General features: G+C 44.9%; 5 protein-coding genes across 7 annotated transcripts; 2 read left to right on the top strand and 3 right to left on the bottom strand.

The window, feature by feature from the left end:
* Window positions 1-279: 279 nt before the first annotated feature.
* COX7B (cytochrome c oxidase subunit 7B) lies at window positions 280-2584 on the top strand. The gene is made up of 3 exons (XM_083372282.1): window positions 280-523; window positions 1944-2068; window positions 2258-2584. Exons 1-3 carry the CDS (start codon window positions 487-489, stop codon window positions 2333-2335), a joined length of 240 nt encoding a protein of 79 aa, XP_083228408.1. The 5' UTR covers window positions 280-486; the 3' UTR covers window positions 2336-2584.
* Window positions 2585-10910: 8326 nt separating this feature from the next.
* ATP7A (ATPase copper transporting alpha) lies at window positions 10911-62664 on the top strand. 2 transcript variants are annotated; one of them, XM_083372302.1, is made up of 25 exons: window positions 10913-10951; window positions 16714-16785; window positions 16889-17061; window positions 22995-23134; window positions 27250-27739; window positions 28943-29686; window positions 32233-32457; window positions 33377-33540; window positions 34600-34761; window positions 35174-35250; window positions 35402-35627; window positions 36367-36600; window positions 37273-37364; window positions 37735-37862; window positions 37955-38109; window positions 38461-38595; window positions 41733-41927; window positions 42086-42268; window positions 48035-48248; window positions 50067-50213; window positions 54834-54976; window positions 55206-55409; window positions 56059-56176; window positions 56566-56668; window positions 57361-62664. In XM_083372302.1, exons 3-25 carry the CDS (start codon window positions 17010-17012, stop codon window positions 57635-57637), a joined length of 4608 nt encoding a protein of 1535 aa, XP_083228428.1. In that variant the 5' UTR covers window positions 10913-10951; window positions 16714-16785; window positions 16889-17009; the 3' UTR covers window positions 57638-62664. The 2 variants fall into 2 exon arrangements, with proteins under 2 accessions (XP_083228429.1, XP_083228428.1); XM_083372303.1 differs by lacking the exons at window positions 16714-16785; window positions 16889-17061 and having other exon boundaries at window positions 10911-10951.
* A 5888-nt stretch (window positions 62665-68552) lies between these two features.
* On the bottom strand, window positions 68553-138081 carry AMOT (angiomotin). 2 transcript variants are annotated; one of them, XM_083372306.1, is made up of 13 exons: window positions 137830-138081; window positions 122565-122705; window positions 120995-121887; window positions 108946-109393; window positions 107438-107582; window positions 96524-96616; window positions 93042-93187; window positions 85035-85184; window positions 81284-81477; window positions 75622-75744; window positions 73685-73917; window positions 72457-72684; window positions 68553-71295 (listed from the first exon to the last, which is right to left on the bottom strand). In XM_083372306.1, exons 3-13 carry the CDS (start codon window positions 121828-121830, stop codon window positions 71195-71197), a joined length of 2697 nt encoding a protein of 898 aa, XP_083228432.1. In that variant the 5' UTR covers window positions 121831-121887; window positions 122565-122705; window positions 137830-138081; the 3' UTR covers window positions 68553-71194. The 2 variants fall into 2 exon arrangements, with proteins under 2 accessions (XP_083228432.1, XP_083228433.1); XM_083372307.1 differs by lacking the exon at window positions 137830-138081 and adding an exon at window positions 124426-124447.
* A 15926-nt stretch (window positions 138082-154007) lies between these two features.
* On the bottom strand, window positions 154008-170621 carry PGK1 (phosphoglycerate kinase 1). Its single transcript, XM_083372262.1, has 11 exons — window positions 170456-170621; window positions 168137-168187; window positions 167003-167158; window positions 166776-166920; window positions 165276-165379; window positions 163983-164102; window positions 161462-161576; window positions 159522-159701; window positions 159254-159431; window positions 158817-158915; window positions 154008-154453 (listed from the first exon to the last, which is right to left on the bottom strand). Exons 1-11 carry the CDS (start codon window positions 170518-170520, stop codon window positions 154413-154415), a joined length of 1254 nt encoding a protein of 417 aa, XP_083228388.1. The 5' UTR covers window positions 170521-170621; the 3' UTR covers window positions 154008-154412.
* A 41689-nt stretch (window positions 170622-212310) lies between these two features.
* Window positions 212311-230493, bottom strand: LOC310645831 (vomeronasal type-2 receptor 26-like; the record flags this gene model as incomplete). Its single annotated transcript, XM_083371850.1, has 7 exons — window positions 212311-213221; window positions 214443-214569; window positions 216986-217198; window positions 219296-220090; window positions 222024-222262; window positions 224345-224675; window positions 230371-230493. The coding sequence occupies 7 exons, from the start codon at window positions 230491-230493 to the stop codon at window positions 212311-212313; spliced, it is 2739 nt and encodes a 912-aa protein (XP_083227976.1).
* Window positions 230494-243793: the final 13300 nt, after the last annotated feature.

Here is a 243793-nt window from a genome sequence, read left to right as displayed (position 1 = left end):
CCTCCCCGGAACGGTCGCGAAACCGACCCCAAAACGAAGCCTGTCAGAAATGGGATTCGAACCCACGCCTCCATTCGGAGACCAGAACGCCCCGTCCTTTGAGAAGGCTCTTCGCCTTGAGTCTGGCGCCTTAGACCACTCGGCCATCCTGACGGCGCGGAGAAGGAGCTCTGGCGGGGCCCTTGAAGACTCCGCCAGGGCTGCGCGGCGGAGAGGCGCGGCGCTGACGGGCGACGCGGGTCTTCCGAGCCGGGTCCGAAACGTGCGCCGGTCGGAGCCCCCTCACGCGCCGCGGTTCGCTTCCCTTTGCGATTCCGGCGCCCCGCCGCCCCTTTTCCCTGCCAGACTACATCTCCCAGGATGCACCGCTCCCCGCCCCGCGGAGGGCGCAAGAGTGTGGCGTCCGACGCAGCGGCCATTTCGTTCTTCTCTTCCCCGGTGAGGTGACCGGAGAAGCGAGTCGGGCTTTCGGGGAGAGGCGGAGCGATGTTTCCTTTGGCGCGAAGAGCTTTGGGCCTTTCGGGTGAGTGTGCTCCCCTCGGCAAGCCGACACATGAGGCGGGAAGGGGTGCGCCTCAATGAGGACTAGTTGCATGGTGTGCCTGTGCCACCCTCGTTCTTATTTGCAGCCTACCGCTGCCTTTGCCGACTCCTCGGCATCCGACCGGCTCTTGCAGCGAAAAAGAAGCTGATTTTTAGCTTACCGGCCCCTATTAAACCGCCCGGTTCGGCCCGCCTTCGTTGGGAAGTCAGCCGTCCGGGGGGCCTCTCCGAGGCCGAGTCAGCCCGAGCCGGGCGGTGATGATAAAGGCGGTGCCCTTTTATGGCCCTGGGCGGCCGCCCCCAACCCAAACCTTTCCGGCAGGACCCGTCCGGGCTGGGCGAGGGCAGGGCGGGAGGGGCCCTTGCAGGCTCTCCCTGCCCGCCCCGCGGAGGGAGCCGCTTCCCGGGGGGGGCAGGGGTCCGATGGGTGACCTGCGGCAGCCCCTCCGCTCGCCGGGCCCTGGCCAGGGAGGGCTTCGCCATGGGCAGAGCCAGCCCCGGTGCCTGCCCGAGACTGTCCAGGCTGCATCTGAGGGGTCTTGAAGGGCAACCCCATGTGGGGCATGTTGCAGAGCGTCTGGAGGCACCCGCTCCCCTGCCTAGGAGAAGTGCTGCTGATGGAGTTGTGTCTTCCTGGCCACAAGTGATGTTTTTCAAGCAGGAGCTGCCAGTCCCCCTCCCTTCCTCCTCCTCCTCCCCCCATCACATACCAACTTTGAAGGGAGAAGTATCACCCCATCCAAGGTCAAAGATGGAATAGCCCCAGATCTGGACCTTCAGGTCACGCTGGTGCTTCAGCCTGCAGATATTCCCTGTTGGTACAAAAAGGCGCAGAGCTTTCAGGACCAACTGTGGGCTGTGCTTGCCTAGCCTGCTCAATTCAAAAAGGCCTGGGCACCCCTCTTCCCTGGCACCTGCTCTTTATGAAGCAGTCCATGCTCCAAATGGATGCTAGGCGGAGGCTTAGAAGCTGGACTTAGGTCCTTCCTCCTGGTATGGCTGACCATAAAAATTGGGCATTTCTTTTCTTGAAGAAAACACAGAGATTTTCCACTGAAATATTTAATAAAAATAGGTTTGCATAATTATGTATGTTAAGGGTTCGTGCACAAATATTGTGAACGTGCCTGTCACAGTAAGCAAGTCAGCTAACCTTAGGTCTGATTATAAATGTTGAACTCAGCTTCAAAATTAGAAAATATAAAAAGCAGCCAGCCTCAAGTTAAAAAATGCCAGAGAAGGAGGAGAGTAGCCCAGTCCCGCTGTGATTGCCCATTAATTGAATTTCAAAGCTTAGTATAGTCAGCCGCAAAAGCAGGATAACAACAATATGTGCTTCATGTCAGTTTGCTTGATTGATTGGTGAGCTGCTTTTCAACTGAGACATCTTTGTATTCCAGCCCGTGGCATTCAACATACTGTGAGGAGACAGGCTCACCGCAAACTTGAACCTGATTTCCACGACAAGTATGGCAATCTCATTCTCATTTCTGGGGTGGCGTTTGCTATTGGCACTTGGGCTTATGTAAGTATTGGGCAGACTTCAGAGCAGTTTTAAGAACTCTACCCTTCGTTCAGTTGTTGGGTTTGCCTCTTAAAATGGGCTTAATTGTGTCAGTTCAAGCACTTGGGCTGAGTCATCAGCTGTGGGTAAATATGATGTGTGAACAGAATTGCTGCAATGATTATGGTTAATTTCTGATCACTCTTGCAGGCTTGTACTCAGCTTCCAATTGCATGGAATTTCTCTCCAGTTGGCCGACTTACTCCAAAAGAATGGAGAGAAGACTAGAAGTGACTTCATGACCCTTCTGGGAGTTGGGAAGTAATCTGAGCTGTATTTGTGCCACCCTTATCTGGCACTCTTCTGTGCTATGTGTGATATAATAAAAGTATTGAAAATAGATGTGGAATCATAATGTTGCATATACTCTTGTAATGCAAAATTGGTAGCCAACTAAATTGGGGTTTTGATTTGATTTGATTTGATTAAATTTATATGCCGCCCTTCTCCCTGAGGACTCAGGGCGGCTCACAACAATAAAAATTAAAAAACAGAGTAATTTTTTTAAAAAAGAATTAATAAATGCAAAATTACGGGACAATTTAACCCAGTAAAAAGCCTAATTAAAAACCGTAGTCAGTTCAGGCCCGCTTGTTGGAACAACCAGGTCTTCAGGTCACGGCAGAAGGACCGAAGGTCAGGACTGTCCACAGCTCCGGGGGCAGTTCATTCCAGAGGGTCAGCGCGCCCACAGAGAAGGCTCTCCCCCTGGGGGTCGCCAGCCAGCATTGCAGGATGTTACACGTACATGCATTATCATACATGTGTGATTGAATGTAGTTCAGATTTCCAGAGGGGAGGGGAGTGCATTCCAGAGGAGCAAGTAACAACTCCATTCAGATAGTTTGTGTGAGAGAAAGAGGGTGAAGACAGCTCTTCCTTAATAGTTCTGAGAGTAAATGCTCTATGGGGGTGGCAGCATGCTTTAGTTTGCAAGATTTTTGAAGTAAGAACAATAAAAAAATTTGCTTGGAAGAATCATAGTGTGTCTTTTTTTGGTTTTGGGAACCTGACATCATTTCCCAAAAGACTGAATGGAAAGCAGACCTAAGAAAAGATAATAAATGCATCTTGATTAGTGCAATTAATTACACAAAAAGTTTGCATTATTTGGATTTGCACTACTTGAAGTAATATTTCTATGGAAAATAAGGTAATGGTTTTAGCTTGATGGAAGTAGACAATTAAAATTTTAACCATATATTTTTATTTTGACAAAATACTATATTACAGTAAAAAGATAAGTCCATACCCAAGGCATATCTGTTCTATTTTCTCAAAAAGAGCCTTTGCTGGGCCTTCCTCACATGGAACCTTTTACACAAACAATTGCATGTGCTTTTCTCAACTGACCATGTGCTAGCCTTGCACTAACTGAAATTTGATTCAAGCATTACCTGGTATCAATTTACAAATAGCACTAAGTCAAATTTTCCACTAATTGTGACCTACCTGAACTGCCCAGAACAGAGCAAAAAAATTGGGAAATATATGGAATCAGGCCAATTGGAAGAATAAAAAAGGGATATTTGGTGCAATCATGCAGGAAAGGAGGTTGTGGGTGAGGAAGGCACACATAAGGCTGAGATGAGATTGAAGCTACCATGATCTAAAGATGAAGCAAGCATATAAAGCAAAGTTGACAAAATGTCTAAAAGATTCCTTTGGGAAAGTAGATAAGAACGAAACAAGTCATTAAATGAAAAATAAATTACCTGAACAAGTCAAAGGATGTTGGGCCTCAGCACATGGGAAAAAATCCAATCCCAGCTAATAAAAGCAAAAACCTGGGGGTAAAAAGGGGTCCTTCCTTGAATCATTTTTTTAATCCAGACTTGGTAGTTTGACATAGGTTTGTATGGATGAGGGGATGTGTGAGAAAGAACAAATGTACATTATGACTAGTAAAATGTTGGAGTTAACTTTAAATTCACTGGTCCCTTGTTTTCCAAAGAACCTGGGATGCCTTAGTATTCAGTTGGAATTGATTTGTTCCTCTCCCTAATTATTTCTTGGTGGTTGACCAGGACTGTATCTTATCTTTTCTAGCCACATCTATCTGGAAAGCCCAGTTATAAAGCAAGGGGGGGGTTTGCCAAATCTGCCCCAACAGACTGAGTGAGTGACCATAAGCTGAACTTGGAAGCTGTGTAATAATATCTGCTTGTTTATTTTATGTCCTGCCATATTTTGCAATTGGCTTCACTAAAACTCTAAAACCCGATGATAAAATTTTCATATTAAGTTAAAGTAAAATTAAAATTGCACCATTGCACTCATTTCTCATGCTAGTAAAGTCATGCTTAAAATTCTACAATGTAGATGTAGTGGCAGACCTGACACCCAGCTAGAAACCAAGAAACTGTGAGTTCTAATCCTGCCTTAGGTAAGAAAGATGGCTGGGTGACCTCGGACCAGCCACTCTCAGTCCAACCTACTCAAACTTGTCGTGGGAAAAATAGGAGTATTATGTTCACAACCGTGAGTTATTTATACAAAAGAGTAAAGGTGGGATAAAATAATAATTTGACTTTCCAAATGGTCTTGAAAATTTAATTTAATTTAATAATTTAATTTGTATACCGCCCTTCTCCCGAAGGACTCAGGGCGGTGAACAGGGCAATACATAATAAAAAACAGGATACAAAAATTAAAAAGTGATTAAACAACTATGCCCGTAGTAATTGATACATATTAAAAATTAAAACTAATTATAAAAAATCCAACCCCATCCCGTCAGACCAGGCCAACTTGTTCAAAAAAGAAGGTTTTGAGATCGCGCCGGAAGGAGTGAAGGTCGGGGGCCATCCGGAGCTCGACTGGTAAGCGGTTCCATAGGTCTGGCGTGCCCACAGAGAATGCTCTCCCCCTGGGGGCCACCAATCGGCATTCTTTGATCGGAGGCACCCTGAGGAGGCACCCTGAGGCTCACGGCGGCTGCCTGCTGGCTCGTCTCGGCCAGCACCGCCCGGCGGAAGCGCATCCCCGCGGGGGGGAGAGCGGTGCTGGTGACAGGTGAGTCTGGCAGGCGCGAGGCCCTCCCCTTGGGCAGCGGCAGGACGGCCCAGCGCCTGCAAGACGGCCAGCAGCCCCACGCGCAGCAGCAGCCGCCGGCTCAGCAACATGAGGGGCAGGGCGGGAAGCCGGCCGGGAAGAGGGACCGGGAGCCCGGGCCGAGCGCGCCTCGGCCGACGGTGAGAGGGAAGCGGCACATGAAAAAGAGGCTGCAGGCGGAGCTGCCCCGCCCTGCGCCGAATGGGAGACGCAGGGCGGGGAAGCAGGAGGGGTGCCGGCCGTGGCGGGATGGTGGCTGCCCTCCGGCGCTGCCTGCCGCCCAGGAAACGCTGCGCCTCGGGGGGCGGCAGAAGCGCGGGAGCAGCGGGAGGGCCGGTGGGGCCAGTCGGGCCTTCGCCTCCTCTGCGACGGACAAGAGCCGACGGGCAGCGCCGCCTTCGCGTGGGGAGAGCCGCCCGACGCTCCCGCCCAGCCATGTCCCGGAGCCGCGCCGGAGATAGCTCGGTTGCGCGGGGGGGGCCCAGCTTTGCAAGAACGGGGACGTTCGACTGATTTGTTGTTTTTTTTTCCGGCGTATAAGACGATCCCCCCCCAACTTTTGAGATGATTTTCATGGGTTAAAAAGTCGTCTTATATGCCGGAAAATACGGTAGTTTCATAATCTCAAACCCCATGAAAACCCTGTTTTTAATGTGTCCCCATTGTGTTTGTGATATAATTTTTGCTACATTTTTGTGTTTGAATTTTGTGAACTGCCCAGAATTATGATTGTGTCATGGACAACTATATATATTGAATAAACAAACAGCTGCACCATAACATCACTGTTAAGGTGATCAGGTAGGGGACCTCCCTTGCCTTGCCTCTCTGTAAAAGGACATTTGTCTCTCTAAGCAAGTTGCTTTGGCTGAAAAACTGGTGAGGCAACCACAGAGCAGAAGCTGCATCCTCTACCCTGAGCTCATTCCCAAGATGGGCAGTTTTGATTCTTGTCTTCCTTGGTTTCCATTTTTTTATCTCCCCAAACTCCTCAGAACAATTGGGATAAAAGCTATCTTGATGAGGGCCCAGGTGATTCGGATACCAGATGGCAAGCAGCGCAGTTGGTTCCCCTGCCTTTGGGTTCCTCAAGTCCCAGAATTCTGAAAGTTTAACTCTACATATCTTAAAAATGCAAAGTTTGAGACATTCTGATCTACAGTATGATTTTTGTGTGTGTGTGCAGTTAGCCAGATTTTTAGACTGGATTTAGTTTTATCCACCTATGAAGTCCTTCCCAAGGACCCAGGATAGATGTTCTGTTAGATGGTGTTAAAGATACTGTTGCAGGATGTAAGCCAGGCATGTCAAACTCGCGATGTCGCGCAACGTATCATGACTTTCCCCCCATTGCCAGCAATGGGGAGGGCGCAGTTTCATGGTGATGCATCCGGCCCACAGGCTGGCAGTTTGACACGCCTGATGTAAGCTGATCCAAGTAAAGCTGCTTTTTGTGACTGACTGATGGTGATTTTGTCAATGCTGATGGCGTTAGTTGTATTGTGCTTTAGTTGTATTGGGATTACACCCAGGGCATCTATTACTATTGTTGCTATCTTTGCTTGCTTTTGCCACAATTGTTCTGCTTTTATTTGCAAGTCTTTGTTATTTTCTCCAGCTCTTTCTCTTCTATTCTGCTCTCTCCAGCTATAGCAATATCCACTATCCAGATTTTTTTGTCTGGGCTGTTATGTAGCAAGGGCTTATCTGTTTCAATTCTAAAGTCCCACAGAATTTTAGCTTCTTCATTCTCTATTACTTTCTCAGTTTTATGTTCCCAACAGTTCTTGCTTGCAGGCAAATGGTATTTCTTGCAGATCTTCCAAATGCACCATTGTTGCTACTTTGGCATGCCTTTTTGCTTGTGATCAATCTATGTGATTTTCTTGCAGCAACTAATCAGATAGTCCACTGTTTCTTTAGCTTCTTTTCGGAGGCAGCATTTGTTGTCTGTTGCTGTCTGAGATCAGAAGGCATGTAACACTTGGAAGAACTGCAGTATCTGGCATGAATAACATCTGGAAGTATTTATTTATTTATTTATTTAATTAAATTTTTATACTGCCCTTCTCCCGAAGGACTCAGGGCAGTGAACAGGGCATATCTTAAAACTACAAAAGTACAAAAGTTAAAAAAGAATTAAATTATTGCCCACAATAAAAAACAATAAAAAATATATATAAATATTAAAACCCTAAGTGATTCCCCATCAGGCCAGGCCAGCTTGTTCAAATAAATGGGTCTTTAACCCGCGACGGAAGGAGCGGAGATCCGGTGCCATCCGGAGCTCAACCGGCAGCTGGTTCCACAAAGCCGGAGCGCCCACAGAGAAGGCCCTCCCCCTGGGGGCCACCAGCCGACATTCTCTGACTGGAGGCACCCTGAGGAGGCCCTCTCTGTGGGAACGCACGGGGCGGAGGGGAGTCGACGCCGGCAGCAGGTGGTCCCCGAGGTATTCCGGACCCATGCCATGTAAGGACTTAAAAACCATCACTAAGACCTTGAACCTCACCCGGAAGACAACTGGTAACCAATGCAGCTCGCGGAGCAAAGGTGTAACATGGGAGTACCGGGAAACTCCCAAGACAACTCTCGCGGCCGCACTCTGTACCAGTTGGAGCCTCCGAGTGGTCTTCAAGGGAAGCCCCATGTAGAGAGCATTGCAATAGTCAAGACGAGAGGTCACGAGCGCATGAGTGACCGTACACAGGGCATCCCGGTCTAGATAGGGCTGCAACTGCCGCACCAGGCGAACCTGTGCGAAAGCCCCCCTGGTCACGGCTACTACATGATCTTCTAAGCTAAGCCGTGCATCCAGGAGGACTCCCAAGTTGCGAGCCCTATCTACGGGGGGTAAAGACTCACCCCCCCATAGAAAGTGATGGAACGTTTTGAATGTCCCGGGATGCCGGAATGTACAGCCACTCAGTCTTGTCAGGGTTGAGTTGAAGTCTGTTCCTCCCCATCCAGACCCGAACCGCCTCCAGGACATCACAGCGAGGGCATCACTGGGGTGGTTTGGGGTCGAAATGAAAAGTTGGGTATCATCAGCATATTGATGATACCCAACTCCAAAACCACGAATGATCTCACCCAGCGGTTTCATGTAGATGTTGAACAGGAGAGGCGAGAGAACCGAACCCTGAGGAACTCCACAAACGAGAGACCTAGGGGCCAATCTCTGCCCCCCTGCCAACACCGACTGCGAGCGTCCCAGGAGATAGGAGGAGAACCACCGAAGAACTGTGCCTCCCACTCCCAATCCCCTGAGACGCCGCAGCAGGATACCATGGTCGATGGTATCGAAAGCCGCCGAGAGGTCTAATAGGACCAGGACAGAGGAATATCCCCTATCCCGGGCCCTCCAGAGATCATTCACCAGAGCGACCAATGCCGTCTCCGTGCTGTACCCGGGCCTGAAACCCGATTGGTACGGGTCCAGATAATCCGCTTCATCCAGGACCAGATCAACAACCTTCGCAAGAAAGCGAAGGTTGGAGACTGGACGAAAGTTGTTCAATACAGCTGGGTCCAAGGCAGGCTTCTTGAGGAGAGGTCTCACCACCGCCTCCTTCAAGACGGTGGGGAAATTACCCTCACTCAAAGAAGCAGATATCACCGCCTGGAACCAGCCTCGTGTCCTCTCCCTGGCTGCATAAACCAGCCAGGAAGGGCACGGATCCAATAAACATGTGGTGGAGCTCAACCTCCCCATAATCCTGTCCACTTCATCAGGGGTCACAGAATCAAACTCCTCCCAGATAACATTGACAAGACCGCCCGTGTCCTGATCATCAGACTCTGCCCAGCTGGAGTCCAAACCGGTCCGAATCCGAGCGATTTTATCCGACAGATGTTGACCAAACTCCTCGGCACGACCCTGCAAGGGATCCTCCCTCACCTCCTGATTAAGGAGGGAGCGAGTCACCCTAAACAGGGCGGCCGGGCGATTATCTGCGGACGCGATGAGGGCAGAGAAGTAATTGCACCTCGCTGCCCTCATCGCTGCGAGATAAGACCTAATATAGATTCTTAACTGCAACCGGTCGGATTCGGAGTAGAGACATCAGCCTCACAACCTAATGCAGATTAGTTAACCCAATAATTTTTCCAGTTGCTACTTATGGCTGCGAAACCTGGGACTTTGAAAAAGGCAGACAGGAGAAGGATGGACACTTTTGAACTGTGATACAGAAGCAACTACTATGCATCCCATAAGAGCAAAAATAACAAAGCAAAAATATCACTTGAAGCCAAGATTGCCTAACAGAGGGTGTCATTCTTTCGTAATATGAGAGTTGACTCACTTGAAAAGTCATTCACGCTGGGAGCAATCAGCAGAAAAAGGAGAAGGGGCCACCTTAGTCCTCACTGGCTGGACACTATAAAAGATGACACTGGGATGATCACAGTGGATCTCAAGGAGGCAATGCAGGACAGAGGGGCATGGAGACTGCTGATCCATAGAGTGACCAAGGGTCAGGCACGACTCAATGGCTGATGAGGATGTCATCTTCTCAATTCTGGCTTGGTATGCATTTGATCTTAAGGTTTGAACAAGTGCAGGCAGAACTAGCCCCTTTGATGCGCTTTTCTTTATGATTCAAATATATATCTTGCAAGACCTCGAGCAACTCTGTCCCCTCTCCCTCCTCAATTTTAGTTTAAAGCCCTTCTGATGAGTCAGTCGTTTTCTGAATATATTCTTTCCAGTTCTTCTGAGGTTCACTCCATCCCTTGCCAGTACACCATCATGTAGGTAATGCAGACCATGGTCTAGGAAACCAAAGTTCTTTTGATGACACCAGCTTTTGAGGCAGTGGTTCATTTCTAAAATCCTTTGCTCCCTCATTGGATGTTGACCTTTTGTTGGAAGTATAGATAAAAACACCACTTACTTCCCTTGCTGTTCGTTAATCTTGCTACTGTTTTTAGATTCGTTGTGTTATTGGTCCCCATGTATAGGAAAAGAAAGGGGTAGTAATCCATGGGGTTATTTTAGTAAGTTTCTCAGTGATGTCTTTGATTTGCTCCAGGGAGACAACATACCTCTCTAGATTGACTCTTCGGCCTGCAAAGTATAGTTTGTGTTCCCCAAAGAATTTATTTATTTATTTATTTATTTATTTATTTAATTATATTTGTATACTGCCCTTCTCCCGAAGGACTCAGGGCGGTGAACAGGGCAATACATGTTAAAAAACAAAAGTACAAAAGTTAAAAAAAGATTAAACAAGATGCCCCAAAACTATAACAATAAGTTAAGTTAAAATACATAAAAATTGAACCTATCACCAATATTCACCTTTTCCCCCCTAAGGAGGTCTGGGATACTATTCTTCCTCTCCCAGGAATGCTGGGATGTCTCCCCTTTTTAGAAACTCTTGATGGCTGCTCTTTGATAGCTGCTACTGCACATTTTCTTCCAGTGGGAGGCTGTGAAAGCAATCTGGCTCCAGAGGGGCTTCCTTGGGGTGGGCCGGGGTGGGCCGCCTTGCGCTTCCTTGCTATTTTCTTCTAAAAGCGACGCGCTGCCAACGGGCTCCCTCTGTAGGGGACGACGGCTCTAGGCTGCACCCGCTCACGTGACCCCCGCGGGCCGCTTCCCCGTCACCTGACTCCCTTCCCCACCGCGTGACACCGCTCTCTTCCGCTTTCCTGGGGCGGAGTGTAGAGCGTAGCAACCGCCGCGCGGAGGGGCGTGGCCTCCGGGGAGGGCGTGGCCGAGCCGGCGGAGCCGCTGGGCAGAGAAGGAGGGAAGGGCCCGGCGGCGGACGGGCCGCGGCTCAGGTAGCCGAGCGGGGCAGAGGTTGGGGGAAGCCGAGCGGGGCTCCTGCCCGGGGAAGAGCCTGGCTTCTTGCGGGAGCGTTGGCGGGGTCTTCGGGCCGTAAGGGGCGAGGGAGCCCCGTCGGGGGGCGCCGCGGGTGCCTCGGGTGTCCGAAGCCGCCTTCCTGGCGAGGGGAGAGAGAAGCGCGCATCCTCCAGAGGAGGGCACGGCAGCTCCCAGAATCCCCCTGCGGGCTGCCGAGTCGGGGCGTCGCAGGGCGCCCGTCTGAAAGGAGGCTTCGTGTCTTTTCGGGGTCTGAGTCTCCCGGCGGGGGGGGCGGGGGGGGGCAGGGACCTCGTCATTCCAAGTGGCAAATGGTTTGTCGTCTTTGGAGGGTGTTTTCAAAGTAGTTGGAGATAAGAAGTCTCCTATTTCAAGGGGAAGAAAGGAAATGCCTCTGGACTTGCCTGATTATTGCTTTTCTGATCCTGCCCTTTGTACTGAGATCCTTTTGCAGACCGTGCCCTGTTCTTCCCATTGCGGCAGCTTTTTTCCTTCCCTGCATTTCCTAAATGCAAACCTTGGCTTGGTTGAAACGTTGCTTCCTTCCTTCCTTCCTTCCTTCCTTCCTTCCTTCCTTCCTTCCTTCCTTCCTTCCTTCCTTCCCTGTTTCTGTTTTTTAGACTACACGGATGCAGCAATATGTAGAAAAGTGCTTTGAAATACATGAAGTATTAAACCATGTTTAAACATGCATTTAATTTTGGAAGGCAATCTGCATTCATGTGCAAAGGAAGACTGAAGAAACATCTTTTTTCCTTCTTTATACTTGCATGATGAGAAACTTTGAAGGCACTTTTTCTTTTTTCCCCCAGTGTAATATTGCGTCATATTTGATGATCCAGGCCCTGCGAAAACAGCATCGGAGGTTATTAAAATTTATTAGAGGAGCATCTTTTTGATTTTATTTAAGCAAATTTCTACATTATATGTCTGTTGCAAAGCAATTTGGTAGATAGGCCTTGCTGTCTTTATTTAAACATGGAACCAGTATATAAGCATTAATAAAATGTAGTCCTACTATGGTAATTAAGCTACAACCGCTAATTAAGCTACAACCGCTTAGCTCAGCTGCTTTTTTTGCGGTTTTTTGTATTTTTTTATTTTAATTAGAGAAATCTTTTAACCTGCTCTTATATTCTCATCTGCTGTCTCACTTTATTCTCATTCCTTGATGTTCTTTGAATTCAGTCATTTTCCTTTTTCTGTTTTTTCTAAGAAGCCAAGCTTGACATGTTAAGCACTGTTAACTGCTTAACAGAGTCCTTCTCCAGAAAAGTTAAAAAATTTACCCAGGAAGAAGAGAAATTCTCAGCATGGATCTGATTGAATTTAATCTGGCTGGGGAATTCTGGGAATTGAAGTTGATCTTAAAGTTGATAAAGCTGAGAAACACTGAACTTGGGTATCTCCTCCAATAGCTCCACTCCTTTGGTTCAACCCTCTCACTTTCTTGGATGCATGCTCTTGTGATTTCTTTACATTGAATTGATGTCAAATCAGTTCAGACTGGGAGAGTGCTTGCCTGGCTTTGGTCCTGAGGTTATGCTGAAGCCACGAATCTCAAGGATCCCCTCCCAGAAGGTAGAATCCAGATGGAGGTCTAAAATGGCTAAATGGCCTTGCTGAGTGAAGGGAGGATTGAGGCAGAATGTCCTCTGTGCTTATGATCACTTCCCTGCCAGAAAAATACTTTTGTATTAAAAATCCAACCTTTTAAGTCTTTGTTTTAAGATAGTTTGAATAGAATAGGATAGAATAGAATAGAGCTGGGAGGGACCTTGGAGGTCTTCTAGTCCAGCCCCCTGCTCAAGCAGGAGGACCTATACCTATACTATACTTCTGTGATTCAGTTTATTGTACATTTATTATTTTATTTTAAAGGTTTTCCTTTGTGTTGTAAATCATCTTACATAAATTGGATTATAAAAGCTGCAAATAGTGTGGTACAGTTGGAAATTAGGTTATACCTCATTTTCTTTACATTTATGGGGAAAGGCAATCAGAAGATGTTGGTTTAGCTGGAAATAAGATTTACCTATGTTTTCTTATGTGCACCTGTTTTTGTAGAGTATTTCTTGTGTGAATCATAAACAAGCAGTAGGATTTGTAATGTAATGCACTTTTGCAAAACCATAGCAAAAAGTTGGAACACAAATGCAGATTTGGAATTCAGAGTCCTTGAAAGTTGCTACTTTTGAATGTTTTATGCAGTTTTCATGTATGCAATATTGCAAGAAGAAATACAGCCTGTTTCAGCTGTAGACTCATGTCTCAACCAATCAATCAGAATAGAGCTGGAAGGGACCTGGGGGGGTCTTTTGTCCAGCAGTCCCCAACCTTTGCAGCTTGGTGGCCTGGCTTTGGGGGGGGGAGAGGAAGAGGAACTGGGCTGCATCAACAGCAGGCTGGCACTCACACCCATGAGTGCCCACCAGCCCGCCACTCACACAAGTTGATTTCTGGGGTGTTGGCTATTTTTGCCAGCTTAGTGTCATGTGCAAATTTGATGAGTTCCCCTTCTGTTCCCTCATCTAAGTCATTGATGAAGATATTGAAGAGTACTGTGCCTGAAACAGAACCATTTGGTACCCCACTGCTTACTTCCCTCCATGCAGATGTAGTACCATTAAGGACTACTCCTCCAGTATGGTTCTGATGATGATGCTGTCTGTCTCCCATTTGTTTAGCTTACTAAAAAGTACGTTGTGGTCTACTTTGTTGAATGCCTTGCTGAAGCCTAAGTATTTTATGTCGACCAAATTTCGTTGGTATACTAGTTTAGTCACTTTGTCAAAGAAGGAAATAAGATTGGTTTGGCATGAAGTGTTTTTACCAAACCCAACTTTTTCTAGATGGTCACAGATCTATTTTTTGATTATTTTTTCCAGTATCTTCCCATGTATTGATGTTAGGCTGGGTTTGTTTTTCCCCACTTTTTTGAAGCTCCTTTCCAATCCTCTGGTTGTTCCGCTGGGGCTCTGCGATTTTTGAAAGATATGGTATGGTGGTTCTGAGATGACATCTGCCAGCTCCTTTAGAACTCTGGGAGATAATCCATCACGTCCTGGGGATTTGTATTCATCAAGATCAGCCTGACCTCAATACCTGGGAAGATTCTGGAAAAGATAATCAAACAACAAATCAGCGAACACCTTGATGCAAACAAAGTTATCACTAAAAGCCAACATGGGTTTGTCAAAAACAGATCATGCCAGACAAATCTTATTGCATTATTTGATCAAGTGACAAAATTAGTGGACCAGAGGAATGCTGTAGATATAATTTACTTGGACTTCAGTAAGGCATTTGACAAAGTAGATCACAGCCTACTAATTGATAAGATAGAAAAATGTGGGTTAGATAGCATCGCCACCAGATGGATTCGTAGCTGGCTGACAGGCCATACTCAGCGTGTGGTCCTCAATGGAACTACATGGATGGAAGTGTGTAGTGGGGTGCCCCAGGGCTCTGTTCCGGACCTAGTGTTCTTCAACATCTTCATCAATGATTTGGATGAGGGGATAGATGGGGAACTCATCAAATTTGCAGACGACACCAAGCTGGCAGGAATAGCCAATACTCCAGAAGATAGGCTTAAGATATAGAAGGATCTGGACAGACTCGAACACTGGGCGCTATCTAACAAAATGAAATTCAATGGTGAAATAAGTAAGGTTCTACATTTAGGCAGGAAAAATCAAATGCACAGGTATAGCATAGGTGCTACCTTGCTCAATAGTAGTAATTGTGAGAGGGATCTCGGAGTCCTAGTAGACAATCACTTCAATATGAGCCAGCAGTGTGCTGCAGCTGCCAAAAAAGCCAACACAGTGCTAGGCTGCATTAACAGAGGGATAGAATCAAGATCATGTGAAGTACTAATACCATTTTACAATGCCTTGGTAAGGCCACACCTAGAATACTGCATCCAGTTTTGGTCACCACGATGTAAAAAAGATGTTGAGACTCTAGAAAGGGTACAGAGAAGGGCAACAAAGATCATTGGGGGACTGGAGGCTAAAACATATAGGGAACGGTTGCTAGAATTGGGTATGTGTAGTTTAATGAAGAGAAGGATGAGGGGTGACATGATAGCAGTGTTCCAATATCTCAGGGGCTGCCACAAAGAGCAGGGAGTCAAGCTATTCTCCAGACCACCAGAAGGCAGGACAAGAAGCAACGGATGGAAATGGATCAAAGAGAGAAGCAACCTGGAATTAAGGAGAAACTTCCTGACAGTGAGAACAATTAACCAGTGGAACAATCTGCCTCCAGAGGTGGTGAATGCTCCAACACTGGAGGTTTTTAAGAAGAGACTGGACAGCCATTTGCCTGAAATGGTATAGGGTTTCCTGCCTGAGCAGGGAATTAGACTAGATGACCTCCAAGGTCCCTTCCAACTACTACTACTACTACTACTACTAATAATAATAATAATAATAATAATAATAATAATAATAATAATAATAATTTATTATTATTTATTATTATTATTATACAGATGTTTTCTAGTCATTTTCTTGTTTATTTTAATTTTTATTTCTAGTCTGTCTTCTACAGTTATGTTTTTGATAGATTGGGCTATGCAAAGAATGAGTTAAGCAGCTCTGGTTTCTATCTACTGTCTGTTACTTCCTTGCCATCTTCTCTCTTTAGTGGACTGTTTCCTTTTTTCTTGTTTTTTATATGTTAAAAGAAACGTGTGTGTGTGTGTGTATACACATTTTAGCTTTGAACTCAAATCTGTTTGTAACAAAACAAGCTGTAAATTGATAATGGCATTATTTATCTCCTTTACACTTGCTATAGGTGATTTGTGTTTCATGAGAAAATCCTTGTGTATATACTTACATTACTAATTACTTATATTAATTGAGCCTAACCAGCTGAAGTTTGCCTCAGCCTTCCGAGGTCGGTAAAATGAAGATTGTTGGGGGGCCATAGGCTGACTCTGTAAACCACTTAGAGAGGGCTGTAAAGCACTATGAAGTGGTATATAAGTCTAAGTGCTATTGCTAGTGTTATTATTTGCACTTATGTATTGTCCAGCTCCCTAGATTCTGGACAATTTTGAGTAATAGGATTAAAAGCTATAAATAGAAGTAACAAAATAATGAGACTTCAGCAACTCCAAAGAAAACACCAATCCTATCACAATAAAAATTCTTATTAAAATCTGGCTTCAAAGGCTTGTTTTCACAATTGTTGAAAATCAGAAAAGAGAGTACTTTCACATCCATTCATAACCATTGCAGTAGTTAGAATGCAGTACTGCAGGTTACTTCTGCTGACTGCCGGCTGCCTGCAGTTTGGCAGTTCGATCTTGACCATCTCAAGACTGACTCAGCCTTCCATCCTTCCAAGGTTGGTAAAATGAGGACCCAGATTGTTGGGGGGCAATATACTAACTATAAACCACTTAGAGAGGGCTGTCAAGCACTGTGAAGCAGTATATAAGTCTAAGTGCTCTTGCTATTTTGTAGTGTGGGAAACCAATAGAGAGAGGGGTATCCACTTGAATTTTGTAGGGGTGGGACTGCAAACAAGTTGGATGGATTCCCCTCAGGAGAGTTGGTCTCCTGAAGCCAAGTTCTGCAGGGCTTTATAGATTGTAGCCCAGTACCTTGGAGCTGACTCAGAAAGATATTGGTAGCAAGTGCCATGACCACAGAATAGGCATAATAATTCTCTCACTGTGGCTGCTGCATTGTATCACCTGCAGATTCCAGGTTGTCTGTGAAGGCAGCTTCAAAGGCAGAGTGTTCCAGGTGTCCAAGCTTGTGGTGATGTGGATGTGAGTCAGTCCCTGTCCTTGGGGCTTCTTAGTCCATTGGGGGCCACACCTGGCACTCAAGTTGCATTTTATCTATTTTTATTGTCTTTTTATACTTTGTTAGCTGCCAAGAGTCTTGAGATTGCATCTGCATAGACCTATGAGAAATAAAATAGCTGCCGTAAACTGGGCATAGAAGGAGCTGTTAATCCAGGAGGATACCCAAGGTAGTCACATTTCAAGAGATGCCTCCAACAAAGGATAGTGCATTGAAGGACAATGGCCTCGTGCCCTCAGGTAAGGCAGCATTAGCTGTCTCCTAAATCAAAGCACTAATCCCCCCTACAAACACATTTTCCATGTTTTTTCTAATCCAAGATTGGGAATGGGGGTTTCCACCATATTCTTGGCTAGTAAGGAGACAAGTCACTTTTTTTTTCTGGATTTTGTTTTTCTATAAGTACTTTAAGTACTACATGGTAGCAAACATGGTGTGATTTTGACATATTAATTTTGGGAACCCCTTAAGGAATATTGAATATTGGGCATAATAGATCATTAACTTTTGTTAATATTTGTTCTTCTCCTCCATATTAGCAGAGAGAAATGTCCATCTGTCCTTGCAGGTGCCCATGGCAAAAGTACTGCTGACCCCATTTTTAAAGAAATTGGCATTTTCCCCCCTTGGGATTCCTCTCGTTTACCCCAAATCTTACAAAATGTAGCTCAACCCTGTGTTCTTTAATGCTTTGTCCTCCTTGCTTCTGCCTGCACATCTTCCTTGCTATAACCACAAATGTGTTGGAGATGTAATGTTGAACTTTATATTAACAGGTGTCCATGTCTGACTTCTGGGAAAAATAAAATAAATAATAAAAAATAAAAGTTGCCACACTTGTGAAGCCATGAAAACTCATTCTCTTGCTCTGAAAATCTATTTTGTCTAATTCTGTTTGTGCAACAATAAACAAACATGCAGCCAAGGGCTCAAGAGTAAGTGGCAGCTGATGTCAGGAGGGCTTTTGCACAATACGGTTGTGCCCACTCCTAGATTATTACTCATGCCCAGTGGCATGGGGCTGACGGGAGCAGCACAATACCCTCATCTGTTACCACTGCTCCGCAAGCTGCTTTGATTACCAGTTGGCTTTTGGGTGCAATTCAAGCTGTTGGTTACCACCTATGAAGCCCTTCATAGCACAGGACCTGGTTATTCAAGGGATAATTTTTCTCATATGGTTTCTGTCTGCCCAGTAGAGTCAGGTAGAATGGGCATGCTCCAGGGCCTTCTTTTCGGACCTAAGAAGTCTTTCTCCACTACCAGATTTGTCCTTTGGTGCCGCAGGTCCCCAGAGATCTGGGCAACTTTCACCTGATATCAAGCATGAAACCTGGCTTTATTCCCAGGCCTGGAATTAGGGGCCCTACCGTGTTTCCCCAAAATAAGGCCTACCCCGAAAATAAGCCCTAGCTTGATTTTGGGTGATGGGCCTAATAAAAGCCTTGCCCCCAAAATAAGCCCTAGTTTTGGGGCAAGGCACACCTAAAAATCAAGCAAGGGTGGGGGGTGGAGTGGCTCCACGTGCCCCACACCCACTTATCTTGCAGCCAGGCCTCTCCTCAGCGGCCCACTTCTGCGGCGTCCCCAGGCCTGCATTTTGCAGTCGGGCCTTTCCGGAAGGCCACTGCAGCGGAGAACTGAACTATGGATTCAATCCATAGCTCAGTTCTGCAAGAACTACTTGGCTGCAGTGGCCTTCTGGAAAGGCCTGACTGCAAAATGCAGGCCGGAATGCAGCTGCTCCTTCGGTCAGAAAAATGGACCGGCTGGGCGGGTGAGTATCACAGACACCACCTGAAAGTAAGACCTGGTGCCTCTTGGAGGCAAAAAAACAAGACCCGGTCTTATTTTCAGGGAAGAACAGTATTTTATTGTTTTTATTTATTAACATGGCCACTCATTTAAGCAACTCTGGGCAGTATACAACAACAGTAAAACTAATAACTATTAAAAAAAATAAAACAGTAAACAGTAAAGTGATAGAAATGAAAACCTTGTGTCTTAATCATCATTTTGGGATGCCTCACAGCAAGCTCCAGTTGCCAAATTTCTGCTGTTTTTTTAGCATGTTGGGTTTTTTCTGGATAAACACGTTTGTTTTCTTCTTTATTGTTTCTAACTTTTGAAATGTAATATAAATTTGCACAAGCAATTTATAAGTATATTAAATGGTCAGTGTCCTACTTGTAGGTTTCTGCAGGCATTTGCTGTGGAAGAAAAGATGCTAGAATATAGGAAATCAGATATTTTGCCTTTTTAAGCTAATCGTACCCCTACTGACAATCCAAGGGTCCTCCAGGGTTTTCCCCCATGTAAAACAGTTGCTTTCCCTGAAAGGGCTCTGCGCAATTTAAAGTTATTACATCTAGATCAGGCATGTCAAATTCGTGACATCGCACAATATGTCTCGACTTTTCCCCCATTGCCAACAAAGGGGTGGGCACGGTTTCGGTGTGAGGCATCCAGCCCATGGGCCAGCAGTTTGGCATGCCTGATCTAGATTATAACTAACTACATAGTCCTCAACTACAACCAAATTGGGACTGGAATTTTGGTTGTTGAGCAAAGTGATTGTTAAGCAAGAGTACATGTGACTGCTGAGTGGCTGCGATCCTGGCTCTCCCAGTTGTGATTGTTAAGTGATCGTGTGGGTTTTTAAGGAGGAGCATGGAGTATATGCACGTGCACACACACATATACATATATATATTTATATAAATAAATTTTGGAGGTGGGGTGAAACTGGGGTAATGTTTAATTTTTGTTGACTTTTGTGAGTTCTGGTTATTACACCATAAGATTTAGTCCCTTTTTATCTAGATGAGATCTTCTTTAAGTTGAATATGATTCTAGCATGATAGCAAAACAGGAAGTAAAGCAGGGGGTCTTTGCTTGAATATTATTTGTGCAGGTCTAAATTGAAGAAATTCTGATTTACTCCCCATGTTATTTAAAGGGCTCGGTTAGATTTGACTCTGTTGTGAAAATTGTTTTCTCTTTTCTCCAGAGAGTTCTGAAAATATGTGCCTGGTCCCTGGTTAGGTTCAGTGAATTATATATAATTACATTGTACCTAACATTCCTCGAGTCACGGAAATACTCAAACAATTCTTATAATTTTATCTCTAGCCTGCCTTTGTTTTTATCAGCTACCCAGTCCTTTTGAACTTTTTAAAAAGAAGCCTGTTTCTGAACCTTGGCAACTTTAAGGTGTCTTAGCTCCCAGAAATCCAGCTGGGGAATTTTGGGAGTCAGGCCCCGTGCATCTTAAGGCAAGTGGGATGGGGAATGACGTCTACACATATTAAAGTTGCCAAGAGTTTCTCTTGAATGGAGCTGAAGTCCAACGGTCTGGTGCTGCTTTGTCATTTGGAGAGAACATACAGGTAGTTCTTGATTTATGACTGCAATTGAGCCCCAAGCAAGACAGTTGTTAAGTGAGTTTTGCCCTGTCTTGTGACCTTTCTTGCCATAGTTGTTATGTGGGTTGTTGCAGTTGCTAAGTTAGTAACATAATTGTAAAGTGAATCACCCTTCCTCATTGACTTTGCTTGTCAGAAGGTTGCAAAAGGGGAACACGCGGCCCTGGGACACGGCGACCGTCATAAATACATACCAGTTAACAAAGTGTCCAAATTTTGATCATGTGAGCACCGGGATGCTGCAATGGCTGTATGAAAACCGGTCATCAGTCACTTTTTTCAGCGCCATTGTAACTTTGACAATCACTAAACAAATGGTTGTCTAAGTCGACTATGCAGCCTCCCTTCTGACAGGCAGTCGGGCCCATCCAAATTCTGCTTCGTCTAGTCACCTCATGAAAGGAGTTTATTTGCAGGGGCTCCTCACGCAATGTCACTTTTTCGGGGCCAAACCTGTGATAATGCTTAATGAGTGGCAGTTCCAGCTGTCTCAACAGCACCGCTGTGCTTGGGATCCCTTGGCAACCAGCCCAGATCTCCAAGTGCCACAGGATCATGATTTACAGTCTACCCTGCCAGTGTCCCACAAGCCTAATCAGCGAGGAAGTTGGAGGTCGGGGAGGCCTTGGCTTAATGTACTAATAATGGTGCCTGGTCATAGGAGAGCAGGCTTGATGACCACGTCATTTAAGGACAGAAATTCCTGTCCCAGTTAGTTTCGTTTGAATCAGAACTACCTATATTAGATTTATATCTAAATATTTCATTTCAGATAGCACATGCGGCCCACCCTCTGCTTCTGTTCCTCCTAACAAGGATCCTTACTGGCTGGGCCAAAAGAGGGTTCTGATCAGTGCCAGTGCAAAGGTTAGCCCTAACACGTCACTCTCATGGTTTTGAATATAATGTGCGCAAAAAAAATCCAGCCACGGTGCACTTTAGTTGGACCTTTTTCCCAGTTAGGCTTATTTATATGGAAACTTCCTTTGTTAAAGCTTCATTTGCACCTGCTGCTTAATTGCCTAGCTAAAATTCTAAATCTGTAATTGCTTTTAAAATGAGCTTAAAAATTTTGGAGTCATTGTTATGTAATAACAGATGCTTTCATACTCGGTAAACTATAAACAGCAGGTGAAGGGGAAATGCTTAAAAAACTTTGCCTTAGAGATACCGGTACTTGTGGTTAACTGAGAAAAATCATCATTGAAATTATTTAGATCATTATTGAGATGGCTAATCATGAATAGGAATAACCTTTTTTTTCTGCTATCATTTCTGTGTTCTGCTGAATCTTGTGGAGAGAGTTTGGGGTATACTATTAATTACCAAGCTAATTTTAGAAACCAGCCATAGATTAGTAGGAAAATTGATTCCAGTAATTTTATAATGTGTACTATTAAATATCTAGGTAATATTCAGTCTTTATTTACTGAATCAGAACCATATTTGGGGATTTAGAGAACAACTCTCAATGCTCCTGCCTACTTTTTGTTTAGCAAAGGAAAGTTGGAGTATCTTTATCTGCTTCCGAATGGAGAGGAATTGAAAGCATGCCCCAATATCACATCCACATTTAGTTATGGATTTTATTCAATCTAGATTATGACTGTCAGACCTGCCCAAGACAATCATTTCAGGAAAGCAGACTCTCAACTGCAGTTGATTGAAGTGAACAGAACTTTTACTAAAGATGTTGGTTGCAGGAAGTTCCCGCTCACCAGTACAAAGAGCCAAACCCAACGTTCCCCATCCCACCCCGCAATGTCCGGTCCGTTGCCACCCAATCCGGGATCTCCGAGATGTTGTGGGAAACTCTGGGTTGTTTAGGCTGCTAGAATTTCACACCAGAGCAAGCAGCCTTGAAGATGCCCAGCATAACCGGTAGGAACAGCTGTGGTCTTCTTCATATGTCAGCTCCCCCTCCCCATTTCCCACCATTAGATACAACAGTGTGGATTGCCCCAAATGCCTCCCCCCTGCCTTCCCCTTTGATGGCAGGGCGCCAGCAAGGCGCCAGACCAGTGATGGAGATCCTGACAGTGACTTCTGCTGTGTCGTTCCTAAGGTGGTTTGCAGTGAATTATACCCAAACACACTCAGACAGGTATGCACCTCAAGCACACTCTATGCTATCTAGAATCCCCAATTATTTGCTTGAACAATAAGCATGGAGTAGGTCTGCTTTCAGTTCTGCAGATCACAGGGGAAGCTGGATAAAAATCTTTACACATTCTGGATGATCGAGTACTGTCACTCTGAGAATTAATGTAAACAAAAGCTTAGTCATATAGAGTAATTGCATATTCCACATTTGTTATTTGGGCCACTCCTCTGAGGGTTTTCCACATGCCAGTGAGAATAAACTTGTCATCCTTGTCTCTGTTCTTGCTTCTTTTGAGCCACCCCGGCTACTTCTCATTAGCATCTGTAATGCCTTACTTTTGGAAATAGATGGTGTAATTTACACTCCCCTTGCCACACCCTTTGCTTTGCTTATTTATACATTCATTTCATTGCTGTTCTGCCTCTTTCTGTGCTCTGAGCAGCTCAAGGCAATGAACACCCCCTTTTCTTTCTGTTTTCCAACAGCCCCGTGAATCAAGCTAGGCAAAGAATTGATGTCTGACCTAATATCTGGTCTCCATTGTTCCCGTGGGGTTTTTTGTAGATGTTCTGTCGATTCAGTGTAAATGGATCTGATTTGTGTCTTTGATTTGTGCCATTACCTTTTTCTTTCTAATTTTCAGGCATGCAAAAAGATAAAAGAATGGATCCATCATCAGGGGCCAGATCAATTGTTGTTCATGTGGAGGGAATGACCTGCAGTTCTTGCGTACAGACAATTGAACAACATGTTGGGAAACTAAATGGAGTTCATATCATTAAAGTAAGTAATTTTGTTTTTATTACAGACGGGAGGCTGGATGGGATGAGGCAATGTTGGTCTGCTTTGCATGCTGCTTAGAATAATCTTGACAGGTTTCTGCCTTAGATTCAGTATTCTTAAGAGGGGGGTGGGGGAGGACGGTGCAATTCAGAGAGGCTGAATTTGGTTATCTTCCGTATAATTGGCAGTAAATCAATCCATGATACTCTAGCTAAAGGCAGAAGAAAGAAACTACAATATTTTAAAATGATTACGTTTGTGTAATTAGATTACATGGGGGCTTCTAGGCTGTGTTTTGCCTATGGCAAATAGGAAATTTGCTGTTAATTCAATGGGCTTCCCAGTAATGTCCATTTGCCCTTTTAGAAATTGAAGCAGCAGGATACGTTGACAGTCTGCTGAAAAACAAAACAGATTTTATTTATTTATTTATTTATTTATTTAGTTATATTTATATACCGCCCTATTCCCTGAGGACTCAGGGCGGTTTACAGGAAATTAAAAAATCCAAAATACAAAAATTAAGAACCAAATTAAAAAATATTAAATTAACCCTGTAGTCAATTAAAAAGAACCCCAAATTAAAAATTCCTCCTCAGTCTGGGCCCGAGAGCTCAAAGAGCCAGGTCTTCAGGCCCCGGCGGAATGATCGAAGGTCGGGGGCAGTTCTCAGCTCCACCGGCAGCTGGTTCCAGAGGGCAGGCGCTCCCACCGAGAAGGCCCTATCCCTGGGTGTCGCCCGCCGGCAGTCTCTTACCGGCGGGACCCTGAGCAGACCCTCCCTGTGGGAGCGCACTGGGCGAAGGGCATTTGATGCCGGCAGCAGGTGTTCCCTCAGATATCCCGGACCCAGGCCATGTAGGGCTTTATAGGTGATAACCAGCACCTTGAATTTCACCCGGAGGGCAACCGGAAGCCAATGCAGCTCGCGGAGTAGAGGTGTTACATGGGAGTATCGGGAAACCCCCATTACAACTCGCGCGGCCGCATTCTGCACCAGTTGAAGCCTCCGAGTGGTCTTCAAGGGCAGCCCCATGTAGAGAGCGTTACAGTAGTCCAAACGGGAGGTCACAAGCGCATGAGTAACTGTGCGTAGGGCGTCTCGGTCCAGATAGGGACGCAACTGGCGCACCAGGCGAACCTGGGCAAAAGCCCCCCTGGTCACGGCTCCTATATGGTCTTCAAAATTGAGCCGTGAATCCAGGAGGACGCCCAAGTTGCGAGCCCTATCGACGGGGGGTAACACCTCACCCCCCATCATTAAGGATGGAATAACTTGGTAAACCCGAGATGCCGATATGCACAGCCACTCAGTCTTGGCGGGATTGAGACGAAGCCTGTTTCTCCCCATCCAGACCTGAACCGCCTCCAGGCACCGGGACATCACGGAGAGGGCATCACTGGGTTGGTTCGGGGTGGAAAGAAAAAGTTGGGTATCATCAGCGTACTGATGATACCCCACCCCAAAACCACGAATGATCTCGCCCAGCGGCTTCATATAGATGTTGAACAGGAGAGGCGAGAGAACCGACCCCTGAGGGACTCCACAAATGAGAGACCTCGGGGCGGATCTCTGCCCTCCTGTCAACACCGACTGCGAGCGGCCCTGGAGGTAGGAGGAGAACCACCGTAAAACAGTGCCTCCCACTCCCAGCCCCCTGAGACGCCGCAGTAAGATACCATGGTCGATGGTATCGAACGCCGCTGAGAGATCTAATAGGACCAGGACAGAGGAGCAACCCCTGTCCCTAGCCCTCCAGAGATCATTCACCAGCGCGACCAATGCCGTCTCCGTGCTGTGTCCGGGCCTGAAGCCCGATTGGTACGGGTCCAGATAATCAGTTTCCTCCAGGAACAGAGGGAGCTGATGCGCCACCACACTCTCAACAACCTTCGCCAGAAAGCGAAGGTTGGAGACTGGACGGTAGTTGTTTAAAACAGCCGGGTCCAAAGCAGGCTTCTTGAGAAGGGGTCTCACCACCGCCTCCTTCAAGGCGGCAGGAAAGACACCCTCCTTCAAGGAAGCAGTTATTACTGCATGGAACCAGCCTCGTGTTCCTTCCCGAGCCGCATAAGCTAGCCAGGAGGGGCACGGATCCAACAAACAGGTGGTGGTGCTCAGTCTCCCCATGATCCTGTCCACATCATCAGGGGAAACAGGGTCGAATTTTAGATATTATAAGAAAGTTTCTGATGTCAGTAAGTCTGTGAGGGCTAAAAGTTCAGAGAAAAAGTTCCTCCTACTTGTTGCAATCTTTGTATCTCAGCGGAATCCTGACTTTTGCCAAAGAATCAGGGGCCATGTTCCTACCTACCAATGCTGCATATTTTACAACAGTGAAGAGGCTAAGATGAGTAGAGGTGCTTGTTTCGCTAGAAGAAACTCTCAGGTACAGCCTGTCTGTTTTAATCGCAGCCAGGCATTCCACCCAGCAGAAGAAGAGGGAGAGGCTTTTTCTACTGTTTGTTCTGTGCAGAGCTCAGGTTTGGATGGAGAAGTCACGGGTGTGGAAGGAACCTTGGGATGCGAAATGGGAATTTTTGGTCTGCTGGGACTTATAACCCAGCAATCCAGCAGAGTCTAAACTTAGGTTGGGAAAGCCTGTATCCCATTGTACTTCCCTCGTGGAAGCTAGCCTAGAGCTTGCATGTGTGCCTTGGCATGTGTTATTCCCTTACAGTGTCTCTGGCACATAAAATAACATTTAAGTTTCTAAAATAGCTGCAATGTTCTGACATTATCAAATGTCGCAAGATGCGAGAGTTTGGGGGAGAATCCCAATGTGTTCTGAGATTTGGCAGAAGATTGAGGCCTTTTAAAAAACATTTTGTTTTGGTGTCCAGACCTCCTGTGGCACTTTCCTGGTACACCTGTGGTCTCCGGACTACAGGTTGGAACGGTCGTTCTCTGCTTAAGACTCAAACTATCGTAGTCTCTTTTGCTATGGATTAATGGAAGAAAAGCAGGGTAATAATAATAAGGTTGTTTTGGGAGGAGTCCTGCAAGGGAAGCTACGCAGGGCTTTGATTATCCACCTCCCTAGCCCAGTTCCTTTTGCCTTTGGACACTTGGCGTGGGACCTGTCCTGAGTGGAACCCTTCACTCAGCTGCCCCAGATTCCAGAATAATAAGTCAAGCTATTTAGCTTAGCTCCTTTAGTTTCTCCTGCAGGCTTGATCACCATCACCTTTCCCTTTTTGAATGTACAGTACATTTCTGACTTGCCATATCATCCAGACAGTGTTTAATTCTTTATTTCTGGTGTGTTTGTAACTTTTTATTAAGATATTAATATATTTTGCATTAAACCTATCATTAGCGTACTAACTTTAAACTACATGGCAGTTTTTGTCATGCCTGAAAGAGCAGGGGCAGATCCATTTAACTGATGCCCCTGCTAAGTTAGCACCTGCTAGGAGTAGATATGGGTCAATAGAATCCAGGCCGGGGGGGGGGCGGACTTAGTTCACGTGGCTACGTAGAGATTCCTGGCTATCTCTCTTTAACTCCATCCCCAGATTCTGCTACTCCTTCCCTTAAAGTTTGCTTTTCTTGTGTTCAATGTGTGTTAAATTTCAAAGCTTATTTTCCTAGTTAAATACTCACCAGTTATATGCCACGGAATACTTTTAAAAATTGAGGAAGGGGGTTGTTCCGTTCATCCCAACCTATGACTCTATACACAGCCCACCCAATGTAGCATTAAATGTAATATGTTCCATATCAGCCACCTATTTAACTTTCTGGGCATGTCAGTTGGAGATTAGGCTAATCTTTATCTGTCATTGCTATACTGTATATAGATTGTAATGTATACTTAAGGCACTGTAGAAAGTTCATGTGAGAAATGTATACTGTATTATTGTGTGAGAGATTTCTGAAATAGTTTTCCTGCTTTTATTGTAGTTCACCCTGTAGCTAGTCGTCTTGTCTTACAAATAAATCCAAGTTAATTTATGGTTTCATAGGTACCGCCTTACACTTCCTTCTCAGGTGAGTGAAATTTCCATTCAGGGTGTCAGTGCAATAAGCCAAAGCTGCTTGACATGTTAATGCCAGTTTAAGATGATCTTAATCTTGCTTAGCTCAGTTGCCTTTTCTCTTTCTCTGCAAGGTTTCTCTGGATGATAAGAATGCCACCATTATTTACAACCCCAAAGAGCAAATTCCAGAGTCGCTCCAGGAAGCCATTGAAGACGTGGGCTTTGAGGCTGTTCTTGAGGAGGCTAACCCACAGTTCGTTCCACATGACACCACTTTTCTTACCGTTCCCACCCAGGCAGCATTAACCTGTGAACAGATTCGTATCGACCTCCTAAAGATCAAAGGCATTCTGGATGTGAAAATCTCTTCTGACAAAACCACTCTAGTTGTAACCTTTATCTCTTCTATTCTAAATAGCAAGCAGATTAATCAAATAGTACCAGGATTAATTTTGGATAATATAATACAAGATAAAAGTCAAGGAACATGTGAAGATGTAAGTTTAAACCAAATAAATGACGTGGTGCTAAGAATGAAAATAGAGGGGATGACCTGCCATTCCTGTACTAGCACCATTGAAGGAAAAATTGGCAAATTGCAAGGGGTCAAGCGAATTAAAGGTAATTAAAAATAGAGCACTTTTATAGCTTTCGTCCTTTTAAACTGTTTTCATCAATTCTCCAGTATAACCTAAATATGCAAGTTAACTTCCAAGAGGTACAAAATATGGACGACAGTTCTGTTTATGGAGAAATTTGTCTACAGGTCCCTCATAAAGCCACCATTCAAAAAAGTACAGTATTAACATCCAACCTTCTGTATTCTAAAACAGAACTGAGAAACCGAACCTATGCTGCAAACATACAGATTTGAAATAATTTACCCCTCTCATTCTAGCAAGTCACTAGGACTAGGGAGAACAGGGGATGGTGGTTCTTTCAAAACTGGAAGAAGTTTTTCTAGTAGTAGAGACTCATCCAGCCTCCATAGCATGATGTAACTGCTGCAGATCCTGGCACTTCCTCTCTAAGAGCTAAATTCCACTCTTTGCTCTGTGATTTATTTCTGTTGCCTGCTCCTCCAGACTCTTCTAGCTGAACAAATGGATGCTTTCCAGGTAAAGCTGCACAAAATTACTGAATAGTCTAACCCCAAAATGGCCTGTGTCAAGGACTCTGGAAGTTACCTCTTGGAAAGGCGTTTCAGAACACTCACAGCTACTTCTGGGCTGCTTGGGAGTAGCAGCGTGCAAACTGTTGCAGCTGGTTTTAGGTGGCCCACGCGTGAGCTGTTACCAAGCTTTTCCAATCATGCTCAGGATGAAATAGCTGTTGAGCTGCTTTTCCAGGCCGGGAATGAACAAGTGCAGCAAAAACCCCTAAGAGATTAATTCTCAACTCTAGCAACTTTAAGATGTGAGGACTCCAGAATTCCCCAGCTGGCCATTCTGGCTGGGAGATTCTGTGAATTGAAATCCCCACCTCTTAGAGTCATCAAGGTTAAGAAGCTCTGCCCAAGGACATCAGGAACGGGGATCAGAGAGAGAGTGGAAAGATCAGGCGGTCGGCTGCTTGGTGGGACATGCTGAGAGCTGCGATGGGGAGAGAGGAGCAGACTGCACGTTTCTTCTCCTTGTGGGCCCTCCTCTGCTCAGGACCACCCACTGCCAGGACACAGCGGTCTCTGGGCTAGGCTTTAAGTATCCTGATTTCCAGCTCCTAGAGTTGACTAGACCATTAACCTACAGAAAATCCTTTCATGGATAAATACTTTGTGGACTATCAAAAGAGAATCATGCAAAGCCTTTTTCATTTGTCTTTTAGTCTCCCTGGATAATCAGGAAGCCACAGTCACCTATCAGCCTCACATCATTACATCCGAAGAAATAAAAAAGCAAATAGAAGCGGCAGGGTTCATCGCCTCCGTAAAGAGAATGGCTAAACCCCTCCCCTTCGGCTCTGTTGACATAGAGCGGCTCAAGAATAGCCAGAGCAAAGGCTCGGAAACGACATCGCAGGACAATGCAGAAGACAAGCTGAACACGAAGACCGTCACCTTCCGGGTGAATGGCATGCATTGTAATTCGTGTGTGTTCAATATTCAGAGTAGCCTATTGGCCCTTCCTTCGGTGACCAGCATCGCGGTGTCTTTGCAAGAGAAGTCGGCCGTTGTCCAGTATAACCCCAGCCTCATCAGTCTCGGTGTGCTCAGAAGAGCAATTGAAGCCGTCTCCCCGGGGACTTTCAAGGTCTGTGTTTTGGATGGACACGAAAATGCCGAGTGTCTGAACAACTCCAAATCTCCATTGAAGTCTTCTTTTCCGGGAGCTGTTCACGGCATCGGGCCTCATCCCCTGACACTGGTGACCATCATCCATATAGAAGGAATGACTTGCAATTCATGCGTGCAGTCAATTGAGGGACTCATTTCACAAAAACCTGGTGTGAAGTCGGTCTGTGTGTCGTTGCGGGATCATAATGGGACTATTGAATATGACCCAACACTGACTTCTCCAGCCGATTTAAAAAACTCCATTGAAGACATGGGCTTTGATGCCTCCCTAGCTGGTAAGATATTCCTTAGATTTCAGGTCGTCTTGAGAAGACATCCACAGCCATTTCTTTAGGAGAAAGATTTCTTGGAGGGGAGGCATTATGGGGACAGTATAATAATTTCCTTAGCGGGACTGGCTTAAGCGGGTGGCAGTGCCGAAGTCCTGGGTTTTCAGGCCAGTCAGTCCACCCAGAAGCTCATCTAGCCAAGGGCAGGATCAGGCCAGGAAGGACTGGTAACCATTGTGCCTACCGTAAATACCTTAGCTTAGCTTAGTTTGCTTTTGCTTTGCTTTTTGCTTTTTTCCTTGTTTCGTTTTGTGTGGTTTGTTTCACAACTTTTGTAACGATCCCCTTGCAGGAGTAATGCTAGACAGGGTCCTACAACATAGTGTTGTCCTGACTCCGCCCAATTCATTTAACCTGAATTTTCCTTAACACAAATTTAAAGGTCAGCATTGCATGTTACAACTTTCTGAGTAGCAAGTGGCTGTTTCTTTTCTTTTTTGACCGGCCGATTTGTCATCTTATTCCTCTGTAGGGAAGCCACTCTTGGTGCCGTTAGGGGAGGCAGGATAGGGAAGGCGCAGGATCCTTCTGGTTGTGCTGTCCACTTGTCCAGAAAATGACTTGGATCCCCATGACTTGCTCTGCTCTGCATGCCGTGTCTTATGATTAGAGGTGGTGAATGGTGATTGGTAACCTCCTTTCAGCTACCTTAGAACCCTGGTTATGCTAGAGTTTTTGGGGGAAATGCAGAAATTCTCCGTATTTCAGTATCTTCTGAGAAAACTCAAGGAAAACAAAAGGAATGTAGGAGCAAGTCCAGTTTCCTTGCTGTTTGCAGTTTTCCTTTGCACCCAGACAAAGCCTAAGGTTCCCAGGCAGCATTTGCCTGGAGCATTTCCATTCTGCAGTCCGCACTTAAGACAGTAGCAAGGGGCTCTGGGTGGAGATGTGCATCTTTTGGGCTCATGGGACACATTTGGAGTTTGGGGAGATTCCTGAGTCAAATCAGTGTGGTGTTACAAAAAAAAAATGAATCATGGCTTAAGACTAGTGAGTCCCCCATTTAACTCCTCCTGTGCCATGGAACCTTCCTGGCTGATTTTTGTCTAGTCTAGTTGTGCTCTCTCAGTCCAACCCGCCTAACTGGGTTGGTGCTGTGGGAGAAAATTGGAGAAAGGAGGGCTGTGAGAGAGGCCTTGAATTTCTGGAGAAAAGACAGCAATGCATCTAACTGATAAATATAAAGGACTCTTTCACAACATGACAACCATGATAGGCTGGCCAGCTCCAAGTCACCCGGTGCTTTCTTTCCTAATCCTGCCTCTTTATGAGGTACCCAGCCACACTTCTGGAGAGAAAGTAGGAGCATATCTATTGCATTATTTATTTCTATCTACTCCAGACACGTCAAACACAAGGCCCGGGGCCCAGATCCGGCCCGCGATGTGGTTTCATGCGGCCCACGAAGCCATCCTGGAAACAGTGAGGGAATGGCCCCCACTGCCTTGGCCCTGGCCCAGAGACCCTCCTCCTGCCAGAGACCCCCAGATCTGTCCCACTCCTGCCCAGGCCCCCATAGGCACCCTTGATGCGAACGATGTAGAGCTGGCCACACCCACCCAGTAGGCCATACGCACTTTAGCCACGCCCACCCAGTAGGCCACGCCCACCCAGGCCACACCCACCCACCCCCCTGAGGGCAACCGCCATGCTGATGCGGCCCTCAATGAAATTGAGTTTGACACCCCTGATCTACTCTATTAAAATGGGGGCACAGTGACCCAGTGGTTAAAGACGCTGAGCTTGTCAGCTTGGAGAGCTGACAGCCCAGGTTCGAGACTTCAGCACTCTGTAAAAAGGTGAGTTCCCCTTACTTGCCCCGGCTTCTGCCAGCCTAGCAGTTTGAAAGCATGCAAACACAAGTAGATTAGTAGGCACCACTTTGATGGGAAGGTAACAGCATTCTGGGCACCTTTGGTGTGTAGCCATCTTGGCCACATGACCATACAAACCCTCAGCACCGTAGCCCAGAATCGGACACGACTGACGGGAAAACCTTTATCTTTCCTGTATTAAGAAGGGCACGAAGGCTCAGCGGTCAAAGACACCATGGTTGTCAGCTGGAAAGCCGAGAGCCCGAGTTCGAGACCCAAGCGCTGCACTATGGGGTGAGCTCCCATCCTAGCCCCTGCCCAGTTCAAAAGCGTGCAAATGCGAGTAAATAAATAGGTACCAAGTGTAACAGCATTCCAAGTGCTGTGGGTTATAGTCAGGCTGGCCACATGGCCATAGAAATGTCTGGACAACACCAGCTCCCTCGGCTAGGAAGCAGAGACGAGCACTGCCCTTAGAGTCTGACCCCACTGGACAGGGGAAAACTTTATCTACTGTATTAGTTTTACTTTTTAATTAAAAGCAAAATTCCTTAAAAACTAAAGTCAGGTAGGGCAGGGAGCTTAAGCGTCCGGAAAGATCAGCACATCTACTGTCATGAGAATGTAGTGTTTGAAGAGCTTGAACAGTGTTTTCTGCTGTTAATTTTCTGCTGCCAGTACCGCCAAGCCCAGAGCCCATGGTGCTAATCACTGAGCCTTCCAAGGAGAGGCTGGCTAAAACTCAAGAAGGCAAACTGCCCAAATCAGTTGCCCATCCCAGCCTGTGGCCAGTTCCCAACAGACCGGGTCAGAAGGCACCATCAAAATGCTACATTCAGATCACTGGCATGACCTGCGCTTCCTGCGTGGCAAACATTGAGAGGAATCTGAAGAGAGAAGATGGTAAGAAACCCTTCCCTAAGGCTGATTAACGTTTGCTGGCACACCTGCAGCAAATTATGACTGATGTTGACCAGATCTCAGGTAAAGTCAGAAGGATGGCTGTTCTGATTTGAGCTCCTGCTGAAGGATGAGGCAGGGGCCCATGTGGTGCAAGCAGAGGAAGTGTCACGCCCCCCCCCCCTCCACCACCACCCATGCAGGTTTTAACATTTGGTCTTTGAGTGAGGGATCTTATCTGATTCACTTGGACCGTAAGTCACCCTTTTTCCCCTGAAGGTTGTCATTGAGAGTTCAGAAGTTACACTGTGCTAGAGTTTTTCCAAATTTCATGTTCCGTATTTGTGGAGAATAAAAGGAATCACCCGTAAAAGGAGTCCCACAAATCAAGGTGTTGGGGAGCAACAGCACCACACCACACCCTGGACCTGGGCCATGAGGTGTCCTAAGAAAATAAGTTTCACACTGACGAAAACAGCAGTGTGGTGTGCTTACTCAGGACCCTGGATTGTACAGCATACTGATTATTTTTCCAGTGTTTTCCCCATGCCATCACTCTGCTAAACAACTAATTCCTACAACACTATTCAAACCACTTAGTAAAGCTCCTCATCGTTCCTATTACCTATTTCCTTGTTTTCTTATGACTATAACTTTGTGGCTTGTATCTCATGATTTATATTGTTTTATTTAGTATCCTAGTATGATGTATGTTGTTTGCTTATCTAGTATCTTATCACTAAGTGTTGCACCTTATGATTTATGTTGAATGTATTTTTATGTTGATTATGATCATGATTTATTACTGTTGCTTATATGTAAACTGAGAACAGAGACAAATTCCTTGTGTGTCCAACCACACTTGACCAATAAGGAATTCTATTCTATTCTTATTCTTATTCTTATTTTATTCGGTTTCTAGGAATATGCTCTGTGCTCGTTGCCCTGATGGCTGGGAAGGCTGAAGTGAGATACGACCCTTCCATCATCCAGCCCCCGACTGTAGCAGAGAGGATTAGAGAACTGGGGTTTGGTGCTCTGGTGCTGGAGGGTTATGACGAAGGAGATGGCATCTTGGAGCTGGTTGTAAGAAGATTGTTTCAGTATCAGTACATAGGCAATTTTTATACCACGTGTGAAAAGGATGGAAGCACTTGAGGAGCTGCAGTATAGGAGGGCTTCTTAAAACGTGGAAGTCCTGCTGTTTGTTATGTCTAAGTGAGACCATATTGAAGTGGTAGAAGCAGCCCTCCAACTCTTCTTCCTCTTTAGGGGAACTTTCCCTGTCTAAATATGTTTAGGTGGGAATGTCCTTGAATATTTCCCCCTCAGAATTATAACAAAAAACCACTTCATTTTGCTGTCATATCTATTTTTGCCTGGGTACCAAAAAGTTTCTGACCTTAGTGGGAGAATTTTTTTTCCTTTCCTCAAACAGAAGCGTGCTCCTGTATATTTGCTTTTTTCTTAGTGTCCATGTCAGTTTTTCCCCTGTTGGTCAGGAAGGCGAAGGATGCCCTTTGCAGGCTAGGGCTGTATGCAGACTGGGAAACGCAGCTGCTAACTGAGAGAATGGGGAGGTGTTGAAATGCAGAGAAAAAAGCTGACTTTCCCAACTCCCCTTGAGTTTTCCTCTTCAGTGGATGGTTAAACTTCTTAATCATATCTATTTATCTGTGTCTAGTTTCCATTCTGTAGGGGCAGAAGGAGTGATTTGTCTGTTGGTTTTGCTTGTTTCCCACCTTTTATTATTTTTTACAAGCAATTCAAGGCAGCGAACATACCCAACATACTTTCCTCCTCCTGTTGTCCCCACAACAGCTGAGTTAGACTGAGTGTGTGTGACTGGCCCAAGTCACCCAGATGGCTTCCATGGCTAAGGCTGGACTAGAATTCACAGTCTCCTGGTTTCTAACCTGATGCCTTAACCACTAAGCCAACTGGCTCTATTTACCAGTTTGAAGAGCAGAGCAATTACAGAAGCAGAACAAGAGTAGTGATAAGCGAGGAGAAATCTTAGGGTTTTTTAGGGAATTTTATCACCTTTCATCATGGTCTCCTCTGATTCATTATTTATGAATCAGGCAGGCAAAATTACTTCTTAAAGAGACAATATTCTGCAAACAAAGGGTTTTTTTCTCACAGGTAAGAGGGATGACTTGTGCCTCGTGTGTTCATAAAATAGAATCCACCCTTATGAAAACAAAAGGGGTCCTGTACAGCTCAGTGGCTCTTGCAACCAACAAAGCACACATCAAGTATGATCCAGAGATCGTTGGCCCTCGAGATATTATACAGATTATTCAGGTAAGTATTTTTGTCAGTGCAGTTTTGCTTTTTGCAAGCTTGCTATGTTTTGTTTTATTTACTAGATTTATTTTTCCCATAAAAGTCATTGTAACTAAGTAGAGGAAACTCATTGAAAAAGATACTGCATATGGAAGCTGGTTTGAAGTTAGAATTTTCTGATTCATTTTGTAGGTATAATGAAATGCTTAGGACAGAAACTTAGGTTCTCTCAGTTTGGTTTATGTTCTTATTCTCCCAATCCCCCTTATACTTCCTTATTTCTCATGTCTGTTTATTTACACTGAAAGCTTTTGCCAGTGTTCCATCGTTAATTTTATACCCTTCATGTTTTGGGACAATGGAAGTATATGTCTTACTTTGGCTAAGATCTGTGTGGGAATGTGCACATTCACATTATGTCTCTTTCTAGAATCTAGGATTTAATGCTACATTGGTAAAGAAAGACCGATCTGCTAGCCACTTAGACCACAAGCAGGAAATAAGACAGTAAGTCCCTTTTTGTGTTTATAGCTTTGCACATGTCTTGGAACGTGATTTTTCCCATGACAGTATACTATATACTGTCTTTTGAAGTTTTACCTAACTTCTTAAGTTACGGTTTATTCTAATATTATCTTGTCCACTTATTATTATTTAGGTGGAAACGGTCCTTCCTCGTAAGCCTTATTTTCTGCATCCCCGTAATGGGGCTCATGATTTACATGATGGCCATGGACAGCCACATGTCGGCCATGTACAAGGCTTCTAACCTGACTCGAGAAGAAATAGAAGCTCATCACTCATCAATGTTTCTGGAGCAGCAAATTCTTCCCGGGTTGTCAGTTATGAATTTGCTCTCCTTTTTATTGTGTGTTCCTGTTCAGGCAAGTAGAAAGACACGCCGGTCATTCAGATGGTAGGACATAAATGTCAGGCCCAAATTCCTTTTACGGTTAGGTTGAGGACTGATTGCAGTGCTTAATCTTGAAACACTGACTGGTCACTTTGGGAGAGCAAGATGAGGGCTGCCCGTAGAGCTTAGGTAGAGCCCCTGGCTATCTGGATTGTCAGCAGAAAGTACAAAATGCCCAGTAGGCATCGGCCTTTAAAGTTCACATTTGACCGCACGCTTTCACTGCTCCCACCAAAAAACTAATCTAGAGGTAAACTTTATTTATTAAAACTATTAAAATAGTTTTCCTTTTCTACTCTTTTGAAAGAAAGTCAAAAGTAATTTTTTTATCATGGCATTTCGAGCATCTCTGTCAAAGTTTTCGTTTTTTTCAGTATCATTTTCCCTTGATATATAGTGGGAGACTTTGCTTCCTGGTGAAAAACCTCTAGAACTACTAAACAAAATACATTTCACAATTATTCTGAATTGTGGGGGGTGGACAAGAAGAGGTTCCCCTGGACCTCCCTGCTTGCCTCTTGAGAATCTGCCGCCAGTCCGCCAAGTCCGTGGTAGGCTGGATGCATCTTCTTGAGATGCCCAGGCTCAAGACTCGCAAAGGGGGAGGCATCTGTGCATTTTCTCCTGAAATTTGACAATGAACGATCATTTTGCTACCTGATTTCTCTGCTTCAGTGTAAATGTCCTGCTGATATTTGCTCTTCTTACAGTTCTTTGGAGGCTGGTACTTCTACATTCAAGCCTACAAAGCACTGAAGCATAAAACAGCCAATATGGACGTGCTGATTGTTCTAGCCACGACCATCGCCTTTGTCTACTCCTTTGCAGTTCTTCTGGTTGCAATGGCTGAGCGGGCAACGGCCAATCCTGTGACTTTCTTTGACACCCCTCCCATGCTCTTCGTGTTCATTGCGTTGGGGCGCTGGCTGGAGCACGTGGCTAAGGTCAGTGGGGCGGGTGGAGGGAGACCGTGGGAACGCTTTCAAGTTAGCTGCCCTGTTCCGTGCTTACCTGTGTTTAACTTCGATCTGGGTGTTATTCAAAAACATGTTTCAATTGAAGAGAATGCATATAACAATAACATAGTACTACGCACGCAGACGCGCACACACACTATAATGAACATCAAAATGCTGGCTGCATCCCTCTCCTGCACCCTTTCTGCCTTCTTGAAGAAGGTCTGGAAGGGAGTTCAGGGGCATTTGTGTGCATTCAAGTGACTCACAGTTGTGCTTCCTCAAGAAGGATGTGGAGGGGAACGAGAGAGCGGCAGGGAGGCGAGGGGTCCGGCCATTGCACTGGGTGCCATCTTCTAGGGACTTTAGTCCTCAAATTTGCTCAAGCTGGAGGCTAATGAAAAATTTTTTAATCTACCAGTGACTGGCATTGTAAACAGTTAACAAGCAAAAGTATTTCGAACAAATGTCACACTCCTAAAGACAAATGCCAAATGAAAGAAAAGATAGTTTCCCTTGGAACTTACTTAGATTTTCTCTTTCCTTGCTAGCTTGTGAGGAAAGTCTCTCGGTTAAAGACTTCTGGTTTAACCTGTGATTTTGATGCTTGCAGTGAATTTCTATGGTGCCCTGTATGTAAACACTTTTTCATCTTTTTAGGGTAAAACATCAGAGGCCCTCGCGAAGCTAATTTCACTACAAGCAACAGAAGCAACTATTGTTACTTTAGGTCCAGATAATATTCTCATGAGGTATTTCCAGTTCTGTAGTGGTTTTTTAATGAAATGTTTATATGCTACAGTGGATCGTCCCCTGTAATTACCTTGTAGTCTTTATTTCTCTATTGCACCACTGGAGGTAACATTCTGCCTATGCAGCTCAGTGTAAATTGTAAATGTTTGTAAATGAGACAAGAGTAGCAACCCAACACAAATTTGCATATAAACTCCCCAAAACATAATTTCAGCTGGGAACATCTTTACATTACTCTAGTCTCCTGCAGATGAAGAAGACTTTGAACAGGAATTTAAAAGAAAAGGGCATTTTGTTGTGTAGGATCTAACAATCTGAAATGCTACGTCGCTTCCATTGCTAAGTTTGAATGTTCTGACTTCTCTGCAGTGAAGAGCAAGTTGATGTTGAACTAGTTCAGCGGGGTGACATTGTGAAGGTGGTCCCAGGTGGCAAATTTCCCGTGGATGGCCGAGTGATTGAAGGACACTCTATGGTAGATGAATCGCTCATCACAGGCAAGCTGGAATGGGTTTTCATGGGCCCTGGCTGGGGAGGGGGAAATTGTCAAAGAGTGCCCTCCATTTTGTTTTATTTCTGATCTACATAGGTGAAGCAATGCCTGTGACCAAAAAACCTGGCAGTTCAGTCATAGCAGGTTCAATTAATCAAAATGGATCCCTGTTGATCTCTGCAACCCACGTTGGGTCTGACACTACCCTCTGCCAGATTGTAAAGCTTGTGGAAGAAGCTCAGACATCAAAGGTATTTAGACTAATACGTTAGGTTTTGCTCCTGTTCGATGACCATGATTCAAGACAGCAGATTGGTAGCTTAAAGTCTGCTGCAGTAGATGGTTATATAATATGCCAAACTGGTCTATGCAGTGGGATTTCAGCAGAATTCTGTGTCTCCTTTTTTGGGGCCCTGCCAATAATTATAGCATCAGCAAAGTGTGAGTTAAATACCTTTCTCACTAAAAATCATAACCAATCAAGATATCAGTTATGCACATGTATATTATTTATTACAAACCTGCAGACTAAAAGCCAAAGGAGCTCAGCTTCAAAAAAGAACGTTGAATTAATGTTGCTTCTTTTTCTCCCCTTCCTTTAGGCACCAATTCAGCAGTTTGCTGACAAACTGAGTGGCTATTTTGTTCCTTGCATTGTTGGTGTTTCTGTCATTACACTTCTTGCTTGGATTGTGATTGGCTTTGTCAATTTTCAAGTTGTGGAAACCTATTTTCCTGTAAGTCTCTTTCCTTTTGTTTTAAATTTTTGTGAAGAAATGACCTGCACAAGGTTCCATCTTAGGCCCAGTACTCTTACAATGTTATGGGTTTCTTTTGAATAGTAAACAGCCACTTTTTGCTGATTTAGACAACACACTTCCTAAAATGTTGTTGTATAAATCATGAGGGGGGCCATCTATGGATGGGGGAGCGGGGGAGAAGGTGGTCAAAAAAATCAATATGGTGCCAACAACTATGTGATGCCCCACCTCTTCTCTTTTCTATGTACATTGTATACATGTAAGGACCCGCTTCAAAACCTCATCCCAAGAAAGCAGGATTCTTGGAACAGATTCATTCCAACAGGAACTTTTATTAGGAGAAGCTGACAGCAGGCAAAGAAGGCAGGATCTGAGGGTTTCCCACTCAGATCAATAGGTTAAAAGAGCATCAAGCCGATCCCTAGGTGTTAAGTCCGCTGTGGGAACGGAGCTGATAATGGAGGTTGTTCCCATGCCTGTGAAGACAATGTTGGGTCTTCACACCTTTTTCTTCCACCGTGAGAGATAAGCCAGAAGGCCGGAGGCACATTCCTTTCTCACCCCAAGTTGACATCAAGGGGAAACAGTTCAAAGAGCAAGCGGATAGAAACAGCAGAGAGGATGCATTTCAGCAAAGCGAAAGGAGAAATAGTGCATTCCCTGGAGCCCCCCCTCCCCCCAGGAGAATGACAGAACCCACAGAAAGAACCTGAGAGGAACAGAACCCACCCCCTCCCCAGTAAAGAAATGGGTTATGAGACCCGTGCACATTTTTTTAAAAAAAGGGGTGGTGCTTTGTTCATGAGTCATCTGTTCTGTTGACATTTTGGACACACACGCCCGAGTGCCTGCAGGAATGCATTCTCAAATTGGTTGAAGGCTGATCAACACCCCCAGGATCACTTGTTCTTAAGGGTACTCTTTATCAATGACTTGGATGAGGAAATTGAAGGGGAACTCATCAAATTTGCAGATGACATTAAACTGGCAGGAGTAGTCAACACCCCAAAAGACAAACTCAGGATCCAAAAAGATCTTGACAAACTTGAACAATGGGCCCTATCCAACAAAATGAGTTTCAAGTTGGAGAAAAGCAAAGTCTTACATTTAGGCAGGAAAAATCAAAGATATAAGTACAGATTAGGTGAGACCTGGCTTAAAAACAGTAACTGTGAGAGGGACCTTGGAGTCCTAGTGGACGACCAATTGACCATGAGCCAGCAGTGTGCAGCAGCAACCAAAAAAGCTAATACAATCCTGGGTTGTATAAACAGAGGCATAGAATCAAGATCACATGAAGTATTAGTACCGCTTTATAAAACCCTAGTAAGACCACACCTGGAATACTGCTGCCGATTTTGGTCACCATATCACAAAAAAAACATTGAGAGTTTGAAAAACATTCAGAGAAGAGCAACAAAGATGATCAGAGGCCTGGAGACCAAAACATATGAAGAACGGCTGCGGGATTTGGGTTTGGCTGGTCTAAAGAAAAGAAGAAATAGGGGAGACATGATAGCAGTGTTCCAGTATTTGAGGGGCTGCCATAAAGAAGAGGGGGTCACGTTATTCTCCAAAGCACCAGAGGGAAGGACAAGAAACAATGGTTGGGAACTGATGAAAGAGAGAAGCAACCTGGAATTAAGGAGAAACTTCCTGACAGTGAGGACAGTCAACCAGTGGATCAGCTTGCCACCAGAAATCGTGGGTGCTCCATCACTGGCGGCTTTTAAGAAGAGACTGGACAGTCACTAGCCTGAGATGGTATAGGTTCTTCTGCTTGAGCAGGAGGCTACACTAGAAGACCTCCATGGTCCCTTTCTGCTCTGCTCCTCTCCTCTCTATTCTATTCTATTCTATTGTAATTAACCAAAGGTTACTTTTCTTAACTATTGTTCGTATTCCCTATATTATGTATGATAGATCAATTTGCATTTAAATAGCAAAAAAATAGGAAATAAGATTCAGATGCATTAGATGCAGGATTCATATAGTGGTGTTTTTAAAATGCTGCTTTGATTGTATTACTTATATTTACATTTTTGCTGATTTTTACCCAATATTTAAATGTGATTTATTTATTATCTTCTAAATCAGGGGTGTCAAACTGCTGACCCACAGGCCGGATGCATCATCCGGAAGCCGCGCCCATCCCATTGCCAGCAATGGCAAACCATCCCGATATGTTGCGTGACATCACATGACGTCGCGAGTTTGACATGTCTGTTCTAAACGCTAATAATTGCTAACTACACTTAAAAGGAGTCCTGCGTTCTAGTAAAGAAGAAAATGATCTGTGCTTGCACAAAGGAACACTTATTTTATAGGTCACGGAGTGGGAAAAGGACCGTTTTGACCATCAGTTGATCACCTGCTTAAAAAAAGAATAAATTGTATACAGAGGCAATGCAAGTTCACACTTTCTGTAATATTTTTTAATGCTGGATCACAACATTTAGTTGTATTCATGGTGGTTAGTGATGTGCTTATTATTATACCCAATTTTATGTAACCCTTGGAAGTTAGAGCAAGAGGCATTCCAAAGTTCCAAGGAAACCTCTTGAATATTTCTCTTTGCTGACATTTGAGGTCTGGCTCTAGCTTGACACTGTGGTGGCTGTTCCTATGGGCAGGTGGCCCCAGGCCACATGGGTCCTCCCAGGCCTTCGCTGTAGGGGAGGTAGCAGAGTCCTGAGAGCCTGTCAGAATTTTTCTCCGCCACACCTTCTACAAGACAAAATCAAGGCAGTTTGTTTCCCACACTTTCCTTTTTCTGTGTTGCTGTTACTTCTCCCTTTAATGTTTCATAACCTTCTACCCCTTCCCGTGGCAAGATCTGCATTCTTTCACATATAAACAGATGATCTATAACATCAAGATGACTAGATTCACACTTCACACAAATCTGTGGTCAATTGAATACATTACAGTTGGCTGGGTTAATGCAAAATGCTAAACCATACACCATATTTATATGCCACAACCGATGAGTTACCATAATTTGAAGCCAAAGAAGCTTGAGGGCAGCACAAGTTGTGACCTCATCAGACTTTGAATTCCAGCACTTTCTTTAAAATAAGTGTCCGTTCTGTCCTCTCTCTGTGTGCCAACAGGGCTATAATAGGAGCATTTCCAAAGCAGAAGTCGTGATCCGCTTTGCTTTTCAAGCCTCCATTACCGTGCTGTGTATTGCCTGCCCTTGTTCTTTGGGATTAGCAACTCCAACTGCTGTGATGGTGGGAACTGGAGTAGGAGCACAAAACGGCATCTTGATCAAAGGTGGAGAACCGCTGGAGATGGCACACAAGGTGAGAAAATGGAATGTCCTTTTTGCTTGAGTGGCAAAGGCGAAAAGATCTTACATCTTAACTTTGTCCAAGAATGTTATGAATCCTTCCCCTCCCCACCCCAAGTATTTGTTGTTGTGTACAACTCTAAAGAGTGTGGCTATATGGGTGTTTTGCAGGTTAAAGTTGTGATGTTTGATAAAACAGGAACCATCACCCATGGAACTCCGGTGGTGGTGCAAGTGAAGATGCTAGTGGAGAGTAACCGGATACCACGCAAGAAAGTCTTGGCACTGGTGGGAACAGCAGAGAGCCACAGTGAGCACCCTTTAGGAGCAGCAATCACAAAATACTGCAAACAGGTAGAAGAGCGGATCGTAGAACGTAGAATCAGAGGTCTTCTAGTCCAACCCCCTGCTTAAGGCAGGAGGCCTTATACCATCTCAGTCAAATGGTTGCCGAAACTATTTTTGAAAACCTCCAGTGATGGAGCATTCACAACTCTGGGAGTCAAGTGTTCTATGGATGAATTGTTCTCACTGTCAGAAAATTCCTCCTTAGTTTTAGGTTGGATCCCTCTTTAATGATCTTCCACCCATGACTTCCTGTCCTGCCCTCCGGTGCTTTGGAGAAGAGCCCCCCCCCTCTCAAGTACTGGAAGACAGTTATCATGTCCCACCTAGTCCTTCTCTTTGATAGGCTACACATTCCTAGGTCCTCAACCATTTATCCTATGATTTAGCCCTCAGATCCTTTATCACCTGTATTGCTCTTCTCTGCACACGTGTGTGGTTTCAGTGTCTTGTATCATTGTGGCCAGAACTTTATACAGTATTCAAGTGTAGCCTCACTAGTGCATTATAAAGTGGCACTGTCACTTCTCGTGATCTTGATGTAATCCCTGTGTTGATGCAGCCCAGGATTGCATTGTCTTTTTTGGCAGTTGCAGCACATTGCTGGCTCATACTTAAGTGCTGGTCCAGTAGGGTACCTAGATCTTTTTCACAGTTGCTACTGTTGAGCCAGGCACCACTTATTTTATACCTGTGCATTTGTTTTTTTCCTGCCTAAGTGCAGAATTGTGTTTTTCTCACCACTGAACTGCATCTTGTTCCAATAGGGTCCAATCCTCAAGTCTATCAAGATCCTTCTGAATCTTGAGCTTGTCTTTCAAAGTGTCAGCAATTTCCCCAGATTGGTCTCATCTGCAATTTGATGAGTTCCTTTTCTGTCTCCTTGTACAGATAATTTATGAAGAAGAGGGACCTTGGAGTTCTAGTGGGTGATCACTTAAACATGAGCCAGCAGTTTGCGGCAGCAGCCAAAAAAGCCAATACAATCCTTGATTGTATAAACAGAGGCATAGAATCAAAATCACATGAAGTGTTAGTACCACTTTATAAATCCTTAGTAAGGCCACATCTGGAATGCTGCATCCAGTTTTGGTCACCACTGTCAGGGCCCACCTCAACCCACATCTTAAGAAAGCAGAACTCTTGGAGACAGTTTCTTCCAAGCAGGAACTTTTACTAAGAAATAGGAGATAGCAGGCATAATAGACAGGATCTGAGGGATTCCCTTACAGATTGATATTTTTAAAGTGTCCCCAAGCAAAACCCCACCCCACAGTTCATTCGGTCAGTTCCAGTCCAGCCAGTCTCCAGGTGGTAAGTCTATCATGGGAAAGGAAAGATAGCATCAATCCGGTTCCGTTGCAATATAATCATTCCACAGCTCTTTACACCTCCTTTGGAGAAATAAACCAGATCCCAGAGGTTTGTGTCTTTTTCCCCACCCCTTTTCCTACTTGCCCTGTAAGGAAGGGAGAGTTCAGAGAGATGCATAGTATAAAAAGCAATTGGTTACATTGTAATGGATAGCAGGCAGGTGAATAAACAAAAGGTTGCATTTAATGGAGGAAGTGAAAGCAATAAAGCCCCATGCCTGTTCCCTCTCCCCCTTGGGAATATGGCAGAATCCAGGGGAAGGTGAGATTTGGTTCCAGCTCAGAGGAGATAGGAATGAAATATAAATGGATTACAAAAAAGATGTTGAGACTTTAGAAAAAGTACAAAGAAGAGTAACTAGGATGATTAAAAACCTGGCGACAAAAACATATGAAGAATGGTTGCAGGAGTTGAGAGTCTAGAGAAAAGAAAGACTAGGGGTACATGATAGCACTATTCCAGTATTTGAGAGGTTGCCACAAAAAAGAGGGAGTCAGCTTATTCTCCAAAGCACCAGAGGGCAGGACAAGAAACGATGGAAACTATTCAAGGAGAGAAGCAACCTGGAATTAAGGAGAAACTTCCTAACAGCGAGGACAATTAACTAGTGGAACAGCTTGTCTTCAGACGTTGTGGATGTTTTATCACTGGAGGTTTCTAAGAAGAGACTGGATAGTCACTTATCTGAAATGGTAAAGGATCTCCTGCTTGAGCAGGGGGTGGACTAGAAGACCTCCAAGGTCCCTTCCAACTCTATTCTGATTCTGGTGTTGAAAATACTGGGCCCAGGACAAAAGCTTGAGGCACTCCACTGAATGCTTCCCTCTGTGTAGATGCAGTTCTGTTGAGGACTACGTGCTGAGTGCAGTTGGTCAGCCAGTTATGAAACCATCTGGTGGTGGTATTGTCTATACCACATTTTTTTAAAATCAAGAAATAGACTGTGGTCTATTTTGCCAAATGCCTTACTATGTCCACAACATTTTGTTGGTCCACTAATTTAGTCAGTTCCTCAAAGAAGGATGTAAAGTTTGTCTGGTATGATGCATTTTAACAAGCCCATTCTCGCTTCTAGTGTTCATTTTAGGTGCTTATACAGTTGCAAGAAAAAGTATGTGAACCCTTTGGGATTACGTGGAGTTTTGCATGAATTGGCCATAAAATGCGCTCTAAACGTCATGTAAGTCACAACAATAGAAAAACACAGTCTGCTGAAAATAATACTACACAAACATTAGCTGTTGTCATGTTTTAATTGAACATAAGATGGAAACATTCACGGTGCAGGGTGGAAAAAGTATGTGAACCTTTGGACTTAATAACTGGTTGACCCTCCTTTGGCAGCAATAACCTCAACCAAACGTTTCCTGTAGTTGCAGATCAGACCTGCACAACGATCTGGAGTAATTTTGGACCGCTCCTCTTCACAAAACTGTTTCAGTGTAGCAATATTTTTGGGATGTCTGGTGTGAATCGCTCTCTTAAGGTCATGCCACAGCATTTCAATCGGGTTGAGGTCAGGACTCTGACTGGGCCACTCCAGAAGGCATATTCTGTTTTGTTGAAGCCATTGTTTTGTTGAATTACTTGTATGCTTTGGGTCATTGTCCTGTTGCATCACCCATCCTCTGCGGAGCTTCAGTTGGCGGACAGATGGTTGTCCGTTTTCCTGCAAAATGTCCTGATAAACTCTGGAATTCATTTTCCCATCAATGACAACAATCCGTCCAGGCCCTGAGGCAGCAAAGCAGCCCCAAACCATGATGCTCCCTCTGCCATGTTTTACAGTGGGGATGAGGTTTTGATGTTGGTGTGCTGTGCCTTTTTTTCTCCATACATAGTGTTGTGTGTTTTTCCCAAACAACTCAATTTTGGTTTCATCTGTCCACAGTATATTTTGCCAGTAGTGCTGTGGAACATCCAGGTGCTCTTTTGCAAACTTCAAACATGCTGCAATATTTTTTTTGGACAGCAATGGCTTCCTCCGTGGTGTCCTCCCATGTACACCATTCTTGTTTAATGTTTTCCTTATTGTAGATGTGTCAGCAAAAATGTTAGCATGTGCCAGAGATTTCTGTAGGTCTTTAGCTGACACACTAGGATTCTTCTTTACCTCATTAAGCATTATGCACTGTGCTCTTGCAGTCATTTTTACAGGACGACCACGCCTAGGGAGAGTAGCAACAGTGCTAAACTTTCTCCATTTGTAAACAGTCTGTCTTACCGTGGACACATGAACATCAAGGCTTTTGGAGATACTTTTGTAACCCTTTCCAGCTTCATGCAAGTCAACAATTCTTGATCGTAGGTCTTCTGAGAGCTCTTTTCTGCGAGGCATGGTTCACATCAGACAGTGCTTCTTGAGACCAGTAAACCCAAAACAGGTGTGTGTTTTTAAAGGGCAGGACGGCTGTCAGCAACACATCCAATATCATCACACTGATTGGAGTCAAGGTTCGCTCACTCCTGGCTCCAATTAGCTCCTGGGTAAGTCATTAGGCTAGGGGTTCACATACTTTTTCCACCTTGCACTGTGAATGTTTCCATCTTATGTTCAATTAAAACATGACAACAGCTAATGTTTGTGTAGTATTATTTTAAGCAGACTGTGTTTTTCTATTGTTGTGACTTACATGACGTTTAAAGCGCATTTTATGGCCAATTCATGCAAAACTCCACGTAATCCCAAAGGGTTCACATACTTTTTCTTGCAAGTGTAAATCTACTGCTTGATTATCTTTTCCAGTATTTTCCCAGGTAGTTATGTCAAGCTGATTGGCCTATAATTTCCTGGATCCATTTTTTCCTCCTTTTTGTAGATTGGTACCATGCCAGCTCTTCTTCAGTTCTCTGCTAGTTCCCCTGCTCCAGGAGCTTTGAAAGATTACATTCAGTGGCTCTGCCATGAGATCTGCCAGCTCCTTCCCAACTCTGGGACACAAACCATCTGCTCCCCGTCATTTGTACTTTGGACAGGATTGTTCCTTCCTATTGAAAGGAGCTTTTTTGTTTTGCTTTGTCATTTTTGCCATTATTTGCAAGCTCATTCTGGGCCTTAGTTTTCCAGACTTCCTCCGTGGTAGATTTGGGCAATTTGCCATCTTTTATATTTGACCTTTTGTCCTTTAATTTGTCAGAGAGCTTTTTATGCGACCATGCTGGTCTTGTGTGGATCGTTTGTTTTTCTTTCTCTGTGGCGTTGTTTTTCTTGGGCCTTCATTATCTCATTTTTCAGCCTTTCCCAAGCTTCTTGAACTATTTTCCTTTTAGGATTTCCACCCATGGAATCCTTCCTAGTCCCTCTTACCTTGCTGTGTGGGTGGGTCACTAGCATACTGATGATACCTCAGCCCTACTGGCGGATGATCTCACCCAGCGGCTTCAGGTGAAACAGAAGCAGAGAAAATGCCTAGCCCTGAGACTCCAGTGGCGGGGTTTTTGTGTTCTCTGAGTGACAAAATGTGACCATTTTTCCTTGTAGTTGTTTCTTCCTCACTGCATTCATTTTGAATACAGACTTCTGCCTTTCCGAGGAATTCCTCTTTCTCAAAGTGGCTAGACGTGCCTGAAAAAGTCTAAACCTTCCACTTTCTCCTTGATTAATCCAATGAGTTTGCACTTGGTGCAGATCTTTTAGGCTGTTAGAAATTGTCTTGACTGACGTGCACTGGTGAACAGTTCTTGAGTCATTCTCCCATTTTCTCGTTCTTAGCCTATCTCACTCCTCAGGAGTGATAAGAGTATTTTTTATTTTTATTTTAATCCCATTTATATCCCGCCCTTCTCCGAAGACTCAGGGCGGCTTACAATTTAAGCACAAACCAACGTGCTTAGCAATAGCCTTCATTCTATGTATATGCCTGCTTATTAGGGCTTTCGCCCCCCCCCCAAGCGGCGTTATTACAAAGTCAGCTTATTGCCCCCAACAATCTGGGTCCTCATTTTACCTACCTCGGAAGGATGGAAGGCTGAGTCAACCTTGAGCCTGGTGGGACTCGAACCTGCACTAATTGCAGGCAGCTGGTGTTACTTAAGGAGGCATTAGCCCACTGCGCCACCAAGGCGCGTATGCAGGAAGTAAAATGAGATTTAAACGTGCTACCTTTGCTCCTTAGAAAAAAGATGGGTTCAAATATAAGTAAAGCACGGGCAAAATGTACAAGAGCTGTACTTTGCCAGATATTTCAGATACTTTAGGCATATACTGTAATTCAAAACTGCTTGCATATGTCCCTCTTGGAGGCCTTCATACCTTACATGTCCTCCAGATTTGGGAAGGGTTATTATTGCTTATTTTATTCCCACGTCTTGTATTGGAATCTGGATTTGGAGCTCTTGTTTCAGATCATGGTCCTGTTTCTGCCCAGGTGAGTTTGTTGTGTGGCCCTTTCCTTTCTCTAGGAACTGGAGGCAGATACCCTTGGGACATGCACTGATTTCCAGGTGGTGCCTGGCTGTGGGGTTAGCTGTAAAGTTACCAATATTGAAGGCCTCCTCTGCAGCAGGGGTGAAACCGTAGAAGAGACCAATGTCAGGAACGCTGCTCTAGTGAGCCTGGAGGAGAAGGCTGAGCCACTGAGGCAGCCAGCTTTGATCATCAATGAGCAGATAGCAGGTGAGTTCATGTGGGCTGGTAAATGGAAGCTTGTGTTCTTGGCAAGGATTTGGCTTCTGGAGAGCGGAGTTCTGTTTTCTGGATTGGCATGGTATGCCTTGTAGGACAGTTGTGTAGTAATGCTTCCCCGTTCACAGCCATAAAATGTTCCCTTGTTCCCAATAGGAAGCGGCCTACTACAGAGATTCTGCTTTCCAGTAGGCACAGGTTACCTAATGATGCCCATTAAACAGCCTGCTTTATGTAATTGGAATACAAGAGTTTGCAAATGAAGCCTGGGGTCCTCTTTTGGGGGGGCGGGAGGGGTTAGCAAAGGACAGTTGGGTAGGATTATCTTATAGCTTCCCCTGGGCTTTATTGGCCCATTTGGGCTGTTCTGAGAATGGAATCTGGTCTAGATGCGTTTGCTTTGGGCTTCAAAGAAGCCTTCATTTTCCAGTTCATAAGATTAATCCTAGGCAGAACTGAAAGTAAATTGTGTTCAGCCCTGTGACAAAGGGGAGAAATGCACAATCCCCAGGCCCACTGGGGCTCTTTTTTTCAATTTTAAACGATCCCAGCTATTGTCTTCCTGAGCAGCTTTCCGAGACTAGTTTATTCTGTGACCATTGAAGCAAATGCTGTTGACTTTGCACAGTAAGATGTTCAATAGCTTGTGGAGGTTTTCATTTCGTTCTGCAGATGGATGGGACAACTGATTTTTCTGGAAGGCAGTGAGGTTCAAATACATGGAAACACAATTAGGCATAAAATGACATCACTTACAGCTTAAAACAGTCCAACCAAGGTCACATGACTTTGATTTTTGTTTTTATTTCTGGGCAATCGTAATCAGGCTAGTTCAGGTCTCATTCTTTCCTTAGCTAGAAATGAATAAAGATCATTATCAACTTGGCATTCATGAGCAGTGCCATTTATTATTAAATAGATATCGGTAGGAGTTTGGTAGCATCTTTTCCAGCTAACAAATATTATTTTAAAAGCACAAGCTTTTGGGAGTTGCAGCTTCCTTGATTTGATAGAATGGCTAGACTGATGTATGATTTAAATGATGATGAGATAGGCATCTATGAGATCTGCTATGGGGTGTCTTGAAATGCTTTGATGCTACTTTGTTCTTATTTTGAATCCTTGTTTTGATAACCAACTTCTATTATTCATTTTGTGCGTCTGTTGTGAGGTATACCTTATGAACATTGGTAGTATCTGAGAGGGATCTAGGTGTCCTCATGGTCCACCACTATATATGAGCCAGCAGTGAGCTACAGTTGCCAAAAAGGCCAATGTAGTCCTAAATTGCCTTAACAGAAGGACAGCATCAAGATCACGAGAAGCGATAGTACCGCTCCATACTGCCCTACTAAGGCCACAGCTGGCATCCAGTACAACAAAGATGATCAGGGGTCTGAAGGCTAAACTGTAGTATGAATAGCTAAGGGGACAAGGTATGTTTAGCCTAATGAAGAGGAGGCTTAGGGATGATTTATCCTCCAAAACATCTGAGGACAGAACAAAAAGCAGTGGGTGGAAGCTCCTTAGAGAGCGATCCAGCCTGGACCCAAGGAGAACCGGCCGCCTCCCAGGCTTTGCAGGAGCGCTATTGCTGTGGTTCTCAAAAAATATTGGACAACCGTTAGTCCAGGATGGAATAAGGATGGGGCTCCTTCCAGCCCTATGATTCTAAGTCCCGTATCTTTTAATACCATTTGTTGGCCTGAAAGGGTGCAGCACATTTCAGCTTTTTGGCTGGCCTTGACTAACACCGTTCTTGGTGTTAAATTGTTCCCCTTTTTTGAATAATGGAAATTTTCCTTTCAGACACAGGGATGTCTCACAAATATTCTGTTCTCATTGGAAACCGAGAGTGGATGTCCAGGAATGGCCTCCTTCTCAGGGGTGATATTGACGAAGCAATGACTGAGCACGAGCGCCGAGGCCGCACGGCCGTTCTTGTCGCTGTGGACGGTAGGCTTGGGGATTTGGATAGTCAGTGTTTTAGTTTAAAAAGGCCGAAGGAGGTGCAGTGAAAAAGGAGGTATAACTGGATGTGTTGAAACAGTTGGGCAGGATAGAAATCAACGGGGGGAAAATTATTTCCAAAGATGCACCTCATAACAATTCCAAATAATGAATAAAACTTCGGAGTAGTTCTGAATGAGCATTTAGGAGTATTTATTTCATTTACATTTACATCACCAGACAGTCAACACAGAAATCAGATTGACTATGTGCTCTGCAGCCAAAGATGGAGAAGCTCTATACAGTCAGTAAAAACAAGACCAGGAGCTGACTGTGGCTCAGACCATGAGCTTCTCGTTGCAAAGTGTAGGCTTCAATTAAAGAAAGTAGGGAAAAGCGCTAGGCCAGTCAGGTATGAATTAAATCATATCCCTGTTGAATATACAGTAGAGGTGACAAATAGATTTAAGGAATTACATCTGATAGACAGAGTGCCTGAAGAACTATGGACAGAGGTTCGCAACATTGTACAAGAGGTAGCAACTAAAACCATCCCAAAGAAAAAGAAATGCAAGAAAGCAAAATGGTTGTCTGAGGAAGCATTGCAAATAGCTGAGGAAAGGAGGGAAGCGAAAGGCAAGGGAGAAAAAGAAAGATATGCCCAATTAAATGCAGAATTCCAAAGAATAGCTAGAAGAGATAAGAATGCCTTCTTAAATGAACAATGCAAAAAAATAGAAGAAAACAATAGAATAGGGAGGACCAGAGATCTTTTCAAGAAAATTGGAGAGATGAAAGGAACGTTTCATGCAAAAATGGGCATGATAAAGGACCAAAATGGCAGGGACCTAACAGAGGCAGAAGAGATTAAGAAGAGGTGGCAAAATTACAAAGAAGAACTATACAAGAATGAGCTTAACGTCCCTGATAATCACAGTGAGGTGGTCACTGACCTCGAGCCAGACATCCTAGAATGTGAAGTGAAGTGGGCCTTAGAAAAGCTGAGCAACAACAAAGCTAGTGGAGGTGACAGTATTCCAGCTGAGCTATTCAAAATCTTAAAAGACAATGCAGTAAAAGTGCTACACTCAATTTGCCAGCAAATTTGGAAAACTCAACAGTGGCCACAGGATTGGAAAAGATCAGTTTACATTCCAATTCCAAAGAAAGGCAGTGCCAAAGAATGTTCAAACTATCGCACCATTGCACTCATTTCTCATGCTAGTAAAGTTATGCTTAAAATTCTACAAGCAGTATGTGGATCGAGAACTACCAGAAGTACAGGCAGGATTTCGAAGAGGCAGAGGAACTAGAGATCAAATTGCTAACATACGCTGGATCATGGAGAAAGCTAGAGAGTTCCAGAAAAACATCCACTTCTGCTTCATTGACTATGCTAAAGCCTTTGATTGTGTGGATCATAACAAACTCTGGCAAGTTCTTAAAGAGATGGGCATACCAGACCATCTTATTTGTCTCTTGAGAAATCTATGTGCGGGCCAAGAAGCAACAGTGAGAACTGGACACGGAACCATCGATTGGTTCAAAATTGGAAAAGGAGTCCGGCAAGGCTGTATACTGTCGCCTTGCCTATTTAACTTATATGCAGAGCACATCATGAGAAAGGCAGGGCTAGATGAATCAAAAGTTGGAATTAAGGTTGCCGGAAGAAACATCAACAACCTAAGATATTCCTGGCAAATAGATGGGGAAGAAATGGAGGTAGTGACAGATTTTATTTTACTGGGCTCCAAGATCACTGCAGATGGGGACTGTAGCCAAGAAATTAAAATACGCTTGCTCCTTGGGAGGAAAGCCATGGCAAATCTAGACAGCACACTAAAAAGCAGAGACATCACCCTGTCAACAAAAGTGTGTATAGTCAAGGCTATGGTCTTCCCATTTGCAATGTATGGCAGTGAAAGCTGGACCATAAGAAAGGCTGAGCGCCAAAGAATTGAGGCCTTTGAACTCTGGTGCTGGAGAAGACTCCTGCGAGTTCCTTGGACTGCACGGCGATCAAACCGGTCAGTCCTAGAGGAGATCAACCCTGACTGCTCTTTAGAAGGCCAGATCCTGAACCTAAAACTCAAATACTTTGGCCACCTAATGAGAAGGAAGGACTCACTGGAGAAGAGCCTAATGCTGGGAAAGATTGAGGGCAATAGAAGAAGGGGACGACAGAGAATGAGGTGGCTGGATGGAGTCACTGAAGCAGGAGGCGTGAGCTTAAATGGACTCCAGAAGATAATAAATAATAATAATAATTAATAATAATAATAATAATAATAATAATAATAATAATAATAATAATAATAATAAAAGGTAAAGGTAAAGGTTCCCCCGCACATGCGTGCTAGTCGTTTCCGACTCTAGGGGCCGGTGCTCATCTCCGTTTCAAAGCCGAAGAGCCAGCACTTGTCCGAGGACGTCTCCGTGGTCATGTGGCTGGCATGACTAGACGCCAAAGGCGCACGGAATGCTGTTACCTTCCCACCGTGGTGGTCCCTATTTTTCTACTTGCATTTTTTACGTGCTTTCGAACTGCTAGGTTGGCAGAAGCTGGGACAAGTAACAGGCGCTCACTCTGTTACGCGGCACTCGGGATTTGACCCGCCAAACTGCCGATAATAATAATAATAATAATAATAATAATAATAATAATAATAATAATAATAATAATAATTAATAATAATAATAATAATAATAATAATAATAATAATTTATTTATATACTGCCCTTCTCCCGAAGGACTCAGGGCGGTGAACTGGGCAAGCATAAAAAATACAGAGTTACAAAAGTTAAAAAAGGATTAAATATATGCCCACTAAAAACAGTAAATACAAATATTAAAATAACAATAAAAACCCACCCATCCCCCATCAGGCCAGGCCGGCTTGTTCAAATAAGAATGTCTTTAGATCGCAACGGAAGGAGCGAAGATTGGGTGCCATCCGGAGCTCAACCGGTAACTGATTCCATAGCTCCGGGGTGCCCACAGAGAAGGATCTCCGCCTGGGGGCCACCAATCGACATTCTCTGATCGGTGGCACCCTGAGGAGGCCCTCTCTGTGGGAACAGATGGTAGAGGACAGGAAGGCCTGGAGAAACGTTGTCCATGGGGTCGCGATGGGTCGGACACGACTTCGCAACTAACAACAACAACAACAAATTTCATTTACAATAAATGTAAATGCGCAGTTGTTTGACATTTTAAAATTTGTTAATCATTATCATTGACTATTTTTCTTTAAATAATGCAGATATATAAACCATCAAATAGTCTTGCCTTCAAATATTCAAAAGAGTTGTTTCAATATGAGATGGACAGCAAATTATTAAATAAGTAAATTGATTCTTATTAAACTCTTTTAGAAATAAAATATTCTGTTTGTTTCATTGGAATATTTCAATCATATAATTGGCCTAAATGGAATGTCACAATGAACCAGGGTTAGCCCCAGCTTGGAGGAGCCCAGTATTTTCCTGCTTCCATTGGCTTAAACAAACTTAGGATGATTCTCTGTGAAGGTGTGTCACGATGTGCAAATCGCGCCCTCCCTACACATACACAAGGGACGTGGTGGCTCAGTGGGTTAGGACACTGAGCTTGTCGATCAGAAGGTCGGCAGTTTGGCGGGTCGAATCCCGAGTGCCGCGTAGCAGAGTGAGCGCCTGTTACTCATCCCAGCTTCTGCCAACCTAGCAGTTCGAAAGCACGTAAAAATGCAAGTAGAAAAATAGGAACCACTACGGTGGGAAGGTAACAGCGTTCCATGCGCCTTTGGCGTCTAGTCATGCCGGCCACATGACCATGGAGACGTCCTCGGACAAATGCTGGCTGTTAGGCTTTGAAACGGAGTTGAGCACCGGCCCCTAGAGTTGGAAACAACTAGCACGCATGTGCGGGGGAACCTTTACCTTTACCTTTACCTTTACACATATACACATTTCCTGTGACTGTATGTTTCTAAAGACTGTTTTTATGGCTGAGGGGTTTTACACATTTATTTTTTCCTAAGCAATGAGAAATCTCCCCCCCTCTTGATTCTCTCTCAGCCCCCCCCCCAGAAGAATAATTGCCCCTGTCTTTTGCAGATCTGCACCTTGTTTCAGCATTTACAATAGCAAAAGGTGGAGTAATGCTTGAGCCTCCACTGGCACCACCCTGATTGCTTCTGAGGCCTGAAGCAAGCCTAACCCAAGACTTTTTTCTCTCTTAATCCTAACCATTTTGGCTCCTGGAAATCCCTTCATACCATTCATATAAATGCAAATCATTCATATAAATGCAACATGATATATTTTTAAACTTTATGATCTTCCAACGCACCATTGTTACTACTTTGTCACGCTGTTGTTTGTAGTCAGTCTGTTGCTCTTGTAGCAACTAACCAAGTGGCCCACTAGTATTACTCTTTAAATTTATAGGCTGCCTGACTGTCAACAACTGTGGGCAGCTCACAACAATCAATAAATTGTTTTATTGTAATGTATCAATAAAACCAGTAAAAGATGAAAATGTAACTTAAGTCAGATCCCAGTAAGTTTAGGAAGAAACATAATGGAAAAGGAGGCCTTTTCCAGCGGCATCTGTGCTTTCATGAGAGCATGTTTGTCTTCTAGGGGAGTTGTGTGGTTTGGTAGCCATTGCTGACACTGTGAAGCCTGAAGCGGATCTTGCCGTGCGGACTCTGAAGGGGATGGGTTTGGAGGTGGTCCTGATCACAGGGGACAATGGCAGAACTGCCAGGTCCATTGCTTCTCAGGTAAGCTGCTGGATGCCCGAGGGTTCTTTTGGCGCCTCCGGGGCTTCATAATGCAGTCAACTTGTGTTATATTTTCACTTTATCTTACATGCCCTCACTGATGATTGGAGCTGTGCCTTTGGAAAACCGGAATCTCTTGAACTGGAAGGCGGCCTTGGCTCACCCTGATTCCAGGGCAGAGTGCCGTTCCTTCCTTTGGGCTTCTCAGCCTTCTCTCTCTCGTTTTTAGGTTGGCATCACCAAAGTATTTGCGGAAGTGCTCCCTTCCCACAAAGTTGCCAAAGTGAGGCAGCTGCAAGAAGAAGGAAAACGGGTGGCCATGGTGGGTGATGGCATCAATGATTCCCCAGCCCTGGCCATGGCTAATGTTGGCATTGCCATCGGCACAGGCACCGACGTGGCGATAGAAGCAGCCGATGTGGTTTTGATCAGGGTAAGTTGGGCGCTGGAGGGGAAGACTCTGCCAAAGAGCAGAGGCTAAGCCTGCATCAATTTGTGCATTTCCTTTCTGAAACGGAGAGGACTCCGAGGGGCTTTTAATTCAAGCTCTGCCTGATGGACGGGTCCTGCTCGAGCTGCCCGTAGGACACCTGCAGTGAAGGGAGCTCACTGCCTCTGGGCCACCCATTCAGCCCTTCAGCTGCTCTTGCTTGGAACGTTCTCAGAGCACCTCTTTTCTTCATTTGAGTAAAGAACGGTGAATGTTTTGGTGAGAGGGGAAAAGGCCCAGTGGGGGGAGAGGTGGTACGAAGTGAGCACGCTAGAGCCAGGATTTTTAAAGATTATTTTCTATTTCTTTTCCTGGTAAAGCGCTTATTTATTGTTTGAGGCCTCTTCCATCTGGCCTTGGGGACCCAGCAGTCTAGTGGAAAGTAGATTAAGGGAGACCTGGGGGTTATAGGTTGTCCAGCCTGTCCCCTACCTGTTTTTTTTATTATATATGTATTTCTGAAATGGTCCAATGGTGTTGAGTTTTGCTGAGGTCCAGAAAGCGATGTAGCTTTGTTAAGTGTTACCAGGAATCTAAAGTGTTGATTGATAGAATTAATCATGTTAAGTATTTTCTGAAACCTATTTTGCAGAATGATTTGTTGGACGTGGTGGCAAGCATAGATTTATCACGGAAAACGGTTAAAAGGATACGGATCAACTTTGTCTTTGCTCTCATATACAATCTTGTTGGCGTTCCTGTTGCTGCAGGTAGGGAAGGTCCCTTGGTGTTGAACGGCTGTGTGGCGTCCTACACAAAAGGCCTGTGAATTGATGTGCATGGAGCTCTTTAAGTAAAGCAGAAAGCTCCGGGAAACGGTACCTGAGAAAGGAAGCATGAAGTGGGCATCAAATTCCAGACTTTCCTCCCACTTTCCTTCAGCCACTTTCGGTAGAGAAAGGAGGGGTTCTTGAGTTTATGGGGGCAAAGACATTTTTCCTCTGCAAGTGGCTTCTTCAATCCCCTCTTTTCGATTTGGGTTCGAGTTCCTCTTCCACCTCCTCCTCCCCACCCCAGTGACAGGAAGTAGTGAAGATGCTTCACGCTCTGTATTCCCATTGGTGTTTCCAAGTTTGACCTCTGGCGTGCTTGGCCCTAGGCGTCTTCCTGCCGATTGGTTTGGTTCTGCAGCCTTGGATGGGATCTGCAGCAATGGCAGCCTCCTCCGTCTCCGTGGTCCTGTCTTCTCTGCTGCTCAAACTGTGAGTAGCTCTGCAGACGGGAGGGGAGGGGCGACCTGCGCAGGAGAGAGAGGGGGAGGAAGAAGCAGAACAGCTCATCTTCAGCCATTGCTCAGGGGTTCCTTTTGTGGTGATCTTCGTTAGTGAAAGGCCGTCCAGAGCCTGATTGTTAGCTAAATGACGAGGAGAGGCCAGAATACATTTCAGTTGTCTGCCTTCCTTGTGGGCCGTGTCCTTTACTGAAAGAGCTGGGTATCAAGGGCGGCAGAGTTGCTCTCTGGGTGAAGCCTGGTGGGTTGATGGAGAAGCTGCATGCAAAACCGGGATCAGAAGAGGCCTTCTCCTTGGGGGAAGGGGAACCGTGCTGCCTTTAAAGTGCGCCGGGCCATCTCTGGACCAGGAAGGCTTGTCATAATGTCACGTTAAACAAAATGTTAAAGCAAGAAGAAAAATGTTTTGAGGCTATAAAAGCCATAGCAGAGAAGTCAGGAACTTTCTTGACTGGGAGTAATTTGGTGGAAGAGTTGTGCTCTTCAGACTCTGAGACAAAGTTTGCCACTAGTATCCCTTTCCCCCCCCCCCCAAAAAAAAAATGTAAAAGGTGCCACAAAGGTCAGCCTCACACATGGGGCTCTTGGGGCTGAAAGGTCCGGGTAATCCCTGGCTCAGGTTTTCAAGAACCACCCACCGATCCTGGTTGTATTCCCCTTTAGTTATAAGAAGCCTACCTGTGAGGAGTACGAGCGCCATGCCCGCAGCCAGGTGAGGTGCAAGAGCACTTCAGAAATCAGCGTCCACATTGGGATTGACGATGTTGGGCCAGGGTCTCCGAAACTGAGCCTCATGGACCGAATTATCCACTACAGTCAAGCCTCCATCGCCTCCCTCTTCTCCGACAAGCGCTCGCTCAGCAACTCTGCCCTGAGCGAGCCCGACAAGCATTCACTGCTGGTCGGGGATTCCCGGGAGGAAGATGACACAGCCGTGTGAAGAAGCTGTTCGGGCATCTCTTGCGCTGGACCTGCCCAGCTGCACCAGGGAGGGCACGCTGGGGCTTTCGCCCAGGGAGATCAGCGTGTTCCACGCTGTTTTGCTTCTCTCAGCAGCCAGAACGGGACAAAAGGTTCCAAAATGGAACAGAATCTGGAATTACAATACTGAGTTGCTTTTCAAGTTGATTTTTTGGGAAGAAGCCAAAACAACAATATCTTCCGGTTGCTACCAGCTTATGGTTTCTAGGCCTTGTTGTTATTTTCCCATTTGCCAAAGAAGCGTGCCTTACCTCTACACGGAAGCAGAGGCGTTCTCAGGAACGGTCACGTCTGGGACTGGGCAGGAGCAGAGCCGCCCTCTTCTGCGTGCCCGGCCTCTTGGCCGACGGCCTCTTGGCCGGCAGTCACGCCCCGGTACCTTCTGGGCCTCCGCAGGGCTCCGCCTTTTCTACCCCTCCCTCATTTGTGGCTTGTGAAGAAGCTGGGCCACCCCTTCCCACTTTCTTTGTGTGGGAGTCCAGCCAGACCATTCCCTCTGGTCACCGTCCAGACCCCTAAAGAACTGGAACTGCCAGTTGTCTCCCTCGTGTTCCCAGTCCTTCCTTCTTGTGGGTCTCTGTCCTGCTAAGAATAATATGTCAGGCTTGCGTAGCTCAGAGGATTCGGAGGCACCTCCCTGCAAGAGCTTCTTCTCCTCCAACACTGACTTCAGAAGGCGGATCTGGCTTGAGTGTGAACAACTGTTTGGAGAACAAAATTGGCCTCGCACAAAACTTTTTGCTTTCATAATTTTGAAACAGTGAGTGCAAGAATTAGCCTTGTAAGATCCATGCTGTCTTTTTTACCTGATGATGAACTTGTCTTCATTTAAAGCAATCAATCAGAATGGAGCTGGAAGGGACCTTGCAGGTCTTCTAGTCCATCCCCCTAATCAGTGAGGAGTGAGATCCACTATCAGGATCAAAGTTCATGAAAAAATTATTTAATTTTCAGTTTTGTTTAAGTCACAAAATTTAGGCATTTTAATACCCTGGTGGGCGCACCGGTCCTTTAGAACCGCTTACCGGCTGAACTCCGGATGGCCCCCGACCTTCGCTCCTTCCGGCGTGATCTAAAAACTTATCTATTCGAACAAGCCGGCCTGGCCTGATGGGTTTGGGGTTTTAACATTGCTTTTAACTAACTTACTACATTGGGCACAATCATTTAACTTTAAATCTTGTATCCTGTATTCTTATTTTTATTGCCCTGTACACCGCCCTGAGTCCTTCGGGAGAAGGGCGGTATATAAATCAAATAAATAAATAAATAAATATAAAACCATTTGGAATATACAGCTAGAGAAATAGAGCCTAAATCATAGCTTTTAAAAATCCTTTCTCCTCTTTTAGCCCTCCGGGAGTGGCCTCCAGAACAGAGAGGGCTCAGAAAATTGTAGGGATTGTGCTGACAATACACAAACAAAGATCTGCAAAATTCTTGGTAGATTGGTGAAAATCCACTTTCAGAGATGTCTTGCACTATTTATTTATCTTTCCTGGGAGTGCACACAAAAAACATCCACTGAGGATTCCAAGAGAGAGTGGGAAAGTAAGATGGGTTCAAAAAAACCCTCTAGCATGGAGAATTAAACATTCCCTTCCTAAGCCTGCTGGACGCAGGTTTTAGCTTTCTGGGCCAGAAGCCCCCAACCTTTTGCCACCAGGGACCGGTTCCATGGAGAAAGGTTTTTCCACGGATCAGCCAGTGCGTGGTTTTGTGTGCTGCCTGCATCCCGCGGATGGGCTTTTGCTTGTTTGTGTGGATCGGTTGCTGGCATGCTGCAGCCCGGGACCAATCCACGGACCAGGGGTTGTGGATCCCTGGTGTAGACCCTGATCCTGATCTTAACTGGAGTTTGATCGGGTGGTTAGGAAACGTGGCTCAAGTCTGGCTTACCCCTTTCCAGATGGCTTTGGATTGTGGTGCCAGGGCATTGCAGCTGGCCAAAAGTCGTGCAGCGAGACGGGCCCATGACAGGAGTAAGCCTCAGCTTTGAGGAGGAGCCTTGGCTGGCCCAGCTCAGGGGAAGAACAGGCATTGATGCTTTTGAGACGGAGCAAAGGTTGATTTTTTTTTTAAAAAAATCATATATAAAAAATTCTGTTCACAGAGCGGGGCGTGTCTTATTATATATTGATGTAATATGCCTCAATTTAGTCAAGTGAATTACATAGTATGAAAACTGAAAATTCATATGGTGAATTGAATTTCGTAGTTTCAGGAGGAAATCATCCCTTTTTTCTAAATATTTTTTCTCATCCAGTTCTCTGCCATCCTGGCACGCTTTGGTAAGATTTTTAGAGTCTTTATCTTGATATATTTGTTAATAATGTTTTATACTTGGTTTTGTTTCAAAGAACCAAAAGTTGCTTCTTTGCCTTGAATGTACAATGCTCATCAAGCATGTAAAGTTACTGTTTCCATAAAAAAAAAGTTTCTTTCCTGCCTCAAGCACCCTTGTTTATCAGGAGTCTTAAATTATCAGATCTCAGCCAAACAGCTTCAAAAGCAGATTTTAGAACAAGCTATGCATTTCATTTAAATGTATTTATTTTTGTTATTTGCTCTGGTAGTTCCATGTATCTGAAACATGTTTTTCTGATTTATTTAAAGCAGGCATACAAGACAGGATTTTCCCCATGTCACTCCTTCCCGTTTTCTCTCTGGCTTTAAATTCAAAAGTCCCTTTTCCCTTTCCCTTCTCCTCCTAGCTGGGTGTCCACTTCTTTTAAAACACGGCGCATCCATCTCTCCCTTTGGTGTCCATCTCTATGCATTTCAAGCAGAACCCATTTTTTTTAAAAATAAAATGCTGAAAAAGTGCTCCAGGGAGGCCAGAGTGAGTGACGGCACTTTTAATGTCTTTTAGCCTCTTAGATCTTCCAAGCCAGCCTCAATCACCTTAAAATGCACCGGATTTAAATCCCTGCCGTTCCTGGTTTCTGGCATCCAGCAGCATGGCTGGTGATAGTGCGAGTTGCAGTCCCAGCATTCCTGCAGGCACCCGAGGCCTCCAGAGCACACTTCTCACGCCAGCAATGTACAAATAGTTCTCAGCTTAGCAACCATAATTCAGACCAGAATTTGGGTCATAAGTAATTACAGTTGTAATTTGAGGCACCCATATTACCTAACCTACTTTTTCAACTGTTTCTACGGTGGTGATTGAGGGAATCACATGGTCGTTAAATGAATCCATTCTCCTGAATGGACATTTTCCCAAAAAGTATTGCAAATTGCAGTCACATGACCATAGGACACGTCAACTAGCACCCAAAATGAAGTCAACTAGCACCCAAAATGAAGTCATTTGTGTGTGTGTTTTGTGTGTGGTGTTTGTGACATTTTATGACAACTGAAAGTGCTTTACAGCTGTAGGTGTTACTAGTCACAAGTCAAGGATGACCTATCTTATGTTATGCAAACATACTTCAATGCATCCAAAATTAAAATGATGCAGGGATTGTTTTATTGCATTTATGGTGGAGATTTCTGAAGGTTTTATGTTGGCAGATATTTTATCTGCTGCTGCTCATCCCAGTCTTGTTAAGCAGACAGACACCAGTTGATCAAATATTTTGGGTAAAGTCAGAAAACAGCAAAGAGTCATTCTTCAGATTCCTTACAGTGATCAGAATTGTTTTTCACAAATGAAGGCAAATGTCTTTCCCTTTTTCACCAGTTTGAAAAATTAGTTTTAAAAAAGAGAAAAGCTAGAACTGTTTTTGCCTCTCTGAGCCTCTTTGCTTCCTGCCATCAAAAAGCTAAAGTCCCAGATCTGCTGATTCCATTTTCAGGAAACAGTCCAAGGTTGTTGAAAGAAAGCTAACAGGAACTTTAAGCAATCTTGTGCAATATTAGTTTATATGAAGCATATGTCACAATCTTCTCAAGAATGTGCCTTCACTTCTATAAATGTTATGCTGGAACGTTAAATGATGTGTTATTTTTTTCTTTTAATGATACTTTCTGTTTAGAAAAACATATTGTAGCTAAATATTCTCATTCATCAGAATTATTTATTGCATTCTTGAACCTAGTCTCCTTTCATAGAATTAAGGAGGATTTGAAAATTGCAGTGTCCAGTGATCTCCCATCCAGGCTTCTGGTTTAAATATTTCTGGTGCAAAAGTGGGCACTGCAAAGGCAAAATGGTTCACAGTTAGATAGTACGATTTCATCATTAGGATGAAATCAACTTCCTTGCATTTTTAATCCCCTTGTTTCTGGTTCCGTCTCGTGGAACAGCTCTGAACAATTCTGCCTCTTCTTCTCCATTTCAGCCTTCAGGTCCTTGAAGGAGGTCATCATGTCTCCCCAAAGTCTTAAGAGAAGGTTGAGCATACCCAACATCTCCAACTTGTGGAGGGCCACAAATTCTCCACCAGAAGGCACCCCCCCCAAAAAAAAATGCTAATATGCTTTTCCCTGACTTTACTAAAGAGATCCAACAATGCAGAAATACTGCTCAAGGGAAGAAACATCAATATTTCAGGTTACTGGCCATCTTTATCAAAATCATCCCATACTTATAGATAGTTCTTGGTTAACAATAGAATTGATACAGGAACTCAGTTGTTAAGTGATACGATCTTAAAGTTCAGTGACACAACTGTGCCAACTTAAAACAGCCATTCCAGTTGCAATTATTAGGTGAATCCCTTGCAGTCGTTAGGCATGACATCTCATGATTCCCATTTGTGACTTCCTGCTGCCTTCCCCAATGACTTACTTGTTGGAAGCTGACAGTGGTCATTAACCAAAAGCTATTTTATAGGGAAGCTGAAAAAAATCCCCCTTAATTCTTGAAGCTTTTGTGAAACCCTTTAAATTATTTGCTATTACATGAATTTATTTTCAGGTTACTAGATTTCTTTATCTGTGACTCATAATGAATTTGTATTGACTTCAGACCAAAATGTATAATTAAAAGTATGTCAGTTGCTATATCCTAAATAAAATTCTGAACGCTCTCAAGCAGAATACTGCTTTCATCCCTTTCCTAAAGGATAAAAGAAAGACTACTCTTCTTGTTGGAACGGGGCACGTTGTTCATAGTGAGGAGAGGGTGGTGGCATCAGGTTCAACTCTCCCTAGTTTGCACAAATTTAAAGTGGGGACATTCAGACTTCAGCATTTTTGCTAGTATATCTGTTCCAATAAAAGTAATCCTGACTTATATGGCATTGGTTTGTCTAGCCTATTGTAGGACTGATACGGCACCACATAACACAATTTTCTGTGGTCTAACAATGACAAGAGTCAGTGGTGTCTTCATTGGTTTTTGGCCAGGAAAGGACATAACTAGCAGATCAACTAGAGTCTCTGCCTGCTGCTCTACCAGGAACCATGAGTCAGAATTCTCAGATGACTTATTCTTCAGGGGAAATGTGACCCCTCCCAGAGCAGCAGATGGAACCAGAACAATATCTTACTGAAATTCAGTCTTGAGCCTATCTGTTCTGACCCAACTAACACAGAAGGCAATAAGTGTGAGTAGACTATGTTTCTATGCAGCATTCATTATAACAATATCTCCAAAAATCCCCCATGTCACAAACTCCCTGTCAACCCACTGCATTAAACAGCAAAAGAACTTTACTGAAAAGCCATATGGGTACAGAAGTAGAAAAGCCAGTTTTGATGTTTTTGCGTGCAAGCAGCATAGGAAAACTTTTCCTCCCCTCCCCTCCCATTGTCCACCCATCTATTGCATTTGCTTTATTCTGGAAACAGCCTGTCTGCCTCAGACGTTCCCAGGCAATGACCTTGAGGTTTGGGTCTTGGATGAGATATATTGATGATTCTTAATTCCAAAGCAAAGTTTGTCTTTTCTGAGTGGTTTTATGTAGAAAATAGTATATGGGTGAGGGCTGAGCCTGGGGCAGCCTGCTTTAGTGTCCAAGACCTCGATCTGCTTCCAATACCTCTCCTTCCAAGTAGAATTGCTGCCTTTACAAAGGAGAGGGACCACTGTAAAACAGCCTTCAATCCCCTTGCGAGCAGCCCCAAAGGATACCATACTGATGTGCTATCCAAAACCATTGAGTATCTTAGCAAAAGAGTGGTGTGCCACTGCCATCTTAAGTCCTGCTGTCAGTCATTTACAATGATGACCAACATTGTTTCCAGCTCAGGCCCCGATAATCCACTCATCCAGGACATTTCTTCCCGATGCATAAGAAACCACGTACAATGGCCAGCAGAGGGAACTGCTTGGTGCCACAGAATCCAAAAGGAATGAGTCATCTGGAATGATGCTATTGGCCAGCATTTTGCAGACATAACGAATGCAGAGAAGTATTGGAACTTTGCTGTTTTCAATCTGCCATAATGTAGACCCAAGAGCGGTTCATACTGACTGGGCATCCTGTTCATGGTCAGCATTGCTTCATCTCCTTCACTGTTGATGGCAGAAGGCCCCCTGGTGGGAGCTTAGCAGAACAGCTCCCAAAGTGTCCAGCTGGATGGAGTAAATTGAGCAGGAATGTACCCATGTACCCAGAAGAGGTTACCTTACAAGCCACCCTTCCCCCTTCTTGTGCCATACAGATGAGTTAAAAATGCAAAGCCACCAGCTGAGTCATTTCCTAGCAGATGGGAAATTCCAGAGAAACTCCTGTTTTATGCACACAGGTATTAATATAGTTGTCTGAATTCTAAAAAGTGAACTCACTGTTTGCTTAAATGTGGTCTTGGTATTACAAAATACAGAATAACTGAGTTGGAGGGGTCCCTGCCCAAACAGCAAACCCTATACCATTCCAGACAAATGACTCCAATCCCTTTATTATTTATTTTTATTAGTAACTGGCCAACTTTGTGTGTGCTGGGAAGCCAAGCATGGTTAAAGGCAACAAGGGGGAGATATTTGACATGAGCAGAGTGAGCGCCTGTTACTCGTCCCAGCTTCTGCCAGCCTAGCAGTTCGAAAGCACGTAAAAATGAAAGTAGAAAAATAAGGACCACTACGGTGGGAAGGTAACAGCGTTCCGTGCGCCTTTGGCTAGTCGTGCCGGCCACATGACCACGGAGACGTCCTCGGACAAGCGCTGGCTCTTCGGCTTTGAAACAGAGGTGAGCACCGGCCCCTAGAATCGGAAACGACTAGCACGCATGTGTGGGGGAACCTTTACCTTTATCTCTGGTTTACAATGCAGTCCTTTCAGCTGTCCCCAAAAGGTTTCACACCCATTTCCATTCTGATTCAGATGACCTTGAGGGTACAGATAAATCCCCAAGTGGCCTCAATGTCTCCCAGAAAGCTAGCAACTGACCTTCAGAGTGCTACCAACCAAATGACTGCAAATATACATCCTTTTATTTCCCACTATTCAGTCAGAACTGAAGAAGTTTCTTGGATGAGAAACAAAACTTTTTCAAGGAAAAACGAGGCAGTCTAGTTGCCTTTTGAAAAGTACCTTTGGGACAAGCACGGTTAGTATGTGGGTCCCATCAGGAAATCTCTGGGTGAGAAGGCTACACCAGGAAGTGAAAGGACATTCCAGAAGAAGACAATAACCAAGCACCTGTGTAGTGTTGTCAAAAAGTCCATATGGAGTTGTCCATCAATCTCGACTCAACAGACTTGGGAACCAGAAGGTCATATCCAGAATTGGATAAAATTGCTGAAGAGAGAACTTTGCAGCCCTGGAATTGCAGCATGTAGAGCAGAGGATCACACAGGCTTCCTGCCCCCTGACCCTGAATGTTTCAACCATGAAAAATGGAACGACAACAGCAAAAGGGTAACAACAGCAATGCTCTTTTCACAGTAGAAATCCAGACTGACGCTGGTACAAAGAATTCATGCTGCGCACACCTATTGAAACAAGATAAATCAGTTTGGTTGTTGTCTATTCAAGCTCACTTAAAGTGATAAAAAGTTGCCTTGGGTTGAATTCAGTGCCTAACTTAGGAGACATTTGTGCATCTTGCTGTCACCTCCTGGGATATTTGTGGTGCGTCACTTATGGGTCATTCTGCCCTTCCAGAGAAGGAAGGCAGGTGGTGAGGCAGAGATCCGGCATCAAAGAACTGGGGAATAAGCAATACTCATATGTAAATGTTCAAATAATGGCAAAGAGGGAGAGAAAAGAGCAAGAGAAACCAATAAACTAAAAGTTGCTCTTAACCATATAAAGGGATCTGTAAAATCCTAGCAGCTACATTTCTGCAACGTGTGAAGCTTGTGCAAGCCTGATCTGTTTGCAGCCTTAGTCCAGTCTGTGGTGCAGGTGGCATAATCAGATTTGCCTTGAAGAGTATTTGGGCTCCCTTGAGGCAGGGGAGATGCCCTCAGAGCCAGAAGACATGCAGCAGGAAGCCAGGAAATGGATTAATTCAAGAACCTTGATAACATTTTAAGTGAACACTTAGACTTCCTTGCATATCATCTTGGTTCCCACATTTAAGCCATTGTTTGCTTAATGTACCAAAAAGCCACAATGGGTTTCCAACTACATTTTTCAAAGCCCAAAAGCATAGCAAGAGAGGTAAAAAGTCACACTTGTGGCTTAAGACTGTGTGAAGCCAACCTTTTGGTCCAGTCTTCTGCTCTCCCAAAAGGCAGACTCTGCCTCCAGGAGGCCCACAAGGGCAGGGTGGAATTAAGGTAATCTTAATTAGAAATTCTGGGTTGCCACTTTACTACTCCACTCTTGAAAACAGCCAAATTGGTGTGTAGATGAACACCAGGTTTTAAGAGACAATCTGTCATGTTCTTCCTTTAGTATATCCTGAATCTCTCTATCCCCAATTTGACTTAATTGCATGATCCCATGTCAGGAAAGAAAAAACGTATTTATTTCTACTGACTAGCATAATTTTATATCCGTTTATGAAATTTCCATTGGCTTTTTCTTCTAACCCCCAAATCCCCCCGAGGTTGAAATGTTACAGTTCTTCCACCCTCTTAGTTGTCCTAATTACCTCTTTTTCCTGTTCATTGTAGTCAGACGCAATGCAAAATTTCACATATTTTTGTACTGATTATTTACATGCAGGCATTACATACATCTCTATCATGCGATTTGCCTTTCGTCATAAGCAAAACTATGGAAAGACAGGAGATAAACGAAAGGAAATGTAGCTAAATATCACTGTACATGGTATTTTTTCTCCCAATCAGAATCAGAAAATCCTAGGGCTGGAAGGGGCCTTGGGGGTTTTCCAGTCCAGCCCCCTGCTCAAGGCATGAGCCTTACGCCATCCCAGTCAAACGGTTTATGGTTGAACTTCCAGCGACGGAGCACCAGAAGCCCAGGAGGACAGCTGCTCCATTGGTTAATTGTTCTCAAGTCAGGAAATGTCTCCTCAAATCAAAATTGGTTCCTTTTTAACAAGCTTCCTCCCACCATGTCCAGACATCACTTTGTAACTTGTCTTTTGATCTTTAAATTTCTCCCTTCTTTTTTTGAAGATCTCCCACCCACCCCACCCCACTACATCCCTATCCTGACCACTTCTTCTTCATAAACTCTTTGTATGCCTAAACTGCTCAAACTGCCTTTTTCATATGCCCGTTTTTGCATACAATGCACATTAACTGGTCACCTTGGCATGGGTCCAGGTTATTCACGGGAGCACCTGCGGCCGGCATTGACTTCCCTCCGTCCAGTGCGCTCCCACAGGGAGGGCCTCCTTAGGGTGCCGTCGGTCAGAGTGTGCCAATTGGTGGCCCCCAGGGGGAGACCGTTCTCTGTGGGCGCACCAGACCTTTGAACCGTTTACCGGTGGAGCTCCGGACGGCTCCCGACCTTCGCTCCTTCCGACGTGACCTAAAAACATACTTATTTGAACAAGCCGGCCTGGTCTGATGGGTTTGGGGTATTTTAATTATTATTGTACCAATTTATTAGATTTGGGCTGCAGTGTTTAATTTTTTTTTAACTTTTGTATATTGTATTTTTATTGTACTGCCCTGTACACCGCCCTGAGTCCTTCGGGAGAAGGGCGGTATAGAAATTAAATTAAATAATAAATAAATAAATATTTCTTCTTGACCTTATCTCTCTTAATACCCGTTTCCCCAAAAATAAGACCCACCCTGAAAATAAGCCCAAGCCTGTTTTTTGGGGGTGGGCCTAATATAAGCCCTACCCCAAATATAAGCCTGGGAAGGGGGGTTGGGCATGGCCAGCACGTGGCGACAAGCAGCAGCTGCAGCCCCTGCCCTCTTGGCACAAGGCAGGTAAGTCCAGAGGCAGAGGGCGGGGGGGGGGGAGGCAAGCGATCCGGACTGATCCTTTCACCCAGAGGGAGACTGGAAGCTTCCTCTGCGTGCAAGGGGGGGGTGCTTGGGAAGGGGGCTAATTGTTCTGCTCCCAAGTGCCCCATTTGCACGCAGACGAGGCTTCCACTCCAGAGCCGTCATTTCTCCGCTCGGGCGAAAAGTGTTTGGGTGCCTCTGGGGCGCTTGGAAACCGAGCACTCCATTTCCAGGGAGACCAAGGAAGCTTCCTCTGCGTGCAAGTGGTTCCCAAGCGCCCCATTTGCAAGCAGACGCAGCTTCCAGTCTCCCTCTGGGCCAAAAGTCTTTGGTCGCCTATGGGGCACTTGGGCAGCTCCACCCACTCCCCGCCTGCCTCTGCCATGCAGCCTCCTAAAGGCAGAGCCACAAGAGAGATGGCGACCCACAAGCCAACCAACCATTGGGGGGGGGCTTAGCCTGGATCACGCAAATTGGCACAGTTCCTAATGTGATGTCGCCCCGGTGTGGCTTAGACTGCAGCTTTTGTCATGTCCAGCTATTGCTTCCGACGCGTCTGAAGGGTAGAAAACAGGTGAAACTACCAGAATAGCACAGGTTGTTTTTGTGTGGCTATTTAGCTGCTAGGAAGGAAGAAAAAAACCCACTCCAAGCATTTTCTGAAACAAAAGTATTTTCTTCATACTGTAAATAAAGTACAATTACAATGATCACGGGAGCTGCATTCTACACATTGACACGCGTTCTTACACAGGTACAGAGGAAATACATGGTTGCACCAAGTGGGGAAAAAAACCATTCGACATGTTTAGAACTCAGCCACATCTCCAGTTTCAACATGTTCTCAAGCAAAGAAATAAGCATTTCCCAAACAACTCGGCATTCTGGCACCTCCAGGCTCATAGGACTGTTTCTTATTGGATAAAAACTGCAGGGGGGAAAAACTACACAGCTTTCCATTACACAACTTTGTATATCCTTGCTTCTATTACCCGAGTTTGTGTTAAACTCTTAGTCTAAAGCTTGGCTTCAGCACAACCCCAAGGGATACAGTATCCTGCCTACTCTTTTTCATCACAAATCAGCTCTGCAGGAGGGGAGAAATGGTGGGTGCCCCCCCCAAAGGATCCGATATAACCCACCATCTGGGTTCTCCTACCAGGCAAAGCAACCTTCCCAAAAAAATCCCCAGAAGAAAAGGCACAGCTATATGACCTCTAGGCTCCCTGACAGCCAAGAACCATTGTAAGGAAAAAGTTGCAACTTGTTCAAGTAAAGCAAAAGCTCAGTTTTCTTAAACACACCAATGTTGGATGCTGAAGGCACATCTCAGGAGGGAGAGGATGCATTTCAAATGCTAAGGAGTTGCAGGCTATCCTGTGCTTTGGCCTTCTCCAAATTTATATTCTGTGAGTACTGCAAAAAATGATGTCTGCTAATTTAAGGAGAATTAGCTCCCCTTACCCATTCCACTCTAATTTAACATTGTAGGCAAGAAATTATTCAAAATCATGGAGCATTTAGCAGGACCTGTCCCTTTCACCAAGAAAAGCACCTAATGTAACAGGCCAGCCATTAAAAGGCTCCTTCTCAAGGACAAGAAAGTAAAGCCTACTCAAAGGACATTTGGCTTAATCCAGATGTGCAAAGATTACAAAACTGGCTCTTTGCTTTTCAGTGAAGTCCCCCAATTTAATATACATCAATGTGGTATCTATTTGGACAGTCATTAACATGTAAATGTATTTCTACTAGAAACTAAATGAAAATACTAAAATGTACTTTTGCAGTCTTGATTACCCCGATGTATAAACTTTACTCAATTCCCAAAGTATACCTGTGGCTGGAAGTATGGGTTGGGGAATAGAAAACCCTGAAGTTTAATATCTATTTTATTGTGCAGAAAGGAGCATTTCAGAAAATTACAAGTGTCTTGATCCACCTTTTATTATTTCTGAAAATACTGACCCTGCTGTAAATATTGCCTCACGTAAGGCACTAAATCATAATATACAAGGATTCAGAGATACAGTCAAACCATTTGGGAATGAAAAAGTGGAAAAGAGAGCATAAAAAAGGAAAAAAGGGCCTTTTGGCCTGGTTTCACAAAGAACCCCCTCCTCGGTGTCCAGAGATGGCCTTGAAGCCTCCACCGGGTCCATCTAGAGCAGGGGTGTCAAACTCAATTTCATTGAGGGCCACATCAGCATTGCGGTTGCCCTCAGGGGGCCGGGTGGGTATGGCCAGGGTGGGCGTGGCCTACTGGGTGGGCGTGGCCATGGTGGGTGTGGCCTACTGGGTGGGCGTGGCCAGCTCTACATCGTTCGCATCAAGGGTGCCTATGGGGGCCTGGGCAGGAGTGGGACAGATCTGAGGGTCTCTGGCAGAAGGAGGGTCTCTGGGCCAGGGCCAAGGCAGTGGGGGCCGTTCCCTCACTGTTTCCAGGATGGCTTTGCGGGCCACATGAAACCACTTTGCGGGCCGCATCCAGCCCCCGGGCCTTGTGTTTGACATGTCTGATCTAGAGTCATAAAAGAGCCGAGGTTGCCTACCCCTGGTCTAGTGGAATGACCTGGGCTTCTCAGGACCGAGCAGCATCCAGGCAGATGCGGCTTCTAACAGGCTTCATCATCCAAAACTGGACAGTAGATATTACTCCTTATCATGATGCATGAAAATGACACCCCCTAAAACTTCAAGATATCTCATCAGACAAGACACAAACATTAAAGAAAAAAATCTAAGTGCAGGCACATTGTGAAAGTCTGGATTTTTTTTCCTCCAGTTCTGGAATGTTTTACAAAAATGGGACATTCATCTTAGAAGGAAAGGATGGAGAGGAAGTTTCCCTCCACCTCTTGGAGGCTCAAAGATTTCGAGGAAACTGGAGACTTCAGGAAATTTAATACTCAAAACGTGGCAGCACCATTGCCCGTCTTGCAAAAATGGCGGACTCTGGCTTGGAAAGGCATTATGGATATCCAGAGAGCTAACAAGTTTCTCTTAAATACAAACTTTTTAAAAAATACTGTAATTTTAAAAATGTAGTGCATTTAAGACCTTGGTTTACTTTCATCCAGCTGCTACCAGATCCAGTAATTCTTTTTTTTAAAAAAGGTAAGGAAAACAATTCTTAATCTAGTTTAATAATTTTGGAACAAATTATAAGTTAAGCTGTTCATAACTTTGAGAGAAAAGTATATACACAAATAAAAAAGGTTCCTTTATGAGACAGTAACTGTGATTTCTATCTTTAAAAGTATCCAAAGAAATTATTCTTGCTACGTCTTCAGCACGTTCTTTTCAGATAAGATACTCCACCATTTCTCCGTCTTTGAGGTCCTGCCCCAAATTCTGAGGTGAGTTTTTCCTTTCTAGGGTGCTGGAATGGAAAACAGAGCCATCTGCAGATACGAGAAGGAGAAGGCAAAGTGTGACTATGATTAAATGTCAAAAAGGGTGGTGAGAAAAGTACTCTTGAAATCAACAGGCAAAACATTCATCATTTATGACCAGGTTTCGCTGGCCATCTGTTTATCTAACCAACCCTTCTAACACAAACCTCAGTTGTTGGGAAGAAATGGTCAAAATGGGTGTGGCTTTACTTGACACCCTTAGCATGAGGTTCCCACAAACAGAGAGGGTGTGGGAGATCTTGCAATGAGGAGGGGGTGACACACTCCTGCTTGGCCTCTTGGAAGGGCTTAAAACACTAAAACCACAGGATTGACTGCCTGAGGCCTGTGTGGCTCTTTTTTGGGGGGGAGGGGCTTCTGGCTCGCTCAATGCTGCCATGCCAATTTTCTGTGGCTTTGTCAAAAACAGAAACCACGGCAGCTTCCAAAAGTTGCATCCTCCAGTTGGAACGAAACTATAGGGACTCCTCATTTAGCAACTGTTTGAACTTATGCCAGTGATGAGAAAGGAACTTTGCAATCCATCCCATTTACAATCTTCGTATGTCTACAAAGCAAAGGAATGCTGACGTCAGATCGTTAGCAGATATGTGCTTTCTCTTAGTGACCACTTTGCTTAATGACCCAGTTGCTTGTCCCAATTTTGCTTGCTAGACAAAGATGACCTGCACAATTCCCAGAAAACTCAGCCATGAAAGCCAGAAATTCTGGGGTCCCAACACACACTGGGGATGAGCAGTGCACCTGTGGCCAACCCTGTCATCACCTGGTTGCTCCGCTCCTACTGGCACTTCTTGACCCAAAGTGTGAAGTCCAGACTCCCCGGAGGGAGCGGCTGCATCCCAGAGGACCAAGAGACAGTGAAGTGCAGAGAGTTTGGTTGGAAGAGGTTCGAGGCAGCTCCTCCCTATCAGTTCTCAGAGTACATCTTTAACGATGCAAGTGGTTTGCACTAGTTTGGCAAGATTTCTGTCTATAGGTGAGGAACAATAAAGGAAACTGCTTAGAAGAAACTTTGTCTTTGGGCCCTGACTTCAGGCAGTTTCGGGGAGCAGGACCCAGCAGTGGAGGATGAGACACAGGCCGGTTTGCTTGACCTCTACCATGTCCAGTGCTGGAGACCCAACTGAAAGCAGCACCCCTCCATACCTGATTTGTCTGCCCCAAAGGCCAGATTCACCATTGTGAGTCTCCCCGGTGTGAGGGGCGCAGGGGAGGCAGCAGGGGCCTTGCTCTGCTCACTGCCCCGGTCCGTCTGGGTGCTGCAGTCCCGACTGCCCGTTTTGGAATGCCCAGAGAGCAGCGGCGTGGAGGGAAGAACCGGTGAGGGAGTGGAAGGGATGGACTCCGAGCGGCATTCTGTTCCCAGCAGAACACCTGGCAGGGAAGAGGGGTGGGTGGTTACTTCAGGCTTGGCTCTGCCATGGGCCAGGCCCAGCTGCTCACCCTTGCCTATTCCACACTTTACTAAGCAAGCAAGCATGTGCATGACTGAGAAAGGAAGCAGGCTTGCATAAATGGCAATCTCCAAGCAGAGCTGAATTCTTTATTGGCAGTCTATAAGGCAGCCATCAAACAGGCTTTAGTCCTCATTTATCCTTATAGTCTGTCAACTTATCTTTAATTTCCCAGATGCCAGAAGCAACTTTCAAAATCTTTGTTAAAATGTAAATCTTGCAAGCAGCATCCTTGAAAACGTCATGGGGAGTAGGAAAAAGATCAATAGCAATATAGATAAGTTAAGAGATTACACTGCTATGTAATTATATACATAGATTCTTTCTCCTTTTAGGTTTTTACTTGATTAATAAATATACATTTATTGGAAAAAATTAAGTATGTATAAATTTGGAACAAATTGCTCAATCTACACGGAACAAATTTCATAATTTGTGTACTCCCATGTACTTTTAATTTGTGGCAAACAAAAGCATGTAGGTCTTCGCTTCAGCCGCCAGCGGTCTGCATGCCCCAAGCGGCAGATCTTTACGCCCTCTGGGGGTGGTGCAATATTGCATAGCAAATAATGATCACGGAAGTTAGAAACTAAAAATTTACTTACGGTAATAACGTTTTTGTGTTTGGTGATTTTAATCAAATTTTATTTATGCTCCAAGACCAAACATTTTAGGAGATTGATCTTTAAATAATAAAATAGTGAAGATACTAGCATTCAGCTCTGAGTTTTAAAAGATATGTAAAAATCTTTTTTGGGGGGGTTAAAAATAACTTCTGATTCTCTGGTTAATCTTTCCTCAATAAAATGCAGAACGCTCACTGTAAAACTCTTACAATTTCTACTTATTGATGTGGTATCTTTGTATTATTTTTTTCCCCTTTGGCTTGTCTATTAAAGAGACGCACACTAAGCAATCACCTAGGCTGCCTTTCCAGCTCTTGTCCTCCCGCTTCTCCTCCAGGATGGGGGTGCTGCTGAGTGTGCAGGAGTGGGAGAGCAGGCCGGAGCCGGCGTTGGAGATGGAGATGAGGGACTTGGCAGGCCGCATGGAAGACAGCTGGTCAGTCTTGCTGGCCTCCTTTCGGGACCGCTGCTGAAGGACCTTGATCATGGCGTCCTTCTCGATGATCTGCGCATGAAGAGTCTTGATTCTAAGGTGGGATAAAAGAGCAGCCCTCTCATTTCAGTCACCCCCACTTTTTCAGGCTATATAAGCTCTCCCAAAGATTCAGAAACTTGGGCCTGTTGAAGTCATCGGCTAGCTGGCGAGATGCCGGCCTGCCTGTGGTGCTCCGGACCAGGAAAGCGGCAGATTCAGATGTCAACATCCAAATAATGACAAGAGGGTATGGAAGACCTGAATGTGCTGCGTTGGTGTGCAAGCAAAGGGAGCTGCCAAAGAAGCCCTGTCAAGCCACCTTAGCCTCAATCCAACTTTTTCAAAAGCAGCATGGAGGAATTTCAGTAACTCCAGGAAACACGCTGAAAAGGGAGACTAGCGAAACTAGAGACTCATAGATCCAGCCCTTTCCTCAAGTGGGATTCTCCCCCTCCCCCACAACCTCCTCTTGGCCACCTGAAAGGCCCCGATCCCTCTCAGGGTGGAGAAATGACACTGGCCATTTAGCTAATGAGCAGAAATGTCAAAGATTGCCTTCCTCCTCCTCCTCCTCCTCCTGATTGGAGGACAAGTTGCTCCATTGCTTTGCTTCATTCTCTTGGGGAAATGCTAGAATGTGGGTTGCCAACCTATTTTCCTGCCTTTCACCCTCTGAGTATTAAAAACAGGCAGGAGAACAAGATTCATCACTCATTTACATGATGAAGACACTGCGTGTCCGCAATTTCCCAAGAGTGTGCACCACAGAGAGCAGTGCAGGACCAGGTTCTCATTGTGAATAATCTCTGAAAACAGGGCGCCTTCAAAGGGCCTCTTCATAGGGCTTAACAGCTAGCTGGGGCCACCGCAAGCACAGGCTTGCCCTGCCTAAGCCATTTAGGACTTTCTGTCAACTTCTGAAATGAACCGGGCTGAAGCCATCTTTGTCATTCTAAGTTGCCACATTGGTTAGGAGGAAGGAAAGAAAACAAAAGCATTGCTAGACTAAAGACGAAGTGGTCCCGTGGGAGCCAAGGTCATTCCCACAGGAATTGGAAGGTGGAGAGAAAATGTGTCACGGGTCCCGCCAATTGCTTTCCTTGGGGAGCATGGTAGTAGAGGGTAGGGAATCGTTACATTTAGTTATACTGAATCCCTGGGGGGGATTTTAGAATTGGTTTCACTTTTGACTGTGCCAATATTATGTATCCAATAAACATATTCTTTGAGGAAACTTCAAGCCTCGAAGTTCTGATTTATTTGGTTTCATTAGTTGGAACCTTGGCATTTTCTAGGTCAATACAATCATCTTATCTGTGCCTGAGAAGCAAGTGGTCACTGATGTAGATCTTTCAGTTCTGGAATCCCCTGCTCTTTCTACCTTACGCTAGTTAGTTACTCTACTTTGTGTCAACTCCAACTTGGCCACTTTTCAAAAGTAGCCCCTATACAACATCCTATGGCGGAATGTGGTCTGGATTCCCAGGAGGGAGGGGTTGCATCCCAGAGGACCAAGAATCAGCTTAGATAATTTGGTTGGGAGGAAGACGTTCACAGAGTCTATCTTTAATGAGGCAAGTAGTTACTTTAATTTGGCAAGATTTCTGCCTATGGGTGAGGAAGAACAAAAGCACCGCTTAAAAGTAATTCTCTGTATCTTTCTTGGTTTTTGAGCCTGACACTTCCTGAGCAGTCAAGGCTCCATGGATTTCTGGGTAATTAAGAATTCTGGATTTCAGAAGCAGCTGCTCCTTACCTGCCCTCCATGTCGAGGCACCTCCGGTTAGCCAGAAGGATCTCCTCCTCTTCCTTCTGGATGCGAGCTTCCAGGGAGGTGTCGTAGCTGGTGTTGGGCGAAGGGCTGAGGACAGTGGTGTCTCTGCAAACAGTATTGGATGGAGAGTCAGGGATCCCTGCTTGGCTTTTAGACACAGAAGCTTCCCATTTAGCAGACAAGAAGGAAACCAACTTGTTCCATCAGCAGCAGAACTGCAAAATGCAGCGGGTTGAATCAGGCCATTTCAACCATTGGAGAGCAAGGGAAAATAAGATAATCCAATTTCCCCTGCAAAACAAATCCCCATATACAAAAAAAAATAGTTAGATTCTGAGATGCAAGAAAATATGTGTGTCTTTAGTTTGAATGACCAGAACAGAAACAGAGAGAGAATTGCTGGAGGGCAGATGTGACTCAGGATGGCATAAGATTTCAGCCTCCCCCCAGCCCCAAATGATAGGGATAAGGCCCCTTGGGGTCTTTGTGGAGTGCCACCATCAGATCCCCTCCTCTCCCACCCCCGATAGATCATTGAATGGGGCTGGCTGGGAGAAGGGCAGGGCCGCTGGCCTGGGTGGGTGGGAGGCTCTCCTTGTAGAGGATGTGGGACAGGGGAACAGATTCAAGTGGTGATGGGCAAGATGGGGACCAAAAGGGAAGATGCCCCTGCCCTCTGAGCTCATGCCCAGACCATAGACGGTGGACCCTAGGAAGCTCAGACCTTTGGCTGCTGTCGATGGATGCCAGCTCAGTTAACAACAAAACACCTCCCTTATTTGTGGGGAAGAACAACTGACCTGGCGTGCCTCATTGAGACCTGGGTGTTCTCGGGGGGGGGGGGGTTCCCCTCTTGGAAATGGGTCCAGCGGGGTTTAAGGCCTGGCACGAGCCCAGGCCTCAGGGCAGGTAGGGGGCGCAGCAATGGTTATCAGGGCCTTGCTCCACAAGTGTTCAGGGATGAGGCCCTCTTCCTAAAGTTGGGTTCAAGGGGACAGTTGGGCACGTTGCTGCTGCTGCCCCGCAACCTCCCTGCCCGGCTGCTGGGGGCCATCTCGGGGCTGGCAGGGGAGCTCCCCAGGCTTATTTATGATCCTGGTGGGCTTCAATCTGTCATCTCTGGGCTTGACCTCAGAAGCAACCCAGGAGTGGGTTCACAGCCACCGTGGCAGCCACGGGCCTATCCCAAATCATCCAAGGATCGTGGCCACACTCCGGATAGGATTTTCTTTTCAGAGCAGTGGCAACATGATCTGGTGGGGTATCCGTCATTATGCCCCCATCAGAGTAAGACCAGGCCTTGGAGACTGTATAAGATCTCCCAACGCTGCCCGCCTCCACAGGGAGTTGGGACCTATTTAGATGGTTCCCTCCTCAGAGGCTAATGGACCGGCTGGGCTTTCAGAAGGGGCTGGGGGGGGATCCCGGGGTTCTGCTGCACAGCTCTGTGGAGGTCTTGGCTGCAACGTGGAATCAGAAAGCACCCGAGGCCCTGGGCAGGATTGCGCCCATGTGCCCTCCTGTGGCCTATCAGTCCCCAAAACCTCAGCACCCTCAGCTCCCCAAGAGGAGTTGAGGTGCTGAAAAGGGGGGAAAGATGCGGGGAGACCCGCCTGAGGAAAACTAAGAATGAAGACGTCCAGACATGGGTCAGAGCCACAATTAAGGTCTACCATGTGGCAGTGAAATGTCACTATTCTTCCAGACTCCTTGAGGCTGCAGTGTGTTGCCCAATGGCCTGTTTAAGGCCACCCATTTACAGGGCCACGTAGAGGAATTTGAGCACCAGCTGGGTAAAATCACTTGGATGTGTTCTCACTTGGAGTCCAAGCGTGGAGCAGGTCAAATGGAGATGCCTTGGAAAAGGACTTGTCAGATTGTCTGGGAACGGCCTGACCGTTAAGAAGAAGAAGAAAGGAGGAGGAGGAGGAGGAGTCCATGGGGCTGTTAAGGCAACTACCTACTTATTAGGTCCTGTCCCGGCTGGTTGGGAAAGCATCCAGGAAGGAGACCTGCAGGGGGTCCAAGCGATGATTAATGCAGTGCTGCAGGAGGGGGTCTTTCTGGCATCATTCAAAGAGGCCCTGCTGTGCCCCCCTCCTCAAGAAACCCCAAGGGGACCCAGGTTCCCTGGACAACTTTCATCAGCACCCTTTCTAGGGAGGTTTGTGGGAAAAACAGCTGCCCCGGAGGGTCCTGGATGAAAGATTACCTGGACCCTTTCAGTCCGGATTCAGGCTGTGCTACAGGATGGAACCGGCATTGGTCGCACCTGTGGACGAACTCTGGCAAGAGCGGGATAAGGGAAGCACATCCCTCCTTCCTCTCTCTTGACCAATACGGGTTCGTAAAAAACAGATCATGCCAAATCAATCTGACTTCATTCTTTGACAGAGTGACTAAATTAGTTTGCTTGGATTCCAATAAGGTATTTGACAAAGTAAATGACAGCCTTTTCTTGGAAAGCTAGGAAAACGTGGGACAGCATCACCACCAGATGGATTTGTAACTGGATGACAAATCCCACTTAACGTGTAGTCCTTGCTGGTACTACATCTACATCGAGGGAAATAAGCAGTGGGGTACCACAAGGCCCAATACTCTTTAATAGCTTCATAAATGATTTATATGAGGGAATAGAAGGGGAGCTCATCAAATTTACAGCCAACGTTAAGCTGACAGGAATAGCCAATACTCTAGAAGATAGGGTCAAGATCCAGATGGCTCTAGACAGACTTGAACACTGGGCCCCATCTAACAAAATGAAATTCAGTGATGGGAAAAGTAGGGTTTTACACTTAGGCAAGAAAAAACAAATGTACAGGTACAGATTAGGTGAAACCTGGCTCAACAGAAGTAACTGTGATCTTGCCCGAGTCCTAGTGGACAATCGCTTAGCTCTGAGCCAGCAGCAGCAGCCAACAAAGCCAATGCATCCCTAAATTGCATTAACAGAGGGATAGAATCAAGATCACATGAAGTATTACTATTGCTTTATAAAGTGTTATTAAGACCACACTTGGAATACTGCATCCAGTTGTGGCCACTGCATTATAAAAGAAGATGTTGAAAGTCTGGAAAGAGGCAGAAAAGAGCAACAGATGATTAGGGGCTGGAACTAAAACATATGAAGAAGAGTTGAAGGAATTGGCTATGTCTAGTTTAGTGAAAAGAAGGACTAGGACGTCACATGATAGCATTCTTCCAAAATTGGAGGGGCTGCCACAAGGAAAACAACGGATGGAAACTAATCAAAGATCTCTCCCTAGAATCTAGCAACCTAGTACTAGGGAGAAATTTCTAAAAGTGAGAACAATTAACTAGTGGAACGTCTTGCCATCGCTGGGGGCTTTCAAGAAGAGACTGGACAGTCACTTGTCTGGAATGGTATAGGGTCTCCTGCTTGCACAGAGGGTTGGACTAGAAGACCTCCAAGATCTCTTCCAACTCTGTTCTGTTCTGAGCAGCCTTTGCTACCATCGACCACAGTATCCTCTTGGAGCAGCTACAGGGACTGGGGCTGGGTGGGACCGTCTTGTGCTGGTTCAACTCTTGTCTCCAAGGCTGATCCCACTTGGTGTTAATAGGGAGCGAGAGGTCTGCTGGGTGAGATCATCCGTCACCCTGGGAGGAGAGAGCATCAGTACACTGGTGCTACAGTGCTGTACGTTTCCATCCCTGGTGATCCGAGCGATGCTGTGACTCCCCTCTCTCAGTGCCTAGAGGCTGCAAGGATCTGCGTGGGGACAACAGGCTTCAGCTGAGGCAAGAGGGAGCGGTGGGGAACTAATGGCTTATAATTATTAGTGCTGGATGGGGTTGGACTATCCCAGACAGATCGCAGTGTGCACCTGGACTCACTTAAAAAGAGCAGGTAGTAGTCATGGCTAGGAGGACCTCTGGGCAACTTCCCATTGTGCACCAGTTGCGCCCTTACCTGGATCCTGAGACCCTGCGCAAGGTCACTCATGCCTAGTCATCTCTTGGCTGGATTACTGCAACGTGCTCTAGCCTTAGGGCTATCCTTGGAGAATATTCTGAAGCTGCAGCTGGTGCAGAATGTAGTGGCACAAACAGTCCTGGGAGCTCCTAGGACTGCACAAAAACACCACTATTCCACCACTTGCATTGGTTGCCAGTTTGCTTCTGGATCCAATGCAAGGTCTTGGTGTTACTTTTAAAGCTCTTTTAAAGCTCTTTTAAACCTTTTGGGCACCAGGGACCGGTTCCGTGGAGAGAGGATTTTCCGCAGACCGGAGGGGGCCTGGTTTCGTGCACTTCCTGCATCCCACGGATGGGGCTTTGCTTGTCTGTGCGGACCGATTGCTGGCATGCCATGGCCCGGTACCAGTCCACGGACCAGGGATTGGGGACCCCTGCTCTACATGGAATGGGTCCAGGGTATCTGAGGAGTTGTCTTTCCCTGGTGGGACAAGTCCGCCCCACTTGTGCCAGCAGAAAAGGCCTGCTGTGGATCCCATCTGCTAAGGAAGTGAGGCAGGCAGAATCTTCTTTGATTTGGGGGACCAAATGAAGCAAGATTGAACTTTGACAAACCTGGAAGACCAACCAGCTGTTTACTAGACAAGGGTCTGTGTGGCGGTCCCCTTCCTCGGATGCTTGAGAGGAACACTGAATATACAACTAGCAGTGGGGAGGAAAGGTGAGTCCCCTCAAGAATTAATTAATTTATATGCCCCTTTTAAGAAGATTTCCCTTCTTAAAAATAAATTTCATTGTGTGAGAGCTCAGTTACAATTCATTAGGAGATTTTGTTCCATTTCACAAAGACCAAGATTGAAATTGGCTTCACATCTAACTGCTCTTTGGTTGGTAATCTCTCTTGCTCTCCTCCCTTTCCATTTGGTACCATAGTTTAGTTTAGCAGACCTCAATCAGTTCCCAGGATTAGACTTCATCATCAAAATACAATCTGATCCAAGAAGCTTTACAATAAACTATCCTGAAAGTGTCCATGGACCTTCATGGTTATAAATACAGACAATTGAATTGTTAAGCAAACTTATGTTCAATAAAAACTGGAATTAAAATAGCCATTGTATTGGTAGAAAGAAGGAAGATAGAAAATAGAATCCATTGCTAGAAACAAACCCTTTCAAAATTCATCACCGCTGTCAACTATTGGGGGGATTAAGCTGGCAAATGGAGCTTTCAAATCAGTTTTACACTCTGCTGAAAATTGGATACTTTAAGTGGCTAACACTGGTAAGATCAGAAGGTGTAGATACTTGATTTAATGGAGACACACATAAAATCCATCCCGTTTTTTTATGAAACCCAAATGGTTCCAGCTTTTTGAAAAAAAATGAATATATGTTTGAAAGGGGATACAAATTGGAGAGCATAATAAGTTATAAACTAGAAGTGGAAAGGAAGAACTTAGGTAAATATGTTTGCTATTATATGGTCAAAATATATTGTATTAATTGGAAAATGGATTTTCCCCAACTACCAATATGCCTTAATTCTCTTTGGGTTTGATTTGCCAGGATGAAATTGGAAGTGTTGCTGGTTGTGTGAGTACACTGCATGTTTCTCCTGTCAGATTTTGCATGATTCTTTTGCAATAGTGTCTGAGTGTGTCTGAGTGTGTGTGTGTCCCCGTCTGTGTGCGCACTCTTACCGGTGAGCAGCCACAGTGGCTGCCGCATCCAGTGCAAACTGACGCATGACACTTTCTTCCAGATACTTCTGCTCCCACTTTGTCATGTCTGCCTCCAGAGCCAGGATCCTCTCCTCCTTTTCACGCAAGAGCTCCATCAGGGCCGCCGCACTGTACTCAGGGGAGGCGTTAGCCGTCTGAGAGGTTCCCTGGCGCTGGCAGGAAAAGGCAACAAAACAAACCCACTGAGAAGTGTGCAGAACTGCAACCAATATGGTGGTGCTCCATGGAAAGTCAAGGTGGAGAGAAGGACACATGAATGATGCTGGACTCCAAGCTCCCTTCCAGCCCTATCATTCTGTCAGTCGATGTGCTAATTTATGTTCCTGGAACAGAGCATGTTGCACCTCTGCTCCACAAGCCGCATGGCTGCCAGCCTGTTTCCAGGTCATTTGAAGTGCTGACATTGACCTTGTAAGCCCTTCATGGCATGGGGTCAGTTTCTTTGAGGGACCATCTCTCCCCAGTTCTATCAGCACAGCCCATGAGATCTGGCAGAAAGAGATCAATTAGACTAGGGGTCCCCTTCATGGATTACTGCCTTGTCATGGTGAAGGGGCTTGCGTAACTCAATGAAGCTATGAGCTATGCCGTGCAGGGCCACCCAAGACGGACAGGTCATAGCCGAGAGTTCTGACAAAACGTGATCCACTGGAGAAGGAAATGGCAACCCACTCCAGTATCTGCCATGAAAACCCTATGGACAGTACCAAAAGGCAAAACGATATGACGCTGGAAGATGAGCCCCTCAGGTCGGAAGGCGTCCAATATGCTACTGGGGAAGAGCAGAGGGCTAGTACTAGTAGCGCCAGAAAGAATGAAGCGACTGGGCCAAAGCCGAAAGGACGCTCAGCTGTGGATGTGTCTGGTGGTGAAAGGGAAGTCCGATGCTGTAAAGATTTTTTCTCCATAGGAACCTGGAATGTAAGATCCATGAATCAAGGAAAGCTGGACGTGGTCAAACAAGAGATGACAAGACTGAACATCGACATCTTAGGAATCAGCGAACTAAAATGGATAGGAATGGGTGAATTTAATTCAGATGACCATCAGGTATACTACTGCGGGCAAGAATCCCTCAAAAGAAATGGAGTAGCCTTCATAGTCAATAAAAGAGTAGGAAAAGCAATACTGGGATACAATCCTCAAAATGACAGAATGATCTCAGTTTGAATCCAAGGCAAACCATTCAATATCACAGTAGTCCAAGTCTATGCCCCAACCACCGGTGCTGAAGAGGATGAAATTGACCGGTTCTATGAAGCCCTACAGCACCTTATAGAACTAACACCAAAAATGATGTCCTTATCATCATGGGGGATTAGAATGCTAAAGTAGGAAGCCAAAAGATTACCGGAATAACAGGCAAGTGAATTTTGTCAAGAGAATACGATGGTCATAGCAAACACACTTTTACAACAACCCAAGAGACGGCTCTACACATGGACATCACCAGACGGTCAACAGAGAAATCAGATTGACTATGTGCTCTGCAGCCAAAGATGGAGAAGCTCTATACTGTCAGTAAAAACAAGACCAGGAGCTGACTGTGGCTCAGACCACGAGCTTCTCACTGCAAAATTTAGGCTTAAACTGGAGAAAGTAGGGAACTGGCTTAAGGCCACTCAGATATGAACTAAATCATATCCCTGACGAATATACAGTAGAGGTGACAAATAGATTTAAGGAATTAGATCTGATAGACAGAGTGCCTGAAGAACTATGGACGGAGGTTCGCAACATTGTACAAGAGGTAGCAACTAAAACCATCCCAAAGAAAAAGAAATGCAAGAAAGCAAAATGGCTGTCTGAGGAAGCTTTGCAAATAGCTGAGGACAGGAGGGAAGTGAAAGGCAAGGGAGAAAAAGAAAGATACACCCAATTGAATGCAGAATTCCAGAGAATAGCTAGAAGAGATAAGAATGCCTTCTTAAATGAACAGTGCAAAGAAATGGAAGAAAATAATAGAATAGAGATCTCTTCCAAGAAATTTGGAGAGATGAAGGGAACGATTCATGCAAAAATGGGCACGATAAAGGACCAAAATAGCAGGGACCTAACAGAGGCAGAAGAGATTAAGAAGAGGTGGAAAAATTACACAGAAGAACTATACAAGAACGAGCTTAACGTCCCTGATAACCACGATGAGGTGGTCACTGACCTTGAGCCAGACACCCTAGAATGTGAAGTGAAGTGGGCCTTAGAAAAGCTGAGCAACAACAAAGCTAGTGGAGAGACAGTATTCCAGCTGAGCTATTCAAAATCTTAAAAGACGATGCAGTAAAAGTGCTACACTCAATTTGCCAGCAAATTTGGAAAACTCAACAGTGGCCACAGGATTGGAAAAGATCAGTTTACATTCCAATTCCAAAGAAAGGCAGTGCCAAAGAATGTTTAAACTATCACACCATTGCACTCATTTCACATGCTAGTAAAGTTATGGTTAAAATCCTACAAGCTAGACTCCAGCAGTATGTGGATCGAGAACTTCCAGAAGTACAGGCAGGATTTCGAAGAGACAGAGGAACTAGAAATCAAATTGCCAACATACACTGGATCATGGAGAAAGCAAGGGAGTTCCAGAAAAACATCTACTTCTGCTTCATTGACTATGCTAAAGCCTTTGATTGTGTGGATCACAACAAACTGTGGCAAATTCTTAAAGAGATGGGAGTACCAGACCATCTTATTTGTCTCTTGAGAAACCTATATGCAAGTCAAGAAGCAACAGTGAGAACTGGACACGGAACCACTGATTGGTTCAAAATTAGGAAAGGAGTCCGGCAAGGCTGTATACTGTCGCCCTGCCTGTTTAACTTATATGCAGAGCACATCATGAGAAAGGCAGGGCTAGATGAATCAAAAGTTGGAATTAAGATTGCTGGGAGAAATATCAACAACCTAAGATATGCAGATGATACCACTCTAATGGCAGAAAGTGAAGAGGAACTAAAGAGCCTCTACATGCGAGTGAAGAAGTGTGCAAAAGTTGGGTTGAAACAAAACATTAAGAAAACCAAGATCATGGCATCCGGCCCTCTCAATTCCTGGCATATAGATGAGGAAGAAATGGAGGTAGTGATAGATGGCCACCACGAAATCGTACATTGGCTCCCAACTGGTCTGGGCCGGGGTCAAGGCAGCGGGGGCCGTTCCCTCACTGTTTCCAGGATGGCTTCATGGGCCACATGAAACCACTTCGCAGGGCGGATCCGGCCCTTGTGTTTTGACATGTCTGAACTAGGTGATGGCCTGTGGGGGTCCCAGGAGATGTGCCTGCTCTGAGGTGGCGTCCTCCTTACGGAACGTCCTTCCCCCCCAAAATTAGATTCACCCCTCACTTTGGACATCACAGAAGGAAGGTCCCCGAGAGCTGGTGATGTCATCAGGCCTTGGGGGGAGGGGCAAGGAAGTGGAGAGATGTTCAGATGGCTCCATTTTGTGAAAATGGCCATTTTGATCCTCTCTTTGACTAGGGGGTTGCAGATTTGTTTATATCATTTATTTCTTAATGCAGATGGTTACATTTTTTAAATATGTGTCATTTTTATATTTGTGGTTTTATCCAATTGTGTGCCACCTAGAGTCGCTTTGGGTGAAATGGGGGCAGGGCTATACCAATTTGATTAATAAATAAATACTTCTGCATATTCTTTTCAGAGGCTTCCCAAATCTTGCTGGAGTGGAGCAGAAGTTGCACAGCTCCCTTTACCTGCTGCATCCGGAGCGATTCGAGTTCCCTCTCCAGCCGAGTCCTGAGCCGGTGCTCCAGCTGCTCCCGCTTCTCACAAGCCGCCTGTAACTGAACCAGCGCCTGCTGCATCTTCTCCACCTTCTCCACATAAACCTGCTTCTTCTTCAGCTAGCAAAGGAGGGAGACAAACAAGAGTTATCTGCCATCACAAGAGGCTTGCACAGATTCCTCAGTCACCCCCTAAACTGGGTCGGTCGTCTCAGACTGAGGACAGAGCTGGAGCATCGAATCTGGATGGTCCATGTTGCTCTCTGGCCTCTCCAGTTAAGCCTGCAAAAAAAGAGCTGCAAGTGATACAGACATTAGTTGCCAACCACACCACAAAACAATCTGCCAGGTTCCAAAAGCCAAGAGAGACACGTGATTCTTCTAACCACGCTTTTTAAAATTGTTCCTCACCTTTGGACAGAATCTTGTCAATCTAAAGCAAACTACTTGTACCATAAAGCAGGGCTTTTCAACCAGTGGTACGGGTACCCCCTGTGGTACATTGGCACCTGGCAGGTGGTACGCGACCATCCTAGAAAAGTGGTAGCGGGGGAGGGGAATGAGCTGAACCAGTGGCAGCACCGCACAAGCCTGAGTGAGAGATGGCTGGAGCTGCAGGGCTGTCGGGGCTCAGTGGAAGCACCACGATCAGCACCAGGCTCCAGCTGGAGCTTGGCACTAATCCTCGCGCTTCTGCTGAGCCCAGAAGAAGCACCGATCAGCTGGAATGTTGCAGCATCTCCAGGGTCTTGTGATTTACATTCAGATGCTTGGCAACTGATTCATGTTTATGACGGTCACAGTGTCCCAGGGTCATGTGAAGTGACCAAAACCTGCTGCAACCACCCAGCGGGGGGGGAATAAAAACCACCACACCACACCACCCCCACTGCCAATCGTCAACAGAAATGCTCACAACAATGAAAACCTCGGACAGGAGGAAGAGCGCCGCCGGGTGGGCAGGCAGGTGTCCTGCTCAGCTGTGGCTTGGGGGGAACTTTTTCAGTGCCATTGTAACTTTGAACAGTTACTAAGCGAACTGCTGTAAATTGAGGACTACCTGTACTTCATCACTTTTTTCTTTTTTGGTCATCAAGTTTTTGATACCTTGCTAGGCGACTGGTGGTGCTCGGATGTTGCCATATCCTAAAAGTGGCACAATGGGTGTAAAGGTTGAAAAGCCCTGCCATAAAGCCTAGGGAGGAGCTGTCTTTCTCTGACACACACCCTCTAAATTTTGCTGTCTGTTGCTCCTTTGGAACGCACCCTTATAAACATGGTGAAGAGTGCATATGCACAATTATGGTGAATATGTCAGCCCTGGTTCTTTCTGAGTCCATCAGATTTAGTGACAGGCATCAGTTCCTTGATTTGCACTGTTTCTGATGCTCCAACTGCTGATGAAAATGGCAGCTGCCCTGTTAGCAACCATCTATCTCGTCCTGCTGGCTCTTGTTCCGATCTACCCCAAGATCCTCCTCAGGGCCCCCTCTTGCTATCCCTGGGCGTTTAATTTCCTTTTCCTAAGAAAAAGAAACCTTTGCCCTTCCTTGTGAAGTTTCCTTCTGTTACTTTCATATTGTATCTAACTCATCACCCTCATTTCTAATGTAATTTCTGTCTTCTATGCCATTAGCTGCCACAGGCAATTTTATGTCATCTGCCAGATCCCGCCCCCCCCTAGGTTGGCACTTTCCCAAGGCTGGGAATGCGGTTTCCACACTGGCTGCGGCCGAAGGTAGAGTTGGCTGTGCTTGAGAGGCAGAAGGCAAGGAAGGGAACCTATTTCTATCCCCCCACACACACACACATAAACAAAAAAATCCTTCCCTCAGGACTTTCATACTGGAATCAAGAGTGCTAAAAATAGTGACTCCTGGGAACCCAATCCTTCTCAACCGAGCTGACTCTTAGGCTGATTAACGGGAGACGGATCAATCGCACCCCAACCCTACAAAAGGGACCTCCAGCAGCCTCAATCTGGAGCAGAGGTGAGTGGTTGCCAAAGCTCGCCCTGCTTGACAATTTGGGTACAATAAGGCGCCACCGTGCCTGCTCAGAAATGCTGGCCAAACCGATTTGGGCAATAGCACCCTCCAAGGAGCGAGCACCTCTGTTTGCTTGTTAAAAACTAGAAAATTATTCCCTAACCAAAATGCAAGGCTTGAGAAAGCAGTTTAAAAATAACCCAGCAACTTCTGTCATTATGGATCTACAACCCTTTCTCAACTGATGGTCCCCATCCATATTGGTCCATGGAAAGTTTTCTAGAAACTTCCTAGAATTATGCAATCTATGCATGAGGCCCTTGTGGGGGGAAGAGGTGGAGGACTAGGGCTCACCTCTAGGTGGCAGACACGGGGACCTCGAGCAATGCCCAAAGCATCCTGTGCGCTTTGACCGAGAAGCAGAGCTGTTTTCTCAACGTTTTGGGGCCACTTCCAGCCACTCTGAGCAACTGAACTGATTCAAAGTCTGGCCAGCATTTGAAGCTCCAAAACATCCCAGGGGGCTGCAAACTGTAAGTACTCACAACCATTTGCTTAGTGACTGTTCAAAGTTACAACAGCGTTGAAAAAAAGGGACTTGGGGCTGGTCCTCGTACTTACAATTCTCACAGCATCCCCACAGTAACATGATCAAAATGTGGGTGCTTGGCAACAGGAATGTATTTATGACAGGTGAAGCATTCCAGGGTCAGGTGGTTGCCAATGGCAACCTTCCCAGCCAGCTTCAGACAAAAAACGTCAAAGGGAGAAGCTGGATTTGCTTAACAACTATGTGATTCATTTAACAACTACAGCAAAAAAGGTCATAAAATTGGAAGCAATTCAATGGATATTCTGCTCCCAATTGTGGCCATATGTCAAGGCCTACTTGTGGCTACCAAATCACCTCAGGCACCCATGATGCCCAAAATCGAAGTACTTTTTTTACAGAATGACCGAGATTTGTGCCGACCCCGTGAGATTGAGATTGGCCTCTCCCATTTAACTTTGAGCTTTCAATGTGAGATTTTGTGAGATTTTAGAAGACAGCTATTGAATCTCACTCCAGATTTCTAGCCCACACCGCAGTACCTCAGGGAAGGAATCTCCTCATTGCAATTAGCACAAATTTCACAGCAGTGACCCCTTTTTCCAGGCTCAAAAGAAGTTGGGCTGCTTTGAGGTCCCACAGGAAGGGGAGCTGCTTGCATGGGCCCCACTGCATTTTTCCACCTCAGTTGGGAGCCAGGGAGGCGCATGAAATGATAACGGAGGAGACACCCCCCCCCAGCACCAGAGGACAGTTCTGCTCTGAGATGACACTGCTGTCCGAAGTTAAACAAGAGCCCAATTTGCTTTTAAAAGGGGTCTGGAAAAGATTAGGGAAGCGGAGGAGAGCCAAGAAAGAAAGGAAAGCCCATGTTACAGGATACAAGCAAGCCAGAGGCCTCCAGCTGATGTCTCTGCCAAAAAAACAGCTTAGCTAAGCACACCTTCCTCACCAAACGGAGTCAAACATTCTCAACAATTACCAGCTCAGAAACGTAAACAAAAAAAACTTCGTCCAAACTTTCTATAATAGCTTAATACCTGCTATCAGCTTAACCAGAGATCTTTGAAAGTTCATTTTTCATTTCCAGAACTCCAACTTGTCTGGGAAGTTTGAGAATCCAACTCAGGGATGATGGTTTGGATGTTTGGTCAAGTCCAGCTGCCAGGCCTTTTCCCTTCCCAGGGCACAGCATGGAGACTGGTTCTCATTCATAGAAAAGCTTTCACACTGGTTGCCAAGAAGAAGGGAAATTGGGCCTTCACTTCTTGCAGTTTCCATGCAAAGCAAAACACAATTAAAAGTATAACAAACAGCTCTTCCATGCAGGATGGCCGCTCATCTGCCTGAGATGAAAGCAGGACAATTGTCTCCTTTCCAAGATTTTTCCTTTTCTGATCAGCTGTGAACAACGCCCCCCCCCCTTTCTCCCAAAGTAAAGTGATCTGTTAATGACTGGTCTGTTAATGACTGGCTGCTCGGTGGAAGGAGGCAACAGCCCACGCCCACAGAAAACCTGGCATATTCTGCAACTGCATTGAAATATGGTATGAACTTTGCCAAAACGGTCATGGATACAGCCGAGAGTGATGGAAATAGCCACTCAGATCTGGGCTCTTCTGTGTCAGAGTTTCCCAGTAAAGAACAATCACATGTAAGGAAAGACAAGACATCACAGAATTCTCGTCAGCTATGAGTCCTGCTCTTTGTACTGTACTGGTATGGCCCCCAATCTGATGACACCCGCCATCCTTAAAGGAAGCACAGCACAGTACAGCACAGAACTGGCTTAGCCAGCAGAAAATTCCGGGAGGCTGTCGGCCATAAAACAAGGCCCAGGAAGCGAAGTGAACTGTCTCCTTTCCTTTACAAATCCAAGCCAACAAATTTTGGGAGAGGTATGGCAAACTGATTCATGTTGCAAAGATCCAGGAACCAGTGGAACCTCTCTGAATAAAGACAGGACAGGAGATGGCCCACATGGGCTCCGGATGGCTGCTTCTCATGAGGAGACCGTGGCTTTCCATCAGTTTAAATGTCAGGAAATAATGTCTTCAGCCATCTTGCTTCCCACCATGGCAGAACTCTTCAAAGGCATCAACAAGCTCACCAGTCTCACTTTCTAATCACTTTCAGGAATTGCCTTTTAACCATGTTAAAGCTACTAAAGATCTTCATCAGATGAACTTGTCTTCAACTCCGAACAGAAGAAAGGTTAACTGTATATTTAAGAACATAAAAATTTGAAATAAATAGCAAAAACTGAATGAGAGTTTGATCTAATAAATGAATTAAGGATCCGGATAAATTAGGAATATTGACATCTACTATAAGATTTTGGAATTAACTATAAAAAATAAAGAGTTTCCTATGGGAAACAGACTTATTTTGGCTATCCTGACTATTGCAAGTCATAACAAAAATAAGTGATGATTTTAGAAACAGGATACTAGAAGGGAGAAACAGTTTAACCAAAAGAAAAGAAAATATAAGCCTGGGCTTGATGGCAGTCAATACTGGGACTTACAAAATGTCATAACATCAAAAATATTGAAGATGGCCTTTGAATAATGGGGCCAGAAACTAGTAGCGTATAATAAATCAAAACTGTTAATAATGAAGTCTGTTTCTACCAACAAACTAGAGCTAAAATACATTAATGAAGGAATGACAGATCTGGAACAAATTTTATCTGACAAGACAAAGTACCAAAAGTAGAACTATAAATGGCAGGCCAAGAGACGGATGCGTTACAGGTCGTCCTTGATTTACGACCACAATTGAGCCCAAAATGTCTATTGCTAACCAAGACAGTAAAGTGTCCTTTGGCCTATTTTTATGACCTTTCTTGCCACAGATGTTAAGTGAATCACTGCAGTTATTAAATTAATAACAAGGTTGTTAAGTGATTCTGGTGTCCCCATTGGCTTTGCTTGTCAGAAGGTCGCAAAAGCTGATCATATGACAGGGATACGGCAACCATTATAAAAACATGCCAATTGACAAGTGTCCGAATTTTGACCACATGACCATGGTGATGCTGCAATATTCATAAGTATGAAAAAGTCATAAGCCACTTTTTTCTGTGCTACTGTAACTATAAACAGTCTGTCAGAATCCATTTATATTCCATTCCTAACTCCCTATCTGTGCAAACCTAAATCTCGCCCCCTTACTGGATTCTGTCACTCCCAAAGAGGGGAAGAGAAAGCAGGATTGTTAAGAGCCATCTCTATCCCTTAGATGCAAGGTTTGTTTATTCAGCCTGCCTGGGGGCCATCACAAAGACCAGGGAAGAAAACCTTTGAACTAAGAAGAACAAAAAAAGGGGGGGGGAATTCTGGTTTGTATCTTGAGAGGAAGTAATAATGTTGCAAATGTACTGATGTTTCTTTTTTCCCACAAGGGGTTTTGACACATGGAACTTGACTGATCCAAGACTGACCAAATGGACTGAGGGGAGGGGTTTTTACTCGGGGACACTTTAAAAGTATCGATCTGTGAGACAGTTTCCAGATCCTGTCTAGATTATCCACTGCCAACTATGTCTTAGTAAAAGTTCCTGCTTGGACAATCCTGTCCCCAAGAGTTCTTCTTTCCGAAGATGTGGATTGGGGCGGGTTCTGACACAGTCATTAAAAAAATGGTTGGAAGTCAAGGACCTGTATTGGATATGCAAAAGAAACTGACTAAACTGTTAAAAATTAAACGGAAAACACAAATGATAAACCAAGAAAGTGACCTGGGAAATACGTTCTTATTAGATGTACAAAGAGACTTTATTAAAGTCTTGAAGAAATCTGTGCAATTGGATAAAGAGGAATTGAGGAGAAATCAAATCCCACAACAATATTTGATTAAATTAAAGGTTAAGATTGTTAGAAGTGAAAGCAAGGAATATAAAGTTGATTTATGTGATCAAGATAAAATAAAATATGTTGATATTTTGGGTTACTCTTTTTGGAAATTCTGATACCAGGAGTGCAAAGATGATGCTTTATGAAAAGATAAAGTTTTGTAAACACAGAGGGGGTGAAGAGTCAGCAAGCTAATCATTTTAACCATATTTATAAATGAGACAGACAGAAAGGACCAAAGAGCATTTTTCACAAGTGGCAGCTTTAGATAATGGAAGGCTTTTGTGCTCCTCGTCTTAAATCACCCACATAAGTAACCTTGCAAACCGCGGGTACAGGAGACATCAGCTGGGAATGAGTGGTGCAGGACAATGCAAGGGTTAAAAACACTGGAAGGAAATGAAAGCTCAACAAAAGGCAGAGAAACAGTACAGAAATAGCTGTCAGGGTGAGAAATCTTTCCATCTGGAAATTTCGAGTCCGTATAACAAGATTTCTTTCTAGTAGGAGAAAGTATCGCATACTAGCAAAAATCCAACCTGTACTGCATCCAGCAACTACGGAGAGCTTCACTGCTATCCGTAGCCCCCTCACATTTCTGGAGGTCTAGTAAATGAAGTTTGTAGCCCTCATGGCAGTAAAACATAAATATCTAGGACTGCAGGATACCTACATGCCTGCCCATGTTTGTGGGGGAACCAAACTCATACAGGATCGTACTAGAACCAGAGGCTTGCAATTCATTACTCTCCAATCTACCTCAAAGTCAGTCCTGGGACTCCACCAGATATGAGATCATTACTATATTAGTAATGGCACTTTAATGTTAAATTACAGACATTACAGATTTCTGCACCAAGTGGGTCTCTCTTCAGCAAAGAAAGCCCATGAGGATCCTCATGCAAGGTCTTAAGAAGAGTAAGCCAGTACTTTCAGTTAAACCTTTTCTCTAATGAAAATTATTCTTTTGTGCCAGAAAGACCTTTATGGGACTGCCAAGGAGGAGAAATCACGGAACACCGTGAAACCAGACCCAGAAGACTTGCAACAGATCGTTACCAGCAGACAACAATCTAGTCCCTATCATCTGAAAATTGGATCTTTCTGGGGCCATTAGCCCTGCACTTTCTGCAGACAAGAATCTTGAAAATGTTCCCATTCTTAAAATGGAAAAATAGTACTAAATTATTTTAAGGCTTTGGGAAAAGCAAAGCATGTAGCCCTTCCTACGACCTAACCAAAACATTCTGCAATTTTTTGTTCCTTACTGAACTGGGTTTCAGGTATTCTTCACTATCATTTGTTGTTTTGAATCCTGAACTAGAAAGAGTTTCTGGATGCTTGCAACACCTGGATTAATCCTGCAGTTTCAGGTAGGCCACTTGTGCCCTTCTTACGATCAAGACAGCGTTTCTCCAGTTTGGCAGCTTGAAGATACTTCAACTTCCCAAATTCTTCAGCCACCAAAGGAATTGAAGTTCACACATTTTCAAGTCACCAACATTGAGAAACTCTGTATTCAGGATTCAATTAAAACATAACATGCTCAAATAATGTCTGAAAGCAAAATGGAAAGACTTACTTCTTCCTCAAGCTTTACCACCTTGGCCTGTGCATTGTTCAATGCCTGGTCACGGATCTCAATGTGTCTCCGTTGCTCCTCATTAGTTGAGCGAACACCTGCTAGCTCCACTTCCAGTTTCTCCTTCTCCCTCTGTGTTTCTTTATCTGCGCAGATAAAGTAGAAAGGGGAAAAAACGCAGCTTTGAGAGTTGCTAGAGGGCAGAGCTCAAAGTGTGGGCTATGATCTTTGTGGATGAAGGGAAACGTGTTTCAAGCACATTTTTCAAACAATTAAAGGTAAAGGTAAAGGTTCCCCCGCACATGTGTGCTAGTCGTTTCCGACTCTAGGGACCGGTGCTCATCTCTGTTTCAAAGCTAAAGAGCCAGATCTTGTCCGAGGACGTCTCCGTGGTCATGTGGCCGGCATGACTAGAGGCCAAAGGCGCACGGAACGCTGTTACCTTCCCACCGGAGTGGTCCCTATTTTTCTACTTGCATTTTTACGTGCTTTCGAACTGCTAGGTTGGCAGAAGCTGGGACGAGTAACAGGCGCTTACTCTGTTACACGGCACTCGGGATTCAAACAATTATGACACTCTTATTGTCATAGGATGGTATGAATTGTATTTTCTTCAATTATGTTTCGGAAATTAAACAGTAGTAAAGAATTAGTGGTCAAAAGGAACTGACTGTCTTTCTTTGTGTGTGTGTGTCTGTAAACATGAGTGTGCATGTGTGGTTGTATATGTTTGTACAGTGCACATATGTATGTATGATTTGGGAGACTTCTTATTTCCGGAAATCCTGTTTGCCAGAATCTGAAAGGAGGACACAGAAACAAGAATTCTTTCCTTCTGATGTTTTCCAGCAGCTATTGGTAGGGTGTCCCTGATGTTCGATTTTCCATGGAACCCTCATAGATGCCATTGCTAACTGTGCCAGCAAGAACTGAGAACCACAGTAAGAACTGCCAGAAAGAGTATGTGGTTGCATCTTGGCAGCAATGGAAGATTACCTGGTCTAGTTCTAGACAAGTTCATTCAATTCTGCTTCCAACGTCTGGGATAAATTAACAGTATTTCAACATTATAGGAAAGAGCAAAGCAAAGGCTATTGGAAGACCTTTGTCCTAATATCAGGGATAATTGCTACAAGACGAAATGGTTAATGCTGTTTGTGTCCTCAGAATTCATGCAGCTCTATTTGGCCCGCATTATGAAGACATTATGGAATGGGAACATCTGTCCTGTCAGAACTGGCCCACCATCCCAAGTGTTGAAATTGCTGCTTCAAGCAACAGAAGGAAGATCCCTGCTGCTTCTCAGAGTCATGGCAACACGGTAGGCCACTTTGGGGAATGCCTGGCTGTTTCCATTGTTGTCTGCCAGTCCACCAGGTCATCAGAGGGAAACACTGAGAAGTAATGTGGGACTTGCTTGCACAGTGACCTCTACCAGCACCCCTTCTGAGTTATGCCTTTTAGCCAGGCAGGCAGAGATGGTGGGACAGCAGAACCATCAGGGACGGGAAGCAGAAGATCCTGCTAGGCGATCATCGGGACACACACAGAGGCTTCCTTGTGGGCAGATCCCTTGTGCTAGCATTCCTTCTTTAAGGTCTGGGAGCAATGAGGGTCCCTCCCAAAAATAAGGTAAGTCCCTTTCTTAGTTTTGCTAAGATGCTGACACATTAGCAATTCTTTCCATGTACTCTGCGGGGTGGAGCTGGTGAGATGGTGGCTTAGCTCGCCAAGTCCCACAGCATTCAAAGCAGGAGACTAGAGTCCTTCCATTCATATAATTCTGGTCTCCACTGTCACCAGTCTGTGTTCCTGGATGGGGGTCTCAGCCTGAAGCTGCTTTTGTTCAAAAGCAAGGTAGAGAAAAGCTCTTTCCAAATGACTTTGAAGAAGAGGAATTCTTCCTCCCAGCATTTTCAATAGTCAGCCGAGTTACAGGAAAAGACTGGGAGAGGAATGGAATGTGAGAAGGGCCAAGTGATGTAAACACAAACAGTCCATCTGTCCACTCCCCTTTTATCCCAAAGGCTGCAAATGGGCAAAATCCACCAGGATCATCTCTCTCCTTAAAGTAATGATTGTCGTGAGAGTAATACTTCGTTTTTTACTGTCACCCAGAGTCACCTTTGGTGAGATGGGTGGCTATATAAATTTGATAAATAACAAATAAATAAATAGTCCAGTGCATAGGTCATGAACTGTAAAAGACATGGTGGAATGCAATGTTACACATCCCTTAGACCCCGGTGTCTCCTTTCTCTTCAGAGAACTCTGCAGATTCAGAGCCACTGGAGGAGAAAAAGGGGCTTCATGTTACACACAGTCAGTGGAATGTGTGACACTCCAGCCCCCCCCCCCCCTGCTTGGAATCATGGCTCAGGGTAAAGATGTGCAACTATTTTCAGGCCAAGGATTGCACTGAGTCTTTGAATGGCATAATGGAGGCCATGTTCTAAAATGCAGTCATTGCGGTCAGGACAAAAGCTAATTTGGATGCGGCTTCCATTTAAATATAATTAATTAAACGTTGTTAGTATTGCTCCCCACAATTTAGAAGTTCCCTGCTTCTGCAAGTTAAAAGCTACTGTTTTGTAGACAATATTGTGTGTGGTGAGCTCAACTGAAACTTTGGGGGGAGGGGGCACAGCAGCCCTGGCCCCTGGTTGTACATCTCTGGAGGAAGACTTCTAGGTGAATCAAGCCAATGCTTCACGTTCAATCAGCCACTAGCCAACCTGTGACCATGTGGGTCCTCCTTTCAGAGAAGGTTCCTCATCAGATCCTTCAGTGCCTTCAACGATGGCAGAGCTTCTAAGGTGTTGGAAAAGTTCTTAAAAATTCAGGGAGATATGCAGATGTTTCTGCCTTGAACGTAGCCCCTGCATCAGCAAAGGAAGCATTTTATGATATTTTATATTATGTCATAAAGAGCTGTATGATAACCTTTATGTCATAAAAGGTTTTATAAAATTTGCCAAATGTCAATTCCATGGGAGTCGTGGGTCCTGAATTTTGGATGCATTCTGTAAGTTAGCCCATTTGAGGTACCTTGGTTCAAAATGTTTTGCCCTACGATGCCCTGTTCTACCCAGTTAAAGGTGACAGACGCAAGGATTTTAGCTGTAGACTGTTCCAAAACAATGATCTAACACAACAGGTGAACCTCAGCATGAGGAAGGGGGGAAACAAGTTGGGTCAGAAGACCAGGTGTTCTTCCAATATACCTGGCTTTCCCCCTTAAGGCAGCTGAAAATAAGGAACCACACAGCAGAGAAGAAATGGCAGCTGAAACTTTTAAGTGAATATGAGAAGGAGTTCGCCAGTGGTTACTCTTTCACTAGCAAGAGACCAACAGTGGTTGTTCCTGTCTCTCACCAACTTCTTCTGTTCTCTTGGGAATTTCTCCAGCCTACTTTAAGCACTTTGTGCATTTGCAAAACAATTAACTGCAGCTCTTGGTAGAGGAAATGTGATAGACTCACTTTGTGCAAAGAGCTGGGAGATGGTTTTCCTGTTATCCTCGGTGCCTTCAAATTCTTTCTCTGCAAGTTGCTTATTAGCAGTATCCATACGATCTGCAAAGGAAGAAGAAATGCACTGAACTGTTAGGGCTGATAAATTATTACTTCAATTGTTAAGAGTCTATCCCACATGTATCATTCCTCCTGCCACCTTGCACAGCTGTCTAGTGAGGTGGGCTGGACTGAGGGAAAGAAAATGACTACAGCCCAAGTCAGCCCCGTGAACTTTCATGTCTGAAGATGAGTTGGAACATGGGTGTTCCTGATTGCCCTGGACTTGCTAATCCATAACCCAGTGACTCTACGGAAGCAGTTAACCTTTCTTGCCATTCAACAAAGGAGGCAGTATTTCACCATCTAATCTTTATTAAAAGCTGAAAGTTCAGGTAAAACTGAAAAAAAATAAGCAATGGCATACGTTAGGTCCATAAACTGTACATATGAATATATGTACGTAATAACTAGCAGCCATATTCTATAAAAGAGACCATGTGCTCCTAGCTATAATGTGGCCTATCTACTGTCTAGGCTAAAAAATATAGCTACCCTACACCCTACAGAGCCTAAACTGCCTAAAGGTGTGAAGGGATACATTGCTCACCTGTGATACCTCCAGATGGGTCAAGATTTCAGTTGAGGAACTCTGTGTGGTTTCTCTGCATGGAAGATGGAGGCTGGAATGGCCTCACTTCCCTTCTCTTTGCCATGCAATAGCAACAGCACATAGACTTATATACTGGTTCACAGAGTTTTACAGCCCTCTCTAAGAAGTTTACAGAGTCAACCTGTTGCCCCCAACAATCTGGGCCCTCATTTTACCAACCTCGGAAGCCTTTAGAAACCTTTAGAAAGTGAGACTTGAATTACCAAACATGCTGCACCTATTTTGGCTAGCATGGATCAGGGTTGCTAAAGTTTACCTATAAGTTACCTAAATGCAAAACACCTTATTATTTCAAAGGCACAGTACCTAGAGTGCAGAACAAGCAGTTATAACAGATAACCCTGTCCTGCCAGAGCAGCAAATGCGCTGGGGATGGAACACTGGTCCTAGTCCAGGATCTTTAATGACAATGTCCCCCATGACACATGGTATCCTCACACATGGTGATCCATCTCTAAACCTTTTAAGGGACAGTTGCTGTATTGCAGGGGTGTCAAACTGCCGGCTCGCGGTCTGGATGCGTCACATGGAAGCTGTGCCCACCCCATTGCTGGCAATGAAGAAAAACCTCCGATACGTCGTGCGACGTCATGTGACGTTGCAAGTTTGACATGTCTGCTCTATTCTATTCCAGCCGATCCAAATTGCCCAACCTTGCACTTTGCTCCCACAGTGATGAACCAAATGCATTGGGAAGTCCCTGAACAGGATGGAAGGACAAAAGAATCAGCAGGTCCTTCCTTCTTTCTTGTTGAGAAGACAGCCATCTTGGCAAATGGCTTCTGGCAGCCTTATCTTGTCCCATTAATCTTTTTGATCCCTTTTAATGAGTCTTCCCCCTTTATGGATTACTGCCTTGTCATGGCGAAGGGGCTTGCATAACTCAATGAAGCTATGAGCTATGCCGTGCAGGGCCACCCAAGACGGACAGGTCATAGCAGAGAGTTCTGACAAAACGTGATCCACTGGAGAAGGAAATGGCAACCCACTCCAGTATCTTTGCCATGAAAACCCTATGGACAGTACCAAAAGGCAAAACGATATGACGCTGGAAGATGAGCCCCTCAGGTCGGAAGGAGTCCAATATGCTACTAGGGAAGAGCAGAGGGCTAGTACTAGTAGCGCCAGAAAGAATGAAGCGACTGGGCCAAAGCCGAGAGGACGCTCAGCTGTGGATGCGTCTGGTGGTGAAAGGAAAGTCCGATGCTGTAAAGATTTTTTCTCCATAGGAACCTGGAATGTAAGATCCATGAATCAAGGAAAGCTGGACGTGGTCAAACTAGAGATGACAAGACTGAACATCGACATCTTAGGAATCAGAGGACTAAAATGGACAGGAATGGGTGAATTTAATTCAGATGACCATCAGGTATACTACTGCGGGCAAGAATCCCTCAGAAGAAATGGAGTAGCCTTCATAGTCAATAAAACAGTAGGAAAAGCAATACTAGGATACAATCCCCAAAATGACAGAATGATCTCAGTGCAAATCCAAGGCAAACCATTCGATATCACAGTAGTTCAAGTCTATGCAGGACAAGAAGCAACGGATGGAAACTAGTCAAGGAGAAAAGCAACCTAGAACTAAGGAGAAACTTCCTGACAGTTAGAACAATTAACCAGTGGAACAACCTGCCTCCAGAAGTGGTGAATGCTCCAGCACTGGAAGTTTTTAAGAAGAGACTGGACAGCCATTTGTCTGAAATGGTATAGGGTTTTCTGCCTGAGCAGGGGGTTGGACTAGATGACCTCCAGGACTAGATGACCTCCAAGGTCCCTTCCAACTATTATTATTATTATTATTATTATTATTATTATTATTATTATTATTATTATTATTATTAATTATTAATTATTATTGTTATTATTATTCCCCAACCACTGGTGCCAAAGAGGATGAAATTGACCGGTTCTATGAAGCCCTACAGCACCTTATAGAACTAACACCAAAAAATGACGTCCTTATCATCATGGGGGATTGGAATGCTAAAGTAGGAAGCCAAAAGATTACCGGAATAACAGACAAGTTTGGCCTTGGAGTACAAAATGAAGCAGGGCACAGGCTGATAGAATTTTGTCAAGAGAATATGATGGTCATAGCAAACACTCTTTTCCAACAACCCAAGAGACGGCTCTACACTTGGACATCACCAGACGGCCAACACAGAAATCAGATTGACTATGTGCTCTGCAGCCAAAGATGGAGAAGCTCTATACAGTCAGTAAAAACAAGACCAGGAGCTGACTGTGGCTCAGATCATGAACTTCTCATTGCAAAATTTAGGCTTAAACTGAAGAAAGTAGGGAAAAGCACTAGGCCACTCAGGTATGAACTAAATCATATCCCTGATGAATAAACAGTAGAGGTGACAAATAGATTTAAGGAATTAGATCTGATAGACAGAGTGCCTGAAGAAGTATGGACAGAGGTTTGCAACATTGTACAAGAGGTAGCAACCAAAACCATCCCAAAGAAAAAGAAATGCAAGAAAGCAAAATGGCTGTCTGAGGAAGCTTTGCAAATAGCTGAGGAAAGGAGGGAAGCGAAAGGCAAGGGAGAAAAAGAAAGATACGCCCAATTGAATGCAGAATTCCAGAGAATAGCTAGAAGAGATAAGAATGCCTTCTTAAATGAACAGTGCAAAGAAATAGAAGAAAACAATGGAATAGGGAGGACCAGAGATCTTTTCAAGAAAATTGGAGAGATGAAGGGAACGTTTCATGCAAAAATGGGCATGATAAAGGACCAAAATTGCAGGGACCTAACAGAGGCAGAAGAGATTAAGAAGAGGTGGCAAAATTACACAGAAGAACTATACAAGAACAAGCTTAACATCCCACATAATCACGATGAGGTGGTCACTGACCTCGAGCCAGACATCCTAGAATGTGAAGTGAAATGGGCCTTAGGAAAGCTGAGCAACAACAAAGCTAGTGGAGGTGACAGTATTCCAGCTGAGCTATTCAAAATCTTAAAAGACGATGCAGTAAAAGTGCTACACTCAATTTGCCAGCAAATTTGGAAAACTCAACAGTGGCCACAGGATTGGAAAAGGTCAGTTTACATTCCAATTCCAAAGAAAGGCAATGCCAAAGAATGTTCAAACTATCGCACCATTGCACTCATTTCACATGCTAGTAAAGTTATGCTTAAAATCCTACAAGCTAGACTCCAGCAGTATGTGGATCGAGAACTTCCAGAAGTACAGGCAGGATTTCGAAGAGGCAGAGGAAGTAGAGATCAAATTGCCAACCTAAGCTGGATCATGGAGAAAGCTAGGGAGTTCCAGAAAAAACATCTGCTTCATTGACTATGCTAAAGCCTTTGATTGTGTGGATCACAACAAATTGTGGAAAGTTCTTAAAGAGATGGGAGTACCAGACCATCTTATTTGTCTTTTGAGAAACCTATATGCAAGTCAAGAAGGAACAGTGAAAACTGGACACGCAACCACCGATTGGTTCAAAATTGGGAAAGGAGTCTGGCAAGGCTGTATGCTGTCACCCTGCCTATTTAACTTATATGCAGAGCACATCATGAGAAAGGCAGGGCAAGATGAATCAAAAGTTGGAATTAAGACTGCTGGGAGAAATATCAACAACCTAAGATATGCAGATGATACCACACTAATGGCAGAAAGTGAAGAAGAACTAAAGAGCCTCTTGTTGCAGGTGAACAAGGAGAGTGCAAAAGTTGGGCTGAAACTTAACATTAAGAAAACCAAGATCATGGCATCCGGCCCTCTCAATTCCTGGCAAATAGATGGGGAAGAAATGGAGGTAGTGACAGATTTTATTTTCCTGGGCTCCAAGATTACAGCAGATGGGGACTGCAGCCAAGAAATTAAAAGATGCTTGCTCCTGGGGAGGAAAGCCATGGCAAATCTAGACAGCATACTAAAAAGCAGAGACATTACCCTGCCAACAAAAGTGTGTATAGTGAAGGCTATGGTTTTCCCAGTTGCAATGTATGGCTGTGAAAGTTGGGCCATAAGAAAGGCTGAGCACCAAAGAATTGAGGCCTTTGAACTCTGGTGCTGGAGAAGACTCCTACGAGTCCCTTGGACTGCAAGGCGTTCAAACCGGTCAGTCCTAGAGGAGATCAACCGTGACTGCTCTTTAGAAGGTCAGATCCTGAAGTTGAAACTCAAATACTTTGGCCACCTAATGAGACTCACTGGAGAAGAGCCTAATGCTGGGAAAGGTTGAGGGCAAGAGAAGAAGGGGATGACAGAGAATGAGGTGGCTGGATGGAGTCACTGAAGCAGTAGGCATGAGTTTAAATGGACTCCAGAATATGGTAGAAGACAGGAACGCCTGGAGGAACGTTGTCCATAGGGTCACGATGGGCCAGACACAACTTCGCAACTAAGAACAACAAATAAGTCTTCAACCTTTGCTGCACCACAGACACCAAATGTCATAGTTTGACATCCTCTATGCAAGTATCAACATCTTCTGTGTAAGAAGGGTCACCCCATTCCCTCCCTCCCTAATTCTGCATTAGAACTGCATCTTATATCTCCACCCTCTGGGCACAAAATCCTGGAATGAACTTGCATCCCTCTTTTCCTTCAGATTTAGAACATAGAATAATATGGTTGGATGGGACCTTGGAGGTCTTCTAGCCCAACCCCCTGCTCAAGGCAGGAGACTTTATACCATCCTGGTCAACTGGTTGCCCAATCTATTTCTGAAAACCTCCAGTGATGGAACAGCCATAATTTCTGGGGGCAAGCCTTGCCACTGACTGTTCCCTCGGTCAGAGAACTTCTCCTTACTTTGTAGGTTGGGTCTCTCTCCAATGAGCCTCCACCCATTGCTTCTTGTCTTGCCCTCAGGCGCTTTGGAGAATGGGTCGATCCCCTCTTCTCTGGGACAGATTTATTTGCTTCACAGCTGTATTATAAAAGTGGAAACGGGGTGGGGAGGAGCTAAAAACACCTCTTGCCAGAAGGGCAAAGCAAGTCTGAAAGAGAGACCCAACGGGGCACTCTATCTAGCTTTTTAGTAACATGTAAATGGAGATTAATCATCCAGGTCAAAAGTATCTTAAAAGGTCAAATCATGGCAACTGGACCAAAGTTTATTAAAAGTGAGACGTTTCGTTACTCACCCAAATAACGTCCTCAGTCAAAATGAATATTTGGGTAGGCAGAGAGTCAGTCATTGGAAAGAATCAATTCTCGCCATACAAATTTTCATTTTGACTGAAGAAGTTACTTGGATGAGTATCAAAATTCACACTTTAATAAACTTTGGTCCGGTTGCTATGATTTAACCTTTTAAGATACTTTGGCCTGGATGATAGAATCCCCATTTACATGTTACTTTTATTTGGGGAGAAACCCCCTGCAGTTTGTATGGCAAGAGTTGGTTCTTTCCAATGACTTTCTGACTCTCTGCCTATCCAAATTTTACTTCAACTGAAGAAATTACTTGAATGAGGAAATGTCCCAATTTTAATAAACTTTGGTCCAGTTGCCATGGTTTTAACCTTTTAAGATAGCTTTTTAGAACTGTAATCACACAAGTGGGTAAGAGCCAGCATAAAATATCAATTTGATCTTCTATTTAAAATAAATCAATTAAATATATCTAAGAAATGTATATTGCAAACTTATTAATTTTCCCCTGTTACAGTTTGTTGGTGGTTCCACTTGGTGATCAGGCTCTGCTGGCAGAAGTCCACAAATTGGAAACAGGTAAGAATGCAAACAGTCCCGCCATTCACTCTCATGTGAAAAAAGGCCACTTCAGATGCCCCTCGCACCCTCCGTCAAAGGTACGTGTTGGCCGAGGAGGTGGAAATTGACCTGGCCAGGTCCCACAGCCACAACGCCTACGGATGGAGCCGCTGCTCCCCGCTAGAGAAGATGGATGCCCTGAGAACACCTGGACCGACCTACAGGCTGCTTCAAATGTGGGAAGGGTGGACACTGGGCCGCCGATTGCCAATTTGTCAAAGCAACTCCAAAGCCCAGTGGCAGCACAGAGAAAAAGGCAGTAAAGCTCACACCGAGATCACGCAAACCAGCGTTAGAGGGAGTTGAGGTCGTTGAGTTATTGGGATATTTCTGGTGAAAAGGCCGCAGGTATTTCTTTTCACCAGAAATACCCCGATAAACCATGCATGTCCAATCTCATCTACTAACTTACTTAAATTTTCTTTTCTTTCTCTTCCAGGGCTAACGGCTCTGAAAATGGGGCCCAATGTCAGATGCCTCTTTGTTTTCTCTGATGCTCACTAGCATCAAAGGAGCTTTTGGGAGGGGAAGAGCGCTGGGGGTGTGAAAGAAGGGAGTAGAGACACAAACGGGAATGGAGGTGCCAAACCGAACCATCTGCCTGCCCTCAGGGATGCCGCCCCTGGGCAAGGAAGTTACCACAGGTCCTGAGGCACCAAGTTCCCAAAAGATCAGACCAGGACTCGATTGGATTGCTCTGGCCAGGGGGAGGGCTTTGGACATTTGGGGATTGCTTTCAATATACGATTTTTGTGCGGTTTTCCTTCAGAGCTTGCCTTGCTCACTCTGCACTCAGTATCTCTAGTAGAAGTACCTTTTCTCTAACATCCATGGAGCCAAAGGGAGTAAACGGGGGTCAGTCTGGCAGCTCAGCTCTTCCTGTGCTCGGTTGGGTCAAGAAACGGGGCCAGCAGAAAGTGCCGTTGTTCTGCTGCATTTCTGATCATAACATCTGATACCCCAAACAACAGCGTTGCTCTGGGGACTCAACCAGTGCAGGATCTGGTAAAGCACGTTCAGGAAGCAGTGCTGGGGGATGACCACTGGACTCACCGCCACTGACCTTTGGGTCTCCTGTGCATCGATGTGAAGATGCTCAGGGAGCTTCCCTGGAGTCTGCGGCCCTCTTCGCCAAGGGAGGCGATGGAGTCTGACTGGCTGGACGCCGGCTCCGTCCAGAGAAGGGAATGGAGGGAATGTTCATCTCCCGGGAAACTAAGTCAGAGTGGAGGGCACAACCTGATCTGGATAGAACCGGGTTAAGCTTCCTCGGGATCTTTTTTTTTTTTTTGCAGCTTGGAGGTGGTTCTGGCAATAGGGCCTATTCTGGAGGAGTCTGGCGCTCTGGTTGGAAAAGACAGAACTAGCCACAGGTTTTAAGCACGTTTCTAAATTAAGTTTAAGTTTAAGTTTAAGTTTTATTAAATTTTTATACCAGTGTACTCTGGGTGGACCACAGATGGACAGGATTTAAGAATGAAAACTAGTGCAAAACACAGCGTTCCATTTCAGTTGTTGTTCCACACGGCCTTCATCAGCCAGGCTGACTGCTGATTTGTTTTCACACGAAACCTTGGAACTTAGTTAGAAAGGCCTAAATGGTTTGGGATCATGACAGATGAAAGCACCCATCGGCCCAGCTGAATAGTTTGCTCATATCTTAAGGTCAGTCTTGGAGGACATTTCATGTGTCCAGCCACGAGGAGAGGGAGGCTGAGGTCTCTCTTTCCCAAAGAGGACTCTCTTTTCTAAATGCTTATACTGCCACCTTCCTTGTTAAATTTAGATAGAAAGTCTTGACACTTTACAGAACAGAATAACTGTAAGTGATCTTAATACAATGCTTTAAAAAGATGATTACTATCCTATTCTTCTGTGCTGCATTAATAAAAATGGTTTTGAACTTTTAAATTCTACATTTTGGGGCTACAAACTCAGTCACTTGATTTGATTTGATTAAATTTATATGCCGCCCTTCTCCCTGAGGACTCAGGGCGGCTCACAACCATAAAAATTAAAAAACATAAAGTAATTTTTTTAAAAAAGAATTAAACAATAGATGCAATAAATACAAGACAATTTAACCCAGTAAAAAGCCTAATTAAAAACCATAGTCAGTCCAGGCCCATTTGTTGGAACAACCAGGTCTTCAGGTCATGGCGGAAGGACCGAAGGTCAGGGGCCGTCCGCAGCTCTGGGGGTAGTTCATTCCAGAGGGTCGGCGTGCCCACAGAGAAGGCTCTCCCCCTGGGGGTCGCCAGCAGGCATTGCCTGGCTGACGGAACCCTGAGGAGGCCGACTCTGTGGGAGCGAACCGGGCAAAGGGAGGTTGACAATGGCAGCAGGTGGTCTCGCAAGTACCCCGGGCCTAAGCCATGTAGGGCTTTAAAGGTTATTACCAGCACCTTGAATCGCACTCGGAGGGTAACCAGAAGCCAATGCAGCTCGTGCAGGAGTGGTGTAACATGGGAGTACTGAGATACTCCCATAAGCACCCGCGCGGCCGCATTTTGCACCAGTTGAAGCCTCCAGGTGCTCTTCAAGGGAAGCCCCATGTAAAGAGCATTGCAGTAATCCAGGCGAGAAGTGACGAGGGCATGGGTAACCGTGCATAGGGCATCTCGGTCGAAAAAGGGGCGCAACTGGTGCACTAGGCGAACCTGTGCGAAGGCCCCCCTGATCACGGACGTTAGATGATCTTCCAAATTAAGCCATGAATCCAGGACACCCAAGTTGCGAGCCCTTTCTGAGGGGGGCAATACCTCCCCCCCATCAAAAGAGATGGAACAATACGAGATGCCGGTATCCACAGCCACTCGGTCTTGGAGGGGTTAAGCCTGAGCCTGTTCCTTCCCATCCAGTCCCGCACCGCCTCCAGGCACCAGGACATCATGTCAAGGGCATCACTGGGTTGGCTCGGGGTGGAGATAAACAACTGGGTATCATCCGCATATTGGTGATACCTCACCCCAAAACCACGAATGATCTCGCCCAGCGGCTTCATATAGATGTTAAACAGGAGGGGGGAGAGAACCGACCCCTGAGGGGCCTCGGGGTAGATCTCTGTCCCCCTGCCAATACAAACTGCGAGCGGCCCGAGAGGTAGGAGGAGAACCACTGTAAAACACTGCCTCCCACTCCCAACCCCTTGAGCCATCGCAGCAGGATACCATGGTCGATGGTATCAAAAGCCGCTGAGAGGTCAAGTAGGACCAGGACAGAGGAACAGCCTGTCCCGGGCCTGCCAGAGATCATTCACCAGTGCGACCAATGCCGTTTCCGTGCTGTAGCTGGGTCTGAAACCGGACTGGTATGGGTCCAGATAGTCCGCTTCATCCAGGAATTGCGGGAGCTGACGCACCACCACACTTTCAACAACCTTTGCTATAAAGCGAAGGTTGGAGACAGGACGGTAGTTATTCAATGAGGCTGGGTCCAAAGCAGGCTTCTTGAAGAGGGGCCTCACCACCGCCTCTTTTAAGGCGGAGGGGAAGACACCCTCCATCAAAGAAGCATTAACAACTGCCTGGAGCCAGCCCCCTGTCACCTCCCAGGCGGCCGAAACCAATCAGGAGGGACATAGGTCCAGTAAACAAGTTGTAGTGTTCAGTTTACGCATGATCCTGTCCACCTCAGCCAGAGTCCCAAGGTCAAACTCACCCCAAATGGTATAACCAAGACCTGCCCTCTCCACTCTGCCAAATTCCGCCCAGTCGGAGTCCAAGCCAGTCCGGATCTGAGCGATTTTGTCCTGCAGATACTGTACAAATTCCTCAGCCCTACCCTGCAAGGGGTCATCCCTCGGTCCCTGATTAAACAGGGAGCGGGTCACTCTAAACAGGGTGGCTATCTGCGGACGCAATGAGAGCGGAAAAGTAAACACACTTTGCCGCTTCCATCGCCACTAGGTAAGACTTAAGATAAGTTCTTAGCTGTGTTCGATCAGATTCGGATTCGCTGGACCTCCAACAGCTCTGTAGGCGTCTTTTCCGGCGCTTCATCTCCCGGAGCTCCTCGGTAAACCAGGGGGCCACCCGGGGTCTGTGCCGGGTCAGAGGCCACAAAGGCACAACTCGATCCAAGGCCCCAGCAGCCGCCCTCTCCCAGGCTTCTACTAGGGCCTCGGCAGAGTCGTGGGCAAGGGAAGCAGGAAATGTCTCAAGCTCCGTCTGGAAGCCTTCAGGGTCCATCAGGCGCCTGGGGTGGAACCACTTGACACTGAACTCAGCAACACAGATTGAACTTTGTAGCTGGGCAGGAATTTCCAACCCAAATTATGATACTGAATGTTTACAAGAGTAAATATAATGTGAACATACAAAGGATTTTACAAAGAGACAAAAAGTGAGCTGCATAGTGTTTTCCGTTGTTTTTTTAGGAGTCATCACTGATTATATCACTGATGTTAAATACAGGTATTCAATCACTCAGCAGCAATAAGAAGAACTTTAACATTTCTTTTACCTCTGAGGTCACGATTAAAATCATGAAGTCTACGGATTTCACATTCCAGCTTGTTTCTCATGGTCTTTTCCAGAGACTCCCGCTTGGAAGAAGACTTCTCCAGATTTTTATAAGCCTCTGAAACTTGTTGGATTTCTGTTTCTAGCTATAACAAATAATTAAATGAAAATAAAACACAAAAAATATTCAGCAGTGTGTTCTAATATTCATCTCTGAATTCCATCAGCTCTGTGCCAACTCCGAGTAGCTGACTGGTTTGGACAGTGTGAAAAGGAAGAGCTCAACCCTTGCAGTGCAGCAGCAGCAGAAAGAGTCTGTCTGATGCACAATGAATGCCAGGTTAACCCTGACGTGGGTAGTCGGACTCCAAAATGTCTGCAGGGGAGGCCAGCTCGGAGCCAGATGTGAGGTCCCTGCACACTGCCAGAGGGAGCCAGCGCACAAAAGTCACACTACAGGCATAATCACTCTGGAGTGCATCTCCCTTGCAATACTCCAAGGAATTGTGAATCAATCATAGAGACATTTCAACACCTTGACAAAATCTTGATTTGCAGGGTTTGCACATAGGAAGCTTACACTTTGTTCTAAGTTATTATTCACTTCAAACATGTTGAATAAGCACAATGACTGGGATGACAAATCATGCTAAGTAAAAACCAGACAGACTGCAATATATGAACTCAGCCCTTGCCCCAAACTAGAGACTCATTATCTCTAAATGTCTGGTGTAGTTTTCCCTCAACCTGGCCTGATTTTCATCTCCCGTGATTCCCAGAGAATATTTGCTAACAGCCTAGCTTGAAATGATGGGAGTCAGCGGTTAATGGAGCGTACAGGGTTGGGAGAAACTCACCTGCAGCAAGTAGCCTGGTCTTTCCTCAGCCTTACGGAGAGGGCCAAGGCCTTCGCTTGAGGCTTTCTGCACACCAACACTCCCCTTCTGCCACTGAGCAGTAGCATCTCTTAGGGTCTATTAAAGTAGCCCCAAATTTGACACAGTACAGGTAGTCCTCAAGTTACAACCACAATTGAGCCCAACATTTATGTTGCTAAGTGAGACATTTGTTAAGTGAGTTTTGCCCCATTTTATGTCCTTTCTTGCCACAGTTGTTAAATGAATCACTGCAGTTGTTAAGGTGGTTGTTAAATGAATCTGGTTTTCCCATTGACTTTGCTTGTCAGAAGGTCGCAAAAGGTGATCACGTTACCCCAGGATACTTTCATAAATATGAAATAGTTGCCAAACATATGAATTTTGATCATATGACCATGGGGATAATGCAACGGTCATAAGTATGAAAAACCATCATAACTTTGGCTGTAACAGTTGCAACTTTGAACTAAATCAAGGCTGTAAGTCGAGGACTGCCTGTATACAGATTAAATCAGGAGATGAAGACGGGGACACTGTATAGATGGTTGATTCGCAAGAGCGACGGCTTCTCCACAGTATCGTCCTTAGGATTTTAAGGACAGAAGGAGAGGGAAGAAAAACAACCTCCTACCTTGTGCAACCTTGCTACTTTTTCATAGCATCCGTCCAGCTCTTGCCGTAGAGACTTGTTCTCCTCAGAAAGGATCTCCACCATCTGCTGGGCCCTGGAGACAATGACGTAGGGGTCCACCGCCATTTGCTGATAGGGAGACGGTGCTGGTGGGGGCCTGGGCAGGGCTGAGTAAGAGTCCCCTTGATGCTGTCCAGTAAGAGGTTGGCAGAATCGATAAAGGTCACCCTGGTGAATCTGGTTGGGCAAAAAAAGTTGCTGCGTCCGGGGCAGAGAGAAGGGGTCTCCTTGGCTAGGGGTCAGAGGTGGCTGGTGTTGAGAAGGTGACAGCCTGGAAGGCGGCAGTGATGGCAACAGCGTCAGGGACCCCAAGGAGGTCAGTGAAGAGGTTGGGCTGTGGTGGTGGGGAGGTCGTTGTTGGAATGGCAGTTGAATCTCTGGGTTTTGCCTGTCAAGGACAACCAATACATCATTTACATTGGACACTACATTTGTACCTGCAGCTTCCCTAACTTAGTGCTTCTGAGACACTTTATATTTCTATTCCATCACCATTTGAGCTTTGGGCTTCAATTCTCCTTAGACCTTTCTGAAACAGCAGAGCTCATGCTGGTTGGATTATGGGGCTAAAGACTATTGAAAGTGGATGGTGCTAGTCCCAGCTTTGGATGCTCAAGTTCCTACAGCTCGAACCAGCTTCTTCCAACTTCAGTTATAATATGAAAAACTCAGTTGCATGGAAAAGATGTGATGAAGCTCCAGACTTACAAGACTGTTTCCAACATTGTTTGAAAAATCTCAACAGGGCCAGGGAATTACAGCCAAGCTGCTGACCCAGGTTCCTAAGTATGAGCACACTTCAACTAAAGAGCTGGCAGATGTTATCTCAGAACCGTTGCACCACATCTTTCATAAATCCTGCAGCACCGGGGAAGTACCTGAGGATTGGAAAAGGGCTGATGTGGTTCCCATCTTCAAGAAAGGGGGGGGAAAACGGACCCAGGAAACTATAGACCAATCAGTTTAACATCAATACCTGGGAAGATCCTAGAAAAGATAAATAAAAAAAAAGATCTGCGAACAACTAGAAGCAAACAAAGCCATAACCAGTAGCCAGCACGGGTTTGTTAAAAACAGTTCATGCCAAACCAATCTTATTTTATAATGCTGTGGACGTAGTATACTTAGATTTCAGTAAGGCATTTGATAAATTAGACCACAACCTACTCCTTGGTAAGCAAGAAAAAGGTGGAACAGACAATATCACAACCAGATGGATCTGTAGCTGGCTGGCAAACTGTACTCAATTTATTTATTTATTTTATTTTATTTTATTGCATTTATATACCGCCCTTTCCCTGAGGACTCAGGGCGGTTTACAGGGAGTTAAAAATCAACCATACAAAAGTTAAAACCCAGTTTAAAAAGTATTAAATCAACCCTGTACTATTAAAAACCCCAATTAAAATGAGTAGTCCTTAACGGCACTACATTCACATGAAGAGAAGTAAGCAGTGGGGTACCACAAGGTTCCATCTTAGGCCCAAGACTCTTCAACATCTTCATCAATGACTTGGATGAGGAAATTGAAGGGGAACTCATCAAATTTGCAGATGACATTAAACTGGCAGGAGTAGTCAACACCCCAAAAGACAAACTCAGGATCCAAAAAGATCTTGACAAACTTGAACAATGGGCCCTATCCAACAAAATGAGTTTCAAGTTGGAGAAAAGCAAAGTTTTACATTTAGGCAGGAAAAATCAAAGGTACAAATATAGACTGGGCGAGACCTGGCTTAAAAACAGTAACTGTGAGAGGGACCTTGGAGTCCTAGTGCAGCGTTTCCCAACCTTAGGAACTTGAAGATGCGTGGACTTCAACTCCCAGAATTCCCCAGCCAGCATAGCTGGCTGGGGAATTCTGGGAGTTGAAGTCCACGCATCTTCAAGTTCCTAAGGTTGGGAAACGCTGTCCTAGTGGACGACCAATTGACCATGAGCCAGCAGTGTGCAGCAGCAACCAAAAAAGCTAATACAATCCTGGGTTGTATAAACAGAGGCATAAAATCAAGATCACACAAAGTATTAGTACTGCTTTATAAAAGCCTAGTAAGACCACACCTGGAATACTGCAGCCAATTTTGGTCACCATATCACAGAGAGTTTGGAAAAATTTCAGAGAAGAGCAACTAAGATGATCAAAGGCCTGGAGATTAAAACATACAAAGAACAGCTGCGGGATTTGGGTTTGGCTAGTCTAAAGAAAAGAAGAAATAGGGGTGACATGATAGCAGTATTCCAGTATCTGAAGGGCTGCCGCAAAGAAGAGAGGGTCATGTTATTCTCCAAAGCACCAGAGGGCAGGACAAGAAACAATGGTTGGAAATTCATCAAAGAGAGAAGCAACCTGGAATTAAGGAGAAACTTCCTGACAGTGAGGACAATCAACCAGTGGAACAGCTTGCCTCCAGAAACTGGACAGTCACTTGTTTGAAATTGTATAGGTTCTCCTGTTCAAGCAGGGGGCTGGACTAGAAGACCTCCAAGGTCCCTTCCAGATTCTATTCTATTCTATTCTATTCTATTCTATTCTATTCTATTCTATTCTATTCTATTCTATTCTATTCTATTCTATTCTATTCTATTCTATTCTATTCTAAATATAAGAAGACTTCATCCATGGATTGTTTATAGGCACAATTCAAAATACTGAATCTCTGTCTAGTCTGGCTAGTATCTCAAGGGCTGTCTGTTGTTACTCCAACTGGCTGGACAGCTGACAGTGTTGCCACACCTTTGTCTGCAGAAGTTGGGTGTCTCCTGTAGAAAAATCCTTTTTGTGGTTAATTCAAAACCTTACAGTTTGGTTATTCCAGAACTTCTTGTTGCTCTCTGCTGCTCATTTAGGCTTTGGGGTAATCCATTTAATTGAATGAAGTTGCATGGGTTTGTTTCCCTGCAAGTGACTGCCTGGTTTTATTCTATACAAGATTTCTAAAGATGCTTTCTTAGTTAATTCAAGCACGGAGAATCTGTGTATTTCCAGATCTGGCTCAAAAAGTGCAAGCTCTCCCAGCCTCCATCACCCACATAGTTGGGGTTGCTGGGAAATGGAGTCTGACCACTAGGAAACATCCCAGATCTCCGTCCCCCCTGGTAAATTCCTGCTTTTAAACATTATTCATCTATACTGGTAAGCTTTCATTCCATTTATTATTTTTTCGTGATCATTTAATACACCCTGAATGTCATGGCCCCAAAACAGAGCAACAACTATTTTAAATCAAGGAATCTATTTTGTAGTAAAAATGAAGCAGTATGCAGCAGAGCCCTTCCCAAGTCTTCTAACAGCTCTGCAGCTGCAAAAACAATTATCATGTAATACTTCCCTAACTCTGTGAATGCAGACTCACACATACACAAAGATGCACTATAAATCTGAATGTTCATTTTGCCTCAAGTATGGCTGTTCTATGAATAAGCTGTAGCAGCTAGCAAAGGATCAGAGTAAGAGCTGTAAAAACAAAGAACTGGAAAAAATGACAAAGCAATCCCATGAATCAGCCATTCTGGCCAGAACAATAAGTTAGGTTTTAAAACACAAGAAGTCACAGTTTTGGGTAGGTTGGATTACTTATTGATTCATCATCTGGTCCCACCATGAAAACTGTGGTTGTGGTCATAAACTCATCTGAGCTATCTCAAAGTTGCTTTTTCAGGTACCTGGTACCTACTATATCCTTACACATGTACACACACCCCATCACAACTGATGAAGCTTCTTCTTCTTCCTCAAGGAAAAAAGAAAAAAAAACCAATCCAGTTGCCTTTTTGAAAAAGCACCTTTGAGAGAACTAGGACTCTCCGTAGCTACTCATCTGAGCCAGTTCCTCAAAGAGGAGCTTTTAAGGGAGAAAACCCTAACCTTCTGATTCAGCTGAAAGCGGCGGAGGTGACTGAGGGCTTGGCTAACCCATCTCCTGGCAAGGAGGCCCGTCTGCAGTGGCAGGGCCAGGTGGGGGCCCCGTGCCTGGGGCCCAGCCCTCAAAGTACCTGTAAAGCCAGCGGTGGCTAAACTATAGTTTCTGACATGACAGAAATAAGACCATAATTAACCCAGAGAGCTATCATGTCGATTCTATTTCATTAATTTAACTTAAGTTAGATGATCTTGAGTTTTTCTTGAATGAATACACTTAACATGAGCTGATTTAATTCTTTTTCATGGTCCAAAACTAGTCAATAAACCTGGATTCTCAGGGTTGATCAAGAAATTAAACCTGTTTTATTGGAAGTTACCTTACCAAAGAAGCCGGTCAAGCCTTGTAAGAGTAAGTGTAGGTTCACGATTATCCTATTGCTTGTTAGAAACAACCTTTACACAAAAGTTTTCATGGAGCTTTGACTGAACTCTTTTTAATAACAATCAAGACTTCTGTATTTTTAATATTTAATATTGTTAAATCTGTGCAGTGTTTCATAACTGCAAATACTGTAAAATATATATGGTATTTTTGTAAAATATTTACAATATTTATAATTATTATGCAGTTCTGGAAAATATTTTGAAAGGTGAAAATTTAAAGTTATAAATAAGATTAAGTTTTATTATGAATAACAAATTAACAGAATTTTGGGACCTTGGAGGTCTTCTAGTTCAACACCCTGCTCAAGCAGAAAAACCTATACCATTTCACATAAATGGTTGTCTAATCTCTTCTTAAAAATCTCTAGCTTTGGAGCACATACAAGCTTTGGAGGCAAGTGTTCTATTGATTAATTAATCTAACAGTCAAGAAATTTCCCCTTAATTCTAGGTTGATTCTCTCCTCAATTAGTTTCCATCCGTTGTTTCTTGTCCTACCTTCAGGTGCTTTGGAGAATAGCTTGACTCCCTCTTCTTTGTGGCAACTCCTGAGATATTGGAAGACTGCTATCATGTCACCTCTCATCCTTCACTTCATTAAGCTAGACATGCCCAATTCCAGCAACCGTTCTTCATCTGTTTTAGCCTCCTGTCCCTTAATCATCTTTGTTGCTCTTCTCTGCACTCTTTTCAGAGTCTCAACATCTTTTTTTATATCATGGCAATTAAAAATGGATGCAATATTCCCAGTGTGGTCTTACCAAGGGATTATAAAGTGGTATTAACACTTCACATGATCTTGATGTGCTACTAACTTTATTCTGCTCAGACCCATCCATCCATCCCTTGACTTTTGTAAACTTTGCTTACTGGGCTGTTTTCAAACTGTAAAAAGCAAAAGGGTTGGCTGCTGAGCCCAGCACAATACAGTCCACTGAAAAAGGCTCAGAAAATAAAATTTGGTTCTGAGTGGAAACTTTGAGAACGGCAGCTCTATTGTTCACTTGACCAGATGTTCCAAATTGCCTGCAAAGACTTCTTCTAAACACATCTGCCAAAACCTCTCACAATGCACTCTAACCTCTCTGTTCTGGCATTCTTCCCTAGTTGTTCAGAGATCAATAACCTTTTTCATGACCTTTCATGTTTACAAACTGAGCATCTGAACACAATCTAGGCACTGATTCAGAGAAGCAAAGCATCCATTCCCCAAATATTGGGACACTGAACAGGCAGTGGCCCAAATGCTAATTCACACAATTTTCTTGTCAGGGAATTAAAAAATAAAACAAAGATTCCCTGAAAAACTAAAACCTTTGGCATTTGGTGTGACTAGTCTATATTTCCTGTCATGTGAAGGAAACGCAGCCACTCCTACCTGTTCAGGGAAAAAGGCCAAATTAGCTTGACTTTCCACCCTCTGGATCAGGAAAATAAATGGGTGCAAACTAGAAGCAAGCCACCCTCCACAGCCTACCTTGAACGTTTTGAAGAGGACCCATTTATTTATTTAGTTAGTTAGTTAGTTACATTTATATACCGCCCTATTCCCTGAGGACTCAGGGCGGTTTACAGGGAATTAAAAAATCCACCATACAAAAGTTAAAAAACCAAATTAAAAAATATTAAATTGACCCTGTATACTTAAAACCCCAATTAAAAAATTTCTCCTCAGCTTGGGCCTGAGAGCTCGAAGAGCCAGGTCTTCAGGCCCCGGCGGAATGATCGGAGGTCAGGGGCAGTCCTCAGCTCCACCGGCAGCTGGTTCCAGAGGGCAGGCGCTCCCACTGAGAAGGCCCTATCCCTGGGTGTCACCCGCCGGAAATCTCTCACCGGCAGCACCCTGAGCTGTGGGAGCGCACTGGGCGAAGGGCGTTTGATGCCGGCAGCAGGTGTTCCCTCAAATAGCCCAGACCCAGGCCATGTAGGGCTTTATAGGTAATAACCAGCACCTTGAATTTCACCCGGAGGGCAACCGGAAGCCAATGCAGCTCGCGGAGTAGAGGTGTTACATGGGAGTATCGGGAGACCCCCATTACAACTCGCGCGGCCGCATTCTGCACCAGTTGAAGCCTCCGAGTGGTCTTCAAGGGCAGCCCCATGTAGAGAGCGTTACAGTAGTCCAAACGGGAGGTAACAAGCGCATGAGTAACTGTGCGTAGGGCGTCTCGGTCCAGATAGAGACGCAACTGGCGCACCAGGCGAACCTGTGCAAAAGCCCCCCTGGTCACGGCTCCTATGTGGTCTTCAAAATTGAGCCGTGAGTCCAGGAGGACGCCCAGGTTGCGAGCCCTATCAACGGGGGGTAACACCTCACCCCCCATCGTTAGAGGTGGAATGATCTGGTTAACCTGAGATGCCGATATGCACAGCCACTCAGTCTTGGCGGGATTGAGACGAAGCCTGTTTCTCCCCATCCAGACCTGAACCGCCTCCAGGCACCGGGACATCACGGAGAGGGCATCGCTGGGTTGGTTCGGGGTGGAAAGAAAAAGTTGGGTATCATCAGCGTACTGGTGATACCCCACCCCGAAACCACGAATGATCTCGCCCAGCGGCTTCATATAGATGTTGAACAGGAGAGGCGAGAGGACCGACCCCTGAGGAACTCCACAAATGAGAGACCTCGGGGCGGATCTCTGCCCTCCTGTCAACACCGACTGCGAGCGGCCCTGGAGGTAGGAGGAGAACCACCGTAGAACGGTGCCTCCCACTCCCAACCCCCTGAGACGCCGCAGCAAGATACAATGGTCGATGGTATCGAAAGCCGCTGAGAGATCTAATAGGACCAGGACAGAGGAGCAACCCCTGTCCCTAGCCCTCCAGAGATCATTCACCAGCGCGACCAATGCCGTCTCCGTGCTGTGTCCGGGCCTGAAGCCCGATTGGTACGGGTCCAGATAATCAGTTTCCTCCAGGAACAGAAGGAGCTGATGCGCCACCACACTCTCAACAACCTTCGCCAGAAAGCGAAGGTTGGAGACTGGACGATAGTTGTTTAAAACAGCCGGGTCCAAAGCAGGCTTCTTGAGAAGGGGCCTCACCACCGCCTCCTTCAAGGCGGCAGGGAAGACACCCTCCTTCAAAGAAGCAGTTATTACTGCATGGAACCAGCCTCGTGTTCCCTCCCGAGCCGCATAAGCTAGCCAGGAGGGGCACGGATCCAACAAACAGGTGGTGGTGCTCAGTCTCCCCATGATCCTGTCCACATCATCAGGGGAAACAGGGTCGAACTCAGTCCAGATAACGTGCTCAAGACCGTCCGATTCCTCCACATCAGACTCTGCCCAGTCAGAGTCCAGACCGGTCCGGATCCGAGCGATTTTGTCCGCCAGATGATGACTAAACTCCTCGGCTCGTCCCTGCAAGGGATCCTCTCTCACCTCCTGGTTAAGGAGGGAGCGAGTCACCCTAAACAGGGCGGCCGGGCGATTATCTGCGGACGCGATAAGGGCGGCAAAGTAGTTAGACTTCGCCGTCCTTATTGCCGCAAGATAAGACCTTATAAAGGTTCTTAACTGCAATCGGTCGGATTCGGATCAGCTGGATCTCCAACCGCTCTCTAGACCTCGTCTCCGACGCTTCATCTCCCGGAGCTCCACAGAGAACCATGGGGCCCAGCGGGATCTGCGCCGGGTCAGAGGTCACATGGGTACAACGCAGTCAAGTGCCCTGGTGGCAGCCGTTTCCCAGGCCTCCACCAGAGCATCGACTGGGCTGTGGGTAAGGGTGATAGGTATAGGCCCAAGCGCCCTCTGGAACCGATCCGGGTCCATTAGGCGCCTGGGGCGGAACCACCTGGACGGTTCCGCCGCCCAGCGGCGGGGGGTGGCATGACGGAAAACCAGCCTCAGGAGGTGGTGATCTGACCATGACAGAGGGGTGATGGACGGGGAAACCCCTCCCAGATCGTCCAACCACTGTCCAGACAGGAACACCAGGTCGAGAGTATGATCCCCCTCATGAGTCGGGCCCTCAATAACCTGGGTCAGGCCCATGGCTGTCATGGAAGCCATGAACTCCTGAGCTAACTCCGACGACCCTCCCAGTGACGGCAGGTTGAAGTCACCCAGGACTATAAGCCTGGGGAACTCCACTGCCAACCCTGAGAGGGCGTCGAGCAGCTCAGGCAGGGCTGTTGCCACACAGCTGGGCGCCAGGTATGTAAGCAACAAGCCCAACTGAACCCGAGGACCACATCTCAAGAGGAGGGATTCATTGCTAGTTCCCTTCGAGTTCAGGGCAAATTTATCTTGAGCAAGAAGTTGGGGGCGCACTAGTATTTTTAAAGAAATATTTATGGTCTCTTGAGGGCAGATGTGATAAAGATTGGGAAGCATGAAGGGTCTCAAGTATCTCAAATCTTTGCCTCTCCTGAATCTGTAATATTTAATTTTAATTTAATTTTAATTTAATTTATTGAGATTTGTATACCGCCCTTCTCCCAAAGGGACTCAGGGCGGTTCACAGGGCATAAATATAAATAACAATACAAACATTAAAAGACAATTAAATCAGTGCCCAAGTTAAAACAAGAATAATAAAACAAGTCTATAAAAAACCCATGTACCCCCATCAGGCCAGACCCGCTAGTTCAAATAAATGGGTCTTCAACCCGCGACGGAAGGATCGGAGGTCTGATGCCATCCGGAGCTCAACCGGCAGTTGGTTCCATAACGCCGGAGCACCCACAGAGAAGGCCCTCCCCCTGGGGGCCACCAGTCGACATTCCTTGACAGGAGGCACCCTGAGGAGGCCCTCTCTGTGGGCGCGCACAGGGCGGAGGGGAGTCGACGCCGGCAGCAGGTGGTCCTCGAGGTATCGCGGACCCATGCCATGTAGGGACTTAAAGATCATAACCAAAACCTTGAACCTTACCCGGAAGACAACTGGTAACCAATGCAGCTCACGGAGCAAAGGTGTAACATGGGAGTACCGGGAAACTCCCAAGACAACTCTCGCGGCCGCATTCTGTACCAGTTGAAGCCTCCGAGTAGTCTTCAAGGGAAGTCCCATGTAGAGAGCATTACAGTAGTCTAGGCGAGAGGTCACGAGCGCATGAGTGACCGTACATAAGGCCTCCCGGTCCAGATAGGGCCGCAACTGGCGCACCAGGCGAACCTGGGCAAAAGCCCCCCTAGTCACGGCCACTATGTGATCCTCCAAAGTGAGTCGCGAATCTAGGAGGACTCCCAAGTTGCGAGCCCTATCCACAGGGGGTAAAAGCTCACCCCCCATAGAAAGAGATGGAACATCCCAGGTGTCCCGGAAAGTCGGAATGTACAGCCACTCAGTCTTGTCAGGGTTGAGTTGAAGTCTGTTCCTCCCCATCCAGACCCGAACCGCCTCCAGGCAACGGGACATCACAGCGAGGGCATCACTGGGGTGGTTTGGGGTCGAAATAAAAAGTTGGGTATCATCAGCATATTGATGATACCCAACTCCAAAACCACGAATGATCTCACCCAGCGGTTTCATATAGATGTTGAACAGGAGAGGCGAGAGGACCGACCCCTGAGGAACTCCACAAGCGAGAGTCCTAGGGGTCGACCTCTGCCCTCCTGCCAACACCGACTGCGAGCGTCCCAGGAGATAGGAGGAGAACCACTGAAAAACCGTGCCTCCCACTCCCAAGCCCCTGAGACGCTGCAGCAGGATACCATGGTCGATGGTATCGAAAGCCGCCGAGAGGTCTAATAGGACTAGGACAGAGGAATATCCCCTATCCCGAGCCCTCCAGAGATCATTCACCAGAGCGACCAATGCCGTCTCCGTGCTGTGCCCGGGCCTGAAACCCGATTGGTAAGGGTCCAGATAATCCGCTTCATCCAGGACCAGAGGGAGCTGATGCGCCACCATACTCTCAACAACCTTCGCAAGAAAGCGAAGGTTGGAGACTGGACGAAAGTTGTTCAATACAGCTGGGTCCAAGGCAGGCTTCTTGAGGAGAGGTCTCACCACCGCCTCCTTCAAGACGGTGGGGAAATAACCCTCGCTCAAAGAAGCAGATATAACCGCCTGGAGCCAGCCTCGTGTCCTCTCCCTAGCTGCATAAACCAGCCAAGAAGGGCACGGATCCAATAAACATGTGGTGGAACTCAGCTTCCCCATAATCCTGTCCACTTCATCAGGGGTCACAGAATCAAACTCCTCCCAGATAACATTGACAAGACCGCCCGCGTCCTGATCGCCAGACTCTGCCCAGCTGGAATCCAAACCGGTCCGAATCCGAGCGATTTTATCCGACAGATGTTGACTAAACTCCTCGGCACGACCCTGCAAGGGATCCTCCCTCACCTCCTGATTAAGAAGGGAGCGAGTCACCCTAAACAAGGCGGCCGGGCGATTATCTGCGGACGCGATGAGGGTGGAGAAGTAATTACACCTCGCCTCCCTCATCGCAGCGAGATAAGACCTAATGTAGGTTCTTAACCGCAATCGGTCGGGTTCAGATCGGCTGGACCTCCAGCAGCTCTCTAGGCCCCGTTTCCGACGCTTCATCTCCCGGAGCTCCGCAGAGAACCATGGAGCTCGCTGGGATCTGCGCCGGGTCAGGGGCCGCAAGGGTACAACCCGGTCGAGTGCCTCAGTGGCTGCCCTTTCCCAGGCTTCCACTAAGGCATCCGCCGAGCTGTGAGCAATGGAGGCAGGTGGGGACCCCAGCGCCGCTTGGAACCTATCAGGGTCCATTAGGCGTCTGGGGCGGTACCATCTAGTTGGTTCCGTACCCCCACGGCGGGGGGTGGCAAAATGGAAGACCAGCCGCAGGTGATGATCGGTCCATGACAGGGGCATAATAAATGGAGAGCCCCCACCAAGATCATCCAACCACCGTCCAGATAAGAAAATCAGTTCAAGGGTGTGGCCTCCCTCATGAGTTGGTTCAGAAATTACCTGCGTCAGGTCCATGGCCGTCATGGAAGCCATGAACTCCCGAGCAAGCTCAGATGAACCTCCCAAGGATGGTAGGTTGACGTCTCCCAAAACTATAAGTTTGGGGAACTCAACCACCAACCCCGAGAGGATATCGAGCAGCTCGGGCAGGGCTGCCGCTACGCGACTAGGCGAAATGTACACGAGCAGCAAGCCCAACTGCGCCCCAGAGCCAAATCTCATAAAGAGAGACTCACACCCGACTATCTGAGGAACGGTGGTCTCCCGCGGACATAAGGTCTCCCTAACGATCACCGCCACACCCCCACCCCTACCCTGAGCTCGAGGCTGGTGTAGCACCCGGAAGCCTGGTGGGCAAAGGTCAACCAAGGGGACCCCACCCTCTGGGCCCAACCAAGTCTCCGTGATGCAATATCCCTGGTTTCAGAGCTGGCCCTGAATCCCACAGCTCAGAATGAGAACCTTCAGGCTGAACTTCAGTGGTGTCATATTTTCAGATGTGGGGGGTCAAGGAAAAGGTGAAAAAGTGGAAGGCCAGATGTAGTACAGTGACGTTGACATGCAACAAAAGCGTCCCCCCCCAATTGAGAGAATTCTCCAGAGAAGATGAGCCTCCAATCCCCCGACCCAACACTAGCATCCTGGTGCCAAATTGTAACAAGCCCAAATTCCACCACCTTTGACAAGTGCCACTCAAGAACACCCGACAACCAAAAGGACAAAATGGCATCCAAGGGGCAGCTTCCTAAACCTCAGTGCTTAGGACCACGAGGAGGCTGAACTGCTTACCGGAATGAGCCATATTCAGGGGGATGCTGGTACCTCATGGTGGGCCCGTCAGAGCGTCCTTGCTGTGGCAGGCGGTGGTCACTGTAGAAATGCCCAGGATCCAGTGGCTTACAGCTCATGGACGGGCTGGACACATTCTTGTATGGGTATTCGGGAGGAGGCCCCCTGTGCTCTAATCCTTTCACCCCAGACTGCGGAGGACCTGCCCCAGAAGTCTTGTAGAAGTCATTAGTCTGCTGGGAGGAGAGAGGGGAGAGCGGGGCGCTGGTGACGGGGGCGTGGGCCTTCACGCCGCTGGTGGCCAGGGACAGCTGCATCAGCCGCTCACTCAGGGAGCGGACGTGTCCCTGCTTGAGATCCTTCAGTCCTTCATCCTGGTGGACCTTCCCTGGGCTCAGCCGCTGCACTGTGGGGCGCCCTTCGGTCCTCATCTTCTGGTTGGTGACGCCGGTGACATAAAACGCGGCTCCGACACTAGCATGTGGTTGACCCCTGAAGTACTGAGACTGGACTTTGGCTTCTTCATAGGTCGGGAGGTCCTCACCTGTTTGGAGCCTTGGCGAGAGCTGCTTCTCCATGATACTGTTGTCCATTTGAATCTCCTGGCCCTGGGGCTCCTGGCGAGCAACATGGGTCCCAACTGAGTGGTCCTGGTTGCTCAGCACTTCGTTGGGAGCCCCGGGGCCCCCGCTGCTGGCAAAAGGCAGGGTACTGCCTGTGGCCTGCTGGTGCAAAGCAAAGAGGCTGCGGCTCTCGTTGGGATTCCCATATCGGAGCTGCTCCTGCAGCAAACGCTGTAAAACTGTCGTTGAGGTTTGCTCTTCTGAATTCCTCATCTCCACTGCGATCCCTCCTGGGTGGAATGCAAAAGGTGGGCCGTGGCTGCCCCGGGCCTGGAGGGGGAGAAAGGAGGGTTACTGGAGGAGCCGATGAGGAAGGGCAGAGGGGAAGGAAGGCAGGGGGAAAACTTTAAAGTTAGAAGAGATAAAATAAACAAATAAAATTAGGAAGACCCTCTCACGAAAGGTGAGTTTCCATGGACTTTTGTAAACTCCCCACCTTCCATGGGGAGATTTCTTGAGGCAAGGACCACACTTTTTAAAATTTCTGAGGGGCACAGGGACACGACAGATGACAACACATCACTACAGCAAAAAGGTCCGAGATATAACCTCAGTTGGGAGAAGAGTTTAAAGGTCAAATGGCTGAAAAGGTTGGTGCTCTCCATCCAGGGGGGATCTCTGCGCTTCAAAAATAAGCTGATGGTTGGATAAAGCATCTGGGATGCCCATTCTGGGCTCTCTATCAACCAGGCATGGTCTAGATGAGTTGGAGTGCAGCTCCCAGACTTCCTGCTCCATAGGCTCGTGCACTGTGCTGAATGGAGTAAAATGTATGAGAAGAGTTTCTCAAGTCACCATTCATGGAAGGAACTTTTTGTAGTTGCTCAACAGTTAAGGCTTTCATTTATACTATCTGGTCCCAAAATATTAATACATGTAAAGTATGGTGGGCAGTTGCCATGGATGGAAAAGGACAAACAATCTCTGAAGGCAAAAGCACTACTTACTTGTATTGGTGGACTCAGAAGAAGTCGTTCTGAAACATGAGGAGAAGCTGGCCCTTTTTGGCAAAGCAGGAATAGGGGTTTATATATATATATATATTCACGATCCTGTTTTGATTGGAGTTACTCAATTAATTCTTCGCTCTGTAGAAAGATTTGAAAACAGGAAAAGGTGAAAATTAAAATTCTATATATAAATGTATGTGTACGTGTGCTTGTGTATCCCCATTAACAAGTTTCTTAATTTTGAACAAAAAGCTGGCTATGTTGTGCCTTGGGACACCACAACATTTATTAAATCTTTAATACCTGAGAAATGTCCTTTTATTTCAACACACACACACACGATTATGGAATCTTCCAAGCTTTTAGTGTTCTTGCCTGAGAATTTTCAGAGTGTCTAGTAAAAGCATCAAAGGTCTTAGAGGTGAAATGGATGCCATTTTTTATCGTATTTTTATTGCCTACCTCTGCAAAAGTTTTCAGACTTGGATCTACCTCTTAAGAATCTGAGATACCCAGATTAGAAAGAATTCTAGGAACAGGCAATAATGCAGATGAGACTAGCAAGCATAATGTAACTGAGAGAGACTGTAAGAAATAATATCTGCTGAAAGGGAAATATTCACAATATTTCTAATACGCAAAGAGTCAATACTGTATGAGGCAGTGACTATAATAATTAGAGTACCAAGACATGAAGACCCAGGTTAAAATCCATGTGTACGCCTGATGTCTCCAGGGTCACTTGAGACTAATTAATTCCTTTCTCAATAAATATATTTTGAAGTGTTAATGAACATGCAAAACTGGAGAAATGAGGAAACACAAAAAGAAACATTTTTCCTTAATTCCTTGGAAAACGAATGGAGTGAATTTAACAAAAAAAATCAAGCCAATGCAAAGCTTAAAATACGCACACACTGGTTTGAATTAGGAACTAAAAACCATATAAACAACCATGTTTATGGCTTGGTATTCTCAATGGTTTACTGTAAAGTAGAGAAAGTAGATTTAAATGGATTGAAGACCTGAAACTCTGCATTTAAGCAAAATTATAGCTGTTGGTTGGGTTGGGTGAATTAGGAGAATAGTGAATAAAGTTGTGGAATGTTTTTAGAAAGTAGCGAAGAGATGGGCATTTTATCTAGACTAGAGAGCTTAACTATGATTAAAGCTATATACAAATGACTGTAGAATTCATGTGACCAAAGATAGGAGGACAATGAGAGACAACTCATATCTTTTTTTCTGACTGGTTCCTAAGAGAGCTACTAAAGGACATCCACACATCCACCCTTCCTCCTCAAAGGGCTAGGAAAGGACAGGAATGGTAGCATAGTTCGGTCCAGACATCACAAAACTGAGAAAAATGTTTTTTAAAACACAGCAAAGTAGAACCTCAGCCACCAGTCTCCGCCTCTCCCCCCCTTCAATACTCCTGAAAATTATTCCTAGGACTTGTCCTAATCAGTAACACTAAAACAATAGCAAAAGGAGTAAAAAGAATGAAAAAGAGGGGATAAAAAATTCCAACCGAAAAATGAGGATAAAAAGTTTAACATATCAGAAGATAATTTGCTCGTAAGAAAGCTAGAAATATTTAAGACTGCAGCAGGATCATCTTAGCACAAATTGCCAAGATAGGTCTTCAGAAAGGAAACAAGCTGCCTTCAGAAATGAAAGCTCAGATATTGGTGGCTTGCAAAGTACTTATTCAGATTCTGTAAAAGAGTGATCAGGTTCCCATGGAGAGTCAGCTTTGTTCTATCCTGATCCACAACTAATGAGGATTCCACACTCATTTTGCCCTAGATCCAGCAGGATCTTGAGACTGCAGTTGTTTCAACAAAACAGGCCATACTCCACATAACTATCTGCAGCACCCTGGATCTGCTGAAGAGTCCTCAGAATTTCCTCTAATGTATCGGTAGCATCTGTCATCTTTGTTGGTCAATGACTGACATCTGTCATCCTAGCCAGATCTGAAATTAGATAAACCCTTGTCTAACTATTGCCACCATACTGACATCCACAGTTCATGATCCCTATTTCCCAAACCTACACATTCTAGGGCAGTGTTTCTCAACCATGGCAATTGCTTGCATAGTTTTATGGGTGGGACATTTAACTTTGTATTGGAAAATTGTTACTTGTGTATTCAGACTTGGTTTGACGAATACTTTGTAAGTAATAAACATGTTCTTTGAGGAATTTGCAAGCCTCAGAGTTCTGCTTTATTTGTCTCTGTCAGTCAGAACCATGACATTAAACCAAGTCTCATAAAACTTCATTTTCTCGGGGTACTGGGCCACGACCACGTACCCACTCACTTTTGGGAGAGCGGTAAAGAATTGGCGAAGATTCAAAATGGAGGAGAAGAGTGAAACCGCTGCTAGCCGCAGTGGAACTCCGGCTGTCGGAGTGCAGGCTGGCGCTCCAGCCACCAAGGAGGCGTCACTGGCCGGGGCTCGGCTGAAAGCCAGATTGATCCAACCTGGGAAACTGCTACCGCAGGAGCTACAATCCTGGCGAACCCCTATCAAACCGAGGCTGCCCCTCAGGGCAGGAGCACTCCTGTAACCGCTGGAGAGGAGCTGCTATTGCTGCCGTCCCAGGGTTCTTCATCTGCGGATAGCAAGAAAGGAAAGGGGTCGGTGGGATGGGACGACTCCGGAGAGTGGAGGTTTCAGTCTGCAGTCCACAGCCCCTTGCTCGAACAGCTGAAGGAGAAGTTCAGCAGGCTGGAGGTAAAGGATACAATTTCCATTGCCCAGGAGGTGGGTGCCGTGAGGAGGAATGCCAAGAGCTACCCATCTTCTCCCCCCCCCCACTGAAGTCCCAGCCCAACTGCTGGAGTCCATGGCGCTTTGCCCAACCCCCAGCCAGCTGTGATGTCAAGCCCTGTATTCCAGCCAAGCCCACTGCCGCGGCCTCAGGATGACAATCCCAGAGCCCAGCCAAGGTGTCAGAACCCATTTCTTTGGTGGGGGGGGGGCTTTTTTCTTTTTCTCTTTCCTTCTATGGCAGACATGTCAAACTCACGATGTCATGTGACATCGCGCAACATATCGGATGGTTTTTGCCATTGCCAGCAATGGGGTGGGCGCAGCTTCCGCAAGATGCATCTGGCCTGCGGGATGGCAGTTTGACACCCCTGTTCTATGGGTTCTGCCATATTTCTGGGGGGAGGGGGGAGGCTTTGCAGGGATGGTATGTGTACTGGCCTCTCACTTAACTGCTACAATGTATCCTCTCCACTTCCTCTATCCGCTTGCTCTTTGAACTGTTTCCCTTTGATGCCAACCTGGGGTGAGAAAGGAATGTGCCTCCAGACATCTGACTTATCTCTCACTGCAGAAGAGAAAGTACAAAGACCCAACAATGTTTTCACAGCCTTGTGAACGGAGTCTTATCAGTCTTGTTCCCACAGTGGACTTAACACCTGGGGCTTGGCCCGTTTGAACTGACCAGATGAACTGTTGGGGTGGGGTTTGCTTTTTGCTCTTTTAACCTATTGATTTGAGCGGGAAACCCTCAGATCCTGCCTTCTATGCCTACTGTCAGTTTCTCCTAATAAAAGTTCCTTTTGGGATGAATCTGTTTCAAGAGTTCTGCTTTCTTGGGAAGAGGTTTTGAAGTGGGTCCTTACATTAGGCAGGATCTGCAGAAGTCAGTCAGCCTGGAAGGAAGACCCTTACCGCGGGGACCACTCAAACCATGTCTGAATTAGGTACGGAGACAGAGGAAGCCACCATTGGGGGGGGTTCTCTCCAGGCTGGCCCGAGTGGATGCAGCTCGCATTCCTCCAGCTCCTCCGATGAAGTCGTGGTCGCCCAGCACTGAGATAACCCGAGGTGGTCGATGGGCATTGAAAAGAAGGAGGGCTGGGAGTGGAAGGCCAGGAAGGTGACCCTCAAACATGGCAGTCACCAACTGGGATGGAAATTAGAGATGGAGAGATCGCTCCATCTCAGTGAAGATGAAGATGAAGAAGAAAGACCAGCCCGTTCCACCCAGCTCCTGGAGCAAGCTATCAGCATGCTGAGAGTAGCTTTTGACTCCCTCAAGGAAGAGAGAGCTGACCCATGTCGTGGCATAGCAAACCTAGGCACAGCAGAGGATGCAGGGGGCATCAGGATTGAGGTAGCAAATCCAAGTTCTTCTACCAGCACTTTAGAGAGTGTGGCCACCACTACAGCAACAACCACTCCTGCCCAAGCCACACCAGCTGATAGAGCCGGTCACCGACCCAAGAGGAGGTTCCCACAACTGGAGGTAAAGTACAGGTAAAGTACACAGATTATAGGTTTTCCTGGTCCACATCCTGAGCTACATGGAGGAGTATGGACAAGATGTCCCAAGTGACCACGGGAGGGTTTAAGTAACCTCTACCCCCTCCCTTTGATGAAGGACATCCTGGCACATTTGTCTAAAGGGAAGATTTTTTTCAAAGTTGGACTTGAGAGACATATTACCGAGTCAGAATTTAAAAAGGAGATAAATGGAAAACCGCATTCACTTGCCCATTAGATGGTTTCCAATTCGGAGTTCTGCCATTCAGGCTTCAGGAGCACCCTTAGTATTCATGCAATTGGTAAATGAGGTGCTCCAGGAACACCTCTATAAGGGGGTGCTTATTTACCTGGATGACATCCTGATATTTACTGAAACTAAGAAGGAACATGTAAAACTGGGCGGGACTGTGCTGAACAGGTTGTGGGCAGCCCATTTGTATGCCAAATTATCTAAGTGTGAGTTCCACAAAGATAGAATCGATTAACTTGGATATCGCATCTCATCAAATGTTATAAGATGGACCCCAGAAAAGTCCAGGCTGTGCTAGAATAGGCTCCGCCCCGTACCAGGAGGAAATTGCAAAGCTTCCTTGGATTTGCAAACTTTTACTGCCAATTCATCCCCTCTTTTGCACAAATTGCATTGCCCATCACAAACCTATTAAAGACAAAAAGGGATGGGAAACCGAAGCCCAGCCAGCCATTGAAATGGACTGTAGAATGCTAAGCCACTTTTGAGAAATTAAAGAGGTTCTCAGCAGAACCAGTGTAAAAACACCTGGATACTGAGAAACCTTTTATAATTCAAGCGGACACTAGTGACAGCAGTGGGGGCAGTACTGCTTCAGGAGAATAATGAAGGAAATTACAACCTTGTGCATACACATCGAGGAAACTCAGACAGAACAAAGGTGGAAGGTTTGGGAAAAGGAAGCTTATGCCGTCCGGTGGGCTCTCTTAACCTGGCGACATTTCTTGGAGAGGAATAAAATCCCTTTCCAGGTATGGACTAACCACAAGAATCTGGAAGCCCTAAAAATACCCAGATAATTTTCTCCCAAACAGGCGAGATGGTCCCAGCATTTCCACCAGTTCAATTTCACCATAAAACATCTACCAGGGAAAAAAAATTCCTAGCAGATGCACTGTCATGGCTACCGCAATGCAATAGCACCAAATCAGAGATAACAGATCCACTCATGCCATCAAAGCAATTAGCAGCACCAATCACCACTCGAGCGCAAGCCAAAACTCCAAAAACACTAATAAGCCAAGCTGGAGTAGAATTCAGGAAAGCGCTAGAGAAAGACGAATGGTTTCTAAACCACAAAAATTTGTGCACCATGAATGATGGACTTCCATGGGTGGGAGGGAAACTACATTCCAAAAAGCCAAAGATTGACATTCATGCAGCTTTGCCATGACTCCAAATCTGCCGGACATTTTGGGTTTGTGAAAACCCTCCATCTAGTGAAATGGCAATTTTGGTGGCTGTCAATAAAAAAGGACATTGAAAGGTATGTAGCTAGTTGCCCAATATGCGCAGTAGCCAAAAGGAGACAGGGGAAAACCCCAGGACTGTTATAAATGGTAGCTATGGACTTTATTGCGGAATTACCAGAAAGTGAGGGAAATACAGTAATTTGGGTCGTAACGGCCTTATTTTCTAAATAGGAGCATTTTACTCCATGCCAGAAAATCCCCACTGCCAAAACCTTAGCAAAGTTATTTGTACAGCATATTTACTGACTACATGGAGCCCCACAACAGATTATATGAGATAGAGGGGTGCAATTTACTTGAGTTTTGGAAAGCATTCCTAGAACTTGTCCCACCCAGGGACTGTCATCTAGTCATCATCCTCAAACGAATGGTGGGACGGAACGTTCAAACTCAGTACTGGAGCAGTACTTAGGGTGCTTTATAAACTACCAAAAAGACAACTGGACCGACCTGCTTCTGTTCGCAGAAGTTGCCTATAACAACGCAATACATTCCAGCATAGGCTACACTCCATTCCAAGTAGTGATGGGACAGAGTTTTAATCTGATGCCTGAACTACTCTCCACAGAACCGACCATCCCCTCTTTAAAAGAGTGGATCGCACAACTCCAAAATACCTGGCCAGTTGTGAGAAAAGCTTTAGATGAAGCTAGGGAAGCATATAAATTCCAAGCAGATAAAAAATGAATTGAGCCCAAACCATTCCAAGTAGGAGAAAAAGTATACCTGTCTACAAAATATTTAAAGTCCCTAAAAAGGTAAAGGTAAAGGTTCCCCTGCACATGCGTGCTAGTCGTTTCCAACTCTAGGGGCCAGTACTCATCTCTGTTTCAAAGCTGAAGAGCCAGCGTTTATCCGAGGACGTCTCCGTGGTCATGTGGCCGGCATGACTAGACGCCAAAGGCGCACAGAACGCTGTTACCTTCCCACCATAGTGGTCCCTATTTTTCTACTTGCATTTTTATGTGCTTTCGAACTGCTTGGTTAGCAGAAGCTGGGACGAGTAACAGCCGCTCAACTCTGCTACGTGGCACTCAGGATTCGACCCGCCAAACTGCCGACCTTCTGATCGACAAGCTCAGCGTCCTAACTCACTGAGCCACCGCATGCCTTGTTTAAAGTCCCTACACCCCTCTAAGAGATCCAGTGAAGCACCTGGGAACCTTCTCGTCAGCTCCGGTTCCTATAAAAACTTCGCACCTGTGGATTGGTTGGAAGTGAACTGGACAGTTGGGCTCTGGGGTGGGGTTTTTGAAATGACTGTTTTAATGTAGCAATTTGTGCAGGAAACCTTTAAATCTTGCTTTCCTCTCTTGCTATCACTATCTCTCAATAAAAGTTCTTTTTGAAATACTGCCTGTTTCGAGAGTTTTGCTTTCTTGGGAGGAGTAGTTGAGGCAGGACTTTACAGACCTCAAAAGCTGATGAATGGTAAGAGAACTAGGCGAACAGCAAGAAGTCACAAAATAGAAAAAGTTGGGCAGACTGAGAACTCAGGACATAAGCAAATACAGATAATTGCTTCCATAATTGCTTCCGGCTTTCCACAAAACTGAAGGAAAAGAATTTGTGATAAACAGGACGCTATATTTTGAACTGGACAAATGGCCACAATGGGGGAAAAAATTCCCCTTGTCAGTGAATGCTTCTGGAAAGTGAAAAGACCAATAACACAATCATCTTCAATTAAGCAAACACTGTCGTTGGAAGGGCAAAAGGTTGTGCCAGGTGGCCTCAGCATTCTGTGCTTCTCATCTTACATGTGGCTTCCCCTTTCTTTCTCAATTTCTCTGTCACTCTGCCAGCTATGATTCAGATGAAAATACAGGTGTGGCACCAGCAGGTGCATGGATGGAGGCCAGATTTTACATCCTCATTCCATTCCTTATCCTTTGCTGATTTCTCATTCTTGAAACAGTGCAACAACTGGCAATAAAATCTTGACTTCCAACTGTTACAGACATATCATTCCAAAACCAAGTGATCATTTGTAGATATTTAATCCATAACTGAAGAGTTCCTTGTTGTTAAAGGTCAAACTTTGCACTACCTTGATGACTAGAATGCTACCAAGGTGTTTTCTAAGCCATCTAAGGATATGAGAGCTGGAACACCCAAAATGCTTTAAGTTGGCCTGATCCGGCTTGACATTTCTATGACATTATTGGATGCTGTTATAATGAGCCACATTTTAGCCCAGCTTCCAAAAAGTGGTGTGCTGGAAATACAGGCATTGTTCCCCATGTAGAGTCCAATCCTAATGTATGGATACCTAGGATTAAAAGAATTTGTTCACAAGGAAGTTGGCATTGGATTTGCAAGAGTAACAAAACAGTTGATAAAAATGCTTTTTCTGGAAATCCCAGACAGAAATACAGGGACAAAACACTTCCACAGAGCAAAGTCTTGCCCCACTGTGACCCAAAGTCTCCTCAAAAGAAATAACAAGAGCATTGCCATTTAATGTTTAGACTCTGTTCTTCTAGTTTTCTCTTCAGCATTTTAGGTCCCACTCTTCTTTGGTTGTTAGCAGCCACATCCCACAAGCATCCCAAGAATGCATTGGCGTCATTCTCCTTTCTTCCAGTGGTTTGGCCATTCCTTTGCTAATTTAAACCAGACCTGTGCGCTGGATGACCATTAATGAAAACCATATGAGATCATCCTCTAACCTTCCAAACTATCTCCAAGAAGAGCAGAAAGGTTTTCAGCAAAGACTCTGATCTTTCTCATTGGCGTAAAAAGTGCTTAAAAAGTGTTAAGCTGCATGGAAAAAGATCAAATGACACCCATTCTAGCCAGGCATTTATTTGCTGTGGGTTTTTCCTTCCCTGGATGAACTTCAGCCGCTGACATGGTTCCTATGATTATCATTAAAAGACTGCTTTACAGATGTCAGAATTTCTGACCTACAATATTTTAGACAAGTATTTAGAGTCAGTTGAGATTGAGTCTGTACACAATACCACAATAAATAAATACAATCTAATTAAGCAATCTGTAAGGGAGCAAACAGGTAGTCCTCAACTTACAACCACAATTGAGCCCAAAATTTCCACTGCTAAGTGAGACAGCTGTGAAGTGAGTTTTGCCCCATTTACATCCTTTCTTGCCTCAGTTGTTAATTTGAATAGCTGAAGTCATTAACAACACGGCTAAGTGAATCTAACTTCCCCACTGACTTTGCCTGTCAGGTCGCAAAAGGTGATCACATGACCCCAAGACAACGCAACCGTCACAGATATGAATCAGTTGTCAAGCACCCAAATTTTGATCACGTGACCCTGGGGATGCTGCAACAGTTGTGTGAAAAAATGGTCCTAAGTCACTTTTTTCAGTGCCACTGTAATGTCAAATAGTCACTACACAAGCTGTTGTAAGTATTTGAGCTGCTCCAGTGCAGGAGGGGCTCTTATCACTGGATCCACACAAAGAGCTGCAATGGAGATTCTTGGACATGTGGACCCAGGCACTATCATTTACAAGTCACTTATTATTATGTTGTGTGAATCCAACCAATTGCACCTCATTTAATATGCCACGATCAAACAAATTCTGGCTTGGATGAATTTGTCTGAAGCACAAATCCAGATTTCTGCCTCCAAAGAATCCCATTGGTGAAATTTGTAGGACTTTTTATTCATGAATTCAATCAACAAAGTTATATCCCACCATTCTTCTAGGAGTTTAAGACAGCTTATGTAAGGGTGTGTAGCATGTTTATATGTGTTACACATGTGTACACTTTTGAGAATTTCATTTTTACTGTGTGCCAGTGTGCCCACAGTAAAAAATGGCAATAAAGGTTATCTCTCTATCTCTCTATCTTTCTAGTTCAGTGGGTTTTTACTTCAACTTCAGCAATTCTGAGATGCACAAGAATTCTGGGAGTTGAAGTCAACTCATCTTAAAGTTGCTGAGGTTGAAAAACACCCTTCTAGGTGGAGCTCTATTTATGCTGTAGGAAACCTGGGAATTAAATTATGCTGAAACAAGGTCTGGCCTGGGATCACTCAGGTCTGAGAAGGAAATATCCCTAAACTCAAGGGCTGCATTTTATTTTACTTGGGGGTTCCAAAGCATATTATTCTGACCTGGTGATTTAGCCCCCCTTCTTACCATTGTTAATCAAAATATGTAGGCTACATCTACTACAGATCTGGCCTGACTATTTGAAATTTTATTTTGTTAAATATTTTTAAAGTAAAATGACTTACTCTAAGTTGTCATTTTGCAACCAGCCTTTAATGACAGGGGCTACTGCCCCCCCTCCGATGGTCTCTGGTGCCTGATGCATCCAACCCGCCCCCCCCCTCTCCCTCTTTCCTGCAGGCAGCCCAGAAAGATTAAAAAGAAAAAAAAGGGAGGAGACCTGCTCATCTTCTGAAACAGAAACCATCTCGCAGAAAACTGCTGGATGCAGAGTGGCTATGTGCCTCTCAGCAAGGAAGAAATCTTGCCGGCTGAAGAGGGTTTTGCGAGCACACACACACACACACAAACTCAATGTAAATAAACAGAGGAAGTTACCCTTGGAACACTAAAGAGAAAACTCCCAAACATGCTCACAATTTTGAAGAGTGGGTTAGTTGTCAATAATCACAACTCTTCTCTTTGCTCCAACAGGCCAATCCCAGCCATGCGCCCCAGGCCCTGAAACGTCCAGGTGCAGCCACTGCAGTGGGAGCTCTTGCATGGAAAGAGATCCACCCAGTGCTGGGATAAGCACCTGTTTCTGCTGTCTAGTTTCTTTTTGAACTGGGCGACCAGAAACAAGACCGAGGAGCCTCTGGCCCAGGAACCCCCAACCCGGAGGGATTGCTGCTGGCCTTTGATGGTCCAAAAGATCCATCTTGTCACTGACTTTTTAATATATAAATAAAACCATTGGCTAAGACTGAAGAAACTGTGTTTTCCTTGACACATTACAAGACAGGGGTGACAAACACTACTAACTTGGATAGCTTTAAAAGAGGACTAGATCAATTCTGGGAAGATGGTTATATCAAGAACTTTTAGTCTCAAATGCACAATGTGCACTTATTTCATACTTGAGCAACATCTAATCATAACAACTCTGAGCAGCTTAAAAATACCCCGACATAGTAATTTGGGGGAAAACACAACCAAGTAGTTTTTAAAAAGCCAGGGACACATCCTCTATATTAGCAGCCCCCTGGAGACAGGTTGTTCCGTGGACCAGGGGGGCATAGTTTTGTGGGTTGCCTGCATCCTCTGGATGGGGCTTCGCTCATTTTCGTGGCCTGGTTTCTGACATGATGCAGCCCGCTGCCAGTCCACAAACTGGGGGTTGGAGAACCCTGGTTCAGCTGAAAGGTCTTCAAGAGAGAGAGGGACTTGACTTGCTTCTGCTGGACATGGGAAAAACACTGGAGGCCTTTTCTGGTCTTGGTGGCTGATCTGGAATCCATGATAAGATGGGCCAGGATGACTTCATCTTATAGCCTGACCATCAAGGGGTCAGAGAAATACCCTGGCTTTATGCTTCATCCTACGCTATGATTTTAAACTATAACTTAGCTTTCCTTGACCATGAAGTTCAGACTGAAACATAACAGCAATCTATAAAGTTGGATTCATACAGCTAAAGTTGCCGGTAGCTAAAAGCAATAAACCATGTTACATCTAAAACTTAACTTCTATGATTCACTCAGTCCTGTCTGATGAAGGCATTTTTTTCTGAATTAGGTTTAGTATGGCAAGTGTTCTTGTTTCTTAATGGATTTTTTAAAAAATTATGAGCACTCATTTAGCCAATTTTAATGTTTTAAAGCAACCTTACCACTTTCTCTGAATGTTAACTTGTGTTGTTAACTGCCTTAAGTAGAATCTGGATGGATAAAGGCACACATCCTCTGCCAGCAGCAATGGCTGGAAGACAGAAGGGAAGAGAGGGGAGTGCTACAACTGCTGCATCCATCCTATAAATTTCTCTTCTGCTACTTCATAATGCATGCTTTTATTAGAGTTCAATTTTCCCTTAAGGAAAATGTGCAGTATGACAACTTGGAAAACTGGCTTTTTAAAAGTCAGTTATTAAGTGCAAAAACAGCCTGGAATCAGAATTTAGCTTTTGCTGATTATGAAGACACATCTATGGTATTTGGTGAGAAAACTGAAATGGTTTGCTCTTCCTTTCTCCTGGGACATTTTTTGGCTTCTCAGTTTAGCCCACAGCCCTGGGGCTCCTCAATGGCCTCTTCCTCAACTAGTCATCAAGTTCAACCTGATAAGCCATTCCTCTCTTTCTCACCTGGGAAGAAATCTTTGCTTCGTAATCAGGAGATAATCCGAGATTAAGGCATGCAGGCACTCACAGGAGCTGCCCAGGGCTAGTTCCTCCCTCTCCTCTTGTGCTCCAGGCCATCTTTTCAACAGAACCTGGAAGGGCCTCTGCTGGGCCATGAACAGGAGGCTGGATCCCCCAGGAAGCAAAGCATCCACCTTCCAAAGTGACTTCCTCACCTTTTAATCAAACCATCTTGGTTAATGTGACACCAGGGGGAAATCTATGATGAGAACTTTGCCAAGTTTAATTTAATGAAGAATAAATATAAAAGAAATTACGACAATTCTTTTCTGACCTATCCTCTACTTTTTGGAGGGTGGCTCATGCCAGAGTACTCAAAAGCCTAGCCTGGCTCTAAAGGCAGCAGCTGTCTGTACCCTAGCTAAATGGCACCTCTGAGTGCTGAGGAAGATCACCTTTGTGAAAATTGACATTTAAAGTAAAAAGTATTTTTAACAGGCAGAGAGTAACAAATGATGTCATAGAAATGACTTTTTAAAAAGGGATCATTTTTGCTTTAGTTTTTGATTATTCTAAATCAGGTTAACATATACTGCCTCTCTTCAGTGGTTCTTCACCGAAGAAAAATGGAGAGACAACACGTGTGATCATTTCTATTTCTTGTCCAATGCTCTCTGACATCAATGGCCTAATTTCTGGGAAGGAATTGCAGAAAATAATTTAAACAGCACTTGTGTGGCCACAGGATGCCAGCCTTCTATAGGAGAAGTAAAAAGGCCTGGAAAAGATTCAGCAAGTGCAACATCCAGGTTTTCCATTATTGATGACATGCATTTAACTCACACCAGAATCTGCAGAAGAAACACAGAACTGTACTAGACCCAAGTAATTTTCTGTTTTAGCAATAACAGCACCAAAAAAAGGCCTCCTTTGGATTTCTCCCAAATGAGGTGATGCAATCCTTGAACAGAATTCAGGTAAGGCTAATTCCCCACACCTATCAGCAGTCACTGATCAGCAGCGAGTGTCACCCTGGATCTCCATCAAGCACCTGGAGCTGGAAAAGGAATTTCAATAGGAGAAAGCCACCCAATTCTCTAAACCAGGGGTTCCCAACCTTTTCTGTACCCTACACCCCTAGAATGCTTCTGATATATTCTTGCAAAACTTACAAAAGTTCGAAATAATAGCGATGAATTATGCATATACACTATAATCTTGAAAACCCAAGTTTTCGCACTCCTGGCTGGGAACCTCTGCTCTAAACCATCTGTGTGGATTTGGAACAGCCTCAGGGCAGCTTCTTTGTTTTAAGGGTAGAAAGGAAATAAAGCTTACTAAAACCCAGCTTCACTCAAGAATGAGATTGGAGTCAATAGCAGCGTCACTTGCCAGATAGACAAAATAAGAGTAGCTGCTCTGTAGCTTAAACAGAATACTTTGAATCCTGGGAATGAGCAGTTCCTCATTTGCTAATTGAGAACAAAAAATGCAACTAACTGATCATACAGAACAAGCAACAGATCACAGATATGCAGATTGCAAAGCTTTTTTTTATCCAATTGCAAAACTGGAATGTCTTCCCATTTTTAGGCAGTATTATATACTACCCTCTTCTTTACTTATGAAGGCGCAAATGTACTTGAACCCTCAAATGTCTGAATTAAACAGAACTGTGACCATCCCCAGGAGGAACTTTTCACACCTGTTATCCTGTTAGACGACTAGTATCAGAAGTGTACTTCGTAACATCGAAAAACTGTATATTGAGTAAAAACTTTCTACACCACATATTTTTTCTATGATGACTCAATGAGCATCAATGAGATGTGAGTGGAGATTTGCAAAAGGAGGTAACAGAGATTATGGGAATTCAAGTCCAACAGTACAAACGCCAAGGCCACGGTCCTAAGGAAAGCCAGCTAAAATGGCACCAGTCACCAGTCTTTTCTTAAGAAGTACTTTTGTTAAATACTAATTATTTTTACCAAAAAGCTGCTGCTCGATGGCTTATTTTTAATCATTTATCACAACAAATCCTTGGCCTGATTCATTGTTGCAAGCTAGCATTCTGCCAATAAACTTCTCCAAACAATGGCTTTTCCACTGCAATTGCAACCAAGGTTTGTGGCAAAAGACCAATGGCTTAGATTCCCCATCGGAGCCACAACTCTGGACGCCAAGCACAGCAGGGGCCGGGCCTTGCCCACTGGACCAACCTTTCCAGGCCTGTCCTAGTCCAAGTTCAAGGAGGGCCCTGCTGGAAAGACCAGACTGGTGTCACCCTGCTGTGGGAATTCAGAAGCCACTTGGGGGGTGGAGCACCTGCCCCACAGCATTCTTCTTCTCCCTGCTCTGCCTCCCAGCCTGGGAATGACCCAAGATGGAGCCTCCAGATGCACCAGGGAGGAAGTATATAGGATGCCTCTAAGGACCGTCCACCGATGGCATCTGATGGCCGCTTGGACGTTGGTGCCATCGACACAGTCTCCAGAGTGCATCAAAGAGCTTCTCGGCTTATGTCAAGCTGAAAGCTCATTTCTTAGAACAGAGTAGGAGCGGAAGGGGCCTTGTAGCTCCCTTTGCTCCGGGCACTTTGGTCCAGGCACCCAAGATGGCTCCTGAGGCCAGAAGCCAGGGTCGCGGGAGCCAAGCAGCGTCCTCCGGGCCCCCAAACGCCCGAGGCCCCTCGCCAGATTTCCCCCTGCCTTGGAAGCCCCAAAGGGGGTCCCCAGCCCTTCTCCTCTCGGGCAGCGGAGCAGAAATCCACGTCAACGCCTGACTCCCTCGCCTGGGATGGCCCCGCACCAAGCTTGCCGGCCGCAACGGGGGCACCAGCGGCCACACCGAGCCAAGCCCGAACAAAGCGCGCCCGCTTCGGGTGCGCCCAGCCGGCCAAGCGCGGCGGAGGAAAGCCCCCGGAGGGTGCCGTCGCCTCACCGCGCCGGCCGCTTCCCGAGGCGGAGGGGGTCCCGGCGCGGAAACCTCCGGGAAGGCACGAAGCCGGCGGCCCGCTCCCGCCCGGGGGAAGCCAGAAGTCAGGCGGGGGGGAGCGATGGCGACGCCGGCCAGAGGGAGGCGGGGCGGCGCCGAGCTCCCTCCCTCGCCTCGCTGGGCAGCGCTGGAGCCCCCTTGCAGACCCTCCCGGGCCGCCTCCAGACGTCGCCCCCGCCCGCCAGCCCCGAGCGAGGCTCACCGGGGGCGCCCGGCACGGCGGGCGGAGGGAGTCGGCGCTCCCGCGGCCAGTTCAGCGGCCGCGCAGCAACGAAGCCGCCGCCGGCGCCGCGCCCGGCCAAGAGTCCATCGCCGCCTCTGAGGAAGCTCGGCCGGCCGGGGCCAGGCGGCGGCGGGCGGGCGGGCGGGCGGGCGGGCGGGGCAGGACGGCTGGGCAGCGGGGCGAAGTGGCCGAGCCCGGCGCTCCGCAGCGAAGCTTCCCCCGCTTGCAACGCCAGCGGGGCGGGCAGGAAAGGATGCCAGAGCCACACGCCGCCCGCTCACTGGCCCGCGCCCGCCCCGTCGCGGACGGCGGTTGGCCGGCCCGCCTGCCAGTCCCGCCCGTTAAGAACGGGGGGGCACCAAACAAGGGCCCATTGTCACCGGCGGGGAAGAGCGCTGCTCCGGCCCCGGGCGCCCCCCGCAGGCAACGGACGGCGGCGCCCGGCGGAGCAAAAGCCGAAGCGCCCCTTCCGTCGGCCCGCTGCCCCGTTGCCGCCGGGGCCCCGTTGGGTTTGCTGCGCCCGACACTCCCCGCACCCGGGCCGCCTCCTGGGCCAAAAAGCCGCTGAAACGGGCAAAGGTGGCGCGGCTGGGCGCCTCGGTCAAGGCCCCGGGCAGCTGCGAGGACCTCACCAAGCTGAGCTGCTTAGCCTCCGTCCCCTTCCCGCGAAGTCCCACTCTTGCGCCCGGGGGGGGCAGCCCTCTCCGTTGGACCCCTGAAAGAAGGGCTGAAGGCCGGGGAGGAGCCTCGACATCTGTCCCAAATATCTGCAGGAGACCCCAGGCTCTCTCTCACCTCTCTCCGAACCAGACTCGCTGCACTCAGGGTTTTTCATCCCCAAGCAGCCAAAGCAGACACGTTCCCAACCTGAGGACCCAGCCGCTTTGCACCAAGAGTCAAAGAAGGATTTGCGAGGCAAGCAGGATGGGGAACGACTGAAACTCTGCCCTGCTTTCTAGCCCCTCCTCACAGCCCCGCTGCAACAAAGCAAAGGGTGGAAAGAGTGGAGAGAATCCTCAGAGGCCAAACCCTCCCAGCCCAACAAGCAGACGCCACAATTAGAACATTTCCCCCAGAAAGAGACTCGTTTCCTTCTTGAAAACATCATCCCTTCCGGACATTTTGATCCAAGAACATGCATGCAGACCTACATTTAAAGCAACAAAAAAGGCCGAGGACGCGCCTGTTGCTGGAGCTCATTAGCTCTGCTGAACTGTGATTTTTAAAACTTTTTAAATCTTGTGAAATATTCCACAATAACCATGGGAGATGAACTGGAGTGGCCAGGATGGTAATACAGAATCAGGGGACCCCAAATACATCTTCTTAACCGTAAAGGTAAAGGTTCCCCCGCACATGCGTGCTAGTCGTTTCCGACTCTAGGGGCCGGTGCTCATCTCCGTTTCAAAGCCGAAGAGCCAGCGCTTAACCATATTTTAGATCAAATAATTTTCCAAAATAGTTGCATATTTTCAAATTTCCAACCTCTCTGCATAAGGGTGGACATTAAACTGAAAAGGGGGAGGGGGAAAAAACCCGCCATCTTCCAGCAGTGCCTTGACCTAGGACCCTGTTATATTCTTGGACAGAAAGACAGCGAGGCGGCTTCAGGTGTGCAAATGGCTTCTTGAAAGGTTGTCACAGGGCAGGGGTTAAATTTCATGTCCATAGGTAGAAATGTAGCAGCAAAGAGACATCTATATTCCACATACGGAAGAATTTTCGGGTTATAAGAGCCACTAAGGCATGGAACAGCCTACCTCCTGGAGTGCTGGGGGCTCCATCACCAGAGAGTTTCAAAGAAGAAGATTGGAAAGAGATTGGTCTGGAATGATTCAGGGATTCCTCACTGGGAGGTGTTGGACTATTTGACCTTTAATGTTCCTTTCAGCCCTATGATTTCTGATTTTATAACATTCCAGCTTCCACAATCAGAAACATTTCCTATCCTATCTGTCAGGATCTCCATCACTGGTCTGGCGCCTTGCTGGCACCCTGCCATCAAAGGGGAAGGCAGGGGGGAGGCATTTGGGGCAATCCACACTGTTGTATCTAATGGTGGGAAATGGGGAGGGGGAGCTGACATATGAAGAAGACCACAGCTGTTTGTACTGGTTATGCTGAGCATCTTCAAGGCCGCTTGCCCTGGTGTGAAATTCCAGCAGCCTAAACAACCCAGATTTTCCCACAATATCTCGGCGATCCCAGATTGGGGTGGCAACGGACCGGACATTGCAGGGTGGGATGGGGAACGTTGGGTTTGGCTCTTTGTACTGGTGAGTGGGAACTTCAGTTCCAGCCTCACCTTCCTGTAACCGACATCTTTAGTAAAAGTTCTGTTCACTTCAATCAACTGGAGTCTGCTTTCCTTGGGGTAGGTCTGACATTAGGCGGAAACTACAATTTTGGTCAATGCGGACAGGATATTACCTCTAGTGTGGGGACTGCATACAATGTCGACTCGAGAACTATCAAGAAGAAATTGAAGCCTGGGGAGAGGCATCTATGAGACCCCCTCTGGTTGGACTGCATCTTTCCAATTGGCTGGGGGAAGATGACCTGCTGAAACCCAGATGGTCCCTAGGGGTCAGAAGAAAAGAGTGGGAAGAGAAACTCCAGGGGGGTGACATTAACCCACGGGGGCAGGGCAGCCGCTGACACAGAAAGCGAGCAGAGCTGGAAGGGCTGGAGGAAGAAAGTGATGAGTGTGGAGAAAGCGACTGGGCAGACTGGATGATGGAACAGGCCATAAAGTTCATGTGGGGGATCTTCAAGAACCTCAAAGCATGTGAACCTTGGCTCGAATAGGGCAATCTAATGTGCATCCACCCCCCACCACAGCTGGCAACATCCATTCCACTGTGATGGCCAGCACCTCAGCAAGCCCAACAGCGGTGGCCACCACCACCCTAGTTCCAGGTGTGGCTGCCTGGCAGGGAGCACTTGCCCCACGGGGAAGGAGAGCCACAAGACACCCCCTGGGTGTGAAGTTTAACAGAGACCCCCCAGCCACTGGGATTCTTCCTGGCCCAGGTCTGGACCTACATGGTGGTGGAGTATGGCCTGGAATTACCCAGTGAACGAGCCAAGGTGAGATGGGAAAAGTCAGAGGAGGGTCCAGGGGGCCCAGGATCCCAGACAGGAGATGGGAGCTATGTCTCAGGAACAAAAGGAGGCAAGCCCTCGAATCCCCAAAGACTACCAAGACCTGCAGGATGTATTTAGTGAAAAGGAGTTGGATGCACTCCCACCCCACCGGCCCACTGACCGTTCCATAGAAATCCTGTTGGGGGCCAAATTATCTAAACCCAAGCTATACTCAGTGATGCCTAGGGAACTGGTCAAGCTACAGACCTTCATTGACAAAAATCTAGAAAGAGGGTTCATCCAACCTGCCTGAGCCTGAGTAGCTGCCCCGGGTCTGTTCCGAGAAAAGAAAGATGGGACCTTCGTCTGTGTGTGGACTATAGAGGGTTAAATGCTGTCTGCATGGAAAATGTTTACCTCCTGCCCCTAATGAAAAACATGCTGGCCTGTCTGGCAAAGGGCAAAATCTTCATAAAGCTAGACCTGCGAGAAGGATATTACCAAGTTAGGATCAAAGAGGGAGATAAGTGGAAGACCGCATTCAACTGCATCTTAGGGTGTTTTCAGTTCAGAATCCTCCCACCATTTGGACTGCAAGAAGCCCCCACGGTCTTTATGCAGCTGATAGATGAGGTGCTGCACAAACATTTATATAAAAGGGTACTGATATATTTAGATGCCATTTTAATCTATATTGGGATTATGGCGGATGATACAAAAGAAACTCAGTGCTGCCCAGCTATACGCTAAACTTTCTAAATGAGAGTTCCATCAAAACAAAATTGTCTACTTAGGTTACTGCATATCCTACGAAGGGAGAGAAATGGACCCAGAAAGAGTGTATGGTACTGGACTGGGCTACACCTCGCACTAGAAAACAACTGCAGAGCTTTTGGGGATTCACAAATTTCTATTGGCAATATATCCCCTCATTTGCACAAATCACCCCCCCATCACGAACTTGTTAAAAACAAAAGGTGGGGTGCCCAAGCCCAGCCAGTCGCTCCAATGGACAATGGAATGTCAAGTGGCATTTGAGAAACTAAAATGCCTGTTTGTGGGCGAGCCTGTCCTAAAACATCCAGACCCAAATGCTCTTTTTGTCATCCAAACTGATGCCAGTGATATGTCCATGGGGGCAGTCCTCCTACAAAGAAACCAGGAGGGAGCCCCATAACCATGTGCCTACACATACAAAAAACTCACCAATACCAAGCGTTGGTGGGCTGTTTGGGAAAAAGAGGCATATGCAATGCAATGGGCATTGCTTACATGGAGACACATCCTGGAGGGGGCTAAAACTCTTTTTGAGGTTTGGACGGACCACAAAAATCTAGAAGCCCTAAGAAACCCTTGAAAGCTGTTGCCCAAACAAGTCCGATGGGCGCAATACTTGCTTCAATTTCACTCTGAAATATCTCCCAAGAAGGAAAAACTTCCTAGCTGACACACTATAAAGAATGGCTCAGTATAATAGCTCTAAACCAGAAATAATGAGGCCAGTCATTCCTTCCCACCAACACCCAGCACCAGTACCCATCAGGGCACCAACAAAATTGAAAGCCTCAAAAACACAAGGCATTGAAGCCACCTTAAAAGGAACCCTGGAGGGAGATGAAGGGTTCCAGAAACACAAGGATGAGTGCACCATGAAAGAAGGTTTGGCATGGATGGGAGCTAAACTATACATCCCGAAAAGCCAGAGAGTGTTAATTCTAGAAAAAAGCTATGACTCTAAACTGCAGGACATTTTGGGTTGGTAAAAACACTCCATTTAGTCAAATGACAGTTTTGGTGGCCATCACAGACAAAGGACATTGAAGGATATGTGGCAAGCTGCCCAGTGTGTGCCTCAGCCAAACAACAGCAAGGGAAAACACCAGAGCGTATTCAAATAGTAGCAGAGCCTAGAGCTCCATGGAAAGAAATCTCCATGGACTTTATTGTGGAATTCCCTAAGAGCTCAGGAAATAGGGCGATCTAGGTCGTAACGGATCTATTCTCCAAACAAGTACATTTCATGCCCTGCCAAAAGATCCCATCCACCATGGCTAAACGTTTCGTTCAGCATATCTATAGGCTGCATGGGGCTCTGCAACAAACAATCTCTGATCATGGAGTGCAATTCATACGTTTTGGCAGGAATTTCGGGGACTTTGGGTGATTTCCCAGGGACTAAGCTCATCATCCCCAAACTAATGGAGGGTGTGAATGGACCAATGGGGTTCTAGGGCAGTACCTGAGATGTTATGTAAACTACCAGCCAGGCAACTGGATGGAACTCCTTCTGTTTGCTGAAGTAGCGTACAATAATTCCATCCACAGCAGTACAGGCTTCACCCCAAGACTTTGCCTCAGTACCTGAATTACCCATGGTAAAGCACACAGGCAAAAAAAGCAAAAAACTAAGTACTTGCAATCCAGGCAACCCTCAAAAAAACTGGAGCCCGAGTATGTAGACCTTTTCCCATTAAATGCCTGATTAACCCAGTCACCGTAGAACTCAAACTCCCCAAATCACTCAGGTGCCTCCACCCGCTCTTCCACTGCAGTCTGCTGAAACCTGAGGCACCCTCCCCCCTGCGCTCAATGCCACCACCTCCACCTGAGCCCCTCATGATCGAAGAGGAGTGGCACTTTGAAGTCAGACATTCCTGCAAAATCCACAGGAGGGTCCAGTACCTGGTACCATGGAAAGACTTTCCCCCTTCCGAAACAGAGTGAGTGGACCTCAAACATGTCAAAGCCACCAAACTCCTTAAGTGTTTCCACAGTCAATACCCTGACAAACCAAAATGATCTAACCCTGTTTTTCCTTGTTCTCTCTCTTCTTTTGTAGGATTAATGTCCCTGTCAAGGGGGGGGCAGCATGTCAGGATCTCCATTGTCTGCCTAGCACCTTGCTGGCATCCTGCCATTAAAGGGGAAGAGATGGGGGAAGCATGTGGGGCAGTCCACATCTGTGTATTTAATGGTAGCAAATGGAGAGGGGAAGCTGACATATGAAGAACACCACAGATGTTTGTACGTGTTACGTGGGGCATCTTCAAGGCTGCTTGCCCTGGGTGTGAAATTCCAGCAACCTAAAGAACCCAGGGTTTCTGATAACATCTCGGCGATCCCGGATTGGGTGGCAACAGACTGAACATTGGGGAGAGGGATGGGGAACGTTGGGTTTGGCTCTTTGTATCAGTGAGCGAGAAATTCAGTTTCCGCCTCACCTTCCTACAACCAACATCTTCAGTAAAAGTTCTTTTCACTTCAATCACCCGGAGTCTGTTTTCCTGAAATGATTGCCTTGGGCAGGTCTGACACTATCAAAATGCAGAGTTCCCTTGGCCAGTGTAAAATCAAAAAGCTTGCAACTATTTTGTAAAGCAGCAGTTCTCATTGTGTTTATTTCCATGAATCTTGGTTCTATGTTTGTTTTCACCCTGCACAAAATGGCTACTATTTCTTTTTATGCTTTCTTATGTGACTGGCTGATCCTAAGGAGGGAATCAGAACTGTTTCACCCAGGCTGTTTCATAAAGCACAGAAAAAGTGCCAGTTTCAGCCACTGTTAAGGGGGGAGAAGCAGCTTTGGCAACAAACTTTCTTCCTTTCAATGGAAGGAAATAAGAGCGTGCGGAGGGTTTCGTTCAAGAAAGCTTGGTCTGAGGACTTGAGCCAAGCAGGAAAAGAGCAAAGAAAGAAAGCAGGACATCCCAGGCCTCTTTTGCCAAGTATCCCCCCCTCCCCACCCCGCCCCAGCCTTCCCAAGCCATGGCACACTCCAAGGGCCAGCTAGATAAAGGAAGTTTGCAAGTTTTCCATGAATAGATCATGCTACAATGTCGGAATGCAGGAAACGCCACAGGAAGAGCTCTGAAAAATCACTCCGTTTCAGCCAGCTTTTCAAGTTACACAATGAAGCAAAAGATTACTTCGAATCCAGAGAAAAGAACACAGAGCAGAAGGATGACTTTGAAAACCATCCATCAAGAAGCCCCCAAAGGCTTTTTGTTTCTGGTGCCACTGTCCAGAGCAATGCAGCTGGAGGAGAAGCACCTCTGATTGGGAGGAAGGAGGCTGGCCAAGAGGGGCGGAACTGACCAAAGGAACCCCAAAGGAAAGCAGCGCACTGCCCCACAGATTTACCTTCTCCAGCATTTTCCAGAGGGGGAAAAGTTATTGTTTTTTGCAGCCAAATCCACCGACTCTTGCAGCACCTTAAAGATGAACACATGCAATGTAGCATAAATGTCCGTGGGTTCTGAGTCTGACAAGTAAAGTCCAACTGAACAGTGGGGAGAGTGGAAAAGATGGGCAGCAAGCAAACTGCTGCATGAGGTCGGGCATAAAGCAACGGGGCACGAATTTGTAGTGCTAAGAAACCTTGCCCCGTTTCATCCAAGAGAATCTATGAAATCCTCCAATATAAGCAGTCCACAATTTCTGACCATTCACTTAGCAACCATTAAAAGTTACCACAGACCTCTCCAGGGCTACTTATGACCTGGATTCAACGTTCAAATGGCCACCCGGAAACCAGACAGCGCTGACAGCCGTATGCAGCATTCCATGGTCATGCAACCACCATTTATGACATTTTTTTTGCCAGAAATCGGTTTTTACTTCCAACAAGTATGCCTTCTGCAGACAATAGATTCATTAAACAACTGTGGTTTTCGGTTTATGACTGTGATATTCATGTAATGAGCAATAAAAGTCATAAAATCAGGGACGGTCACAGTGTGATCTGTTTAACAACCAGCATGACATGACCATAACAATGAGCTCAATTGAGAACTACAGGACCTGTACAGTGTTTCTCAACTTTGGCAACTTTAAGATGTGTGGACTTCAAGCATGTTGGCTGGAGAATTCTGGGAGCTGCAGTTGTCTTAACATTATCATAGTGGAGAAATGCTGCTCTAATGAATTCTTGCTTCAAAGCTTTGCAGGGAAATGGGGCTGCTTACCAACTATATGCCCCCTTATGGCATAGGGCAGGGGTAGGCAACATTGGCTCTTTTATGACTCATGGACTTCAATTCCTAGAATTCCTCAGCCAGCATGGCTGGCTCAGGAATTCTGGGAGTTGAAGTCCATGAGTCATAAAAGAGCCAAGGTTGCCTACCCCTGGCATAGGGCCTCGTTACTTGGGGGATCCCCTGGCTCCAAGTTTTTCAGCCTATTTGGTGAGCTCTGGTGGAATATGTATATCATGGGCTCCTCTGAGCAGTGCCGCCTTGCAGGACTCGAGAGGCCGTGCTGTCTCTTCTCTTGCAATGCCTGTCCTCTGAAACAGTGTTCTCTCAGAGGTCCAGATGCCTCCACCAGATTAGGTTCAAAAGTGCTCCCAGGCAGACCAGACGACCCCTGGTATCCACATATATTATGGCAAAACAACTGCCAGATCTTAAATTTGTCATGTGCTTTGGCACTTCCAAGGCACCTGCTGTCTCCAACACTTTGCCCACAGGATCATTTCATAAAGTGAAGCCACCTTGCGAGGGGAGTTCTGGCTGTTTCCCCAGTGCCTGGCTATTTTGTTTGGGTTGAGGTGGTAGCTGAACCCCAATTAGATGGTTGCCTTGGGCTGCTCCCGATTACCCAGAGTTGTCAGCAGTCGGGAAGCCTTTACACTGTACAGCTAAATAAATCAATAGCTGAATTTGCAACTGTCCATTTAATCCCCCCAAATTCCCCAGTACTGCCTCTAATTCAACAATGCCACATTAAGGAAGAGAAACCTTTTGAGCAAATTATAAACTGCAGTCAGAAGACAGAATTTCTGCTTCTTAGTTTTCTGGCATATCAAATTAAATTATCTTCCTTTGTTCCTAATGATCCGTAGTTTGTATGTAATATATATTTAATGTCTCAGTTACAAAACACGCAGCATTTAAATACAGAGCTGCAAAATCTCTTAACAAATTTGGGTGCAATCAGGCAAAATGGTGCTTGGCAATCAAGCATGTATTTACAACAGATGCAAATCCTGGAATTGTATGATCACGATTTATGACTTTCCCAATTGGCTTCCAACAAGTAAAGTCAATGGGGGAAGCCGAATTTGCCAAACAGCTCTACGATTTGTGTAACTGCAGTGATTCACGTAACCTCCATGGCAAAAAAACCTTATAAAATCAGGTATGCCAGAAACATTAGCGCACCTGAATTGTTCAAGTGGCTGTTAGACAAATGCACAGAAGACTGGATCAAAGAAAAGCTTTTAGCCACAAAGGCTAAATGGAATCCATTTAGGATAGGATAGGAAACAGTGAGTAACCCACAGGTGAGAATTGTTTTTGTGTGCCAAGCTCAAGATGATGATGATGATGGTATCTGTTCAGTTGAGTCTGATTCGTGGTGATTTATGGGCCTGGTCTCTCCACATTTTCCAATCTTGCACTATTCCAAGCTCAGGAACTTCCTAGAAACATCTAATTAGCCACTGCTGGAGACCAGATGATTGAGCTGAAGAGTCTTTAACTGAATCCAACCAGGACATTTTCATAAAATCACAGCATTGGAAGAGATCTAAGAGATCATCAAGTCCATCCTACTCCACAGTTTTAACATTCTACCTCTGTAAAAGAACCTAATGAATTGGTTAGGTTTGACCTGAGTTTTCCTTTCCTATAGTCTAGGCTGGACAGTTGGCCGACCACTTCTAAGACCGCATGAACCCTACTAAACGATTCAGACAAGCTTATCCACAGAACAGAAGAGCAGTAAGGCTGAAACGGGAACCGAGCTCTGAAGAGAAGGAAAGCAAAGAAGACCCTGATGGTCAGAAGATGAGAACCTGCTTCATAAACCTCTTGAAAAATGAGAGGAGATAGCCAGGACCTACCATCAAGTTGGGTCAAACATATCATCAGTCTGGACTGCCTAATCCCTGGAAGAGACTAACCCCCCTTGAAGTCCGTTAACTCTTCTCTGCTGCCAATTTGCTTTGATCCTGTCAGATCTGCCATCTTCGGCTTGGTGCCTTGCTGGCATCCTGCCATCAAGTATGTCTTGTCGATTTAATCTGGGAAGAGTTCGATCCTGTGACTCCTGAAGAAGTGGACAAGATCATGGGGAAGCTGAGCTCCACCACGTGTTTGTTGGACCCGTGCCCCTCCTGGCTGACTTATGCAGCCCGGGATGGGACACGAGGCTGGCTCCAGGCAGTGATTACTGCTTCTTTGAGTCAGGGTAGTTTTCCCGCCGCCTTGAAGGAGGCGGTGGTGAGACCCCTCCTCAAGAAGCCTGCCTTGGACCCAGCAATTTTAAACAACTATCGTCCGGTCTCCAACCTTCGCTTTTTGGCGAAGGTTGTTGAGAGCGTGGTGGCGCATCAGCTCCCTTTGTTCTTGGATGAAGCTGACTACCTAGACCCGTACCAATCGGGTTTCAGGCCCGGGTACAGCACGGAGACGGCATTGGTCGCGCTGGTGAATGATCTCTGGCGGGCTCGGGACAGGGGTTGTTCCTCTGTCCTAGTCCTTTTAGACCTCTCAGCGGCTTTTGATACCATCGACCATGGTATCCTGCTGCGACGTCTCAGGGGGTTAGGAGTGGGAGGCACAGTTCTCCCGTGGTTCTCTTACCTCCTGGGACGTTCGCAGTCGGTGTTAGCAGGGGGGCAGAGATCGACCCTGAGACCTCTCATTTGTGGAGTTCCTCAGGGATCGATTCTCTCGCCTCTCCTGTTTAACATCTATATGAAGCCGCTGGGTGAGATCATTCGTGGTTTTGGAGTTGGGTATTACCAATATGCTGATGATACCCAGCTTTTTATTTCGACCCCAAACCACCCCAGTGATGCCCTCGACGTGATGTCCCGTTGCCTGGAGGCGGTCCGGGTCTGGATGGGGAGGAACAGGCTTCGACTCAACCCTGACAAGACTGAGTGGCTGTTCGTGCCGGCATCCCGGGAAATTCCGGTTTATTCCATCATTGGCCATGGGGGGTGAGCTATTACCCCCCATAGATAGGGCCCGCAACTTGGGGGTCCTTCTAGACTCACAGCTCTCTTTGGAAGAGCATATTGGAGCTGTGACTAGGGGGGCCTTTGCCCAGGTTCGCCTGGTGCGGCAGTTGTGGCCCTATCTAGACCGGGATGCCTTGCGCACAGTCACTCATGCGCTCGTGACCTCTCGTCTAGACTACTGTAATGCTCTCTACATGGGGCTGCCCTTGAGGTCCACCCGGAGACTCCAGCTGGTGCAGAATGCAGCCGCGTGAGTCGTCTTGGGAGCTTCCTGATACTCCCATGTTACACCTTTGCTCCGTGAGCTGCATTGGCTACCGGTTGCTCTCCGGGTGAGGTTCAAGGTGTTAGTTATGACTTACAAAGCCCTTCATGGCATGGGTCCGGATTACCTACGGCAGACATGTCAAACACAAGGCCCGGGGGCCGGATCCGGCCCGCAAAGTGGTTTCATGTGGCCCCTGAAGCCATCCTGGAAACAGTGAGGGAACGGTCCTTGCTGCCTTGGCCCTGGCCCAGAGACCCTCCTTCTGCCAGAGACCCCCAGATCTGTCCCACTCCTGCCCAGGCCCCCATAGGCACCCTTGATGCCAGTGATGTAGAGCTGGCCATGCCCACCCAGTAGGCCTTACGCACTCCAGCCACGCCCACCCAGTAGGCCACGCCCACCCTGGCCATACCCACCCGGCCCCCCAAGGGCAACCACAATGCTGATGTGGCCCTCAATGAAATTGAGTTTGACACCCCTGACCTACGGCAACACCTGCGACCGGCGTCAACTTCCCTCCATCCAGTGCGCTCCCACAGAGAGGGCCTCCTCAGGGTGCCGCCAATCAAAGAATGCCAATTGGTGGCCCCCAGGGGGAGACCGTTCTCTGTGGGCGCGCCAGACCTCTGGAACCGCTTACCGGTTGAGCTCCGGACGGCCCCCGACCTTCGCTCCTTCCGGCGCGATCTTAAAACATTCTTTTTCGAACAAGCTGGCCTGGTCTGACGGGATGGGGTTGGGTTTTTAAAACTAGTTTTAACTTTAATATGTATTGATTTTATGGGCATGATGTTTAATGGTTTTTTAATTTTTGTATTCGATTTTTATTGTGCATTGCCCTGTTCACCGCCCTGAGTCCTTTGGGAGAAGGGCGGTATAGAAATCAAATTATTAAATTAAATTAAATTAAGTATGGGGGATGGTAGGAGAGGAAATGGGCACTAAACATGTATTGGGGTAGAGAGGAGAAACAGAGACAGGGATGACAGGTTTGAGGGAAGCCAGAGGTATGAGAAACCAGTTGGTTCCAGTCTTCGAGGCCATGAAGCTTACTAATGGCATGCGAATTGCACCAAAGATTGGTTCCCAAAACACCTAGATGGCACATCATTGTTCAGAGATTTTGTTTTAAACTACTAGACAATCTGTGACCTGCTGAGTCGTCAGTGCAGAGATATTACCTTCCTCAAAAGCAGTGGAAAAGCTTTTAAGGTGCTGCCTTCACTAGAAAGGTTCTTTAAAATTCAGGGAGAATCAGAGAGATGTGTCTGCCTTGAAAGCAGCCCACGCTAGTATCAGCACAGGAAATGTTTTGTGACATGTTCTATTCTGTCATGAACTGTTTTATGGTAATTTTTGTTTTATAAAATTTGGGTAATTTCAAATCCACAAGAGTCATGGGGTCCCGGATTTTGGACTAATTCTGTAAATTAGCTCATTTCAGGTACTTTGATTTAAAAGATTTTGCTCTGTGATGCACTGTTTCACTCGGTTAAAAGTTACAGAAAAGAGAATTTTAGTAATACCTAGATGTGATATCTTTTGTGGATCTCAACCTATATATCCAGACGGAAGGGATTACTTTTGGGGTATTTTAGCTATTGGGCTGGGGGTGGAGAGAGAGAAGAGAGCTTAGGAAAAACACCTGAGGGTCCAGCTCTTCTATGAACTATAAACCAATTATTTAGGTTCACAAACATCAGAAGAGACTCCTTGGAGTTGCTAGAAGCAGAGTCTATGCCTTGCTGGAGGAATGCATTAACTATTGCTTGCTGGAATACCGAGTCAAAGGCCTTTTCACAGTCATAGGGGCATGGTGTACTCGTTGTGCCTTTCAACGATTTGCTGAACAAACTGCACGTGATCCATTCTGCTTTAGCCATTTCTGAACCCTCCTTGCTCCTTTGGCTGTGCATCATTTAATGTTCTCAATATTCTTTTTGCTATTATCTTAGTCAAAACCAGATGGCTGAAAGAAGGCTCATTGGGCAATAGCTCTTTAAATCATCCTGGGCCCCTTTCTTGTGTGTAAGAATCACTTCAGCATTTTTCCATCCACTCTCCTAGTATTTTGCTAAATCTCTTCTCATTCACCAAGTTGTTCACTGCTATTGCTGATTTTAATTTCGCCCTGGTGGGGATTGAATTGTTTTCACCCTTACGTTTTATAATTTCTATTTTTTCTGGCCATAAGTTGCCCCGAGTGTTGCATAAGGAGAAAGGTGAGATAATAAATGAGTAAACAATCCGCAAAAGAACCCCAATTGCTGGCAGGGAGAGCTGTATTATGGAGCGTAGAAAATAGGCACCCCTGTTTAGTGCCCGAGGGTGGCTTCACCATCCCAGAAAGCGAGAACGGAGACGGTCACCCCCAGGCCTGGCGGGCGGAGGGTCGGAGCGGGGAGGGATGACCCTCTCCAGATGCCGCGGGCGAGCTTCAAGCCCCCAGCGCCCAGCCTTCGCCCAGCAGGAAGGGGCATCCCGGAGGGGCGGGCCAGCAGAGGCTGCGCCGCTCCACCTTCCCGCCTCACCTGGCAGGTGCAGAAAGCCCGGGACTTTCGCTCGCGCGCGGGGGGGGGAGGACACGGGTCTTTCCAGCCTCCAGTTGCAGCTTTCCGTCTTTTCTTTTCCGCGCCGAAGATCCCCAGGCGCCCCCCCGGGAGGGCGCCCCAGAGACGCGCGCCGACCCGCCACCCCGGCCTCTCCCCCGAGGCAAAGCAGCGCGCTGGAGCCGCAACTCCGCGGCCTTCCGCAGAGGCAAGCCCCGTATCCAGCCCCCCAGCCCCGCCCTTCTTACCGCGCGCCTCCCGGGCTCCAGCGCCGCTTCCCCGGAAGAGACGCGGAGAGGCGCCCGCCACGGAAAGCCCCAACTTTCAATGAGGATTCCGAGCATGCCTTGCAAGGCCAGGTATGCCGCAAAGGCCTTCGGGAAATGAAGTTTCCTGCTCTTCCGCGCTGGCCTCTCCGAAGGCGGCTTTTGTCTTTGCCAGGCGACCTTGCAAGATTAGCGTTGGGTCTCCTCGGTGCCCGACGCTCTTATTTTGCCCGCCCTTCACGCTACAATTCCGGGCGGGAAGCCGGAGTGGCTGAGGGCCGCGCTAGATGCCCCGCACCCAGCCGGGCGCTTCGGCGAACTTGAGCCCCGGAGGCTCTGCGGACCTTCCTGCCTCCCGCCGCTCGTTCTGAGGTGGCGTCAAAGGCGGTTTCCTTCCGTGGGCTTTTTTAGGACGAAATCTCGCCTGTGGTTTTGTGAATAGTATGCTAGCAGCAGAGCTAGCCTAGGTTTTTAAAGATCTGGCTGTATTCTCAGTTATTTTTCATTGTAACTTGAGGACTTGTTTGAACCAACTTGCAAACAGGTTTAGAGACAGCTTTAATACCATTCTTTCACAAAGACAGTGTCAAATAAAAGCAGACAGGAACAGTTTTTGCCAGCTGTAAAATATTGTAGTAAAAATGCTTAATATAAGTGAAGCCACTCTTTCCAGCAATCAAGATCTTTCTCTCTACTGAAAATTCTGGGTGTTTTGCTTTTATTGCAAACACATCCCAATCCCTGCAAGAAGACTTGGCAGCCCATGAAAACAGATGGAAAGGCCTGGGAGAAGGGAGAGGCTGCCAATGTGTATTTTGCCACTTTTGACTAACAAGTTTCAGTTATACAAGTCCTTTCATACTCCCACAAACCTTTCATATGCCAATATCCCAAACTATCTCAGCAGCCCAACTATTTCCTCCAAAGATAATCATTTTCTTTTGAGCAATGTATACTTAATGGTAAATCTATTTTCAGTCACTGAAGCTCTATACTATAATTTAGGTAAAGGTAAAGGTTCCCCCGGACATGCGTGCTAGTCGTTTCCGACTCTAGGGGCCGGTGCTCATCTCTGTTTCAAAGCCGAAGAGCCAGCGCTTGTCCGAGGACGTCTCCTTGGTCATGTGGCCGGCATGACTAGACGCCAAAGGCACACGGAATGCTGTTACCTTCCCACCGGAGTGGTCCCTATTTTTCTACTTGCATTTTTACGTGCTTTTGAACTGCTAGGTTGGCAGAAGCTGGGACGAGTAACAGGCGCGCTCTGTTACGCGGCACTCGGGATTCGACCCGCCAAACTGCCAACCTTCTGATTGACAAGCTCAGCGTCCTAACCCACTGAGCCACCGCGTCCCTTTATTTAATTTAAACAAGTGTAAAAGGCAATTCTACTTCCTATATTTTTGAAAGTGATAGTTGAAGTTTTATTCACCCTCCAAATAAGGCATCACATTGAACAAAGGTTGTTATAACACTCCAATTTACAGAAGTTACTTTTGTGGGAAGGCTGCACTACCAAAGCAATTTTACCCATTATGTAAATAAAATCAGATATTGCTAAAAAGCTTCTGACTGGACACTTTAGATTTCACAATAATTTATCTGCTGTACAGAAAATAAACCAACTGTAGTTCATCTATATTTAAAATAACAGTGACAGTCATCAGCAGCCTTGGGAGACAATTTCTATAGGCTGCACATACTTTCCATAAAGATTGTAATCCTATCATCCAGAAAAGAGAAGTTAAAAATTCTGTATACACATATGTACTTTCTCAACATCTGATACTATAGTGTCAATGTATTAAACTGCAATCATCAAAGAAAAGCAAAGAGAATAATCCAAATATTGCTACAGTTCCTTAGTAATTGGCCATGATTCAAGCTAAGTTTTTCCTAGACATGCTAAAGGTAAACTACCTTGGTTAGTCCTTAAAACAATTCCTGGGAGATGTTCTAATTGTATAAACTTTGTGCTATATGGCGAAAATTAGAAAAAATACACTCAAAAGGAAATATTTCTACTCACACTTAAACATTTATTTGAAAGCTTACATTAATATCCTGAAATGTATGTTCTTTGCTTGCTTGAGGATTGTGTGAAGCAGCTAATGCACCACTGGGTGATTTTGAAAATCGGACATTAGGGAATTCTGCCTCTTTTAAAAGGCTAAAATATAAATATGTACACTGTAGAAATAACGGGAACTGTTTTAGCAATACAGTATTTCATGATAGCAACAGACAAAAACGGTGTTACGTAAACCGGCATCTTTACAGAACAGAGAACTGATGTCGTACTTTGATTCCACTTGCTTCCAGTTTACACCCTGTGTCCTCAGAACAAATATGAAGATGGTGCAATATCTACTTTAAATGCTGGGATACAGGAAGTGGTGTTTGTTTATCCCATGTTCTATGCATTACACACTGCTCAGAGCATCAACACCTGGAAGAACTTTACCTGCACATAGTTGAAAAGACACAAACATGAGTAGCTAGCTTCAGCACAGTTCAATGCATCACCTCAGATTAGAATCAAAGGTCCTCCCTCAACCCCTCACCTCCCAGAGGTCTTTGCTTTCTCTTGCTGAAGTGTTTAGAACTCTGAGGGGGCGGGCATTACAGAAAATTTCAAGGATGTTTGCACAACTAAGACAATCGGTAGTGAATTTCAATGATAGATTTTCATTCATATGTTTTATATTACCCAGGATTAGAAGACACGTTAACTCAAGGATTTGAATTAGCCATCCCAACTGATAACACCTGCCACAGACCAATGTTATGCTCATGAAATCTTTAAAGCAGGACAATAAGACTTTCTATTTTTATTTCCCATGGAGAAGTAATTATGTTCTTTTTGTGCATGTGGAGCAGAAGAAGCAACAAAGAGGCAGCCCATATATTCATTTCAATGGTCATCTATTTCTGGTTTTGATTTTGCCCACTGTGTAGCAATGAACAGAGAAGGTGGCTTTCAAGAGGGAAAAGACAGCATATCGCTGAAGCATGAAGGGCACCAGGGGAGATATTAATTAAAAAAATTAACCCAAATTGAGCCAATTAGATGCTGCACTTAATGTACTTTAAAATGACAAAAATGGAGAGAAATCTATTATCTGTTCTAAAAAGTCACACCTAATTCTCATATTCTTTAACAATGTATTTTAGGGAGTTTAGCTAATGTATACCTTTACCAAGCATGCTTTATATCCCGAGGAAATTTCACCATCTAAGTTTAGAACCACTTAGAAAAGCCTACATTTTGAATGGTAAGTCTAAACTAAAGAGGACATTTCACTTTCATGGGCTTTCTCTGCAAGTGCACATTCTTTCCCCTTCGGTGTGGATTCCTAGGCAACAGAGACAAAGAGCCTGTCCACCACGGCATTTCTGGTAATAATAGTGGCAGAAGACTTTAGTTTGGCTTATTTTTCAGACAGTAAATAAAGGCAACAGAAAGACAAAATCTGTATCTATTGGGAAACAGCTTAATTACTAGAGGAAATAAAATCATTTGCAGAACAATCCGGCCCATAAATACGCAACTATAATTTTCCCCCCAAGATGACAGCCAACAAACTAGGAATCCTGTAGCACCTTGAAAGTCATGTATTTAACTCTGTGATAAATTTTCATGGATACAATTCATCAGATGCAAATGCAGTACACCAATAAAAACCCACTCCACAATAAATCCGTTCGTGCGTAAGATTCTACAAGGATACTTTTTCTTACAAATACTTTCACTTTAAAATATAAGTTTTGGATGATACACAACTAACTGGGAGTTTCACGGCTGTGATAGTGAATGGTAATCCAGCCCCATGTTTTAGACTGGGCTGTATTAATGGGCTCAGTGACTGTACAAAAAAGTTTTGAATACTTTTAAGAAACCAGTTTTATCATTTTGTTTAGGCAAAGCACATATGCCTAAATTAAGTACTTATAAGAAAATCAATAGCTTAATATTTTCTGCAGAACGCTGTGGCTATATGTTCTTCCTATCAACTATCTAGACCACAAGAGCGATAGTAGCCTCATGGATCAAGGCCTTGTCATGGTGAAGGGGCTTGCGCAGCTGAAAGAAGCTATAAGCTAAGCCACGCAGGGCCACCCAAGACTGTCAGATGATAGAAGAGTTCTGACAAAAAGGTGACATGGTTCCCATCTTCAAAAAAGTGGAAAAAAACAGATACAGGAAACTACAGACCAAGCAACCTAACATCAATATCTGGGAAGATACTGGAAAAGATAATAAAAAACCCAGATCTGCAAACATCTAGAAACAAAGAAAGTTATAACTAGAAGCAACCATGGGGTTTGTTAAAAACAGATCATGCCAAAACAATCTTATTTCATTCTTTGACCAAGTAACTAAATTAGTAGACCAGTAAAATGGTGTGGACATAGTATACTTAAGACTTCAGCAATGCGTTCGACAAAGTAGACCACAACCTACTTCTTGGGAAGCTTAAAAAAAAGTGGGGAAGAAAGCATCACCATCAGATGGATTTTTATTTGGCTGACAAACCGTACTCAGCGAATAGTCCTTAATGATACTACGTCTACATGGAGGGAAGTAAGCAGTGGGATACCACAAGGTTCTGTCCTAAGCCCAGGACTCTTCAACATCTTCATAAATGATTTAGATGAGGGAATAGAAGAGGAACTTATCAAATTTGCAGATGATACTAAGCTAGCAGGAATAGCCAACACCCTAGACAGGCTCAATATCCAGATGGATCTTGACAAATGTGAACACTGGGCCCTATCTAACAAAAAAAAATATCAATGTCGAGAAAAGTAAAGTCTTACACTTTGACAAGAAAAAACAAAATTAAATGTACAGATTAGGTGAAACCTAGCTTAATAGCAGCAATTGTGAGAGGGATCTTGGAGTCTTAGTGGACAATCAATTAAACATGAGTCAACAGTGTGCTGCGGCAGCCAAAAAAGCCAATGCAATCCTAAATTGCACTAACAGAGGGACTGAATCAAGATCACGAGGTACTACCATTCTATAAAGCCTTAGTAAGACTACACCTAGAATACTGCAACCAATTTTGGTGTCCACACCATAGAAAAGATGTTGAGACTCTAGAAAGAGTGCAGAGAAGAGCAACAAAGATAATCAGGGAACTGGAGGCTAAAACATATGAAGAACGAAAGAAACTGGGCATGTCTAGTCTAGTGAAGAGAAGGACCAGGAGACATGATAGCAATCTTCCAGTATTTGAGGTGCTGTCACAGAGAGGAGGGGGTCAATCTATTTTCCAAAGAACCTGAAGGCCAGACAAGGAATAACGGATCGAAACTGATCCAATCAGAGGAAATGAGAAATTTTCTGACAATGAGAACAATCAACCAATGGAACAAGTTTGTCTCCAGATGTTGTGGGAGTTTCATCACTGGATGCTTTTAAGAAGACTGGACTGCCATCTGTCAGAAATGGTGTAGGGTGGGGGGGGGGTTGGACTAGGTGACCTACAAGTTCCCTTCCAACTCTATTATTTTAATTCTAATTCAAAATGTGGACCACTGGAGAACGAAACGGCATCCTTGCCAAGAAAACCCCATGGACAGTATGAAAAGGCTAAAAGACGCGATGCCAAAAGATGAGCCACTCAGGCCGGCAGGTGCCCAATATGCTACTGGGGAAGAGCGGAGGGCGACTACAAGTAGATTCAGAAAGAGGGGAGTGGCTGGGCCAAAGCCAAAAGGACCCTGAGCTGTGGATGTGTCTGGTGGTGAAAGGAAAGTTTGATGCTGTAAAGAACAATATTGCATAGGAACCTGGAATGTAAGATCTAGGAATCAAGGTGCAAGGCTGAACATCGACATCTTGGGCATCGGTGAACTAAATTCAGATGGCCATTGTATCTACCACTGTGGGCAAGAACCCCTTAGAACAGGGTGTTGTGATTCCATGCCAGCCTGTGATCCCAGCAGCTGAGTCCGGGGAACCAGAGGACGAGGAGGGGCCTGGGGAGCCATCAGTCGGAGGAAGGCTCTGATGAGTTACAGGACTTACAAAGTGAGGAAGAACCTGGCTCCTCCACTCGTGGTCAAGCAGAAAGCCAGCTGGGCTGGGAGGTGGAGTCAGACTCGGAGGAAGCACAGCTGGAAGACCTCAGAGACGCTCGGAAACAGACAGGTCACAAGAGTAAATCAGAGGGAGGCAATGGGGCAACTCCAGGAGAGAAGGAGAAAGCAGTGAGAAGCCACGCCTTGGGGGCTGTGTAACAAAAAGGGAATGTGTGAGCAGGGCTGGTTGCTGGAGGCAACCGTTTGCAAAGAACCTCTGTGTCAAGAGATGATGGTCTGTTTATTTTACCAGTGATTTATTTCCTGTTGGCTTGTGCTTTGTTTTGTTTGTGGACAAGGTCTGTAACTTCAATAAAGAGTTTATTTATCCAGTCTACTGCTAAATTAAGGGTTGCCTTGTGAAGTAACAAGGACGTAAGTAGGCTGGGACAGAACACAGGGGTGTCAGACTCAATTTCACTGAGGGCCACATCAGGGTTGTGGTTGACCTTGTGGGGCACAGTAGGTTTGGCCAGGGTGGGTGTCGCCAACTCAACATCGCTTGTGTCAGGAGGCACCTGTGTGGTCTGGGCGGGGCTGGGGGGATCCATTGTCTCCAGTGGAGGAAGGTGAGACCAGGGCGAATGCCAAACTCTTGTCCACCAGAGGAGCCTCACTGTCCCTCTCAGACCACCTAGAGAACCCCCGGATGGCAGCGCAGGCTTAAGGCAAGCTACAAAAAACTTGCTATTAACTTATCAGGGGTATAATTTTGTTTTGAAAAAAAACCCCATTACCTTCTAGAAGTTCCAGACTGGCTCCACCTCCGGTACTAACGTGGCTAACTTTATCTTCAGTATTCCATTTAGCACAGCAGGTAGCAGTGTCTCCTCCACCTGTAAAATAGTTTGGACTGTTTGAGGACACACAACTGGGCTAGTATCAAAATGTGCTGTTTGTTGTTAAAGCCATTTAAAATAAGGGTCAAAGTGACCCATTTCCAGTCAGGGGTTCTCTCCATGTACCACTCCAATCATTCTTTGCCAGTTGGATATATTGTACAATCCAAAATACTTAAAAGGGCAACAGAGAAAGGTAGTATAGATATCACTGAATTTGCCAATGTAAGGCAAGGCCTTCTGTTCCTTCCGTGGAAGGAAAGACACTATTCAAATTGATCAAAAAGGTAAGAATCAAAAATTGGCACCCAGAAGAACAATAGAAAGATTTGTACCGATAATGGTGATACAGCCTTTGCTGGTAACTTCCACTACTTTATCCATCACAGCTTTGGTTCCTTTGGCAAACTTCTCCCACTCAAAGACACCAACTGGACCGTTCCACACTATCTGCTTGGCTCTGCCCACAGCTTCGACAAAGAGCTTAATGCTTTCAGGGCCACAATCCAATCCCTAAGACCAAAGGAACAAATGAGACCATTCAGCCCTTCCTCCAGAAAGCGCAGAGAGGGAAGCAGCCTAGCAATGTTTTCTTCCACTCACCATCCAGCCTGCAGGGATGCCAGAGGCCAACGTAGCTTCCCCAGTGTTAGCGTTCTCATCAAATTTATCTGCAGTGATAAAGTCAACAGGCAAAGTGATCCGGACACCATTCTTCTCTGCTTTGGCCATCAGATCTTTGACTATTTTTGATCCTTCTTCATCAAATAAAGAGTTACCAATCTGGAAGAAAAAAAGATGGCATATTTCATAGCAGATAAATGGTGGTACAAGCTGCAATGAAATCACTGAGTGCCACAAAAGAGCCTTGCAAATACGTATTCTTAAAGAATGAAGTGAAGGAAAAGGGGGGAATATGGTCAAAATCTTTAAATATATTAAGGTTCTAGAAGGCAGTATTTTCAATATTAAGCCAAAATCAAGAACATGGGAGCATAACCTCAAACTGACAGAGGGAAGTTCCAAAGTAATATTAGAAAGTATTATTTCACAGAAAGAGTAGTGGAAGATTGGAACCAAATTCTAGTGGAGCTGGTGTGTCAATCATCAGTAACCGAGTTTAAACACATGTCCATCATCCAACAAAAATTTAAAAAACTCAAAAGGCAGATTTGATGGACCACTAGGTCTTTTTCTGCCATCAAATATGTCTATGAAGAGTCTCAGTTGGGTCATAGTTGTATCAAAAGTAGGTTTTATTTTGAAAAGGCAATTGGACTGATTTTTGAGGAAAAACAAGACGTTTTGCTTCCTATCCTCGAAGCTTCACCAGTTGTATTGTATGCTGTGGGAGATGGAAGGACAGTTATTGATAGTTGAGATTAGTTGGTGGGAGGGGGAATCATAGGTTCTAACAGGATGGTGGGAGGGAAAAAGGGAAAAGGAAAGTTTTCCCTCTTTGTGGATTTGAGGGGGGGGTCCATATATTTTATTAAAAAATGGTCATAAAGTTCCTGCAAAAATTCCTTAAGGACAAACGCCATTGACAACCCGCAATACTTTTGCCGTTATCCACTCCATGCATATATGAATTCCCCCAAATCCACAGAGGGAAATCCACTCAGACCAATTCTCAGCAGTATCAACTTTTGTCACCTACAAAACTGCAAAATATCTAACCATCTTATTAGCTCCTTTGGTTGGCAACACCATCCATCACATCAACAATTCACAGGACTTTGTCAGCAAGGTTTGGAAACTAAAAAAATTGGATCTAGATGAAACTATGGTTTCTTATGATGTGAACTCACTCTTCACCTGCATTCCAACAACTGAAGCTGTCACAGCAGTGAAGAAACATCTGCTTCAAGATAGCACATTAGGTAACAGAACTAATCTCAGCCCATACCACGTATGTGCCACATTGGACCTCTGTCTGACCACTACCTATTTTAAATATAATGAAGGTTTCTACAAACAAAAGCACGGTTGTGCCATGGCTTCACCTGTGTCCCCCATTGCGGCAAATCTTTACATGGAAGAGGTAGAAACCAAAGCCCTAAACTTATTCCTAGGAATTTCACCAACTCACTGGGACGGGTATGTGGACAATACTTAGGTCAATTCTAAAACTTTTGAATATAGCAAAGTCCACATTTTGGACAGAGAGGACCATTGCTTTGAAAGAGGGGTATTTCATTTTTCCTCAAAAATCAGTCAAGTTGCCTTTTCAAAATAAGAATCAGAGGCTGAAGAAAACCATTTTCAGTGTGACTTCTGAAAGTTCCAATCTAAATTAGGAGTGTTACAGCAGCTTGGTCAAAGAAACAATATCTAACTCTTTGGTCAAATATGAACTTATATGAAAAAAGTAGATGAAGGAAAATTGTCTTGTTTAAACATATGGCCATCAATCTGCTAAATATTTAACACTGATTAATACAAAGAATTGTTCCTATATATTTACTTTTCTCAACTAAAGACAGCATTACAGCATACAGAGCCACTTGTCTGACGCCTGTAGAAATTAAATAAATAAATACCTCCATATTGTTGATTACTTTGAGGAAGGTGAAGGCCATTCCACCACCAATAATCATCTCATTGACCTGATCCAGCATGTTACTGATGAGCTGAATCTTATCCTGAACCTTAGCTCTAATGAGCAGGGAGAAAAAAAATCCAAATAGTTAAATGTTTCTGTGGAATGTTTAAAATGAAAATATTTGAGACAAAAAACAGCTAAGTAGACTGTAGAAACAGTACGTAAATCATGATTTCATGTTTTATTTCTAAATGGGAAAAACACGTAAACTCATTTACTCTTTTGACTTATGTAAGTAAAGGTTAAAATGAAGAGAAAGGCACCACACAGACATATCCATACATGTGTCTCCACCTGGCTCTCTTTCAAGTCAGAGGAGTTGAAACTCTAGTTGATTTGACACATCCATTCTCCACTCTGGTTTGAACAATCAAAATATTATGAATTATCAATACAAATCATTTATAATTACCCAAAATGTATTGAGGAAGGTAGACCCTAACCCTATTGTTCCAATCCCTTTTACAGGACGGGGTAGTACTGCGGTTCTTTTGATGAAGAAATGCATTAACGGTTGGACTTTAAAAAAAAAAAAAAAAGGATGACTCCAAGATTGCCTCTCCAGAAGCTGTTCGCTGTGCTAGGCTGCCCTCTCCTGCCCAAACGTCTAATTTTGAAGCCGCACATGATCACTCAACTGCAAGTCCCAAATCTGGGCTAAGCAGATGTCAAAGCCCTCCGTTTCTCACAAGTAATCTGATAAGCGATTCTGGAAATCTATTCCAGATAGCCAGTAATATTGATTTCTGCAAAGTAAAATATAACCAGAAATATAACATTATTTCTCAACAGCAGTTCTTAATGTCTCTGTGGGCAAACAGCAATAAATACAATGGTTTATGCACAATCAAAGGACTCTATTCTATGGTCTATAGTAGTATCTTTGATTTCTAACTACTGTGAGTTCTTTTATTTCCTCTTAATTTTATCTTATTTTCTACATATAGGCTTGTGTTTTCTTTAAAGTTTTTATTCAGACCAATTAATAGCTATTTAATTGTAACTGATCTAACATTCTATTTGGCTTCAGTTCCACAGCTGCTATTTTGTACACTGTGGGATACCAGATGAGATGATCATGGCAACGAACTGATGGACTGGATGTGCAGACAACCAGATCCCAGTGGCCAAATATGCAAAATGGTGGCTTGCTCAGAAACTGACACTGATTGTTCATGACGCCCTTTATCTAGAAAATGCCAGCACAAGATCTTTCCAGGTGATACTAAGAATGCCACCAATGCTCTTACGACAAAGACAGTAAGAACACTAGTTATTTCTGCTAGAGGGGCCTGGGGCACATTGACCTCCATCCACCATGTGTCCATCCAGTGGGAGCCCCTCCAGCTATTGTTCAAACAATGCTTGAGACAGAAAAGACTCAGCCATGGATCTCCTCAGCCTTGGGAGTAGAGACTCAAATGATTCCTGCACTTCAGCTGTTCCTTGAGCCAAACTCTTTAGTGAAGCGAGAACCAAGCTGAGCCAGATTCTGCTCTTCGTTGTTTTCTCTGAAACCTTCTAGAATGAACTGCAGGAGAAGCTGAACTCTGAAGACAACAGGGCTTTATAGCTCTACTTCATGTTGAAAGCCCTTTGATTGCAAGCATTTTTGAAATGGAAAATTGTATTGATGTCCCCTAGGACAGGGGTCCCCAGCCCGGTACCGGGCCACACAAACAAGCAAAGCCCCATCCGTGAGATGCAGGCAACACACAAAACCACGTCTCCTCTGGTCCACGGAAAAATCTCTCTCTACAGAACTGGTCCCTGGTGCCCAAAAGGTTGGGGACCTCTGCCCTAGGAGAGCTTCTCACTGTGGAAGTGACCTAGGTGGAAAGCAAAACACTGGGCCAGGGGCAAGAGGAGGGACTGGACTGTCCGGCATGCACTCCCCCCTTGTAACTATAATGCGGGCTGTTCTGGCACTGAATTCCCTTCCTGCCAGTTTTGTGCAACTAATTTCAAAATCTGGCCCTACTTGGCAACATTGGTCTGATATTCTCTTGTCCACTGAAACATCAAATAAAATTGTGTTTATACTACAATTCAACATATTTTTATTAAATATATCTTTGAATTAAATATATTAATCTACTATTTGGTATGTTCCTTGTAAAAAAAATTGCAACACATTTCTCTTGAACACTGTAGGAGTTGTGTGTCCAGTTATAGTATCATCCTTGCCTAATGGCAAAAGTTTCAATTTACACATGGAACTGCTGACCAGGCGGTATGTGTGCTAACTCTGTTTGAAAGGCCAAACACATACAGAACTATTTTAATTGATCCGACTCATAATAATGTATGCTAAGCCTGGGGTAATTTAAAAAAAAAACTCACCAAAAGATAACATGGCCATAAATATTAGACATTAAAAAACATTTGCCTGCAGCATTTTTCAAGTTTAAGGGAAAGAAAACAAATTGCGCTGAAGAAAAAACCAATTTTGTTCTTACCCTCCAAGGATTGCCAGAAAGGGGCGCTCTGGGTTCTCCAGGGCTTTGGCAAAATAATCAAGCTCTTTCTTCATTAGAAATCCAGCCGCTTTTTGAGACAGATTGACCCCAACCATGGAACTGTTACAAAAGGAACAACATCAGTGACTTGCAATGTGGCTAAGCACCTGTGCCCATTCATGTCCTACAACGGTAAGTCAATTTTTAAAAAATCTATTCAAGTCAACACCCGGGAAAGTATTCCATTAAAGTATCAGCAAAGGCACTCAAAGTCATGGTATTTCTCCAAAGTCATACCAATATTTTTGATTTGCAGACACTACTGGATTAAAATCTAAGAAAATAGTCTTTCAATAGTCTTTCAAACATTTTAAAAATGTTTACTATTTCCTCCACAAATCCAAAATTCATACTAAAATATTGTTTCACAAAGAGAACATTTACAAAGACAGGCACGACTTGTACCTAAGATTCTTCTAGTAGCTTCTTTAATATCAAGAGCACATCCCCAACACTTCCAGAAGTCAACATTTTCTATTGACCTGAAATTCATCACTAATACAAATGATAGGTTCTAAGGTTAAGGAAAACTCAACCGAACAGATGTTCTGGACAATAGCTTCCAGGAAATATTTATGTAAAGTAGCCAGTTTGCCACTTTTAGTGGGAACATCCTCGGACAAGCGCTGGCTCTTCGGCTTTGAAACGGAGATGAGCACCGGCCCCTAGAGTCGGAAACGACTAGCACGCATGTGCGGGGGAACCTTTACCTTAAAGTTTTTAAAAGATTAAATATTGTCAAGGGTACAATTCGGCTTGCTTTGCAATCCCCGTTCACAGCCTGACAGTAGCAATGGTGAGAGGGGATGGTTAGAATGCAAGGTGCGCAAAGGAATGCAAAGAATGCTGACTGGGCGCCTGAGACAAAGCCAAGCAAAATGAATGGACAGTAACTAATAACAGTGGGAAAGCCAAGGGAAAAGGGAAAGTTAACTCTGCTATTTGAACACAAAAATAGCAGAATTGGCTTCGCTACTTCTGTAACCATATTGGTCTAGTTAGTAAATTAATACTCTTGGAGAAAAGTGATGTGTCAGGAGTCTTTATTTACTGTACGAAGCAAGTGGAACAGTTGACATATATTTTCTCAAATTTAAAGCATTCAAAATAAAAACAGTTTATTATAGCAAGTATTACAGTAACGGTCTTTCCAATATATTGAGGTTTCTCTTAGGAGAATGGTTACTGCCACAAGACTTTATCTTAGGAATCAGTGTGACAACAAAAACTCACCTGTGAGCTCTATGTGCAGTTCCAAAAGCATCATTAATGTAAACATCTCCTAATTTAGAAAGTGATGCTCTGAAAGCATCCACTTTTGCAGAATCAGCCTTGATCTGAAGAAAATAAAAAAGGCAATTGACATTCATTCTTCAAGCCCCTTCCCCCCTTACCACAGCAACAAGGCTTACAAAAAGCTCCCTAAATATAGCATCGCTATACAAAACAGTGGCAAAAGGAAAAAATTCACCAGGAAGAGGATGATGAAGTAAAAAGTACATAGTAGCTGTGTTACCTATTCGCTTTGGCTTTTTGACTTAGCCACCCAGCATGCCCTTAATTAAAAAAAAATAACTTTTTAAGATGCTCCCTCTCCTAAAGACAAAGAATTTTGAGATAAACTGCATTGCCTACTGAGAATTGTACTGAAACTGATGCAGGCTCTTCCCACTTTTGTTATAATCAACAAAAGAACACTATCTTGATAGTATCTGCTCTCAAATCATTAGGGTTTTGAGGAGGAATGGGAAAAAATTCTTTAAAGGTTACTCTAGCCATTCATACTTTTTCCCTATAGATTTACACTTTATGTAGCAGGATGTTTCAAAATTCCAGTGGGAATAACCTAGATGTTGCTAGGAATCAAATAATTAAAACATGTTTTAAGATTATTACTCAGGCTCATCAATGTGCATGGTGCTTTAGAGAGCAATACCTCTATAGCTGATGCCCAACAGAGCTTTAAAATCAAAACCGAAGAAGAAAGGATGGCAGCAAAGGATCAAATGTAAGGAGAAAGAACCACTTCATAGGAAAGAACAAGCAACAGGAAGAAGTTCAAGTGGGAATTAAGGCAGCCTTCAGAAGTTCATTTGCACCTTTTTACAGCACTATGTGGGTAGCCTCTACCAACCTGTGAAAGGGCATCGTACTGCACAACAGTATTTTAAACTCAAAATAGTTCAAGACGGAGGCAAACCTGAGACTTAATGGGATCAGAGATGCTAAGAAAAGAAACTGACTGGGACCAAGTTCTCTCAATGACCTTCAAGAAAATGTCAGAGGTGCAAAATGGCACACACACCAGATGGCTGTCTGAAAAATATGTGGATCCTACTCAAAAGTTTCTCTTAGTGCAGTATATGGTATGAAAACTTCATCAAATAGAGCATTCTGTCAAACTTTTCTTAGTTATTTTTAATTTAGACTCCTCCTCCTTTGCTTTAATCCAAATTCCATCTCTTTTAAAGCCACAATATTATAATTTCATCCAAATAAATATATTTAATTTATACAATTTATTGGCCGCCCATCTTATTATTACTCGATCAACACCTCCATTGCTGTTCCCCCATTTGAGGCCCCAGACCAACTGGCAGAGCTAGATCTTGAGGCCCTTAGGAAAAGATGGGTGGGTTGTGGCCAACCTCACATGGGGCGGGGGGGGGGGGGAGAGAAGAGATGTTCCAGAGGGCAGGAGCAACAACAGACACCTGCAGCTGTCAATCTCACCTTATTGCCTGAAAGATCCTTCCCTTTTCCTTCTTCTTCTACATGGAATCGGAGGTTTTCCAAGAGAATAATGGAGCCATCTGCAGGATTGGCACAAGCGGCCTCTACCTCTGAACCCACACAATCTTTCAGGAATGTGATGTCTCTAGAGATGATCCAAGATTTAGACTCAGTTTTTGAAGTTGAAAATATTTTACAGCATTTCTATTACAGCCTTGATATCTTACCTGCCAAGCAGTGATTTGAGTTCAGCTGCTACCGGTTCCAAAGAGAATTTATCAGGCATTGCAACTCCGTCAGGTCGGCCCAGATGACTCATCAATACTACAGATTTGGCTCCATTGTCCAAACAATGCTTGATGCTCGGGATCGCTGCCTTGATTCTATGAAATCAGAGGAAAAATCGGAAAGATTAATTTACAGTCTTCATTATAAGCACCTATGAAGGGAAGTCTCTCCTGCTGTATGGGTAAATATTTAATCCATGGGCTCTGATAGCAATATAAGACTCTGTGGGGCATGAATAAACAAGCTTACAAACTCTTAGGACTGCAGCTCCATAAGTAACCACTAGTCTGCCCATCTGTTAGGAACCAAATTACAGGTAGTCCTCAACTTACAACCCCAACTGAGCCCAAAATTTCCATTGCTAAGCAAGACAGTTGGTGAGTTTTGCCCCATTTTACAACTGTCTTGCCACTGTTGTTGTGAATCACTGCGGTTGCTCACTTAGTAACACGGTTGTTAAGTGAATCTGGCTTCCCTATTGACTCTGCTCATCAGATCACAAAAGGTGATCATGTGACCCCAGGACAGAAGCATCAAATACGAGCCAGCTGATTCTTGATCACGACTATAGGAATACTGTCATGTCACTATTTTTAGTGCCACTGTAACTTTGAATGGCCACTAAATGAATGGTTGTAAGTTGAGGACTACCTGTATAAACTAAAACATCTAAAGGCCACCAATCTGTGCTATACATTATACCATCACACAGGTCTCTTGCCATTAACATCCTACCAATAGGATCTTCTGCAGGCTAAGTTGTACATCCTGAGCTACTTGAATGACTTTGATCAGTACTATGTACTTCAGAAGTTTCAGTAATCCTGCTACATGTAAACCGTTTTGATCCTATATAAACATTATCACAAACAAGAAGCCTCATATGAAGCCCAATCAATTGTTGTCAAGTCTGACAAACCTGACTGAACAAATGAACCAAGAAAATATCTAAAAGCCTGATTTGGCGATAATATGATTGATCTTAAAACTAAAATTAAAAAATGGGACTTGCAATCCATTGGACTAAACGAAACTATCTAGAACTCTTAGGAATTTTTTTTTAAAACTCTTACCTTTGATTGTTGGTTATTTTGTTATTCTTCATTGGTACATTGAAATCAACCCTTAAAAAGAATATAGTAAAGTTTTACTTTTATAAGTCAACTAAAGCATTGCATTGGTAGTAATAAAATCCTACAGGATTTTTTTTAAAAGGCCCCTGCATCAGATTATATTTGGATACAAAATGACCAGATACTGTATTATGCTAACCCTGCCATTCCTAGCTACCTCTCTAATAAATTAATAAAACTATCAGTAGAGTAAAAGTGTTTAAAAATAAAGGACAGGTTTTGGACTTCAGATAAACTTTGGTCAAAGTTTAATATACCTGCTTTTCTGTTGCAAACTCGAGAGTTTTCTTGACTAAGTGCTTAAACTTCTTTATATTTGCTGTGCCTCCTCCAAATATCCACACCACCAGTTTTTTGATACATAAAGCAGGGGATAAATATGTGGATCAGATCTACTGGCCAGCTGTTAAAAGCCATTAATTACCTTAGTCTCCGCTAGAACTGAAGACTGTTCCTGCTCTACACAACTTGAAAATTTGGAGGAGCCTCAGAGTCCATTTTTACAAAGCAATGCTCTCTGCCTCAAAGTGGAAGCCACAGGAAATTATGTTGAATGGTATAAGCAGGAAGACACAGGTTGTAAAGTTGAATTTTGTCATGAGCAATTGAAAAACCAATTTCAGGAGATGTCTTGGCTCTGCTGTGAATGTATGATCTAAGAAGCACAATCTCCCTATTTTCAAATACTTAAGTGAAGCAACAGATCATACCCTTTTTTACTAATTAAGTCTAGCATGTAAACACTATTTAGTAGTTAAATAAAATTGGAAACTGCAGCCAACAGTAACAAAAATATTTGATGTAAACATGTAGAAAAAGCCAATAATTTTTTTAAAAAAACCTTAATTATTAAGTGATAGCAATTTAGGCTATAAATGTAGGTATGTGAGATGGAGGAGCTAAACAAAGAGGTGCTGACCTCGGCCATCTAAATCAAGACTCCATTACTTCACAGGATCACCAAAATGTGAAATGGGAAACCCTGGGGCTTTGTGAATCAGATTCTCAAACACTGTCAGAACAGAAGGGGAAGTACACCATATCAAAAAAAAGGGGGGGAAGGACTTTGATCCAGATTGCAAGTCAGCAAACACTAGGTATTAGCAGAAATCATTTTGTGAAAGAACAAAATAAATTATGTCAATGCACATTAACAAAATGTTTTCAAAGATAAGAAATGACTCATCAGAGGTTAATTTATGATCTATACTGAGGGTAATTAAAGCAGGTTCCAGAACGAAGCTTGCAGATTATGATAAAACTCCTGCCACCCAACCCACTTTCACCCGTGTTAGAAGGGGTTGTTGCTCAGATATTGTTAAACTGCAACTCCTAGCAGGAAGTGCTTGCAGGTTCAATACTGAGGGATGTTGGCAGTTATACCCAAAATCTGGCAGCATATCCATTCTATATGTAGCAAGCAACAGAAAGAACATCCAGCCATTAAGGCAATGAAAATACCGATGTGGATGTAAATTCTCTTTACATAAAAGACAAAACATCTTGAGTAGGGAAACGGCTTCAAGAGAATAATGGCAGAATGAAAAATCCTAGCTAGTCCTCCGTGACCTTCAGAAAATGTTTCATTGATTTTAAGGCCTTCATTTAAAGTCTCAGTCTTAAAGCTATTTAAAACACCACCTGCATATAACATGCAACAGCATAGTAGTAAGAGTACCGTAATTGTTTCTTTTCAGGTGCAGATTTAAGCAGTTAGTTCTTTGTCTCAGCCCCATTTTGCTAACGAGACCCTCAATTTTCAATTGCAGATGGATCATTATCTATATTGATTAAATCTAGGGCAAGAGATTACCCTTCCCCATTTCTTTCAGCTGCAGACCCTCGCTTTACTACCCCCCCCAGTTCCGGCACTTGGAATCTCGCACGTCGATCAAGCCCCCAAGGCAGAGCCCCTCCCTCCCCCCCCCCCGGCCTGGCAGGACCGGTTTCCTCAGCTCCTTACGCGGGCCGGTTCATGAGGAAACGCCGCCACTCCCCACGCAGCACAGCGAGCCCCCTTTCCTTAGGGCGGTGCTCGTTGCAACTCCGGCCGTTAGCCAGCCGTAACGTAGGAAAGGGGCTCACGAATACTTTACTCCTCGGCGCTTCTGGAGGTCTTGCCACGCGTGGCTCGTCCCCGCCCCGCAGATTCCCCGGGGGCTCTCCGAGGCCAGCGCGGCCCCTCAGGCGCTCCGAAGGGAAGCGGCGCCTTCCCGGGGCCCCCGCCACGGTCCCCGCCCGCGCAGCGAAGGGGCTCACCTCATGACGACGCGCTTGCCCTTCACGTCGACCTTATCGAGGGTGAGCTTGTGGGAGAGCGACATCGCGGCGGCTCCGGGAAAGCGAGCGAGCTGCGGCCGAGGAGCGAGCGGGGCCGAGAAAGAGGCGGGGCGCTGCGGGGCTCTCGGCAAGGCGGGGAGGCCACGCCCCTTCCTCGGCCGCCTTCGGATAGGCTGAGCTGCCTCCCGGGTTTCGCGCAATTAGCTGCGCGGGCCCGTCAATCCCGGCAGGGGCCGCTCGGCCGAGTCGGAAAGTCACGTTTCGCCTGGCCGGAAAGCTCCGCCCCCCCACGCCTTGCGCCCTCCTTCCGCCGAGTCCGGATTGGTCGCCGTCGACATCGCTCCGGGCGTTCCGGTTGGACGGTCTCCTCGCGCGCTCGGGTTTGTTTCGGAGGTCGGCGGTAGGGAAGTTTCGCGCCCTCGCGTGGCTGCGTCGGGGTCTCCGGCCGGGCAGGCGCAGTTTTGCCACGGAGAAGAACTGCCCGGCTGGCTCCTTCCTCCCTTGTTCGCCCGAAGCCAGCTGCCTTTCTGCCCCGTCTCCGGAAGACCCTTAGCGCTCCTCGAGCTTTCCTGAATTCTTGGCCTGCTGGTGCCGGTGACACCACCCCGGCCCCCTCCTGTTCTCCCGCCGCCGGCCCCGAACTCCGGAGCGGCGCTGCAGGGGGGGCGGAAAAGGCGGGAAATGGAGGCGCTGAGGCGGCCGCGCTTCCCCGACGACGCGCTTCCCGCCAGGATCCTCCTCGCTCGGCTGGCTTTCTCTCCCTCGAGGGGAAAGCCTCACGCTGCCCCGTCGCTGGCTCTGAGGCGGCCGCCCGCCCGCGGGCTGCTCCGAAGCGGCGTTTGCGGAAGGGATGGAGCTGCTGGGCCCGCGGCCCCTTTTCCGGCGTCTGTGGAGGAGGTCATCCTGCCCCTCAGACGCTCGGTCAAACCAAGAAAAACCTCGCGGCTTTGTCGCCTCCATTATTGGCATTTTAAAAGGCGATGCTAGCAGTTTTAACCTGGCAGTCTAGGCCTCTTTTTAAGAGCGAGTTTTTTCCTCCTTGCCAAGGCCTTTTCCTTGGTATATGAGAACTTGCTTTTGCAGCAGTATGCAATAGACTAGCGAGCGTATTCTGAAAGTCCTTGAATACAATCGAAAATTTTAAGAAAAATAAAAACCCAGCTGGGAATGGGGGACCCAAACCGTCTATCGCACTCGTCTCCCAAATAAACTCAGGGTTGACCTCATCTCTGAGGTGTCCTGGGGCTCTGAGCGTGGCTGTTTTCTTGCAGATGTTTCATGGCCCAAACTGGATGACATCGTCACTGAAATAACAGAAAACACCTGTAGTTCAGGTTTTAGATTTTGGCAGCGGCTGGCTCCCCAAGCTTGTTTCAACTTAGTTTCTGAAAGTTAGGTAAAGTCATCAGTAGGATTTGCTTGTCCTATTTTCCTTAGATTATCAATGTCTTGTTGACATTTGGAGATCAAACCACTACCAAAATAACACTGTTGCTGCCTACATCATCGCCCCATTGCCCTCCTCCTCCCCACAAACCCCACTCCTTTCTGGAGGCCTCAGCTGGTGCAGAATGCGGCCGCGCGAGTCGTGATGGGGGTTTCCCGATACTCCCATGTAACACCTCTTCTCCGTGAGTTGCATTGGCTTCCGGTTGCCTTCCAGGTGAGATTCAAGGTGCTGGTGATGACCTATAAAGCCCTACATGGCCTGGGTCCGGGATATTTGAGGGAACACCTGCTGCCAGCATCAAGTTCCCTTCGTCCAGTGCGCTCCCACAGGGAGGGTCTTCTCAGGGTGCCGCCTGTAAAAGACTGTCGGCGGATAACACCCAGGGGGAGGGCCTTCTCAGTGGGTGCGCCTGCCCTCTGGAACCAGCTGCCCGTGGAGCTTAGGACTGCCCCCGACCTTCGTTCATTCCGCCGGGACCTGAAGACCTGGCTCTTTGAGGTTTCCGGCCCAGGCTGAGAGTTGGGGGGTTTTTTTGTTTTTTTCAGGGATCAAATTTAATTATTTTAACTTTTTAACTCTTGTATTGTATTGATGTTTTTAAACACTTTGTAAACTGCCCTGAGTCCTATGGGAAAAGGGCGGTATATAAATTCAATAAACTTAAATGTGCCACTTATGGAATGTTTTCTAGAATCAATAATAAATATTGTTCAAGATTCATATTTAATCAGTGTCTTTTATTTGTTCACTTGCTTTCCGATCTATTGTAGGTACCAAATGTATCATTTCTTTCTGTAACTTATAAAACATTTGTCCCCCTTAAATGCTTTTCTTTGAACTACTTGGTGATTCATATTCTCGAAAGAAGACCCTTTGCAAAAGTAAAATGTCTCAAATTCTGGAATCATATTGTCAAAAGAATAATTTGGGGTTCCAACTCGAGCTGAGGTTGTACAAAAATAAATAAAAATGAGATCCAGACAGCTGTGAAGAAAGAAAAAATTATTCCTAAAAGCAAACAGTTTGCCTTTAGGGACAACTGCCAGAGAAATGTGATAAAGCAACAGACTTTTATAGGGGATCTTGTCCTGGTGTGGAAGTCTCTACATGCTGATTCTAGGGTGACACTTGTGTGTGTGTGTGTGTGTCTATGATGTTTATTCTTATGAACCTGTAGTCCTACTGGGAGTCCTAATTTAACTATTGTGTTTGCAGACCTTATCCTTTGATATGTGGAATAGGTCTGAGTAATTGGGGTTTGAGTAAAAGATTCCCCCCTTTGCTAATTTTATTTGATTAATTAAATTTCAGCTTGACTGTCAATTACAGTAAAACCTCTGAAAGTTGACCACTCAAGGGACTGAAGGAAAGTGGACCACATATGGAGGTGGTCAACATACGGAACAACTGTACTGATATGTGCATGTGCCTCATTTTATTGCACAGCTTTTTAATTAGAGAATGTCATACAGAAACACATAGTGAAAACACAGGAAAATCATTCATACAATGTATCATACAAAATCGATACATTTACATATGTATTGTTTTCTCATGGATTGTTATGAAGCCTTCCACTCTTAAATTTGACACTACTTGTAAGGAGACTCTTGTCAGGCATGCCTTGAAAGAGTCCACACTTGTCAGCATTAAAGATATTGTCATCTTTGAAGCCACTGGCAGTCTGGAAACTTTTCAATGAATATCTCTTGTCACAGTTTAAATTTCTTGAGCCAACCACAAAATGTTTGGAAATCCTTATGTTTTCGGATATTGTTTACTATCATCTTGCTAACAAAACAAAACTCGCATAGACAAAAGACAAAAAAGTAAAACCTGGTTCTTTCTCATATGACTGCTTTGTAATTGTACTTAAACATTGTCTGTTATACTTTGAAACTTTTCTTTCTTTTACAATCCATTGTAAATACACACTGTTGTTGGCGCTTTGCTTTGATGGCTGCTGCAAACTAAAAGGAATAAAACAGCTTGTATATGTCTATGTTGTGTATTTTTTTCATTTTATCAGCTATTTTTTATTGATCTGGAAAAAGCAAAAAATTTTGAAGTGGAAAAAAAATTAAGTCTTTGTGCAATTTATATTATGAAATGAATCCATAATTATCATTGCTAAACTGCTGAATCAAAGTAAAAAATATTTTATTCTTTAATATTCTTCTTGAAAGAAATTCATTGCTACCAAGTTTGCATTTCACTTTTCTTGCCCTTGGTGCAGACTGGACTCAACTGGTCAAGTTATACTGTAAGAGTAAATTAATACTGAGTGTCATGGTCCAGGTTGTCAAGATACAACTTACAGAAGTGGTCAATATAGAGTGGTTGGCTTTCTATTGTGTACGTATAGCGTATGTCCGGTCTATGAAAATTAGGTCAATGTAGGGAAGTGGTCAATTATCGAGGTTTTACTGTATCTAGTGGAGATGCTGATTCTCAGACCATTGTGGATTCTGTTAATGGAAGATGAAAAAAGTATAATGAATAAAATGTATTTTATATATTTTAGAATATATAAAGAATACTTATCATAGTATTCTTATCAGCTCCAGCTCCACACCAAACTAGTGCCCGAGTTTGGAATTTCAACCTTCTCTAAAAAGTACTTTTCTTGGTGGCCAGGTTGGTTTAACCTACCTCACCTATGCATTTATAAATAAGATTTATTGTTATTTACTACTAAATAAGATTTAAATAAGTGTTCTGCAGGGAAAGTTGCAACATTTAACATTAGCTTCATTTTTAGAATACTTTGAGGCTGCCTAAGTCTTCTTGGGAAATAAAAAATGATGTTTGACTGCAGCAGTGATTTTGAGAGGAAAAAAGAAATAGTACAAGCAACTCATAAAAATGGGTTAGAGGAATTTGCAAGTAGTGTGCATTTCCATAAATTGATGGAAACTAATAAGCTTTTCACACAGCAGTATGCAATAGCATCCATTAAAAAAGCCTGCATTTTTAGCACACTTTTTAAATACTGTTTTCAATTTCATACATAATAAAATAAGCACAGCCAAGTCTTTAAGCCAGAGTTCCCCAACCTTTCTGACTTTGCGGACGGGCGTGGGTGTGGGGGAGAGGGCATGGTTCTGTGTGAGCAAGTGTGCCCACATTTGCAGCTCCATTTGCGCACATCATTTCTGTAGCCCAGTAGTGGGCTGGGGACCTGGGGATTAGGGACCCCTGCTTTGAGCAACCTAAGTTTCACTAGCAGCGGTTTCTAGATTGTCCTGCATCACCTTATTTTATGGAGCAACATTTTTTGGCTTATGCTAAGATACTGCTTTGGTTATATTTGCTTGACAGTGAGATGGGTGACATATAAATTTAATAAATAAATATTCACTTGTAAAAAGAGGAACATAGTCCTATCACTGTAATGGGATGTCATGTACTAGCTTTACAAGTCCCAATTTGTGGCAATGATTGTTGCTGTTTTAGGTGAGTGTAGTCTGCAGACGTGGTGGCTCAGTGGGTTAGGACGCTGAGCTTGTCGATCAGAAGGTTGGCAGTTTGGCGGCTCGAATCCCGAGTGCCGCGTAACAGTGAGCGCCTGTTACTTGTCCCAGCTTCTGCCAACCTAGCAGTTCGAAAGCACGTAAAAATGCAAGTAGAAAAATAGGGACCACTACGGTGGGAAGGTAACAGCGTTCCGTGCGCCTTTGGCGTCTAGTCATACCGGCCACATGACCACGGAGACGTCCTTTGAAGGGAAAAGAAATTCAGACGTAGGGACAGGAATTCAGACAAAGGAAAAAGAATTCAGACCTGGGTTGATAGAGAGCTTTGAACCAGCCAGGCAGACTCGTCTCCGAAAAAGAACTCCCTTGAGCACTGCCCGCAGAACTTTTATTCACCTCCAACATTACAAAAAACTCCATCCATCTCATACAAAATAGCATACATAGATAATTGGATACACAGAGAGAATTTCTCAGGTGCCTCTGAGATCATACAAAAACAAGGTACTAAAAGATATATGTGAAGGCTTTATCATAGCGTTTCCCAAACCTCCCACATGCCAGTCTGCCTATGAGCCAGGAGAGTGTGCTCTCACTGTAACCCAAGTGAAGGCCAGCTAAGGGGGGTTGGAAAAGCAGAAGGGTGAGAAACCAAATTCTTGGGAAGCCAAATTCTGGCCGTTCCCACATGTCCCCTTTTTTTGTGTAATGACAGAAGCAGAATGTTCGAGATAAGCCTGCATAACGTGTAAATCTGTGGTGTTGAAGGTAGAGGTGTGGGATCGTATAACGAACGGCACAATGCTAGCAAAGAGGGAATACATTGGATACAGTAACACAAACTAATCAATATAACTATAGTTAAAATACCATAAACAAATAAATGTTTAAGCGAAGCTAAATCTGGTAGCCATAGAAAAAGCATTTTCCTAAGTCTATAAGTTGGAGAGCCCCAAGAATACATTTTTTTAAAATTCCATTTATATCCCGCCCTTCTTCGAAGACTCAGGGCGGCTTACAAGCTTAGCAGTAGCTATCATAGGTATCATAGGTATCATAGGTGGTAGATATATTAAAATTGGCAAAAAGACTATAATTTTGAATAATAGTAGCTGGAGCACAGACAGGAACAATGCAAGAGCTAGTGACTTCATGAGCAGAGGCAGACATTTTTAAGCAAAAATTACTCTGACTAGAAATATTGGCCAGTTGTAGCCACAAATTGAATTGTCCTCTATTTGCTAAATCTTCATGAATTCCTATAGCTGAAGGAAAAAAAACCCAAAAAACACAGCAACAGTCCAAGTGCTGAATTGGTGTTAAGTTGTGCGATAAATGCCGACAGGAATAGTTCTGGGGTCAGCTCTAGCTGTGCAGTAGTAAGGTCACAAAGGCATCTGCACTGAGTGTTTTTAACATTCCCCATGTCACTGGTGGCTGAGTTCCTGCTGGCCGTGAAGGTCTTTTATGCCTTCGTGGTGTTTCTCCCTCTGGGTTCGGGTTCAATGTCAGCGCTGGATTGAACTCTGGAAGCGGACTGCTCAGCCTCTGGTGCCAGCTCATGTTTGGCTCGGAATGGCTTCACACACCTGGCAGGCACCCACACCGGTCCTGTAGGAGTAAGAACAGATGCATACCCCCTTCTCCAAGTAATCAATTCAGCTGGTCCCTTCCAGGTTGGCTCAGGCAGCTCCTTATATAGCACTTGTGGTCGCTCCAGGGGAAGCTCCTTCCTAAAATGTCTCTCTGCAGGAGTATAAGCTTGATTAAAGGTAAAGGTAAAGGTTCCCCCGCACATGCGTGCTAGTCGTTTCCGACTCTAGGGGCCGGTGCTCATCTCCGTTTCAAAGCCAAAGAGCCAGCGCTTGTCCGAGGACATCTCCGTGGTCATGTGGCCGGCATGACTAGACGCCAAAGGCGCACGGAGCGCTGTTACCTTCCCACTGGATTGGTCCCTATTTTTCTACTTGCATTTTTACGTGCTTTCGAACTGCTAGGTTGGCAGAAGCTGGGACAAGTAACAGGCGCTCACTCTGTTATGCGGCACTCGGGATTCGACCCGCCAAACTGCCGACCTTCCGATCGACAAGCTCAGCGTCCTAACCCACTGAGCCACCGCGTCCCTTTTATAAGCTTGATTAGTGATAGTTAAATGATTCAAAGTCAATAACAATACTGGAATCAAGGATTTAAGATCTGAGGGAGTAATTCCCCTTTCTTTTAAATGTTTAAACAACAAAGCTTGAAATGTACCATGTGCACGTTCCACTATAGCTTGGCCTGAGCTATTGTATGGAATGCCATGTCGGAGAGAAATATCCCAAGTTCTGCAAAATTGAGAAAAAACAGAAGTATATGCAGGAGCGTTGTCAGTCTTTAAGACAAGTGGTCGTCCCATGACAGCCATGGCAGCAAGAAGGTGCTGAATAACATGAGAGGCAGTTTCACTGCGAAGGGGGTAACCCACACATAACCAGAACAAGTATCTATGCAAACGTGAAGATAGGAAGCTGGAGAAAATTGTGGAATGTGAGTAACATCCATCTGCCAGACAGCATCGGCCTCAGTTCCTCTTGGATTAACAGCATCAAAGGGAAAAAAGAGGGGGGGAGAAGGAGCAAGACGGACAGGCTGAGATAAAATCACAAGCCTGAGAAAGTGGAATGTTAAAGGTAGCAAGAAAAGATTCAGCATTCTGGTGAAAATAGGAGTGGCTAGTTAAAGGGTCAGTAAAAAGTGGAGCCACCTTAAGAGAATGGAGAGCTGCATCCGCTCTATGGTTGCCATCAGAAATAGGCAACCATAGAGCGCAGGAAAGTTTGAAAAGTAAGGAATAGAGAAAGCAAGTTACGGTCCAAAAGTGGGAATAAGTAAACAAATGCAATGTGGTTAAAAAGATTGTCCACAATAAGATTAAAAGGAATCAAATCATGTAATTTAAAGGCTCAAATTACTGCAGAAAGTTCAGCACGCTGAGTGAATGTTTGAGAAGCTGTGAACTTAGTTTGCCATTTTCCATTAATTTGCCAAACAACCACCTCACGGGTATGAGATCCATCTGTAAATAAAGTAATAGCATTAGGAAGAGAGGTAGAAACCTGTGCAGATTGAAAAACAAAAGGTAATTCCTGTAAGAAAATCAAACGTTGGTCCTTGGGGGGGTTAAACAATACAGCTCCCACATAATCTACAAAGGCAATCACAAAAGCATTAGACATTTGCATAAAGAAATCATGCTGATCCTTGGTGCAAGGCAAAAGAATGACTAAAAGATCAAAGCCAGTTAACAACCATTCTACAATATAGATTTAAGCATTTCAGGAAAAAATAAAATAGCAGTTGACTGTAAAGGAGTATGGAAAAAAGCTGATGACAATGATCCTAAAAAAAGCTCTGTTAACCATAACTTTGCAAAGGGCAGAATTGATTTGATGAAGGCAATGTTGCATCCCCGTGGAGACTGGAATCCGTGCTTCAGGGTTTAAATGACCTTGCAAGGCAATAAAAAGTGGACGCAACAAAGCAGTAGTTAACCCTAAAAATGGTCTAGCCCAATTCAGATGTCTTAAAAAGTTTTTCAATTGTACCAGAGTGAAATGAGATGGAATGCACAGAGTTGAAACAAAAGGAGAAAAAGAAGATTGAAGCATCCAAAGACCTAAATATAGAAAGGGAGGTTTTATTTGAACCTTCTCAGGGGCAATGACAAGTCCCGATTTAGCCAAGATTACCTGTAAGGTTAGTAAGCAGTTAACAGGCAAAGGCTTTCCAGCTAGCAAGTTATCATCCATAAAATGGTAAGCAAAGCATTTTTTGTCTTTGGCTGGATGAACTACAGCTGCAAGAGCTGTAGCTAAAAGTTCTGTCTTATGAGATTCAGTTTTAGTGTTCTGACACAAATCAATCATCGGAGCAATGGTAGTCTCAGGTTTGGAATAAATTGCTTTCAGGGCTGTTTTGCAGTCCTGATTAGTATTTTCAAATGGCAATTGTTTCATCAGAATGTCAGCAGCAGCTTCATTTTGAACCTTTTCAGGGAAAAACCCTCGGGTGAAACTGCTTTGCAACCCATTTTCTGTAACACTTCCTTTCAGCTCTTTGTGAACTGCAGATGGGACAGACTCATGGACTTGCTGATTTTGAGCGTTTTGGACCATGGGGCAGACAGCCATTAATGGCAATGCCTCCTGGACGTCCTCTGAATTTCCAGAGACCAATGCAGACTGCACCATTTGCTGAAAAGCAGTCTGTGTTTGAGGCTGTTGAAGATCCAAATTTTGCTGACTCTCAGAGCTCCACTGCCGTAAAGAATTATGATAAGACAGTGGTGGCTGAGGGTCTGGGGGGTACAGGATTGGTGCCTCAGGAATTATTAATTTTGGAGGGTACAAGATTGGTGCCTCAGGAGTTATTAATTTTGGAGGGTACAAGAGAGGATTGGACAACTCAATAATAGCTTTACCACAGAGTTGCCAAGTGTGCAGTACTGATACTGGAGTGGTTGCAGCCTGATGCAAATCTTTCCCAATTTCTTGCCAATCATAGGGATTAAGAGACCCATCTGCAAGATACCAAGGGCATAATTTACCAATAATCTTAACCAGCTCTTCTACATCCTCTTTATAGACTTTAACTGTTTGCTTAGTCCTTGTCAACAAATTGCAAAGGTCAGATACCTGTTTTTCCTGTCCTGTTGAAAGAGAAGTCCCCATACTTACCCCGTTGGCTCCTTAAATGGAATGAATTAGTTGAACTGACTTCGTTGACTCTTTAAACGGAATGAATAAGTTGAATGTGTTTGTTTAGCTCCTGCCGAGCGGAGGTAAGCCAGAAGTTACAGTTTGCCTCACCGCCTCACATGCATCACATGCATCACGTCGGTCACAGGCATCACATCGGGGTCACCAGATGAAGAAATTCAGACGTAGGGACAGGAATTCAGACGAAGGAAAAAGAATTCAGACCTGGGTCGATAGAGAGCTTTGAACCAGCCAGGCAGACTCGTCTCCGAAAAAGAACTCCCTTGAGCACTACCCGCAGAACTTTTATTCACCTCCAACATTACAAAAAACTCCATCCATCTCATACAAAATAGCATACATAGATAATTGGATACACAGAGAGAATTTCTCAGGTGCCTCTGAGATCATACAAAAACAAGGTACTAAAAGATATATGTGAGGGCTTTATCATAACGTTTCCCAAACCTCCCACATGCCAGTCTGCCTATGAGCCAGGAGAGTGTGCTCTCACTGTAACCCAAGTGAAGGCCAGCTAAGGGGGGTTGGAAAAGCAGAAGGGTGAGAAACCAAATTCTTGGGGAGCCAAATTCTGGCCATTCCCACAGTCCTTGGACAAGCGCTGGCTCTTCGGCTTTGAAACGGAGATGAGCACCAGCCCCTAGAGTTGGAAATGACTAGCACGCATGTGCGGGGGAGCCTTTTGTTGTTGTTGTTAGCTGCGAAGTCGTGTCCGACCCATCGCGACCCTATGGACAACATTCCTCCAGGCCTTCCTGTCCTCTACCATCTTCTGGAGTCCATTTAAGCTCACGCCTACTGCTTCAGTGACTCCATCCAGCCACCTCATTCTCTGTCGTCCCCTTCTTCTATTGCCCTCGATCTTCCCCAGCATTAGGCTCTTCTCCAGGGAGTCCTTCCTTCTCATTAGGTGGCCAAAGTACTTGAGTTTTAGCTTCAGGATCTGGCCTTCTAAAGAGCAGTCAGGATTGATCTCCTCTAGGACTGACCGGTTTGATCGCCTTGCAGTCCAAGGGACTCGCAGGAGTCTTCTCCAGCACCACAGTTCAAAGGCCTCAATTCTTTGGCGCTCAGCCTTTCTTATGGTCCAACTTTCACTACCATACATTGCAACTGGAAAGACCATAGCCTTGACTATACGCACTTTTGTTGACAGGGTGATGTCTCTGCTTTTTAGTGTGCTGTCTAGATTTGCCATGGCTTTCCTCCCCAGGAACAAGCGTCTTTTAATTTCTTGGCTACAGTCCCCATCTGCAGTGATCTTGGAGCCCAGGAAAATAAAATCTGTCACTACCTCCATTTCTTCCCCATCTATTTGCCAGGAATTGAGAGGGCCAGATGCCATGATCTTGGTTTTCTTAATGTTAAGTTTCAACCCAACTTTTGCACTCTCCTTCTTCACTCGCAACAAGAGGCTCTTTAGTTCTTCTTCACTTTCTGCCATTAGAGTGGTATCATCTGTGTATCTTAGGTTGTTGATATTTCTTCCGGCAATCTTAATTCCAACTTTTGATTCATCTAACCCTGCCTTTCTCATGATGTGCTCTGCATATAAGTTAAATAGGCAGGGCGACAGTATACAGCCTTGCCGGACTCCTTTCCCAATTTTGAACCAATCAGTGGTTCCGTGTCCAGTTCTCACTGTTGCTTCTTGACCCGCATATAGGTTTCTCAAGAGCCCAATAAGATGGTCTGGTACTCCCATCTCTTTAAGAACTTGCCACAGTTTGTTATGATCCACACAATCAAAGGCTTTAGCATAGTCAATGAAGCAGAAGTAGATGTTTTTCTGGAACTCCCTAGCTTTCTCCATGATCCAGCGTATGTTGGCAATTTGATCTCTAGTTCCTCTGCCTCTTCGAAATCCTGCCTGCACTTCTGGTAGTTCTCGATCCACATACTGCTGAAGTCTAGCTTGTAGGATTTTAAGCATGACTTTACTAGCATGAGAAATGAGTGCAATGGTGCGATAGTTTGAACATTCTTTGGCACGGCCTTTCTTAGGAATTGGAATGTAAACTGATCTTTTCCAATCCTGTGGCCACTGTTGAGTTTTCCAAATTTGCTGGCAAATTGAGTGTAGCACTTTTACTGCATTGTCTTTTAAGATTTTGAATAGCTCAGCTGGAATACTGTCACCTCCACTAGCTTTGTTGTTGCTCAGCTTTTCTAAGTCCCACTTCACTTCACATTCTAGGATGTCTGGCTCGAGGTCAGTGACCACCTCATTGTGATTATCAGGGACATTAAGCTCATTCTTGTATAGTTCTTCTGTGTAATTTTGCCACCTCTTCTTAATCTCTTCTGCCTCTGTTAGGTCCCTGCCATTTTGGTCCTTTATCATGCCCATTTTTGCATTAAACGTTCCCTTCATTTCTCCAATTTTCTTGAAAAGATCTCTGGTCCTCCCTATTCTATTGTTTTCTTCTATTTCTTTGCACTGTTCATTTAAGAAGGCATTCTTATCTCTTCTAGCTATTCTCTGGAATTCTGCATTCAATTGGGTGTATCTTTCTTTTTCTCCCTTGCCTTTCGCTTCCCTCCTTTCCTCAGCTATTTGCAAAGCTTCCTCAGACAGCCATTTTGCTTTCTTGCATTTCTTTTTCTTTGGGATGGTTTTGGTTGCTACCTGTTGTACAATGTCACGAACCTCTGTCCATAGTTCTTCAGGCACTCTGTCTATCAGATCTAATTCCTTAAATCTATTTGTCACCTCTACTGTATATTCAACAGGGATATGATTTAATTCATACCTGACTGGCCTAGTGCTTTTCCCTACTTTCTTCAGTTTAAGCCTAAACTTTGCAAGGAGAAGCTCATGGTCTGAGCCACAGTCAGCTCCTGGTCTTGTTTTTACTGACTGTATAGAGCTTCTCCATCTTTGGCTGCAGAGCATATAGTCAATCTGATTTCTGTGTTGACCATCTGGTGATGTCCATGTGTAGAGCCGTCTCTTGGGTTGTTGGAAAAGAGTGTTTGCTATGACCATCGTATTCTCTTGACAGAATTCTATCAGCCTGTGCCCTGCTTCATTTTGCACTCCAAGGCCAAACTTGCCTGTTATTCCAGTTATCTTTTGGCTTCCTACTTTAGCATTCCAATCCCCCATGATGATAAGAACATCATTTTTTGGTGTTAGTTCTATAAGGTGCTGTAGTGCTTCATGGAACTGGTCAATTTCATCCTCTTCAGCACTGGTGGTTGGGGCATAGACTTGGACTACTGTGATATTGAATGGTTTGCCTTGGATTCGAACTGAGATCATTCTGTCATTTTGAGGATTGTATCCCAGTATTGCTTTTCCTACTCTTTTATTGACTATGAAGGCTACTCCATTTCTTCTGAAGGATTCTTGCCCACAGTAGTAGACCTGATGGTCATCTGAATTAAATTCACCCATTCCTGTCCATTTTAGTTCGCTGATACCTAAGATGTCAATGTTCAGTCTTGTCATCTCTTGTTTGACCACGTCCAGTTTTCCTTGATTCATGGATCTTACATTCCAGGTTCCTATGGAGAAAAAATCTTTACAGCATCGGACTTTCCTTTCACCACCAGACACATCCACAGCTGAGCGTCCTTTCGGCTTTGGCCCAGTCGCTTCATTCTTTCTGGCGCTACTAGTACTAGCCCTCTGCTCTTCCCCAGTAGCATATTGGACGCCTTCCGACCTGAGGGGCTCATCTTCCAGCGTCATATCGTTTTGCCTTTTGGTACTGTCCATAGGGTTTTCATGGCAAAGATACTGGAGTGGGTTGCCATTTCCTTCTCCAGTGGATCACGTTTTGTCAGAACTCTCTGCTTTTACCTTTACCTTTTTAGGCTGCAGACAGTAGACCAGAAATATTCCTGGTTCATCTGTTGGAGAAAATTTACACTCCACTCTAGTTGCCAGAAAAATATTGACTAAAATTGAGATGTTTCCAATTTTCACTTTTTGACATTTCTAGAATGTCATGTTATAAAATGAATGAGTCGAACTCATTCAAGTTAAGGTTTAATAATACTTCTTTTATTCTTTTGTTATTCGGATAGAAAACAAGGCAGGTGCTCAATCATAGTTGACTAATGTTAGTTACCCAACTAGGTTAAACAATGTTAATTTTTGCCCTACTAGGCTAAACAAAGAATCAATAAGCAACTGCCCAACTAAGCTACCCAAGTTGCTGTCAAAGATTGTGCCCAACTAGACTAAACAAAGAACTGTGCCTAACAAGGCTAATCAAATAACTATGCCCAACAAGTCTAGTCAAGTTGCTGTAAGTATTGCTGCCCAACTAGGCTATTCATTCACACAATCAATACTTATAAACACTCAACAGTTAGCCAGGCTGTGAGCTTGGGAATTAGACTTTGGGGCATCCTCCATTCCACATGGAGGTCTCACACTTCCAAAGTCCATTGCATTTTATTTCTCCTTTTATATCCAAATTGTTTATTCCTAGTCTAAATTCATGACATGTCAGAAATGTTACAGATGATTCATGTACATCCACTCCTTATTCTGCTACTTCTTGAAAAGTGCAGTGTAAGTATATTACATTCCGTACACTCACTTGATGTGCCAGCCGTTATCTGTTGCGCGCGCACACAGACACATACACACACATCCACTCCCTACCTTGCCATGCCATGCATTTCAGCAATGTGAGTTTCTTGAAGGGTTCATGGATAGGATAAACATGGCTATTCTTTAGTTCTATTATAGACATGATTTTATATATTTAATAAGTTATGCTTTTGTATATTAGAAACCATATTCTACATATATATACATATATACATATACATGAGAGAGAGAGATGTAATTCATTACAGTCATTACAGCCAGGTGTTTTGGAGTTGCTTGATCCATTCCTTCAAAAAGGGAATGATCAGCTCATTAGAAGGTAGCTCAGGCATCGGATTGAAACATCATCATCATCATAAGTTGGAAGGGACCTTGGAGGTCATCTAGTCCAACTCCCTGCTCAGGCAGGAAACCCTATACCATTTCAGGCAAATGGCTGTCCAGTCTCCTCTTAAAAACTTCCAGTGTTGGAGCATTCACCACTTCTGGTGGCAGGTTGTTCCACTGGTTAATTGTTCTAACTCAGGAAGTTTCTCCTTAGTTCTAGGTTGCTTCTCTCCTTGACTAGTTTCCATCCGTTGCTTCTGGTCCTGCTTTCAGGTGCTTTGGAGAATAGCTTGGCTCCCTCTTCTTTGTGGCAGCTCCTGAGATATTGGAAGACTGCTATCATGTCACCCCTCACCCTTCTCTTCATTAAGCTTTTTTGGCAGCTGCAGCACACTGCTGGCTCATATTGAATTGATTGTCTACTAGGACTCTGAGATCCCTCTCACAATTACTACTATTGAGCAACGTAGCACCTATGCTATACCTGTGCATTTGATTTTTCCTGCCTAAATGTAGAACCTTACTTATTTCACCATTGAATTTCATTTTGTTAGATAGTGCCCAGTATTCGAGTCTGTCCAGATCCTCTTGTATTTTAAGCCTATCTTCTGGAGTATTGGCTATTTCTGCCAGCTTGGTGTCGTCTGCAAAAAAATTTTTTAAATTTTAATTCCATTTATATCCCGTCCTTCTCCGAAGACTCAGGGCGGCTTACAAGCTTAGCAGTAGCCTTCATTCTATGTATGTGCCTGCTTATTAGGGCTTTCACACACACCCCAAGCAGCATTATTACAAAGTCAGCTTAATTGCCCCCAACAATCTGGGTCCTCATTTTACCTACCTCGGGAGGATGGAAGGCTGAGTCAACCTTGAGCCTGGTGGGATGCGAACCTGCACTAATTGCAGGCAGCTGGTGTTACTTAAGGAGGCATTAGCCCACTGCTCCAACAAGGCTCTTTGATGTGTTCCCCATCTATCCCATCCAAATTGTTGATGAAGATGTTAAAGAGCACTGGGCCCAGAACAGAGCCCTGGGGCACCCCACTACACACTTCCTTCCATATAGATGCAGTTCCTTTGAGGACCACACGCTGAGTGCAGCCTGACAGCCAGCTACGAATCCATCTGGTGGTGATGCTGTCTAACCCACATTTTTCTATCTTATCAAGTAGTAGGTTGTGATCTACTTTATCAAATGCCTTACTGAAGTCCAAGTGAATTATATGTACAGCATTCCTCTGGTCCACTAATTTTGTCACTTGATCAAATAATGCAATAAGATTTGTCTGGCATGATCTGTTTTTGACAAACCCATGTTGACTTTTAGTGATGACTTTGCATCAAGGTGTTCACTGATTTGTTGTTTGATTATCTTTTCCAGAATCTTCCCAGGTACTGAAGTCAGGCTGATAGGTCTGTAGTTTTCTGGATCTATTTTTTTCCCTTTTTTGAAGATGGGAACTATATCAGCTCTCTTCCAGTCCTCTGGTAGTTCCCCAGTGCTCCAGGATCTTTGAAAAATATAGTTCAGTGGTTCTGAGATCACGTCTGCCAGTTGGACAGGTGCTCACTTACCATTTTCTTGCCTATCTTAACTTGCATTTCTATTCTGATTTTTATGGCACTGTTTTTGGTAGGTTGGACTGTTTTTTCCCTTTGTGTAAAGACAGATGCAAAAAACGAGTTAAATAGTTCTGCTTTCTCCCTGTTGCTTGTCACCTTCTTGCCACTTTCACCCACTAATGGAGCAATCATTTCCTTCACTTTTTTCTTGTTTTTTTACATGTTGAAAGAAGCTTTTTTTGTTATTGTTGACTTTGGTCGCAAGCCTTAGTTTATTTTGAGCCTTAGCTTTCCTCACTTCATCTTTGCAGGCTCGGGCTATTTGCTGATATTCTGACTTAGTTATTGTAGTGTATGCGACTAAAAGCATACACAGGATGTCAGCACAGCAGGGGGCTGGACAGCTCCAGGCTATAACCGCTTTTGGCGGGAAAGCCTGTTTGCCAACAAAACCTGACAGCCCGAGGCATGATCAGCTCTGGCGGGAAGCCAGGGTTTAAATCTATTGGTCACCTGCACTGGCGGGAAGCCCAGGTTTGAATCCATTGGATGGTATTCACCTGGGCAGGTATAAAGATAAGCCAGGTAACCCCTTTTCCCCAGCCTTGTTCCTGACCCCAATAAAGAAGTTAATACCTAGCTGAGTGTCCATCTCTTAACTTTTTTCTTGTTTTTTATATGTTGAAAGAAGCTTTTTTTGTTATTTTTGACTTTGGTCGCAAGCCTTAGTTCATTTTGAGCCTTAGCTTCCCTCACTTCATCTTTGGGCTATTTGCTGATATTCTGACTTAGTTATGTGCCCCTCTTTCCATTTCTTATACTTTTCCTTTTTATCTTTCAATTTATCAGAGAGTTCTTTATGCAGCCATGCTGGTTTGTTTTGAGAGCTGTCATTTTTCTTCTTTGTTGGTATTGTGCTAGACTGGGCCTTTATTATTTCACTTTTCAAAATTTCCCAAGCTTCTTGAGTTGTTTTCCCCTTGAGGATTCTCATCCATGGAATTCTTTCCAAGGTCTCTCTAAGTTTATTGAAATTAGCTGTTTTAAAGTCCAAGACTCTAGTTTGGCTGTGTTCTATTGCTTGTGCTTCCAGAATGTTGAATTCCAATATTGCATGATCACTTCCCCCCAAGGTTCCTGTGGCTTCGACACTTTCTATCATTTCATCTCTGTTAGTGAGAATTAAATCCAATATGGCTAATCCCCTAGTTCCCTTTTCTACTTTTGGGGAGAGAAAGTTGTCTGCTAGGTTTGACAGGAATCTGTTTGATCTTCCACTTGGTGCAGAGTGTCTCCCAGTTGATACCAGGGTAATTAAAGTCCCCCATTACTATTGTGATGTGCTTCCTACATACCTTAGTTAGCTGACTAGCAAAAAGTTCATCTATTTCCTCTGCTTGGTTGGGCGGCCTATACTATACACCTATGGCAGTGTCATTTTTTTTCAAGTTTACAGTTTTCATCATTGTTGTGCTCTATTTCTGTGGAGATAAAGTTATTTCTTATATAGAGAGCAACTCTACCTCCTCTTTTGTTTAGTCTGTTTCTTTTAAATAATTTAAATCCCTCTAGCTGTGTGTTCTGTTGCGACTTGGAACCGGGTGTAGCCAGTGCTGGAGTGCACAGTGTTATTATAGGCGACTTCTGAGAACGGAAGGAGGTTGGTCCAGTTGTCTTGCTGGTAATTTATAAAGTACCTCAAATATTGCTCCAGTACTGAGTTTGAACATTCCATCCCACTATTCGTTTGTGGATGATGACTAGATGACAGTCCTTGTGTGGTCCCCAAAAGTTCCAAAAAAGCTTTCCAAAACTCCAAAGTGAAATCTGTTGTGGAGCCCCATGTAGTCTGTATATGTGCTGTATGAATAATTTTGCTAGTGTTTTGGCTGTGGAGATTTTCTGGCATGGAATAAAATATACTTATTTTGAAAATAAATATGTCATGACCCAGATAACTGTATTCCCCCCACTTTCTGGCAATGCCACAATAAAGTCCATATACCTAGAACTTTTCCCAATTTCATAGATTTACCTGTTTTTTGAAAATACATAGTATTGCTTTGGATGAAATTGTTAAGAAAGACATCTTGGAAACTGATTCAGCTATTAGCCATTATCCCAAAAACATATTTCTTGAAATATAAAGGGATAGAATATTAAAAGAATATTGCCTTTTGGGGTTTTCAGATACGGAAAAATGCATAGAGTGTCTGGATGGTAAATCTCCAAATAAGAACAGAGTCCAATGTATCCCCAAAATTGTAACCTTCCTGTCTTATGAAGAACATCTGGGCATCATCTTGGTCTCTATCATCCTACTCTTCTTCCAAACCACAAGCCTTATTTTAATCATCTTCATTAAATACTGAGAAACTCCCCTTGTCAAAGCCAACAACCGGGACCTCTCCTACATCCTCCTGTTCTCCCTCCTGCTATGCTTCTTGCCTCATTTTCTTTTCATTGGTCAATCAAGGAAACCCACCTGCCTTCCCTGACAAACAGTTTTCAGCATCATCTTCTCAGTTGCCATTTCTTCTCTTGGCCAAAGTGGTGCTGGCTTTCCTGGCCACAAAACCAGGAAACCAAGTGAACAGATGTTTGACTGTACTCATCTGCCTGGCATCATTCCTACTCTTCAGAACCCACTACACAACAAGGGGCAATGATTTGTCCACATTGGTCGACAAGGCAGAACGGGGGGGGGGGCTGAATGGGAGGGGGGAACTGAAGGGATAATATCAGCCAGGTTGCTGCCAGGGAAACGCAGGGGGAGGGAGGGAGGAAGTGTGCTGGAGGATAGTGGAGATTTTTTTTGCTCAGCTTTTCAACTGCCTGCTTGGATTTTGCTTATACTGTATTTTCCAGCATATAAAACTTTTTAACCCATGAAAATCTTCTCAAAAGTTGGGGGGTCGTCTTATATGCCCAGTCGTCTTATATGCCCAGTCGTCTTATACGCCGGAAAATAGTACATAAATCAATCGAGCGCCCCCGTTCTTGTAAAGCAACTTCAAGCCTCCTTAGTCCAGTCCCCCCTCCGTGACTCTCCCTTCCCACCCCCGAGAGCCTCTAAGCCCCTTCCCCTCCCCCTTGTAAACACCAGACCCCGGGAGCAGCAGGATGCCCCTCCCCCTCACCCAAGCGGCATCTGAGCATAAGCAGAGCGCGCCCTGCTACCCGCTATCTCTCCCGGCAGTTTGGATAGCGGTACTTGGCCTGGCGCCCCTCTCGCCCGCAGACCACACAGCGGCCCTCACCAGCCGGCCTTGGCATGGCCACCCCAAGCCCGGCTCTCCAGCGCGTCTTCCGGGCCCACCTGGCCGACCGCCTCCTGGGCAGGGCTTGGCTCCAGACGCGGCGGCTGCTCCATCTGCAAATGTTATCTCAAAGCCGGATCGCGCTTGGCTGTGCAGGTTGCCGAAAGGCGGGGACTGAGTTCCCGCGGTGGTTGCGGCTTCTGGCATGCAGTTTGCAGAGTCTGGCCTGGAAGAGTGCGTGTATTCCAAAGGGTGGGTGGAAGGAAAAGCCCCTTTGGGCTTCAGAAGGGAGGCTTTGCACCATCTGCATCAGACGGGGCTGGATCGGGCTTGTGTCGGACACTTGGCAACTGGCATGTAAGTATTTTCCGGCGTATAAGACGAAAAATCTTGAAAATTTTCTCACAAGTCGGGGGTCATCTTATACGCCCAGTCGCCTTATACGCTGGAAAATATGGTATGTCCAAGGACATCTTCCAGCTTTTGGTATGTAACAGCCAGAGACTATGCACCTGAATCAAACATTTCCTGGCTGGTGCTTGACCTTTGGTTGCTTAGCTACAAGGGGTTGGGCTCTAGGGTTTGGTTCAAGTTGATGCTTCATGCATTTTTTGTCTGAGATTTTCCCTGACTCCTGTATTCAGTTCCTTCCTAGGAAAAGTACCTTTTCTCTAAATCTACGGAGCCAAGGGATCGAAGGGAGGCAGCCCTGACAGATAGGCAGGTCCATCCTGATGGTGAGGAAGGGACGGTCCATAGCCCAGGCCCACTACCTGAAAGTTGTCCCACTGTCTGCCCCTCATATTCAACTCTCAGAGCCTGGCTACCAGATCCTTGGTGGCTTTGGGCTCAGGCTGCCAGAACTTGTAATTGTTGGGTGGCGTTTGCCTTTTTTTTGAAAACTTAAGATTTATCCTTCAGGTTTGGCAGTGTAAATAAGGGGCTGATAAGAAACTAAGAGGGGTGTAAAAATTATTATTGAACCAGAACTGCTTTGCACAGGCAGAGGGTCAGTCCTATCCTATCCAATGGCCTTCCTTGCTTTGTTCTTCACGTTGCCAGAAGCATTTGCAATGCCGCAAAGTTTTAGAATCTATAATGTGGAGATGGCCAATTACCATTCAGTGATTAAAGGGGAGGGGTCTATTTCTGGCCCAGTCCCAATCTCAAAGAAATAATCTGTTTTTCTCTTAGGGAGAGGGCTGCACAAATGTTAGAAGGTTGCGGTGGGGCAAAGTTTGGGAGGGCCTGTGCTGCAGGGTTGCTGCACAAACATGGAATTATCTTGACTCCTGTGCAATTCTCTGGTTCCCGAAAGTTTGAATCAGCCCCTCCTCCCCAGCTCAATTTTCTGGCCAGCTTTGATGGCTTATACTGGCCCACTTGTAGGGCTGGATTTTCTGCTCGTCAAATATTAATAAATACACAACTTCATTGGCCCCCAAACTGAATCTGATTTATCTATATCACAAAGGGTTGGGGCCCTGGGCCTTCCACATGTGGTTCAGTATCAACTTGCACTCTTTTCCCAATGAAGTTTTGGGAATGGAACCCTTGGGGCTCCTGAAGATGTGGAAGGGGGACACCACTAGGCACCCCAGCTAGGCTGGCTACTATTAAAATTCTACTTAAGAATTTCAGGGGAGTGTGAGAAAGAGGGAGGAAGGACACACACAGAGAGACACCCCAGAATTCCAACCTTCAACAAATATACAGAACTGAGCTTCTGGTGGTGATGCGACACTGAAGACAGCCATCTCCGGGCTGTCCGCTCCGCAGCTTTGTTGAATCACTGAAAACAGCACCGATCAGCTGTTTTGGTGATTTGGAAGCCCTCTCCCCGGGAGAAGAGGAGGGGGTGAGGCCCCAGGTAGGGGTTGAGCTCTCCGGGGCTGCCTGAGCTTTAAGTTTGGGCGGTTGAATGATTGAGCCCCCCCGAAGCCTGGGTTTGCTCCGGGCTGTGCAGCGTCTCTGCTCTGTGATTTTTGGAGCAGAGCCAAGCATTAGCAACCACCCCTGACAGAAGGAAAGACTCTTGAGTATGAAGATGCAGGCAGAGCGGTACAGGAGGTCAAGGTGAAGTGGACTTTTATCTTTACTCTCTAGCTCAATGGATTTTATGGCTTTAAAGTGAAAGTGCGCAGCAAGTGAAAGTGGGGGAAGATGGCGACGAAAGCCTCCAAAGTTCTTCAGAGTGCGGGGGCTTCCCTGGTGCAACAGACTTCGTTGCAAGCTCTCCTCCCTCCTGCACCTGCTCCGGCATTGACGCTTAAGGATTTACAGGATGCCTTCGAAAAGCATTCACAATTAATGTCAGATATGATGGAAAAGCTGGAGGAGAAACTGGAGGAGAAGATGGAAGAGAAGTTTAGAGCAATGAGGGCAGACATCTTGTCTACAATTGAAGGTGTGGCTGTATGTGTGCAACGCTTGGATGAAAAAGTGGAGGATCTTAAAAGAATTCTATATTAGAAGCAAAAGTACTAGAGAATGAAAATATAAGGGATAAAATGGATGGAGACTTGAGCCTCGTCCAGTACCATCAGATGGAGTTTGCTATCAGAATCAGGGGCTTGAAAGAGAATCCTAAAGAAGATTTAAAGCAGCTGGTCTCCGAGGCTTTGGAAGTGGTACTGGGTCAGTCAGCAGCTGAAATTGAGGGAAGTATAGATAAAATCTTTCATGTGAACTCATGGATTGCAAGGCAGAGGAAGCTACCTAGAGATGTGGTGGTTTACTTTACAAAGAGAGCAATTGGGATGAAGTTATTCAAGTTGCTTATGATACTAAGTTTGTGGTTGCTGAGCAAGAAGTTCTGGTCTTAAACGAGATTCCTCCAAAGATTTTAAGGAGAAGGAAAGATTTTGCCTTTCTAGCACAGGAACTTAAGAAATGTGACATCAAGTTTAGATGGGAGATTCCAGTGGGCATGGTGGTGATGCACGAAGGTAAAAGACATCGTCTGGTTACAGTGACTCAGGCACGTGATTTTTACAGTAAAGTTTTAAAAGCAACCCCTCTACCACTTCTGGAATCTGTAAAGGGAAATGGCGAGGGAAAGCCTCAAGATGCTGAAGGAATACAGTTAGAGGAGAACGGTGCTGGAGGGGATCAAATTACAGTTTTATCGGCAGCTGTTGGAGAGCAGAGGATAACGCATGCCGCCTTAAGACGAGTGAGACAAGAGCAAGAGCAAGATCAGCAGAAAGTTATGGAACCTCCAAAGCGTATTTACAGTGAAGCTGTGGGAGGGGCGCGGCCTAAGGAAGTTAAAGGGGTCCTGGCAGACGTGCTCCAGAAGCTTCAGGAGGCCAAGAATGGCGACTAAGTTCCTAACCTGGAATGTTAATGGATTAAATTCACCACAGAAGAGAAAGTTTTTCAATATTTAAAACAATTTAAGACTGATGTTATTTGTTTGCAAGAAACGCATATTAGGGTTATGGACCAAAAGTATTTGTTGAATTCAAGGCTGGGCACGCAATTTATTGCTTCTGCAATGAATAAGAAAAATGGAGTGGTTATCTATGTCAAGAGTAGTCTGACAGCGGAACTAATTGAAGTAGATAAACAATGAAGATATGTTATGATAGATTTGCTGCTAGAAGGCAAAAAAACGCTTTTAGTTGGACTGTATGCTCCTAATCAACAACAAACTGATTTTTTTAGTTTACTACATACAAAGATTACCCAGTTGGATTATAAATCTTTTATTTTTATGGGAGATTGGAATGGTGTCCTGGATGTACAGCTGGATAAAGCTGGTTCCTTTAAGCGTGCCCTGAGTCATGCTAGATTGCCTAAATCTTTTTTTGAAATGAAGGACTTGGAATTGCGAGACATTTGGCGAGATACACACCTACATGAAAAGGATTATACTTTTTTTTCTGATAGACATCAATCTTTTTCTAGGACTGATTTTATATTACTGACTAATGATTTTTTTTCTAGGACTAAGAAGATAAAGATTTGTGCAAGAACTATATGTGACCATAGTCCAGTCTGGTTAGAGATCAACAAGGACAATAGAGATAGGCGCTCCTGGCGCGTAAATGAGAATTTGTTTAGAAATCAGAGAAATGTGGAAGAATGTAAAAAGCAGATGAAGGATTTTTTTGAAATTAATATGAATAAGGATACCTCTATGGACATGGTTTGGGATGCTAGCAAAGCCTATATGAGAGGGGTGTTAATATATATGAATAATAAATATAGACGTAATTTGGAAGTTAGAAGGAAAGAACTGGAGAATGAAATCAGGGAAAAAGAAAAGGCCCTAATTTTGAATCCATCGGATGCGAAGATTAAGGAGGTCATTAACCTGCTAAGAGGACAATTTGATAAGTTGATGGCTGATCAGGTGGCAACTAACCTACGGTTTGCTAGGCATAATACTTTTTGCAATGCCAATAAACCAGGTAGGTGGTTAGCCTACAGGTTAAGGAAAAAACAAAGGGCTTCTAATATAGATAAAATTGAATACAAAGGAAAGGTTGTGTTTCAACAGGATCTTATCAAGGAAGCCTTTGTGGATTTTTATTCCAAATTATATGTTAAGGAGAAGATTAATGAAACAGATATTAATGTATATTTGAAGAATGCTAGCATCCCGATTCTTACACAAGAACAAAAGGAGGAGATTAATCAATTGATAACAGAAGAAGAAATTCTTTTAGCAATAAAGGAATTGAAGGTGGACAAAGCGCCAGGTACGGATGGTCTGACTGTGGTCTACTACAAAAATTTACAATTGGAGCTGATAAAGCCATTAAGGGAATTGTTTCAGACAATTCAGAGGGGGGGAAGGGTGCCTCCGTCTTGGAGAACTGCTTTTATTTCTTTGATTCCGAAGGAAGATCAAGATGCTACTCAAGTAAAAAACTACAGACCAATATCACTTTTAAATACAGACTACAAGATATTTGCTAAGGTGTTAGCTAACAGATTGATGAGGGTTTTGCAACAGATGATTCATGGGGATCAAACTGGGTTTATTAGTGGTAGACAAATGAAAAATAATGTGAAGCATATAGTTGATGTGGTGGTTTTTGGAAAGGAACAACCAGATCCCTGCAGCGCTAATTTTTTAGATGCTGAAAAAGCTTTTGATCAATTGGATTGGCAATTTCTGATGAAAGTTTTAGATAAAATGAATTTTGGGGATAAATTTTTACAACCAATTAAGGCATTATATCAAAAACAAACTGCCCGAATAATAGTTAACAATAGCCTGACTGAAGTATGCAATATTGAGAAGGGCACAAGACAAGGGTGTCCGTTATCACCTTTATTATTTGTTTTAACATTGGAGATATTATTGATAAAAATACGGAACTCGGAAAAAATTAAGGGTATTCAAATTAGAGATCAGGATTATAGATTGAGGGCGTTTGCAGACGATCTGGTTGTTACGGTGACCCAGCCAGAAAACTCTGTTGTAGACCTGATGGAGATAATAATGCAATATGGGAAGGTTTCTGGATTTAAGGTTAATGTACAAAAAACAAAAATTTTGGCCAAAAATATGACAGCACCGCAAAAGGCCATTTTAGAAGGATTAACTGGATTTGAGATTGTTAAAAGGGTTAAATATTTGGGGGTGTATTTGTCACCCTCCAATGCAAAGTTATATAAAAATAATTATGAAAAGTTATGGGGAAAAATTCAAAAAGAATTGGAGAGCTGGGAAAAACTGCAATTGTCTTTGCTGGGAAGAATTGCAGCAGTGAAAATGAATATCCTGCCTAAATTTTTATTTTTATTTCAAATGATACCGGTCCTTAAAAAAGACTCTAATTTGGAAGAATGGCAACGGGGTATCAATAAATTTGTGTGGGCAGGGAAAAGGCCACGAGTTAAACTTAAGATTATGCAGGATACTCGTGAAAGAGGTGGTCTTAGAATGCCTAATCTTAAATTATATTATGAAGCTGCTGCGGTGTCAGGAATAAGTGACTGGATTAATTTGACACAAGGGAGATTATTAAATCTTGAGGGCCACGACTTGTTATTTGGCTGGCATGCATATTTGTTGTATGATAAGAAGGTACATAATGTGTTTAAAGTGCATATTTTAAGACAGGCATTGTTGAGAGTTTGGAAGAAGTATAGACATAAGTTAGACTACAAGATGCCGTTGTGGGCAATTCCGAAACATGCAATAGAAAATATTAATGTTGGCTTCAAACATGATGTGACTACGTATAAGGCAGGGGTCAGCAACCTGAAACAGTGAAAGAGCCACTCGGAACTGGTTCCCTCACAAAAGGAAAAACTGGGAGCCGCAAAAAAAATGTGTGCGCATGTGTGTACATGCACACATGCACAGAACAGGGTTTGACTGAAGAGTGGAGCCAAGTCCCACTTTTTTTTTATTTTGGACTGCACATGGCAGAGGACTGGGAGCCGCATGAGATGGCTAAAAGAGCCGCATGCGGCTCCAGAGCCGCGGGTTGCAGACCTGTGGTATAAGGAGATCATAAGTTTGGAAAGGAACGTCTGGTGTTTGAAGCCGTACAATCTCTTGCGAGATGAGAAGATCGTCCAAACTTGGTTTCAATATACTCAATTACGTGCCAGGTGGAAAGAAGATCAGAAAATTGGTTTCTCAATGACTGATGAAAATTTGATAAAGCAAATTAGAAACCAGGGTCCAGCACATATCAAACGGATTTATCTTGCATTGATAGATATTGACTCAGAAACAGAACTTGTTAAAGACTGTATGATAAAATGGGCCCAGAATATTCAAGAAGTTATTACAATGGACACGTGGGAAAAGATCTGGGTGAGGAACGTAAAATTTACGCAAGCCCAAAACCTAAGAGAGAACTTTTATAAAATGTTTTATAGATGGCATTTGGATCCTAAAAAGCTTGCAAGTATGTATCCGAACTATCAACCTAAATGTTGGAGATGTGGTGGCGAAGATGCAACGTATTTTCATATATGCTGGACCTGCAAAAAGGTTAAGGCTTTTTGGATAAAAATTTGGTGGAATATGCAGAAGATCTTTAAGCAAAGGATAAAGTTTTGTCCGCAATTGTTTTTATTGGGCATAATTACAGATGCTACTGTTGTGGACATTAAGTTGATGTTGAACTTAATCACAGCAGCAAGACTCTTAATAGGTCAATATTGGAAAAAGGAGGAACTGCCGACTATAGAAGAATGGACTCTAAAGGTTTCTGACCTGGCGGAAATGGCAAAGATTTCGGCTTACTTGAAAGATCATTCGCAAGAACGTTATATTATGGAGTGGAAAAAGTGGATTGATTATATCCAGAACAAGCATGGGACTAAAAAGTTTCATTTAGCATTTGAATAAGTTTTCTTTTCTTTTTTATTTTTTCTTTTTCTTTTTATATGTAATATTAGTATTGCTTGTAGTCATTTCATATGAGCTAGAGGGCGATAGAATTAATAGTTTATTGTTGTTAGCATATGGATGTTTATGATTGTTCTTTGTTTTTATACTTTGTACTTAGCTCTGGGAAGTCGGGGGGGAGGGGGGAATGGGGGGGAGGGATAGGGAGGGTTAGGTAGGGGTGGGGGGGGGATTGTTAAAGATAAAATGTACTGTAAAACTTTTCAATTAAAAAAAAACAAATATACAGAACTATAGCCAGAAAAAGAAACTCCTGGGTTACCAAGAGTATAAATTTTACTGAATAAATCATATTGGCACAGATGAAGCAAAACCAGCTCTGGGTTTCCTGCACAAAAGCTAGCGGTTAATTCCCCCCTTTCCCTATGGGCCAGCCACAGTCCATTACGTCCACCAATCACTTCTGTTCATTTGTTATGTCAACCAGCGAGCCACGCTAGTCCATCTGCTTGACGTGTCCTTGGGTTGGAGCGCTGTCCCATAGGAACCGACAATGCTCAGATGCATTCCCCCCACTCTGCATCCCACTCCTCCCTTTTCTTTGTCAAGCTGCAAGTGAAGCAGAATATAGGTGAAAGTGCAAATCAGTCTTGATATGCTGATCCCCCAGAAGGATAGATCTGAAACAACAATAAACATATATACACATCACTACTCACAAACCAACTGTGGCCACACCCCTCATTGGGGCCATTGAGGGTACCTATTATGAAACTTAACTTCACTGCCCTAACATCTGGAGCAGCCACCCACTCAGTTTCTGCTAACGGGTAGCCTTTCCACAGTACTAGGTATTGTAATTTTCCCTTGTGGTATCTGGAATTGAGAAACTTTTTGATCTCATAGTGCTCCTCTCCTTTAATTAGAATGGGAAGAAATGGTTCCTTGACCGGCCTTAAGCCAGATTCATGAAAGGGTTTTAAAAGACTGCAGCGAGCAACAGATGGACCCGCCTGAGGCTTTCTGGCAACTTCAGCTCCACTGTGACAGGATTCATGATCCAAACGTTTTGGAAAGGCCCTAACTTCTTGCAAGGTTGCCTCAGGTTTAGATACTTGATGGATAGATACACCTTAATCCCCCACTGTAAATTCTTTCTGGGGGGCCCTTTTTTGATCTGCTTGCTTTCTTTGGCTTTCCCTAGCGTGTTTTGTGCATGGTAGGCCATGTGGTTTTTAAAGAATCCATCCAATCAGCCAACGACACTGAGGAGGTTGTTCCCTCTGGGAGCTCTGGCATAGGCATGAACTCAGTTCCTGTGGCCACCTTAAAAGGGATAAACCCAGTGTTACTACTGGTATGTACTGAGTTGTTATATGCCATCTCTGCGAAAGGGAGGAGCTCGGCCCAATTAGTCTGCTGATAATTTACATAACAGCGCAGGTATTACTGTACCAATGAGTTAGCACATACTAGGATGACAGGCACAGCTAAGCCCTCGGGAAGAGCCTATCATTTTCAAAAATTCCCACTAAACCTTTGCAGTGAATTGCACTCCCTCTCTGAGATAATGTACTTTGAGACTCCATGTAGTCTATAGATATGTTGTACAAACATCTTGGCTAATATTCGGGCAGAAGGAACCTTCAGACATGCTACAAAGTCTGCTTGTTTTGAGGACAGGTCAATGACAATCCATATTATTGTGTTTCCAGCATTCTCTGGCAACTCCACGGTAAGTCCATGGTTATCTCCACTGTTTTCTTTGTAAAAGAAAAAGGTGCCGGAACTCACACGTCATACAACCTGCCTTGCCTACCCTACAAGGTTCCATCCAAAAAAGGTGCCGGAACTCCATTCTGAGCGGTCTATGACAAAAAAAGCCCTGGTTATCTCCTCCCATAGGTTGGCTACTGACTGTAGCAAGGAGGCACACACAGGGCAACTGGCTATATAGGCTTCTATGTCCTTTTTCATCTTTGGCCACCAAAACAGTCTTTACCAGGTGAAGAGTCTTCACAAACCCAAAATGCCCTGCGGCTTTGCGTCATGGCTCTTCTGGAGGACCAAGGTTCTCTGGCTGGCTGGGATGTACAATTTACTCCCCTTCCATGCCAAGCCCTCCTTAACTCCTCCTTAATCTTTGGAACCACTTCAAAGTCATTTCAAAGGTTTCCTCAAAGAGCGGCGCCGCTGCCCCTTCGCACGGAGGTACGCGCACACCTCCCCAAAGGTTTGGGGAGGTGCGCGCGCAACTCCGGTCGTTCGGAGAGGTGCGCGCGCACCTCTCGGAATGGGCAGGGGCGCCTCTCTTTTTGAGGAAGCTGCCACGGCCCGTCTGCGAAGCTGCCGAAAGCGGCAGCTTCGCAGACAGGCCGCGGCAGCTTCCTCAAAGAGCGGCACCGCTGCCCATCCGCGCGGAGGTACGCGCGCACCTCCGGTCGTTCGGAGAGGTGCGCGCGCACCTCTCGGAATGGGCAGGGGCGCCGCTCTTTGAGGAAGCTGCCACGGCCCGTCTGCAAAGCTGCCGAAAGCGGCAGCTTTGCAGACGGGCCGTCGCCGTCGGGCAACCGGGAACCGGTTCCATCTCATTTTTAAAAAAATGGCAGCCGCGTGCGTCTGCGCATGCGCAAACAAACTTTTTGCGCATGCGCGTGCATGGACACACGCACGCGGCTCCCTCTTTTTTTAATTTGTGATGGAACCGGTTCCCAGTGGCTCTTTTTCTTTTTTAGGTTGCCGACCCCTGGGTTAGAACAACAATTTACTCAAGGCCAAGTAGATAACAAAGAAAGGAACATACCATATTTTTTGGACCATAAGACGCGCTCCCCCCCAAAAGTGGGGGGGAAAACGAGGGTGCGTCTTATGGTCCAAAGGTGATCCGTATGGCCAGCCCCAACCTCCGCAAGTGGAAAGCAAGGGAGATTGCCAGGAGCACGAATCGGCACGTCCTGAGAAACACTGATCTCGCGCTCCTGCAATCTCCCTCGCTCCGTTTCAGCTTCCCTTGCTACAAGAGAAAGCAAGCTGAAACGGAGCGAGGGAGATTGCAGGAGCATGAGATCAGCTGATTCGCGTTCCTGGCAATCTCCCTCGCTCCGTTTCAGCTTGCTTTCTGCAAGAGAAAGCCGGGCTGGAGGGCCACCTCCGCGGGTACTGCTCTAATGCGGAGAGGGAGAGGCCAGTCCCTATTCGGCCTGCCAGCCCTGGGAATGCCCTGCACAAGCGCATCGCCAGCTGCCAAACCCTGGCTTTGAAAAGCATACCGGTACTATTTGGTTCAGAATATTTTTTTTCTTGTTTTCCTCTTCTAAAAACTGGGTGTGTCTTATGGTCAGGTGCATCTTATGATCCAAAAAATACGGTACATCAAAATCTAATGAGTCTGTGGAAATACAAGCTTGCCTGAGTAGTTCCAGAAGAGAAGCCAAAATTCAATCTGAGATTTGGAGCACCAAATCAAGTTTGTCACCCAGTCCAATGGTCAGTTTCAGGATTTACAAGTAGAAATCACAACACAGAACAAGAGATCAGAGTTGTTCCCAACATTGACAACGGCACACAAACCTCCAATAATTCAGTGTTTGTTCCCGACAAATGCCTCTCCCCACAGCGTCTCCTTAAGTCTCAGTCCCCAGGTGTGGCTTGTGGAGAGGGGTGGGGTGCTCTCCTCTTGAGTAGTCGGGCCTGCTTGCGTTGTTCCCTCCTCCTCTCCACTCTCCGTGCTCCAGGATCAGGAAGGGGTGGTCCCTGCACATCGCCTGAGCTTTGCTTGCCCCATCATGTTCGTGACTGACAGGGCTATCTGGGGAAAAATGGGGATGAATTGCCAATAAAAGTTTGCAAATCTCAAGAAGCTTTGCAACTGCCTCCAGGTCCGGGGGGGGCCTCCCACCACAGAATACCTTCACCTTACCCAGCTTCATTTCCATCCCATCATTAGAGATGCAATACCACAGATAGTCTGGGCTGTTTTTTTTTTTTTTTAAAGTCACATTTAGACAGCTTTGCATATGAGCTGGGCTTTGTGTAACTTTTCAAATATTGCTCTCACTAGCCTTACATGGCCTCAGTATAAATTTTGTTGTGAGTTACACAATGACAATAAAGATATTCTATTCTATCCTATCCTATCCCATTCCATTCCATTCGAATTAGAATGTCCTCTAAGTATACCAGCACCACTTTGTACAGGTGTTCATACAGGATCTCACGAATATTGCTGGCGCCCTTGCAGCGTGAATGGCATCACCCGAAATTGGTAGCAAGCCAGAGGGCAGTTAAATATGGTTTTCCACTCATCCCCCTCTTTAATCCTCATTCAGTAATAGGCTTCCTTCAAGTCCAGCTTAATAAAAATCTTCACCTTGGCTAGGTAGCCCAGCATTTCCCTCATGAGGGGGAGAGGATACATAATCTTGATGCAGATACAATTCAATCCATGATAATCCATGCATAGTCTAAGGCACGGGTCAGTAACCCGTGGCTCCGGAGCCACATGCGGCTCTTTAAGCCGTTTCCTGCGGCTCCCAGTCCTCCTCCGCCATTCTGTAAAAAAAGTGGGAGTAAGAAAGTCCCATTGAGAGAATGGGGCGCTGGAGGTTTGGCGAGCTGGTGCCTTTTGGGGCCGAAAAAAGGCAACAGCTCTCCAAAACGGGCGGCGGCGGTTTGGAGAGCTGCTGCTGTCTTCATCCATATTTGACGAAGGCAGCAGCAGCAGCTTTCCAAATGGGCCGGTGGAGGTTTGGAGGCCCCGGGAGGAGGGGCATGGCGCTTGGGTGGCTCCGGCGGTGCCCGGGCTGAAGGTGGCGCTGCGACCCAGAGCCAGGGAGACCCGCTGCTGCTGCCATGCAGGTGCCTCCCGGCTCGGGGGAGCCGTGCTGCGGGAGACGCTCCTGAGGCTTCCTTCAGTCGGGGAAAGGCCCGTTGCCTCTGAGGGGGGGGGTGGCTGGGCGGGATCCTCTGAAAGAACGTTTCCTTCCTCGTCTTTGCGCGGCCCTCCGCGGTCATCTCAGCCTGCGAGTCCCCCCCCCGGGCCAGGGCTGGTGCACGTTTTGCTTTGTTCTGCGCATTCATGTGTGTGCACGCATGTGCGTGCACATTTTGTGGCTCCCACTTTTGTGTGTGTGTGACGGAACCGGTTCCGAGTGGCTCTTTTGCTGTTTCAAGTTGCTGACCCCTGGTCTAAGGGACCTGTCTTTCTTCTCTTTAAAAAGTACAGGGGCCAGACAGACATTTATTCAGAATTGTATAAGATCTCCTGCCATGGGCAGGGGTTGGACAAGAACAGCAGTCCCCAACCTTTCTGGCTCCATGAACCGGCAGTGGCAGGGAGGATGTTTCATGCACACTACCTAGATTCCACACATGTGCAAATGAAGCTTCATGCACTCACCCACCACTTGCGCAGCCCAATTCCCAACAGGCCATGGACTGGTATCAGTCCATGGATTGAAGGTTGGGGACCCTTGGACTATAAGATCTCTAAGATCTCTTCCAACTTCTGTTGTATTGGAAGGCTGTAATGTGTAGCCATCAAAGGTAATGATAACCAGGCAATGCTATCCTGCCATTACATATATAAATAGCAGAACATTATTTTATTTATCTGTCTCCTTGTTTATTGGATTCCACATGAACCATTTCTTTCTTCCAGCTGGGAAGAGAAATTTCTGTGTCTCTACAGGGCTGTGATAAGATTCCATATAAACACAAACACTGCTTTGTCAGTGTTAAAGAATGGTGAGTTTTGCTTGCTTGCTTGCTTATTTGTCTGTATAAAGAGACAGTTATTTATCTGAGTTCTCCACTTTTCCCAGCACAAAAAGAGTTGCAATCTGAGTACAAAGACTGACGTGCAGGATAGCTGCTATCCCCAATTCATGTCAACTGCATCCCTAATAAATAAATTTGAATGAAAGAAAAAACATTGCTATATAAATATTTCTCACCTTTTCAGTTCTTTAATATTGTTATTTTCTCTCACAAATTCTGTTTTCTCTCCATCTTGTTTTTGAACTCTGCAACTCAGATTTTGATTCTCCTTTCTGAGCTGGTCTATCTGCTTTTCTGATTTCTTTTGTAAAATATCAAGACCACAGTAAAGTTAGCCCTCTTAGGGTTTTTTACTTCAATTATCAGACTTGTTTAAAATTAAAACTAATTAAAAACACTTGGTATTTTGTTTGTTATAATCTCACATTTTGATCAATGAATTAAAAAGTTCCCTTAAAACATGGGTTTTTTGAAAGGGAATTGTATGAGAGAATTGATCCCTTAGCCCAGGCATGTCAAACTGCTGGCCTGAGGGCCGGATGCATCACACCTCCTTTCCCTCCCCTCCAATAGAATGGCAGGGCATCCAAAAGGGGATATGACACCAGGTCTCCTGTTTTCTGGTTTGATGCCTTAACTAAAAATATATTTCAAAAATAAAGCAGAGAACAATGAGGACAAACACAAGACAAAAAATATATGGGCTCTCTCTCTCTCTCCCCCTCTCCTCTTTTTGGGGACTTTTCATGGAGCCTCAATCTTAGGAAATTGCCAGCCATCACCAAATAGTGATGATTGGAAGCTGTGCTGGACCAGTATATGTTCAGTTGCTCTATTTTATATCTAGTTTAGGAATTGAGAACTGTGTTAGTGTATTCAGCATTTACAGGGTTAATATTAGAAGCATTGTATGTAAGAACATGTAGCATTTACAGGGTTAAATGTTGTTTCCTTAAGAGGTGCCTTATGGGAATGGTAATCTGACTGTTTAGTGAATACCATGCTTACCTAGTTAAGTGGGTGGAGTTTTAAGTTTTATAGCAGGACTTCCTGCCTTTGTCTTTGTTCTACAATCAACATCTCTTCACGAATGCATGCAAGGATGCTTCTTTGCTCCAAACAATATGGGGTAAATTTACCTCCAATCTTTTACACCAGACATGTCAAACACAAGGCCTGGGGCTGGATCCGGCCCGCAATGTGGTTTCATGTGGCCCGTGAAGCCATCCTGGAAACAGTGAGGGAACGGCCCCCACTGCCTTGGCCCTGGCCCAGAGACCCTCCTTCTGCCAGAGACCCTCAGATCTGTCCCACTCCTGCCCAGGCCCCCATAGGCACCCTTGATGTGAACAATGTAGAGCTGGCCAAAAACCTCTGTACATATTTGCAGGATCAGATCCGAGCTCCTTTACCAGCCACAAACATCGTCTCTGGGCCTCATTCAGTCCAGAAGTCAACCCCCCCCCAGCACTTGTATCTGGTTTAGGCTACAACTCTCATCATCTCTTCCCACTGATCACACTAGTTGGAGCAAATACAGGTAGGTAGTCCTTGACTTACAAGCACAATTGAGCCCAAAAAGTCTGTGGTTAAGTGAGAAATGTGTTAAGGAAGTTTTCCCCCATTTTATGACCTTTCTTGCCACAGTCCCTTGCAGTTGTTAAGCTAGCAATGCGGTTAAGTGGATCTGGCTTCCCCCACTGACTTTGCTTGTCAGAAGATGGCTAAAGCCGTTGTAAATATGAACCAGTTGCCAAGCACTGGAATTTTGATCCATGTGACCGTGGGGATGCCACAACGGTCGTGTGAAAAATGGTCATGTCAGTTTTTTCAGCGCCGTTGTAACTTTGAACAGTCTAGGGAGATTCTGTCATCCAGGTCATGGTTGTCCCAAAAGTGCCTTTTCAAAATGCAACTGGACCTTGTTTTTTCCTTGAAAATGTTTTGCTTCTCATCCAAGAAACTTTTTCAGTTCTGACTGAACTGTGCAGGATGAAAAGATTTATATTCCTTGCAGTCATCTGGTTGTTAGAGGCCTCAACAGCTATCAGAAAGAGTGCTAATGATGATAGGACTTAGTTCCCTCTCCAAAAAAAGCAGAGGCTTTTTTTGCCTATACAAAAGAGGATGCCCAACCAGTACATGCCTTAGCAATGATAAGTAACAAAAATATTGGGGAAGGGTACCACACATTTTTTTAAAAAATGTACTTTCCATTTCAGCATCTTTGATTTAATTTGCAGGGAAATAAAGATAACCTAACCAAAAGGAGTTGTATTTATTTTCATGTTAATGTCTTATATACTGATTACAGCTACATATCCTGCAACACTGACAAAATACCATATTTTAAAAACACAAACTTACAGACAGTAATTAAAAACACTGAAGCTGAATGCAATATTCCAAATGTTAATGTCATTTTTAACATCTTGCATACTGACTGCATACATTCCCCAATACGTTTTTATTGTTGTTTTATAGATGTCATTGCAGGAAGTCCACACTGTTCTTCCTGCAACACTAAAAAAAATAAATTATTTTAAAAAGACAAACATACTGACATAGATTAAGACATTAATAGCATTTAATGTGGCCTTACCTCTTTTCAGAGACTTTTCATGGAGATTTAATCATCTTAGGAAGTTGCCTGCCATCACCAAATCATGACAATAGGCAGCTAGAATATAAAGTAATAAACTGTTGAAGCTGTTTGGAAAATAAGAATATAGATGCTGAGGACAATATCCAGAACAGCATATAATATTCTAAATATATTTGTCCTCCAGTTCCACTTTCCTGAACGATACTTTATGACAATTGTTGAACAGCCAGGGTAAATTATAACTTAAAAGTACATAAAAAGATAAGCAAATAAATAATGTTCCTGTCCTAAAGGAACTACAGGAATAGTCACAAAAATGAAAAATGTGATTGGTCAATTAAAATCCAAACAATGAATTGCTATTCCCAGCTTTTTTCCCCAAGGTCTGATCAGAAGAGAGGTCAAGGAATAGCTTAACGTTCTACATTCATCCTACAATTTATCTGCCTTTAAGATGGGGATTGGCAACCAGGGTTTTACAGATATCCAGCAAGATGTCTGCCATCCGATTTGGATGTAAAAACTAAATACCAAAAGCAAAGATGTAATCAAGACTTGGTGTGCTGCAAAGCAGAATGCCAGTCTCTATCTTTATTTCCATGAAGGCTTCTTTGACCTACAGGAAAAATTAAAAAAATACGGGGTGGGTGAGGACATCTCAGGGCTCTATCCAGTAGTGAGATTTCTTGCTGCCCCCCCTCCTCTCCCACCCACAAAAAGGCAAAGGGCCAACGGTGCAGGTAGAAGACATCCTGGGCAAGGAAGGATGGACCTGGACCTGGACCTGTTGTTCAACTGAATTTCAAATGTAAGTAGGCGACCTGAGACCCACTGGGTCCCCTTTTCAGAGGTGTTTCCTTACCAGGATCCTCTCGGCACCTTCAACAAGGGGAGACCCTAATATGACGCCTTCACTTGGAAAACTGGGCAGAGGCTCACATTCAGCCCAATCAGCCCAGAAAAAGTTTTGTAACATTTTGTACTACCGTCATGATCTTTGATCCAGCTGTGGAGAGATGCTAGGGGTGCCCCTTATACAGCAACTGGGCGCCTCTGAATACGAAGCTGAGAGAGATCCTGAGAGTCTCAGGCAAAGTCTGCTGAGTAACAGAAATGGGGGCGGGGGTGAAAGACATAGGGAAGGTCCTCCAAGGCTGCCAAGAGAACTGAGCACAATTCTCCTTTCCAAAATTCTTTCCCTCATCCGGAGCTTCTTGGATACAAAAGAGGATTTTATTTCCCCAAACTGTCTGCAGTCCAGGCCTTTCCTCCTCCTTCTGCCAACCAAAAAGGGAGCCGCACACAAGTTGTGAGGGGAAGAAGCATTTCGTAGATCCCGGAGGGAAACCTTCAGGAGGGCAGAGGGGCTCCTGCTTGGTTAAGGGTCAGATTAGATGACCTCTGAGGACCCTCCAGCCCTGAGATCCTCTGCGACTCTCCCAAAATAAACGTGAGGAGCTGCTGGTCTTTCTCACTCCCCCCAACTCTTTCCCTCTGCCCCCCTAACCTCTCTCCCTCTGGGGAACCTTCCCTGACTCCAGAAACCAGAAGGAGAGAAAATTCTCCCTGCAGCTTTCCCCCCCTTGAAATGGAGGGATAAAGAATCTTCTCAGGAAAGATCCACAAAATGGAAGAAACAAGGTCCTTGCCAGTTTTAGCTGTCCAACTCACTGCCTGAGGAGACCAGCTAGGACTTAAAGGCTGGCCGGTAGATTGCCCCTACAGGCAATGAGTTGAACAGCTAAAGCTTGCAAAGTAATTATAGATCTATCTATTCTACAGCCATGTTTCTCAACTTCGGCGACTTTAAGGCAGGTGGACTTCAACTCCCAGAATGCTCTTGTCGGTCTGGAAAAGTCCATTATCCTCTAGGCAGCTTCAGAGGATTGTTGGCTCTCCCTGTTGCTCCCAATCTAAGTCTAAGAAACTTCAGAATTTAAGTAAACCCAGCATGGTGAAGAGGGAGTTCAAATCAACTGTGATGCAGATGCAAGATTGAGGAGCCAGGAGGCCCATTTGAAGTGCATCATGGGATACTTCTGGGAGGCTTCATGAAATATTTGCATACGTTTATCTCACGCATTTAATGAAGGGAGGGAGGGAAAAGAGGATTATGTCCACTATCTTGAGCTCTTGAATCAAGAAGCAATACAACCTCATAATAAGTGAAGACTTAATGTTTTAATATCATTTTGATTCTTTGGAGAAAGAATGGGAAAAGTGATATGTCAACCCTGCCAAATTCTTACCTTCCCCCCCCACACACACACAAACAAATGATAACTTTTGCATTCTGATTTAGCATTTGAACCTCTGGGTGCCTCAGGAATCACGGAGAGGCAGAGCTAATGGGGAAATAAAGGCAAGATTGTCTGCGGTGCTCCTAGTTTTGGTTCTCAAACCAGCTCAACTAAAACAGACTTACAGAAATTATGTCGTCCTTTTTATTGGAAAGCTTGTAGAGTGGGAAATGTGGATAACACGAAGGTGCATTTTATCATCCTTGGTGGACAGATAAAAAGCTAAGCTTGGATTCAAATACATTGATACAAAGGATTTTAAAAGTAAATGTTCCATTGAAGCCAGAGTGTTCCTTTTAGGACCGATGGATAAACGGTTAAAAAATGAAGATTATTTCAATATGTGAAAGAATATTATGGCGAGATTACCATATGCACAAAGATGGAAAGATTTGATACTGCCCGCCACAGATGAATGACTGATGAAATTAACAGAACTTGCTTAAAAGAACAAACTGACTTCTTTGATTACAGAAAAGACAATATCTACATTTAATTGGTAACTGGAACCCGCTTATGGAAATTTTGCAAATAATGAATAATATGAAGTTGTGGTTTATGGTTTTGATGATTGGATAGATTAAAGACATGACTATAGTATGATTGCCTATGAGCAGAGCCTCCAAATCTAGGAACTGGTGCAACTGGTACATAGCACAAAAGCTCTGCAAAGGCCCTCTTAGCATGACTGCCACTTGCTCTTCAAGAAAGTTGTGAGTCAGATTGTGTACCTGCCTGCTGGGCCACTGCAATCCCACCCAGCACCAAAGGTAGTGAAGTCCTAAAACCAGCAGGCCATAAAACCCAAGCCAATGTAGAAATAAGAGGATCACAATGTAACTTTTAGACAGGGAAATTAAAAATAGTTGCACTAAGAACTGCTTTGAAGAATATTGGAAGTTACTCCTTTATATTTTATGTCTTTCTGGGTTTTTTGTAAACTATCTTCTATTTTATTTCTTTATTGCACTCTAAGCTTTAACTTATTTTACTTTACTAATTTATTTTCTCTCTTCCAATTACTTTGTACTAGGTTTTACTAGGAAAGCATCCACCTGGTACTACTGCAAAATCCTCTCCTTCCTTTTTCTCATCCAAGAGTTCATCAGGATCTCCAGCTCAAAAGAGGAGCTTAGCATTCCCTGTGCCCAGGCTTCTATCTGTGAGAGGAGAAATCATTTGCTTCCTCATAACAACCCCCATCTTTTTACTAATTGTACGTTTGTTTTGCACTCTTTATTGCACACTGTTAATGTCAACTTTTCATTTTTTTCCAGCTCAGTTCTGGTTTGGAAAAATAAAATGTAGTAACATTCAGGTTCTTTACTCTTCTATTCAAGCATTTGTAAAGAAAACATTTCCTTTTTCTTATTCCAAACATCAATTTTTAGTGGAAGGCTGAATAAGATGGCAAGAGGATAACCAGGAGCGATCACTTCATTAATTGCGTGGTATGGATTGTGACATGGCCTTTAAATGCTGCATATTCATCTAGGACTGTGGTGGTAAACCTATGGCACGTGTGCCACAGGTGGCACGCAGAGCCCTCTCTGCGAGCACATGCACCGTTGCCCTAGTCCTAGGCCAGGGGTCGGCAACCTAAAAAAGGAAAAGAGCCACTGGGAACCGGTTCCATCACAAATTAAAAAAAGTGGGAGCCGTGTGCGTGTGTCCATGCACACGCATGCGCAAAAAAAGTTTTGTGCATGCGCAAAATGGTTTTTTGCGCATGCGCGGACTCACGCGGTTGCCATTTTTTAAAAAAGTGAGATGGAACCGGTTCCCGGTTGCCCGACGGCGACGGCCCGTCTGCAAAGCTGCCGCTTTCAGCAGCTTTGCAGACGGGCCGCGGCAGCTTCCTCAAAGAGCAGCGCCCCTGCCCATTCTGAGAGGTGCGCGCGCACCTCTCCGAATGACCGGAGGTGCGCGCGCACCTCCCCAAACCTTTGGAGAGGTGCGCGCGTACCTCCGCGTGAACGGGCAGAGGTGCCGCTGTTTGAGGAAGCTGTAGCGGCCCTTCTCCGAAGCTGCCACTTTCGGCAGCTTCGCAGACGGGCCACTACAGCTTCCTCAAAGAGCAGCGCCCCTGCCCGTTCGCGCGTAGGTACGCACGCACCTCTCCAAAGGTTTGGGGAGGTGCGCGCGCACCTCCGGTCATTCGGAGAGGTGCGCGCGCACCTCCGGTCGTTCGGAGAGGTGTGCGCGCACCTCTCAGAATGGGCAGGGGCGCTGCTCTTTGAGGAAGCTGTAGCGGCCCGTCTCCGAAGCTGCCGCTTTCGGCAGCTTCGCAGACGGGCCGCTACAGCTTCCTCAAAGAACAGCGCCCCTGCCTGTTCACGCGGAGGTATGCGCGCACCTCTCCAAAGGTTTGGGGAGGTGCGTGCGCACCTCCGGTCGTTCGGAGAGGTGCGCGCGCACCTCCGGTCGTTCGGAGAGGTGTGCGCGCACCTCTCAGAATGGGCAGGGGCGCTGCTCTTTGAGGAAGCTGTAGCGGCCCGTCTCCGAAGCTGCCGCTTTCGGCAGCTTCGCAGACGGGCCGCTACAGCTTCCTCAAAGAACAGCGCCCCTGCCTGTTCACGCGGAGGTATGCGCGCACCTCTCCAAAGGTTTGGGGAGGTGCGTGCGCACCTCCGGTCGTTCGGAGAGGTGCGCGCGCACCTCTCAGAATGGGCAGGGGCGCCGCTCTTTGAGGAAGCTGTAGCGGCCCGTCTCCGAAGCTGCCGCTTTTGGCAGCTTCGGAGACGGGCCGCTACAGCTTCCTCAAAGAGCGGCATCTCTGCCCGTTCGCGCGGAGGTACGCGCGCACCTCTCCAAAGGTTTGGGGAGGTGCGCGCGCACCTCCGGTCGTTCGGAGAGGTGCGCGCGCACCTCTCAGAATGGGCAGGGGCGCTGCTCTTTGAGGAAGCTGTAGCGGCCTGTCTGCAAAGCTGCCGAAAGCGGCAGCTTTGGAGACGGGCCGCGACAGCTTCCTCAAAGAGCGGCACCTCTGCCCGTTCGCGCGGAGGTACGCGCGCACCTCTCCAAAGGTTTGGGGAGGTGCGTGCGCACCTCCGCCCATTCGGGGAGGTGCGCGCGCACCTCTCCAAACGGGCGGTGCCACTCTCCATTTGGAGAGGTGCGCGCGCACCACTGCCCGTTCAAAGAGGTGCGCGCGCACCGGGCGGCTGGGAGCTGCAGGTTGCCGACCCGTGTCCTAGGCCTTCAGCTGGGTTTTATAAAACCTTTTCGCTTTAGGCCTCTGCTGCCATGTGGAAAAAAAAATAAGGTTCAATCAATCAATTTCAACTTCTTGCGGGGGAAAAATAAGATCTTGCAAATTTGGAATTGATTGATTGAATTTTTTAGTTCCACCCAGTCTACCGTTACCACCGCAGTCATGCCCACCGAATTGGCCACACCAACCCAATGGGCCATGCCCCCCAGCACCTGATGATACATAAGTGGGTTTTGGGTTGCAGTTTGGGCACTCGATCTGTAAAAGGTTCGCCATCACTGATCTAGGGCGAAGACAGGGATGAGGAAGGCTGAGAACCTCTTGGATGCTAGGAAGATACAGCCATGATGCAGCCAAGAAGGAAGATACAGTGGGGCTTTTGGTGCTGTCTGAGCTTGGCAGTTATCAAATGAAGTAACATCATCAGTGTGAAGATATAGCCAACTACACATATTACTGCTAATTTTAGAATAAATGTCTTGATTTCAGATGACTTCCTTTGTGAAGAGCTTATCTTTGCAAACATCCTTTTTAAGAAGGTAAGGACTTCTGGATCATTCCAGGATCCATCTTCAACTCCCAATGATCACCCAGATACTTCTGGAGTGCCCAAAAGCAGAAGATTAAGATATATGGATTACTGTTCATGCCCAATCTTTCCCTCATACCACATCCATGGAACACTCAGTCATGCCATTTGGTGAGAAATATGTTGTGAGGCTATATTTAAGTTCCTGCCTTGTTTAACTTCCATATAATAATTTAGTTGTCCAGTTGGATAATCCAGATTATCTTCTTCCTAATTTAGCTAGGAGGGCTCTCTCTACATTCCATATGCTAATGATGATGCAATATTGAGTCTAATACTGCAAAGAATCCCAATTACAGATAAACAAACAATAGCATTTTTGATACCCTCCAATTATTTCTAGCATATCTATAAGACTGCACAAGTGTCATGTTTCAAATAATTGGGTGGGGAATTTCAGGTCTCACGTAGATTAAGGGTAAAGGACAGATATGATGGCTTGACTGCTCAAAAGAATTCCGTGGCCATCTTGCAATTCTACTGGACAAGAACAGGGGACACTATCTTTCAGTCATCTGTTAATTATTTCAAGCAAAATCATAGGCCCAACACATTTATGAAGAACAGTTTGGACCATTTTCTAAGTTTTGAAAAGTTTGAATGTTCAAATTCCTCTCATATTTCTACATTTGTTCTGGTCATAAGCTGCTCCTTTGTGTTCAGGTCTGGCCTCAGAATGATAATGTAGCACTTGGAGATGAAGATACAGCCCAGCAGACCAGTACTGGAGGCCAGGATGGAGAAGACCTGCACAGCCACCATGTATTTCCCTTTGGTGCTTAGGTAGGTAGGCACAAAGGTCACCCAGACACTGCAGAAGACCAGCATGCTGAAGGTGATCAGCGTGGCTTCATTGAAGGCCCCGGGCAGATTCCTGGCCAGGAAAGCCACCGTGAAGCAGATGGCAGCCAGGAAGCCCATGTAGCTGAGGGTGGTGTAGAACATGATAACGGTCCCTTCTTTGCATTGCAGGATGATTTTTCCAGGCTGGGAGTGGAGGTCAGAGTGAGGGAAAGGGGGAGAAACTCCCAGCCAAATGAAGCAGATGATAATTTGAACAGCAGAACAAGAAAGGATGATGGAATTGGCCAAAATCTTCCCCAACCATTTCTTCACTTGGTTTCCTGGTTTTGTGGCCAGGAAAGCCAGCACTACTGTGATGGTTTTGGCCAAGAGAGAAGAAACGGCAACTGAGAAGATGATGCTGAAAACTGTTTGTCTGAGAAGGCAGGTGGCTTTCCTTGGTTGACCAATAAAGAGAAAAGAAGACAAGAAACAAAGTAGGAGAGAGACCAGGAGGATGTAGGAGAGGTCCCTGTTGTTGGCTTTGACAATGGGAGTTTCTCGGTATTTAATGAAGATGATTAAGACAAGGCCTGTGGTTAGGAATAAGAATAGGGCAAAAGAGACCATGATGATGCCCAGATATTCTTCATAAGACAGGAAGGTTACAACTTTGGGGATACATTGGACTCTGTCCTCATTTGGATATTTATCATCCAGACACTTGGTGCATTTTTCCATATCTGAAAAAGCCAAAAATCAATGTTTATATATTTAACATTATATTCCTTTCTCTTACAAGAAACACAGTTTTGGGACAACAGCTGATACTAGAAGCATTTTCCAATATATATTTCTTAACATCTCCACAAGAAGAAGATAGTAGAAAATCATTTTATAAACAATGTAAAGCTAAGGTTGATGAAACTGGAGGAAATCCTAGGCCTGAATGATTTCCTATATAATGTGCAGAATCTTCATAATAACCTAATTATTAGAGGTAAATATGAAACAGTTATTTTTTTCTAGGCACACTTCATAGGTCCTTCTAGATGGCACTTCTTAATACACTGAATACAGAGGATTTTATAAAATCTAGTTGTTGGGCAGAGAAAACTGGAACTACAAATAATCTGGAATATTTACTAGGACCCAGTGCTTTTTTTATAAAAGAAAAAGGTGCCGGAACTCACAGATGTCATACAACCCGCCTTGCCTACCCTACAAGGTTCCATCCAAAAAAGGTGCTGGAACTCCGTTCCGAGTGTTCTATGACAAAAAAAGCCCTGCTAGGACCAATAGTAATATTCGTATAATGAGTGCATCCATAACTATCCACACATTCAGTGACAACCAGTCTGTTCCAAAATTGTATCCCAGTACCTTAGAAATTAAGGCTGTCAACTTTAAAGGAAATGTTCTTTCTTGATTTACATATTTATACCGTATGTTTAATTAGTGTGTCTGCCATACTGGAGAAATGAGACTAAAACTGACTACCTAGTTTCTAGAACTGGAGTGAGATGAGATGGAGGTGAGGTCATGAGAATATGCCCCTCAAACAGAGTAAGTAAAGCATCTTTTGCTGCAATCATTATGAATCAATTTTCCCCAATGGGAAGCTTATATAGAGTACATCACAATAATCCTTCTAGGGGGTGAACCTATAACAATTCCTCAAGTCTAAAAGAACTCAAATGTTCCTAAAAAGGTAAACATCCAAATTAAAATGCCGAAGAGATTTTTCTGCTATTAGTAAAGCTTACCCAATTTGCCACACCCTCCTATTTCTTCCCAGCCCCTTCTTTGGTGCTTTTTTCCTATTCCCCTTAGATAAGAAATCGTGCAGGTTGAAAATAAGAAAATCAGAAAACTTCAATCTGTCTTTTAATTTGCACTGTAATGAAAATGCTCTGGATGGATCCACCTCCACAAGGCCTTCCATTGTCTTTAATGTGACCCACCTTCCTGAGTGGAGATGGTCCCCTCTGGACAAGGAACACAGTCATAGCAGCAAACTGGCTGTCCTTCTTGAACCCTCTTGAAAAATCCAGGATGACAATTTTCCACACATTTGGACTGAGGCAGGGACTAAGCAGAAAAACAAGGAATGCCAAAGAAAATGTGTTAGGACTCACCATCCATGGAAAATGGAGGTAAACCTGGACATTAATCAAGTAGTCTCTGGGCTTCACTTAGGTAAACATGAAGTCTCTGGCTCATTCCAAACAGAGGTGAAATTCAAGGTGCTGGTTATCACCTATAAAGCCCTACATGGCCTGGGTCCGGAGTATTTGAGGGAACACCTGCTGCCGGCATCAAATGCCCTTCGCCCAGTGCGCTCCCACAGGGAGGGCCTGCTCAGGGTCCCTCCGGTAAGAGATTGCCGGCGGGTGTTACCCAGGGATAGGGCCTTCTCAGTGGGGGCGCCTGCCCTCTGGAACCAGCTGCCCGTGGAACTTAGGACTGCCCCCGACCTCCGATCATTCCGCCGGGGCCTGAAGACCTGGCTCTTTGAGCTCTCGGGCCCAGGCTGAGGAGAAATTTATTTTAATTGGGTTTTTTTTAACTGTACAGGGTTGGTTTAATCTTTTTTAAATTGGTTTTTAACTTTTGTATGGTTGATTTTTAACTCCCTGTAAACCGCCCTGAGTCCTCAGGGAAAGGGCGGTATAGAAATGCAATAAAATAAATAAATAAATAAATAAATAAATGAGCAGATTCTTCATTTTTTCATCCCTTTTGCTTTTGGCATCTAACATGGCAATAAAAGACTTTTCCAAGCCTGGAGGGATGGAATTGAGAAAAGATTTAAACATTCAGTGACAACCAGTCTGTTCCAAAATTGTATCCCAGTACCTTAGAAATTAAGGCTGTCAACTTTAAAGGAAATGTTCTTTGTTGATTTACATATCTATATGTTTAATAGGGACGCGGTGGCTCAGTGGGTTAGGACGCTGAGCTTGTCGATCAGAAGGTCGGCAGTTTGGCAGGTCGAATCCCGAGTGCCGCATAGCAGAGTGAGCGCCTGTTACTCATCCCAGCTTCTGCCCACCTAGCAGTTCGAAAGCACGTAAAAATGCAAGTAGAAAAATAGGGACCACTACGGTGGGAAGGTAACAGCGTTCCATGCGCCTTTGGCATCTAGTCATGCCGGCCACATGACCACGGAGACATCCTCGGACAAACGCTGGGTCTTCGGCTTTGAAATGGAGATGAGCACCGGCCCCTAGAGTCGGAAACGACTAGCACGCATGTGCTAGCACGCATGTGCGGGGGAAACTTTACCTTTACCTTTATGTTTAATTAGTGTGTCTGCCATACTGGAGAAATGAGACTAAAACTGACCACCTAGTTTCTAGAACTGGAGTGAGATGAGATGGAGGTGAGGTCATGAGAATATGCCCCTCAAACAGAGTAAGTAAAGCATCTTTTGCTGCAATCATTGGGACATGAGAATGAAACCTGTGTCAGAAAGGGATATTTTTAAGACCAAGCTAGGTATTTATAATGCCTTGGTAAAATCACACGTGGAATACTGCATCCAGTTTTGGTCATCACATTATAATAAAGATGTTGAGACTCTAAAACAGTGCAGAGAAGAACTAAGATGATTAGGCGCCTGAAGGCTAAAGCATATGAAGAATGGTTGTGGGAAATGGGTATGTCTAGTTTAGTGAAAGGAAGGACTAGGGGTGACATGATAGCAATGTTCCAATATTTGAGGGGCTGCCACAAAGAAGAGGTCAACCCATTTTCCAAAACACCAGAAGACAAGACAAAAAACTATGAATGGAAACTAATCAAGGACAGAAGCAACATGGAACTAAGGAGAATTTCTTAACTGTGAGAACAATTAACCAGTGAAATGGCCTGCCTTCAGAAGTTGTGGGTGCTCCATCATTGGAGAATTTTAAGAAGAGACTGGACAGCTATTTGTCAGAAATGCTATAGGGTCTCCTGCTTGAGCAGGGGGTTGAACTGGAAGACCATCTAGGTCCCTTCCAACTCTCTTATTCTGCATTCTGTATTGCTATTTGAATACAAAAATTTTTTGAATAGCAATAGCAATAGTACTAAGACTTATAATGCTTTATAGCTCTCTTTAAGTGGTTTACAGAGTCAGCATATTGCACCTCATTTTACCGACCTTGGAAGGATGGAAGGCTGAGTCAACCTTGACTGGTGAGACTCAAACTGCCAAACTGGCAGCTGGCAGTCAGCAGGAGTAGCCTGTAGTACTACATTCTAACCACTGCGCCACCATGGCTCTTCAATCTGAAGCTATTAGTTACACATTTCCCAGCTCTTGTGGATGATAATAAATTGTAGATAATCCACAGAATGGAATAGTACTGAAGCTTCCAAATCATTCTAAGAAACTAAGGTAGCTACTCCCCACATTCAAATCTCGCTGAAGGTCAACCACCTTGGGGACTAGGCTTAGCCCACTTGAAATGGGATCTCAGAGTTTGGAAAACAGAGAAAACACACCATTTCCTCCCACCTTGTTGAGCAACTTTAGCTGTGAATGAACATCTTGGATGATACTAAGTCTCTGTCTTTCAAAAGTGCCCAGGAACTCAATCCTGGGATCCTCCTTGAGGAGAACCAACAAGATTTTGATGCCCAGATCTGCTGCTAAATCTCCGTTTTGGTCCAAGTATAGTTTCATCTGGGAAATATTGCAAAACATATTCTTCTCCAAAAATGGATGAAACTAGAATTGAAACATTCAGAAATTTTAAGGAATTGTAATATGTGAAATATAAATATGCTTTATCCTACATTTGAACCTTTCTTCTATAGTTATCTAACTTGCAAATATGCTTAATTGGGAGAACGGATGTTACCACTATTGAATGAAAAAGGTTCAGAAATATTTATCAATTATATATTGACAAAATATACATTGAGAAAGTATAATTGACACACTTGGTCAATTGTAGGGAACATTCTAGAGCAGGTAACAAATAGACTGAACAACAGGAAAAAAAGATTATTTATAAACTTGAAAACAACAGGTTGACTACCAAAAAGCATGGATTTGTCAAGACGAAAGTGGTCCAGCTAATCTCCATGAAAGACCAGTTAGGAAACATACCCAGCTGAACTATTTCTACTTTATTTTAATACATTATCAGAATTTTGTAAGTCTGAAAATACATATCTCCCACCAACTCCTTTTTCAGCCTGAAACATTGGGCTCTTCTGAGTTTCTTTCTTTGCCATTATGCCCCTGTAGGCTTCCCCCTCTTATTTGATCCTTTCCTGGCAGCATCTCTTCTCCCCATCCCAAAAGGTGTTCTCACATATCATCACATTTCCTAAACAGATGCTGGTGATATAACTTCATTTCAGTAAAGAAATCAAACTAACAAACAATTTTGTGATGTGATTAGAAACCTGGTTAAATGCAAGGTGGCTTGTATGACAATTAAAAACTGTCAAAAATAATACTGAAATAATTTTTAATCCTTTTATTTTTTCTTAACAGAGTAGTTATAAATAACAATTTTTCTCTTTGTCATTAATACAGAAGAATTGATAAATCTTGGTGATGCAAGATTTGATGGAAGATTTATAACCCTCAGGCAAAGCTAACTTTATCTGATTTAAAGAGTACCAAGTTTCCAGAAAAATATTTATGATTTCCTCATAGAAACATGTCTCTGAGTAAAAAGCTGCAGAAAAATATCCCATTTTTGGGATTTGATAAACTGTAGTATCTCATATAAATAAATTAAATTAAAATAAATTAAAATAAATTAATGATGTATTGAAGAAGGATGATACCAAGCTTGGTAAGTATGTAAGTATACCCGAGAGCCAGTTTAGTCTAGCACCAGGCTAGAAAGCAAGAGACTGTTAATTAATTAACCTAATTATCAGGAGGTATTGTTAATAATTTGCTGAAATCAAGTTATATCACCAGCATTCATACAATCTATTGAGGAAATAACAAGGTATCTGCAAATATGGTGTGGGACCAGGAGACTGTGAGTTCATCCTCTTTAGCCATGGAAGCCAGCTGGGTGACCTTGGGCCAATCAGTCTCAGCCCAACAGGTTTGTTGTTGTGGGGGGAAAAAGAGGAGGATGCTGTATTGGATAGGTCTGCTACCTTTATTTGCAAATAAAAAAATATGAAAAAAATATCAAAATCATATTTGATTGCAAACTGAATATGAGTCTTAAAGACAACAAGACGACGACTATGGGAGAATTTCGCCAACACAATTTCTTAGTTGGAGAAGTGAGGATACAGCACTCTTCCAATAAATGAAAGATGTTAGACAGAACCTTAAGATCTGCTTACTATTATTCCAGAGAATCAGATGTGCAAAAATAAATTCAATTACACGAGAGGAGACTCTGCATGAATGAGAGGAAAAATACCCTGAAAGGAGGAGCAGTTTAAGAGCTGAGCCACTGAATGAAAGTTCAGTTTCCCCTTCACTTAAATCTGAATATCTTAATGCAAAAATTGAGCAGCCATCAATGAAAAAAACTGGGATTCTTGCAGAGAGCAGGGGTTGGGTTTGATGGTCAGAGTTCCCTTCAAATTTATAAAGGTAAAAATTCCACAGGGCTAATCACAAACCCATACATACAGGAATTTATTTAAAAATGCATGCAGCCTTTTTAAATTAGCAATGTTTAATTTCGAAATTTACCTGTCATGCTATCTACTCTTTGGAACTTTAGTCGCTGAGCAATTAGTTTGGCCAAATCTGTTGGCCTTTCATAGCATAAATAGGTTGAGATGGATCCCCTAATCCAAAGGAGATTAATGGATCCATAACAGGACCCCATACCTGCCATGGCTGCAGCCTTGGAATCCCCAACATTTTTTCATCCTCCTTTCTTCTCTTCCTCGATCTGGAGGAATAGGCAGCATTCAATGCCTGCGCCAGAGTCTCAAAGAAACTGTAGTCAAAATGATGATTTTTGATCTTGATCCTGTTCCTTTTCTCTTGAGTCTCCAGTGGTGCTTTCTGGGTGCACGTTTTCTGGCTTTTGACAGAAAATATATGCTTTGAAAAAGAACAGTGAAAATAATGATCTTGAAACTGGGGAGCTGCAAAGAAATAGGGTTCAAAACCATCATCATTTGGCCTTTCTTTTGACAGATAACCAAAGTTCCAAATACTATGGACATATTTGAGAAGTCTATTCCTTTTTATTGAATACATTATAAAATTTGGAAGGATCCAGACTTTCCCTTCAATGGGTCCAGGCATATCTTCAAGTATTACATGGAAAGGAAGAACTCTGTCTAAAATGGGAACATTTTCTATGAAGTGAACAAAGACATTGACTTGTCTCCACTTAGAAATGGCACCCCTGAAGAGTACCGTACGTCCAACCATTGAGAATTGTTGTGATATAACAACACAAATTTCATTCTTAACAAGCATAGGAGTAAAAGTCCTCATGAAATTCTCTCCATTGTCTGTGTCAGAAGCAAAGAGACCAATCAAGGTCCATCTGAAATGGAGGAGAAGTTGGACAATTGCTGGGTAGTTGATTTCTTCTTTGGGGAGGATCCGGTGGAAAAAAGGGAATTGACTTTTATCACTCAGAGCCTCTGAAGCAATTCTATCTCTGATCTGAAAAAGCAATGAAGAATGCTGTGTTATATCTGGGGTCAGATCAAGTCCAAAATACTAGATATTAACAAATTCAATCCTGTTTTGATGAACATTCTAGAATAGTTTGTTGATTAGACATTGTTTAAAATATTAAAGAGAATATTGACAAGACTGTATATAAAAACTGAATACAAGAAACATTAAGCAAAAAATAAAAAATACAAATCATACTTGTATCACCCTATAATTTACTACGGTTAGATTCACATGTGCAAATGTCAACCAAAGTGTTGTGTTTCCATAAAGGGTCCCATTATTTGTAGCTTTAAGTTTTGCTACATCTTTCTCTGCTTCTATATCTTTGCTTCAGATTCTTTGTGCAGCAATCATTTTGGCTACTTCTCCATTTGTACAGGAAGACCACAGCTCCTAATATAATTTGTATAATTGTTGTATAATCCAAGAAGTGCTTAATTGAACTTTTGTCTGTTCTAACAGACACAATATGGGAAGTCTGACAGTTTCATGTGTTTAATTTTATACAACAATTATATACCCTGACTTTATACAAAGAAGAAATTGTGTAAATTCCCATTTAAGTTCTGAGGGCAGCTGCTGAAGTTCTTTTATACACCCACAAAATACTCCTCAGATGCTGTGATTGAATTTGTTCTAGTAGTGATATACCTGTATACTAAGCCCCAAACTTCAGTTCATTTCTTATAAGGGCTTGTGGTAACTTTGGCATTATATACTTCAATAAATGGGAAGAAAACTGGATAGCTATGAATTTTCTTTTAACTTTAAGCAGTGGACTCAATCGAGTCTTTTCTCTAAGTGCCTCCTTTGAGGGGAGCAATATCTAGTTTCAGAGAAAATTAACCTTAGGTAAGGAAAACGGTTACTATCAAATATGCATCTATAGCTATATTGTCATTTTCCAAATATCATACTTTTGATTTTGATTCCTTAATAACCAGAGAATTATGGCAGCAGTTTTCTTAACATCCTACACCATCCAATTTATGAGTATGATAATAATATTGCATTATGAGTAAATCAGGGTGTTCTGGTATGTATTTAGCACCTTAGACATGCGTATTTCAAGATCCTTCATTAGCCATAGTAAGACATTAATATTTAGGCTGAATAACAAGGGTTCAAATATGCACCCTTCCCTTCCCCCTTGGTATCAATTCTTCTTCTAATGAGGACAAACCTCTCTCTCAAAAAAGTCCCTGTAGAAAGATCAGGGTCCACAGTCTGAGGTCCATTTTAAGGACAATCAATTTACTCCATAATATTTCTCCCTTTATTGTGTTAAATGCTGTATTAACATCTATAAAGCCAGCAAACTGTGGTTTACCTGACTTAGTCTATTATTAGGTATTTCAAGAAAAATCTGTTTTCAATATTGGATTATTAATTTATGTATTATTTATTATGCAAATTTATATCACCTTTAATTCAAAATTCCTTTTCTGTTAGGAATGCACTTTTCTTCTACCCAACCTCAAGTTTCCTTAAGAACAACATGGCATTAATTTTAGCCCCAACATCTACTAGATTAACTGGCCTGTTATTGCTACAGTCTTTTTATTCAATTTTTAATATATACCTAGACATTACTATTTCAACTTCAATCCAAACTGGATAAAACAGTTATTATTTCTATGTGAAAATGCACATGCCATTAGAGGGTTCCACAGTTAGGGATATTTTTGAATAGTTGAATAGTCAGTAGAAAGTCCTCTACAGGAACCTTATTGATCTTCAGATCTGTTATGGCAGACTTGAATATGAACAGTCAGCTAAAACATACAGTAGCTGACATGTTCACTAATATGGAGAAAAGCAGCTCTTGAATTCCATGGAGAAGATATGATTGCATTTATTGCTCACCTGCCATCACCTCATTCACTTTACCAGATACAGAAACACACACACAAACCTGTGGGACTTTGTAGGTATCTGCTAAGGTTGACATCTGGATGGAGATGTCCCTTCTAGCTCCATCAAGAAGAGCCAAAAGGGTCTCCTTCCTTCCACAGCTGTAGTTTGGAACATTGGCTTCTCCAGTGGAGAGCATGTCCAGCAAGGCATCTGAAGTGCGTAAAGTGCTCAAATAGTTGTCATGAATGTTGTATCCCAGTGTGAGATTGTGCAGGAGCTGGGAATTCTTGTTGACCACTTGAATGGCAAAAATTAATCGTAGAATTTTTGAAAAACCATAAGAAATCCTATTGTAAAAAAATCTTCATGTTATTTTCAAAATTCAGATGCTTGGCAAGTAACTCAGATGCCGGGGCCATGTGATCACATTTTGTGAACTACCGACAAGCAAAGTCAATGGGGAAGCCAGATTGAGATACTAATCCTTTAACAAACCGGTTTGTTAAAAACAGATCATGCCAAACCAATCTTAGTTCATTCTTTAATAAAGTGACTAAATTAGTAGACCAGCAAAATGCTATGGATGTAGTATACTTAGATTTCAGTAAGGCATTTGATAAATTAGACCACAACCTACTTCTTGGTAAGCTAGAAAAAGGTGAAACAGAGAATATCACCACCAGATGGATCTGTAGCTGGCTGGCAAACTGTACTCAATGAGTAGTCCTTAACGGCACTACATTCACATGAAGAGAAGTAAGCAGTGGGGTACCACAAGGTTCCATCTTAGGCCCAGTAATCTTCAATATCTTTATTAATGATTTAGATGAGGGAATTGAAGGGGAACTCATCAAATTTACAGATGACATTAAACTGGCAGGAGTAGCCAACACCCCAGAAGACAAACTCAGGATCCAAAAAGATCTTGACAAACTTGAACAATGGGCCCTATCCAACAAAATGAGTTTCAATGTGGAGAAAAACAAAGTTTTACATTTAGGCAGGAAAAATCAAAGTATAAATACAGATTGGGTGACACCTTGATTAAAAACAGTAACTGTGAGAGGGACCTTGGAATCCTAGTGGACGATCATTTAACCATGAGCCAGCAGTGTGCAGCAGCAGCAGCTAAAAAAGCTAATGCAATGGGTTGTATAAACAGAGGCATAGAATCAAGATCACGCGAAGTATTACTGTTGCTTTATAAAACCCTAGTAAGTCCACAGCTGGAATACTGCAGCCAATTTTGGTCACCATATCACAAAAAAGATGTTGAGAGTTTAGAAAAAATTCTGAGAAGAGCAACTAAGATGATCAATATCCTGGAGACTAAAACATACGAAGAACAGCTGCAGGACTTGGGTTTGGCTAGTCTAAAGAAAAGAATAGGGGAGATCTGATAGCAGTATTCCAGTATCCGAGGGGCTGCCACAAGGCAGAGGGGGTCAGGTTGTCCACCAAAGCACCAGATGGAAGGATGAGAAAGAATGGTTGGAAGCTGATCAAGGAGAGAAGCAACCTGGAATTAAGGAGAAACTTCCTGACAGTGAGGACAATTAACCAGTGGAATAGCTTGCCTCTAGAAATCGTGGGCACTCCATCACTGGAGATTTTTAGGAAGAGACTGGACAGTCACTAGCCTGAGATGGTATAGGTTCTCCTGCTTGAGCAGGAGGCTGGACTAGAAGACCTCCAAGATCTCATTTCTATTCTATTCTATTCTATTCTATTCTATTCTATTCTATTCTATTCTATTCTATTCTATTCTATTCTGTTCTGTTCTGTTCTGTTCTGTTCTGTTCTGTTCTGTTCTGTTCTATTCCTGTTACTAAACTAACAACTGCAGTAATTCACTTAACAACATGGCAAGAATGGTCATAACATGGATACAACTCACTTAAAAATTGTCTTTCTTAGCAACAGAAATTGTGGGCTCAGTTGTGGTTGTGAATGAAGGACTATCAGTATTTCAGATAAAATCCTGTCTGTCTCCACAAGTCTACTGGACCATAAGCCAACATTGATCCAAAACTAATGATCAGTCATGCAAATATGGAAATGGGCTAGGCCGAGGCAACTGCAATTGTTTCAATCACTACTTTAAACAAAAGTCAGTATTCAAGTGATGAACTCATGATTGGACTGGGAAACGAATATAATCTGGAGTTCTTTCACGGTTTTTTCAGCTTCATTTCTGGATCTGAGTCTCTTCCATAAAATAAGACAAAAAAGGGAAGTCATGGAAATAAAAATCATTCAGAAAATTAGATATGTCCTGCAATAAATAAATAAATGAAAAAAAGTAGAAACGGAGTGTTAGAAGTGAAAATGGAGGAAATGCAACTCCTTTGCTGTGAATGACTTACGAATCAGACTGACTAGAAGGAGCACTGTTGAAAGGAAACACTCGATGTGGTATTTCCGTTGCAGTGGTGACAATACCAATGAGGTGGTCTCCTGGGCTGTAATAGCTCCATGGATTGTTTCTGTCCTGCTGCTCCAAACTCAGCAGGCATTTCATTCTAAGCTTCCCAGAGACTAGATTGGGCACCAGCAGCATCAGAAACAGAAGAAGAAGCAGAAGTCGAGGTTCATACTTTATGGGGTGAACTAATCCCCTTCCCATTTCTAAATACAAACAACAAGATTTAGAAGATCTCAAATCAGTCTCGCAGGATGAAAATGCCAATGGCTTTCCATTCAGCTTCACCTGGAAAGGAGAGAAGGGTACACTCAAGAGCACAGACCCTGCCTGTCTTTGTCCCCACAGATCTTCACCTAATGCATTTATCCTTAGATCCTTTGCATATGGCTTCAATCTGATGTCTCTATCAAAGACAGAGAGATCTCAAAGGTCCAAATGGTCATAATTGCAATGAGAAGCAACTTCTCCTCTTGGGACCCTGAACTTCATCTGGGCTCCATGTGAAGAGGAGAGATTGGAGAAAAGCATGTTAGTGAACAATCACAGACACACTCCAGGGACTCTACTGTGTAGTGGTTGTGGTCCTTCCTATCTAGATATGTCCAGAAAGAGATGCAGAAAGAAGATAGTTCAACAGAAAGGGAATTGACTTCTGCTGTCCTTCAACACGGCCTCTTTTCTCCAGAGACTGCTGGGGAAGGTCAACTAAGTTGATGTCAATTAACTCTAGTGCTGGCTGTCATATAACACACATAAAACCATTAGTTCAGACAGAGAAATGTTTTAAATAAACATTTATTATTTGGCATTATTATTACATTGGCTTGCTTTTAATTCCAGCCACCCAATCTGCAACAAGTTTTTAAGATCTGCTCCACAAATACCCAGATCCCATATAGTTTTATACGCCAGGGGTCCCCAACCTGAGGACCCCAGCCCACTACTGGGCTGTGGCCTGTTGGCCATGTGAGTGGCTGGCCAGTGCTTGGATGTGTGTGTGTGTGCGCTCACCCCCCCCATTCACACTAGCGTCACCGTGACCATTGCACGGGCCTTAGTGTTACTGCTAGCATTGTGTGGGCCTTAGCATTGCTGCAAACATCAGGCTATTGGGGAAATGTTGCCTCAAATGTTAGGTTTCATTATTAGCATTTTAAAAATTGATATTACTACTTTTAACATGGCAGTCTGGGCCTCTTTTTTTAATTTTAAGAAAGCATGTTTTTCCATTTAGCCAAGGCCATTTCTTTTGCATGTGATAACTTGCATTTTCAGCAACTACACCATAAGGAGCATATTGTAAAATTTCTTGAATACACTTGCAAGTTTTAAGAAAGATGCAGTCTCAGCTAGGAAAATATTATCAATGTTTTGTATTGTTCAAATTTCACAAGCTATCAATGTATTTTTTGTTTGATCATTTGCTTGCTCGTGTATTACATGTACTGGCTTATAGCAACATGTATTCAGACACAAACAAAGCAGGCAAGGAGAGTGACTATGAGAGAAGCGATGATTCCCGAACCCATGAATATACGGAAGGATGCGAGACAACTAGAAGTAATACGACCAACCAGGGCAGGTTGACCAGTAACATGTTCAATGAGCAGAGCACAAAAACAGCCGATCTTATAAGTAAGCTTTCAAACCTCCAACATTTCACTCTGACGACATATATATACACATATCCCATCCAGGCCCCCTCAGCATCAGACATTGTGTCAGGCCTCCCAGCTAAACTAGACAGGAAGCATGACTCAAGTTGTGTAGTGAGTTCTTTGGAGGTAGTAATCAAGATGAGAGGTTGCAAACAGGAACATTGCTTTATTGAGACAAACAGGAACAGAACTGAATCAGAGACTTCTGCGCAGCTACTTATATGGTTGACCACTAGGTGGTGGCCAATATGTTTAAAGGAACCCATTCCCACCCCAAATCATCCAATGATCTTCTTGGAGACAGCAAGTCTGTGACCGTTACACAGACACACCAATTGAGCAACCTTAAGCAGTATTCAAACAGACACATGAAACAGTTCAAGTAAAGTCTCAACACATTACACCACTCCCCCCTAGTATGTACACACATTATTAATTTTATTTAAGAATAAAGTCTTGTAAATACCTTGCAGACCATCTGGGGGACCCAGGCAACCCCCGGTCTACCAGCTTGCCCGCCGGGCTGGGTAGACCAGGGTTCACAAAGTTCATATGAGTCTTCAGAGTGTGTGAACTGCCCTGCTTGGCTGCCGGTTTCTGGCTCTATTTGTAGACCTGAGGCCATGAGGTCTTCACTTAGTGGCCTTTCTGCAAAACACTTCCGCAATTGAGCAATATGGTGGTAAACGACTCATCCCCCATCCAGAGCCACCTTGTAGGAAAGAGGTCCTGAAATTGTGACAATGTTATCCGGCATCCACAAATTCCCATGGCCATAGTTCCAGGCCACACCCCATCACCCACTTGCAACTCCCTTGGAGCCTCTTGTTGTGATTCAGGGTCAGCCTGTGGGTTCGGCAGTTGGGTCGGATGATTCAGAGGAGGAGGAGGAGGAGGAGGGGTTTGGAGAGCCTGCAGAGGACAGTTCTGAGGCTTTGCAGAGTTCTCAGCCAGGCCCCTCCCATCTGGTTACTACTCAGACCCAGCTGTGTGAGCCTGACAGTGTGGATGAAGATGACCCACAGCTGGCCCTGTTCAAGGATGCCCGACGCAGGAGGCAGTCAATCAGGAGTAAACAGAGGAAGGCAATGGGACACCTCGGAAGGAGGCATAGAGAAGCCACGCCTTGAACTGTTTAAAAGGGAAATGTGTGGGAGGGCTGGTTGCTGAAGGCAACCGTTTGAGCAGCTTCTGTTTTTGTGGTTCGTATTTTGTTTTGCTTAGTTTGCTCTGTTTTGGATCTGTTTTGTGTAAATAAATTTGGCGGGCGTACTTCCAGCCTGTTGCCTTTTGTAAAGGGGTTGTCCCTGGCTTTTCTGCAGGGCCGGTAGTAGGCTGGAACAGAACACCTCTGGGTGTGAGGTGTCTGCTGCCACCCGGTCAAAATGCAACCTGTACAGTTTCATGATGAGCCTTCTTCCCCAGCGAAGCTCCGCTGGGCTCTTGCTTGTTGCTGTACAAGGCGTAGTGTGCTGGCAAAGCAAGAAATCAGCCAGCCTATGGTGCCAATCTCTGGTCACAATGGGCTTGAGTGACTCCTTTGTCGTGCGCACCATTCGTTCAACCTGCCTGTTAGTGGAGGAGTGAAAGGGAGCCGATGTTGCATGCCTTATGAGGTTAGTCCTCAAGAAGGCCTGAAACTCTGCCACTGTAAACTGGGCTCCGTTGTCTGAGACTACGATGTCCAGTAGCCCGTATGTGGCAAAAAGCTTTCTAAGCACCTGGATGGTCTTAGCAGTAGTCATAGTTGCAATAGGAATTACTTCCAACCATTTAGAGTGGCTGTTGACCACTATCAAAAATAGCTGTCCCTGAAAGGGCCAAGTGAACTCAATGTGAATCCTTGACCACGGTTTGTGAGTTTCCTCCCATCTGTCGACAGGAGCATGTGGCATTTCTGGTCTGGACTGTTGACACATGTAACACCTGTGTACTTGGGCCTCGATAGCCTTATCTAACCCTGGCCACCATAGGTAGCTTTGTGCCAATGCCTTCATCTGGACTATGCCCAGATGGCCCTCATGCAGAGACTCAAGCACACGCTGTCTTAATGAACTGGGGACAATAACCTGTTCCCCCATAAGATGCACCCTTTGTGAGCTGAAAGCTCATGTCTACGTGTGAAGTAGCTCTGGAACTCTGGTCCAGGGCTACTTTCAAGCCACCCTGTGTGGATCCATGACAAGACTCTACTTAAAACCTTGTCTGCAGCAGTTTCTGCAGCCACAACCCCAGCATAGAGGGGAAATTCAGGCAAATCTTTAACTGACAAAATACGAGTTGCTGGAGCCGGATCTGGCTCTACCTGTGGCAATGGCAACCTGCTAAGGCCGTCTGCGTGGCCCATGTCTTTGCCGGGTTTGTGAACCATCCTGTAGCTGTAGGCTGACATAAAAATAGACCATCTTAACATTCTAGGGGACAATATTTGAGGCATCTGCCTATCTGTAGCAAATAACCCCAACAGTGGCTTGTGGTCAGTGAAGACTATGAATTCCCTGCCATACAAGTAATCATGGAATTTCTTCACCCCGGCCACAATGGCCAAGGCCTCTTTGTCAATCTGTGCGTAATTGCGCTCAGCTGAGGACAATGTCCTTGAATAATAGGAAATGGGGACTTGAGTCCCATTACTTGACAAATGGCTTAGAACAGCCCCCACCCCATAAGGGGATGCATCACACGCAATGCATACAGGCAATGTTTCATTAAACTGTGTAAGCACTGAATTGGAGGAGAGTAGTGATTTTACTGCCTTAAAACTGTTTTCATGAACCTTGGTCCACTTTCATGGGGTATTTTTGTCTAAGAGCCAGTGTAACAGCTCTGCCACTGCGGCCTTGTTAGGAAGGAATGCATGGTAAAAATTAAGGAGACCCAGGAATGCTTGAAGTTTTCCCTTGGACCTGGGGCCTGGTGTCAGCTGAATGGCCTTCAGCTTGGACTCGGCAGGGTGGATGCCTTCAGCATCAATACGGAATCCTAAGAACTCAGTGGAAGGGACCCCAATGTTACATTTGTTTCTTTTTAATTTAAGTACCGCTTTGCAGAACCATTGAAGGACGGCTTTGAGCCGCCTTGCAAGCACCTCAGTGGACTCACCGGCGATGAGCACATCGTCGAAGTAGGGGCAAACCCCTGGAATGCCCTTGAGCATACGCTCCATAACTCCTTGGAAAAATCCTAGGGCTACGCTAACCCCGAATTGAAGGTGTTTGACTTTAAAAGCCCCCCAGTGTGTCACAATTGTTTGTGCAGCCACTGTGGCCTCATCCACAGGTAACTGCTGATAGGCCTGTGCCAAATCTAACTTAGCAAACACAGTACCCCCTTGCAGCGATGCCAAGATGTGACTAACGACTGGTACCGGGTACGTGTGCTGCTTAAGTGCCCTATTTATGGTTCACTTGTAATCAGCGCAAATTCTGACCTTCCCATTGGCCTTAAGTGGCATGACAATTGGGGTTTCCCATTCAACCCCATCTAAGGGCTGTAGTACCCCCTGACTGATTAGCTTGTCCAGCTCTGCATCGATTTTGTGTTTTAGTGCAAATGGCACTCTACGGGGTTTGATCCTAACAGGCATTACGGCAAGATCAAGTTTAAAGGCTATCAGGGAGCCCTTGTACTCTCCCAGGCTTGTGTCAAAATCATCTGTGAACTCTTCATACTGACGTCAAGTTAGCCACTTGTGTCCGGTGGATCCCAGTTACTTAAATGCCCAGAGCATCAAACCAATCAAGCCCTTTTAAACTTGTTCTCTAGCCCTCCACCACAATCACATCTAGGACCCCTGAAAACCCCTTGAACTTGACGGCCATTGTGGCCTTGCCTTTGACGGCTACTTGGAAATTCTGGAAGTCAGTCAGGATGATGTCGGATGGCCTAAGCTTGGCCCACCTCTTGCTGCAGTTGCACACGAACCGGAAAGTCTCCAGGGAAATGATGGATATAGCTGAACCAGTGTCCAGTTCCATCCTGAAAGAAACACCTTGCAACTGGACTTGAAGCTGAAGTTTGGGCTTAAGGGGGCAGTGAGCTCCCATACGGAAAACACTCTGACGGCTGGAGCAAAACCCTACTCTATGCGCCCCCGGGGCCCCGGTACCTCTCCTGATTGGATCATCCGATTGGCGGTCCTTCTGGTGACCACTACAGACTGATGTAATGTGGCCGGTTTTCCCGCAGGCCCAACACGTGGCTTTCCAGAACCAGCAGTCTGGTCATTGGTGGCGGCTGCCATAGCCCAAACACTGAGGGAAAGGAACTGCCCTGTAAGGCAGCTTCAGTTCCTTGTCATGGTGCTGTTGGATCTTGTCAACTTCATGGTCGAAGTCGGCGTCCTCTGGAAGTTTGGCATCCTCATGGTGGACAGCTTCCTTGTGAGGAGTGCCTCTGGTGGGCTGCAAGGCCTTCACGGCTCTGCCGAGAGCTTCATCCGCCATGACTTCTTTTAAGGCTTCCTGGAGCGAGAGAGTCTCTTTTGTAAAAAGTTTCTGTTGCAGCTCTCTGCTCCTTATTCCACAGATGAGTCGATCTTGAAGTCTTTCTTCCAAGTCTGAAAATTGGCACAGGCGCGAAGCTTGTCTCAATGCCGTGTTGAATTCCGTGGCCATCTCTCTGGATTGTTGAACTCATTGTTCGAAGGCGTGCCTCCACACAATCACTGACAGCTTGGGCTGGAAATGGTCGCTGAGCCGTTTTTTCAGGTCCATGTAAGTAACAGATTCCAGCTGCGCCGGTGTGACTAAGTTCTCAGCAATGTCAAATGTTGCAGACCTGCAGACACAAAGGAGTGTTGCGGCCTTTGGGCCATCTTCAGCGATTTGGTTGGTGCGGAGGTAGTTTTCTACTCTTGAGATGTAGGATGACCATCTCTTTGGGTGAGTAACATCACATTCCTCAAGCTTCCCGACTTTCACCATTGTAGGGAAGTCTTCATGGCTCGTGCCTCTCATTGCCTCATCCTGCTTCTTCTTGTAGGCCCTGGGACTGGTCCGCAGGGTGGTGTGGTCGCTAGTGTGGCTTGCTAGGCTGACCAAGGGGGAGGAATACAGTCCCTGCCAGGTGCTTTGCTGGCCTCACCCCCTAGTGACTTTCAGCTCTTCCAAAGAAGCAGGATCCCACCCTCGTTGCCAGTGTTGTGTATTGAGTTCTTTGGAGGCAGTAAGCGAGACGAGAGGTTGGAAACAGGAACATTGCTTATTGAGGCAAACAGGAACAGAACTGAATCAGAGGCTTCTGAGCAGCTACTTATATGGTTGGCCAATAGGTTTAAAGGAGCCCATTCCCACCCCAAATCATCCAATGATCTTCTTGGAGACAGCAAGTCTGTGACTGTTACACAAAACACACCAACTGAGCAACCTTAAGCAGCATTCAAACAGACACAGACACAGTTCAAGTAAAGTCCCAATAGATTACAACTCAGTGAGCTAATTCAACCTTCTTATAAGCCTACATTAACAGAATTTTACAAGTCTGAAGGTACAAATTTCCCACCCCCACTTCTAAACACTTGCTCAGTCAGGGGGCTTCCTACGTTTCTCACACTGACCATTAAGTTACCCTCGGAGGCTCCTGCCTCTTTTTTGTCATCATTTTCTGGGCAGCATCTCTTTCTTTTGTTCCCCCAGATCATCTGCAGATTCAATTGTAGTTTTTCTCCCCCTAAATTGGGGCTATTTCCTCTCCTACAGCCAATGGAAGTGGGGCTTCTCTTCCTGTGGTCCCTCAAGGTCATTCTCACATTCTCACCATTACATACTGAGAAAAGAGACCCACAGCATCATTTGGGAAGCCCAGGTTTCACCAGGTAATCCTTGCTTAACAACCAATATTGACCCCAGAATTCTTGTCATACGTCATTGCGGTCGTTAAGCAGATGAAGCAAAAGAGCTTCCTGCTGAAAGAAGTTGTTTTGCTTCGTGTGAAGAGAACTCCTTCACTGGGTGGGCTGAATAGAGCTTGGAAAGATGAAAGCCTCCTTCAGCCCATCTGGACAGCTGTTCTCTTACCTGCAGGAAGCCAAAGAGTTGCCTGCTGAAAGAGGGCAGGCAGCTGTTCACGCACTGTGTAGTAGAGAACTCCTTCCGTGTGTGTGTGTGTGTGTGTGTGTGTGTGTGTGTGTGTGTGTGTGTGTGTGTATGAAGGGGCTTGGAAAGAGGCAGCCCCCATTCAGAAGGGAGTTCTTTCACACCCATGGAGGGAAAGAGCTACCTGCCCACAGATGACTCTTTTGCTCCAGATGGGAAAGTGGGAACTCCTTTGCTGGGCAGGTTAAGCTGGGCTTGGATCTTTCTATTCAGTTTGCCCAGCAAAGGAGTTTTTCCCTTGGCTCTTTAGAGGGAGAAAATCCCTCTCTGTGTGGAGGATTTTGGGGAAGGAGAGGAAGAGAGGTTACTGGGGAACCATCAGACAAGAGTGGAAGAGCCCCCAGACACTGAGCAGAGAAGAAATGGAAGAAGCAGCTGCCTTAATTGGCCAAGGAATTCAAAGGGGCAGTAGGAATTTTAAATTTCCAGGCTTGCAAGATTCTGTTAATGGAGACCTTTGAACTGATCTTCTATCTTCCTCTTTTTCCATTGAGTTGCCAAGGAGCAGGAACCCTTTGGATGTAGACTGCCTCTTCACGTGGAAGCTCCATTCAGCCAGCCGCTTAATCAAAACTCACTCCCTCTGGGAACGGTTTTGTCTGTGGATGGTGCTCCATCCCCATCTCTTGGCTCAGCTCCCACCAGTGAATCTGCTTGGGTGAAGAGGCCTTGCTTTGTCCTCTACTTCAACATTAAGATAATTTTTAAGAAATTATTTTTTATCTCTAGCACTTTTTGGCCTAGTGATGTTTTTCAGGAGCTTAGGCAAATGGCGGCTTATATTTGTCAGTGTGAATTGAAGGTGTCTGGCAGAGGACGAAGGTGCTCCCCAAAAGGCTCCCACGGAAGGCAGACAACCTCCGGGGAAGACAAGGAGGCCAGGGGAGCTTCAGCAGGAAGGGATGCTGAGGGATTGGAGAAGGTTCAGCCTCTGCTCAACCTCTGGGCCAAAGGGAGCATTTGGGCCAAGAGAGAAGCTCCTCCCGCCTCCATCTCTGCCCAGGAGCCCAGTCCTGAGGATGTCCCTTCCCTTCCCTCCCTGACCCTTCTCAGGGCCCCCATCCCAGGGCAAAGGGTCCCCTCACCACAAAACTCTTTGGAGTCACTTTTTCCACTGCTGTTGTAACTTTGAACAGTCATTAAATGAGCTGTTGCAAGACGAGGACTACCTGTATGTAAGAAACATTTAATGGAGGAAGGCCAATATCTTTATTAGCAAGTGTGGGATGGTTAGTGGTTTGGTAGTGGTTACCAAAATGGCTGAGAATGCATCTTAGAACTGGGCATAGACTTCTAATACCATATAGAAGATTGAAGGGGCTGTTGAGATCTTGGATTTTGGATGTGTCCATGACGCTGCCAGAGTCGCGTGTTTCCATCTGGAAAGGGGCTCAAATGAATTGTGTAGGACTTTTATTTGAATTTGATTTGAAATACATATCTCAAGTGAGAAAGTGGCATAAGAGCAAGAAAGCCAGTGTCTGAAATTATGCACACACACACACACACACACACACACACTGCTTACATATTGGATGAAGCTGGTTATTATTTAAATTGAAGGCAGCAGTTTAACACTGCATTTCATTTGCCATTCACAAGACTGTTTCTGAGGTGAAAGTTGGGAAAAAGTGAGAAAGAGTTCCCAGCACTTACACAGGAGAGGTGAGACACCCGCCACGGCTCCTCTGTAGAGCTTTGTGTGTGTCATTTTTGTTTAACTATGCAAAGTTTTAATCGTTAGTTTTGACTGAGCTTGATTGTGTTCTTGGAGTCAGGCCATGCATCAGCTGTTTGCTTGGGCAATAAGTGGCCCCTGGAGCTTTCTCTTTAATCATGATGCCAACAAATGTCAGATTTCTTTTTCTTCAGCCACAGATGCCGTGTATTCCCTCTGGGGCCAATTTCAAGGATGGAGTTCACAAACCTCTTAATTCTTGGTGACTGATTTAATTCAATTTCTGCCCCTATTATTATGAACCACATGGGGATTATTTCCCTTTCATTTCTCTCTAAAGAATTGTCCAACAATCTCTGAGACCAATAACTAGTTGAGTTAGTCAGGGATCCCTCCTGAGAGGGAGAAGTATCCTCGGAGTTTCACTTCTGCTCTTTGGCCGAATCCTCCAGGGGAGTCTTGGGGCAGACTGGGAGCAGGTGCAGCTGACTTCTCATACTGACTCAGAAGTCCCTAAATCAGGGGTGTCAAACTCAATTTCATTGAGGGCCGCATCAGCATTGCGGTTGCCCTCAGGGGGCCAGGTGGGTGTGGCCTACTGGGTGGGTGTGGCTAGAGTGCATATGGCCTACTGGGTGGGCGTGGCCAGCTCTACATCGTTCGCATCAAGGGTGCCTATGGGGGCCTGGGCAGGAGTGGGACAGATCTGAGGGTCTCTGGCAGAAGGAGGGTCTCTGGGCCAGGGCCAAGGCAGTGAGGGCCGTTCCCTCACTGTTTCCAGGGTGGCTTCGCGGGCCACATGAAACCACTTTGCGGGCCGGATCCGGCCCCCGGGCCTTGTGTTTCACATGTCTGCCCTAAATGGAAAATTTTCCTGGCTGAGAACTTGGCTTTAGGCAAAATGTCACTGGATAATTTCAGACTTTGGACTTCTTTCCCCACTAAAGATTCCTTCCCATCAAAGCATCTCCAGGGCAGTTATGAGGAATGAGGCCCAAAACGGACACTGCTTCTCTCATTTTGCAGCTTGTGGAAACCGGTAAACATCTGAATGTCGTGTTTGAATCAAAACACGGGCTTCTTATTGCCTTGTCTCTTTGCCCCACTTTCCCATGATGACTTCCCAATAAACTGCGATATAATTTAGAAAATGAAGATAGACTCATAAAATCTTTTCTCTGCAGATAGTTCTGTACATATCACCCCAATCATATTTTAGATTCCTTGAAACACATTAAATGAAATGCATTAAATTCACATTCCTGAAACATGAATCAAGAAGACTTAGTTTTTCTATTTTACCTTTATTATTAGTTTTTGCTATGTGTTCAGATTCATGCTTAGTAAAATCATGTAACCTTTGGGGATGAACAGCAGCCCTGCCCTAGAGCTCAGATGGAGAAGACCTTCCCCAGCTGACATGCGTTGGGCAGCCAAAGAGCCAAAAAGCACAGGGCAAGCTTATTGCTTTCTTCAAAATTAAGGGGATATCCCTCAATTTTATTTACAGGGAATCCTCAACCTACCAGTAGAATTGGGATTTGAATTTCCATCATAAGTCATTGCAGTCGTAAGTTGAATTACGACAATTTTCATGGAGGTCATTATGCAAATCATGCAGTCTGTAAATGAATTCAGCTTCCCAGTGGCTGTTTTTTGCCACAGAATGGGACACTATGAGACACAAATCCACTACCCATCATAACAGAGAGATTTGAATTGATTTAAAGATTGCCACAAGCAAAATTGAGAAGATTCCTCAAGTTCAGGAGTGTGCACCTTTCCCTGAAGGACACACTTGTACCTGGAGAAATTGCCCAAGTGTGTCTTGTGGGAGGAGGTAGAGACAGGGCAATGAAAATGAGCATCCTTCCATGCAAGTCCATTTACATCGAAGTGTAGCTAAAAAGACACACAATAGACTTGACTGTTCCTCATTTTGTGAATGCTTTCCTCAGATAAAGGAACAATAAATGTGTCTTAAATAAATTCTGGTGTTACTTGCAGCTTCTGAACAATTACTTAAAGATGTAAACTGTGCACACATTATTATAACTATGGGTACCTTTTACTGAAACTGTTGCATAAAGCTGTGGGAATTCAGTGGCACTGAAAAAAGGGATTTATGACAAGTCCTCACAGTTACAACCGTTGCAATGTTCCCAGTCACATGATAAAAATTTGGGCATTTGGCAGCCAGCGTGTATTTGCAATGGTTGCAGTCTTTCGGTCCTGTGATCTCAATTTGCGACTTTCCCAAGCAGCTTCCAACAAACTAAGTCAATGGGAGAAGCCAGGTTCCCTTAATGAAATGAACCCCGAACTTGGGTGTAAGGACCTGCTTCAAAACCTCATCCCAAGAAAGTAGGACTCTTGGAACAAATCCATTCCAAAAGGAACTTTAATTGTGGTTCAGGCATGAGTGGTTTAGAACCGGTGGCTCGGGTGCTGTTATATTGGGGCATGTGAGACAGTGCATCTGCCAGGAAGTTTCCCCCCCCAGCAAGTGTTTGAGCATAAAACAGAATTGGTGAAAGTGCTGGGACCAGCAAGCTTGCTTATGGGTGAGCTTTCTGGGTGTTTTTAGTGCTTCCAAATTTTTGTGGTCTGTCCACACCTGAAAAGGGATTTTATTCCCTTCAAGGAAATGGCGCCATGTGAGTAACGACCATCTCACAGCGTATGTTTCCTTTTCCCACACAGCCCAGCGTTGTTCTGTCTCAGAGAGTTTCCTGGATGTGCACACACACGGTTGCAGTGCCCCTTCATTTACTTGTAATAGTACAGCCCCCACCACCACATTGCTTGTGTCCGCTGTATTACGAAAGGTTTATTCGGGTCTGGATGCCTCAGTACGGGTTCGGCGGAAGAGTCTCTTTAACCTTTTGAATGCTGCTTGGCATTCCATTGTCCATTTCAGTGGCTGGCTGGGTTTCACTGAGGGCCCCCCCTTGTTTTAAACAAGTTCGTGAGGGGCAGGGCTTTTTGGGTGAATGAAGGGATGAATTGGGGGTAAAAGTTTGTGAAACCCAGGAAGCTTTGCAATTGCTTCCTTGTGCAAGATGGTGCCCATTCTAACACTGCCCTGACCTTCTCGGGGTCCATTTTGATGTTCTGTGGGGATATGCAATAACCCAGGTAATCTATTTTTTCCTGGTGGAATTCCCATTTCAATAGTTTGGCATATAGATGGGCAGCTCACGGTTTCTTTAAAACCGCTCTGACTAGGTTGACGTGCTCCTCTTTGGACTCGGTGAAGATAAGAATTGTCATCTAAATAAACCAGGACCACTTTGAATAGGTGCTCCCTTAGCATCTCATTAATTAATTGCATAAATATTGTGGGGGGGCCCTTGTAGTCCACACAGCAAAACTTTGGATTGGTAACATCCCATTGGGCAATTAAATGCAGTTTTCCATTTGTCCCCTACCTTAATCCTAATGCATAGTATGGTTCCCTTAGGTCTAGTTTGGTGAAAATTCTTCCTTTTGATAGGTGGGATAACATGTCCTTCATGAGGGGTAGGAGGTACAGGTTACTTTCACTGATTGCATTCAGGGCGCGGTAATCCACGCACAAGCGTAAAGTGCCATCCTTCTCTCTAAAGAGGACCAGGGCGGCTACTTTGGGCTTGGCAGGTTCGATAAATCCCCTTTCTAGGTTTTTGTTTATGAATCTTTCCATCTCCTCCTTCTCTTTAGGGCTCATCTGGGTTTCAGGAGTTTTGCCCCAGGTTTGATTTCTATGGCACAGTCTGTGGGTCAGTGAGGAGGGAGCTCATCTGCCCGTTCCTCGCTGAAAACTTCAGCAAGGTCTTGGTATTCCTCTGGTATTTTGGGTAACCCCTTTTCATCTCCCACCGATGCTTTCTCCCCTCCTGGGCTTGGTAGGGCTCCTTGGGGTGATGATCCCCTTTCGCATGATCCCCTTTCAGGAATTGGAACTCTGCTATCCTCCAATCTACCCAGGGTTCCCATTTCTTTAGCCACACCAGCCCTAGGATCACTGGGCATTCCATGCCTGGGGTTACTAAGAATGTTATGTCTTCTTTGTGGTTCCCCAGAAATAGGTGGGTTGGTAAAGTGGCTAGGGTAGCTGGCAACCCCCTGCTATGGACCCATCTAACTGGCTGAATGAGATCAGCTGTTTCAGCCTCCTCACCGGTATGCACAAGTTCCCCACTAGCGTCGAGCTAATGAGGCAGTGGGTGCAGCCAGAGTCTGTTAGGGCTTTCACTTTGACAGCTTTGGGCATGGAGGGGGATAATATAGTTACTGTGTTGAGGATGGGCGTGATGAGGCCATTTACCAGGGGTTTGCCCTCTGAGTCCTTGTTCGAGGAATCTGTTGCCCCTGCAGTGTAGGCCAGAGTTCCCTGCCCACGCTTGGCAGAGGGTGGGGACTCTAAAGCCTGTTGCCCTCATGGCGAGTTCTCGTGGCTTGGCTGGGGACTTCCCTGACTTTCTGGCCAGTGATCGATCTGAGTTGTGTTGAGAGGCTTTTGAGCGACACTCTGTGGCGTGATGCCCTTCTCACCCACATTTGAAACAGCCTTTTGACTTCTTGGCCATAGCCGGTGGTTTTGCTGGTTCACGCAACAGTTCAGGGGGTGAGCAGCCCCATGGTTTCCCTTGGTGATGCCTCTTTAGTAGGTCGATCTCTGCTTTCTCCGCCAAGACATACCATTCATCTAGTTGGCATGGGTCCCCTCAGTGCAGGCAAGCATCGTACAGGTCATAGTTTAAGCTGTCTTTGAAGTGGCGAAGGAGGATGTCTTCTGGCCAGTTCAGCTTGCTGGTGATGGCCCGGAATTCTTGTGTATATTCGGCTACCCGGTGTCTATCTTGCTTCACTGTTTTGATCTTCTCATGGGCTTTACGGTCAGCCAGGGTTCCTCAAATTGCCTTCACAGTGAGGACATGAAGTGGTTGAAGTTGTGGAGCTCTGAGGCATTGGAATCCTGTAGGTTCACCATCCAATCTGCGGCAGCCCCATCCAGAGCGGATTGCACAATACAGATACAGGCTTTGTTGCTGGGAATGTCTCGTCCATATTCTTCCATGTAGCTGAGGACTTAGGTTAAGAAGAACCCCAAGCGTTGCAACTCCCCCCTGAATTTCACATCCAGCGGCAGGAATCTTTGGATGGATTGGTACCTTTGCCGCTGACTGTGATGTCTCCTATCCTGATCTGTTGCTGCGGGTTGGCAGGGAGTGGGGCCTGCCAAAGCGGTGGCTGCTGTCTCAGCGGTTTCAGTGGACATCCCCTTGAAGAGGTCTGGAACCTTCTTAAGAACTTAAGAAGCACCTCTAAAGTCTGCAGCATGAACTGGCTGAGACGGACCAAAGTTACTATGTGGAGAAAAGCCACTCCAGCCAACTGATGAAGAAAGTCAGCCCTCTTCAACAGAATGTGAGGGAAAATAAGAAGAAGCAAATCAACAATCTACAGCAGCAACAGCAGCAGCTGCAGAGCTGTTTCCCAGGCCACAGTGGGAGATCTGTGGAAAACTGAGGAGGACAATGGATTGAACCATGCCAAAATGGCGATGCAAGAATTAGAGCTTCGGAACAGGTGTTTGGAGAAAGACAGTAAAGATCTCTGCAGGGAGGTCACCAGCCAAGTGGCCTTCTTCAGAAATGGTTTTGGCATTCCTAAGTGACCAGCACATTGGACAACTCGCTGACACTCTTTCCCCATAGCTGGAATGGAGACCTTTTAGCCTTTTGAGAAAGAAAAGGAATTCTTCAACCTCCCTTCCCCTGACTTTCCACCTAGTGTGCTGGGAAGCCAGGTGAACCCCACCCCCCCCCTTACCAGCTGAAGCAACACCTTCACCCTTGCCCTCCTAGTCACTGCAGGACTCAGCTGAGCTGAAAACCTCACAGCCACCAAGCATCAGGACCTCAGAGGGCTGGGGGATCCCAGGGCTCAGAGTCAAGAAAGACCCTGGCAGTGAGGTTGGTAGGGTGAGTCCACAGGCTCAGCTCCAAGCCTCAAAGTGCCAGCTGAGGACAAGGGGTAGCAGTGACAGGGTGAAGGCTCTGCAGTGGGGAGAGCAGAGAGTCTGGCCAGAGCCAGATCTGGGAGCCAGAACCAAGCAGTCGAATGAGCTGAGCAGCTGGGATCTGGGCAGCCCAAGGAGAGGAGCAGAGAGGAGAACAGCTGGAAGCCAAACTGGGAGCTGAGAAGTCCGCAGGAGATGCCATGAGGCAGCAGAGACCCCTGGAGGTTGCAAGGCTGATGGAGCTGCTGAAAGAGCTGGAAGACTGAGGGTCTCGGGGGCAGGCAGAAACTCCTGCTGCTCCAGAGCCTGCAAGAGAGTGGCAACAGAAGGGCGAAGCCAGGGGCCACCAAGGCCAAGTAGAGCTGGTCAGTGGCCTGTGGGTGGTCAAGTAGTTCTAGGGGTAGTAGAACATAAAGATTGATTCATAGGGCTGGAAAGGACTTTGGAGGTCTTCTAGTCAAACCCTCTGCTCAAGGCAGGAACGTTCTGCCATTTCAGTCAAATGGTTTGTGTGTCCATTTTTGAAAACTTCCAGTGATGGAGCACTCACAACCTCTCACTGTCCCAAAATTTCTCCTGAATTCTAGGTTGGATCTCTGTTTAACAAACATCCTGTAAGGACCCGCTTCAAAACCTCATCCCAAGAAAGCAGGACTCTTGGAACACTTTCATTCCAAAAGGAACTTTTATTAGGAGAAGCTGACAGCAGGCAAAGAAGGCAGGATCTGAGGGTTTCCCCCTCAGATCAATGGGTTAAAAGAGCAAGAAGCAAACCCCACCCAAATAGTCCATCCAGTCAGTTCAAACAAGCCAATCCCTAGGTGTTAGGTCCACTGTGGAAACGGAGCTGATAACGAAGTCCATTCCCATGTCTGTGAAGATGTTGTTGGGTCTTCACACCTTTCTCTTCCGCAGTGAGAGATGGCCGAAGGCACATTCCTTCCTCACCCCAGGTTAACATCAAGGGGAAAACGTTGAAAGAGCAAGCAGATAGGAAAGGCAGAGAGGATGCATTGTAGGTAAGCAAAAGGAGAAATGATGCATTCCCTAGAGGAAGAACGTGTTTGCTCACTCCAGAAGCCATGAAGAGCACATCAGCTTGGAGCACATCAACGGGCTAGTCAAGACGGTGGGCTTTTCAACACTTTCCCAGGTTTCCAAGATTTCCTGACTCACTAAAGAAAACAGAAAGGGAAAGGGAAGGGGCAAGATTGCTGTGTGAAGAGCCTTCTCTGGAATAGAAGATGCAGTAATTGTACCTGCCAGAGGGCGGCTTTGAACTGAACCTCCCAGTGTCTTCATGAAAAGTCCCTGGGAGGATTTACAGAGTCAGGTAAACAGTCTGCAGGTAGACGGGCTGAAACAATGAGCAGCAGAGAAGCATGTCTGAAACAAGACGGCTTCAGCTGGATTTATTAATCAAATACAAGAGAAGCCACCTGTGATCACCCCATCTGACAACCTGGGCTCTAAAACAGATATTTCAAACTCGCAATGTCGTGTGACGTCGCACGACGTATCGGAGCTTTTCTGCCATTGCTGGCAATGGGGTGGGTGCGGTTTCTTCCTGATGCGTCCAGCCCACGGTCTGGCAGTTTGAGACCCCTGCTCTAAAGAGAGAGGACCAGAACATCCAGGTTGGAGGGATGTTTATGAGGGCATCAGCTGCCAGAGATCTTGGTTAAGCAAACCAATCCCTTTTTTGGGCTCTGGGCTCAAACCCCATGTCCCCGTGCCTGTGATTCTATCTTGGTGTTTTGATTTGTTTGTACTTTAAGCATTTTAGTCCCCTTTGCATTTCTCTTAGTCTTCAGCAGAGAGAAATTCTCCTTTTGTTCTCATCCCATACTGAGATAGATATGATTTAATGTCAAAGAACCTATTTCTTTATTAGATTTTCTAATAGGAATCTGTGGTATATCTGCTTGTTTCAAAACAATAGATATAAACTTCTGGCTGGCTGAGAATTTAAAAAAATAGAAAATCTAAATAAACTTCATTTCATAGGAAGACATGTTCTATGAACTTAATTTCTTAATTTCTCCTGGTGCACATGGAGACCTCTGAGATAACGAGATTATATTGGACGTGTCGTTCAAAATTATGGGGGTGAGGGGGAGAGAGATCAATGAAACAGCTTGCACAAAACCCCCAGCAATACTAAGAATATAGATGAGTAACTATAACTCCTTTGCTGGGGGATGCCTCCAAGTCCTGTTGAGAGGGCAGTGGATCCTTATGGTTGGAGTTCACTCATTTTGCAGTTCAAACTCCCAGACCACCACCTGCTGCTCTCCTTAAGTTTTCTCTAACCCTAAAATCAGATGACATACAATAGGACCTCAACTTAATTGTTTGCCCACTATTTTGATTTCAATTTGTGCTGTGCAATTAATGTCAGTAATGGATGTGGATGAAAACTGTGTCGCAAGTTTATAAATTTTTGACTCCAGATGAAAGCAGATCTGCTTTAGAAATATGTTCAAAGGAGGAAAAGATAAAACTGTCGTGGATGTGTGTGTGTGTTTCTGCACTTAGCAAAGAGGCATCAATCTTGTATGTGAATATGCTACTTTTTGTGGAATGATGCTCTTTCCGGTGACATTGCAGCCTCCTTGGCTTCTCCACTTCTGCCATGAAGGAGCTCAAGGAGGCTTCAGCAAGCAAGCCCAGCCGTAGCATCTCCTACTACACTTTCAGGGATGTAGGCAGTAAAGGATTTAAATAAGGAATCCAAAATAAATCTCTGAAAAAAGTAGGAAAACTGGAATCCCCAAAGAAGTGAAAAAATAGGAAACTCATTTAGTTTCTCTGTCTACAAATTTGAGAATCTCCATTTCATTTGCCTTCAGCTCTCATCTTTGCATTTGATTTACTTTTGAGATGTAAATTGCCTTGAATTTTTGGTCTGCAGGTTAGAAATGGAAGGAGCAAATACATAAATAAGGTTGTTGTTGTTAGTTGCGAAGTCGTGTCCGACTGTTGTGACTCAGGGCCAGCCTGTGGGTCCGACAGCCGGCTCCGATGTATCGGATGACTCAGATGTGGGGGAGGAGGGAAACGAACCGGCTGATGATGATTTGGAGGCTTTGCAGAGTCCTCAGCCAGGGACCTCTTCTCAGCTGCGTGAGCCCGAGAGTGCGGAGGAAGATGACCCACAGCTGGCCCTGTTCAAGGACGCCCGACGCAGGAGGCAGTCGAGCAGGAACAAACAAAGAAAGGCTGTGAGACTCCTCGGGAGGAGGCACAGGGAGACCACGCCCTGAGCTCTCTATAAAAGGAGTGTTTGGGGAGGGGCTGGTTGCTGAAAGCAACTTTTCCGCTTGAGAAGACAAGCTCTTGTGTTTTTGTTAACTGCGTAATTAAATCTTGGCAGATGCCTTTTAGCCTTGGAAGCTCTCCAGTCTCTTCTTCTTAAATAGGGGTTTGCCTTTACAAGGCCAGAAGAGGGCTGGTTCAGAACAGTTTGCTTTCAGCCCCCACCCCTTATTACTACGATGGAGCAGCTTCTTGCCGAGAATGCCCAGCTCACTCAGCAACTTACTTTGCTGGCAGCTCAGGTGGCTCAACTGCAAGCTCAGGTACATGCTGCACCCCCACCCAGGAGGAAATGTCAGATAGCTATGCCGGATAAATTTGCTGGTAATCCAGAACTGTTTCCTGCCTTCCTGGGACAATGCCAGCTTTTTATCAGCGTGAGAGCAGTTGATTTCCCCACTGACCGAGATAAGGTGGGATTCGTGTTGAGCCTTCTGTCGGGAGATGCAGCTCGTTGGGGCACGCCTCTGTTGGCACAGCCTAGCCCTTTGTTGGATAACTTTGGGGGGTTTTGTGACCATATGCGCCTCATGTACGAGGACCCGATTAAGGCGCAGACTGCCACCCGACGCCTGAAAGTTTTGAGGCAGGGTCAGCGCCCTCTACAGGCCTATATCAGCGATTTCCGGCTGCTTAGCCAGGATTCC

The sequence above is a fragment of the Vipera ursinii genome (assembly GCF_947247035.1).
Source record: "Vipera ursinii genome assembly, chromosome: 12".
In the NCBI taxonomy this organism is placed as follows: Eukaryota; Metazoa; Chordata; class Lepidosauria; order Squamata; family Viperidae; genus Vipera; species Vipera ursinii.
This window is presented reverse-complemented; position numbering and strand designations above follow the sequence as displayed.

Bases quoted from the DNA above. Each gene is read 5' to 3' on its own strand.
- COX7B (XM_083372282.1), top strand. From the start codon at position 487: ATGTTTCCTTTGGCGCGAAGAGCTTTGGGCCTTTCGG. The intron at 524-1,943 runs GTGAGTGTGCTC...TTTGTATTCCAG, and splicing joins AAGAGCTTTGGGCCTTTCGG to CCCGTGGCATTCAACATACT. The intron at 2,069-2,257 runs GTAAGTATTGGG...TCACTCTTGCAG, and splicing joins CTATTGGCACTTGGGCTTAT to GCTTGTACTCAGCTTCCAAT.
- AMOT (XM_083372306.1), bottom strand. From the start codon at position 121,830: ATGAGGAATTCAGAAGAGCAAACCTCAACGACAGTTTTACAGCGTTTG. The intron at 107,583-108,945 runs GTAGGAGGTTGT...TATTTGTTATAG, and splicing joins AAGTAGCAAGGTTGCACAAG to CTAGAAACAGAAATCCAACA. The intron at 72,685-73,684 runs GTGATTGCTTAG...CTTCCCTGCCAG, and splicing joins GAGCTGGAAAGGCAGCCTAG to GTGTTCTGCTGGGAACAGAA.
- ATP7A (XM_083372302.1), top strand. From the start codon at position 17,010: ATGCCTCCAACAAAGGATAGTGCATTGAAGGACAATGGCCTCGTGCCC. The intron at 33,541-34,599 runs GTAAGAAGATTG...TTTTTCTCACAG, and splicing joins ATGGCATCTTGGAGCTGGTT to GTAAGAGGGATGACTTGTGC. The intron at 36,601-37,272 runs GTCAGTGGGGCG...TCATCTTTTTAG, and splicing joins GGCTGGAGCACGTGGCTAAG to GGTAAAACATCAGAGGCCCT.
- PGK1 (XM_083372262.1), bottom strand. From the start codon at position 170,520: ATGTCGCTCTCCCACAAGCTCACCCTCGATAAGGTCGACGTGAAGGGC. The intron at 166,921-167,002 runs GTAAGATATCAA...GATCATCTCTAG, and splicing joins CTCAAATCACTGCTTGGCAG to AGACATCACATTCCTGAAAG. The intron at 159,702-161,461 runs GTATTTATTTAT...TTTTTCTTCCAG, and splicing joins AAGTAATCAACAATATGGAG to ATTGGTAACTCTTTATTTGA.